A 243,793-nucleotide genomic window follows, 5' to 3' on the forward strand; every position below is an offset into this window, starting at 1 on the left:
CTACTCTCACCTGTCTTTTACTCTTTATATACTTGAAAAAGCTTTTAGTATCCTCTTTGATATTATTTGCTAGCTTCCTTTCATAGTTAATCTTTTCTCTCTTAATGACCTACTTGGTTTCCTTTTGTAAGGTTTTAAAAACTTCCCAATCCTCTGTCTTCCCACTAATTTTTGCTTCCTTGTATGCCCTCTCCTTTGCTTTAACTTTGGCTTTGACTTCTCTTGTCAACCATGGTTGCATCCTTTTTCCACTCGAAAATTTCTTCTTTTTTGGAATATACCTGTCTTGCACATTCCTCATTTCTTGCATAAACTCCAGCCACTGCTGCTCTGCTGTCTTGCCTGCCAGTGTCCCTTTCCAGTCAACTTTGGCCAGTTCCTCTCTCATGCCACTGTAATTTCCTTTACTCCACTGAAATACCAACACATCAGATTTCGGCTTCTCTTTTTCAAATTTCACAATGGACTCAATCATGTTATGATCACTGCCTCCTAAGGGTTCCTTCACCTCAATCTCTCTAATCACCTCCGGTTCATTACACAATACCCAATCCAGCACAGCCGATCCCCTAGTGGGCTCAACAACAAGCTGTTCTAAAAAGCCATCTCGCAGACATTCTACAAATTCTTTCTCTTGAGATCCAGTGCTGACCTGATTTTCCCAATCTACTCGCATGTTAAAATCCCCCACAATTATCATAACACTGCCTTTCTGACAAGCCTTTTCTATTTCCAGTTGTAATTTGTAGTCCACATCCCTGCAGCTGTTTGGAGGCCTATAAATAACTGCCATCAGGGTCCTTTTACCCCTGCTATTTCTTAGCTCGACCCATAAAGATTCTGCACCTTCCGATCCTATATCACCTCTTTCTAATGATTTAATATCACTTCTTACCAATAAAGCCATGCCTCCCTCTCTGCCTACCTTCCTATCCTTCCGATACACCGTGTATCCTTGGTCGTTCAGCTCCCAGAGACATGCATCCTTTAGCTACGTCTCAGTGATGGCTACAATATCAATCTGTAGCTGTACGACAAGATCATCCACCTTATTCCTTATGCTGCGTGCATTTAAGTACAGCACCTTAAGACCAGTATTTGATACTTTTCGCTTTGATTTCACTGCAACTTTATTGCACTGCAACTCGTCCCAATGGCTACAAATTTGCCCCATCACCTGCCTGTCTTTCCTGACATCTTTACTGTTCACTATCTTAGATTTATTTCTGTTTTCCCCTTCCTCCGCTCTATCATTCCGGTTCCCATCCCCCTGCCAAATTAGTTTAAACCCTCCCTAACAGCTCTATTAAACTTTCCCACCAGGATATTGGTCCCCTTCGGGTTCAGGTGTAACCTGTCCTTTTTGAACAGGTCATACTTCCCCCAGAAGAGATCCCAATTATCCAAGAATCTGAAGCCCTGCCCCCTACACCAGTCTCTCAGCCACGCATTCATCTGCCTGATCCGACTATTCTTGCCCTCGCTAGCACGTGGCACAGGTAGCAATCCCGAGATTACTACCCTGGAGGTCCTGCTTCTCAGCTTCCTTCCTAATTCCTGGAAATTTCTCTTCAGGACCTCCTCCTTTGTCCTATCTATGTCATTGGTACCAACATGTACCAAGACAACTGGCTGCTCACCCTCCCCCTTCAGAATATTCAAGACCCGATCCAAGACATCCTGTACCCTGGCACCTTACGACGGTAAAGAAGAGTATGACTAAGGTAGAAATTCAAAGAAAAATAGTTGAATATTATGTTTCGATGAAGCAATTTACTGAGGATGTGTTGAAACTGTTCGTGGAAGGTGAACCTATTGAGGATAAGCTTCAGCTTCTGTTGGAAAAATTAAAGATGGAGCATGAATTGAAATTAAAACAGTTCAAGAGAGAGGCTAGAGAGGCAGCAAATTGTGAGAAGAGGCAGAAAGACAGAGAAAGCTCGAGAGGGAGAAATGGCAACATGAATATCACGTGGCAGGAAGACAGAGACAGTTGGAAAAGATAGAGATGTGGCAGCAAAGAGGTTTGGTGTTGGACCCTGATGATTTTTGCAGCTCGGAAGGGTTTGTTTTGTGTGATGAATTTAAAAGGTGTGTTCCTGATGGGGTAAGGCCTACCCAGATGCAGAGGATGTCGCTACCCTGCAGGGGTCTGATAAGAAAGCAGACGAAGAAGTTTTAACCCACGAGGTTGAGTTTAGATCTTGGTTCAGTGAATAAGGGGTTAACCTTGGTACCAGTGGAATGTGAGGATTCTCAGTCACTTGTATTAGAACGTGTTTTAAAAGTTGGTGATGAGGTGGAGATTGCTGAGGTCAGTGTTGCCGAGAAGAATGGGAAAAGCGCTGTTCCTGGACTTTTGGATAAAGTGCTGGAAAAGGTTGGATTGTTTGCACGACCTTTGACCCTGCTTGCAGGACAGAGGCCTGCTGAGAAAGGATGTGCTACTCTGTAGAATTTTGTTTGCATATTTAGACACCTGCAAGATTATGGTACACTCACAATGCGCTGGAGGAACTCAGCAGGTCAGTCAGCATCAGTTGAAAAGATTAGTCGACGTTTCGGGCTGAAACCCTTCGTCAGGACTGAAGGAAGAACTTTGGGGAGGGTTTGAAGAATGCTGGTAGTTGAAAAAAACAGTAATTTGAAAGACAAAGGGGTGGGGGAGGGGAAGCAGAGAGGTGATTGGCAGGAGAACAATGTGCAGTAGTAGAAGGAGGCGGAACTATGAGGGAGGTGATGTGAAATAGGGATAGAGGAAGGGAGGGGGAGGAAATTACCAGAAGTTGGAGAATTCTATGTTCATACCAAGGGGCTGGAGACTACCTAGACGGTATATGAGGTGTTGCTCCTCCAACCTGAGTTTAGCCTCATCATGGCAGTAGAGGAGGCCATGTATGGACATATCTGAATGGGAATGGGAAGCAGAGTTGAAGTGGATGGCTACCGGGAGATCCTGTCTGTTGTGGCGGACAGAGTGGAGGTGCTCGACGAAGTGGTCCCATCAAGATTATGGTGTTGTGAAGAAGAATTGTTATGATTTTGGGGTGGAAGTTGTTATGGAAGCAAGTCGAAGTGAAGGTCATAATCAGATGAATGGATTGTTTGGTCTCTTTCATAATGTATACATGGTTCTTATAAGCCTGGTGATGGTGCTAAGTTTAGTAAATAATGGAGGCATGTTGACACCTCTCCAAGGTAAGGTTGATATAGCTGTTCAACTGATAAGCAAAGCTGCTGTTGAGGCCTATGATAGCAAAACCAGGGGTTTAAAGTATGATGATGTGTCACAGACTTTTCTACCTTCCAGATTTCAGCAGGACTTAGAGGGTAGTAAGGCTGAGAAGTTCAAGGAGGAAGGGAAAGGTTTGTCCTTATTGAGGAAGGAATTTATAGAGGAATAGAAGCGAGATTCTGAAATGGTGGCTTTAAAGGAGATAGCTCTCACAGGAGAGGAGGCTCAGAGAGAGTCAGTGGGATACTACCTTAAAGATAGGGTGTTGATGAGGAAGTGGAGACCAGTCACTGTGCCTGCAAGTCAGGTAGTGGTTCTGAAAGTTTACAGGGCTGAAATTTTAAACATGGCTTACAGAATGCTTTTAGGTAGACCTCATGGAGTGAGAAAGACAGTGAACAGGATTATGAAGGAGTTTTACTGGCCAAGTTTAAGGAAGGATGTTGTGAATTTTTACAAGACTGGCCATACCTGTCAAGTTGAGGGGAAACTTAATCAGGTAGCACTACTTTTGGTGAATCTTTTTCTAGGATCATAGTGGATTGTGTAGATCCATTGCAAAAGACTGCAGCTGGTTATCAGTATGTGTTAACAATTATGTGTGCTGTGTCTAGGTCCCCTGAAGCAATGTCTTCTGAAAATATCGAGGCCAAGACTGTGGTAACAGCATTCAGCAAGTTTTTCACACTGGTAGGTCTGCCCAAAGCAATCCAATTTGACCAGGGTAGTAACTTTACTTCGAGAACATTCCAGGGGATAGTTAGAGAATTGGAAGCTAGGCACATGGTGTCATCTACATAACACACAGAGTCCAAGGGAGCCTTGGAACGGTTCAATTCCACTCTTAAGACCATGATTAAAGCATATGGTGTGAGAAATGGGGAAAAATTGGGATGAGGGGGTTCCCCTCCTCTTATTTATTGTTGGAGATTCGATTCGGAAGGCATTGGAGGGTAGTTTGTTGAAACCTGTATTCAGTTACAGACCAAAAGGACCTTTGACCTTACTCAGAGAACTATGGTCTGATTTAGAAATAAGTGTCAATGTGTTTAAGTATGTTTTAGAATTCTGGGAAAGATTTAATAGGCTTTGTGGCCTTGCAAAGGAAAGTTTACAAAATGGTCAAATCAAAATAAAACACTTGTTTGCTAGAATTGCAGCTGGGGGAATTGTTATGGAACAAAATGGAGTCGTGGAATCTGATAATGGAGTGGGAAAACATGTTTATCCACTGAATCTAGTCTCACCAAGATGTCAGAATTCCATTGTTTTAGAAAATGTTACTGATAAGATCCATCAGTTGGACCCTAGACCACAAAAACAAGTGAAAGGACTGATTGATGTTTTGAAAGGGTGCACAAGTGCAGTGCATCACGTCATTATAAATTCAGCCCAGCCCATGAAACAGCATCTTCACAGAGAGATATTTGAGAAAAGTAAAATGGTTGAAAAAGAAATTAGAAACAAGAAAGAACAAGGAAAGAGAATGGATGACTGTATTGATAGAGTGGGGAAGGCTAAATACCTTATTAAGATTGACTTGTTAAAAGGATACTGGGGTGTTCCTTTAACAGAGAGGATTAAAGAAATATCAACATTTGTGACACCGTCTAGACTGTATGAATACAATGTTTTACACTTCGGGATGAAAAATGCTCCAGGGACATTTCAAAGAATGATCAATTCTGTGATTGGAGGTTTAGGAAATACAGGGGTTTATATCAATGATTTGGAGGTCTGGAATGACACGTGGGAAGAGCATATTGCAGCCGTAGAAAAACTGGTTAACAGACTTCCCGAGGCCAATCTTACTGTGAACTTCGCTAAAAGTAAGTCTGGTCATGCTACTGCTATTTATCTTGGCTATGTGGTAGGCCAGGTCCACCTGGCTCCTGTACAGGCCAAGGTTCAAGCTATTGTTGAAGTTCCTGTACTGACTGGCAAGGAAGCTTTAAGAAGATTTTTGGGAATCGTTAAGTATTACCATAAGTTTTGTAAGAACTTGGCTGACATCGCTCTCCCCCTAACAAAACTCCTAGGGAAGAGTGAAAGATTTGTATGGATTGACCTTTGCCAGGTGACGTTTGAACGTCTGAAAACCATCCTGTGCTCAAAGCACCTGATTTTTCAAAGCCATTTTCTAAAACCACAGACGCTAGTGATGAAGCTGCTGGGGCGGTACTGTTACAGGAAGGAGTGAATGACATCGAACATCCAGTAGCTTATTTCTCAAAGAACTTTAATGTACACCAGAAAAATTATTCAACTGTTGAAAAGGAATTACCAGCACTTATTTTGGCCTTACAGCATTTTGAGGCCAATGTTCAAAAAAAAAGACCTCGAAATCTTTCTGTTGTCCAGAGACCACTTGTAGTTTACATGGGTTATAATCCGTTGGTGTTTCTAACTAAGATGAAGGATAAGAATAGAAGGTTGTTAAATTGGAGTCTGATATTGCAAGAATTTCATCTGACAACCAGACATGTGATAGATACTAACAATATTATAGGTGATTAGTTATCCATATATTAAGTTGGAAATTGTACACATTTTTGCTCTGTCATTTGATGATTTTACCTGTATTGTTTCAAACTCTGTACTTTACATTTAGACAAAAAAAATCGTCTTCGTCAGATTATTTTTTCCTGAGGAAGGGGAGTGTGACGAGGTTCTGAATTACCCCTATGAACTATGCTTTTGAAAAGAGAGAGAGAGTTATTTAACATCGATATCTTGTTTTGAAGAGAGAGAGAGAGAGAGAGAGAGACGAAGACTAACTGTTGGACTGTCACTTTAAGGCACAAGAAAGAACTGAGTAACTTTTGAATTTCTGCTGAGTTGGAGAGAGAGATGGCACCGAGCAGCTCGTAAGTTGCTATGGTGGCTGAAGGCGGGGTTATTTGATGGACACTCGATGTTATGATTTTCGGCAGCATGTTGATACTTCTCAAGGGCAGTTTGCCTGCTTGTGATTTTCTTACACAGAGAGAGGAAAGAGGAGTTATTTGAATGACAGTTGATGCTCAGCACCGGAAGATAAAATAGGAGGTCAGATGATAGACCTCAGACACGTTTTGGACACTGAATGAGCTTTGTTGTGCCCGCAGAAAAAGTGGGTTTTGGAGGATCGATCAGGTGGATCGATCAGTCACTCTTGCAGTGTGAAGGAAAGGGGTTGACTGGTGGGGAGTTGTCCATGTGTCCACTCTCGCCTAGGTGATAGCTCCACCACAGAAAACCGGTCCCCTTTGTTAAAGTCACAGTCGGTGACTTTTAAAGGATTTTGAAGGACAACGAGAAGATCAACAGCATCAGCTCACCTGAAGACTCAAATCTCTCCCTCTCTCTCTCTCCATTGCTACTCAACTCAATACCATGAACTGAACTGAACTGAACTTTACTCATCATTGTAAGACTGTATCTTTTTACCCCTAGACTTGAAGAGGCTTGGTTTATCATATGTATTTCCACACTTACTGTTATACTTACTTATATATATAATCATTGCTAACCAGTTTGATTTATCTACTGGAAATCGCCTCTGATCTGGGCCAATATTTATGTGCCCAGTGGCACCTAATTAATTAGCTTGTTTATTTCAGCTTTTTTCTTAAAGATGTGCTGGGTACGTTCTGGCTACCACTGCACCCCTGCATGCTTCACGGATTGGTATTGGTCCGCGGCCCGGAGGTTGGGGACCACTGCCTTAATGCATCAGTAAGTCCATCTCTAAAGTCACAGTACTGGGAAAGTTTGTGCAGTGCCACAATGTATTCAGAAATGCTTTCATCTTTTGACTGGTTCCTTTTGTAATACCTAAATCTCTCAGTTATTACCAGTGGTTTAAAGCTCAAGTGATTTTATAGAATTGTAACAGTTTTGTTGAACAGCTTGCTTGCTGGCTTTCCAGGGGTTATTAGGTTGTGTAAGAGCCTGTATGTTCTTATACCAATTAAGCTAAGAAGTTTAGGGAATTTCTTTCGCTCCTCCACGTTGTTTGTGTTGCAATAAAGTTCAACCCTCTTGGCATATACAACTCCCAGCCTTTATTAGCACTATCAAGTTCATCAACTTTCCCAACTGAAGCCATCGCTACGTTATTTTCACTTTAAATTCAGCGTGTCTTTCACTGTTACTAAGCACTATATTCACGCCTTCGTTAGCATCCGTGACGGCCTTCCCTGCACCGGTTACCTCTCCTTATTTTGTCCCGTAATCATGCTGTAAATGTTGGTGCAGTTTGTGATACTTTCTGACATTTAGGTTCATCCTTATTGCCAATTTTTTTGTGACTGTGCACAACTACATATCGGTTAATTAAAAGCACGCGCACGGGTGATGGCTTTAGCTGGTGTGTTCACATTGCAGCGAGATTGCATTGTGAGAACAGATCATGTGCAGACAACAGATCAGCACGTAGTGCGGGGGGGTGGGGAGGTGGGGTCATTGCTCTAAAAGAAACAGATCTATACATTACAGCTGTTGTGCCTTCCTTATAGCTGTGTTGATATGTTGGGACCAGGTTAGACCCTCAAAGATATTAACACCTGGAGTAGCCAAGATATCTTCGAGGAGCAGTGCCTCAAAAAGGCAGCTTTCATCATTGAGAACCCCCCACCACCCTTTTCTCATTGTTACCATCAGGTGGGAGGTACAGGAGCCTGAAGGCACACACTCAGCGATTCAGGAACAGCTTCTTCCCCTCTGCCATCCGATTCCTAAATGGACATTGAACCCTTGAACACTACCTCACTTTTGTTTATTATTTCTGTTTTTGCACTATTTTTAATTTAACGATTTTATATAGATATATATACTTACTGTAATTCCATTTTTTCTATATTTATCATGTACAGCAAAGACAGCAAATTTCACGACATGTGCCAATGATACTACACCTGATTCTGATTCTGATTTTGAACACCCCGGAACTTGAAATTGCTCACTCTTGTGAAATTGTGAAGTCAGGGCAACACACGCAAAACGCTGGAGGAACTCAGCAGGCGAGGCAGCTTCTACGGAAGGGAATAGACAGTCAATGTTTTGGGCTGCAACTCGACTTCAGGACTGGAAAGGAAGGAGGAATAAGCCAGAACAAGAAGGTGGGGAGGGGGTACAAGCTCTCAGGTGATAGGTGAGACAAGGAGGGTGAGTGAGGGAGGGGAGGAAGTAGGAAGCTGGGAGGTGATAGAAGAGGTAAGGACTGAAGAAGGAGAAATCTGATAGGACAGGAGAGTGGACTGTGGGAAAAAGGGAAGGATGGGCACCAGAGGGAGGGGATTGTCAGGTGAGGAGAAGAGAAAGGGTGTGAGGGGAACCAGAGTGGGGAATGGAAAAAGAAGAATGGGGAAGGGAAGAAATTACCAGAAGTTAGAGAAATCGATGTTTAGGTTGAAGGCTACCCAGATGGAATAGGAAGCATTGCTCTATTGCTTGATTGTATCTTAGTGTACGATTAGAAAACTGGTTGATTATTGATGCATGTACCGAGATACAGTGGAAAAACTCTGTTTTGTATGATCATTTCATCACAACAGTGCATGGAGGTAGAACAAGGTAAAACGATAACAGAATGCAGAATAGAGTGTAACAGCTACCAAGAAAGTTCAGTGCAGGTAGACAATAAGGTACAAGGTCCTAATATTGCAGACACTGAGGCCAAGCGACCATGTTTTTGTGGTAGGGTGAGCAATTTCAATAGTTTTGTAATAGTGGATAGAAGCTGTCCTTGAGCCTAGTTGTACATGCTTTCAGCTTTTTGTATCTTCTGCCTTATGGGGCGGTGAGAAGAAGAGAAACATCTGGGGTGGGTGAGGTTTTGACTTAACAAGGCAGTGAGAAGCTGTCTGTCAGTCTGGTGATATGTGCTGTCAAGGTGGAAACAAGCAGGTCTCAAAGCATTTAACGGCGCCTCTGTAATCTTTTTTTTTAACCATAATGTCACAAACTTAGATTCCTTGGCTCTACTAAGAAAACAAACTTCTTCCTTAGTTGTTCTTCCAGCCACAGAAACAGGAAAGGCGAGGATTTGATTCTTTCCAGAGATTTGTAATTGTTCAGGCAAATATTTACACAGGCTTTTGTTTCATTAATATTGTTGGATGGCAAATGTTCAAAAGAAACCTGGATCTGGCAGTGACTTCAAGAATGCACATGCAGAACAACTGAGGCTTACTCAGAAGTATTCCTGAAGCGTTTTACCGATTTAAAATTTATATTCAGTCAGAGAAATCAGAATCAGGTTTAATATCACTGACATATGTCAGGAAATTTGTTGTATTTGCAGCAGCAGTATTAGATATAAAAAAATATATTTTATATATTAATTTTATATTAATTATTAAATATTACATATGTAACACCCTGGGAAAGGTTCACTGCTAATGTAATGGTCTTTCTGTGGAAGCAGTGTTTGGGTTATGGTCAGAGATAGCAGGTGGTTTGGAATGTGAGCTGTGTCTTTTCTTCAGTGGGAGATGAAGAGGGGAGAGTCTGGAGAGAAATGGTTGTCGGATTCAACCCAGTGGGGGACCGTGATTCAATGGAGCCAGGCGCCGAGATCGACTGAGGATCGATGAATATGAATTTTGGGAAGAGTTGAGCTACAATTTGTGCACATTTTTTTTAAGATTCAAAGATTCAAAAAACTTTATTGTCATTCTAACCGTACATCAGCTCTGCAGGGCAGAATGAGACAGCGTTTCCCAGGAGCAGTGCAATCATAACATAACAAACGCAACACTAAATGATAAACATAACAATAAACAGTAAAACACAACAGCCACATGTCAGTTAAAATCAAGTTATAAGTGTCCAGTGCAAGTTAAAAGTGTCCAAAGCAGAGTCAGGTAGAGCAGCTATTTAGCAGTCTGACTGCCTGTGGGAGGAAGCTGTTTAGTAGCCTTGTGGTTTTAGTTTTGATGCTCCTGTAACGTTTGCCTGATGGCAGAAGAACAAACAGTTCATGGAGAGGGTGTGAGGGGTCTTTAATGACGTACCGTGTCTTCTGGAGGCATCGACTCTGAAAGAGGTCTTGGACAGAAGGTAGGGAGACCCCAATAACCTTCTCTGCTCCCCTAACCACCCTCTGCAAGGCTTTTTTGTCAACAGCACTGCAGCTGGAGTACCAGGTTGTGATGCAAAAGGTCAGCACACTCCCAACCACGCCTCTGTAGAATGTAGTTAAGATGTTAGTGGGGAGTGATGCTTGTTTAAGCTTCCTCAGAAAGTGCAATCTCTGCTGGGCCCATTTCACAATCCCAGTGGTGTTCCTGGACCAGGTGAGATTTGACTGTTTAATTATAATGAGCCCTTTGTTTTTTTCTCTTTCTTTTCATGATTAACCCTTTAGTGAATTTAAGGTTTATAAATATAATTCCTTTAATTGTATGCAATGTGCTGTCGGTTATTTCTTGGCATTGAGCTGTAACAGGGTAGCAAAGTACACAGCATCCACACAAACCGGGGCTTGGGGTGGGACAGCCGTCTCAACTTCACAGATTGGCAGGACCAGAGTGTATATTCCCTAGACTTATGCAGCCAAGGAAACTAGCAGGGCTTCATAAATATGTATATACGTGTGTGTGTGTGTGTGTGTGTGTGTGTGTGTGTGTGTGTGTGTGTACATATATAAAATAAGTCGTGCAAAAACAGAGCAAGAAATACTGAGGTAATGTTCATTGTTTTTTTTTGTCTGTTCAGAATTCTGATGGTGGAGGGGAAGAGTCTGTTTCTAAAACTTTGAATTATTGTCTTCAGGTTCCTGCACCTGATTCGGTCAAGCCAACACCCATCACTGGTCATCGCCTGCGGCTCCAATGGGAATCACCAAATATTCCCATTTAGAACCACTACAGCTGAAACCCACAGTCGTAGCCATGGGGACTTCAGTAAGCAACATTGTTTTTTAAGTAAAAAAAATTGAACAGAGTGTGCAGCAGTTGTTTGAAAACAAACCAAAGCTGCTTGGAGACTTAGCATGAGTGTTGACACTGTGTGACGTGCTTTCCACAGTAACAAAGTTCCAAAGTTCAAAATAGCACGTTCAGTCCTTTATTAAGAAACCAGTAAAGATGAACAACCTTGTAGTGATAAAAAAAACTATCAAAACTAAAACTAGTGGTATAACAAAATAAGCAGTCTAATAACGATACAATAGTGATCTAAGCATTAGCGGTCAACAAACTAAATCATCCTGTTGCTCACCTAGACTAAACTGAGCTCAGACAAAGCAAGAATGTGTAACTATACTCATTTGCTTCTACCACCCAGCAACCCACGTGACAAATTACCCACAATAAATGCGCAACACAAAATAGAATTCAGACAGACAGCGAACAGAGACATGGTTACTACAGAGTGATTGGTAAATGGTAGGGCATTGAAGAATGCTGTAGAACAGCAGGATCTAGGAATAATGGTGCATCGTTCCCTGAAGGTGGAATTTCATGCGGATAGGGTGGTGAAGAAAGCTTTTGGTATGCTGGCCTTTATTAATCAGAGCATTGAGTATAGGAGTTGGGATGTAATGTTGAAATTGTATAAGGCCAAATTTGGAGTATTGTGTACAGTTCTGGTCACTGAATTATAGGAAAGATGTCAATAAAATTGAGAGAGTACAGAGGAGGTTTACTAAAATGTTGCCTGGGTTTCATCTCCTAAGTTACAGAGAAAGGTTGAACAAGTTAGGTCTCTATTCTTTGGAGCATAGAAGGTTGAGGGGGGACTTGATAGAGGTGTTTAAAATTATGAGGGGGATTGATAGAGTTGACGTGGATAGGCTTTTTCCATTAAGAGTGGGGAAGATTAAAACAAGAGGACATGAGTTATAGACAATAGACAATAGGTTCAGAAGTAGACCATTCGGCCCTTCGAGCCTGCACCACCATTCTGAGATCATGGCTGATCATCTACTATCACTACCTGGTTCCTGCCTTGTCCCCATAATCCTTGATTCCCCTATCCATAAGATACCTTTCTAGCTCCTTCTTGAAAGCATTCAGAGAATTGGCCTCCACTGCCTTCTGAGGCAGCCCTTTCCACACCTCCACAACTCTCTGGGAGAAGAAGTTCCTCCTCAACTCTGTCCTAAATGACCTACCCCTTATTCTTAAACCATGCCCTCTGGTACTGGACTCTCCCAGCATCTGGAACATATTTCCTGCCTCTATCTTGTCCAATCCCTTAATAATCTTATATGTCTCAATCAGATCCCCCTAAATTCAATCTCCTACATTCCAGCATGTACAAGCCCAGTCTCTCTAACCTCTCTGCGTAAGACAGTCCAGCCATCCCAGGAATTAACCTGGTGAACCTACACTGCACCTCCTCCACAGCCAGGATGACCTTCCTTAACCCTGGAGACTAAAACTGCACACAATACTCCAGGTGTGGTCTCACCAGGGCCCTGTACAAATGCAAAAGGATTTCCTTGCTCTTGTACTCAATTCCCTTTGTAATAAAGGCCAACATTCCATTAGCCTTCTTCACTGCCTGCTGCACTTGCTCATTCACCTTCAGAGACTGATGAACAAGTACTCCTAGATCTCTTTGTATTTCCCCCTTACCTAACTCCACACCATTCAGATAATAATCTGCCTTCCTGTTCTTGCTCCCAAAGTGAATAACCTCACACTTATTCACGTTAAACGCCATCTGCCAAGTTTCTGCCCACTCACCCAGCCTATCCAAGTCACCTTGAATTCTCCTAACATCCTCATCACATGTCACACTGCCACCCAGCTTAGTATCATCAGCAAACTTGCTGATGTTATTCACAATGCCTTCCTCTAAATCATTGACGTAAATTGTAAACAGCTGCGGTCCCAATACCGAGCCCTGTGGCACCCCACTAGTCACCACCTGCCATTCCGAGAAACACCCGTTCACTGCTACCCTTTGCTTTCTATCTGCCAACCAGTTTTCTATCCATGTCAATATCCTCCCCCCATTGCCATGAGCTCTGATTTTACCCACCAATCTCCTATGTGGTACCTTATCAAATGCCTTCTGAAAGTCAAGGTACACCACATCCACTGGATCTCCCGCGTCTATCTTCCTGGTTACATCCTCGAAAAACTCCAATAGATTAGTCAAGTATGATTTGCCCTTGGTAAATCCATGCTGGCTCGGCCCAATCCTATCACTGCTATCAAGATATGCCACTATTTCATCTTTAATAATGGACTCTAGCATCTTCCCCACTACTGATGTTAGGCTAACAGGGCGATAGTTCTCCGTTTTCTCCCTCCCTCCTTTCTTAAAAAGTGGGATAACATTAGCCATTCACTAATCCTCAGGAACTGATCCTGAATCTAAGGAACATTGGAAAATGATCACCAATGCATCTACAATTTCCAGAGCCACCTCCTTTAGTACCCTAGGATGCAGACCATCTGGACCTGGGGATTTGTTAGCCTTCAGTCTCATCAGTCTACTCATCACCGTTTCCTTCCTAATGTCAATCTGTTTCAGTTCCTCTGTTACCCTATGTCCTTGGCCCATCCATACATCTGGGAGATTGCTTGTGTCTTCCCTAGTGAAGACAGATCCAAAGTATTTATTAAATTCGTCTGCCATTTCTCTGTTTCCCATAACAATTTCTCCCAATTCATTCTTCAAGGGCCCAACATTGTTCTTAACTATCTTCCTTCTCTTCACATACCTAAAAAAACTTTTGCTATCCTCCTTTATATTCCTAGCTAGTTTGCGTTCATACCTCATTTTTTCTCCCCATATAGCCTTTTTAGTTAAGTTCTGTTGCTCCTTAAAAATTTCCCAATCATCCGTCTTCCCACTCACCTTAGCTCTGTTATACTTCTTTTTTAATGCTATGCTATCTCTAACTTCCTTTGTCAACCACTGTGGCCACTTTCCCCCCTTTGAATCCTTCCTTCTCTGGGGGATGAACTGATTTTGCACCTTGTGCATTATTCCCAAGAATACCTGCCATTGCTGTTCCACTGTCTTTTCTGCTAGGATATCCGACCAGTCAACTTTGGCCAGCTCCTCCCTCATGGCTCCTTAGTCTCTTTTATTCAACTGCAATACTGACACTTCTGATCTGCCCTTATCCCTCTCAGCTTGCAGATAAAAACTTATCATATTATGGTCACTACCTCCTAATAGCTCCTTTACTTCAAGATCACTTATCAAATCCTGTTCATTGCACAAGAGTTGAGAATTAGAGGACAAAAGTTTAGGAGTAACATGAGGGGGAACTTCTTTACTCAGAGAGTGGTAGCTTTGTGGAACGAGCTTCCAGCAGAAGTGGTTGAGGCAGGTTCAATGTTGTCATTTAAAGTTAAATTGGATAGATATATGGACAGGAAAGGAATGGAGGGTTATGGGTTGAGTGCAGGTTGGTGGGACTAGGAAAGAGTGAGAGTTCGGCACGGACTAGAAGGACCGAGATGGCCTGTTTCCGTGCTGTAATTGTTATATGGTTATATGGTTGCAGCATTCTATAGATGTCAATCCAATTTAAACAGTACACAATGCTGGGAATTTGAGCTGAAAGCAGGTTTTAATTTTTGTATGTGGATATTCTTAGCAACACCTGTACCTAATTGTTTGGCAAAAGCTGCAGAGGGTTTTACACTCAGCCAGCCCCATCATCGAGGTCATCTTCAAAAGGCGATGCCTTAAGTAGCGGGTATCCACCACTAAGGACCCCCATCACCCAGGACATGGCCTTTTCTCATTGTTACTTAGAGCGTGGTTCAGTACTTGGAGATGTGATGTGGTGGCCATTACAGAGACTTGGATGGCTCAGGGGCAGGAATGGTTACTTCAAGTGCCGGGTTTTAGATGTTTCAGAAAGGACAGGGAGGGAGGCAAAAGAGGTGGGGGCGTGGCACTGTTGATCAGAGATAGTGTCATGGCTGCAGAAAAGGTGGACGTCATGGAGGGATTGTCTACGGAGTCTCTGTGGGTAGAGGTTAGGAAAAGGAAGGGGTCAATAACTCTACTGGATGTTTTTTTACAGGCCACCCAATCGTAACAGGGATATCCAGGAGCAGATAGGGAAACAGATCCTGGAAAGGTATAATAATAACAAAGTTGTTGTGATGGGAGATTTTAATTTCCCAAATATCGATTGGCATCTCCCTAGAGCAAGGGTTTAGATGAGGTGGAGTTTGTTAGGTATGTTTAAGAAGGATTCTTGACACAATATGTAGATAAGCCTACAAGAGGAGAGACTGTACCTGATTTGGTATTGGGAAATGAACCCGGTCAGGTGTCAGATCTCTCAGTGGGAGAGCATTTTGGAGATAGTTAACATAATTCTATCTCCTTTACAATAGCATTGGAGAGAGATAGGAACAGACAAGTTAGAAAAGCGTTTAATTGGAGTAAGGGGAATTATGAGGCTATCAGGTAGGAAATTGGAGGCTTAAATTGGAAACAGATGTTCTCAGGGAAAAGTACGGAAGAAAAGTGGCAAATATTCAGGGGATATTTCTGCGGAGTTCGCATAGGTATGTTCCAATGAGAAACGGAAGTTATGGTAGGGTACAGGGACCGTGGTGTACAAAGGCTGTAATAAATCTAGTCAAGAAGAAAAGAAAAGCTTACAAAAGGTTCAGAGAGCTAGGTAATGTTAGAGATCTAGAAGATTATAAGGCTAATAGGAAGGAGCTTAAGAAGGAAATTAGGAAAGCCAGAAGGGGCCATGAGAAGGCCTTGGCGGGTAGGATTAAGGAAAACCCCAAGGCATTCTAAAAGTATGTGAAGAGCAAGAGGATAAGACGTGAAAGAATAAGACCTACCAAGTGCGACAGTGAGAAAGTGTGTATGAAACCGGAGGAAATAGCAGAGGTACTTAATGAATACTTTACTTCAGTATTCACTATGGAAAAGGATCTTGATGACTTGCAGCAGACTGAAAAGCTTGAGCATGTAGATATTAAGAAAGAAGATGTGCTGGAGCTTTTGGAAAGCATCAAGTTGGATAAGTCGCTGGGACCGAATGAGATGTACCCCAGGCTACTGTGGAAGGCGAGGGAGGAGATTGCTGAGTCTCTGGCAATGATCTTTGCATCATCAATGGGGATGGGAGAGGTTCTGGAGGATTGGAGGGTTGTGTATGTTGTTCCTTTGTTCAAGAAAGGGAGTAGAGATAGCCCAAGAAATTATAGACCAGTGAGTCTTACCTCAGTGGTTGGTAAGTTGATGGAGAAGATCCTGAGAGGCAGGATTTATGAACATTTGGAGAGGTATAATATGATTAGGAATAGTCAGCATGGCTTTGTTAAGGGCAGGTTGTGCCTTATGAGTCTGACTGAATTTTTTGAGGATGTGACTAAACACATTGATGAAGGAAGAGCAGTAGATGTAGTGTATGTGGATTTCAGCAAGGCATTTGATAAGGTACCCCATGAAAAGCTTATTGAGAAAGTAAGGAGGCATGGGATCCAAGGGGATATTGCTTTGTGGATCCAAAACTGGCTTGCCCACAGAAAGCAAAGAGTGGTTGTAGACGGGTCATATTCTGCATGGAGGTCGGTCACCAGTGGTGTGCCTCAGGGATCTGTTCTGGGACCCTTACTCTTCATGATTTTTATAAATAACCTGGATGAGGAAGTGGAGGGATGGGTTAGTAAGTCTGCTGATGACACAAAGGTTGGAGGTGTTGTGGATAGTGTGGAGGGCTGTCAGAGGTTACAGCGGGACATTGATAGGATGCAAAACTGGGCTGAGAAGTGGCAGATGGAGTTCAACCCAGATAAGTGTGAAGTGGTTAATTTTGGTAGGTCAAATATGATGGCAGAATATAGTATTAATGGTAAGACTCTTGGCAGTGTGGAGGACCAGAGGGATTTTGGGGTCCGAGTCCATTGGACACTCAAAGCAGCTGCGCAGGTTGACTCTGTGGTTAAGAAGGCGTACGGCGTATTGGCCTTCATCAATCGTGGAATTGAATTTAGGAGCCGAGAGGTAATGTTGTGGCTATATAGGACCTTGGTCAGACCACACTTGGAGTACTGTGTTCAGTTCTGGTCACCTCAGTACAGGAAGGATGTGGAAGCCATAGAAAGGGTGCAGAGGAGATTTACAAGGATGTTGCCTGGATTGGGGAGCATGCCTTATGAGAACAGGTTGAGTAAACTCGGCCTTTTCTCCTTGGAGCGACGGAGGACAAAAGATGACCTGATAGAGGTGTATAAGACGATGAGAGGCATTGATTGTGTGGATAGTGAGAGGCTTTTTCTCAGGGCTGAAATGGCTAGCACAAGAGGACACAGGTTTAAGGTGCTGGGGAGCAGGTACAGAGGAGATGTCAGGGGGTAAGTTTTTTACTCAGAGAGTGGTGAGTGCGTGGAATGGGCTGCCGGCAATGGTGGCGGAGTCGGATACGATAGGGTCTTTTAAGAGACTTTGGATAGGTACATGGAGCTTAGGAAAATAGAGGGCTATGGGTAAGCCTAGTAAATTCTAAGGTAGGGACATGTTCATCACAACCCTGTGGGCCGAAGGGCCTGTATTGTGCTGTGGGTTTTCTATGTTTCTATGTTACCCTCAGGGAGGAGGTGCAGGAACCTGAAGAGGTACACTTAATGATTCAGGAACAGTTTCTTCCTATCCCCCATCAGATTTCTGAATGGACATCGAACCCATGAACACTACCTCAGTACTCTGCTTTCTCTTTACATACTTATTGATAGTTCACTCCCAAGATGAATGGGGTCGGAGGTTAATTGGCCACGTGGGTGTGAGCGGGCAGTGTGGACTCGTTGGACTGTAGGGGCCCGTTACCGTATCGTATCTCTAAATAAAATATGTGAGTGAGTTGTGAATAAGCTTGGCTTTTGGTATCAAAGTACCCTTATTATCAAGTGTGCACACTACACACAGCCTCAAGATTTGTCTCCTTACAGGTAGCCCGAGAACAGTGAGACCCAATGGAACCCTATTGAAAAATAGTCTGTCAAACACCCAAAGTGCAGAAAAGTAAACAAACCATGCAAGCAATAAAAGGAAGCGAAGACCATTCAGAACTGAAGACCACAAAAGTGAGCGCACAGCCGGGCTGAGAGTCCACTCGTTACTGGCCACAGCCTCAGAGCAGGGCAGAGCTGAGTAAACCTTGTGGACCAGCCAGCTGAACCGGCCCATCCCTCGAACCTGGCCTCGTCACCCTGGCCTTTTCAATCTGGCCTGGCACTTACATCATCCAAACCTCGGGTTGTTCCTCAGTCTCGGCTCCAGGTCTCTGCCATCTCAATTTGGCCCGTACCAGAGCTTTACAATTCAGCCTGGCTCTTAAATTAATCAAGCCTCGTGTCCTTCCTCACTCTCGGGCCCAGACCCCACTCCTTCGACTCTGCATCACCTACGCTTGCCTCGTTTGAGTTCTGCCGCATTGAATCACCTCCAAGTCCGCTCCTACAATGGCTAAACATTGGCTCATGCCGTGCTCCTGTGCCTGGGCCAATCCACCTCGATTCGGCCTGTACATGCCGCGACCGTCCTGCACCTTCAAAACTTCAGTTCACACTGTAAAAATGCCAGGTTGCATGGGCAGTTCAAAAGTTCAACTCTAAGAGGAAAGTTACGGACTATTGATTTCAATGATCGTATTGGAGAAAAAGAGTAATTAATACAGTGATTGCTTTCTTTTCATAACCAGACAAATTGTTCTGCCTGAAAATGCCATCTTAAAAGGATTCTGGTTTCCTCAGCTGTGTGTGTCCACCCCAAACCCCCGTTTGTGTGGATACTGTGTAATTCACTACCCTGTTACAAATTAATGCCATGAAATAACAGACAGTACACTGCATACCATGAAAGGAATTATATTTATGAATCTTAACTAAAGGGTTAATAAAGACTAACAAAAAGAAAAGGGCCCATTCTAATTAAACAGTCAAATGTGCACAAATTGGAGCTCTTTTGAACTTCTCTGTCCCTCACGCACTGGGCCCTCAGTCAACATGAAAGCACACACCACCTTCTGAACGTCGCTCGCAATCCATCTCGAACAAACAGGTCTCCCACCGGATCATATGCTACCACAGCGTCTCCTCTCTTCATCTCCTCTCGGCAAAAAAAACCCCAGACCAACCTTATTGTCCCTCTCCAAGAAGATGTCCCGCTAATTGGATGGCACACATTCCATATCATCCCTCATCTTCAACAATAACCCAAACAGGCTGAAAGCAGAGCCGACCGCTCTTACAGAGCGGCTAAAGGAAATACTTATAGCATAACAGTAAAGACATGAACCAGGGCATTACTCTAGCAAAAAGTGAAATCAGCTTCCCAATCTTCCACCGATTCCTGGATTGTTCCTGCGCATTAGAACACAGCTCAAACACCATTGACAAATTTGCCAGTGACACAGCTGTTGTTGGCAGCATTTCAGACGATGACCAGGAAACACACAGGAGTGAGATCGATCAGCAGATTGAGTGGTGTCGCAATCACAACCTTGCACTCAGCATCAGTAAAAACAAAGAATTGATTGTGGAGTCCTGAAAGGGTACGTCGAGGAAACACGCCGCCGTCCTCACCAAGGGATCAGCAATGGAAAGGGTGAACATTTGCAAGTTTCTGGGTGTCAACATCTCTGAGGCTCTATCCTGGGTCCAACATATCGGTGCAATCACAAAGACACGCCAGTGGCTATATCTCATTAGGAGTCTGAGGAGATTTGGTATGTCACCAAAGACTCCAGAAATATCGATAGATGTACCGTGAAGAGAATTCTGACCGGCTGCATCACCATCTGGTACAGAGACACCAAATGTACAGGATCGGAAAAAGCTGAGCCAGCTCCATCATGGGCACTGGCCTCCCCAGCACCGAGGGCACCCTCAAAAGCTGATGCCTCAAGAAGGTGGCATCCATCAATAAGGACCCTCACCATCTGGGTCTCACTTTTTTCTCATTACTGCCATCACTCCACATTTTAGGAACAGCTTCTTCCACTCTGCCATCAGACTTCTGAATGGAACGTGAACACCATCTCACATTTTGCTCTCTTTCTGCACTCGTCATCATCATCATCATCAGGTGCCGTGCCCAGTTTGAGCTTTGACTGCCATGGCCCACACACTCCTGTTTCGGGTCAAGTGGATCAATTCATTGGTATTCATTTCCAATTCTCTGGCTGCTGTCTCCATCATCATTTGTCTTTGTCTTCCTCTTGCTTTCTTCCCTTCAATCTTTCCCATAATTACCGTGCACTCTAACTCCTCTTTCCTAATCAATGAAGTTACGTTGCCTTTTCATGATCTCATACATTATTTCTCTTTTTGTGTTTGCTCTGTTCATGACATCCTCGTTAGATATTCATTTCGTCCATGATATTCTTTGCATCCTCCTCAAAAACCACATCTCTGCTGCTTCAATTCGTTTCCTCATGTTACTAGATATTGTCCAACATTCTGAGCCATATAACATAACTGGATAAACGTAACATGTGAGTTACTCTGAGGCGGGTTGTCATGCCTAGTTTAGTGTTGGTCAGTATACTCTTCATTCTCGTAACTCTGAGGCGGGTTGTCATGCCTAGTTTAGTGTTGGTCAGTATACTCTTCATTCTCGTAAAGGTGTCTTTTGCCATCCCTATTCTTCTTCTGATGTCCATGTCGCACCTGCCATCTGATGTCACCCAGCTTCCTAAGTAGCAAAAGTTCTGTACTTGTTTTATGTCTTCCCCGTTTATTCTCAGCCTGCAGATAGGATTCTCCTTCTTTTTGGACATCACCATACATTCTGTCTTTTTGCAATAGATAGATAGACCCATTTTTGCACTTTCTTCAACAATTATATCAATAAGTTTTGCACTTCTTTCTCCGTACTTGTAATTAACACAGTGTCATCTGCACATCTGAAATTATTGATGTTTTCACCGCCAACTTTGATTCCCAAGATGTCTCTTATTTTTTGTATTATTGTTTCACTGTACACAATAAATAAATCAGGGGAGAAAACACACTCTTGTTTAACGCCTCTCTTGATTTTCGTAAACTGACTCACTTCTCCATCTATTCTTACAGCGGCAGTTTGTTCCCAGTACAGATTTCTGATTAGGCGGAGGTCTTTCGAATCTAAATCTAGAGTTTCCTGTAATATTTCAAATAACTTATTGTGCTTCACTTTATCAAATGCTATTATGTAGTCGGAAAAACAAACAAATCTTTTTGCACTTGAATAGCTCGTTCTGACAGCATCCTTAACATCAATATTGCGTTTCCTGTACCTTTGTCTTTCACAAAACCACATTGTTCTTTGCATATTTCAGCTTGTATTTATAGCTCTTGTCATCAAAATTCTTAGAAGTATCTTGGTGATATGACTCGTTAAACTTATGGTCCTATGTAATTCACATTCTATTGCTCCAGCTTTCTTAGGAAGAGTGATAAATACTTATTTTTTCATTTCTTCTGGTATTATTCCAGTCTCATAAATGTCATTGATTAAATCAGTAAGTTTTTCCAATCCCATAATCTTCAAGGGCGATAATTTGTTCTATTACTGATTCATCAGGACCTGCTGCCTTTCCTTTCTTCATCTTATTTATTGCATTACGAACTTCAGATTTTAAAATACTTGGACCTTCAATGTTTTCCTTAATTTCTGGTTTTTCGCCTCAATCGTCTTCAAACAATTCCTGAATATACTCAGTTCATCTCTTCATAATCTCATCTTTTTCCATGATAATGGTACTGTCCTTTGCTTTCAAACATCCACCTGAAGAACAGGGGAGCTTTTTACCAGTGATATTCTTGATTTGTTGATATAACCTTTTTGGATCAGTAATAGGGATTCTTTCTATTTGCTCACATTCCTGGTTTAACCATTCTTCTTTGGCTTTTTGACATAAGCTGTTAACTTTTTTACCTAAGGACTTATATTCTATAGAATTTGCTTTCTTCCGTCTCCTTTCTTCCATTAGATTTTTGATTTCATCTGTCATCCATTTATTCTTTGTGCTTTTTTTCTTTTTTAGGAATCACTGACTTTGCTGAATCTACCAAGGCATCCATAGAAACCATAGAAACTACAGTACAGAAACAGGTCTTTTGGCCCTTCTTGGCTGTGCTGAACCATTTTCTGCCTAGTCCCACTGACCTGCACACGGACCATATCCCTCCATACGCCTCCCATCCATGTATCTGTCCAATTTATTCTTAAATGTTAAAAAAGAACCCGCATTTACCACCTCATCTGGCAGCTCATTCCATACTCCCACCACTCTCTGTGTGAAGAAGCCCCGCCTAATCTTCCCTTTAAACTTTTCCCCCCTCACCCTTAACCCATGTCCTCTGGTTTTTTTCTCCCCTTGCCTCAGTGGAAAAAGCCTGCTTGCATTCACTCTATCTATACCCATCATAATTTTATATACCTCTATCAAATCTCCCCTCATTCTTCTACGCTCCAGGGAATAAAGTCCTAACCTATTCAACCTTTCTCTGTAACTGAGTTTCTCAAGACCGGGCAACATCCTTGTAAACCTTCTCTGCACTCTTTCAACCTTATTTATATCCTTCCTGTAATTTGGTGACCAAAACTGAACACAATACTCCAGATTCGGCCTTGCCAATGCCTTATACAACCTCGTCATAACATTCCAGCTCTTATACTCAATACTTTGATTAATAAAGGCCAATGTACCAAAAGCTCTCTTTACGACCCTATCTACTTGTGACCCACTTTTAGGGAATTTTGTATCTGTATTCCCAGATCCCTCTGTTCCACTGCACTCCTCAGTGCCTTACCATTAACCCTGTATGTTCTACCTTGGTTTGTCCTTCCAACGTGCAATACCTCACACTTGTCTGTATTAAACTCCATTTGCCATTTTTCAGCCCATTTTTCCAGCTGGTCCAAGTCCCTCTGCAGGCTCTGAAAACCTTCCTCACTGTCTACTACACCTCCAACCTTTGTATCATCAGCAAATTTGCTGATCCAATTTACCACATTATCATCCAGATCATTGATATAGATGACAAATAACAATGGACCCAGCACTGATCCCTGTGGCACACCACTAGTCACAGGCCTCCACTCAGAGAAGCAATTCTCTACTACCACTCTTTGGCTTCTTCCATTGAGCCAATGTCTAATCCAATTTACCACCTCTCCATGTATACCTAGCGACTGAATTTTCCTAACTAACCTCCCATGCGGGACCGTGTCAAAGGCCCTACTGAAATCCATGTAGACAATATCCACTGCCTTCCCTTCATCCACTTTCCTGGTAACACCCTCGAAAAACTCCAATAGATTGGTCAAACATGACCTACCACACACAAAGCCATGTTGACTCTCCCTAATAAGTCCCTGTCTATCCAAATGCTTGTAGATTCTGTCTCTTAGTACTCCCTCCAATAACTTACCTACTACCGACGTTAAACTGACCGGCCTATAATTTCCCGGATTACTTTTCGATCCATTTTTAAACAACGGAACAACATGAGCCACTCTCAAATCCTCCGGCACCTTCCCCGTAGACAGCGACATTTTAAATATTTCTGCCAGGGCCCCCGCAATTTCAACACTAGTCTCCTTCAAGGTCCGAGGGAACACCCTGTCAGGTCCCGGGGATTTATCCACTTTAATTTTCCTCAAGACAGCAAGCACCTCCTCCTTTTCAATCTGTACAGTTTCCATGGTCTCACTACTTGATTCCCTCAATTCCATAGACTTCATGCCAGTTTCCTTAGTAAATACAGACGCAAAAAACCTATTTAAGATCTCCCCCATTTCCTTTGGTTCCGCACATAGCCAACCACTCTGGTCTTCAAGAGGACCAATTTTATCCCTTACAATCCTTTTGCTCTTAATATACTTGTAAAAGCTCTTTGGATTATCCTTCACTTTGACTGCCAAGGCAACCTCATGTCTTCTTTTAGCCCTCCTGATTACTTTCTTAAGTATTTTCTTGCACTTCTTATACTCCTCAAGCACCTGATTTACCCCCTGTTTCCTATACACGTCATACAACTCCCTCTTCTTCTTTATCAGAGTTGCAATATCCCTTGAGAACCAAAGTTCCTTATTCCTATTCAATTTGCCTTTAATCCTGACAGGAACATACAAACTCTGCGCTCTCAAAATCTCCCCTTTGAAGGCTTCCCACCTACCAATCACATCTCTGCTAGAGAACAACCTGTCCCAATCCACGCTTTTTAGATCCTTTCTCATTTCTTCAAATTTGGCCTTCTTCCAGTTCAGAACCTCAACCCTAGGACCAGATCTATCCTTGTCCATGGTCAAATTAGAGAATTAAATTTCATTTTTACATGATTACTATCATCTTCAACAGATTCTATTTCTAGACTTTGAAATCTATTCCTTACTTCAATTGTTAATTTTGTCTAAGTTTTCTTCTTTAATTAATTGCAAGTAGTCAAGGGATTGTTCAGGTTTTTGCTGCTTTAGTTTTTTAAGTTTTACTTTTACATGACACACTACTGGTTTATAATCACTATTACAGTCTGCACCTGGATATGTTTTGCATTGAGTCACTGAGTTTCTAAATCTTTGGGTTTATAGTACTAAAGTCAATTTGATTTCTAGTGTTATCACCTGGACTGTTCCAGGTCCACAAGTATCTTGGATGGTTTTTAAAGTAGGTATTCATAATGACCTGATTATTCACCTTGCACCATTCTACCCATTTCTCACCTCTTTCATTTCTTTCCCCTAGTCCAAATTTTCCTGCGGTATTTCCATCAGCACCTTGTCCTACTTTAGCATTTAGATCTCCCATGACAATAACAATATCTTGAGATTTGCATCCATTCTTTGCTTGTTCAAGCTCTTCATAGAATTTATCTATATCCCCATTTGTTCCATCTGTTGGTGGTGCATATACCTGTATAATTGCTAAATCAAATGATTGTCCTCTGAATCTAACAAGGAGAACTCCTTCCGATATTGCCCAATGTCCTCATGTTTTCTTCCATAAGAATTCCTACTCCATTAGTATGGGATGTTCCACAATAAACTAGTGTTTTACTTCTAATCTGACATGTTCCAGCACCTATCCAAAGAACTTCACTAATTCCCATGATGTTAATCTTTAGTCTTTCCATTTCATTTATCACATTGTCCAATCTTCCTGCTTGATATAGGGTTCTTACATTCCAAGTGGCAATACTTTCTGCACTACTTTTTTAAAAATATATTTATTATTGTACTTTTTATGTATTACACTGTACAGTTGACACAAAGCAACAAATTTCACAACATACGTCAGTGATAATAAGCCTGATTGATTCTGATTAGAAGATGACAAACTTCTATAGAGGTATAGCAGACAGTATAATGACAAGCTGCATCACAGTCTGGTATGGAAAGTCCGATACCCTTGAATGTAAAATCCTACAAAAAGTAGTGGATACAGCCCAGTCCATCAAGGGTAAAGCCCTCCCCACCATTGAGCCCATCTACAAGGAAAGCAGCATCCATCATCAGGGACCCCCACCACCCAGGACATGCTCTCTTCTCGTTGCTGCCATCAGGAAGAAGGTACAGGAGTCTCTGGACCCAGACCACCAGGTTCAGGAGCAGTTGTTACCCCTCAATCATCAATCAGGCTTTTGAACCAAAGGGGATAACTTCACTCAGCTTCACCTGCCCCATCATTGAAACGTTACCACAACATATCGACTCTTCATCAAGCCCTCTTCTTTTCATGCTCTTGATATTTATTGCTTATTTATTTATTATTATCATTTCTTTCTTTTTGTATTTGCGGTTTATTGTCTTTTGCACACTGGTAGAATTCTCGAGTTGGTGCGGTACTTCACTGATTCTGTTATGGTTGTTATTCTGCTACGGGTCTACTGAGTACGCCCACAAGAAAATGAATCTCAGGGTTTGTATATGCTGACATAAATGTACTTCGATAATAAGTTTGAGGCGGCAGATGCGAGGACAAGAAGGAAACACTGACCCCTACTGGCGCAAGAGGGAACAGACTCTGGAACCGGCAGCAACGTTCAATCACAGGGTCGAGCTGCCCTGGGGGGAAGGAAGGGATGGTTGACCCGATGTACATCTGGACTGAAAGGGAAGAGGTGCAGGAGATACCTAACAAGTGGCCACTGAGAATATATTCTTACTACACCCTGAGGTTCAGTTTCTTACGGGCATTCACAGAAAAATAAAGGCATACAATCGAATTTACAAAAAACATACAAAGGCTGACAAACAACCAAAGTGCAAAACACAAATTGTGCAAATCAAAAAATAATAGTGAGAACACGAGTCGCAGATCCCTTGAAAGTGAGTCCGTAGGTTGTGGAATCAATTTAGAATTGTGCTGAGTGAAGTTACCCACGCTGGTTCAAGAGCCTGGTGGTTGAGGGGTAATAACTGTTCCTGCATCTGGTGGTGTAGGACCTGGGGTTCCTGTACCTCCTTCCCGATGGCAGCGACGAGAAGAGAGCACGGCCTGGACGGTGGGGTCCCTGATTTTGCACGCTGCTTTTTTGTGACAGCGATTATGACATCCTGATGAATCAACCCGAAAAATCAAACTTTTTTAAAATTTCCATAGATGCCACCTGACCTGCTGAGTTCCTCCAGCATTTTGTGTCTTTTGCCTTGGATTTCCAGTATTCTGCAGATTTGCTTGTGTTTGCGATACCTTTGGAACATTGCTAATCAGTCAGGAGTGCTGACATCAACAAATTACTTAGCGGTGAATATATTTGCAAGTTGGCTCGTTGGTCTAGGGGTATGATTCTCGCTTAGGGTGCGAGAGGTCCCGGGTTCAAATCCCGGACGAGCCCTTCTTTACGAACTGCCAGAGGAGAGGGTTCAATTGCATTTAATTTCTGGAGATATTGGGTTAAGGGACCAAAGCAGAAAGCTCCATAATTCTATTGCTTGTGGGAACCATGGTAGTGTAATGGTTAAGCCTGATTTATACTTGAGTGTACGGGCTATGCCGTAGGCCTGATTTATACTTTTGCGTAGCCCCACGCCGTAGCGAGCATTTGTTGGTGTGTCCGCGTCACTCTGCAATTCACCGCCAAAACGCTAGTTGGCGGTGGGGTTTCTATGCCACTGTGTTGAGTTTCTTCGTGAGAGACATGGACCAGGAAATGCATTTCAAATATTTTCGGATGCTGGCTGGTAGACTTGACGATTTGGTTCATCGTCTCCAACCATTTATTTCGCATCAGTGTACAGACATGGCAGAGGAAAGCAACCGGAAATGCGTAGGAGGATGTACGATGCTACCAAGCGGACCAATCACAGTTGTGGTGGTCTGCGTCACCGCGATGCGTGAGTTAATTTTTTTTGGGGAGGTGCACGTCAACCTACGGTGTAGGGTACGCAGTACCTACGGCATACATTTGACACAGAAGTATAAATTGGGCTTTAGTGTGACCATATTACAGACAGCTCAGGGCTTGGAGTTCAATGCTGGCATCATCTGGAAGGTGTCTGTATTCCACGGGATATGTGAGTCTCCTTCCACATTTCAAAGACATACCAGGTAGTAGGTCAATCGGTCATTGTAAATTGTCTTGTGGCTAGGCTAGGGTTAACTCAGGGGTCACTGGTTGGCATGGCTTGGAGGGCCTATTCTGAGCTGTATTTATATAAATAAATATAAACAGGAACTACTTATCTATACAAATAAATTAATAAATACTGCACTCAGAGGGGACGTAATGGAGGGCTTGTCCACTGAGTCTATTTGGGTAGAATTCAAAAATAGTTATACCCAGATCAATCTGATGGGACTGTACTCCAGACCTCTATCACAATGACCTCTGGGCCGTTGAGGAACAGATACACAGGCAGATTAAGGAAAGGTGTGAAAACAATAGGGCTGTTGTCACAAGGGGCTTCAACTTCCCAAATATAAACTGGGACCTTCTGAGTTTAAGAAGTTTAAATGGGGCAGAATTTGTTAGGTGCTTCCAGGAGGGTTTCTTAAAACAATATGTAGATAGTCCAACGAGAGGAGAGGCTGTACTGGACCTGGTGTTGGGTTATGAGCCTGGCCAGGTTTCCAGACTTTCAGTGGGTGACCAGTTAGGGAACAGTGACCACAACTCCTTAAGTTTTAAGACAGCTATAGATAAGGGTAAGTATGGACCTTGCAGGAGAGCATTAAATTCGAGTTGGGCAAATTACGAGAGCATTGGGTAGGAACTAGGGAGAGATAACTGGGTAAATGGCAGGATACTTGGTACTGTGGAGGAGCAGAGGGATCTGGGGGTACATGTCCACAGATCCCTGAAAGTTGCCTCACAGGTGGATAGGGTAGTTAAGAAAGCTTATGGGGTGTTAGCTTTTATAAGCCGAGGGAAAGAGTTTAAGAGTCATGATGTAATGATGCAGCTCTATAAAACTGGTTAGGCCACACTTGGAGTACTGTGTCCAGTTCTGGTCGCCTGACTATAGGAAGGATGTGGAAGCATTGGAAAGGGTACAGAAGAGATTTACCAGGATGCTGCCTGGTTTAGAAAGTATGCATTATGATCAGAGATTAAGGGAGCTAGGGCTTTACTCTTTGGAGAGAAGGAGGATGAGAGGAGTCATGATAAAGGTGTACAAGATAATAAGAGGAATAGAGTGGATAGCCAGCACCTCTTCCCCAGGGCACCACTGCTCAATACAAGAGGACATGGCTTTAAGGTAAGGGGTGGGAAGTTCAAGGGGGATATTAGAGGAAGATTTTTTACTCAGAGAGTGGTTGGTGCATGGAATGCACTGCCTGAGTCAGTAGTGGAGGCAGATACAGTAGTGAAGTTTAATAGACTACTAGACAGGTATATGGAGGAATTTAAGGTGGGGGCTTACATGGGAGGCAGGGTTTGAGGGTTGGCACAACATTGTGGGCCGAAGGGCCTGTAATGTGTTGTACTATTCTATGTTCTATGTTTAAAGCTGTTTTTGGGCAAGTCCACATCTGACACGTGGAGGGTGTTTAAAGACCAACTGACAAGAGTACAGGACAGGTACGTTCCATTCAGAGGGAAGGAGAAGGATGGCAAGGGAAGAGAACCTTGGGTGTTGAGAGAGGTGATGAATTTAGTCAAGAAGGTAAAGGAAAAGTAGGAAGCTTAAGAAGTTGGAATCAAACAGAGCCATTAGGATTATAAATAAGCCAGAAAAGAATTCAAGAAGGGAATTAGAAAAGCCAGCAGAGGCCTTGGCAAGTAGGATTAAGATAAACCCCAAGGTATTCTATACATTCAACAAGAGCAACACACACAAAGTTGCTGGTGAACGCAGCAGGCCAGGCAGCATCTATAGGAAGAGGTACAGTCGACGTTTCGGGCCGAGACCCTTCGTCAGGACTAACTGGAAGAAGAGATAGTAAGAGATTTGAAAGTGGGAGGGGGAAGGGGAGGGGGAGATCTGAAATGATAGGAGAAGACAGGAGGGGGAGGGATGGAGCCAAGAGCTGGACAGGTGATTGGCAAAAGGGATACAGAGCTGGAGAAGGGAGAGGATCATGGAACAGGAGGCCTAGGGAGAAAGAAAGGGGGAGGGGAGGATGTGGAGGATATGGAAATCTTTGCCAAGCATATTAATATGCTGGGGCATATAGAGGTAAAGGAGAAGGTGGTGTTGGGTCTCTTAAAGAGCATTAAAAGGTGGATAAGTCCCCAGGGCCTGATGGGATATACCCTAGGTTACTGAGGGAGGCAAGAAAAGAGATTGCTGGGGCCTTGTCTAGTATCTCTGTGTCCTCTAGCTGCAGGTGAGTAGCTAATGTCGTTCCATTGTTCAAGCACGGAACCAGACTGTCACAGAAAACTGTGGGTCAATTGTTTAAGAAAAATAACCAGATGGCTTGAGTCACAAAAATAGATTGAGGTGCTTTTATTTACCTCAAAACAAGACAAAAACTGGAAAAAAGACAAAAAAAAAAAAAAATATATATATATATATAGCCACCCTCAGACTAAACACAAAAAAAAACTAACCCCAAAGCTTTGGTAACCTGAGGCTTATAACTGCTAAGCCCCTCCCCCTAGACCAACCAAAAGCTAATTAACTCAATTATCCAGTTAAAGATGGTATCCTCCACCATCAGCACGCCTGTGCAGGTAGCTGCTTCCCGTTCTGGTTCAGACCCAGTCACTATTACTGCTGAGGATGAGTGTTTTACCGAGTGTGCCATGTGCTGTCCGTAGTCAGTGACGGGCCTTCGTCACACAGACATAATCCTGGAAACTATAGACTGGTGAGTCTCAAATCAGCAGTAGGAAAGTTACTGGAAGGAATTCTTAGGGATAGGATTTATGAGCATTTGGAAAACCATGGCGTAATTAGTGAGAGCCAGCACAGCTTTACTGACATGATTAAGTTTTTGACGAGGTGATGACGCTTTGGATATTGTCTACTTGGATTTTAGGAAGGTGTTTGACAAGGTCCCTCATGGGAGACTCATCCAGAAGATTAAGATGCATGGGATCCATAGTGAACTGGCTGTTTGGATTCAGAACTGGCTTGCAGTGGTCGAAGGGAGGTCTGAAATTAGTGGTATTCTGCAGGGATCTGTACTGGGACCTTTGCTTTTTTTGATGTACATAAATGACCTGGATGAAAATGTGGATGTAGTTTTCAGATGATACAAAGAGTGCCTGAAACGCACTGCCTGGGTGGGGGTACAGGCAGATACATTAGAGAATTTTAAGAGACATTTAGATAGGCACATGAATGTGAGAAAAATGGAAGGATATGGATATTGTGTAGGCAGAATGGACTAGTTTAGTTGGCCATTTGATCACTAATTTAATAGGTTCAACACAACATTGTGGGCCGATGGGTGCTGGAGCTGTTTGTTCTGTATTGTCTACCACTGGTGGGGAGGAACAACTTTAATACTTCTAAGGTGATTGGAGAAAAGTATAGAGGGGATTATTTTGTACAGGGGGTGGTAAGTTCCTGAACCCCCCATTATTGGTGGTGGTCAAGGCAGGTACATCAGGGAAATTGAAGAGACTCTCCAAAAGTTTCCAAGGACTCTTAGATGGCCAATTGGAGAATGGAGGTCCATGTGGGAGCAAAGGGTTAGCTTGGTGTTGGAGTAGGTTAAAGGGCCAGCACAAATTCGACAATTCCCTTTTCCTTCCATAGATGTTACTCAACTTGCTGAATTCCTCCAGCAGATTGTTGTAAGGTCCACAGTCTCCTGTGGGTCATGCATTCAGTACTCAATTCTCCTTTTAGAACACAGAACACAGAACACTTCAGCCCACTACAGGCCTTTGGCTCGTCGTGTTGTGCCGATCTTTTAAGGCAATGGAATTCTTCCCTCCCATATAACCCTCCGTTTTTCTGTCATCCATAAGCCTATCTAAGAGGCTCTTAAATAATTCCATAAGACATAGGAGCCAGATTAGGCCAGTCAGCCAAATGAGTCTGTCCTTAAATTTCCGAAATGTATCAACCTTTAGCATCACCCCTGGCAGGGCATTCCATGTATCCACCACTTGTGTAAGTCAACTATCTGTGATATCTCCCAGGCAGCATACAATCAGTCCGTGTGTATGTACATGCCACCAATCTATGAAAATAAGCTATTTTATGTATTTATATTTTTGTGCTTTTTAAACTATTGTGTTCTTTATAGTGTTTTTGGAACAATTAATTTCATTGTCCTTTACACTTGTGTACTGGCAGTGGCATTAAATAAATTTGAATCTTGAAAATTGCAGGCAGAACTCAGCGGGTCAGGCAGCGTCTATGGAAATGAATAAACAGAGGATATTTTGGGCAGAGATCCTTCATCAGAACATGTCATTTAGTCTTGATGCAGGGTCTTGGCCCAAAATTTTGACTGTTTATTCCTCTCCATAGATGTTGGCTGATCTGTTGACTTTTTCCAGCATTTTGTGTGTGTTATTCTGGATTTCCAGCATCTACAGAATCGCTTGTATTTCTGACAGCTCCCCCAGACTTTCCTTCAAAAGTCTTAAAAGTTTTCGCCTGGGAACAAGTCTCATGCTGTGTACTGAGGGAGTGCTGTGTATGGGCCAAAAACAATTCAGTCCAATGCATCTGATGTTTGAATTGATCAGAACACACTCGACTCAATTAAAGAGGATGACCGCGTCAAGGACACGGAGAATACAGGACAACGACTGAGTGATTTGTTGATGTCAGCACTCCTGATGGATGAGTGACATTCCAAATGCATGTTCATCACTGTCAATACGCATCTACCAGGAGCTCCCAAACCAGCGAGGATAACTTCACTCACCTCAACTCTGAACTGATTCCACAACCTATCGACTCACTTCCAAGGACTTGACAACTCATGTTCTCAGTTTTATTTATTTATTTGTTTGTTTGTTTGTTTATTATGGGTGTAAATACTTATTTATTTATTGTTTGTTTGTTGATCTGTTTATTTCCTTTTTTGTATTTGCAAAGTTTGTCTTTTGCACGTTGGTTGTTCGTCATTTTGTTTGTGTGTCGTTTTTCACTGATTCTATTGTATTTCTTTGTTCTACTGTGAACGCCTGCAAGAAAATGAATCTCAGGGTAGTATATAGTGACATTACACACTTTGATAATAAATTTACTTTCAACTTTCCTGTGATGTATGGGAATCTCACAGCACAATGAAGCATTGATCAAATCCATAAAGTGACACTAGGCACAGGAGTGTCTGTACATAAGGTGACTCTGACAGGAAGTGATAAAGTAGTGGTGGTTGGGGGTGTGGAGGGGTGGGTCAGTGGGTGGAGGTGTTGATCAGCCTCACTGCTTGGGGAAAGTAACTGTTTTTGAGTCTGGTGGTCCTGGTGTGGATGCTGTGTATCCTCCCCTGATGGGAGTGGAACAAACAGTCCGTGAGCAGGGTGGGTGTGATCCTTCATGATGTTACTGGCCCTTTTCCAGCACCTCACTGTATACATGTCCTCGATGGCAGGTAGTCTGGAGCAGGTGATGTGTTGGGCAGTCACCTTTCAAATGTTGTTAATGTATCTGCCTCAACCCAGAGCCTCTTTCTCCAATATTTTTTATTGATTTCTATATGGAAGAATACAGAGTCCAAGAGGATACATATTATAAAACAAAAGAAAAAGTATAGTAATACCAGATACAATATATTGAATCACATTAACGAACTCCTTACTCTATATTCACATGGATTAGACTAATTCATATATTAGAATATAAACAATTTTATTAAAAAAAGGATCTACACCCACTACCAAAGTTGAAGCTGTTTGGGGGAAAAAAAAGAAAAAAAAACTTATCAGATAATAAAATATACTATTAACCAACTTCTGTACTTTATGAAGAAGTCAAAGATTATGAAAATAATTTAAAAACAGCCCCCACAAATTTTGAAAATCTTGGCTAGATTCAGAAATTGAACAACGAATCTTTTCTAAATTTAGGCGTGCCATAACATCCCGTAACCACTGAGCATGATTAGGCAGAACAGCATCCTCCCATTTTAACAAAAACGTCCTCCTAGCCATAAGAGAGATAAATCTGCAGATCAGATGTCTTCAAAACGATATCTTTCCTTCCAACAATACCAAATAGGGCAGTCAAAGGATTAGGCTTAAAATTTACTTCAAAGAGTACAGAAAAAGTTTGGAATACTTCCAATATTTTCCAAGACTTGGGCACGTCCAAAACATATGAACAAATGAAGCTTCTCCATTGTTACACCTATCACAGTAGGGAGATATATCCCTATAAAAATGAGATAACTTATCCTTGGTCATATAAGCCCTATGAACCATTTTAAATTGTAGGAGGGAATGACGAGCACATAACGATGAAGTATGAACCAATTTAAAAATCTCATTCCAAGTTTCTTCAGAAATTGAGGTCTGTAAATCTTGTTCCCAAAGATTTTTAATCTTGTCTAAAGAATCATTTCTCATTCCCAACAACATATCATAAATATTGGATATTGAACCGTTATAGAATGGTTTCATATTAAGAATTTCATCTAATATGTTCTTATCAGGTCTATTAGGAAATGTATATAATTGAGATCGCAGAAAATCTATTTTGTACGTACCAAAAAAAGTGGGTTTTTGGTAAACTATATTTAGTTGACAATTGTTCAAATGAAGAAATATTTCCTCCCACAAACAGATCCCAGAAGCATGTAATGCCCAATCCTTCCCTTTGTTTAAAGATTACATCAGTCATAGAAGGCTTGAAAAAATGATTTTAAAAAATGGGACTAAAAAGGGAGAATCTCAATAAACCAAAGTGTTTTCTAAATTGTATCCAAATCCTTAACCCAGTGCCTCTGGCAGCTTTTTCCATATACGGATCACTCTCCATGTGAAGAAACTGTCCCTCAGGTTCCTATTAAATCTCTGCCCTCTCACCTTTAACCTGTGCCCTCTAGATCTTGATTCCCCAACCGTTGTAAAGCATTCCTGTCTGTTGCGCAGAAAGGAAGAGGTCAGATGGGGCGGCTGATGCCGGAAATGCATATTAACAGCCAAGGAAAGTGTTGCTGGGAGCAACATTACAGGCAACAATTAACCAGCAAGAGACAGAGGACTGCAGGGCAGCACGAATCAACACCAGCTCAGTCTGAACATAAATCAATTTGTTATCTATTTCATTAAATTATTGTCTCCGATTCTGCCATTAAGATGTGTTGCAGATTCATCAGCGGAGCTGCGTTTTTGTGTCAGTGAGTAGGACACAGATCAGGGTGGGTAGGCTCCTTTGTGATGTTAATGGTCTTTTTCCAGCATCTTCCTATTTAAACGTTTAATTAAATAAGTAATGCAATGAGAAAGGGAAAAAATAGTGAGGTAGTGTTAATGGGTTCATGAGCAGTTCAGAAAGCTGATGGAAGAGGGAAGAAAGCTGTTTCTGAAACATTGAACAAGTGTCTTCAGGCTCCAGTACCTCCTTCCTGGTGGTAGCAAAGAGAAGAGGGCACGTCCTGGGTGATGGGGGTCCTTAACAATGGATGGCCTTGGCCAGAGACCAGTGTCAGTGTCACTAACCAGTGACAGACCCAGTGGGAGTTACAATGTGGGCCGAATGCATGAAATTGGGACTGCTGGATGATCTTGCCCCAAAATGTTGACTGTTTATTCCCCCCAAATGATGCTGCCTGACCTGCTGAGTATCTCCAGCAATCTATGTGTCTTGCTCTGGATTTCCAGCATCAGCAGCACTTCTTGTGTTTAGGAAATTGGGACTGGCTGGGCACCGAGCCTGGCACGGACTGGCTGGGCACCGAGCCTGGCATAGGCTGGTTGGGCACCGAGCCTGGCATGGGCTGGTTGGGCACCAGGCCTCTATCCATACTGCATTATAAACTCGGTCTGCAGACGCTGGAAGTCCAAAGCGACACAGAAAATGCTGGAGGAACTCAGCAGGTCAGGCAGCATCATGGAGAGGAATAAACAGTCAATGTTTTGGGCCGAGGCCTTTCATCAGGACTGAGAAGGAAGCAGGAAGATGCCAGAATAAAAGGGTGGATGAGGGGAGGGTGATAGGTGAAGTCAGGTGGGTGGGAAAGGTAAAGGGAAAGGTAAAGAAATCTGGTAGGGGAGGAGAGTGGACCACAGGAGAAAGGGACCCAGGGGGTAGAAATAGCCAGGTGAAAAGAAGTAAAAGGTCAGCGTGGGGAATGGGGGCGGGGAGGATTATTTGTTTACTAAAAGGAGAAACTGATATTCATGCCATCAGATTGGAGGCTAGGCAGACAGGATATAAGGTGCCGTATTGCCTGGTGTACTGTACTGTATTGGTCTATGGCTCTAAGAGAATAAGAATCAAGTTTATTACCACCTGCATGTGTCATGAAACTTGTTAATGAAATATAGCCGCTGTCTTGCCGTCTTTATAACTGCATCGATATGTTGGGACCAGGTTAGATCCTCAGAGATCTTGCCACCCAAGAACTTGAAACTGCTCACTCTCTCCACTTCTGATCCTTCTATGAGGATCAGTATGTGTTCCTTCGTCTTACCCTTCCTGAAGTCCACAATCAGCTCTTTTGTCTTACTGACACTGAGAGCTAGTTTGTTGCTGTGACACCACTCCACTAGTTGGCATATCTCACTCCTGTACACCCTTTCATCTCCAGAAGAGATTCTGGTAGATCTGAGATTCTACCAACAATGTTTGTATCATCAGCAAATTTATAGATGGTATTTCAGCTCTGCCTAGCCACACAGAGTGCAAGGACTCTGAGAAAACATGTAACCTCTGCGGCCCCTTGTTCTCGGTGTTCCACAGGAGGAGACATTCCCCTCACCTACTCTGCCAGGACACTTCCAGATCTTCTATGCTTCAGTCAGAGCTTATGAACTGGAATAGATGTGACCTTGGCATCATGTTTGGCAAGCACCCTGAAGATAGAGGTACAGTACTGTGCAAATCACTCAGGAACGTATACAGTATATATAGTTAGGCTGACTACAACTTTTGCACAGTCAGCGTGGAGTGGTGAGCAATCCGGTGGGAGCAAAGGATGTTGAAAATGGCGAGGGTGGAGCGCCATGGGGTGGGGGGTGGGAGGTGGGACAGGTGGCAGAGGGTGGGGTGTAGATCGGGTGCAGACACACCCAGCCCTGAGACACCAAGCAAGGTCATTTGATCCCAAACAATTGGTTTATTGATCATTACAGAATTGCCGCTCCCTCCCCTCTCCCTTCACTTTTTCACCACCCCCTTCCCACTCTCAGTCCACAATGCAGACTCATATCAGGATCAGATTTATCATCACTCCCATACATGAAATGTTTTGTTTTGTGGCAGCAGTACAGTGCAATACATAAAATTACCACAGTACCATGCAAAAGTCTTAGGCAGCCCAGCTATATATAGGTGTCTAAGACTTTTGCACAGTACTGTAAGTTTGTTTTACACAGAGAGTGGTGAGTGTGTGGAACACCCTGCCAGGGCTGGTGGTAGAGGCAGATACATTAGGGACACTTAATGGATGAAATATAAATGGAGGGGTATGTAAATGGGAAGAATTAGGCCAGCACAACATTGAGGGCCAAAGGGCCTGTACTGTGCTATAATCTTTGTGAGTCTAAGCTTCTCAGTCAAAGACGGTCTTCTGACAGTTTATGGGATCGATAGACACAGAGTCACCTTGCAGCTTTCTGGAGAGAGAGCTAGGATCCAATTTCACTGGCAGACTGGGCTGAAATTATAGGACTCGATGCTTCCTGCTCTGGCTTTGGACCATATAGAGTCAGAGCATTTTGTCATACAGCAGAGGAAAAGGCCATTTGGCCCATTGCCTCCATGCTGGCCAACATTCAGAGGGTGGTGCGAGTTATCTAAGACATTGGTGTGGCCTAATTTGTAGCAATGTGTGCAGTCCTGGTCACACACTACAGGAGAGAAATCAATAAGACTGAAAATTCACAGGGTTTTGCCAGGACTTTAGTTACAGGGAAAGGTTGGATTTTATTCCCTGGAGCACGGGAGAACGAGGGGTCTAGATAGGTGGCGGAGTGGAGGTACGTCTCTACCAAAGGAGGTGTAAGGCGCTCCTTCCCTCCGCTAACCTGCAGGTCACCCTTGGGTAAGGTGTAGCACCTGTTTAGCCTCCCCCCGCCCCCCAGTCAGGGTCATGTGAAACCATGGAAGCAGGTGCTGGATGGTCGCATGAGCAGCCGGTGCAGATCACAAGTCCTGGTTATGTGACCACTGACACCAGGCAGACACTCTCTGCAGAGTATTGATAATGGCTGGAGTCACCCATCTTGTAAAGACTCTGCCCTGAAGAAGGCAACGGCAAACCAGTTCTCTGGAAAAATTCGCCAAGATCATGGTCATGGAAAGAGCTCAGACTGAAGCCAGGTAGAAGATCATGATTGCCCACGTCAATACAACACCACACATATGACAAATAGGGTAAATGCGAGTAGGCTTTTTTCTCCAAGGCTGGGTGGCTCTAGAACTAGAGGTCATAGGTTTAGAGTGAAAGGTCAAATATTTAAGGCAAACCTGAGGGGAACCTTCTTCACTCAGAGGGTCAAGCGAGTGTGGAACAAGCTGCCAGTGGAAGTAGGGAAAAGGGGTCGTTTGCAACATTACACCAACCTCTGGCTAATGAAATTCCTCCTCATCTCGGTTCTAAAGGGACATCCTTCTACTCTGAGGGTGTGTCCTCTGAAACTGGACTCCCCCACCGCTGGAAACATCCCCTTCATGTCCACTCTATCTCGGCCTCTCCACAACTCTGTCAGCTTCCCCCTCTGTTGGCGTTATTTATAGCGGAGAGGATAATCTTAGACTACAGGATGTTATTGGTCAGCTAGAATACTGGGCAGAGAAATGGCAGATGGAATTCAATATTTAATTCCGCCCCCCCCAGGGAAACCAAGTCCTGCCTCTCCAGTCTCTTCTCATAAGCAAAACTCTCCATCGCAGCAACATCCAGCAGTGCAGTCACCAACTTCCTGCAATAAGCAATGAATACTCAGTCAGAACTTGGCTTATATAACGTGAAATGTCTTGTTTTGTGGCAGCAGTAAGATGCAAATACATAAAAAAACGATAAATGACAAAACAAATAAGTAAGGGTAAAAAATAAGGATTAGAGAACAGAATGGGTTGGTGAACAGTTTAGAAATCTGATGGCCGAGGGGCAGAAGCTGATCCTGAATCATTAACTGTGTGTACCTCCTCCCTGATGGTAGCAATGAGAACAGGGCATGTCCTGGGTGATGGGGGCTTTAGTGATGGATGCCATCGTCTTGAGGCATCTCCTGTTGACGATGCCCTCAGTGGAGGGGTAGGGCTGTGCCCGTGTGATGGCTACGTGTCAGAACCTTCATACCAGGTGATGATGCGAATGGTCAGAATGCTTTCCATCTCCTTGCAAGACGATGGTGATATGCCACATCTCCTCAGAGGGAATGGTGCTGAGACTGTAACGCAGTCTAAAGCAGGTCCGAAAGAAATGCTAACATGGCAGTAATAGAAGAGAATTAAAAAAAGGTCCAAGCTCAGAGTCAGAGCACTTGACTGTACAGCAAGAGGTCCCTGGTGGGGTAGCATCACAGTCTAGAGGTTCACACAGCACTCTACAGTAACAGCGACCCGGGCCCAATCCCTGACATTGTCTGTAAGGAGTTTGTACGTTCTCCCCATGACCACGTGAGTTTCCTTCCACTGCTCCAGTTTCCTCCCACAGTCCAAAGACGTACTGGTTGGTACTTGACTGGGCTAGGGCACGAAGGGCCTACTCTTCGCTATCTCAATAAATATATAAATAACCTTGGTAGCACCCAGGGGAAGGGAATGCGAAGGACATGATTTAAGGCAGAGATTGATAGATTCTTGATTGGCAAAGGGGTTAAAGGTTACAGGAAGAATAGGGTTGAGCTGGAAAATAAATCAGTCACAAGTCAATGGTGAAGCAGATTTGATGGGCTGAATGGCCTACTTCTGCTCCTACATCTATGTTTCAGGAGTCTGACAGCAGTGGGGGAGGTGGCAGGGTAGAGACACATCTCTACCTAAGGAGGTGTAAGGTGCCCCTTCCCCCTGCCACCCTTGGGCAAGGTGTAGCACCTGCCTAGCCCCCGATCAGGGTCACGTGAAGCCATGGGATCAGGTGGTGGATGGTCGTACGAGCAGCCGGTGCAGATCACATGTCCTGGTTATGTGACCACTGACGCCAAGCAGACAATCTCTGAAGAGTATTGATAATGGCTGGGGTCACCTGTTTAGTAAAGACACTGCCCAGAAGAAGGCAATGGAAAACCATTAGTTTAGAGATACAGCACAGTAACGGGGCCTTCCGGCCCAACGAGCTCGCACCGCCCAAATACACCCATGTGGCCAATCAACCTGCTAACCTGTACGTCTTTGGACAGTACGTCCGTATAGCCATACGTCTTTGGACCGTACGACCGTACGTCCAATCAACCTGCTGACCCCTACGTCTTTGGACTGTGGGAGGAAACTGGAGCACCTGGAGTAAATCCATGCAGACAGTTGGAAAATGTACAAATCCTTACAGTCAGTGACGGGAATTGAAATGCAGCTCGCTCGCACTGTAAAGTGTTACACTACTGTTGTGCAGAAAGAGTGAGGGGAATTCGATCGGTAGAGTCAGACAGCACCTAGAGAAGCAGCTTCACATCTGCAGAAGGATGTAAAGTTGCAGGAAGTTTTAAACTCAGCCAACTGCACTGTGGCCACTGCCCCCCCACCCCAGCATCCAGGACATCAAATGGCAATGCTTCAGAAAGGCAGCATCCATCATTAAGGACCCCCATCACCCAGGACATGCCCTCTTCTCACTGCTACCATCAGGGAGGAGGTACAGGAGCCTGAAGACACACACTCAAAGATTCAGGAACAACTTCTTTCCCTCTGTCATCCAATTTCTGAATGGACAACGAACTCATGTACACGACCTCATTTCATTTTTCCTCTCTTTTTGAACTATTTATTTAATTTAATTTTTATATATATCTTATTATAGTTTTTATTTGATGTATTGCAAAGTATTGTGGCAGATAAACAATGAATTTCACGACATATGCCAGTGATATTAAACCTGATTCTGATCTCCCACTGGTCACTGGGACTGTGCACCATCCGCTCACTGCCAATCCTCCTGACTCTGTGTCTCCCTACACAGACAGTGATGAAATATTTACTGCCGTTCCTGTATCTGCAGTGCTGTCTTGTCAGCTGACGCTGAGCTGGGACCTCAGCAGTCATCAATAAGCACTTGGGCTCTTCAGTGTGACCTTGCAAAGACTCATCGCTGCTGCCTCTCCGGGATATCAATCCATCACTCTACAACGGGCAGAGATGCCAAGGTCTCACTTTTCCGCCTCGTGTCACTCTGATTGACTCTTCCCCTACCCCAACCCCCACCCCCCCGAGGTCACACGTCAGTCTGTGTGTCCCAACAGGCGATGCCATGCTCGGAGAGGCTCTGGTCTCACGCCTATCTTCAGAATCCTGGGTGTTAACATATCATAGAACACAGAACACACAACATGTGGGGCGCCACGGTAGCATTGCGGTTAGGACAACACTATAACAGCTCAGAGCGTCAGAGTTCTGCCTTCTCGTCATATTCTTTGATGCTCTGACCGATCAGGAAACAATCAACTTCTGCCTTAAATATACACACAGACTTGGCCTCCACTGCAGTCTGTAAGCGAGTTTATACAGCACGTTCCCGTGTGTGTGTGTGTGTGTGTGTGTGTGTGTGTCTGTGTCAAAGATCTCACTGTTAAAGGAGTGGACGTTGTCATCGAATTTCGATGGACAACCGAAGAAGTGTGTGCGTGCATGTGTGTGGTGTGTGTGCGTGCGTGTGTGGTGTGTGTGTGTGTGTGCGTGCGCACGCGCGCGTGTGTGGTGTGTGTGTGTGTGTGTGTGTGTGTGTGTGTGTGTGTGTGTGAAAGATCTCAGCGTTAAAGAAGTGGACGTTGTCATCAAATTTCGATGGACAACCGAAGAAAGTGTGTGTGTGTGTGTGTGTGTGTGTGTGTGTGTGTTTCCTCCAGGTGCTCTGGTTTCCTCCCACAGTCCAAAGACGTACTGGTGAGTAGGTTGATTGGTCATTGTAAATCGTCCCGTGATTAGGCTGGAGTTAAACCAGGGGTTGCTGGGCAGCACAGCTTGAAGGGCTGGAAGGCCTGTTTGGTGCTGTATCTCTAAATAAATTATACTTAAAAATGCAGCTGAGTACTGACCTTACGGTCTTATCAATAAGTACTGCCTGATAGTTGATAACAGCTTCTGTTATGAGGCACACTATAACACCACCACATAACAGAGACAGACATATCTTGCCTGAATCCACATTTCATTGGAATATTTCTGCCCCACACCCAATTTGGTCGATGGAAATGATATAATTGTAGCAGTAATTCATAATCACAAGAGATTCTGCAGTTGCTGGAAATCCAGGGCAACACACACAAAATGCTGGAGGAACTCAGCAGGTCAGGCAGCATTCATGGAGAGGAATGAACAGGTGACATTTTGGGCTGAGACCCTTCTTCAGGATAAAGTGTAGCAGTTTTTTCAACAACTGATTCCTCCTCAAAGACCACTTGGTAAAGGACATCCATCATGGATGCCCAAACTGATCAGGCACATGGGTACAACCTTGGGATTGAGTTACCTCTGGTACTCAGGAATCCATAAGACCATAAGACATAGGAGCAGGATTAGGCCATTTAGATCATAGAGCCAGCTCTGCCATCCGGTCATAGCTGACTTATTATTCCTCTCAGCCCCATTCTCCTCGCTTCTCCCTGTAACCTTTGACACCCTTATTAGTCAAGAACCTATCAATCTCCGCTTTAAATATACCCAGTGACACGGCCTCCACAGTCATCTGTGGCAGTGAATTCCATAGATACACCACCCTCTGGCTAAAGAAATTCCTCCTCATCTCTGTCCTGAAGGAGTGTACTTCTATTCTGAGGCCATGCGCTCTGATCCTGGACTCTCCCACTATAGGAAACATCTTCTCCACATTTACTCTATCTAGGCTTTTCAATATTCGATTAAGCTTCAATGACATGCCCCCTCATTCTTTTAAACTCTAATGAGTAAAGGCCTAGAGCCATCAAGCACTCTTTATATGTTACCCTTTCCATTCCCGGGGTTTTTAGTCTGTGGATTACCCCAATTATTGTTGATATTCTCTTTCCATCTCAGTAGCTTGGTAAAGCAGCTAAAACATTCGGACAGTCTCCATTCTCCTTGCTCCCATCACGCAGAAGGTACCAAAAGCCTGAAAGCACGTACCACTGGGCTCAAATACAGCTTCTACCCCTCTGTTGTAGACTACTAAATGATCCCCTAGTATGATAAGATAAAATCTTGACCATACAATCTTAAACACAAGAGATTCTGCAGATGCTGGAAATGCAAAGGGGCACGCACAAAATGATCGAGGAATCCAGCAGATCAGGCAACACCTATGGAGGGGAATGAGTGGTTGACATTTTGGGCCCCGACCCTTAATCAGAACTGGAAGGGAAGAGAAAGGGAGGAACATCAGAATAAGGTGGTGAGGAAAGGCTATATATATACACACACACACGAACATAAGAAATAGGAGCAGGAGTCGGCCATCTGGCCCGTCGAGCCTGCTCCACCATTCAATAAAATCATGGCTGATCTGGCCATGGACTCATCTGCACCTACCCGTCTTTTCCCCATAACCCTTAATTCTACATGGGGCACAAAGAAAAGATGAATGGTCTCAGACTTTTTCCACAGTGTAGAGTAGTCTGAGGCAGGGTAGATTTAAGGTAAGAGGGCAAAGATTTAAAGAGGACCTGAGGGGAAACTTCTTTAATGAGAGGTTTCCTCCACCGTTGACGCTGCCTTCACCCGCATCTCCTCCATTTGCTGAACGTCCGCACTCACCCCATCTTACCATTGCCTTTACAGTGATAGTGTTTCTCTCGGCCTTACCTACCACCCCATGAGCCTCCGCAGCCAACACACCATCCTCCACAAGCTCTGCCGTCTCCAAAGCGATCCTACCACCAAACATATCTTCACCCTCCCCCCACACGCTCTCCACTTTCTGCAAGGATTGTTCTCTCTGTGATTCCCTTGTCCATTCGTCCCTCCTCACTAATCTCCCTACTGGCACTTATCCCTGCAAATGGCCTAAGTGCCCATTCACCTCCTCCCTCACCCCTGTTCAAGGCCCAAAACAGCCCTTCCAGGTGGGGCAACACTTCACCTGCAAACTTGCTGGGTTGTCTATCGTGTTTGGTGCTCCCGACCTGTTGTAAATTACGAGATTGATTCGTCAAGTACATCGGTCCATCCAACAAAAGTGGAACTTCCCAGTGGCCAAACGTTTTAATTCCAATTCGCACTCCCATTCCAACATGTTGGTCCATAGCCAAGATGAGGCCACCCTCAGGGCTGAGCAGCGACACCCTATAATCCATCTGAGTAGCCTCCAACCTGATGGCATGAATATCAATTTCTCCCCCTCTCTCTTCTTCTATGTTTCCCACTCTGGCCTCATACCTCTTCTCACCTCCCAATGACCTCCCGCTGGATCCCCTACTCCTTCCCTTTCTCCTATGGTCCACTCTCACTCTCCTATCAAATTCCTTCCTCTCCTGCCCTTTAACTCCCCTCCCCCCACCTGACTTCACCTATCACCTTCCCCTCCTCCAACCTTTTTATTCTGGAATCTTTCCTCTTCCTTTCTAGTCCTGAAGAAGGTTCTTGGTCCGAGATGTCGGCTGTTTATTCATTTCCATGGATGCTGCTTGACCGGCTGAGACCCTCTAGCATTTTGTGTGTGGCTTTAAACAGAGGATGGTGGGTGTGTGGAATGAGCTGCCAGAGGAAGTGGTAGTGGTGGGTACAATTCCCTTCACAAGTCATTTGGACTGGACACCATCTGTTCCAGCAGAGTCAGGAGGAAAGCAATCAGCATAACCAGAGACACCACACACCCCGGCCACTCCCTGTCTGACCCGCTGCCGTCCAGCAAAAGGTTCAGGACACTAAAAGCCAGAACAAATAGACTGAGGAACCGCTTCTATCCCAGAGCTGTGACCTCCATCACACCACTGCCACAGGACAATGACTGAAACTGTGAGCACACACACACACACACACACACACACACACACACACACACAAGGACTCAAATACTTGCACTAATGGCACTTTGTGCATTACTGTGATATTCCGCTGCTGCTGCAACTTATTTCCTGCTACTTATCTATTTAATACTGTTTTTCTATTACTGTCTTGTTTTTATCTACCGCTTTATTTAATTGCCTGAGAGGAAGCCAAACAGAGTTTCATTGTACCCACGTATAATGACAATAAAGATTATTCCATTCCATTCCATTCAATTCAATAGATAGGAAAGGTTTAGAGAGAGATGGGCCAAATGCAGACAAATGGTATGAGATTAGATGGGACATTTTGTTTGACATTGTCCAATTGGGCTTGTTTCTGTACTGTATGAATCTGTGACTTTACTTGGAAATGGAATTGGAATCAAAACTAGAACATAGACCATAGAACATAGAACATAACAGCACTGTATAAACCCTTCAACCCTCAATGTTGTGCCAACCTTTTAACCTTCTCCAGGATCAATCTAACCCTTCCCTCCCACATTAACCCATGGTTAGTTTATTATTGTCACATGTGCTGAGATACAGTGAAAAGCTTGTCTTGCGTACTGTTCATACAGATCAGATCGTTACACAGTGTATTGAGGTAGAACAAGGGTAAACAAGTCATTGTTATACACCAGTCATTGAAAGTGGGCATGCAGGTACAGCAGGCGGTGAAAAAGGCGAATGGTATGCTGGCATTTATAGCAAGAGGATTCGAGTACAGGAGCAGGGAGGTACTACTGCAGTTGTACAAGGCCTTGGTGAGACCACACCTGGAGTATTGTGTGCAGTTTTGGTCCCCTAATCTGAGGAAAGACATTCTTGCCATAGAGGGAGTACAAAGAAGGTTCACCAGATTGATTCCTGGGACGGCAGGACTTTCATATGATGAAAGACTGGATCGGCTAGGCTTATACTCTCTGGAATTTAGAAGATTGAGGGGGGATCTTATTGAAACGTATAAAATCCTAAAGGGATTGGGCAGGCTAGATGCAGGAAGATTGTTCCCGATATTGGGGAAGTCCAGAACGAGGGGTCACAGTTTGAGGATAAAGGGGAAGCCTTTTAGGACCGAGATGAGGAAAAACTTCTTCACACAGAGAGTGGTGAATCTGTGGAATTCTCTGCCACAGGAAACAGTTGAGGCCAGTTCATTAGCTATATTTAAGAGGGAGTTAGATATGGCCCTTGTGGCTAAAGGGATCAGGGGGTATGGAGGGAAGGCTGGTACAGGGTTCTGAGTTGGATGATCAGCCATGATCATACTGAATGGCGGTGCAGGCTTGAAGGGCCGAATGGCCTACTCCTGCACCTATTTTCTATGTTTCTATGTTTTCTATGTAAACAATAACAGAATGCAGAATAGTGTTACAGTTATGGAGAAAGTGCAGTCAGGTAGACAATAAGGTGCAAGATCATGAAGGCAATTTTGAGGTCAAGAGTCAATTGGATTGTACTAGGTGTCCACCTGTTGGGCCTATAACTGGGGGGGTGGAAGCTGTCCTTGACCCTGGTGGTATGTGCTTTCTAGATCTTGCACCTTCTACCTGATGAGAGGGGGGAGAAGAGAGAAGCGACTGGAGAAGGTTGGCACGGTAACATACTGGTTAGCGCAGTACTTTACATTGCCTGCTGTAAGATTGGGGTTCAATTTGAGCTGCTGTCTGCAAGGAGTTTGCACCTTCTCCCTGTGACCACATGGATTTCCTCTGGGTCGTCCGGCTCCCTCCCACACAATGTCCAAAGCCGTACGGATTTGGGTTAGTGAGTTGTACACAATGCCACGTTGGAGCCGGAAGCATGGCGCCGGTTGTTGGCTGCCCAACAACATCTCATTGGCACAAAACAATGAATTTCGCTGTATGCTTTGACGTACCTGTGACAAGTAAAGCTAATCTTTAATCTTTGACTGTCCGGGGTGGGTAGGTCTTTGATTATGTTTGCTAATTTATTGAGGAGTATAAACAGAGTGGATCCAAAGGATGTATTTCTGTGCTTTATAACTCTGATCCAATGTATCTCCTGCAATTCTACCAATTAATCGTTCCCTGGGTTTTTGACCCAGTTGTTAAGGAAAAGTACCTCTTCCTACATGTCCATATAGGCCCCTCATGGTCCATGCATCTCCTGTCAGCTTGCCCTGCTCCAGAGAAAAGAACATAGAACATTTAACATTACAGCACAGTACAGACCCTTCAGTCCTCAATGTTGTGCCATCCTTTTAATCTACTCTAAGAACGATCTAATTCATACATCCTATATCGTTCTCCATTTTTCTATCACCCACATGCTTATCTAAGATTCTCTTAAATGTTCCTGGTGTATCTGTCTCTAACACCACCCCTAGCAGGACATTCCATACACCCACCACTCTGTGTAAAAAACTTACCTCTGACATCCCCCCCCCTATACTTTCCTCTAATCACCTTAACATTATGCCCCCTCAAATTAGGCATTTCTGCCCTGGGAGACAACCTCTGACTGTCCACTCAATCTATGCCTCTTATCATCCTGTACACCTCTATCCAATCACCTCCCATCCTCCTTTGCTCTGAAAAGAAAAGCCCTAGCTCAGTCAGTCTATTCTCGTAAGACATGCTCTCTTGCCCAGGCAGCATCCCGGTCTTGGCCTGAAATGTCGACTGTACTTTTTTCCATAGATGCTGCCTGGTCTGCTGAGTTCCTCCAGCATTTTGTGTGTGTTGCTCGGATTTCCAGCATCTGCAGATATTCTCATGTTTGTGATCCTGGTAAATCTCCTCTGCACCCCTCTAAAGCTTCCACATCTAAACACCAGGTGCGGTCTAACCAGGGTTTTATAGAGCTCCAATACTTCCTTGAACTGTGGGCTAAAAAATCATTTCTTATAGCTGCAGTCCTGGCAAGTTCTGCACTTTGTCTCTATGCCCTCCCTCATCACCACTTTCCAGTAATGTGTTGGCCACATAAATAAACACTTAGGAAGCCTGTCAGTGAGTAACTTGAGCCCAAAGACAGTAAAATCCGGTTATTTTCAGATGCCCCCCGGAGACCTCCAGATAATCCAATCAATTTGGGTCTCAGTACTTCCACCAGTAGCTAGAGGCAGCAGTGACTCTGGAGAGGGTGTGCAGATCAGGAATGAGACTAGGAATAGCAAGCTACATGAATTCATACAGCAGTGAAACAGGTCGTTCAGCCCAATGGGCCCATGCTGACCCAATTAGAGTCATACAGCAGTGAAATAGACCATTCGGCCCAACTGGCCTATGCTGACCAAATTAGAGTCATATAGCAGTGAAACAGACCATTCGGCCTAACTGGCCCATGCTGACCCAATTGAACCCACATCTACCACGCCCACCGGCAGCTCGTTCCACACTCGCAACACCCTCTGAGTGAAGGAGTTCCCCTCATGTACCCTTTCACCCTTAACCCATGACCTCTAGTTATGTTCTATAGATTTAGACAAAGAACAAGCTGCCAGAAGAAGTGGTCGAGACTGGTATAATAATAGCATTTAAAAGGTACTTGGACAAGAAAAGTTTAGTGTGATATGTACCAAACACGAACAAATAGAACTAGCTTATTGCCACTTTGATCAGCATGGATGAGTTGGGCCGAAGGGCCTGTTTCTGTGCAGTATAACTCAAGAACTATAACTCTAAGAAGGGGAGGAGGCTCAAGGCATGCTGGCATGAACCAGGTGGACCAAATGGCCTGGCCCTAAGCAGAATCCTCTGTGGGATAAGGTCATGAAGAGATCTTTTGGCATATTGTCTTTCATAAATCAAAATATTGAGTGCAGAAGTTGGGATGCTATGTTGAAGTTATGTAAGATCATTTGGAGTACTGTGTGCAGTTCTGATCATCCACCTACAGGAAAGATATCAATAAAATTCAAAGAGTGCAGAGAAAATTTACAAGTTCGTTGCTGGGACTTGAGGGCCTGAGTTTTGGGAAAGATTGTATTGATTAGGACTTTATTTCCTAGAGCGTAGGAGGATAATAATGGAAGATTTGATAGAGGTACACAAAATTATGAGGGCATAAGTAGGGTAAGTGCAAGCAGGCTTTTTCCACTGAAGTTGGGTGAGACTACAACTAGACATCATGGGCTAAGGGTGAAAGGTGAAATATTTAAGGAGAACATGAGGGGAAACTTCTTAACTCGGACTGTGGAACGAGCTGCCAGTGGAGGTGGTGGGTGCAGGTTTTAATTCAACATTTAAGAGAAATTTGGATATGTACATAGATGGAAGGGGTATGGAGGGTTATGGTCCTTGTAAATTTTCTCTGCACTTTTTCCAACACTATTGATATCTTTTCTGTAAGTAGGTGATGAGAACTCCACACAATACTCCAAGTTAGGCCTGACCAATGTCTTATACAACTTCAACATAACATCCCAAATCCGGTACTCAATACTTTGATGTTTTTGACGGGGGCAGCATAATTAATATAGCACAGCTAGATGGGCTGAAGGGCCTATTCCCTGTGCTGTAGTGCTAGATGACACTGTGAGTCACTCTACTGCATTCTGTCGAGCGTGGGCTATGGAAAGAGATCTGATCTCCCGACACCAAGTTGAGAATCAGTGCTAGATGTTCCACCGTGAGTCTGACACACTGACAATAATAAAAGTGAAGATGAATGGAGCTGGGGTGAAAAATGATGCTGCCTGCACCTTGTAATTGCTTTTGGCACTCCCAGAGTCTTGGGGTTTGGATTAGGTGCTGGGACGGAGTGAATGATTGCTGATCCCTGCTGTAGAACAGACTGATGTATAACTGTTTTCAGTAGATCAGTGATCATTAATGACAGTCTTAACTGCTGATAGCTTTCGGTCCTTGCTAAAGACAGCCAGCTCATTTTAACTCAATTTTCTGGCCTCCCAGAGTCAAGTATTCTATAAGACAATGAGACATAGGAACCAAATTAGGCCATTCAGCCCATCGAATCTGCTCCACCATTTCATCATGGCTGATTTATAATCACTCTCAACCCCGTTCTCCTGCCTTCTCCACATAATCTTTGACGCCCTGACTAATCAAGAATCTATTAACCTATGCTTTAAGTATACCCAATGACCTGGCCTTCACAGCCGTCTGTGATGATGAATTCCACAGATTCACTACCCTCTGGCTAAAGAAATTCCTCCTCAACTTTGATCTAAATGTACATCCCTCTATTCTGAGGCTGTGCCCACTAGTCCTAGACTCACTCCCTATAGGAAACATCCTCTCCACATCCACTCTCTCTAGGCTTTTCAATATTTGACAGGTTTCAATAAGATCTCCCCACCATTCTTCTAATCTCCAGTGAATATAGATCCAGAGCCATTAAAAATGCTCCTCATACGTTAACCCTTTCATTCCCAGAATCATTCTCAAGAAGATCCTCTGGGCCCTCTCCAATGCCAGCAAAACCTTTCTCAGATAAGGGCATAACATTGCTCACAATGCTCCGTACAGTCTGACTATTGCCTTATAAAGCCTCAGAATTTAATCCTTGCTCTTATATCCTTAGTCCTCTCGAAATGAATGCTAACATTGCACTTGCCTGCCTTCCTTACCACTGACTCAACCTGAACCTCATTCCCTCACATTCCCACTGAACACAGAAACATAAATAGGAGCAGAATTAGGCCATTTGGCCCATTGAGTCTGCTCTACCATTCAATCATGGCTGGTCCTTCTATTCCCCTTCCCAGCCTTCTCCCTGTAACCTTTGATGCCGTGTCCAATCAAGAGCCTGTCGATCTCGATCTTAAATACGCCCAGTGACCTGGCCTCCACAGCTGCCTGTGGTTAAAAAAATAATCCCACAAATTCACCACCCTCTGGCTAAAGAAATTTCTCCACATCGCTGTTTTAAATGGACTTCTCTCTATTCTGAGGCTGCACCCCCTTGTCCTAGACTCCCCCACCATGGGAAATATCCTTTCCACATCCACTCTATCTAGGTCTTTCAAAATTCGAAAGGTTTCAATGAGACCCCACCTCATCCTAATTTCCAGTGAGTACAGACCCAGAGCTATCAAACATTCCTCATATGATAACTGTTTCATTTCCGGAATCATCCTTCTGAACCTCCTCTGAACCCTTTCCAATGTCAGCACATCCCTTCTTAGAGGAGGAGCCCAAAACTGTTCACAATACTCAAGGTGAGGCCTCACCAGTGACTTATAAAGCCTCAGCATCACATCCCTGTTCTTGTCTTCTAGACCTCTTGAAATGAATGCCAACATGGCATTTGCCTTCCTCACCACTGACTCAACCTGCAAATTAACCTTATCCTGATCTATGCTGGCTTATCTCTACACAGCAGCGTAGTGCTTAGCGCAGTCACTCTTGACAACGGCAAGTGATCAGTGATCAGGGTTCAATTCCTGCTGCTGTCTGTAAGGAGTTTGACCATTCACCCTGTGACCGTGTGGATTTCCTTTGGCTGCGCCAGTTACCTCCTACACGAGGGTTAGTGTCAGTGAGTTGTGGGTATACAATATTGGTGCCGAAGTGTGGTGGCACTTGTGGGCTGCTTCCATCTGATTTGATGTGCTGCAAATGACACACTTAGCTTGATGTTTTGATGTTGGTAGGGATAATAAATCAGCCATGATAGAATGTAGAGTCAACAGGCTCGATGGCCTAAATGGCCTATTTTCTGTTCCTGCATCTTATGGTGGGTGGTGAGGTGGAGGTACGTCTCTACCGAAGGAGGTGTAAGGTACTCCTCCCCCCACTAGCCTGTAGGTCACCTTTGGGCAAGGGGTAGCGCCTGCTTAGCCCCCCGATCAGGGTCACATGAATCCATGGGAGCAGGTGGTGGATAGTCGTATAAGCAGCTGGTGCATATCACAAGTCTTGGTTATGCGACCACTGATACCAGGCAGACAATCTCTGGAGAGTATTGATAATGGCTGGGGTCACCCGTCTTGTAAAGACACTGCCCAGAAGAAGGTAGTGGCAAACTATTTCTGAAGAAAAATTTGCCACGAATGGTCATGGTCATGGAAAGACTGTGATTGTCCATGTCATACAACATGGCACATAATGATGATGATGGTGATGTCTTTTGGTTTTATGACGTACCTGTGACAAATAAATCTAATCTTTAAAAAAAACGTCAGAAGTTCACCATCACCCTTGACTCCTCAATCCTCAAAGAACATAGACCAGTACAGCACAGGAACAGGCCCTTCAGCCAACGATGTCTGTGCAGAACGTGATGCCAATTTAAATTAATCCAATTTGCCAGCACATGATTCATAACCCATCATTCCCCGTCTGCTCATGTGTCTAACAACCTCTTAAACATTGCTATCATATCTGCTTCCACCACCATTCCAGGCACCCATCTCTCTCTGTGTGGAAAAACTTGCCCCACACATCTCCTTTAAATGTTTCCCCTCTCATCGTAAAGCAGTACTTACTTAACTTACTGCCCATTACGTGCTGGCGTTTCGGGCAGCAGTGAAGGTCCTCCATCTCTGGCGATGTTCAGGGCTTTCTTCATCACGGCAGTAACTTCCTCTCGGTTCTCACTACTGTCATCGATGGCCACTCAGGAATACTGTTACGCTCAGATGTAGAAGGAATCTTCATTGCTGTTCTCATAACTATGTAAACACGAGGAACTCTGCAGATGCTGGAAATTCAAGCAACACACATCTAAGTTGCTGGTGAACGCAGCAGGCCAGGCAGCATCTCTAGGAAGAGGTACAGTCGACGTTTCGGGCCGAGACCTTCGTCAGGACTAACCGAACCTCTTCCTGACGAAGGTCTCGGCCCGAAACGTGGACTGTACCTCTCCCTAGAGATGCTGCCTGGCCTGCTGCGTTCACCAGCAACTTTGATGTGTGTTCTCATAACAATTTTGTTTTACTAGTCAGGGTTGTTAGCCCTGAGATGAACCCCCAAACCTGGAGAACCAGTAGACCACTCTTAGTTTGGCCTCTACCCTTTAATCTGTTTGGCATGGGTGACCCTATCAAGAGCCAAAGCATAAAGCCCTGACTCCAGCCAGCATAGCCCTCTGGGTTATTGAGGTATGAAAGCCTCTAAACATACGACAAGGTTGTGGTCCCCTTGGAGGGCCTTAAAGCTGTTCTTGCCATTGATGCAGACTTGCACCATCAATAGTAGGGCACTGAGGAGAATGGTGGAACAGAAAGATTTGGAAATACAGATCCATAATTCCTTGAAAATGACATCGCAGGTGGAGAAGGTCATAAAGAGAGCTTTTGGCACATTGGCATTCATAAATCAGAGTATTGGGACGTTATGTTGAAGTTGTATAAGACGTTGGGGAGGCCAAATTTGGAGTATTGTGTCCAGTTCTGGTCACCTAACTATAGTAAAGATATCAATAAGATTGAAAGAGTACAGAGAAAATTTACAAGGATGTTGCTGGGACCAGAGGACCTGCTCTACTTCCACCAGAGGTTAAAAAAAAAATCTGCCTGTCTCTGCCTCTCAGATCTTAAAACTGTGAGGTAGCACAGTAGCATATCATTTAGTGCAATGCTACCACAGTTCCAGTGACCTGGGTTCAATTGTGCTTGGGTTTCCTCCAGATACTCTGGTTTCCTCCCACATTCCAAAGACGTACTGGTTAGTAGGCTAATAGATCACATGCATGTAATTATTGATTTATTGAGCTATAGTGCAGAGTAGGCATTTCCAGCCCCTTGAGTCAATTCACAAGGCAATTTACAATGTCCAATTAACCTACCAACTGGTACGTCTTTGGACTGTGGGAGGAAACCAGAGCACCCGGAGGAAACCCAGGCAGTCACAGGGAGAACGTACAAACTCTTGCAAGCTGCAGCAGGAATCGAACGAGAGTCACTGGTACTGTAAGGCATTGTGCTAACCACCACGCTACCTTCCTTCCCCACAGTAACTGGGTGGCATGGGCTCAAAGGATCAGAGGGATGTATCTCTGAACTAAACTATCACTTCACCCCTTAGCCTCTGTCATCCATAGAAAACAATTCAAGTTTGTCCAGCCTCTCCAGGAGGCTTTCCCTTGTACTACCTCTATGCATTGATGTGATGAAATGATCTGTATGGATGGCATGCAAGTCCAAATTTTTCACTAGATCTTGGTAAGGCTGGAGTCGACTATGGACGATGTGCCCTACCAGTCTGCGTGGTACACAGGCCAGGTCCGTACGATACGGAGAGCAAGCTGTTGCCCGTGCAGCAGGCTCCCCATCTCCACTCAGCTGATGAATCCAAAGGAACGGCAGAGACCAATACAATTTGGCACCAGTAGTGTCGCAAGAGTTGCCAGTCAACATTGAATTCAATCTAGGACTACCTCAGGGACTTCAGCTCCAGATTTTTCCCTCAGGGTTAACTCCTGCAGCCTTCCCCATGAGTGGGTATGGCTGCACGGCAGCAGAGGTTTGAGATCAGAGTTTTTGATGAGCTGTCGACCGTGGCTGATGAGCCCCATCTGCCCAAAGTGACTGGTTTTAAAACACCGGTAACCCATCTTTGCCCCTTCTCTTGTAGAAACAGTTTCCCTGGGCTTGGTAGCTAAGCCGCACATGAAGGCCAGGAGCTGGACTTGGTTGTCAGAGGCCATTTGAGGTGCACGCCATTGGGAGCATTTAATAGGTAGTGGGAGCTTATCTCCACCACCCCTCACACCTCCCCCACAGCTATGACAACTTCAGGACCTCGGTACCTGTGACAATAATAAATCAATTTACCAAGTTACCTTACAGAGCACTTAGGAATTTATCAAAAGGTGAGACCTTACAGAGAACTATGATCTTAACATAAAGCATATTGGGATAGCCCAGTGTGTTTACCATGGTAAGGTACAAGGTTTTATGATGGAAGTGGAGATCTTAATGCATACTTTACAACATTGTTAACATCGTCTCACAGTGCATTTAGCATATGGCTTATACAATCCAGACAGACATGTTATTGTATGGTCACTATGTCACTGAAGACAACAGAGATGCCATAAACACAGGAGATTCTGCCGATGCTAGAAATCGAGAGCAACACACACAGACAGCTGGGGGAACTCAGCAGGCCAGGCAGCAGCCATGGAGGGGAATAAACAGTCGACATTTCAGGCCGAGATCTTCACCAGCGCTGCAGAAGAAGCCAGAATGAGAAGGTGGGAGGAAGTACAAGGTAAAAGGTGATAAGCGAAGCCAGGTGGGTGGGGGAGGGGAGATGAAGTAAGAAGCTGGGAGGTGATAGGTGGAAATGGTAAAAGGCTGAAGAAGAAGGAATCTGATAGGAGAGTAGAAAAGGAAGGAGGATGGGAACCAGGGGGAGGTGATAGTCAAGTGAGGGTAAGAAGAGGGCCAAAGTGAAGAAGAGGGACGGGCGAGAGTTAAAGTTTACTGGAAGGTGAAGAAATCGATGCCTATGCTATCATGTTGGAGATGTTTATTTAATAAAGGAGATACAGCGTGGAATAGGCTCTTCTGGCCCTTTCAGCTACACTGCCCAGCAACTCCAGCCTAATCACGGGACAATTTACAATGACCAATTAACCAACCAACCGGTACGTCTTTGTACTGTGGGAGGAATCCGGAGCACCCGGAAGAATGCGGTCACAGGAAGAACGTACAAACTCCTTAGAGGCAGTAATCAGAACTGAACCCGGGTCGCTGGTACTGTGCCAAGCACGACACGACGGTGCCACCTGTCAACATTCACAGCCTCCCATTTCCTTTCCAGTCCTGACAAAGGGTCCCGTCCCTCCAGCATTCCGTGTGTGCTGCTCTTACACTTTTGGTTACTGTATAGCCCACAAACCAATGGTTCTTACAATGTTCCTAACACAGACTGAACTGGTGAGACTGAAGGAGGACATTAACAGAACACAAGAGAAATCATATTGTTATTTCAATTAAGACAAGACAAATGAAGATTGCTCAAAATGCTTACATTGTTGTTAAGCTGAGCAGGTGGAGGTTGTGCACTCAATGGATACATTAGTAGGTATCTCCTGTACCTAATAAAGTGGCCACTGAGTGTATGATCGTGGTCTTCTTTTGCTGTAGCCCATCCTCTTCAACGTTCGACATGTTGTGTGTTCAGAGATGCTCTTCTGCACACCACTGTTGTAACACATGGTTATTTGAGTTACTGTCACCTTCCTGTCAGCCTGAACCAGTCTGGCCATTCTCCTCTGAACAAGGCATTTTTAACCACAGAATGGACTACTCTCACTGGATTTTTTTTTTTGTTTTTCACGCCATTTTCTGTAAACTCTAGAGACCGTTGTGCAGGAAAATCCCAGGAGATCAGCAGTTCCTGATTTACTCAAACCACCCCATCTGGCACCAACAATCATTCCATGGTCAAAGTCACTTTAAATCACATTTCTTCCCCCGTTCTGATGTTTGGTCTGAGCAACAACTGAACCTCTTGACCGTGTCTGCATGCTTTTATGCGTTGAGTTGCTGCCACATGGTTAGCTGATTAGATATTTACATTAATGAGCAGGCGTGCAGGTGTACCTAATAAAGACCAACGAGTGTCGATCCAAGTACAAGACAAACAATGACTCAGTGCCATTGACAGTAAATTATTGTTTTTAATATTTTTGTTTTTCTGCTATCATTCTGCTCTATATGCTGTGTGCTGTGTTTTCCATCTTGACCTAAGAGGAAGGTTGTTTCCTTTCACTGTGTTCATGTGTATGGTTGAATGACAATTAAACTTGAACTTGAGGTTCTAACTTAGCACAAGCATAACGTTCGTTGGAGCCATCCAGATGCAACGTTCCTCGGAAGCCGCGCTGCGTGTGGGCGGTGGAGTGCTCGCTGGAGTTTATCAGAATGAGGGAGAATCTCATTAAGACCAACCAAATACACTATTGAAAAGCTTAGATGGAGTGGATGTGGAGGGGATGTTTCCTATAGTGGGGCGACTATGTCCATTGGGCATAACCTCAAAATAGAGGGACGTCCGTTTAGAACAGAGATGAGGAGGAATTTCTTTAGCCAGAGGGTGATGAATCTGGGGAATTCATTGCCACAAACGGCTGTGGAGGACAATTCCTTGAGTGTATTTAAAGCGGATGTTGAGTGGTTCTAGATTAGATCAAAGGTTACGGGGAGAAGGCAGGAGAATCGGGAAGATAAATCAGCCACGAGCGACTGCGGAGCGCACAGGACGGGCCGAATGGCCTAATCCTGCTCCTGCGTCTCATGGTATTATGGCTAGGACAAGGGAAGGCGAGGCTAGATCACAGCTGAAACACTAGCCACCCCAGGTTCGTGTTCGCCCTCGTACCGGTATTCGTATCCCTCCATCTGGTCGCGGCACGCCTCGCGGAAGTTGCTGGCCCACCGCTTGATGCCCCTCCTGTTGAGGTAGAGGACCATGAGGAAGGTGGCTCCGATAAGAGCCAAGACGATCCCCAGGAAGACGTACGAGGCGGCGTCAGTCTCTGGGCACTGGAGGTCCTCGGCAGCCAACCGCTGCAGGAGGAACCCGTTCATGGACTCCGGGTGGGCGCAGGTCAACTTCTGCGCGTCCCCAACTTGCGATGTGTTGTCCAACCAGTGGTACATGGCCCGTAGCCCACAGTCGCACCGCAGCGGGTTGGAGGACAGATAAACTTTCACAATAGCCTGTTCTTCCAGGCGGGTAATGGCCCCTTCCCCGACTCCAGGCAATTGGTTGCCCCGCAGGTCTAACATCTCCCACTTGGTGTCGGTGGGCAGGTCGTCTGGGAGGTCGCTCAGGTGGTTCCTCGCCAGGTGCAGGTGGGTGAGGTTGGGGAGGTATCCGGGGTCCAACGCCGGCCAAAGTTGCCGGCCGGGCAGGTTCCGGAGGGCGCGGTTCATGCCCAGAGTCTCCAGGCGGAAGAGTCCCAGGAAAGCGTCGCGGGCGATGGAGCCCAGCGCATTCTCGCTGAGGTTCAATGTCTTTAGATTGGGTAAACCCCGGAAGGCGGAGGGTACAATAGTCTGGATCCGGTTGCCCCGGAGGTCGAGGGTGTCGAGGAGGGCCAGCGCCGAGCCGTTCCCCGCCACCGCCGATCCTCCTAGAACCGGGATGCTGTTCCCGGTCACTGCCAGTCTCCGGGTGCGTGGCGGGATCTCCCGTGGGATGCAGGTTAAGTTGGCGTCTCGGCACTCCACCTGCCACTCGTCTGGGCACCGGCACGCCAGGGGGCACGGGGAGACTCCGGAGAAGAAGGGCACCGCTGCGGCCAGGAGGGCGAGGAGAGGCGGATGGTACCACCTCCGGGATCCGAGCTCAGCATCTCGCGGGTCACACATCCTCCAGAGGTTTCGGGATAGGGGGTGGTGGATGAGAGCAAGCCCTCCCCCCTACACACACAGCGGAAACACCGCCCTTCGTGCAGCCTAACCCTCTCCAACTGCAGCCAGAGCCCTAACTTTAGAGCTGCTCAGCTGTCTGGCCGACCCATTTACCCCACTCTCTCTTCACGGCCGGTGCGGAGAAACTCTCCCCCACCCCTCCTCTCACCTCACGCCCGCAGTTCCACGGGGGACCCGGGCAGAGATTCCCACAAGTTCTGGCCCTCCGAGCGCTTTCTGCTTGCGAGCTCCCCAGCGCCGATGCTGCGAGTGATCTGATGCTGGCTGTGGCCGAGTACTCAGCTGTTGCCTGCAAATCCGAGAATATTCCGTTTCGCTTTCTATCGATTCACAATTCTCCCGACACAGATCGTAAGAGATCCATCACACACACACACGTCTGCCGGAGCGCTGATTCAGATTAATTTATGTACATCGGAACCTACAGTGAAATTCTGTATGCCTGCGAGACACAATTGCCTACAGAATCTCCCTCTTTCTACCTTGTTATCCTGGCGTTTCCCCCCTTCCTTTCCAGTCCTAATGAAGGGTCTCCGTCGGCCCGAAACGTCAACTGTTAATTCATTTCCATAGATGTTGCCCCGACCCGTTGAGTTCCTTCCAGCACCGTGTGTGTGAATTAGCCGGGGGCGGTGGATCTGTGGGGTTCTGTAGCATAGACGGCCGTGGGGAACAAGTCAGTCAGTGGCCGCTTCATTAGGAACAGGGCTGGAACCCGCTGAGGTGTTCTGCTCTTCTGCTGCTGTTAACTGGAACTGGACTCTCTGACGGTGCTGTCTGAAAAGAGGATGCTGTCCAAGTTGCATGCCATCTTGGACAATGTCTCCCATCCACTACATAATGTACTGGGTGGGCACAGGAGTACATTCAGCCAGAGACTCAATTCCACCAAGATGCAACACAGAGCGTCATAGGAAGTCATTCCTTCCTGTGGCCATCAAACTTTACAACTCCTCCCTTGGAGGGTCAGACACCCTGAGCCAATAGGCTGGTCCTGGACTTATCTCCTGGCATAATTTACATATTACTATTTAATTATTTATGGTTTTATTACTATTTAATTATTTATGGTGCAACTGTAACAAAAACCAATTTCCCCCGGGATCAATAAAGTATTACTATGACTGTTAACCATCTGCTTCAAGGTTCAACATGTTCAGAGACGCTCTTCTGCACACCACCGTTGTAGCACATGGTTACTTGAGTTACTGTCACCACCCTGTCGGCTTGAACCAGTCCGGCTATTCTCCTCTGATCTCTCTCATTAACAGAACTACCACTCACCTGAGATGTTCTTGGTGGTTTTTGTACACCATTCTCTGTAAACTCTGGAGAAGATTGTGCGTGAAAATCATCTGACAGAAGACTATAAGATAATCGACCATTTGGCCCTTCTAGTCTGCTCCACCATTCCATCATGACTGTTATTATCCCTCTCAATCGCATTCTCCTGCATTTTCCCCGTAATCTCGGTCACCTTGACTATGCAGGAACCTACCAACCTCTGCTTTAAATATACCTAATAACTCGGCCTCCACAAATTCACCAACACATGCAAAATACTGGAGGAACTCAGCAGGCCAGGCAGCATCTGTGGAAAAGAGAGAACAGTCAATGTTTTGGACTGAGACCCCTCATCAGGTTTGGAAAAGAAGAACAGAAGTCAGAGTAAGAAGGTGGGGGGAGGGGAGGAAGAAGTACAAGGTGAAACCGGGAGAGGGGGAGGGGGTGATGTAAAGAGCTGGGAAGTTGATTAGTGAAAGAAATACAGGGCTGGAGGAGGGGGAATCTGATAGGGGAGGACAGAAGGCCATGGGAGAAAGGGAAGGAGGAGGAGCACCAGAGGGAGGTGATGAGCAAGTATGGAGATAAGGTGAGAGTGTCATGGTCCAGTCTGTGAAGTCCGCATTCCGGTTCACAGTCCAGTCCATCGACCCTTGCTCCAGGTTTTCCTGTCTACCCTGTTTCTGTTCCTGTTGAGCACTAATTGAGGCAGCTGATGCTCGTTGGGGCTGGCTGCATAAATACCTCCAGAGACCAGGGCGTGGCTACTGGATTGTTCTTGTCCTTAACTCCTTGTATCCCTTCCTTTGCCTTCTGTTTCCTCGCCTGAAGCCTTGCCTTGTCTTGTCGGTAACTCTCGCCTGGCCTGAAGTTCTTGTCTCGCCTTGCATTGCTGAAGCCTTGCCTTGTCTTGCTGGTAACTCTCGCCTCATCTCGCCTGAAGTCTTGTCTTGGAGCCACCCTGAACCTAGCTCCTTTCCTGTCACTTGCCTCTGTCGGGTAAGCCAGGCCAGATTGCTGTTACCCTGCAGTGGGCCCTGTCCCTTCCTGTCCCTTGCCTCCATCGGGTGGAGATCTGTGCCCTGCCCAGGAGTACTGCACCCTGCCCAGGAGGAGCTTCAAGACCCCAAGCCTCAAGCCTCTGGTCTTCAGCCTTGCCTCAAGTCTCTGGTCTCCAGCCTCGCCTCAGGTCTCTGGTCTCAAGCCTCACCTCAGGTCTCTGGTCTCAAGCCTCACCTCAAGTCTCTGGTCTCCAGCTTTGCCTCAAGTCTGAAGACTCCAGCCTCGTCCTGCCTGCCAGCCAAGTCACGTCCTTGCCTAGTTCTGGGGTCCGAGCCAGAGGCAAGACCCAGGTTCTGGGTCCTTGTCCAGTCTCTGGCTTGGAGTCCAGTCTCTGGCTTGGAATCCAAGCCTGGGCTCCTAGCTCTCTTGTCCAGTCCCGTTCCAGGTTCCCAGTTTTCATGTCCATATCCTTGCCATCGCCCTGTATCCTAGTCCTGTCCCTAGTACTTCAGTGTCTGTGTCTTGCACTTGGGTCCATTCCCAGCCACCTCCTTATGACAGAGAGAGAGAAACAGGAATGGAAAATGGTGAAGGAGAAGGGTTCGGGCAATTCCCAGAAGGAGAAATCAATGTTCATGCCATCAGGTTGGAGGCTACCCAGACAGAATATAAGGAGTTGCTCCTCCAACCGGAGAGTGGCCTCATCGTGGCAGTAGAGGAGGCCGTGGACTGTCATGTTGGAATGGGAATGGCAAGTAGAATTAAAATTGGTGGCCAGCAGGAGATCCCACATTTTGTTGTGGGTTGAGCATAGGTGCTCGGCGAAACGATCTCCCAATCCATGTTGGGTCTCACCGATATTTAGGAAGCCACAGTGGGACCACTAATTACAGTAGATGGCCCCAACAGACTCACCTGGAAGGTCTGTTTGGAGGCCTGAATGGTAGTGAGGGAGGAGGTGTAGGGGCAGGAGTGGGGATGGTGAAGGAGAGGGGGCAATTACTAGAAGTTCAAGAAATCAATGTTCATGCTATCAGGTTGGAGGTTACCCAGATGGAATACAAGGTGTTTCCGGCCCCCCCCCCCACACACACACACACACACTTTCTGCAGAGATCGCTCCCTATGCGATTCCCTTGTCCACTCATCCTTCCCTGCCGACCTCCTCCCTGGTACTTATCCCTGAAGCGGAGCAAGTGCCACAACTACCCCTCCACCTCCTCCCTCACTATTATTCAGGACCCCAAACAGTCCCTCCCATTCTATTTCCCATTCTGAAATGTCAGTCCATGGCCTCCTCTACTGCCATGCTGGGGCATCACTCAGGCTGGGGGAGCAGCAACTTATATTCCATGTCTAACCTCCAAAAAGTTCAAAAAAGGTTCAAAGGTTCATTTATTATCAAAGCACGTATCCACAAGACAGAAAGATCACAAAATTCTTTCAGAGAAAAACATCAACCCTCCCCTCCCACCCCACACAATAAAAGAACAGCATAAACATCAATTTCTCAAACTTCTGATCATTTCTCCAGCCCACCCCGCCTTCACCATTCCCTATTTGCATTTGTGATCAGCAGCACTGGGTCTCCACAGGGGACTGTCTTTTCTCCCTTTCTGTTCACCATTTACACCTCGGACTTCAACTACTGCACAGAGTCTTGTCATCTTCAGAAGTTTTCGGATGACTCTGCCATAGTTGGATGCATCAGCAAGGGAGATGAGGCTGAGTACAGGGCTACGGTAGGAAACGTTGTCACATGGTGTGAGCAGAATTATCTGCAGCTTAATGTGAAAAAGACTAAGGAGCTGGTGGTAGACCTGAGGAGAGCTAAGGTACCGGTGACCCCTGTTTCTTTCCAGGGGGTCAGTGTGGACATGGTGGAGGATTACAAGTACCTGGGGATATGAATTGACAATAAACTGGACTGGTCAAAGAACACTGAGGCTGTCTACAAGAAGGGTCAGAGCCATCTCTATTTCCTGAGGAGACTGAGGTCCTTTAACATCTGCTGGATGGTGCTGAGGATGTTCTACGAGTCTGTGGTAGCCAGTGCTATCAGGTTTGCTGTTGTGTGCTGGGGCAGCAGGCTGAGGGTGGCAGACATTAACAGAATCAACAAACTCATTCGTAAGGCCAGTGATGTTGTGGGGATGGAACTGGCCTCTCTGACTGTGGTGTCTGAAAAGAGGATGCTGTCCAAGTTGCATGCCATCTTGGACAATGTCTCCCATCCACTACATAATGTACTAGGTGGGCACAGGAGTACATTCAGCCAGAGACTCATTCCACCGAGATGCAGCACAGAGTGTCATAGGAATCATTCCTGCCTGTGGCCATCAAACTTTACAACTCCTCCCTTGGAGGGTCAGACACCCTGAGCCGATAGGCTGGTCCTAGACTTAATTCATAATTTACATATTACTATTTAACTATTTATGGTTTTATTACTATTTATTATTTATGGTGCAACTGTAACGAAGACCAATTTCCCCCGGGATCAATAAAGTATGACTATGACTATTTCCTTCTTTCATCTTATCTCCTTACCTGCCCATCACCTCCCTCTGGTTCTCCTCACCTTTTTCTTTCTTCCACGGCCTTCTGTCCTCTCCTATCACATATCCCCTTCTCAAGCAAGCGCGTGTAAGTCGGACCATGAGGCAGCGGGAATGTTTAAAAGAGAGAAGATTAACGGAGCGGGCGACGTTGTAGTGGGCGACGGTGTTAACGGCGATAGAGTAGGAAGACTTTGGCTCCTGAGGCTTCGGCGAGCAGAGGCTGAGGAAGAGCTTCATTCCAAGTGAGGTAAGGCCGGATAAGTTCCTTTAATAAATTTAATTACCTTAAGAGTAGGTAATAGAGGCAGCAGTTAGGGCAGTTGAGTGCTCTGTATGCAGTATGTGGGAAGTCAGGCACAGCACAATTGTCCCTGATGACGACACCTGTAAAAGGTGCATCCAGCTGCAGCTCCTGACAGACCGAGTTAGGGAACTGGAGCTGGATGAACTTCGGCTCATTCGGGAGGCAGAGGCAGAAATAGACAGGAGTTACAGGGAGATAGTCACCCCTAGGAGTCAGCAGACAGGAAGGTGGGTGACTGTCAGGAGAGGGAAGGGGAATAGACAGAAAGAGCAGAGCACCCCTGTGGCCGTTCCCACCAATAATAAGTACATCGTTTTGGATACTGTTGGTGGGGACGACCTACCAGGGACAAGTTGCATTGGTTGCATTTCTGGCACCGAGATGGGACCCTCAACTCAGAAGAGAAGGAGGGAAAAGAGGAGAGCAGTAGTGACAGAGGATTCGATAGTTAGGGGGACAGATAGGAGGTTCTGTGGGAGACCGAGAATCCTGGATGGTCTGTTGCCTCCCTGGTGCCAAGGTCCGTGATATCTCGGATCAAGTTCTCGGTATTCTCAGGAGGGAGGGTGAGCAGCCAGATGTCGTGGTCCATGTAAGGACCAATGACGTGGGTAGGAAGAGTGAGGAGGTCCTGAAAGGTGAGCTTAGGGAGTTAGGCACCAACTTAAAGGATGGGACCTCCAGGATAGCAATCTCAGGATTGCTGCCAGTGCCACGTGCAGGCGGGCACAGTACAGTACAGTATTCCAAGTAAGGAGATAGCAGATATTTGTTGTAAGCACAAGGTTGTGATTGTGAGAGATTTTAATTTTCCACACATAGTCTGGGAAGCCCATACTGTAAAAGGACTGGATGGTTTGGAGTTTGTAAAATGTGTGCAGGGTAGTTTTTTGCAGCAATACATAGAGGTACCAGCTAGAGAAGGGGCAGTGTTTGATCTCCTGTTAGGGAATGAGATAGGTCAGGTGACAGAGGTATGTGTTGGGGAGCACTTCTGGTCCAGTGATCACAATGCCATTAGTTTCAATGCGGTTCTGGAGAAGGATAAGTCTGGACCCAGGGTTGAGGTTTTTGATTGGAGAAAGGCTAACTTTGAGGAGATGCGAAGGGATTTGGGTGGAGTGGATTGGGACAATTTGTTTTATGGGAAGAATGTAATAGAGAAATGAAGGTCATTTAGAGGTGAAATTTTGAGGGTACAGAATCTTTATGTTCCTGTTAAGTTGAAAGGAAAGGTTAAAAGTTTGAGAGAGCCATGGTTTTCAAGGGATATTGGAAAATTGGTTCGGAAAAAGAGAGATATCTACAATAAATATAGGCAGCATGGAATAAATGAGGTGCTCGAGGAATATAAAGAATGTAAAGAGAATCTTAGAGAAATTAGAAAAGCTAAAAGAAGATATGAAGTTGCTTTGGCAAGTGAGGTGAAAATAAATCCCAAGGGTTTCTACAGTTATATTAATAGCAAAAGGATAGTGAGGGATAAAATTGGTCCCTTAGAGAATCAGAGTGGACAGCTATGTGTGGAGCCAAAAGAGATGGGGGAGATTCTGAACAATTTCTTTTCTTCGTTTTCACTAAGGAGAAGGATATTGAATTGTGTAAGATAAGGGAAATAGGTAGGGAAGTTATGGAAACTATGATGATTAAAGAAGAGGAAGTACTGGCGCTTTTAAGGAATATAAAAGTGGATAAGTCTCCGGGTCCTGACAGGATATTCCCTAGGACCTTGAGGGAAGTTAGTGTGGAAATAGCAAGGGCTCTGACAGAAATATTTCAAATGTCATTAGAAATGGGGATGGTGCCGGAGGATTGGCGTATTGCTGATGTTGTTCCATTGTTTAAAAAGTGTTCTAAGAGTAAACCTAGCAATTATCGGCCTGTGAGTTTGACGTCAGTGGTGGGTAAATTGATGGAAAGTATTCTTAGAGATGGTATATATAATTATCTGGATAGACAGGTTCTGATTAGGAACAGTCAACATGAATTTGTGTGTGGAAGGTCATGTTTGATAAATCTTATTGAAATTTTTGAAGAGGTTACAAGGAAAGTTTTTCGAGGGTAAAGTGGTGGATGTTGTCTATATGGACTTCAGTAAGGCCTTTGACAAGGTTCCACGCGGAAGGTTATTTAGGAAGGTTCAAACATTAGGCATTAATATTGAAGTTGTAAAAAGGATTCAGCAGTGGCTGGATGGGAGACGCCAGAGAGTAGTGGTGGATAACTATTTGTCAGATTGGAGGCCAGTGACTAGTTGTGTGCCTCAAGGATCTGTACTGGGTCCAATGTTGTTTGTCATATACATTAATGATCTGGATGATGGGGTGGTAAATTGGATTAGTAAGTATGCAGATGATACTAAGATAGGTGGAGTTGTGGATAATGAAGTAGGTTTTCAAAGCTTGCAGAGAGATTTAGGCCAGTTAGAAGAGTGAGCTGAAAGATGGCAGATGGAGTTTAATGCTGATAAATGTGAGGTGCTACATTTTGGTAGGACTAATCAAAATAGGACATACATGGTAAATTGTAGAACATTGAAGAATGCAGTAGAACAGAGGGATCTAGGAATAATGGTGCTTAGTTCCCTGAAGGTGGAATCTCATGTGGATAGGGTGGTGAAGAAAGCTTTTGGTATGCTGGCCTTTATAAATCAGAGCATTGAGTATAGGAGTTGGGATGTAACGTTGAAATTGTACAAGGCATTGGTGAGGCCAAATTTGGAGTATTATGTACAGTTTTGGTCACCAAATTATAGGAAAGATGTCAACAAAATAGAGAGAGTATAGAGAAGATTTACTAGAATGTTACCTGGGTTTCATCACCTAAGTTACAGAGAAAGGTTGAACAAACAGATGGGTTTATTGAGGAATAAAGAAAGGAAGCAAGAAAGGAGCTTAAGAAGGGGCTGAGAAGAGCAAGAAGGGGGCATGAGAAGGCCTTGGCGAGTAGGGTAAAGGAAAACCCCAAGGCATTCTTCAATTATGTGAAGAACAAAAGGATGACAGGAGTGAAGGTAGGACCAATTAGAGATAAAGGTGGGAAGATGTTCCTGGAGGCTGTGGAAGTGAGCGAGGTCCTCAATGAATACTTCTCTTCGGTATTCACCAATGAGAGGGAACTTGATGATGGTGAGGACAATATGAGTAGGGTTGATGTTCTGGAGCATGTTGATATTAAGGGAGATGAGAGGTTGGAGTTGTTAAAATACATTAGGACAGATAAGTCCCCGGTGCTTGATGGAATATTCCCCAGGCTGCTCCATGCAGAGATTGCTGAGCCTCTGGCTAGGATCTTTATGTCCTCGTTGCCCACGGGAATGGTACTGGAGGATTGAAGGGAGGCGAATGTTGTCCCCTTGTTCAAAAAAGGTAGTAGGGATAGTCCGGGTAATTATAGACCAGTGAGCCTTACATCCGTGGTGGGAAAGCTGTTGAAAAAGATTCTTAGAGAAAGGATCTGTGGACATTTAGAGAATCATGGTCTGATCAAGGAGAGTCAGCATGGCTTTGTGAAGGGCAGATCGTGTCTAACAAGCCTGATAGAGTTCTTTGAGGAGGTGACCAGGCAGATAGGTGAGGGTAGTGCAGTGGATGTGATCTATATGGATTTTAGTAAGGCATTTGACAAGGTTCCACACGGTAGGCTTATTCAGAAAGTCAGCAGGCATGGGATCCAGGGAAGTTTGGCCAGGTGGATTCAGAATTGGCTTGCCTGCAGAAGGCAGAGGGTCGCGGTGGAGGGAGTACATTCAGATTGGAGGATTGTGACTAGTGGTGTCCCACAAGGATCTGTTCTGGGACCTCTACTTTTTGTGATTTTTATTAATGACCTGGATGTGGGGGTAGAAGGGTGGGCTGGCAAGTTTGCAGACGACACAAAGGTTGGTGGTGTTGTAGATAGTGTAGAAGATTGTCGAAGATTGCAGAGAGACATTGATAGGATGCAGAAATGGGCTGAGAAGTGGCAGATGGAGTTCAACCGGGAGAGATGTGAGGTAGTACACTTTGGAAGGGCAAACTCCAAGGCAGAGTACAAAGTAAATGGCAGGATACCTGGTAGTGTGAAGGAGCAGAGGGATCTGGGGGTACATGTCCACAGATCCCTGGAAGTTGCCTCACAGGTAGATAGGGTAGTTAAGAAAGCTTGTGGGGTATTAGCTTTCATAAGTCGAGGGACAGAGTTTAAGAGTCGCGATGTAATGATGCAGCGCTATAAAACTCTGGTTAGGCCACACTTGGAGTACTGTGTCCAGTTCTGGCTGCCTCACTATAGGAAGGATGTGGAAGCATTGGAAAGGGTACAGGGGAGATTTACCAGGATGCTACCTGGTTTAGAGAGTATGCATTATGATCAGAGATTAAGGGAGCTAGGGCTTTACTCTTTGGAGAGAAGGAGGATGAGAGGAGACATGATAGAGGTGTACAAGATAATAAGAGGAATAGATAGAGTGGATAGCCAGTGCCTCTTCCCCAGGGCACCACTGCTCAATACAAGAGGACATGGCTTTCAGGTAAGAGGTGGAAAGTTCAAGGGGGATATTAGAGGAAGATTTTTTCTGCAGAGGGTGGTTGGTGCGTGGAATGCACTGCCTCAGTCAGTGGTGGAGGCAGATACACGTGAAGTTTAAGAGACTACTAGACAGGTGTATGGAGGAATTTAAGGTGGGGGGTTATATGGGAGGCAGGGTTTGAGCATCGGCACAACATTGTGGGCCGAAGGGCCTGTAATGTGCTGTACTATTCTATGTTCTATGTTCTAAGTTGGGTCTTTATTCTTTGGAACGTAGAAGGTTGAGGGGGGACTTGATAGAGGTATTTAAAATTATGAGGGGGATTGATAGAGTTGGCGTGGATAGGCTTTTTCTATTGAGAGTGGGGGAGATTCAAACAAGAGAACATGAGTTGAGAGTTAAAGGGCAAAAGTTTAGGGGTAACATGAGAGGGAACTTCTTTACTCAGAGAGTGGTAGCTGTGTGGAACGAGCTTCCAGCAGAAGTGGTTGAGGCAGGTTCAATGTTGTTGTTTAAAGTTAAATTGGACAGCTATATGGACAGGAAAGGAATGGAGGGTTATGGGCTGAGTGCAGGTTGGTGAGACTAGGAAAGGGTAAGAGTTCGGCACGGACTAGAAGGGCTGAGATGGCCTGTTTCCGTGCTGTAATTGTTACATGGTTATATGGTTATAAGACGGGTGACCACAACCGTTACTCTTCAGAGATTGTCTGCCTAACTTAAGTGGTCGCAAAACGAGGACCTGTGATATGTACCTCTTGCTCATACGACCATTGACCTCCTGTTCCTATGGCTTCAAGGGGGAGGGGGCTAACAGGTGCTACACCTTGCCCGAGGGTGGCCTGCAGGCTAGTGGAGGGAAGGAGCGCTTTATACCTCCTTTGTAGAGACATATCTCCACCTCAACACCCTCCACTATATAGAGGCCTTCTAATGTTTGGTAACTTTCAAAAAGATTCCCCTTCATTCTTCGAAACTCCAGCGATTACAGGCCCAGCACCATCAAACATTCCTCGCATGTTAATGCTTTAATTCCCAGAATCATTCTTGTGTTCCTCCACTGGACTCTCTACAATGCCAGCACATCCGTTCTTTGGTAAACATAGAAACATAGAAAACCTACAGCACAATACAGGCCCTTCAGCCCACAAAGCTGTCCCAAACATGTCCTTACCTGAGAAATTACCTTGGGTTACCCATAGCCCTCTATTTTTCTGAGCTCCATGTACCTGTCCAGGAGTCTCTTAAAAGACTCTATCGTATCCGCCTCCACCACCATCACCAGCAGCCCATTCCACGTACTCACCACCCTCTGCGTAAAAAAACCTACCCCTGATATCTCCTCTGTCCCTACTTCCAAGCTCCTTAAAACTGTGCCCCCTTGTGGCAACCATTTCAGTCCTGGGAAAAAGCCTCTGACTATCCACACAATCATGCCTCTCATCATTTTATACACCTTTATCAGGTCACCTCTCATCCTCTGTCGCTCCAAGGAAAAAAGGCCGAGTTCACTCAATCTATTCTCATAAGGCACACTCCCCAAACCAGGCAACATCCTTGTAAATCTCCTCTGCACCCTTTCTATGGTTTCCATGTCCTTCCTGTAGTGAGACAACCAGAATTGAGCACAGTTCTCCAAGTGGGTTCTGACCAGGGTCCTATATAGCTGCAACATTACCTCTCGGCTCCAAAATCAATCTCACAGTTGATGAGGACCAATGCACCGTATGCTCTCTTAATCGCACAGTCAACCTGTGCAGCAGCTTTGAGTGTCCTATGGACTCGGACCCCAAGATCCCTCTGATCCTCCACACTGCCAAGAGTCTTACCATTAATGTTATATTCTGTCATCATATTTGACCTACCAAAATGAACCACCTCACACTTATCTGGGTTGAACTCCATCTGCCACTTCTCAGCCCAGTTTTGCACCCTATCAATGTCCCACTGCAACCTCTGACAGCCCTCCACACTATCCACAACATCCCCAACCTTTGTGTCATCAGCAAATCACTAACCCATCCCCCAACTTCCTCATCCAGGTCATTTATAAAAATCACGAAGAGTAAGGTTCCCAGAACAGATCCCTGAGGCACACCACTGGTGACCGACCTCCATGCAGAATATGACCCGTTTACAACCACTCTTTGCCTTCTGTGGGCAAGCCAGTTCTGGATCCACAAAGCAATGTCCCCTTCAATCCCATGCCTCCTTATTTTCTCAATAAGCCTTTTATGGGGTACCTTGTCAAATGCCTTGCTGAAATCCATATACACTACATCTACCGCTCTACCATCACTGCTCACAATAGTCCAAATGCAATCTGACCAATGCCTTATAAAGCCCCAGTATTACATCCTTGCTTTTATATTCTAGTCCTCTCCAAATGAATGCTAACATTGCATTTGCTTTCCTTACCACTGACTCATCCTGCAAGCTAATCTCCCAGTAGTTCGGCAGTTTCTGAGATACTCAAACCACCCCATCTGCCATGGACAATCATTCCACAGTTAAAGTCATTTAGATCACATTTCTTCCCCATTCTGATGTTTGGTCTGAACAACAACCAAACCTCTTGACCATGTCTGCATGGTTTTATGCATTGAGATGATGCCACATGATTGGCTGATTATATATTTGCATTAACAAACAGGTGTACAGGTGTACCTAATAAAGTGGCCACTGGCTGTACAGTGAAATACTATATGCCTAGGATATACTATTGCCTGCAGAATGAGCAAGTGGTTGGTGAATCTGTGGAAGTCATTTCAAGTGGAGTTTGATAAGTTCTTGATTAGTAAGGTCGTCGAAAGTTACGTGGAGAAGGCAGGAGAATGTAGTTAAGGGGGTTAATAGATCAGCCATGATGGAATGGTGGGACAGACTCGATGGTTTGGAGGGTTGAATTTTACCACCATGTCTTGTGGTCTCTCTTATTTCCTCCAAAACTGACCCTGCCCCAGTTTAACCTGTGGACACATGTTGTCTTGCACCATAACTAAATTAAAATCTAATGCAACACACACAAAATGCTGGGGGAACGCAGCAGGCAAGGCAGCATCTATAGGAAGAAGTACAGTCGATGGAGTAAGAACGGGAGGAGGGGCATTAACGGAAGTGAGAGAAGTCAATGTTCACGCCATCAGGTTGGAGGCTACCCAGACGGAATATAAGGTGTTGTTCCTCCAACCTCAGTGTGGCTTCATCTTTACAGTAGAGGAGGCCGTGGGTAGACATATCAGAATGGGAATGGGATGTGGAATTAAAATGTGTGGCCACTGGGAGATCCTGCTTTCTCTGGCGGACAGAGCGTAGGTGTTCAGCGAAGCGGTCTCCCAGTCTGCGTCGGGTGCAAACGTCTATGGCAGCTTAGCTATACATATGTGCCACAGAAATTTCCCCTCATCTCTGTTCTGAAGGGTCACCCCTCTTTTGCGAGACTGTGCCATCAGGCCCGAGGCTGCCCCTTCTATAGGAAACATCCTCTGCACATTCACTCTATCCAGGCTCTTCAATATTCGGCAGGTTTCAATGCGATTTCCCAGTGCAGGTGATTAGTGACGGGGGTTCGATTCCCGCCGCTGCCTGTATAGAGTAGCCTGACCGCTTGCATTTCCTCTGAATGTTTTGATTCTCTCCCACATTCCAAAGACGCACAGGTTGGGGTCAGTAAGTTGCGGGCATGTTATGTTGGCGCCAGAAGCGTGGTGGTACATGCGGGCTGCTCCCAGCACATAGAAACATAGAATATAGGTGCAGGAGTAGGCCATTCGGCCCTTTGAGCCTGCACCGCCATTTATTATGATCATGGCTGATCATCCAACTCAGAACCATGTACCAGCCTTCCCTCCATATCCCCTGATCCCTTTAGCCACAAGGGCCATATCTAACTCCCTCTTAAATATAGCCAATGAACTAGCCTCAACTGTTTCCTGTAGCAGAGAATTCCACAGATTCACCACTCTCTGTGTGAAGAAGTTTTTCCTAATCTCGGTCCTAAAAGGCTTCCACTTTATCCTCAAACTGTGACCCCTCGTTCTGGACTTCCCCAACATCGGGAACAATCTTCCTGCATCTAGCCTGTCCAATCCCTTTAGGATTTTATACGTTTCAATAAGATCCCCCCTCAATCTTCTAAACTCTAACGAGTATAAGCCTAGTCGATCCAGTCTTTCATCATATGAAAGTCCTGCCACCCCAGGAATCAATCTGGTGAACCTTCTTTGTACCCCCTCTATGGCAAGGATGTCTTTCCTCAGATTAGGGGACCAAAACTGCACACAATACTCCAGGTGTGGTCTCACCAAGGCCTTGTACAACTGCAGTAGTACCTCCCTGCCCCTGTACTCGAATCCTCTTGCTATAAATGCCAGCATACCATTCGCCTTTTTCACCACCTGTTGTACCTGCATGCCCACTTTCAATGACTGGTGTATAATGACACCCAGGTCTCGTTGCACCTCCCCTTTTCCTAATCGGCCACCATTCAGATAATAATCTGTTTTCCTGTTTTTGCCACCAAAGTGGATAACTTCACATTTATCCACATTAAATTGCATCTGCCATGAATTTGCCCACTCACCCAACCTATCCAAGTCACCCTGCATCCTCTTAGCATCCTCCTCACAGCTAACACTGCCGCCCAGCTTCGTGTCATCCGCAAACTTGGAGATGCTGAATTTAATTCCCTCATCCAAGTCATTAAGATATATTGTAAACAACTGGGGTCCCAGCACTGAGCCTTGCGGTACCCCACTAGTCACTGCCTGCCATTCTGAAAAGGTCCCGTTTATTCCCACTCTTTGCTTCCTGTCTGCTAACCAATTCTCCATCCACATCAATACCTTACCCCCAATACCGTGTGCTTTAAGTTTGCACACTAATCTCCTGTGTGGGACCTTGTCAAAAGCCTTTTGAAAATCCAAATATACCACATCCACTGGTTCTCCCCTATCCACTCTACTAGTTACATCCTCAAAAAATTCTATGAGATTCGTCAGACATGATTTTCCTTTCACAAATCCATGCTGACTTTGTCCGATGATTTCACCGCTTTCCAAATGTGCTGTTATCACATCCTTGATAACTGACTCCAGCAGTTTCCCCACCACCGATGTTAGGCTAACCGGTCTATAATTCCCTGGTTTCTTTCTCCCTCCTTTTTTAAAAAGTGGGGTTACATTAGCCACCCTCCAATCCTCAGGAACTAGTCCAGAATCTAACGAGTTTTGAAAAATTATCACTAATGCATCCACTATTTCTTGGGCTACTTCCTTAAGCACTCTGGGATGCAGACCATCTGGCCCTGGGGATTTATCTGCCTTTAATCCCTTCAATTTACCTAACACCACTTCCCTACTAACATGTATTTCCATCAGTTCCTCCATCTCACTGGACCCTCTGTCCCCTACTATTTCCGGAAGGTTATTTATGTCCTCCTTAGTGAAGACAGAACCAAAGTAATTATTCAATTGGTCTGCCATGTCCTTGCTCCCCATAATCAATTCACCGGTTTCTGTCTGTAGGGGACCTACATTTGTCTTAACCAATCTTTTTCTTTTCACATATCTATAAAAGCTTTTACAGTCCGTTTTTATGTTCCCTGCCAGTTTTCTTTCATAATCTTTTTTCCCCTTCCTAATTAAGCCCTTTGTCCTCCTCTGCTGAACTCTGAATTTCTCCCAGTCCTCAGGTGAGCCACTTTCTCTGGCTAATTTGTATGCTTCTTCTTTGGAATTGATACTATCCCTAATTTCTCTTGTCAGCCACGGGAGCACTACCTTCCTTGATTTATTCTTTTGCCAAACTGGGATGAACAATTGTTGTAGTTCTTTAAATGCTTGCCATTGCATATCCACCGTCAACCCTTTAAGTGTCATTTGCCAGTCTATCTTAGCTAATTCATGTCTCATACCTTCAAATTTACCCTTCTTTAAGTTCAGAACCTTTGTTTCTGAATTAACTATGTCACTCTCCATCTTAATGAAGAATCCCACCACATAATGGTCACTCTTACCCAAGGGGCCTCTCACGACAAGATTGCTAATTAACCCTTCCTCATTGCTCAATACCCAGTCTAGACCCATTCTTAGACTGTGTTGATCGTTGACGCAAACGAAGCATTTCACTGTATCTGATGTACCTGTGACAAATAAAGCTAATCTTTAATGCTTGAGATCTACAGGATCTGCCGAATCTCGTGTGTCCGTGGCCGCCTGCCCACACCACCCCGATGAACGACTACACTTGGATGAGGGAGCTCGTTGATTATGGGAGAACACCAGCATTCCCTGCTCGTGACCACCACCTTGTGGCGACCTCGAACACTGCAGCTTCATTCAATCCCGTCTCCGGGGAATGGTTCCCAAACACAGCCTGTGAATTTCAAAGTTCAAAAAAAGTTCGAAGTAAAGTTATCATCCACGCATACAGCATATTACCATATTGAGATACTTCGTACTTTATACTTTATTGTCACCAAACAATTGATACTAGAACGTACAATCATCATAGCGATGTTTGATTCTGCACTTCCCGCTCCCTGGATTACAAATCAATAGTAAACATTAACAATTTAAATTATAAATCATAAATAGAAAATAGAAAAATGGAAAGTAAGGTAGTGCAAAAAGGCCGAGAAGGAAGTCCAGATATTTGGAGGGTACGGCCCAGATCCGGGTCAGGATCCGTTCAGCAGTCTTATCACAGTTGGAAAGAAGCTGTTCCCAAATCTGGCCGTAAGAGTCTTCAAGCTCCTGAGCCTTCTCCCGGAGGGAAGAGGGACGAAAAGTGTGTTGGCTGGGTGGGTCGTGTCCTTGATTATCCTGGCAGCACTGCTCCGACAGTGTGCGGTGTAAAGTGAGTCCACGGACGGAAGATTGGTTTGTGTGATGTGCTGTGCCGTGCTCACGATTTTCAGCAGCTTCTTCCGGTCTTGGACAGGACAACTTCCATACCAGGTTGTGATGCACCCTAGAAGAATGCTTTCTACGGTGCATCTATAAAAATTAGTGAGGGTTTTAGGGGACCGGCCAAATTTCTTTAGTTTTCTCAGGAAGTAAAGGCGCTGGTGGGCCTTCTTGCTTGGTTAGACCAAGTCAGGTCATTTGTGATATTGACCCCGAGGAACTTAAAGCCTTTGACCTGTTCCACTTGCGCACCACCGATGTAAATTGGGTCGGATGGTCTGCTACTCCTTCTGAAGTCAAAAACCAATTCCTTCATCTTGCTGACGTTGACGGATAGGTTATTGTCTTTGCACCTTGCCACCAGGTTCTTAATTTCCTCTCTGTACTCAAACTCATCAGATTCATTTTCTTGCAGGAATACTCAATAATTCCATAATAGCATAATAACTATAATAGAATCAATGATAGACCACGCCACCTCGGGCGTTCAACCAGTGTGCAAAAGACAACAAACCGTACAAATACAAAAAGAAAGAAATAATAAATAAACAAACAAACAAATAAATAAATAAGCAAGCAATAACTTTCAAGAACGTGAGTTGAAGAGTCCTTGAAGGTGAGTCCAATATTTTGGGGACATTTCAGTAATAGTGCAAGTGAAGTTGAGTGAAGTTATCCCCTCTGGTTCAAGAGCCTGATGGTTGAGGGGTAGTAACTGTTCCTGAACCTGGCGGTGTGACTCCTGAGGCTCCCGTACCGTCTTCCTGATGGCAGCAGCAAGAAGAGAGCATGTCCTAGATGGTGGTGGTCCCTGATGATGGATGCTACTTTCCCGAGACGCTTGTGTGGTAGAGATGGTTAGTAAATTTGTAGATGTCGCCTACCTATAGGAGAGATATCAATATGATTGATAGAGTGCAGAGAAAATTTACAAGGCTGTTTCCAGTACTTGAGGACTTGGGTTATAGGGAAAGATTGAATGGGTTAAGACTTCATTCCCAGGGCTTAGGAGAATGAGAGGAGATTTGACAGAAGTATACTACACTTCGTGTAGATGCGAGGACTTTACCCATGATGGACTGGGCCATATTCACTCATTTTTGTAGGATTTTCTATTCAAAGTCATTGGTGTTTCCATACCAGACGATGATGCAGCCAGTCAATATACTCTCCACCACACATCTATAAGAGTTTGCCAAAGTTTTAGATGTCATGCTGAATCTCCACAAACTCCTATGGAAGTAGAGGCACTGCTGTGCTTTCTTCGTAATTGGACTTCTGTGCTGGGCCCGGGACGGGTCCTCTGGAGTGAGAGCACCAAGGAATTTAAGCTGACCCTCTCCACCACTGATCCTTGGACTTCTAGTTTCCTCCTCCTGAAGTCAATAATCAGCTCCTTGGTCTTGCCGACATTGAGTGAGAGGTTGTTGTGGCGCCACTCAACCAGATTTTCAAATCTGCCTCCTAAATGCTGAACTGTCACCACCTTCGATTCTGCCAACGACAGCGGTCTCATCGGCAAACTTGAATACGGCATTGGGGCTGTGTTTAGCCACACAGTCAGAAATGTAAAGCGAGTAGAAAATCAATGTGCAAAAGTAGACAATATGCAAATACTATAAATAAATAACAGGCAGACAGACAGGTAGACAGAAAGACAGGTATATAGTCAGATAGACAGTTAGAAAGACATAGACAGATAGGTAGATAGAAAGACACTCAGATAGATAGACAGACAGATAGACAGATAAATAGACAGATATATAGACAGATAGACAGAAAGACAGATATATATATAGACAGATAGATAGATAGAAAGACAGGCAGATAGACAGACAGATAGGCAGATGGATAGATAGACAGACAGATAAATATAGGTAATCAACAGGCTGCCAGGTCTTGAAGCTTATTGGTTAGTTTTGAGGGGATGATAGTTTGTATGCTGAATAGCATAAAAGTATATAGACTGAGGTCAATCCTAGGCACCCGCCGGCAGGACTGAGTTCCAAATCTGGAAGTCCCTGACGGAGTGAAGACCACGAGCATTGAGACCATGATTCTGAAAGCCCAGCTTCGACGGACAGGACATGTCCTGGGTATGGGGGTCTCCAGAATTCCCAAACACCTACTGTATGGCATGCTACCTCTGGGCAAGAGGAACCAAGGTAGGCCTCGCAGGAGATTCAAAGGCTGTGTGAAAGAATCATTACATATGCTGGCCTTCCAGCAAAGCAGCTGGAACAGTTTGCATAAGCCCGGACTGGATGGTGAGTCTTCGTAAGACTTGCTCACGAAAACTTTGAGGAGCAACGTTGTGCAGACCCGTTGGCAGCCCGAGAGTAATGGAAAACTGCAAGAGACGATGTTTCCAAAAGTGAGGGAGTCTAGAACCAGAGGGCCCAGCCTCGGAATAGAGGGACATCCATTTAGAACAGAGATAAGGAGGAATTTCTTTCAGTAGAGAGTGGTGTATCTGTGTAATTCATTGCCACGGACGGCAGTGGAGAGCAAGTCACTGGGTATATTTAAAGTGAAGGTTGATAGGTTCTTGATTAGTCAGGGTGTCAAAGGTTATGGGAAGAAGGGAGGAGAATGGTTTTGGGAGGGATAATAAATCAGCCATGATGGAATGGTGGAGCAGACTTGATGGGCTGAGTGGCCTCATTCTTCTCTGTGTTTTGTGCTCAGCAGTTCCTCCAGCTGACTCAGGAGAGCGCCACTGGCCTGACCGTGGACAAGTTTGCCACTCAGTACTTGGGACTCCACGGCTGCCTTTGGATCCATAACGGACGAGCTGCGCAAGAACAACTGCCGTTGTCGGACACGATGGACGACCGTCAGTGTAAGGGCTGAATACACAGGTGTTTTCCAAACTGGTGGGATGAAACGAAGCACTGGTTAGACCATGTCTGCATTTCTGATCACCCGCAGTACCGAAAGGAGGTGGGAGCTTCTGAGAGGGCACAGGGGAGATTCACCAGGATGCTGCCAGGATTAGAGAGCATGTCTTATGTGGAGAGGTTGAGCGAGCCAGGGCTTTTCAACTTGGAGGGAAGTCCGATGAAAGGTGACTTGGGGTGTACAAGGTGATAAGAGTCATAGATCGAGTGGGGAGCTGGAGGCTTTCTCCCAGAGCACTCCAGTCTGGGAGTTGTAGCCTCCGCAAAGCGAGGCGTTTGTGGTTGGAATGGTCTGTGTGGATCTGCAGAACAAAGTTTTCCACTGGATCTCGGTACTTGTGTGAGCACAAGTTGGAGTATTGCATTCATCTCTAGTCAACCGTTAGAGGAAGAATGTCGAGACCTTGAAGAGGGTGCAGGAGAGGTTCACCAGGATGCTCCTTGGATTAGAGGACGTGAGCTATAAGGAGAGGTTGGACAAAATTGGGTTGTTTTCTTTGGAGTGTTGGAATCTTAAGGGAGGATTGATACAAGTTTATAAGAGTAAGAGGCAGAGACAGGGTTAACAGTCATAGTATTTTAAACCAGGCTTTAAGTTGTCCACGTACACTCTGTCGAGGCCTTTGAATATTCGAGAGTTTTCAATGAGATCCCCCCTTGATCTCCTAAACTCCAGCTAATACAGGCACAGAGCCATCAAACACTCTTTTCATTCCTGCAATCATTCTCGTGAACCTTCTCTGGACCCTCTCCAAGGCCAGCACATCACTACTTAGATTCGGGACCCAAAACTGCTTGCAATACTTGAAGTGCAGCCTTATTGAGAAAGTAAGGAGGCATGGGATCCAAGGGGACATTGCTTTGTGGATCCAGAACTGGCTTGCCCGAAGAAGGCAAAGAGTGGTTGTAGACGGGTCATATTCTGCATGGAGGTCAGTGACCAGTGGTGTGCCTCAGGGATCTGTTCTGGGAACCCTACTGTTTGTGATTTTTATAAATGACCTGGATGAGGAAGTGGAGGGATGGGTTAGTAAATTTGCTGATAACACAAAGGTTGGGGGTGTTGTGAATAGTGTGGAGGGCTGTCAGAGGTTACAGTGGGACATTGATAGGGTGCAAAACTGGGCTGAGAAGTGGCAGATGGAGTTCAACCCAGATAAGTGTGAAGTGGTTCATTTTGGTAGGTCAAATATGATGGCAGAATGTAATATTAATGGTAAGACTCTTGGCAGTGTGGAGGATCAGAGGGATCTTGGGGTCCGAATCCATAAGACACTCAAAGCTGCTGCGCAGGTTGACTCTGTGGTTAAGAAGGCGTACGGTGTATTGGCCTTCATCAATCATGGAATTGAGTTTAAGAGCCGAGAGGTAATGTTGCAGCTATATAGGAAACAACAGGAATTCTGCAGATGCTGGAAATTCAAGCAACACACATCAAAGTTGCTGGTGAATGCAGCAGGCCAGGCAGCATCTGTAGGAAGAGGTGCAGTCGACGTTTCAGGCCGAGACCCTTCGTCAGGACGAACGAAGGGTCAGAACAAAGTCCTGACGAAGGGTCTCGGCCTGAAACGTCGACTGCACCACTTCCTACAGATGCTGCCTGGCCTGCTGCGTTCACCAGCAACTTTGATGTGTGTAGCTATATAGGATCCTGGTCAGACCCCACTTGGAGTACTGTGCTCAGTTCTGGTCGCCTCACTACAGGAAGGATGTGGAAACCATAGAAAGGGTGCAGAGGAGATTTACAAGGATGTTGCCTGGATTGGGGAGCATGCCGTATGAAAACAGGTTGAGGGAACTTGGCCTTTTCTCCTTGGAGCGACGGAGGATGAGAGGTGACCTGATAGAGGTGTATAAGATGATGAGAGGCATTGATCGTGTGGATAGTCAGAGGCTTTTTCCCAGGGCTGAAATGGTTGCCACAAGAGGACACAGGTTTAAGGTGCTGGGGAGTAGGTACAGAGGAGATGTCAGAAGTAAGTTTTTTATGCAGAGAGTGGTGAGTGTGTGGAATGTGCTGCCGGCAACGGTGGTGGAGGTGGATACGATAGAGTCTTTTAAAAGACTTTTGGATAGATACATGGAGCTTAGAAAAAGAGAGGGCTATGGGTAAGCCTAGTAATTTCTCAGGTCAGGACGTGTTCGGCAAAACTTTATGGGCCGAAGGGCCTGTATTGTGCTGTAGGTTTTCTATGTTTCTGTTTCTTATAATGCCTCAACATTGCATCCAGCATCTCCTGTGCCCTAGGGAATAAAGTCCTAACCTTTTCAACCTTTTGTCAGGGAGTTTTAAGTAAACAGAGGATTGCTCTTGTCGCTTCTCTACAAGTTGGTGTGGAGTTCACGGGCTGAATCTCACCTCTGCTTTAGATCTACCCAGTGACTTGGCCTCCAAAGTTATCTGTGTCGATGAATTCCACAGATTCACCACCCTCTGGCTAAAGAAATTCCTCCTAATCTCTGTACTAAATGATGTCCCTCTATTCTGAGGTCGTGCCCTCTGGTCCTAGATTCCCCCACTATTGAAAACATCCTCTCCACGTCTGCTCTTTCTGAGCCTTTCAATAGTCAAAAGGTGTTTGCACAATTTTTTTTCCACTGACTTGTGGAAGTTATGTTATGTGCTGTCTGTCGCCATGTACCCATGTTCCTGCAGCAAGCACATCTTTCATCGGATCCACATCTCGCCATGCTTGTGCACAGGACAATTAACATGACTTGACGAGTGAGGCCCTCCATGGTCAGGGTCAACTACGGATGTTGTGAACCAGCCATCTACATAGTACACAAGGCAGGGCAGTACGATATGGAGAGCAAGCTGTTCCCCATGTAGCAGGCTCCATCTCTCCATGCAGCTGATAAAATCCAAAGGAACGGCAGAGACCAATACGGTTTGATGTAAGTGGCATCGCAGGAGTTGCCAGTCAGTGGTAAACTCAATGTAGGACTGCCTAAAGGAAACCCAGTTCCAGATTTTCCCTTGGGGTTTACTCCTGAAGCCTTCCCCATGAGTGGTTATAGCCACAAGACAGCGGAGGTTTGAGATCAGAGTTTTCCTTCTCCTAGATGAGCTGCCGACCACAGCTGATGAGCCCCATCTGCCCAGACAGAAACCCGCCTTTGCCCCTTCTCCTGTCAGGCTTAGTAACTAAGAAACATGTGAAGGCCAGGAGCTGGACTTGGTTGTCAGACAATATTTGAGACACACACCAATGGGAGCATTTAACAGGTAGTGGGAGTTTACCCCCACTATCACCATTAAGGAACATCCCTCCAGTGTTCGCTCAGAGCCGTAACAACATTAAGGAACCTGAGTATGTTTAAAATGTGAAAGAAATATTGTGCTATTGAATTGTACTAATTTCTCCAGAATGAAACAGAAGTTTTTTTGCCATGTGGTTTGCCAGAGGCTAGTGTCCATGCTGGGTCGGGAGCTGGCTCCTCCGCTCGCTGCTGCCCTCCAGTATTTGCTCGGTGGGAGACGAGCTGGATTGTGTTAATCTGCGGCTGTACTGGGCACTTGGGCTATCCTTTTTGTGACTGCATGTTCTTCTGCTATTGTGATTATTTTGCCAAGTGTGCTTTGTGCTGCGTGTGACTGTATCTCACACCTTGGCCCCGGAGTATTGCTAGTTTCGTTTGATTGCATTCATGGGTTATGGTTGAATGATAAATAAATTCCAACTAGATTTAGGGGGTGTGGAGGTGGACGCCAGGATCTGTGTCCGAGTTCATCCCTAGCAGCTGGGTAACCAAGGAGTTTCTGATCCAAGGATACGGGTTGTTCCCGGAGACACACCCACACGCGCACAGGTACGAGGTACCGCTGGAAGGTCAACAACATGGTGAAGAACGCCCTTTGGTTGGCCCGAAGCCCGTTGGTCTCCCAGCACAGCAAAGGGTCCATGAGAGAATGCTGCAGACTGGCACATTCCAGGCCGCAGGACGTGCCGAGGAACGCGCCAGAGCTCGGTGCAGCCACCGCAAGGGCTTGGTAGGGAAGGACCACAGTCGAACCCTCGTTGGAGGGGCACCTCAATGAAAAATGAGTCACCTCTGGGGAGGGGATCACGTGAATGATAATGGCACTATATTTACAACGAAGTAAGTTAACACTGCTGAATGTAATGACCATGAATGTAAAACTTAAACCATGTTTCTTTCTATATTTATCACTCTATTGTGAAGAGAGTTTATTTCTGAAGTATAAAAAAGTAAGATAGAATCTTCGTTCCAAACAGCTTCACCCAAAAGCATTCATCCTCGAAGATGTCAACATCGCGGAGTATCTATTGCAATATATTGAGGCACACCAGTCACTATATTTCATTAGAGGTTTGAGGAAATTTGATATGCCACCGGTGTCCAGCGAGTTCCTACAGGTGCAGCATGAAAAGCATCCTGGCTGGTCGTATCACAGCCCCGTATGGTGGCTCCAAAGCCCAGGATCGCAGACTCGGCTAATTCCATCGCGTGCGGCATGGTAGTGTTAAGTTCACGTCAAAGTACATTTATTATCAAACTCTGTATACTATATACAACCTTGAGATTTGTCTCCTTACAGGCAGCCACAAAAACAATGAAACCCAATCGAACCTATTTTAAAATAAGGCCAAACACCCAATGTACAGAGAGTGGGGGGAAAAAAAACAAATCACGCAAACAATAAAAGAAGGAAGATGAGGCTCAGAACTGAAGTTCGCAGAAGTGAGGCATCACTGCAGCCAATTCAGAAGCTTGTTACTTGCAGGCCACAGCCTCGGTTCAGTGCAGAGACAAGTAAACTTGTATGTCGTATGTCGATGCGCTCTCGAGCCCGAGCCCCGCTGCCCTGATTCAGCCTGTACTTGACTTATCCAACTCAGTCCGGCGCTTGAATTGATCAAACCTCGGGTTTAGCATCACGCTTTGAAGCTCCAGTGGCCAGGGTTCAATTCCCACCATGGTCTGTAAAGTTTGTACGTTCCCCCCGTGACCACGTGGGTTTCCTCCGTGTGCTCCAGTTTCCCTCACAGTCCAAAGACGTAGGAGTTAAGGTTAGCAAATCGTGGGCATGCTATGTTGGTGAGACCTGCAGGCTGCCCCCAGCACATCCTCAGACTACATTGGTTAATGCAAGCAACGCTTTTCACTGTATGTTTCAATGTGCGTATGGCAACTAAAGCTAACCTTTTATCTTTGTATTCAAATTCTCCCAACTTTGTGGACATATTCAAGAGGCAGTGCCTCGAAAAGGCAGCATCCATCATTTAGGACATGCCCTCCTCTCATTACTACCAACAGGAAGGAGGTTTAGGAGTGTGACCGGGTCCTGAATTACCCCTATGAACTGTGCTTTTGAAAAGAGAGAGAGGTATTTAACACTGACATCTTGTTTTTAAGAGAGAGAGAGAGACGAAGACTGCTCACAGTTTGTTTATACTTTCCCAAGGATATCACCTGCTTGTGCGTTCTTACAGACAGAGAAGGGAGGTGCTGTTATTTGAACGACAGTTGGTACTCAGTACGGGGAGATAAATAAAAGGTCAGATGATAGACCTGAGACACATGATTTTAGACACTGAATGAGCTTTGTTGTGCCCACAGAGAAAGTGCGTTTTTGGAGGATCGATCAGTGGCTCTCGCAGTGTGAAAAGGGTGTGACCGGTGGGGAGTTATTCGTGTGTTCAACCCTCGCCTGGGTTGATAGCTCCACCACAGAAGAATGGTCCCCTTTTGTTGAGGTCACAGTCGGACTTCTAAAGGATTTTGGAGGACAACAGGAAGATCGATGGCGACAGCTTACCTTAAGACTCAAATCTCTCCCGCTCTCTCTCCATCACTACTCAACTCAATAACACGAACTGAACTGAACTTTACTCATCATCGTAAAACTATCTATTTACCCCTAGACGTGAAGAAGCTTGGTTTATCATATATTTCCACACTTACTGATATACTTATTTATTGCTAACCTGTTTGATTTATCTGCATTTATATTACTGTATTGCATAGTTACTAATAAATAAAATTAGTTGATAGCAATACTGGACTCCAAAGTGTTTTCCATTTCTGCTGGATCTTTAACCCGTCACGGAGTACGTGACAAGAGCCTGAACTCACATACTCAATGTTTTAGGAATAGCTTCTTCCACTCTGCTATCAGATTTCTGAATAGTCAATGGACCCATGAACACTCCCCCGTTATTCATTTTATTAAAACATTTAAAAAAAAATTATAGTATTTTTATGTCTTCGCATTCTACTGTTGCCACAGAACAAATTCCAAGTGATATAAGTCTGATAATAAATGTAATTTTGAAACTGGTGCTGGTTAGGCAGAGGAAGGGGAGGACTAGATGGGCCGAAGGATCTCTCGCTCTGTGCTGCCTCAGGAAAGGTTCCCGTAGGGTTTTCCGTGTTTGATGGGTGGGGGGGGGTGAGATTTCACGGGCTGCGGGTGGTCAGGTGGTAGCTGGTTTGGGCTGTCTTGGGACCCTCGGAGACACCCGCTCCCTCTGGTGATCTGCCATGCACTGCTTGAACGCCTGCACGGGCCCCTGGCACCGACGCCAGTCCTGGTGCTCTGCCATACAGTCCTGCACCGCATGGTGGTAGCTGGCACAGCCCGTCCGCGAGATCATCTGATCCACTGGGTCCTCCTCCTCCTCTTCCTGTCCCGCTGCCCGGCGCCTGCCCCTGTCATGAAACGACATTCCACCCGACCCCTGCAACGGAGAAACATCAGTCAGCAATGGGTTGAGAGCTACCACAGCATAGCTGTTAGCACGGTGCTATTGCAGCTTAGGCTGTTGGAGTTCAAGTTCAAGTCTAAGTCATTCAACCATACGTGGCTACCCACGAATACAGCCAAATGAAACAGTGTTACTCTGGGACCAAGGTGCAAAACACAGTACCAACTGTCATACACGGCACAAAGTACACATATGATATCAGTAAAATACAGTCACACAAGAAGTGTAGTCCAAGTCCCCGAGTCCATGAACATTGCAGCAGTCTACAGTCAGACATCACATCACTCGTCTTCTGTTGAGCGAACACTGGTGGGGGGGCGCGCGCAGGTACCGGCTCCAGCATGGATGCCACGCTACACCGCCTCCGGTGGAGGTCACTGTCTCCGACACCTCCCCCGGTGGTTGCAAATAGGTGACCCCACAGATTAAGGCCTAGTCCTCGTCTTGACCAAGGCCAGTCAACTCCCCCGCCCCCCCCCATTCCCCAATAAACCGGTGAATCGGACTTGCCACATTCCACACCACCAATGTCCAACAGGGTCTTGTAATCACAAGAACAGCAGCTAAGACAATCTCTCGCCATTAGGCTGCATGCTGCCTTCACACATCGACACTTCTAAGTTGCAGGCACCATATCCAGCTCCTACAATTTCTCCACCAACGAGCAACTCACTGACGGGGCAGACCTGCAGTACTTCAAGTCCTTAATGTCCCTCGGGGTCCTGCAATCATTAACAAATGCATTTAAAAACGACACCACCACCTTTAGTTGACCCCACTGAGCCAGTGCGTCCGAGCGTAGCACCATCTTATTGGAAGTTCTGATTTCAATCCTGGCTTCCTCTTTTGCAAGACTGTACATCCTTCCCCTGTCCGTCCTTCCCATGTGGGGGTGGATTTCCTCCGGGTGCTCTGGCCTCCTCCCACAGTATTTATATCTATTTAGAGATACAGCACGGTAACATGTCCTTCCAGCTCAACAAACTGCAGCCAATTACACCCCTGTGACCAATTGACCTACTAATCCGTAAACCTTTGGAATGTGGGAGGAAACCCTCACACAGGGGAGGAACTGAACCCAGGTCACTGGCGCTGTAACAGCGTTATGCTGACCGCTACGGAACCGTGCTGTCCCTAAACATACAAACTTCTTACAGGCAAAAGCAGGAATTGAACCCTGAGCAAAGATCGCTGTCAAATGATGCGTTAACCGCCATGCCAACTGCTGTTTACCAATTACAGCTCAATGTTCGACACTATCACCTCCTCAGTACTAACCCACAAGCTTCAAAACCTAGGCCTCCGTACCCCTCCCCCCACCCTCGACTTCCTCGTCTGGAGACGACAGTGAGTGCGAATCAGAAATAACCATTCAAAAAGCGCTAACAATCAACACTGGCACACCCCAGGGATCTGTGCTTAGCCCACTGCTCTACTCTCTCTATCCCCATGACTGTGTGGCTAGGCACAGCTCAAACACCATCAGAACAGAAATGCGAAGAAATTTTTTTAGTCAGAGGGTGGTGAATCTATGGAATTTGTTGCCACGGGCAGCAGTGGAGGCCAAGTCATTGGGTGTATTTAAGGCAGAGATTGATAAGTATCTGAGTAGCCAGGGCATCAAAGGTTATGGTGAGAAGGTGGGGGAGTGGGACTAAATGGGAGAATGGATCAGCTCATGATAAAATGGTGGAGCAGACTCGATGGGCCAAATGGCCGACTTCTGCTCCTTTGTCTTATGGTCTAAAATTTACCCGATGACACAATAGACGGCGGCAGAATCTCAGACGGCAATGAGGAGGCACAGAGGAGTGAGATCGGTCAGCTGGTTAAGTGGTGTCGCAACACCACCCTCGCTCAGTGTCAGTAAGTCCAAGGAATTCATTGTAGATGCCAGGAAGGGAAAGTCAGTGTCATCCTAACAGTCCTTGTCCTCATCCTACGGTATCTCCTGCCTGATGGTAGGGGGTTAAGTGATTACGGGACGAATGGGAGAGATCATTTATGGTATTCATGTGCCTAGTTGAATCACAGTAAAACTTGGACTTGAACAGAAGGGTTGGTTAGTGTCAGGGTCTGTGGTTCGGGAGAAGGCAGGTCATGGGAAATTCGAGAACGGGGGTCAGAGGCCAACCTGGGGGGAGGAGATCACGGCCCGAGAGGGGTTGAGAGGTCGGATGCCGAGGGGTAGTTAGTCAGGCCGAAGGAGTGGGAAGATCAGGGACCCAGGGGGGTGTTTCTGCCGCTCCACTCGCCCCACTCACCGGCACTCGAAGCTCTTCGCCAACTTCTCGGTGTCGTCCAAATAAAAGCTCACCCGGCACCGGAAATACTCCAGAAAACAAAAGATCCGGGGTCATGACCGGTTGCTAAGGCAACAGAGAGGCGCTGGAGAGAAAACAACACAACTCGGCGATCAGGCAGCATCTGTGGAGGGAAACGGACGGGTAACTTTTCGGGTCGAGACTGTTCATTCTACTGATGAGAACATGACCATGAACGGCCAAAATACCGATTTAGAAGATATTAAATAATAACAAAACTCAAAATGTGATTTTTCGCAGCTGTGGAGCATCCGGATAAACTCAGCCGCCCGGACTGCCGCTGGTCTAAACTTTACAAGACAAACTTAGTACATTTCGCTCCAAGCAGATGCTCTGAATGGAGTGAGATTCTCCCAGAGAGCACCGCGGCTCAGAAGCCCCTCTATCTCAAGGCAAACATCAAAGTTGCTGGTGAACGCAGCAGGCCAGGCAGCATCTCTAGGAAGAGGTACAGTCGACGTTTCGGGCCGAGACCCTTCGTCAGGACTAACTGAAAGATGAGCTAGTAAGAGATTTTCCTAGCTCTTCTTTCAGTTAGTCCTGACGAAGGGTCTCGGTCTGAAACGTCGACTGCACCTCTTCCTACAGATGCTGCCTGGCCTGCTGCGTTCACCAGCAACTTTGATGTGTGTTGCTTGAATTTCCAGTATCTGCAGAATTCCTGTTGTTTTCTATTTCAAGGCGATGTTTTCCTTGGGTTCAACGACACATGCGCAACACAGTCTGGTGGTTGGTGAGTTCTGTCTCTTCGATGGCGGGTTGCCACAGAAACCAAGATGAGCATCACGTGACCGTCAGTGCCCCGCCCCGTCCTGCTCCAGGAATACTTTTTACTTTATACTTCATTGTCGCCAAACAATTGATACTAGAATGTACAATCATCACAGCGATATTTGATTCTGCGCTTCCCACTCCCTGGATTACAAATATTAAATATTAAAAATATTAAAAATAGTAAAAATTAGTAAATATTAAAAATTTAAATTATACATCATAAATAGAAAATAGAAAAATGGAAAGTAAGGTAGCGCAAAAAAATCGAGAGACAGGTCCGGATATTTGGAGGGTACGGCCCAGATCCGTTCAGCAGTCTTATCACAGTTGGAAAGAAGCTGTTCCCAAATCTGGCCGTACGAATCTTCAAGCTCCTGAACCTTCTCCCGGAGGGAAGAGGGACGAAAAGTGTGTTGGCTGGGTGGGTTGTGTCCTTGATTATCCTGGCAGCACTGCTCCGACAGCGTGCGGTGTAAAGTGAGTCCACAGACAGAAGATTGGTTTGTGTGATGTGCTGCACCGTGTTCACGATCTTCTGCAGCTTCTTTCGGTCTTGGACAGGACAACTTCCATACCAGGTTGTGATGCACCCTAGAAGAATGCTTTCTACGGTGCATCTATAAAAATTAGTGAGGGTTTTAGGGGACAGGCCAAATATTCAGTTGGTCGGGCGGCTTCTGAGAAGGGTGAAATGGAATTAATATTTTTGGTGAAAACCCCACCCCAGAGAAAGGAAAATCTGAAATTCAACGTGTTTGAGGTTGCAGAGAGAGTTGGGAGGCCAGTAAAGAGTGTCACAGCTCAGTTACAGTAGCGGTGGTGGCCATTCAGTCTGTCAATTCACTACTAGACCAGTGTGAGACCCAATGGCCTTCCCCTGCACATCCAATCCCTGCAGACAGATATCCTGGCAACTATCCCTTCAATTCCAACAGACTGAGAGAAACCAATGTTGAACTGAGACATCAGGAGAGAAAACAGTTACCAGAAATTGTAGGACTCACCCCTTATTTTGCCCAAGCAGTCTCCAACCTGACATCATGAACATTGATATCTCTAACTTCCAATAACCACTTCCAATAATGTCCTAGCCTATGTGTCTCTCAGAAACAAAATCAGGTTTAATATCAAAGTGCTGGAGGAACTCAGCAGGTCAGGCAGCATCTATGGAAATGCATAAACAGTTTTGGGCTAGACCCTTCATCAAGATTCTTGTATTTATGTTTAATATCACTGACATATTTGTGTGAAATTTTAACCAGAAGCAACTCTGCAGATGCTGGAAATCCAAAGCAACACACACAAAGTGCTGGAGGAACTCAGCAGGTCAGGCAATGATCATGGAGAGGAATAAACAGTTGACATTTCGGTCCAAGACACTTCATCAGGCCTGAAGCATTGTCTACTTATGCATTTCAATAGATGCTGCCTGACCTGTTGAGTTCCTCCAGCATTTTGTGTGTATTGTGAAATATATTTATTTATTGAGATTCACTGCAGAACGGGCCCTTCCAGCCCTTTGAGCCACACCGCCCAGCGACCCATGATTTAATCCCAGCCTAATCACAGGGCAATTTACAATGACCAATTAACCTACCAACCAGTGCATTTTTGGACTGTGGGAGGAAACCGGAGCACCCGGAGGAAACCCATGCAGTCACAGGGAGAACGTACAAACTCCCCACAGGCTGTGGCAGGATTTGAACCCCGGTCGCCTGTACTGTTAGACGTTGTGCTAACCACTACGGTACTGTGCAGCCTGAAATTTGCTGTTCTGCGGCAGCAGTTCATTAGAAAACTGTAAATTACAATAAGCAATATATATTAAAGAATTAAATAGTGCAACAGAAGAGCAAAGTTGTGATGTAAAGTTCATGGGTTCAGGGACGGTTCAGGAATCTGATGGCGGGGGGGAAGAAGCTGTTCCTAAAACGTTGAGTGTGTTTCTTCAGGCTCCTGTACCTCCTATGTATGATACAAACCCTCCAGTCCCAATAACATAATCATTAATCCTCTCTGTACTCCTCCAGTTTACTGACATCTTTCCTATAGCAGGGTGACCAGAACTGTACACAGCACTCCAAACCTAGCCTTACCTCCATCTTGTGCAGACGTAACATAACGTCCCAACTCCTGCTCTCCATGTTATGGGCACCTGTGCAAATGGGCTAGTTTAATCCAGTTTTGTATCATTTACCGGTACTGAGTTTTCCGGATTGGAAGTGCCCGGCCAGTCTTTCCCATCTGTCCTCGCTGCCTGGATGGAGGATGGATCATTCTCTCTTCTCCCCACTTCCATCGGGCAGATGTTGCAAAAGCCTGAGAGCATGTGCCACCAGGCTGAGGGACAGCTTCTATCCTGCTGTATTAGGGCTATTGAATGGTCCCCTAGTATGATAAGTTGGAGTCTTGACCTCATAATCTACCTCATTATGACCTTGCAGCTTATTGACTGCCTGCACTGCACTTTCTCTGTAACTGTAACACTTTATTCTGCATTTTCTTACTGTTTTCTCTTGTACTATCTCTATGCATTAAAGTTAATGAAATGATCTGTGTGGATGGACGCAAAATAAATTTTTTCGCTATACCTTGGTATGTGTGACAATAGCACGCATACCAAACTCTGAATGAAATATAGCTGCTGTTGTCCTTATATTCCTATAAGGACAACAGCGGCTATATTGATTAGGAGTATGAGGAGATTTGCTGTCACCAAAGCCACTCACAGATTTCTACAGGTGTAACGCGGAGAGCATTCTGACTGGCTGCATCACCGTCTGGTATGGAGTGGGGAAAGTACGACTCAGGATCGAAATGAGCTGCGGAAAGTTGTGAATTCAGTCCGCTCCGTCATGGGCACCAGGCTCCCCAGCATCCAGGATACCTTCAGAGAGCCATGCCTCAAAAAGGCAGCATCCGTTATTAGGGACCCCTGTCACCCAGACCATGCCCTCTTCTCATTGATACCATCAGGGAGGAGGTACAGAAACCTGAAAGCACTCACTCAGCATTTCAGGAACAACTTCTTCCCCTCTGCCACATGATTTCTAAATGGATATTGAACTCATGAACAATACCACACTACTTTTTTCTTGTTTTGCATGACTTACTTAACTGTTTAAAATATATATACTTCTCACTGTAATTTACAGATTTCATTATGATATATAACAGTCTACTGCTGCTGCAGAACAACAGATTTCATGACATATGCCAGTGATATCAAACCTGATTCTGATTCTCCCGGTGAGTTTCTTCTGGGTGCTGTCCTTTCCTCCCACATTCCAGGTTAGGGGCAGAGGTAGTAAATTGCCATGCTGGTCCAAAATCATGCAACACTTGCAGACTGTCCCCAGCCCATCCACAGATTGTGTTGTTTATTGACGCAATACCATGCAGTTCAGGATGTACGGCGGTGTCAGGGAGGGGTAGCACCTCTGGTGGGGGAACATGTCGCGTCCTTTTCGAGGCGGTTAGTCCACCTTTGGTCCCCACCTGGCACTCAGCTCTCACCTGTGGCTCCCCATAGCTGTTTGCATGCGACAGCGGCCACACCCCGGGCAACGGCTTCGACAAGCCGGCTAAACCAGGTGAGAGTAGCCGATGGGTCTCAAACCCTCGGTGAGATAGGGAGTTGTCTATCCCAGCATGTGAAGACAGACTCCGGCGGATTGAGCGGACGAGACCAATGGAAGGTCCAACGGTCAAGAAGGCGGTCTCTGCAAGCGTTATGGAATGCGTAGAGCACGACTAGACACAGAAGACGTCCTGGTCATCCACTGCGCCTAGTCCCATCTCCAGCCGTCTAGACTCTGTCTTGCCACTGGATCCAGATGGGAATTGGGAAGAGAGAGTGAGGCTGACGCTGTGCAACTCTCCCTCACTTAAATCCAAATCACGCACTAGTCTCGACACCATCAATAATGGTGTCGAGGTCCTCATCGACGTACGATGGACAAACATGAACCATGCAGTTCACTGTGTGTTTCAACGTATATGAAAGCTAACCTTTCTTCAATCTTATCCTCAAGATTAAAGATGGCACCAGAGGTTTTGGTGGACCTTCCTTCTGTTTACCTGTGAAACAGTTTAATTCTTTGCTTCCCGTGTCTCTTTCTTCCCTTTTCAAGGTGGCTGGGGTCTTGTCAGAGTGTCTGATCCAGTCTGCAGCTCATACTACGGTTCTTCACGGGTGGTGGTTCTCACGCTTGGAACTCGCCTAGGGGCCTGGCGTTTCAGTATCTCCAGATGCCGCCTGAAAGACGTGCGCCTTCAGGGTGCGGCCCCGTGGCTGACCCGATTCCTCGCTAATGTCACAGACTGAAGTGTCGCGGGAGGCTGAAGCTTTGAGAGAGCGGGCAGGCGGTGTACGACACTGCCAAAGGAAGGGGGAGGGGGGAGAGTTAATGCTTTTACTGCTGCGTGTGTGTGTGTGTGTGTGTGTGTGTGTGTGTGTGTGAGAGAGAGAGCGCGCGCGCACGTGCGCTTTTGGGTACTAACATTTTCTGTTTTTTTAAATGTTTTGTGGATGTCTGTGAAGATTAAGGATTTTAGGTTGTATTCTGTCAGCATTCTCTGATATTAAACCAAACCATTTATTTTGTTATTATTTTTCATTGTGCTATCTCAAGGTGTTTAGATTAAAGTCTGTCACGAGCCTTGTGGCCCATCAGGCCGGTGCTTATGCCAGTTTCCGTGGCGTGAAGCGATTGAGAGTACGAGACTCCCCGCCACCCCCCCTGCCGCTCCGGATAGTACGCCAGTCTATCATGAGGTTAACCCCCAGCATTTGCCAGTACCCATTCTCAGCTGGGTAGACTGGAGCATTGTGTGGTTAAGTACCTTGCTCAAGGACACACTCGCTGCCTCGGCCGAGGCTTGAACCCATGACCTTCAGATCGCTAGTCCAATGCCCTAACCACTTGGCCACGCACCACACATCTCAAAGTATAGATGTGATGAAACAATCTGTATGGATGCCATCCACAGCAAAGTTCCTCATTGTACCTTGGTGCACGTGACAACAATAAACCAATTTACTAATTCCCTCTCACTCTCTCATGATTCTTGAGAGTGAACTTATTGACAGAGTTTTTGGACCCCTTACCAGTTATCTCCTGATAATTGTGCAAGTCCGTGTGCTGAAGAACGAAGGTCGAACCCTTGTTCGGGGAGTCTGGGGTCAAATCTCAAAGGTCAAATCCATGATTGGTGAGTCCTAGGGTTGATACAGAAGGTCGTCGAAGTCCGAAGTTGGATGCCCGGTGTCTGAGGGCTTGTGACCAAGGGCTGATGGTGGACTGTCCTCGGTTTGGAAGCCTGTCTGTGTGATGGTCAGGTGGTGGGTGGGGTGGGGGGAAGGGGCTTGATTTGCTGCTGTTGTTGCCGGTGTTGCTCTGCTGAACATTGTGGGTATGCGATGTTGGTGCCAGAATGTGTGCCAGCACGTGCGGGCTGCCCCCAGCACTTCCTTGGTTGTGTTGGCTTTAATGCAAACCATAGAAACCATAGAAACTACAGCACAGAAACAGGCCCTTTGGCCCTGCTTGGCTGTGCCGAACCATTTTCTGCCTAGTCCCACTGACCTGCACACAGACCATATCCCTCCATACACCTCCCATCCATGCATTTCACTGTATGTTTTGACGTACGTGTGATAAATGTCAATCTGAATCTGATGTGGCTTTTGAGAAGGGTCCTGTCAATTGTCTTAACATATCACAGAACAATTTAGACCCAATGGAAATAAACAGTTGACATTTTGGGCCAAGACCCTTTCAGCCCAAAACGTCGACTGTTCATTCCCCTCCATAGATGCTGCCTGACCTACTGAGTTCCTCCAGCATTTTGTATGTAGTGGTCTGGATTTTGATCATCTGTAGAACCTCTTGTGTTTATACAGTCAATGGAGCCGCAAACCTCTCCCCTCCACCCAACACCCCCAACTCCTCTAGATCTCCTTGAGAAGGTGCTGGAATCATGATGAAAGTCCCGTTAAACATCAAACTCTTTACAATTTTCAACACCACTGTACAACGCTAAAGGAACTGGTTAATCTGATCTTGCCTGATATTGCTGGCAGAATTTCAGATGGCAACGACGAGATGTACAGGAACAAAACAGATCATCTGGTTGGGTAGTGTCGCAACAGCCTTACACTCAATGTCGGTAAGACCAAGGAATTAATTGTGGACTTCAGAAAGGGTAAGATGAGGGAACACACGCCTGTCCTCATTGAAGGATCAGAAGTGGAAAGGGAGAGTAGTTTTAACTTCCTGCGTGTCAACATCTCTGAAGATCTATCCTAACATATTGACACAGTTACAAAGAAGGCATGACAACGGCTATATCTCGTGAGGACTTTGAGGAAATTTGGTATGTCACCAAAGACACTCACAGATGACTACAGATGTACTGGGGAGAGCATTCTAACTGGTTGCATCACCGTCTGCTATGGAGGGGCCACTTCACAGCATCGAAAAAATATGCAGAAATTTTAACCTCTGCCAGCTCCATCATAGACCCTGGCCTCCCCAGCGATGCCTCAAAAAGGACCCCTATCACCCAGCACATGCCCTCTTCTCACTACCATCAGGGAGGAGGTACAGGAGCCTGAAGACACACACACTAAACTTTTTCCAAGAACAGCTTCTTTCCCTCCACCATCAGATTTCTGAATGGACAGTAAACCCATGAACAGTACCTCACTAATTTCCCCCTCTGTTTTTGCATGACTTATTTAATTTAATTTTCTTTTATGTATTTTTCATATTGTAATGTATAGTTTTTATTATTATGTATTGCAATGAACTGCTGCTGCAAAACAACAAATTTTACAACATATGCCGGTGATATTAAACCTGATTCTGATTCTGTTTCTGAAGGGTCTCGCCCAAAAGAGCGACTGTTTCCTCCCCTCCATAGATGCTGCCTAACCTGCTGAGTTCCTCCAGCATTTTGTGTGTGTGTGTTGCTCTGGGTTTCCAGCATCTGCAGACTCTCTTGTGTATATGATTCAGCTCTAGCTTGTGAGGACAGACAGGACTGACCATCTGACATTAAACATCTTAAAGACACATGCATGTAACTTACTTTTAACTATTTAATAGACATACATATACTTACTGTCATTCACAGTTTTTTCTCTCTCTATTATTATGTATTGCACTGCTGCTACAAAGTTAACAAATTTCATGACATATGTCGGTGATATTAAAACTGATTCTGATTTTTTGTGACATACTCTCACTGAGAGTACGTTCGTGGTCTTCTGTTGCTGCAGCCCAAACACTTCAAGGTTCGACATCGTGTGAATTCAGAGATGCTCTTCTGCACACCACTGTTGTAACGTGTGGTTATTTGAGTTAATGTCACCTTCTTGTCAGTTTGAACCAGTCTGGCCATTCTCCTCTGACCTTGCTCATTAACGAGGTGTTTTCACCCACAGATCTGCCGTCACTGGATGTTAGTTTTTTCTCTCACACCATTCTCTGTAAATTCTAGAGACTGTTGAGCTTGAAAATCCCAGGAGATCAGCAGTTTTCTGAGATACTCAAACCACCCCATCTGGCACCAACAATCATTCCACAGTCAAAATCACTAAGATCACATTTCTTCCCCATTCTGATGTTTGGTCTGAACAACAACTGAACCACTTGACCATGTCTGCATGCTTTAATGCATTGAGTTGCTGCCACATGATTGGCTGATTAGATATTTGCATTAACAAGCAGGTGTATACAGGTGTACCAAAAAACATAGAAACATAAAAACATAGAATATAGGTGCAGGAGTAGGCTATTCGGCCCTTCGAGCCTGCACCGCCATTTATTATGATCATGGCTGATCATCCAACTCAGAACCCCGCCCCAGCCTTCCCTCCATACCCCCTGACCCCCGTAGCCACAAGGGCCATATCAACTCCCTCTTAAATATAGCCAATGAACTGGCCTCAACTGTTTCCTGTGGCAGAGTATTCCACAGATTCACCACTCTCTGTGTGAAGAAGTTTTTCCTAATCTCAGTCCTAAAAGGCTTCCCCTCTATCCTCAAACTGTGGCCCCTCATTCTGGACTTCCCCAACATCGGGAACAATCTTCCTGCATCTAGCCTGCCCAATCCCTTTAGGATTTTATACGTTTCAATCAGATCCCCCCTCAATCTTCTAAATTCCAACGAGTACAAGCCCAGTTCATCCAGTCTTTCTTCATATGAAAGTCCTGCCATCCCAGGAATCAATCTGGTGAACCTTCTTTGTACTCCCTCTATGGCAAGGATGTCTTTCCTCAGATTAGGGGACCAAAACTGCACACAATGCTCCAGGTGTGGTCTCACCAAGGCCTTGTACAACCGCAGTAGTACCTCCCTGCTCCTGTACTCGAATCCTTTTGAGATAAATGCCAGCATACCATTCGCCTTTTTCACCGCCTGCTGTACCTGCATGCCTGCTTTCAATGACTGGTGTATAATGACACCCAGGTCTCGTTGCACCTCCCCTTTTCCTAATCGGCCACCATTCAGATAATAATCTGTTTTCCTATTTTTGCCACCAAAGTGGATAACTTCACATTTATCCACATTAAATTGCATCTGCCATGAATTTGCCCACTCACCCAACCTATCCAAGTCACCCTGCATCCTCTTAGCATCCTCCTCACAGCTAACACTGCCGCCCAGCTTCGTGTCATCCGCAAACTTGGAGATGCTACATTTAATTCCCTCATCCAAGTCATTAATATATATTGTAAACAACTGGGGTCCCAGCACTGAGCCTTGCGGTACCCCACTAGTCACCGCCTGCCATTCTGAAAAGGTCCCGTTTATTCCCACTCTTTGCTTCCTGTCTGCTAACCAATTCTCCACCCACACCAATACCTTACCCCCAATACCGTGTGCTTTAAGTTTGCACACTAATCTCCTGTGTGGGACCTTGTCAAAAGCCTTTTGAAAATACAAATATACCACATCCACTGGTTCTCCCCTATCCACTCTACTAGTTACATCCTCAAAAAATTCTATGAGATTCGTCAGACATGATTTTCCTTTCACAAATCCATGCTGACTTTGTCCGATCATTTCACCGCTTTCCAAATGTGCTGTTATCACATCCTTGATAACTGACTCCAGCAGTTTCGCCACCACCGACGTTAGGCTAACTGGTCTATAATTCCCTGGTTTCTCTCTCCCTCCTTTTTTAAAAAGTGGGGTTACATTAGCCACCCTCCAATCCTCAGGAACTAGTCCAGAGTCTAACGAGTTTTGAAAAATTATCACTAATGCATCCACTATTTCTTGGGCTACTTCCTTAAGCACTCTGGGATGCAGACCATCTGGCCCTGGGGATTTATCTGCCTTCAATCCCTTCAATTTACCTAACACCACTTCCCTACTAACATGTATTTTGCTCAGTTCCTCCAGCTCACTGGACCCTCTGTCCCCTACTATTTCTGGAAGATTATTTATGTCTTCCTTAGTGAAGACAGAACCAAAGTAATTATTCAATTGGTCTGCCATGTCCTTGCTCCCCATAATCAATTCACCTGTTTCTGTCTGCAGGGGACCTACATTTGTCTTTACCAGTCTTTTCCTTTTTACATATCTATAAAAGCTTTTACAGTCCGTTTTTATGTTCCCTGCCAGTTTTCTTTCATAATATTTTTTCCCCTTCCTAATTAAGCCCTTTGTCCTCCTCTGTTGAACTCTGAATTTCTCCCAGTCCTCAGGTGAGCCACTTTCTCTGGCTAATTTGTATGCTTCTTCTTTGGAATTGATACTATCCCTAATTTCTCTTGTCAGCCACAGGTGCACTACCTTCCTTGATTTATTCTTTTGCCAAACTGGGATGAACAATTGTTGTAGTTCATCCATGCAACCTTTAAATGCTTGCCATTGCATATCCACCGTCAATCCTTTAAGTGTCATTTGCCAGTCTATCTTAGCTAATTCACGTCTCATACCTTCAAAGTTACCCCTCTTTATGTTCAGAACCTTTGTTTCTGAATTAACTATGTCACTCTCCATCTTAATGAAGAATTCCACCATATTATGGTCACTCTTACCCAAGGGGCCTCTCACGACAAGATCACTAATTAACCCTTCCTCATTGCTCAAAACCCAGTCCAGAATAGCCTGCTCTCTAGTTGGTTCCTCGACATGTTGGCTCAAAAAACCATCCCGCATACATTCCAAGAAATCCTCTTCCTCAGCACCTTTACCAATTTGGTTCACCCAATCTACATGTAGATTGAAGTCACCCATTATAACTGCTGTTCCTTTATTGCACACATTTCTAATTTCCTGTTTAATACCATCTCCGACCTCACTACTACTGTTAGGTGGCCTGTACACAACTCCCACCAGCGTCTTCTGCCCCTTAGTGTTATGCAGCTCTACCCATATCGATTCCACATCTTCCCGGCTTATGTCCTTCCTTTCTATTGCATTAATCTCTTCTTTAACCAGCAACGCCACCCCACCTCCCCTTCCTTCATGTCTATCCCTCCTGAATATTGAATATCCCTGAACGTTGAGCACCCATCCCTGGTCACCCTGGAGCCATGTCTCTGTGATCCCAACTATATCATAATCATTAATAACAATCTGCACTTTCAATTCATCCACCTTGTTACGAATGCTCCTTGCATTGACACACAAAGCCTTCAGGCGCTCTTTTACAACTCTCTTAGCCTTTACTCTGGCCCTTTTTAATGCTTGCCCTGGATTTGTCGGCCTGCCACTTTTACTTTTCTCCTTAGTACTTTTTGTTTCTACCCTCATTTTACACCCCTCTGTCTCTCTGCACTGGTTCCCATCCCCCTGTTGTGAACTAACCTCCTCACGCCTAGCCTCTTTAATTTGATTCCCACCCCCCAACCATTCTAGTTTAAAGTCACCTCAGTAGCCCTCGCTAATCTCCCTGCCAGGATATTGGTCCCCCTAGGATTCAAGTGTAACCCGTCCTTTTTGTACAGGTCACGCCTGCGCCAAGAGAGGTCCCAATGATCCAAAAACTTGAATCCCTGCCCCCTGCTCCAATCCCTCAGCCACGCATTTATCCTCCACCTCATCGCATTCCTACTCTCACTGTCGCGTGGCACAGGCAGTAATCCCGAGATTACTACCTTTGCGGTCCTTTTTCTCAACTCCCTTCCTAGCTCCCTATATTCTCCTTTCAGGACCTCTTCCCTTTTCCTACCTATGTCATTGGTACCTATATGCACCACGACCTCTGGCTGCTCACCCTCCCACTTCAGGATATCTTGGACACGATCAGAAATATCCCGGACCCTGGCACCAGGGAGGCAAACTACCATCCGGGTCTCTGGACTGCGTCCACAGAATCGCCTATCTGACCCCCTTACTATCGAGTACCCGATTACTACTGCCCTCCTCTTCCTTTCCCTACCCTTCTGAGCTACAGGGCCAGACTCTGTGCCGGAGGCACGGCCACTGTCGCTTCCCCCGGGTAAGCTGTTCCCCCCAACAGTACTCAAACAGGAGTACCTGTTGTTAAGAGGCACAGCCACCGGGGTACTCCCTATTACCTGACTGTTCCCCTTCCCCCTCCTAACCGTGACCCACTTGTCTGCCTCCCGTGGCCCCGGCGTGACCACCTGCCTGCAACTCCTCTCTATCACCTCCTCACTCTCCCTGACCAGACGAAGGTCATCGAGCTGCAGCTCCAGTTCCGTAACGCGGTCCCTTAGGAGCTGCATCTCGATGCACTTGGCGCAGATGTAGACGTCCGGGAGGCTTGGAGACTCCAGGGCCTCCCACATCCGACACCGAGAACAGCAAACTGCCCTCACACTCATACTGCCCCTCTCCTCAAATAACAACAGAAACGTGACCACTGAGTGTATATAATTAAGTTGGTACTTTTTCCCACTTGACAAACATCTTGTGAAAGGGGACATGGACAGTTACGACACCACCCCCGGATCCAAATTGGGGGTTTGATGTCCTTGTGGGTGATATATTAGTTTTTGCGAGGGAGGGGGTTTGATGTTCTAGCTGCTGTTTTCCGGGTGGGCTATCTGTTAGTTCTTGTGCAAGGGAGGGGTTGCGGGATCTGGAGTTTGTAAGTTCTTTTTCTTTTTCTTTTTTGTGTGGGGGGAGTTTGATGTCTATTTCAATTATTTCAATATGTTTTCTGTTCTTCATGGCTATCTGGAGAAGGCAAATCTCAGAGACATCTTAAAGGTAAACTATCGTCATCTGGGCACCACGGTAGTGTAGCTCTCAGCGTGATGCTTTTTCAGGTCAGGTCATCGGAGTTCTGAGTTCAATTCTGACTTCCTTCGTCAGAAAGTTTTACATTCTTCCCATGTGCGCGTGGGTTTCCTCCTACAGTCGAAAGACATATGGGTTGGTAGGTTACCTGGTCATCGTAAATTGCCCTGTGTTTAGGCTGGTGTTAATTGGGTGGGTTGCTGGACAGCTTGGCACTGTGTGCAGAAGGGCCTGTTCCACACTGTACTTATAAATCAGCAATAAAAAAAAGATAATCTATCATCATTTATTTAAAGTTCAAAGTTATTTTTTGTATATCACAGTTGAAACCATAGTGAGACAGAGAAGTGACATTAGACAGTGGGACACAATCCCTCTCCAGTCCACAAAACAATAATGTTCCCATTGACCGATAGATCTCAAAATTGACAATCCATCTATACTAATACACAGCCTATTGTCAAACAGGAACCATTAAAACTGTCGACAAAATAAACATTAAAGAAAAACACAAGGCCTTTATTCCACTGTTAAAAAGGAAGTTATCATAGCAAGGACTGTTAATGGAGTCTCACGCGTCTGTAACTAGTGATGGAAACAGTTGTTTACACACAAGCATTCTCCTTTAAGTAGGTACAATCAGTTGGTCCCTGTTGAGCTGCAATCACTGTTCCCTCCGACCTGCGCGGGTGTGCGGCCACGCAGTAACTGAAATGCTCTTTCTTGCTCCTGTAGCCTTTGTTGCCATGCAGCTGGGATTTTCTTTTATATAATGTTAATATAACTTCAAAATTATGCTAATGTAATTTTGAAATTTATGTTAATATAATTGTGAAATCCCCTGTAATTACGTATTAATGAATATAATCCATAAAATTTTAAAATAATAAACATACCACAACTTTTACTTTGAAATATTATAGAGCTTCAATGTATTTACATTGTCAGTGTTTCAAGTTACAACACTGTTACAAATTGCAACAATAAACACAGAATGGATGGTGGTAGCTTATGGTTAATAAACCGCCAGCCTGCAGAACACCGACGCTGTTTAAAAGTTTATGAAATGTGAAAGATTTTCTTTGTTGTACTGTATTTCATAATACCTTTCAATTAATAAATAAAATAATTCAAAAGTATGTGATTTTTCAATTGTCATTCTGAATATTCATAGTATGCATATTACAAAAAAAGACATTTAGAGTGCTGCACAATAGCTGGTCATGCAGCTGTAAAAAAAATAGAGGGAATGTTGGTTGCATTGTTCAGCAGTTCGGTCAGGGATCAGTTAGGACTCCTCCAAGAGAATTACGACCTTGTCGTAGGCTTTGGAGGCTTGTGTGCCTCAATGACCCGGAGAGTTATGCTGGCTGGAGTCAGGGCTTTATGCTTTGGCTCTTGGTAGGATCACCCATGCCAAACAAGTCAAACGGTAGAGGCCAGACTAAGAGTGGTCCTCCAGTCCTCTAGGTACAGGGTTCAGCTCAGGGCTAACAACTCTGATTGGTAAAACAAAACTGTTACGGAAACAGCAACGGAGAATACTTCTACATATGAGTGTGACGGTATTCCTGAGTCTCCACCAGAGACTTGCATGGCTGACACCAGTGAAAACCAAGAGGAAGTTACTGACGTGATGAAGGAAACTGTGAACACTGCCAGAGATGTGGAGGACCTTCCTTGCTGCCCTAAACACCAGCTGTGTAATGGGCAGTCAGTAAGTAAGTCAGTTAGGAATGCGTGTTTGTAGGGCACTGTATTCGGCGGGGGGGGGGGGTCACAACCTTCTCTCAATGCAGCTAGCTAGAATGTGATGGGGTAGTGCATGCACAAAGTAATCACAGACCCCACCCATCCTGGACATTCACCCGTCTCCCCTCTCCCATCAGGCAGGAGATACAAAAGTCTGAAAGCATGTACCACCAGGCTCAAAAACCGGTTCTATACCACTTCTGTAAGATCATTGATTGGGTCCCTACGGTGGGCTCTTTACCTTATTATCATGCTGAACATTATTGTCACCTGGCACTGCACTTTCTCCACAACAGCAACTAATTTTCATCAACACACCATAGAAAGCATCCGATCTGGCTTGGTATGGCAACTGACCTCGTAAAACTGCAGAGGGCTGTGGACACAGCTCGGCACATCATGGAAACCAGCCTCCCCTCCACGGACTCTGTCTACACTTCTCACTACCTCGGTAAAGCAGCCAACATAATCAAAGTCCCACCCACCCCACCCTGGACATTCTCTGTTCTGTTCTCTCCCACCGTGTTGAAGACACAAAAGCCTGAGCTCACATAGCATCAGGCTCAAGGTCAGCTTCTTCTATCCCGCTGTCAAATGATTTCCTGTGCAATAACGTGGACTCTTGACCTCACAATCTACCTCACTGTGATCTTGCACTTTATTGTCTACCCGCAGTGCACTTTCTCTGAAGCTGTTGTACTTTCTTCTGCGTTCTGTTATTGTTCTAGCTCAATGCATTGTGTGATCTGTATGAACAGCATGCAAGACAAGCTTTACAACATCTCTGAGTCCATGTGACAATAAACCAATTCCAGTTCACTAAGACCCTTCCTTTGCCTTGATGAACTACTCCAGCCAACCCAATATCACAAATGACCTTAGATCGATCACAAATCACAAAAATTATACAACCCCTTGCTACTTATAAACAGTGAAAATGGACAACAACGATACAATGCAGCACTGTCCAATCAGAAGCATCCTTTCCCCATTGACTGACCTCTAATTGGTGGCTTTGCCAATTGGTGTCATGCCCAAATCCAATCCTGCAGTGGGTGTAAATACAAAATGCTGGAGAAACTCCTTGGATCCAGCGTCTGCATAGTCTCTTGTGTTTATGGTGCATATCCATGTGGTGGTGGGGGGGGGGGTGGTGTGGAGGAGAGGTGGGAGAACTGAATTTGATGTCTTCAGATCAAAAGTGACTAAAATAAGATGGAATTGAGGCATTTACATTGAGTTACTAGCCGCATTGGGTGGCAGACTGGAGTTGTAAGACACTCCTCCACTCCGCTAACCTGCAGGTCACCCTTGGGCGAGGTGTAGCACCTGCTTAGTACTCCCTACCTCAATCAGGGTCACATGAAACCATGGGAGCAGGTGATGGATGGTCGTATGAGCAGCTGGTTCATATCACGTCTTGGTTATACGACCACTGACGCCAGGCAGACAATCTCTGAAGAGTGTTTATAATAGCTGCGATCACGTCTAGTAAAGACACTGCCCAGAAGACAGCAATGGCAAACCACTTCTGTAGAAAAAATTGCCAAGAACAATCATGGCCAAAGACCATGCTCGTCCATGTCACATGACACACACATAATGGTGACGTTAGGCGACACAGTACATAATGGTGATGATGATGAGATGCTTTCTGGTGGTGGTGCGGGCTGAATAGGCAAAGCTAGAGGGGAAGATGTTGCAAGTCCTTTCTCTCTACGTAGATTTTGAACAATCTGGTTGGATAGAGGGACCAGATCCAACAGCAAACTCCGGTGGTGATCAGTTAATTAGGGAAAATTGTAGGGAGAACAGGATTTTTTTTTCTCTCTGAGAAAAGGCCATCACTGACTCAATGGCTGAATGGCCTCCCTTAATGGGGTGAAGGAATTGAGCTCGTGCAGTTTGGCGGACCCGGACCCAGGGTCCACACTGTGCCAGTGGATGCCGTGCCACTCCCTCCCTCCCCCGTCAATCGCACCGGTAAGGTGGCACCATCACCCCCCCTAAGTACGTACACACCTGCCTTCTCAGGATGATTGATGGCCAATCACTCACTGTCAATTCTACATGCAGCAGTCCCAGCCACGGCAGTGGACTCCGTCAATCGATCGTGGTGGAAACGTGTGAATGCCCGTCAATTGCACCCAAAGCACGAAGCCTTCAGTATGGGACTGGAGTCACAGAGACCCTGAAGGAGTGATAACACAGTATACCCCACCTTGCTGACCAGAATGCTTCTGCGCATGTCACGAGCAACGATGGTAGAGCAAACACAGATCTCACTCTCAGCACAGTCTTTAAATGTTTGTACGGATTTATATCTTGAGGCACAATCCTGCCGGCACAGAAACAGCTAGCACAGTGCTGTGGTAAACAGGAAGCTTGTCACAAAATGACAAAGATGGCACTAGATTGAGGATTATATTAGACTGGTACAGAGTGGTGCCAGGTTCTGAGGGTTAAAGCCTAGGTTAAAGTGTAGTTTTGAAATTTTGCTCATGGACATCGATCGGTGTGGAAATTGGCAAAATTTTACACCTAACCCAGACTCTCCTGTCTCGCACACTTCAACGGCAGAGGGAGCATGGGTCAGAAACAGATTGGTATCTCTCTACATTGTTCCATCACACACTCCCCCTGGTCAGACACAGACTGATATCCCTCTACACTGTCCCATCACACACTCCCCAGGTCAGACACAGGCTGGTATCTCTCTACATTGTCCCATCACACACTCCCCCCGGTCAGACACAGACTGATATCCCTCTACACTGTCCCATCACACACTCCCCAGGTCAGACACAGATTGGTATCTCTCTATACTGTCCCATCACACACTCCCCAGGTCAGACACGGACTAGTATCCCTCTACACTGTCCCAACACATACTTCCGGGGTCAAACACAGAGTAAAGTTCCCTCTGCACTGTCCCATCACACACTGCCAAGCTCAGACACAGAGTGAAGCTCCCTCCACAGTGTCCTATCATACACTTCCAGGGTCAGACAGAGGGAAGCTCCCTCTACACTGTCCCATCACACACTTATGGGGTCAGATACAGAGTGAAGTTCCCTCTACACCAGCCAATCACACAAGTTAAATACAGAATAAAATTCCCTCACAAATATTGTGTGGTAACCTCCAGGAATCTGTCCAGACAGAGGTGTGAAACATAACGATGAGCTCACTCTGAAATATCTGATTTCATGTCGAGGTGAAAAGGAAGAAGATGACACCTAGTACCATATAGTTATTGTCCCCCAATGTTAATGGATGCGATTCATCACCAGCTGACTTTGGAACTTATTGTCAGTGGGTTGACTCGTTCAACAACTCTACGATCCATTGACGACAGGTGGATCAAACTGGTTTGTGTTGCATTTGAGCTGGACTGGACGGGAGTAGGATGGATGGTGCGGTGGCAACTCCAGGCAGATGTGGCTTATCACTCAGACAGCTTGGACACAACATCCATGGGCGACCCTGACTTGCGGAGGGTCTCAACGGGTTGGATGGGATGGAACTGAGAGAAACTGGAGGAAGTCAACGGCTCAAGTGGCAGCAGTGGTAGGGAAGGAATTGTTGACGTTTTGGGTCACATGGATGAATCAAACCTCAGCCTGAAACATCGACAGTTACTTTCCCCCCTACAGATGCTGGTCAACCCACTGAGTGCCTCCAGCAGACTATCTGTCGCTTCACCCTCCAGCGTTGACAGCCTTGTGTGTCTTCTCTGGGTTGTTGGGCATGGGTTATTGGGACCGGTAGGGTGGACTGGATTGAAATGCAGCGAGTTTTGCTGAACATGGTGGGCATGCTATATTGGCACCAGAATGTGTGGCAACACTTGTGGGCTGCCCCCAGCTCATCCTCACTCTGTGTTGGCTGTTAAGGCAAATGACACATTTCACTGGGAATCTGAATCTGAGTTTGGACGGGTTGAATTGGACTATTTTAGAAGTGTGGGGTTTATCTGCATTGGGTTGGGTTACATTGAAATGGGCTGGAGGGATCATCTTCTGGTTAGGATGGCACTGAACCATGAGGCTCATCATGGTTGTTTTTTAGGTTCATAAGGGTAGTTTTGGGGGGACTGAGAAGAGAATCGGGGTCCAGGCTGTCATGAGCTTGTGAGCCTGAGCACCTGCATTTGTTAATTGTTGTCTTATCTAGCATTGTTGAACCCTGGTGCTCACTGCTTAATCTTGTCCAGTTTATTGTGACTGGCACGGGTTTTCTGCGTACTGTGATTATTTAAAGTGATCTCCTGATTAGCACTTATTGTGGGATCCTTGTGTTTTGAGAATGATTCACCTTGCAGTGTTGCTCGGTCAAGCCACTGACCTGTTGGAATACCTACGAATAATCGATTGTTTCTGTCTCTACATGGGAGTCTGTCGTTCCTCTGCACCTGGGTTCAGTCGTCTGTCAGCGCACACCATGACACAGGTTAGGGTTCGGGGGATAGGGATGTGGGAAGTTAGAGGTCAGGGCAGTCAATGAATTTTCAGGGTCAGGAGATGCTGGTCGGAGTCCAGGTCAGAACACTCCACAGTTGAAGCCCAAGGACGGAGACTAATGATCCCCTTAGTTAGGGCCCCGGGGACCAGGGCTGGTGATGCCACTGAGATTGGCAAATCCCAGCACCAGAGGTCCGAGCAAGCGGGAGGCACGAGGGCCAATGACCCCTCTCTCCCCCAAGGTCAGTAGGACCTGGGGTCGGAGGTCCAGGCTTGCCAGTCACAGACTCGTGACTGGGAATTCCTGGGGGCGATACACAGAGGTTGCTAAGTGCGGTAATTGAAGACTGAAGACAGCAAGTCTGGAGGTCAAGGCTGAAGGTTGAAGTTCCTGGGTCACATGTCTGGAGTCAGAGGCCTGGTATCTGTGAGTCTGGGCCAGGGACTGGAGATTAGAGGCCTGGGGGCAGCCGGTACTGGAGTTGGAGGCCTGTCTGTGTACCTGAGTGGGTGGAAGGATGGGAAAGGTTGTCATTCTGCTGAAGACTGAGGAGATGTTATTACACATTTCACTGTCTGTTTTGACATACACATCTGGATCTGAATCTACTGTCCAGTTTCCCCCTTGCATTTTACCCAGAGAGTGGTAGATGCCTAGAATGCGCTGCCTGCTATGGAGGTAGAGGCAAATACGTTACAGACTTTTAAGAGACGTTTGGATGGGCACATGGATGAAGGGATATGGATATGGTGTAGGTAGGAAGGATTAGAGTTTTGTTTTTTTAATTTACTTTTTAGCTGGTTCAGCACAACATTGTGGGCCGAGTGCCCTGTTGCAGTACCGTACTGTACTGTTCTATGTGATCTATAAATGACTCTGAATGTGATTAGAGTGGGCGGGGATGGGCTGAATTGATTCTGGATATCTGGGGTTGCTTTGAACTGAGTTGAAATAGATTGTAGTTGCTTCAAATGGGATTGTTTTGAGATAGGTTGTGTAGGAATCACTTGGAATATGTAGAGCTGTGTTGGATTGGATTGGGTTTTGATGGGATCTCCAGGTTCACAAACTACTTGAGATTTCATCCTCCACCCTACCAACCTCTGTTATTAACCTGTAGGCAACAAGACCATTTACCAAAGACCATTATGTTTCCCACTTCCAGGTGCTAAGCTCTCAGGATAACCATAGAAAATGTTGGAAGCACTCAGCAGGTCTAACAAATGGTCTCTGTCCTGAAACATTAACCGTTTCTCTCTCCAACGACACTGCCAAGCCCACTGAGAATTTCCAGCATATTCAGAATGCATGCATCTGCAGTATTTTGAATTTTTCTTTCTGTTTCACTCAAAGCATTGTCCTGGAAATTCCTGAATGGTCTGGAAACCCTAGAGGGAAGTGAACTGACACTGCCAAAGGCAGAGGAGGCTGGGAAGAAACCGGTATCACTCCTGCACCAATCTTCAATTCACAGTCCAAGAGCTCTGGGCTCAAGGCCATCCAGAGTACTTTCTCTTTAAAATATTACAAGAAGAGGAACTACAAACAACGGCAGCTTTTCGTGTAGTGGGTGCGACCATGGATCGAGGCCGGGGTGGTGGGTGGGGCAGTTTCACCGGTCATCGTGTTGGGGTGAATTCGCTCCATCTTCATTGTCACCGCTCTCGTCTTTCAGGCCCTTCAACCTCTGCCGGGCAAAGTCCTCGAAGACAATGTCATCGTCACTGCAAAGGGGCAGAACAGATTGAACGTAGAGTCATTGAAAGCTGTGGCATAGAATGAGGCCGCCCAGCCCTTCCTCTCCGGGCTGGCCCAGGAGATGTTACTTGGCCAGATCCCACCTCCCAGTGAAGAGCCTTGCAGATTACAGTCCTTCAAACATTGTTCCAAGTACGTAGAACATGGAAGATAGAACATTACAGCACAGTACAGTCCCTTCAGCCAACAATGTTGTGCAGACCTTTTAATCTACTCTAAGATCAATCTAACCCTTCCCTCCCACAAGGCCCTCCATATTTCTTTCATCCATGTACCAATCTAAGTGTTACTTAAATATTCTTATTCTATCTGCTTCCACCACCACCTTCTGGAAGTGCATTAGTCCCTATGACATCTGACATCCCCCTATACTTTCTTCCAATCACCTTCAAATTATCCTCTTGTGTACTGGCCACTTCTGCCCTGAAAAAAAACGTGCTGGCTGTCCACTTGATCTATGCCTCTTATCATCTTGTACACCTCTATCCCATCACCTGTCACCTTCCTTCGCTCCAAAGAGAAAAGCCCTAGCTCACTCAACCAATCCTCATAAGACATGCTCTCTAATCCAGGCAGCATCCTGGTAAATCTCCTCTGCACCCTCTCTAAAGCTTCCACATGCTCCCTATAATGAGACAACCAGAACGAAACACAATTTTCCCAGTGTGGTCTCACCAAAGTTTTCTAGAGCTGCAACATTACCTTACTGCTCTTGAACTCAGTCCCCTGACTAATGAAGACCAACACAACATACACCTTCTTAACCAACCTATCAACTGTACGGCAACTTTGAGGGATCTATGGACGTGAACCCCAAGATCCCTCTGTTCCTCCACACTGCTAAGAATCATGCAATTAACCCCGTTGTTCTCTCTTCTGCCTTAATATTTTGGGTCAGTGGCTTCCCTTGACATAGCTCGTTATAGGAAAGACGTGGAAGCTTTAGGGAGGATGCAGAGGAGAATTACCAGACGCTGCCTGGATTAGAGGGCATGTCTTAGGAGCATAGATTGAGTGAGCTGGGGCTTTCCACCTTGCAACAAAGGTTGATTAGTAAGGGTGTCAGAGGTTACGAGGTCAAGACAGGAGAAAGGGATGAGAGGAATAATAAATCAGCCATGGTGGAATGGTGCAGAATACTCAATGGGCCAAATGGCCTAATTCTGCTCCTATGTCTTATGGTCTTGACAGCTGTGTACAAGATGATAAGGGGCACAGACCGAGTGGACGGCCAGAGACTTTTCCCAAGAGCAGAAACGGCTAATATGAAGGGGCATAAGTTTCAGGTGATTGGAGGAAAGTACATCAGAGATAGTTTTTTCAATCGGAGAGTGGTGGGTATGTGGAACGTGCCGCCAGGGGTGGTGGTCGAGGCAGATACATTGATACCTTGAAGAAACTCATAGATAGGCATGTGGACAGTCCTTGTACATCCTGTGAGCTAATCTTATGTACTTATATTTATTGTGTTTTCAGTTTTCTTTTAGATTATTGTATTTTTTTATGCTGCATCAGATCCGGAGTAAAAATCATTTTGTTCTCCTTTACACTTGTGTACAGAAAAATGACAATAAACTTGTGAATCGTGAGTTTTGAGTGAATGAAAGAAAATGGAGGCCTCTGCGGGAGGGGTGGGCTGGATTTTGGAGTAGATTCAGGCTCTGCGGTCACAAGACAGCGGACCGCAGAGCCAGTACTGTGCTGTACTGTTCTATGCGCTCTGAAATGACCGAGGCAGAGACGTTTGGGGAAACAACGAGGATCAAAGCAGAGCATCCAAAACTTACTTGGTGTCAAACTCGATCAGGTTGGTGTCGATGGGAGACTCGTTCTCAGTAGCTGTAAAGAAGAGTCACAGATGAGAAAGAACCCATGACTGGAATCCAATTTGATGATCACACTGACCCCCCCCCCCCCCGTCAATGGATGTCTTCAGAATAACACAGCGTCTGTTCTCTGTTAGCCTGACCACTTCTTGCTCTCAGCCCTGGCTCCCCCATTCTGTTCCCTTCACCACTTGCCTCACTTCACTCCACATCACCCCACCTCTCCCTCCTGCCAGACCAGTATGAATGCCCCCTGCTCATTTGTCCATCTGCATCCCTCTCCAACCCACCAGCTTCCATTTCTCCCATGCCCCCCTCCCTCCTCATCCCAATCCACCTCTTCCCTCCCCATCATCCTACTGCCCTGCCTACACCTCCCTCCTCATCTGCCCTCAGAGGCTAAACTCCCTCCATGAATGATATTGCCTTTTCTCACAGATGCACAGTGGAGAGTATATTGACTGGTAGTATCGCAGCCAGGTACAGAAACACCAATGGCCCAGAATGCAAAAGCCTACAGAAAGTAATGGACGCAGCCCAGCCCATCACAGGAAAGGCCCACCACACCATTGAGCACATCTACAGACAAGGAGCACTGCTATAAGAAAGCAGCACCCATCAAGTTTTAGTTCAAGTTTAATTATCATTCAATATAATGAATACAGACAAATGAAGCAGTGCTCGTCTGAGGCCAATGTGCAAAAGACATTACCATCAGCACACAGCACAAGTAGCACATGCGGTTATAATTTCAGAAAAAAAGTCACAAAGTGAAAAAGTAATAATATGGCCCAAGTCCCCATGTACCATGACCAGACTGATGGTAAATTGACCTGGTCCAGTTTGTTCTTCCACTGAGCAAACAGCAGAAAGCAGCACTGACCAAACACTGGAGAACAAACACCAGAGGGCAGCACCAAGCGAACACCAGAGGGCAGCACCGAGTGAGCACCGGAGAGACAGCACCGAGCGAGCACCAGAGAGCAGCACCGACTGAGCACCGGCGAGCAAACACCAGAGGGCAGTACCAACCAAACACCGGAGAGCAAACACCGGAGGACAGCACCGAGTGAACACTAGAGAGCAGCTCCGACTGAACACCGGAGAGCAGCTCTGCCTCGGCATCTCCTCCGCTCTGTGACAGCAACAGCCAGCTCACGGCTTGGGCTTTGTCCTCGCCACAACCCAGGCAAAGCTGCTCCCCCATTGTCAGTCTTTCCAATAAACCAGTGAACCGTACTGGCAGTATTCTGCGTTACCAATGTCCAAGAGGATCTTGCGATCACAATAAAAATGTCCAGGACGATCATTCAGACTGCACACTTTCTTGGCACAATGGTATACAACAGGTCCAGGTGACAAGACAACAACGGCACGCAAAAACTCCAAATCCATCACTACCCTGATGGAATGGTCATCAAGGAACCCCATCTTTTAGGCTATGCTCACTTCTCCCTGCTGGCATCGGGCAGGAGGTACAAAAGTCTTAGGTCCCGGACCACCAGGTTCAGACACAGTTAAGCTCAAGTTTAATTGCATTTAACCATTCATGAATACCCATGAATACAGCCAAATGAAACAGTGTTACTCCGGGACCAAGGTACAAAACACAGTACCAACAGTCATACACAGCACAAGGCACTTATATCTCATAAGTCAGCAGTAAATGTACAGTCCCACAAAAATATAGCTCAAATCCCTGAGTGACATGTTCTGTACATTATTGGTGCATGGATGCTATGGAGCAAGAACAAGCAGATCTCAGCAGTCCACGTACCGGCTGTGTGGTGAGGGGAGGGAACATCGACTCAGACCATGAGTGGCCTGCGTCAGGCATTTTCATGCCTTACGAGGTGCAGATTGGAAGTCTGTGTGGGGCGCCACTCCTCACACAGACACCAGAGCAATGTGTGATTAAGTGCCTTGCTCAAGGACACAAACACGCTGCCACAGCTGAGGCTCGAACTAGCGACCTTCAGATCGCTAGACGAACACCTTAACCACTTGGCCACGTGCCCAACACAAAAAAAGCACAACGGAGCCTCTTTCACCTCAGACGGTTGAAGAAGTTTGCAATCCTAAGGACTTTCTACAGGGGCAGAATTGAGAGCATCCTGACTGGCTACATCACTGCCTGGTATGGGAACTTCACTTCCCTCAATTGCAGGACTCTGCAGAGAGTTGTGCGGACAGCCCAGCGCATCTTAGATGTGAAACTTCCCACTATTCAGGACATTTACAGAGACAGGTGTGTAAAAAAGGCCCGATGGATCACTGGGGACCTGAGTCACCCCAACCACAAACTGTTCCAGCTGCTACCATCCGGGAAGCGGTACTGCAGCATAAAAGCCAGGACCATCAGGCTCCGGGACAGCTTCTTCCACCAGGCTATCAGACTGATTAATTCATGCTGATACAATTGTATTTCTATGTTATATTGACTGTCCTGTTGTTATTACAAATTACTATAAATTGCACATTGCACACTTAGACTGAGATGCAACGTAAAGACTTTTACTCATGTATGTGAAGGATGCAAGAAATAAAGTCAATTCAATTAAATTCAGAATTCAAATTCACAGACAAACAGATGTCTGCACACAAACGTGCCATTCCACCAATTGAACACTGGAGGGCAGCAGTTATCACCCTACAACCATCAGGCTCCTGAACCAGCTGGGTAACTTCAATCTCCACAACACCCAACTGATTCCACTCACTTTCAAGTGAGCCCTTTCAAGGGCTCTACAACTCAAATTCTCAGCATTATTTATTTATTTACTTATTTATTATTATTATTATTACTATTGTTGTATTTGCACTGATTATCTTCTTTCTATGACTATGACTCACATTGCCGGTGCGCATGCGCCGGTCGTGCATGCAGCCTGGTACAGCCGTTCCGTTCTATTCTTACTTTCTTCTTCTTACTTTTCAATTTACGTTATTTTTTGTATTTTTTTTCTCACGGTAACACGTCGAAGCTGCACTCTCTCTAACATGCTGGTAGAGTTTTATTTGGGTTTTCTTTAGCGCTGGAAATGGTTACATCCCGACACGCGGGACAGAAGCAAGGTTGCATTGTGTATTCCACGGACCAGCAAATACCAGCCGGCTTAGCGAACAGAGCAGCGGACACCCTTGCTGAAATCCGGAGGAAAACACACAGGGGGATCACAAAGCCAAGGAAAGAGGACCGGGTCCAGACAACAGAGACTTTTGGAGAAGAGGAGTTCGGTGGGTAATACCGTTCCGGCTGACCGGAAGTGCACTGAGAGCGGTAAGCGTGAAGGAGTTGGGCGCTTACTGATCTGGTTAACAACGGATGGTACAATCCAGGGTATATTACGATCGAGGAACGTGTTTGCAGACTGGATATTGAACTTTTGACTGTTGGACTTCGGCCACATTCCACCGTGATACAACACTTGGTCGTTCCTGCCTGTGGCCATCGAACGTGCAGCTCCTCCCGTGGAGGGTCAGACACCCTGAGCAAATAGACTGGTCCTGGACTTATCTTCCATCTGGCATAGATTGCATTTTGGTGTTTGATTGTTGGGGTTTTTTGTATCGCTATATTTACGCCCTATTCTTGGTTGGTGCGGCTGTAACAAAACCAAATTTCCCTCGGGATTAATAAAGTATATCTATCTATCGGTTGTTTGCCCATCTTTGTGTGCAGTTGTTCATTGATTCAATTGTTTCTCTTTGTTCTACTGTGAATGGCTGCAAGGAAATGAATCTCAAGATTGTATATGATGGATATACACATACTTCAGTAATAAATTTACTTTGAACTTTCTCTTTTTGAGTCCAGTGACTCAAGAGGGTGATAAGATTGTGCTGGTTTAACTTTAATTGATGGAGTTTTAGATTTCAAAGTTAGCAGAGAAACAGGCCACTCAGCCCACAATGTCTATGCTGACCATGATGCCAAACTAATCCCATTTGCCTGCACATGAACAATACCCCTCCACTCCCTGTCTGTTCATATGACTGTCCATAGCAGGGGTTCACAACCATTTTCATGCCATGGACCAATACCATTTAGTAAGGGGTCTGTTGAAAGTGCTGGAGGAACTCAGTAGGTCGGTCCGCATCTATGGAGGGGAATAAACAGCCGACATTTTGGACTGGTGTTTTTCATTCATTAAGAGTTCATCCAGCATTTTGTAAGTGGTGTACTGGATCTTCAGCATCTGCAGAATCTCTGGTGTCCATGTCTCTGTATGAGTGTGATTGCTGTTGTATATACTTCCAGCATTATTCCCCCTGGCAACCCATTCCAGTCACCCACCACCCTCTGTGTAGAAACCTGTCCCATACATGGAGTCATAGAGCACTCTAGCACAGAAAGAGACCGTTCAGCCCATCTAGTCCATACTAAACTGTACCAAAGACCTGCACCTAGGCCATCTCTCATCCATGTACTTATCCAAACTTCTCTTAAATGTTGCAATCAAACCTGAATCCACTACTTGCTCTGGCGGCTCGTTCCACACTCACTCTCACCGCCCTCTGAGTTCAGGTTCCCCTTAAATAGTTCACCTTTTATCCTTAACCACACGGGATAGAACAGAATTTGGCCATTCAGCCCATCGGGTCAATTCCACCTCTGGCCTCCAGTTCTAATCTCACTCAAACTCAATTGACTATTCCTTTAAACTTTTCCCCTCTCACCATAAAGCCAAGCCTCCTCGTGAGTGACATCTCTAACCTGGGGAAATGACACTGATGGCCTACCTTATCTGTGCTTCTCACAGACTGGCACCATGATTATCAGAGACATGATGGGCCAAAGGTCTTGTTTGCGTGCTGTGCAGTTTTGTGTTCCATCTAACTTTGTTTCAGCCATTGGGAGATTTTTTTCCAACAGTGATTCCCATTTCCTTCTCTGGAATCTCTTACCTTCTCTGCTAAGTGTCTCGTCGTCTGGTTTGGCATGCATCAGGGTGAAAGGAAGCTCCACAACCACGTCACTGGAAGGTGGAGAGGCAGATCATTAGAGTACTGAACCGTTTTTGTAAACCCCACCTCTCCTTTTCCTCCTCACACCAGATCGTTCAGGTGCTGAAACCTCTTTGTCAACCATCTCCACCTCCCTCACCTCCACCTCCTTATTCCTGATGGATGGTGAAGGGCGGGGGGAGTGGTCTCCTCGTGGAACTGACAAAGCAACCCTTCTTGAGAGAGAGAAAGAAGAGAGGAGAGAGATAGAGAGATAGAGAGAGAGAGAGAGAGAGAGAGAGAGAGAGAAACAGAGAGAGGAAGAGACGGAGAGAGAGACAGAAAGATAAGAGGAGATAGAAATAGACCGAGAGACAGAGTGTGAGAGAGAGAGAGAGACGGACAGAGACAGAGACAGACAGAGATACCGAGAGCGAAAGAGAGACAGACAGAGATGGGGAAAGAGAAAGACAGAGATAGAGAAAATGGAGAAGATGAGAGAGGAAAAGAAAGGAAATCTTAAAAACAAAGACAAAGGATTACATTGTACAAATCACTGGTGAGGTTGCGCTCAGAGTACTGAGTGTAGTTCTGGTTGGCCAACCCACAGGAAGGGTGTGATGAACCTGGAGAGGCTGGGACTGTCTCCCCTCGAGTGTAGGAGTCTGAGGGGGTGACCTTCTAGAGAGGGATATCAATAAGGTGAACGGCCAGTGATTTTCCCAATGTATGGGAGCCCAGACCTAGAAGATTTGGGTTTACGGTGAGAGGGGAAAGATTTAAAATGGAGACATTTTCCCCATAGAGGGTGGTGAGCTGCTGGAGAATGTGGTAGAAATGGGTACAACTACAGTGACACTAGGACAGGGACATAGACAGGAAAGATTAATTTATTTATTTAGATACACAACGCTGAACAGGCCTTCCCCACCCAACAAGCTGTACCACCAAGCAACCCACTGATTTAACCCCAGCCTGATCACAGGACGATTTACAATGACCAATTAACCTACTAAGCCATATGCCTTTGGACTGTGGGAGGAAACCAGAGCACCCGGAGGAAACCCACGTATACACAGGAAGAAGGTAGATCCAGAGAGACAGACGGAGTGAGAGTGGGAGGAGAGAGCAAGAGTGGACAACCACGCACAGGGATATCAGAACCAGGTTATTATCACTGTCCTATACGTTAAATTTGTTGCTTTGTAGTAGCAATACATTGCAAAGGCATAAAAGGCTACAAAACAGATGCATTAAACGGAATAATGAGATATTGTTCATGCGTTCATGAAATCTGATGGCTGACGGGAGGAATGAGAGAGTCACTGAGAAGGCAGGGAAATGATCATATCAAATGAGCTGGGGAGGCCCAAGAGGTCTGGTGGCCTATTCACAGAACATAGAACAGAAATGGCCCTTCGGCCCACAATACTGTGCTGACCTTTCAACCTATTCCATCATCAATCTGACCCTTGCCCCCCCACTACGTAGCCCAACTTCCTCCGTTTTTCATGCCTATCTAAGAGTCTCTTCATCCCTGCTGTACTTCCTCTGATCGAGTCCACTCTGCCACTGAATTGATCATGCTGGATATTTTCAACTCCTTTCTCCCACCTTCTCCCTGTAACACTTAACTCCCTTACCCATCAACAGCCTATCCAACTCTGATTTAAATAGACCCAATGACTTGGCCTCCACTGCCAGCTGTGGGAATTAATTCCACAGATTCAACACCCATAAACACAAGAGATTCTGCAGATGCTGGAAATCCAGAGCAACATACACAGAATGCCAGAGGAACCTATTGAAGGGTTTTATTCCTCTCCATAGATGCTGCCTGGCCTGCTGAGTTCCTCCAGCATTTTGTGTGCGTTGCTCAGATTTCCAGCGTCGGCAGATTTTCTCTTCTGTGCATCCCATTATCCTTCCCCTTCCTTTCCGGTCCGGATGGAAGGATCTCGGCCCGGCGCTGACCTGCTGAGTTCTTCCAGCGTTCTGTGGGTAACACAGGGTGGCTGCAGTGTGCATCATCTACAGAATGCACCGCAGATACTCACCAGAGCTACTCCCAAACCCACCGCTCCTCCCACCCAGAGGGACGGGGGAACACCGCCACCCGTAGGTTCCCCTCCCAGCCACACACTGGTGATACTTGGAAATACATCACCGTTCCCTCACTGTCTCCGGGTCTAAATCCTGGTACAACAGCACTGTGGCAGGGGGGTGGGGGGGGCGCATCTTCACCAGGACTGCAGAGGTTCACCCCCATCTTCTCGAAGGCCAGTTCGGGAGGGACAATAAAATGCTGGCCTTCATTCCAGAAAGGAAGTCACGTTTCAAAGAGAGAAGAATATTTTTTTGGAGTGGTTGTGCTGGAGAGGACTGAAGGGACAGCTGCTGTGGGCAGTCTCTCGGGGATGGGGTTTATGTCTGTGGGTGGGACGGACCCCACTCCACCCACGGTGGATCACTTCTGCTGTTAAGGAGATGACAGCATTCATCAGCAGCCATGGTTTCTCTACATCGCATTGCATGCATTGCCAGAGAGGATGGAACATGCACAATGGGGTGAAATGTCTCGTGTTGTTTAGCTGCCGCGGCCAAAAGCTTTGCTGTTTACCTTGTGGCAAGGTCTCCCAAGATGCTGACACCAGAAAACAAAGAGTGAGGGAGAGAGAGAGAGAGAGAGAGAGATTTGATCAACAAGTCACCATCAGGGTTAATCTAGACATGGAATGCAAGAACACAGCTCCACCACTGCCTCCACGAAGACCACCCCATCGCTGAACATCAACCAGTGACACACCCGGCCCCCAGGTCTCTGGATAATGGGTGGCCTGGAACAATCAAAGGTAGACCTCTCCACACCACAGAACTACGGAGGCATGTAATCAACGGATCCAATACGGAATTGGTTAGAGCGTACTGGGAGCATTGTGAGCCGTTTTGGGCCGTTGTCTAAGAAGGATGAGCTGGCGTTGGAGAAAGTCCAGGGAAGCGGTGAATGAGAATGGCTCCCCCAATGAAAGGGTTAACATATGAGGAGTGTTTGATGGCTCTGGGCCTGTACTCACTGTTTAGAAGAATGAGGGGGGATCTCACGGAAACCTATCAGGTATTGAGAGGATGTGGGGAGGATGTTTCCTACAGTGCGGGAGTCTAGGACCAGAGGGCACAGACTCAGAATAGAGAGACATTCTTTTAGACGTTTCTTTAGCCGGGGGTGGGGGGGGGGTAGTGAATCTGTCGAATTCATAGCCGCAGGTGGCTCTGGAGAACAAGTTATTGGGTGTACTTAAAGTGGAGGTTGATTAGTCAGGTGGTCAAAGGTTAAGGAGAGAAGACAGGAGAATGGGTTTGAGAGGGTATATCAACCATCCATGATGGAATTGGAGCAAACTTAATGGGCCATCTGGCCTAATTCTGTTCCTATGTCTTATGCTCTTATGGGCCAATGGGATTTGATAAGGCTGAGGATTGTAAAAATTAAATAGGACATGAAATCTTCTGGGAAAACGGGGAGGATATGGTTTTCTGATGGGACAGAGAAATCCCTATACCAGTGTCTAGTGATGGGACAGGGAAACTTCTGGGAAGATTCAGTGATGGAAGCAGGGGAAGTTCTGGGATGATTCACGGATGGAAGGGGAACCTCCGGGATGATTCATAAGACCATAAGATATAGGAGCAGAATTTACCCTGTTGGCCTATTGAGTCTGCCAGCATTTCATCATGGCTGATCCAATTTTCCACTCAGCCCCAGTCTCCAGCCTTCTCCCCGTATCCCCTCATTCCCTGACCAGTCAATAACTTATCAAACTTTGCCTTAAATATACATAAAGACCTGATCTCCACAGCTGCCTGTGGCAAAGAATTCCACAGATTCACCACTCTCTGTCTGAAGAAATTCCTCCTCATTTCCATTCTAAAAGGGTGCCCCGTTAAAAGTTAAACAGTTAAAAGTTCTGAAGCTGTGTCCTTGGTCTTGGACTCTCCCACCATAGGAAACATCCTCTCCACATCCACTCTACCAAGGCCTTTCACCATTGATAGGTTTCAATGAGGTCATCCTCATTCTACTGAATTCCAGTGAATACAGGCCTAGAGACACCAAACGCTTTTCATATGACAAGCCATTTAATCCTGGAATCAGTTTCGTGAACCTCCTTTGAACCCGCTCCAGTTTCAGCACATCCTTTCTATGATAAGGGACCCAAAACTGCTCACAATACTCCAAGTGGGGCCTCACCAGTGCTTTATAAAGTCTCAACATTACATCCTCGCCTTTATATTCTAGTCCTCTTGAAAAGACTGCTAACATTGCATTTGGCTTCCTCTCCACAGACTCAACTTGCAAATGAACCTTTAGGGAACCTTGCACAAGGACTCCCAAGTCCCCTTGCACTTCAGATTTTGGTACTTCCTCTCCATTTAGAAAATAGTCAACCCTTTCATTGCTTCTACCAAAGTGCATCATACACTTCCTGACTCTATATTCCTCCTGCCACTTCTTTGCCCATTCTCCTAATCTGTATAAGTCCTCCTGTAGCCTTTCTACTTCCTCAAACTACCTGCCCCTACAGCTATCTTCATATTGTCTGCAAACTTTGCAACAAAGCCATCAATTCCATCATCCAAATCATTGACATGTAATGTAAAAAGAATTGGTCCCAGCACTGACCTCTGTGGAACACCACTAGTCACTGGCAGCCAACCCGAAAAGGCTCCCTTTATTCACACTCTTTGTCTCCTGCCAATCAGCCACTGCTTTATCCATGCTAGAATCTTCCCTGCAATACTATGGGCTTGTACCTTGTTCAGTAGCCTCGTGTGTGGTACCTTGTCAAAGGCCTTCTGAAAATCCAAGTACACAACATCAACTGATTCTCCTTTGTCTATCCTGCTTGTTATTTCTTCAAAACATTCCAACAGATTTGTCAGGCAAGATTTTCCTTTGAGGAAATCATACTGTCTATGGGCTATTTTATCATGTGCCTCCAAGTACCCTGAAACCAGATCCTTAACAATCGACTCCAACATCTTCCCAATCTCTGTGGTAAGACTAACTGGCCTATAGTTTCCTTTCTTCTGCTCTCTCCCTTCTTGAAGACGGCAGTGACATTTTCAATGTTTCAGTCTTCCAGAACCATTTCAGAATCTAGTGATTCTAGAAAGTTCATTACTAATGCCTGTAGCTCTTTCAGAACTCTGGGGTGTACACCATCTGATTCAGGTGACTTATCTACCTTCAGACCTGTCAATTTCCCAAGAACCTTCTTTCTAGTAATGGTACCTTCACACACTTCATGCCCCCTGACTCCTGAAAATAACATCATTCAGCTAGTGTCTTCCACATTGAAGACCGATGCAAAATACTTACTCAATTCATCCACCATTTCCTTGTCCTCCATTACTACCTCTCCAGCAACATTTTTCAGCAGTCTGATAAACTCTTTGCCTCTCTTTTACTCTTTATGTCTCTGAAGAAACTTTTGGTATCCTCTTTAATATTGGCTAGCTTATTTTTGTATTCCACCTTTACCTTCTTTACTTCTTTAATTGTCTTCTGTTGGTATTTGAAAGCTTCCCAATCCTCTAACTTCCCACTCATTTTTGCTCTATTATATGCCCTCTCTTTACCTTTTATGTTGGCTTTGACTTTTCTTGTTAGCCACGGTTGTGCCATTTTGCCTTTAGAATAATTCTTCCTCTTTGGGATGGAAATGTGCTATAGGTCATCAACATTATTCTGTATACTGGGCACATTCAGATATAACACCTTCAGTCCTGTATTCACCCTCCTCGATCCTGTCCACCTTTTATGTTGCAACTCATCCCGTTGACTGTAATTTTGCCCTATCATCAGGCTCTCCTTGTTAGGAATCTCACTGCACATTGCCTCTGTTTGTAAACCAACAACCTCATCTTCAACACTACTTCTCCAGTCCCATCCTGCTGCCAAATTAGTTGAATCCCACCCGAACAACTCTAGCCAACCTGCCTGCAAAGATATTGGAAACCTCGGGTCAGGTATAACCATCGTTTTTGTATAGGTCAAACTTCCCCAGAAGAGATCCCAATGCTCCATATATTTGAACCTCTGCCTCCTGTACCAATTCCTCAGCCACACATTCACCTGCCAAATCATCCTATTCCTACCCTTGCTGGCACGTGTCACAGGCAGCAATCCAGAAATTACTACCCTGGAGGCGATGTTTCTCAGCTTTCTTCCTAGCTCCCTAAAATCTCTCTTCAGAACCTCCTCACCTTGTTTACTTGTCATTGGTGCCAATATGCACCAAGACTTTTGGCTGCTCAACCTTGCCCTTGAGAATCCGTCGACCTGATCCGAGACATCCCTGATCCTGGCACCAGGGAGGCAACATACCATCCAGATGTCTCTACTGCACCCACAGAACTTCATCTCTGTTCCTCTGACTCCTTATCTCCTATCAACACCGCAATCCTCTTCACACCTCTGTTCTTCTGAGCCACAGTGCCAGAGATCTGGTCACGGTGGCCCGTACCCTCCCAACAGTATCTGGAGTCATATATTTATTATTGAGGGGAATGGCCACAGGTGTACTCTATGCTTTTCCCCTCCTTCTCCTGACAGTCACACAGTTACCTGTCTCCTGCAACCTAGGGGCGACTACCTTCCCACATCTCCCTGCATGAGACAAAGGTCATCGAGCTGCAGCTCCAGCTCTTTAATATGTTCTCTCAGGAGCTGTAGCTCGGTGCACCTGGTGCAGATGTGTTTATTTGGGAGACTGGAGGTCCCCTGACTTCCCACATCCCACACACAGTACAAGACACTGCTCCCGGAACCATTCTCACTAAACTACTATATCCTAACTGACGAGGAATGAACAGATAAGAACAGAGAGAGAGTAATTTACAGGGCAACTTACCTCACTGAAACCAGACGAGCCAAAGCCACTCTAGACACTGGCACACTCCCAATGAATGGCCGCTCCACTCCACTTGTACGTAAATTCTCATTGGCCCTTTCCAATGAATCCCTCTTGCTGATTGGTCACTCCTCAACTCAGAGAAACTGCCACAAAACTCTTCCTTCAGAATCTCTGTCGCTGTCCTGGTTAAAAGTTAGCTGTTTCTACGCACCCCTGACGTTGATTGTCCAAATCGGAGAAAACTAGCTCGAAGCTCTGCTTTTTAAACGTTGAACGCGGACTTGACTGAACAGTAACTCCTTTTACGCGCTGCCTCTTGCTGATTGGTCGCCGCTGAACTCAGAGAAACTGCAGCGAAACTCTGCCTTTGAAATCTCGATCGATGTCCTGATTAAAAGGTAGCTCTTTTTACGCACAACTAAAGTGGATTGTCCCATTCCCATATGTGGGAGGGGAATCTCTGAGACAATTCACGGATGGGATGATTCAGTGGTGGGACAGAGGACCTCCAGGACTATTCAATGTTGGCGACAGGGAACATCTGAGTCTCCGTCCAATGGTGGGACAGGGGAACCTCTAGATCTTGTTTTCAGTGATAGAACAAGGTTCCTCTGGCACCATTGCCCAGTGGAGGGAAGGGTTTCCAGAGGTCACTGGGTAACAGGGACAGAGGGCCACATCAGACACAGTCACCATCCAACACCCAGCTGGTAGAAATGGAGCGGATCCCACCCTCCCTAATTCTCCCAACATGACCTTCTCTCCCTGAAATCACAACCATGAACCTCTAACCAAGTCTCCAGCCCCCATGGGGGAAGGGGAGGGAACCACTCCACGGGGTAGGGTCTCACACTACCTCACCTGGAGGGAAATTGCTCAACAAATTCTTCTCAGGATCAGGTGGTCATTGCCTTTCTGATAACCAACCCATCCAGGCGAGGGGACAGTGGGACTGCGACTGCGTACTGCCATACGACCATAAAACCATAAGACATAGAAAGCAGAACAAGGCTGCTTGGCCCTTGAGACTGTTCCACCATTCCATCATGGCTGATTTATTATCCCTCTACCCGGTTCTCCTGCCTTCTCCTCATAACCTCTGATGCCCTGACTAATCAAGAATCTATCAACCTCTGCTTTATATATACCCAGTGACTTGGTCTCAACAACTGTCTGTGGCAATGAATTCCACAGATTCACCACCCTATGCTTAAAGAAGTTCCTCCTCATCTCTGTTCTAAAGGGACGTCCTAGTATTCTAAGTCTAATTTGGAAATCAATTGACTGCATGAAATTTCTCTGGGCATTCCAATTTCTGCCCACATCCACCATCCCTACCTCCCATTCAACCAATCCAAACCTCATAACCATGGAGCGAAACGTTCAGACTCACCCTCCCCGCGAAACCACCAGCTTCACCTTGACCTTATAGGATACGATGATGCCCAGGATCTCCTTATTGGCTCCATCTCTAAGTCTGAAAGAGAAAGAGAAAGACTTTCCTTTTCACTAGTGTCTCCCCACCATGGGAAGCCAACTGCTCGTCTTACAGAACGTACATAGAACACAGGACAGTACAGCACAGGATAGGCCTTTCATCCCATGATGTTCCAAACTTATGAAACCAATTACTCTTAATTAATCTAATCCCGCTTCTCCGCACCTTATCCATATCCTAAACACAAGACACTCTACAGATGATGGAAATCCACGGCAACACACACAAGAACACATGGGTGTTCTTGTTGATGGTACCCACACACCTTCAATTTACAGGACTTGTCACTCAGGGACTTGGGCTATGTATATTTTTCTGTGTGACTGTATGCTATATGTGCTATATGCACTCTTGTACTGTGTGTGATTGTTGGTGCTGTGTTTTGTACCTTGGCCCCAGAGGACGCTGTTTTGTTGGGCTGTATTCATGGGTATTCATGTATAGTTGAATAATAATCAGACTTGAACTTGAAAGTGCAGGAGGAACTCAGCAGGTCAGGCAGCATCTATGGAGAGGACTAAAGAGTCAACATTACAGGCTGACACCCTTCATCAGGATTGGAAAGGAAGGGGGAAGATGTCAGAAAAAGCATCAGATCTTTATTCTAGCTTCTGTTTCTTCCCTTCCTTCAACCAGCCATCAAAGGAGTGGTCACTGCCGGAGTGATCTGAGGCAGAGTGGTAGGGCTTTGGCTCTTTCAGAGTGAGTGGACCTCGTCTTTTTTTCTTTCTTTTTTTTGAGAGGAATAAAGAGCATGTCTGTAGGGTTAGTACTTTGCTCTGGGTGTCAGATGTAGGAATCCTCCAGTCTCCCAGATGGCCACACCTGCACCAGGTGCACCGAGATGCAGCTCCTGAGAGACCGTGTTAGGGATCTGGAGCTGCAGCTTGATGACCTACAGCTTATTGGGGAAAGTGAGCAGGAGATAGATAGGAGCTACAAGGAGTTAGTCACCCCAAGGTTGTAGGAGTCAGATAAGTGGGTGACGGTCAGGGAAGGGATGGGAAAGAGCTCAAATAGTAGAGAGCACCCCTGTGGCCATCCCCCTCAGTAATCGTTATCTCGTTTTGGATGCTGTTGAGGGGGATGACCTGACAGAGGACGACCACGGCGATCGGATCTCTGGCAGTGAACTTGGTTCTGTGGTGCAGAAGGGAGAAAAGAGGATGAAGAATGCAGTAGTCATAGTGGATTCCTCAGTGAGGGGAACAGACAGGAGGTTCTGTCAGCCTGATAGAGATACCCAAATGGTGTGTTGCCTCCCAGGTTCCAGGGTATGGGATGTCTCAGATCAGGTGCAGAGTATTTTATAGGAAGAGGGTGAGCAGCTAGAAGTCTTGGTACACGTTGGTACCAATGACATAGGTAGAAAAACAGGAAGAGGTCCTGAAGAGAGAAGTCAGGGAGTTGGGTAGGAAGCTGAAGAGCAGGACCTCCAGGGTAGTAATCTCAGGATTGCTGCCTGTGCCACGTGCTAACGAGGGCATGATCAGGCATATTAATGCGTGGCTGAGAGACTGGTGTAGGGGGCAGGGCTTCGGGTTCCTGGATCACTGGGGGAGGTATGACCTGTACAAAAAGGACGGGTTACACCTGAACCCAAAGGGATCCAATATCCTAGCAGGCAGGTTTAATAGAGCTGTTAGGGAGTGCTTAAACTAATTTGGCAGGGGGATGGGGACTGGAGTGATAGGGCTGAGGAAGGGGGAAACAGAAATAAATCAAAGATAGCATGCAATAGAGATGATAGAAAGGACAGGCAGGAGATGAGGCATAATCACAGCCAGTGGGATGAGTTACAGGGCAATAGAAGCATGGTACAGTTAAAACAGAAAGCAACAAATACCGAACTGAAAGTGTTATAATTGAATGCACTCAGCATAAGAAATAAAATGGATTGAAATTTGGCTAAAGGCTGCCATTGGGAGCTGTACGTCCAAGGATATACGGTGTATCAGAAAGATAGGATAGCAGGCAGAGGGAGTGGCATGGCCCTGTGTATTAGAAATAATATTAAATCATTAGAAAGAGATGACATAGGATTGGAAGGTGTAGAGTCTCTATGGGTTGAGTTAAGAAATAGCAAGGGTAAAAAGACCCTAATGGTAGTTGTATACAGGCCTCCAAACAGCAGCCAGGATGTGGATTTTCAAATTACAGCAGGAGATAGAAAAGGCATGTCAGAAGACAGTGTCATGATAATCATTGGGGATTTTAACATGAAAGTGGATTGGGAAAACTAGGCCAGTACTGGACCTCAAGAGAGAGAATTTGTAGAATGTCTAAGGGATGGCTTTTTAGAACAGCTTGTTGTTGAGCCCACTAGGGGATCAGCTGTGCTGAATTGGGTGTTGTGCATTGATCCGGAGGTGATAAGGGAGCTTAGGGTTAAGGAGCCCTTAGGGAACAGTGATCACAATATGATCGAGTTCACTTTGAAATTTGACAAAGAAAAACTAAATTCCAATGTGCCAGTATTTCAGTGGAATAAAGGAAATTACAATGGCATGAGGGGGGAACTGGCCAACGTTGACTGCAAAGGGACACTAGCAGGAAGGACAGCAGAGCAGTAATGGCTGGAATTTCTGCAAAAAATGAGGGAAGTGAAAGACAGCTATATTCCAAATAAGAAGAAATTTTCAAAGGGAAGAAGGACACTACCGTGGCTGACAAGTGAAGTCAGAGCCAAAATAAAAGCAAAAGAGAGGGCATACAAGGAAGCCAAAGTTAATGGGAAGATAGAGGATTGGGAAGCTTTAAAAAGCTTGCAGAAGCAACTAAGAAGGTCATTAGGAAGGAAAAGATGAATTATGAGACAAAGCTGGTGATTAATATCAAAGAAGATACTAAAAGCTTTTTTAAGTGGGGTGGGAGGCAGCAGAAAGGAAACTATAGACCTGTTAGCCTGACATCAGTGGTTGGGAAGTTGTTGGAATCGATTGTTAGGGATGAGATTATGGAATACCTGGAGCACATGACAAGATAGGCCAAAGCCAGCATGGTTTCCTGAAAGGAAAATCCTGCTTGATTAACCTACTTCAAATTTTTGAGGAAATTACTAGCAGGGTAGACAAAGGAGAAGTAGTAGACGAGGTGTACTTGGATTTTCAGAAGGCCTTTGACAAGGTGCTGCACGTGCCCCAGAAGGCAGGAGGAGAAGATGGCGGCACGACGCAGTGCGCGTAGCCTCTCCGGTGAAATGATATCGTATTTGTAAGTAGGATGCTGTGCACAATTCTGATTTGATGATGACAGACGTGAGAAGCAGAGGAACATCTGGAGAAATTTCTGAAACGCCCCGGTTCGCTACCACTGCTACTGTGCAATCGAGAATCTCCGGAGGGAAGGCCCCAAAATCCCCGGCTTTGCCTGCTGTTGGTGACCAAGGCTGAGGTCGAAGTGTTCGGCAGAGATGGTGCACGGTACTCGGTGTCGGAGGGCTGATCAGACCTCTAAGTTTTCGGACTCAAAGTCGGACTGTGTTCGGGCATGGCAGGGAGAGTTTTCTTTCTTCTCCTGTCTGCGTGAGATGTGGGACTTTCGAGAGACCTTGAACTTTTTTACTGTGCCATGGCCTGTTCTTCATCAAGTTATGGTATTGTTGCACTGTTGTAACTATATGTTATAATTATGTGGTTTTGTTAGTTTTTCAGACTTGGTTTGTCCTGTGTTTTGTGATATCACAACGGAGGAATATTATATCATTTCTTAATGCATGCATTACTAAATGACAATAAAAGAGGATTGTGTGTCCTCATAATCTAATCTAATCTAATCTAATGAGGCTGATTAGCAAAATAAGGGTCCATGGAATTACGAGGAAGTTATTAGCATTGGCTGATCAGCAGAAAACAGAGAGTGGGAATAAAGGGATCCTATTCTGGTTGGCTGCCGGTTACCAGTGGAATTCCACAGGGGTCGGTGTTGGGACCGCTGCTTTTTACGATGTATGTCAATGATTTGGACCATGGGATTAATGGATTTGTGGCTAAATTTGCCGATGATACAAAGATAGGTGGAAGAGTGGGTAGTGTTAAGGAAACAGAGAGCCTGCAGAGACAGTTAGATAGTTTAGGGGAATGGGTACAGAAGTGGCAAATGAAATACAATGTTGGAAAGCGTATGGTCATGCATTTTGGTGGAAGAAATAAATGGGCAGACTATTATTTAGATGGGGAGAGAATTCAAAATGCAGAGATGCAAAGGGACTTGGGAGCCCTTGCGCAAGATACCCTAAAGGTTAACCTCCAGGTTGAGTTGGTGGTGAAGAAGGCGAATGCAATGTTGGTATTCATTTCTAGAGGTATAGAATATAAGAGCAGGGGTGTGATGTTGAGGCTCTATAAGGCACTCGTGAGGCCACACTTGGAGTACTGTGTGCAGTTTTGGGCTCTTTATTTTAGAAAGGATATACTGACATTGGAGAGGGTTCAGAGAAGATTCACGAGAATGATTCAAGGAATGAAAGGGTTACCGTATGAGGAACATCTGGCAGCTCTTGGGCTGTATTCCCTGGAGTTCAAGAGAATAAGGGGGGATCTCATAGAAACATTCCAAATGTTAAGAGGCCTGAACAGATTAAATATGTCAAAGTTACTTCCCATGGTAGGGGAGTCTAGGACAAGAGGGCATGACTTCAGGGTTGAAGGACGTCCATTTAGAACAGAGGTGCAGAGAAAATACTTTAGTCAGAGGGTGGTAAATCTGTGGAATTTGTTGCCATGAGTGGCTGTGGAGGCTAAGTCATTGGGTGTATTTAAGGCAGAGATAGATAGATTCTTGATAAGTCATGGCATCAAAGGGTATGGGAGAAGGCAGGGGAGTGGGGATGACTGGAAGAACTGGATCAGCCCATGATTGAATGGCGGAGCAGACTCAATGGGCCGAATGGCCTGCTTCCGTTCCTATATCACATGGTCTTAACCAGTTGGTTCTCGAACCAACCAGCACAACTGTAATCACTATCTCAGTACAGCAAAACTATGACCACTTAGCACTTTTAGTTTGAGCCCTGTTTTCTTGTGCATAATTCATGTTTAATTTACATTCTGTTTGCAATCGCTGCTTGTCTGATGCTGTCTGCCTACAACGCTGCTGCAAGCAAGTTTTCCATTGCACATGGACTTGTTCAGATGACAACGAAGCCAGTGGTTCACTGGTTCCATTTAATATACAGTATACAACCTGAAATTTTTACTCCTCACTGACATCCACGAAACTGAGAGAAACAAACCCGAAAGAATGAATGACCGAAAAACGTTAGAACCTCAAAGCCACCCCTCCCCATCCCACACACAAGCAGCAGCAAAAACATCAGCCCCCCCCCCACCACGCAAGCAATAGCAAGCCCCCAGAGATCAGGATCTACAGTCCTTCAAAAACTACCGTCCGTCCCGACACTTCGCTATCTCAACAGGCCCTTTCTCTCACTAATGAGGGAGAGAGAGAGATCGCGCCTGTCACAGCAAGAGGCGAGGGCAGCAGCTCACTGTTGTTCCACGCTAACACTAATCCTACCTTAATCCTGTTTATTCTTAGCACGTTCCCAATCTCCAGATGCTCCTACATGTGTTAATAACCATCTACGTATGATTTAGTGGCTAATTAAATCACCGACCCATAGGTCACTGGTATGTGGGAGGAAACCAGAATACCTGGGGGAAAACCTATGTGGTCACAGGGAAAATGTGCAAACTCCACAGGGAGAGCACTGGAGGCTGGAATTGAAACCGTGACCCTGGCTTTGTGAGGCAGTGGTTCTATCAGCTACGTGACTTTATCACCTAGTTATCTGTGTAATCCGCATGGAGAGTGCTGGCAATTGGGATCGTACCCAGGACCACGGTGCTGTGAGGCAGTGGCCCTACCACCAGTGTCACATTACTGTCTCTGAATGTGCCACAGAACAGTGAACAAACCGTCAGGTGCTTACAAGGTGCTGGAGGCCAAGTTGGTGTCCTCGTGTTTCAGCTTGCCGTCCAGCGCAAGGCCACGCTTCTCTCGGTTATTGGCCAGGTAAGGCGTCAAGGTGTACACTTTGCAGAAGGTGGAGCTGGGGGCTACAATGTCACTGCATGGGGGAAGGAAGGTCAAGTAGAAAGAGAGGAGGTTAAAGAACTAGCATTTCCACATCAATCCTCTCCAACTTTTATTGATGCACCATAGAAAGCATCGTGTCTGGGAGTATAACAGCTTGGTACAACCACTGCACTACTCGAGACCACAAGAAACTGCAGAGATGTGGACCCAGCTCAGCACATCACGGAAACCAGTCTCCCCTCCATGGACTCTGTCTACACTTCTCTGCCTCAGTAAAGCAGCCAGCATAATCAAAGACCCACCCACCCCAGGCATTCTTCTCCCCTCTCTCATCGGGCAGAAGATACAGAAGCCTGAAAGCGTGTACCACCAGGATCAGGGACAGCTTCTATCCCACTGTTATATGACTATGGAATGTTCCTTAGTATGATAAGATGGACTCTTGACCTCACAGTCTACCTTGTTATGATCTTGCACTTTTCCGTGCAGGTAGACAATACTTTCTCCGTAACTGTTACACTTTATTCTGCATTCTGCTATTGTTTTACCTTGTTCTATCTCACTGCACTGTGTAATGATCTGATCTGTTTGGACAGCGTGCAGGTTAAGTTATTCATTGTACCTGCACGTGATTCATATCTCGTCATTTCCTGCACACTCGCGAATCCATCTAAGTCTCTCAAACTCCTCTATTGTGTTTGGTCCCACCACCCCTGGCAGCCCACTCCAACACCCACCTCTCTCTGTAAAACATCTTTCCCTGTACACCTCCTTTGAAATTACCCTCTCATACCGAAGGCATGTCCTTAAGTATATGGCATTTTGACAGTAGGAAAAAGATACTGGGTGTCTACCCCATCAACGCCTTTCTTACATTTCTGTCAGGTCTCCCTCAGCCATTGCCGCTCCCAAGGAAACAACCCTATTTTTTTTCAACCTCTCCCTCAGCTCATACTAAGGTATTGGAGTTGATTTTTAAGGATGAGGTCTCAGGGTACTTGGAGGCACATGATAAAATGTAGCTTCCTGAAGGGAAAATCTTGCCTGACAAATCTGTTGGAATTCTTTGAATAAATAACCTTGGAGAATCGGTTGATGCACTTGGATTCTCAGAAGGCCTTTGACAAGTTGCCACGCATGAGGCTGCTTAACAAGCTACGAGCCCATGGTATTACAGGAAAGATTTGAGCATGGATAAAACAGTGGCTAATTAGCAGGAGGCAACGAGTGGGAATAAAGGGAACCTTTTCTGGCTGTCTGTCGGTGAATACTGGTATTCCACAGGGGTCTGTGTTGGGACCGATTATTTTTATGTTATGTGCAAATAATTTGGATGACAGAATTGATGGCTTTCTTGCAAAGTTTGCAGACAATATGAAGATAGGTGGAGAGGCAGGTAGTTTTGAGAAAGTAAAGAGGCTATGGAAGGATTAGGCGATTTGGAGAATGAGCAAAGATATTGCAGATGAAAACAGTGTTAGGAAGTATATGGTCATGCGCTTTGGTAGAAGAAGTGAAAGGGTTGACTATTTTCTAAATGGAGAGAAAATACAAAAAACTGAGGTGCAAAGGGACTTGGGTGACCTTGTGCAGGATTCCCTAAAGGTTAATTTTCAGGTTGAGTCTGTGGTGAGGAAGGCAAATGCAATGTTATCATTTATTTCAAGAGGACTAGAATATAAAAGCAAGGATATAATGTTGAAACTTCTTAAAGCACTGGAGAGGCCTCTCTTTGAGTATTGTGAGCAGGTTTGGGTCCCTTGACTTAGAAAGGATGTGCTGAAACTGGAGAGGGTTCAAAGGAGGTTCACAAAAACGATTCCAGGATTGAATGACTTGTCATATGAAGAGTGTTTGATGGCTCTGGGCCTGCATTCACTGGAATTCTGAAGAATGAGGGGTGATCTCATTGAAATCCATCGAATGGTGAAAGGGCTTGATGGAGTGGACGTGGAGAGGATATTTCCTATGGTGGGAGAGTCTAAGACCAGAGGATATAGTCTCAGAACAGAGGGGTGTCCTTTTAGAACGGTGATGAAGAGGGATTTCTTTATCCAGAGAGTGGTGAATCTGTGGAATTCTTTGCGACAGGCAGCTGTGGAGGCCAAGTCTTTATGTATATTTAAGGCAAAGGTTGATAAATTCTTGATTGGTCAGGGCATAAGGGGATACGGGGAGAAGGTAGGAGACTGGGGCTGAGAGGAAAATTGGATCAGCCGTGATAAAATGGTGGAGCAGACTTGATGAACCAAATGGCCTAATTCTGCTCCTAAATTTCATGGTCTTATGGCCATATACTCTAATCCAGCAACATCCTGGCAGACCTCTTCTGCGCCATCTTTAAATCCTTCACATTCTTCCTACAATGGGACAAACAGAACTGCACAAAATATTCATGTGACCTAACTAAAGTTTCATACAGCAGCAACATGACTTCTTTAATATTACACTTAACTGAAGAGTACAAGCCTGCTGTAGGCCTTCTGTAACACCCTGTCTACGGGCATGGCCACTTTCAGGAGCTATGCACTTGGATCTCAAGATTCCTCTGTACATCAATGCATCGGCCATTAACTGTGCACGCCCCCATTGCATTTGACCTCCCAAAGAATAACACCTGACCCTTGCCTGGATTACGGTGTCAAGGGACAGGGCATTAGTGCAGAAGAGTGATGCCTAGGAATATTTGAGCCAAAATTTTTTTGATAGCATAGCAGGCATGGGGAGGGCCAAATGGCCTTTATCCGCCTTCTATTTGGTTTGTTTTGTTCAAGCCCAGAGAATGGGCAACTCACCATGATGCAGCTCCCCCAGGGGTGGCATTGAGGGAAGGTTACTGTGGGAGGGGTGGTACTGAGGGAGGGTCACACTTTGGGAGGGGTGGTACTGAGGGAGGGTCACACTGTGGGAGGGGTGGTACTGAGGGAGAGTCACACTGTGGGAGGGGTGGTACTGAGGGAGAGTCACACTGTGGGAGGGGTGGTACTGCAGGAGGGGGTGTGCTGAGGTGCGTGTTAGATGCTGGGAGTGTGTGGGTGGGGAATGAGGAGTGCAGGGGAGGGATCTACTCACTCAGCTTCAGCTGTGGCAACGGGGCACTTGTACTGAGCCGTGTTGAAGAGGCAGATGTCAGCGTATTGACGGACTGCAAAACAAGAGGCAGGTCGGAAATGATGGGGCAATAACAAATCAACACACCTTCACCCCTCACACCTCACCCTCATCCTCTCCACTCATCCCTCGCTCCTCATCCCTCACCCTAATCCTCATCCCCTCCCCTATGCCTTGCTCCTCATCCCTCACTCTCACCCTAATCCTCATCCTCTGCCCTTGCTCCTCGCCCTCTCCTGTTGCCCTCCCTCTCCTCTCCCACTTCACATCCTCCCTCTCATTTCCCCCTCCTCTCATCCTCATCCTTTCTGCCTTCTCCCCAACCCCTGCCCTGAACCCTCATCTTCCCCCCATCCTGATCCGTTCCACCTCATCCACATTGCCTTCCCACTCTCTTTCTCCTCTTCATCATCCCCTCCCTATCCTCCTCACACCCTCCCCCACTCCCTCATCTCCTCACCCTTACCGGATGCCAGTCCCATGACACCCCACACCCCTTGTCCTCTCCAAGCTGCCAGACTTGGATGAGTGGTGGGGGAGGGTCACCGAGCCCCTACCCTAGACATATTTGGCCCCCACACATCTGTCTGGCAGCTATATCTGGACCATTTGACCATCTGCTCTGGCCCACCACATCTCGTCCTCCAACATATGGGTACACACTGGGATTTCGCCCACTGATGATTTCTCTGCCCCAAACCTCCCCAAATCTGGGCAGCAAAGCCTGCAATGACCCCACCACTAAACATCTGGGCAGCTCCTCCTGCCACCAGCCTCACTATAAACATCTGGATCCTCCACAAGAACCTCTGCCCCTAAACACCTGGTTGATAGCACACACGGACAGACTCCTACCTGCGATCTTGAGTTTCTTGACAGTTTTGTTTGTGTTGTTGGTCACGTGAACATTCACATTTATCGGTTCTCCATGATAATAAATCTGAAAGAACAAAATAATCAGAGCTCTCAGCCCTTGAATTGGCCAGTGGGGTGAGACAAGCAGATTTGATGGCCAATGGGATGAGACAGACAGATTTGGGAGCCAATAAAGTGAGAGAGACATATTAGGTGGCCAATGGAGTGAGACGAATTGAATTGGCAGCCAATGGAGTAAGAAGGACAGAACTGGCAGCCAATGGAGTAAGAAGGACAGAATTGGCGGCCAATGGAGTCAGAAGGACAGAATTGCTGGCCAATGGAGTAAGAAGGACAGAATGGGCAGCTAATTGAATGAAATAGACAGATTTAGTGGCCAGTGGAGTGAGATGGACAGATTTAGTGGCCATTGGAGTGAGACAGACAGGTTAGGAGGCCAATAGTGTGAGATGGACGACTCATTGATTGAACCCTGATCTGTGATTACTGGCACTGTAAAGTGCTGCAATACCCACTATGCTACCAAGCAGTATTTATTTTGTAACCTATGGTAATTTTATATCTTTGCACTACACTAATGCCACAAAACAACAAATTTCACATCACTCAAGTCAGCAATAAAAAATCTGATTCTGACTCTGGGTATAGAACACCAGATGTTAGAAATAAGTTACAGGGCAGGGTTCAGTTGGAACGTTCATGGGTTTAGGATAGAAAAATTACTGTGACAGTCAGGAACGAACAGCGACAGGCATTCAGACCTTGGTGTCCCAGTTCTCCAGAGTATGGTTAGCTGTCGCTGTGTCTCTGAGACTCAGGCTGCCACGTTCCTCAGGATGAGCACTCAGTGCTGAACTGTAGGAGTTCCACTTCTAGTGCTACTGTTTAGATTTCGCCTTGGCATTTCGTTTGTGTCATCTTCTTTATTTCGAGTCTGAATCTGAGTCTGAGTTAATTCTAGACCTTACTCTGCACTGGGTTTACCATCATCCATAATTCATTACAAGTATAGAATATAATTGTAAACATGGGGCACAGAAGTGCGGTGGTTAGCACAATACTTTACAGTACCAGCATACAGGGTTAATAGAACATAGAATAGCACAGCACAGTACAGGCCCTTTGGCCCACAATGTTGTGCTGACCCTTAAACCCTGCCTCCCATATAACCCCCCACCTTAAATTCCTCCATATACCTGAGTAGTAGTCTCTTAAATTTCACATCCAGGTTCATCTCCTGCTGCTGTGTGTGTGTGTATTAATTTAAAAGTTATATATAAAATATATATATATTACAGACTGAGATTGAAGAAGTTCCAAAGAAGGTTTATCAGAATTATCCCAGAAGTAAAAAGGTTAATGTATCAGAAGTGCTTGATGGCTCCGAGCCTACATTCACTGGAGCTTAGAAGAATGGTGGGGGGGTGGGGGGGGGGATCTCATTGAAACCTCCCAAATATTCAAAGGCCTAGATAGAGTGGACAGGAAGAGGATGTTTCCAATTACAGATTGAGATCTAATCTGTGGATTTGTGGGTTTATACATGGAATAACAGATCATTAGAAGTGAATTACAGGCTGAGATCTCATCCAAGCATGTACAGATTTATATAAATAATAGATTACTGTGATTTAATTTACAAGCTAGTATCTAATCAAGGATTTCACGGGGATTATATACAAAATAGCAGATCCTTAGGAGTGAGTTACAAGCTAGGATCTAGTCCAAGGGTTTGTGGATTTATGTATATAATAGATCCCTTGGAGTGAATCACAGGCTGGGATCTAATCTAAGGATTTGATATATATAAAATGAGGTATAAAAATCATACAATGGAATTTATTTGAGAGTTTCATTAACTTTATAGAATCAAATGACTGATCTCCAAGAGCAGATGATAGGCTGGGATCTAATCCAGGGGTTTAAGAGCCCTGTGAACTGAATTACACACTGGGATCTAATCTAATACATTATAACAGATCCCCAAGAGTGGGTGACAGAGTGATACCCAATCTGGAGGTGCAGGGAGGATTTATATACAGAATAACAGGTTCACTGGTCTGAATTACTGGTGGGGATCTATTCCAGGGGTTTGAGGAGGATTATAGGGCATAGGAGCAGAATTAGGCCATTCGGCTGACAAGCTGGATTCAATTGGGGACAATGGAGGTTTCCTAAAGGCTGATTTATACTTCTGCGTACAGGCTACGCTATAGCCTACGCCGTAGGCCTGATTTAAACTTCTGCATTGGCTCTACACCGTAGCGAGCATGTGTTGGTGTGTCCGCGTCACTCTGCAATTCACCGCCAAAACGCTAGTTGGCCATGGGGTTTCCATGCCACTGCGTTGAGTTTCTCCATGAGAAACATGGACGAGGAAATGCATTTCAAATACTTTCGGACGTCGGCAGGTAGATTTGACGATTTGGTTCGTTGTCACCAACCATTTATTTCGCATCGGTGTCCGCACAGTATGCCTACAGACATGGCAGAGAAGAAGCAACCAGAAATGCGTAGGAGGAAATGCGATGCTACCAAGCCGACCAATCACAGTTGTTGCGGTCTGCGTCGCCGCGACACGTGAGTTACTTTTTTGAGGAGGTGCGTGTCACCCTAGGGCATAGGGTACGCGGTACCTACGGCGTAGATTTGATGCAGAAGTATAAACCAGGCTAAAGGCAAATGAATTCCCTAGGCACTCGGACAGTCTCACTCCCAGCACACCATCCGCCTCTCACCTCCTTGTCCAGCGATGCCTCTAGGTGGAGGGGTTTGTCTGACATGAGGAACTGGCGGGTGGTCTCGGCCGTGGGTTGGGGTCCGGGCTTCTCTGGAGCATACTGTACCTTGCGTATCACCAACCTCACTGAGTTCCTACAAAAGAGGTAAGGAAGACTTCACAAACTTCTCAGATCTGACAAACTCCTGTGGCTGTAGCATGGAGAGCATTTGAACTGGTTGCATCACTGTCTGGTATGGAGGGGCTTTTCCAGTTTGTACATTGGCCACAGATACACAGCTCCCTGAACAAGATCCCAATCTTGAGATGGCAGGAACTGTGGGAGTGTAAAGTTTTTCTCCAACTAGGGGGAAGAATACCCAGTCTACTTCAGATAAAGTCTGGTTAGACCAGTCTAGGCAACTGTACTGAGGTACAGTGAAAAACTTTGCTTTGCATTCGGGAGACAAGAGATTCGGCAGATGCTGGAAATCTGGAGCAACACAAGTAAAATGCTGGAGGGACTCAGCAGGTCGGGCAGCATCTATGGAGGGAAATGGATAGTCGACGTTTTGGGTTGAGACCCTTCATCATGACTGGAAAGAAAGAGAGATAGCTGGCATAAAAGTGTGGTGGGGAAAGGGATGGAGCAAGAGTTGGCAGGCGAAGGGTGGACCCATGTGAGGCAGGAGGTGCTGATGGGCAGCTGAGGGAGGGAGGTGGAGTGGAAATGACGTAGGAAGCTAGCAGGGGATGAATGGAAATGCCAAACGGCTGAAGAAGATTGAATCTGATAGGAGAGGACACAGGACAATGGAATAAAGGCGGGGGCGGGGGGGGGAAGAATTCTCCCCACACCACCCTCTGAAATTGCCCAATGCTCACATATTCCTCTCTCCAGTTCCCCTCCCCACCTCCTTCCATTGTTCCACAGTCCATTGTCCTCTCCTATCAGATTCCTTCTTCTTCAGGTCTTTGCCAGCTTCTCACATCATTCTCACACTCTCCCTCTCCCTCACCTCAATCCATCTATCACCTGCCAGCTTCTTACACCTTCACACTCTACCCCTTCCTCACTTGGATCCACATATCACCTCCCAGCTTCTCACATCATTTATACTCTCCCCCTCCCTCACTACCCCCTCACCTGGATCCACCTATCACCTGCCAACACTTGTTCCACCCCTTCCTTCCACCTTTTAATACTGGCCGTCTCCTCTCTTTCTCTCCAGTCCACATGAAGTGCTTCAACATAAAACATCAACTGGACACCTCCCTCCATTGATGCTGCCTGATCCGATGTGGTATTTGCTGCAGTATTTTATGTGTTGCATTTATTGTGCATGTCATCCATACAGATTGTTTCACCACGCCACAGCAGCGAGGTTGTACCAGGGAAAACAATAACTGAATACAGGATTATGTATTACCATTCCAGAGAACGCACAGTGCAGGTAGACAGTAAGGTGGGAGATGATAATAAGGTAGATTGTGAGCTTAAGGATAGATCTTCTTTTTCAATAGTCCTTTCACAGTGGTGTAGAAGCTGTCCTCAAGTCTGGTGGTACGTGCTTTCACGCCTCTTGTATCTTCTGCCCAATGGGAGAGAGGGGAAGAGAGAATGTCCTGGGTGGGTGGGGTGGTCTTTGATTACGCTGGCTGCTTTACTGAGGCAGTGCGTGGTTATGGTCAACGTACTGTAGGAAGGATGGGATTATGCTGGAGGGAGTGCAGAGGAGATTTGCCAGGATATCTCTGGGCTGGAGGACTTTAGTTCTGGGGGAGATGGGAATGATTTTGTAGGAGGAGCGCTTGATGTCCCTGGGCCTGTATTGACTGCAGTTTAGAAGAATGGGGGGGGAGTCTATTGAATATTGAAAGGCCCACATGGAGAGGATGTTTCCTATACTGCAAGAGTCTAGGACCAGAGGGCACAGCCTCAGTCTGTCATTGGTTATATTTAAAGTGGAGGTTGACAGGTTCTTGATTAATCAGGGCACCAAAGGTTATGGGGAGAAGGCAGGAGAATGGAGTTGAGAGGAAAAATAAATCAGCCTTGATGGAATGGTGAAACAAATCTGATGGGCTGAACAGCCCAATTCTGTTTCTATGTCATGAATGGCTAGGCAGAGGGTGGTGGATATATGGAAAGGCTGGGGAGAGTGTAATGGGTATATGGATAGGTGGGGTGAGGGCAATAGGTATATGGATAGGCTGGGGAGAGGGCAATGGGTACATGGATAGGTGGGGAGAGGGCAATGGTTATATGGAAAGGTTAGGAGAGGGTGGTAGATATATGGAAAGGCTGGGCAGAGTGTGATGGGTATACGGATAGGCTGGGCAGAGGGTGGCGGGCATAAGGTAGGGCTGGGAAGTTGGTGTTGGATGTATGGAAAAGCTGGGAAGTTGGTGGTGGGTATATGGATAGGCTGGGGAGTGGGTGATGGGTATATGGAAAGGATGGGCAGAGGGTTGTGGGTATATGGACAGGGTGGGCAGAGGGTTGTGGGTATATGGGAAGGGTGGGCAGAGGGTTGTGGGTATATGGACAGGGTGGGGAGAGGGTGCTGGTTACATAGACGGGGTGGGGAGAGGGTGATGGGTATACGGATAGGGTGGGGAGAGGGTGATGGGTATACGGATAGGGTGGGGAGAGGGTGATGGGTGTACGGATAGGGTGGGGAGAGGGTGATGGGTATACGGATAGGGTGGGGAGAGGGTGGTGGGTATACGGATAGGGTGGGGAGAGGGTGGTGGGTATACGGATAGGGTGGGGACAGGGTGATGGGTATACGGATAGGGTGGGGAGAGGGTGATGGGTGTACGGATAGGGTGGGGAGAGGGTGATGGGTATACGGATAGGGTGGGGACAGGGTGATGGGTATACGGATAGGGTGGGGACAGGGTGATGGGTGTACGGATAGGGTGGGGAGAGGGTGATGGGTATACGGATAGGGTGGGGAGAGGGTGATGGGTGTACGGATAGGGTGGGGAGAGGGTGATGGGTGTACGGATAGGGTGGGGAGAGGGTGGTGGGTGTACGGATAGGGTGGGGAGAGGGTGGTGGGTGTACGGATAGGGTGGGGAGAGGGTGATGGGTGTACGGATAGGGTGGGGAGAGGGTGGTGGGTATATGGATAGGGTGGGGAGAGGATAGGGTGGGGAGAGGGTGGTGGGTATACGGATAGGGTGGGGAGAGGGTGGTGGGTGTACGGATAGGGTGGGGAGAGGGTGATGGGTGTACGGATAGGGTGGGGAGAGGGTGATGGGTGTACGGATAGGGTGGGGAGAGGGTGGTGGGTGTACGGATAGGGTGGGGAGAGGGTGATGGGTGTACGGATAGGGTGGGGAGAGGGTGGTGGGTGTACGGATAGGGTGGGGAGAGGGTGATGGGTATACGGATAGGGTGGGGAGAGGGTGATGGGTGTACGGATAGGGTGGGGAGAGGGTGATGGGTGTACGGATAGGGTGGGGAGAGGGTGATGGGTGTACGGATAGGGTGGGGAGAGGGTGGTGGGTGTACGGATAGGGTGGGGAGAGGGTGATGGGTGTACGGATAGGGTGGGGAGAGGGTGGTGGGTGTACGGATAGGGTGGGGACAGGGTGGTGGGTGTACAGATAGGGTGGGGACAGGGTGATGGCTATACGGATAGGGTGGGGACAGGGTGATGGGTATACGGATAGGGTGGGGAGAGGGTGGTGGGTATACGGATAGGGTGGGGAGAGGGTGATGGGTGTAGGGAGAGGGTGGTGGGTATATGGATAGGGTGGGGAGAGGCTTTACCTCTGATAAGTTAACCGTAGGGCATACGGAAATGAGAACGCTACAGTCAAGAGGGAAAGTTGTATTGCCAAAAGGCAGGTTGAGAAGGATATTGCTGATAATACAAAGATTGACCTCAGATTTTTTTCAATACTTCAGTAGTAAGAGAAAAGTCAAGTTAAGTGCATTAGGAATAGTAGTAGAATGTTAAATAATGCAGAGAAGGAAATAGTGGATGCTCTTAACTCATATTTTGCTAAAATATTCACCTGAAAAAATGTCAACAACATGTCAGTAAATGTAGAAAAAAAATAATGCTGTTTTAAGTGACTTAACAATCTTAGAAAGTGAACTCCTGTTTCAGCTGAAAAGCCTGAAAGTTGATAAATCTCCAGGGCCAGACAACATATATCCAAGGGTACTTAAAGAGGTTTGTAATTACATATACAAACCCCTAACATGTATTTTTCAAAAGTCAATGGAGACTGGTGAAATCCCTAATGACTGGAAATGGGCTAATGTTGTCCCAGTCTATACGAAGGGTGACCGCACTGACCCTGGTAACTATAGACCGGTAAGCTTAGCGTGTTAGCAGGTATAATGGAAACAAAAATAAAGAATGAGATGGAAAAGTAGCTGAAAATAACAGAAAAAGTAGCAGAAAGCCAGCGTAAGGTGTGCAAATAGATGCAGAATTGGTTCAAAAACAGAAAAAGAGTTTGATGAAAAGATCATTTTCAGACCTAGAAGATGCTAAAAGTGGAGTTCCGCGGGGATCAGTTTTGGGACACCTGCTGATTTTAATTTACATTAATGATTTGGGTAAGCACATAACAAATAAACTAGTAAAGTTTGCTGATTCAGGCAGCAGAATCAATATAGTTAGATCCAAACAAAATCCAGATATGGGCAGATAAATGGCAAATGAAATTTAATGTAAGTTAATGTAAAGTATTACATATAGGAAGTAGAAATATTAGATATAAATATACAATGGGGGGTCTTGAGCTAGAAAATGCACTCTATTAGAAGGATTTAGGCATCCTGGTAGACTCGCCACTATCAGCATCACCATCACTATCACTGATGTTTGTATATATAATCACAGACCTCTTTAAATACCCTTGGATATATATTGTCTGGCCCTGGAGATTTATTAACTTCCACTGTCACTATTAACCCAGATCTTATTAGGGAGTTTAATGTAAAGAAATCCTTAAGAGGCAGTGATCATATTACGATTGAATTCATGCCGCAATTTGAGAGGGAGAAGTACAAGTCACATCTATCATCATCACAATGGAATAAAGGGAATTACAGAGGCATGAGAGGAGCTTGCCCAGGTCGATTGAAGGATGATAATGGCAGGGATGATGGCAAAACAGAGATGGCTGAAGTTTCTGGGAGTAGTTCACAAGGTGCAGGATAGATACGTCCCACAGAAGAAGTTGTTCTCAAATTACAGCAATAAGCAAGTGTGGCTGACAAGATAAGTTAAGGACTGCATAAAAGCTAAGAAAACGGCATATAAGGTAGTAAAAGTGAATGGGAAGTTGGATGATTGGGAAGCTTGTAAATTCCAAAGAGGGAAAAGGTGAAATATAAGGGGAACTAGCCAATAATATAAAGCTGGACGCTACACGTTTTTCAGTTATATAAAGAGTGAAAGGAAGGTAAGAGTTGATATTGGGCCACTTGAAAATGATGTTGGTGATGTAGTAATGGCGGACAAAGAAATGACAGATGAGATTAATGGGTACTTTGCATCAGCCTTCACTGTGGAAGACACTAGCCGGATGTCGGTGAATGGCAGGAAGCACCATTGAATGCCATTGCTATTACAAAGGAAAGAGTGCTAGGAAAACTCAAAGATCTTAAGGTGGATAAGTCACCTGGACCAGATGGACTACATCCCAGAATCCTGAGAGAGGTTGCTGAAGAGATAACGGATGCATTGGTCATGATCTTTCAAGAATCACTTGATTCTGGCATGGTCCAGAGGACTGGAAGATTGCAAATGTCACTCCACTCTTTAAGAAGGGAGGAAGGCAAAAGAAAGGAAATTATAGGCCAGTTAGCCTAACCCCAGTGGTTAGGAAAATGTTAGAGTCTATTATCAAGGATGAGGCTTTGGGTTACTTGGAGACTAATGATAAAATAAGTCAAGGTCACCATGGTTTCTGTCAAGGGAAATCTTGCTTGACAATTCTGTTAGAGTTCTTTGAGGACGTAACAAGCAGGGTGGACAAAAGAGAGGCAGTGAATGTCGTTTACTTGGATTTTCAGAAGGCATTTGATAAGGTACCACACATGAGGCTGCTTAACAAGATAACATCCTATGGCGTTACAGGAAAGATACTGGCATGGATAGAGGAATGGCTGACAAGCTGGAGGCTGCGAGTGGGAATAAAAGGGGCCTTTTCTGGTTGGCTGCTGGTGATTAGTAATGTTTTTCAGGGCTCAGTATTGGAACCACTACTTATTACATTGTTTGTCAGTGATTTAGATAGTGGAATTGATGGCTTTGTGGCAAAGTTTGCAGATGATACAAAGATAAGTGGAGGGGTAGGTAGTGCTGAGGAAGCAATGCGATTGCAGAAGGACTTAGACAAATTGGGCAAAAAAGTGGCAGATAGAATATAGTGCTGGAAAATGTATGATAATGTATTTTGGTAAAAGGAACAATAGTGCAGACTATTTCTAAATGGGGAGAAGGTTCAAACATCAGAGGTGCAGAGAGACGTAGGAGTCCTCGTGCAAGACTCCTAGAAGGCTAATTTACAGGTTGAGTCTGTGGTAAAGAAGGCAAATGCAATGTTGGCATTTATTTCAAGAGGAATAGAATATAAAAACAAGGAGATAATGCTGAACCTTTAAAAGACACTAGTCAGGCTGCATATGGCGTATTGTAAACAGTCTTGGGTCTTATATCTCAGAAATGTATTGTTATTGGAGAAAGTCTAGAGGAAGCTCACAAGGATAATCCTGAGAATGGAAGGGTTAACATATGAGGAGCATTTGGCAGCTTTGGAGCTGTACTCACTGGAATTTAGAAGAATGTGGGGGAATCTCATTGAAACCTACCAAATGTTGAAAGGACTAGATAGGGTGGATGTGGAGAGGATGTTTCCTATGGTCAGGGTATCGAGAACTAGAGGGCACAGCCTCAAAATTGAGGGAGACCTTTTAGAGCAGAAGTAAGGAGGAATTTTTTTTGCCAAAGAGTGGTGAATCTGTGGAATGCTTTTCCACAGACTGCAGTGGAGGCCAGGTCTGTGGGTATACTTAAGGCGGAAGTTGATCATTTCCTGATTGGTCAGGGCATCGATGGATATGGCGAGAAGGCCGGTGTATGAGGTTGAGTGGGATCCGGGATCAGCCAAGGTGAGATGGAGGAGCAGACTCGATGGGCTGAATGGCCTAATTCTGCTCCTATGTCTTATGGCCTTATGGTTTAGCATCTAGACAATGCACAGAAGTGATAAGGAAGGCTAACAGAATGTTGGGCTGTATAATGCACTTAGTGGAGTTCAAGTCTAGAGACGTTCTCCTTAAGCTGCATCATGTGATTGTGAGGCCACACCCAGAGTACTGTGTATAATTTTGGTCTCCACATTTTGTGAAGGAGAGAGTTCAGAGAGGGGTCCAACACAGGCAAATAGGACTAGCTTAGATGGGCATCTGGATTACCATGGACTAGATGGGCTGAACGGCCTGTTGATCTCAATGAAGTGACTCCTACCGTTTGTGGATTCGCTCCTCCAGGTTGTCAGAACAGAAGGTTTTCACCTCAAAATCGACGCCACAAGCCTTGGGATGATAGAAAAAGAGAGATTCTGATGAATATATCAGCTTAAGGATTGGGAGCAGTAGTAGGCCGTGCATAGAATAGAATAGAATCTCATAGTCGTAGAATCATAGAACACTAAAACTCAGAAGCAGGCCCTTTGGCCCATCTAGTCCATGCCAAACTTTTATCCTGCCTAGTCCCATCGACCAGCACCAGGACAATAGTCCTCCATACACCTCCCGTCCAGGTACAGAGCATAGTTACAAGGATGTTGCTGACTCCTGAGGACCTGAGTTATAGGGAAAGTTGAATCGGTTAGGATTTTAGGACAATGAATGGAGATTTGATAGGGGTATACCAAATTATGAGGTGTATAAATGGGTTGAATCCATGTGGGCTTTTCCCACCGAGGTTTGGTGAGGCAAGAGCTAGAGGTCATAGGTTTGGGGTGAAAGGCGGCATCTTTAAGAGCAATTTGGGGAGGAACTTCGTCACTCAGAGGGTGGTGCAAGTGTGCCAGCAGAAGCTGTAGATACAGGTTTAATGTAACATCTAAGAGAAGTTTGGATAAGTACGTAGATGGGAGAGGTATGGAGGGAGACGGTCGGGATGCAGATGGATAGGATTAGAAGAATGGGTTTGCATGGAATGGATGGGCTTCTGTGCTGTCGTGCTCTATAACTACAACTTTGTCAAGCTTGTTATCAATAATATCTCCCCTCGTTTTAAACTTGAGAGGATACCCTCCCAGTCTGCTCAATGTCTTCTCACACAACAGGCGCACATTCCCAGACACCAGCCTGGTGAACCATCGCTATACCCCTGCTCCCCTCCCCCCTCCCACCTCATGACAGACGTGAGCAAATGAGACTCACTGAGATGGATATCTCGGTCAGCATGGATGTTAGGCTGAAGGGCCCACAAAATTATGAGGGGCACAGATAGAGTAGACAGCTGCTATTTTTATTTATTTAGAGATACAGCATAGAACGGGCCCTTCTGGCCCTCTGAGCCCCACTGCCCAACAACTCACCTTATCACTGGACAATTTACAATGACCAATTAACTGGTACGTCTTTGAACGGTGGGAGGAAACCAGGGCACCTGGAGGAAACAAATGCACACATGGGAAAGCCATACAAACTTTCTTACAGAGGACACCAGAATTGAACTCTGAACTCTGATGCCCTGAGCTGTAATAGTGCTATGCTAACCACTACTTTATTGTGGTACCCATGTCTAGTACTAGAGGGCTTTTCATATTATTTACTTAATACTAAAGGTGAAAGGGGGTAAGTTCAAATGAGATATACGGGGCAAGTTTTTTTAAACATACACAGAGTGGTAGGTGCCCGGAACACGTTGCCAGAGGTGGTGGTGGAGACAGATATGAGAGAGGTAGAACATAGAACATAGAATAGTACAGCACATTACAGGCCCTTCGGCCCACGATGTTGTGCTGACCCTCAAACCCTGCCTCCCATATAACCCCCACCTTAAATTCTTCCATATACCTGTCGTGTAGTCTCTTAAACTTCACTAGTGTATCTGCCTCGACCACTGACTCAGGCAGTGCATTCCACGCACCAACCACTCTCTGAGTAAAAAACCTTTCTCTAATATCCCCCTTGAACTTTCCACCCCTTACCTTAAAGCCGTGTCCTCTTGTATTGAGCGGTGGTGCTCTGGGGAAGAGGCGCTGGCTATCCACTCTATCTATTCCTCTTAATACCTTGTACACCCCTATCATGTCTCCTCTCATCCTCCTCCTCTCCAAAGAGTAAAGCCCTAGCTCCCTTAATCTCTGATCATAATGCATACTCTCTAAACCAGGCAGCATCCTGGTAAATCTCCTCTGTACCCTTTCCAATGCTTCCATATCCTTCCTACAGTGAGGTGACCAGAACTGGACACAGTACTCCAAGTGTGGCCTAACCAGAGTTTTATACAGCTGCATCATTACATAGTGTAGCAGTTAGCATAATACTTTACAGCACCAGCTATAAAAGCAGGTTTCAACTCACGCCGTTGTCTGTAAGGAGTTTGTATGCTCTCTCTGTGATCATGTGGATTTCCTCCGGGTCCCCTGGGTTCCTCTCACATCCCAAAGATGGTACAGGTTAGCGTTAGTAAGTTGTGGGCAGCTTATGTTGACGCCAGTAGCATTGCATCACTTGGGGGCTGCCCTCAAACGTCCTCAGACTGTGCTGGTCATTGACGCAAACAGCGCATTTCATTGTATATTTCGATGTACATGTGACAAATAAAGCTAATCTTTAATCTTTATTTCAAGTGCTCTTAGAGAGGCACATCAACGTGCAGAGAAAAGAGGGATATGGACATAATGTCCGAAGGGATTAGTTCAATCAGGCATTTAATTACTTATTTAGTTAGCTTGCCAGAACTTCATGGGCTAAGGGAAATGTTCTCTAATTTTTTTTTCCACTGCTGTGCAGACTAACCATTCCTTCGAGCAGGAAATTTAGACATGGCCTGAAAACTGCGTAACACTAAATTTTTTTCTAATATGCATACTATGAATATTTATAACAGTGTTGGTGTTGGTTTATTAACAATGAACCATTGACTTCCATTCTGGGTTTATTGTTACAATTTGTAACAGTGTTGTAACTTGAAACACCGACAATGTAAAAAGTTGAAGCTCTAAAATGATTACGGATTATATTCCTTAACACATAACTAATTACAAGGTATTTCACAATTATATTAACACAGGCTTCAAAGTTATATTATCATGATTTGAAAATGATATTAACATAATTTCAACATTATATTAACGTTACATAAAAGGAAATTCCAGCTGCATGCCAACAAAGGCTATGTGCACAGGAGCACTTCAGTTACTGTGCGGTCGTGCCAAGAGGTCTCTTCCTGTGTTACACCGCTCTCTGTTTTATGACCATCACTTTACATATCCTTTCTATCTAAGAATACCAAAGCTATTGTTTATTATTGTCATATGTACCAAGGTACAGGCAAAAACTTTTTCCTGCATACTGTTCATCACTGTTCCTCTACAGTGGGAAGAGCACAGCGTACAGCCACACATCAACTAAAATGCTCCCGTGCACATATCCTTCGTTGCTGCGTAGCTGGGATTTTCTTTTATATCAGGGGTTCCTAAGCTTTTTTTATGCCATGGTCCAATGCCATTAAGCAAGGGATCTGTGGAACCCAGGTTGGGAACCCCTGTTTTATATAATTTTATTTTAATTGTGAAATACCTTGTAATTAATTATGTGTTAAAGAATATAATCCATAAACTTTCTAAATAATAAACATACCACAACCTGAACTCTCAAACATTTTAGAGCTTCAACATATTTATAATGTCAGTGTTTCAAGTTACAACACTGTTAGATATTGTAACAATAAACACAGAAAGGAAATTGATAGCTCATTGTTAATAAACTGTTGGCCCACTGAATGCTGATGCTATCCAACTTTAAAAGTTAACAAAATGTGAAAGGTTTTCATTGTACTGTATTTGATCTTACTCTTCAGTTAATATATAAAATCAAAATTATGTGATTTTTCAATTATCATTCTAAGTAGTCACAGTATGCATGTTACAAACAAAAACATTTTAAGTGCTGTGCAGTTTTCATGCCATGTAAAAAGTTTCTTGTTCAGAATGTGGTTAGTTCATTCTTGTGTTAAAAAATATTACAGGGAACATTGCTGTTCCTACATATCATTTCATCACATCAGTACATTGAGGTAGTACAAGGGGAAACAATATGAAAGTGCAGAATAAATTATTACAGTTACAGAGAAAGGGCAGTGCAGGTATACAATAAGGTAACGAGTGAGAGAGAGCGCAGATTGAAATACCTTTCCTGTCTCCTCGGGCCCTGGCTGCAGGGTAACTGAACAGGGCAGGTTAGGAGGGATCTGTGGGAAAGGGAGAACAGTGTTAATAATTTCTCTTCATCTCTGTTCTAAAGGGGCGCCCTTGTATTCTGAGGCTGTGCCCTTTGATCCTAGACTCACCCATCATAGGAAACTATCACAATGTGCACTGGCAACAACTGAACCCAAGTGCAGGGAAAAGACAGACTCGCATGTAGAGACGGCAACCAGGGTTTACTGTTAAGAGTTCAACGTCGGTGGCTCTGCTGGGCCCACGAGACGTAACAATCTCCAAGCTAGGACCCCACTATAAGCGCTAATTGGGAGTTCGCTTCAACAATCACAGAACGTGGAGGACCCATGCCACTCAAAATAAACTTAAGAAGATTAAACAGAAAGCACCAGCAATTGTTGACTCTCATTACAACAATTAACAAGTACAGGTACTCCTGAAAACCTGGTGCCCAATTCTCTCCGGCTATCGAAGGGCTCATTACAGGAAACAGCTTCTGAAGACCCACACTCAATGTTTTAGGAATAGCTCTTTTTAAAAATCTATTTCTTACTGTAACTTATAATAATCTTGATGTACTGCCACAAAACAAGTTTAATGATATATGTCAATAAACCTGATTCTGATCCTGATTTGATACTATGTGAGGACAACAGTCTTTCTCTCAACGTCAGCAAAGCAAAAGGGCTGGTCATTGAGCTCAGGAAGTAAGGAGGAGTACACACCCCTGCCTGTATCAGTGGTGCTGAGCTGGAGATAGTTGAGAGCTTAATGTTCCTCTGCATACCATATATCAGTCAGTTTATGTACAGTCTGGCGTCACTTTATGGACATATAATCAATGTGTAGAAGCTATCTTATAAATTTATATTTATTGTGTTTTATTATTATTGTGATTCTTTTGTGCTGCATCAGATCCGGAGTAACAATTATTTGTTCTCCTTTACACTTGTGTACTGGAAATGACTTTAAAACAATCTTGAACCTTTCACTGGGCCCAGCTCTCATTCAAAGTCACAGGGATGGGCAATGAGTGTGGCAAGAGATGAAGGTCAAACCTCAAATATGAAGGGGTAACCATGTTCTCCCAGCTTCTTCATCAGACGCTCTTGAAGCCGGGTCAGGGGCTTCTTCTCCTCTGCCACAGGTGGGAAGGCTTGGACGTTGGCCACAAAGAGATCCTTCCGGAAGGTCAGTCCCAGCACGTCCAGATCCTCTCGGCCATAGCGGAAGGCACAGGTCAAAGTCACAAACACTGGGAGACAGGGAGAGAAATGGAATAGTTCAGCTCAAATTAGATGGGCCAAAGGACTTTCTTTGGTGCTGTAGTACTCTTTGACTCAAAGCAGCCGAATAGAGGGACTTCCCAGTAAATCATTGTACCTTCCCTCACCCCATCAACACTCCCCCATCATCAACTACCTTTCCCTCAACCCATTCAATCCCCACATACAGCCCACAGATACTCTATCCATCACCACCTCTATCCCCACCCACTGAATCACCTCCCACAGCCCACAGACACTTTCTCCCATCACCAACTCTCCCCACCCTCTGAGACCCCTCCCACACCCCATGGACACTCTCCCCAATCACCACCCCAACCCCACCCACTGAATCCCCTCCCAAAACCCATAAACACTCTCCCCCATCACTGACTCTCCCCACCCATTCAATCCCCACACACAGCCCACAGGTACTACCTATCACCACCTCTACCCCCACCCACTGAATCCCCTCCCACAGCCCACGGACACTCTCCCCCATCATCACCCCTACCCCCACCCACTGAATCCCCTCCTGCACCCCATGGACACTCTCCCCCATCGCTGACTCTCCCCACCCATTCAATCCCCACACACAGCCCACAGGTACTACCTATCACCAACTCTACCTCCACCCACTGAATCCCCTCCCACAGCCCACGGACACTCTCCCCCATCACCAGCTCTCCCCACACCCACTGATTCCATTCCCACAGCCCACAGTCTCCCCTGTCACTGACTCTCCCGCCCACCACCGCCTTTCCGCTGCTCCGACTGGGTTAAGAGCCTCACATCCATGCAAGCCAACGTTTACGGATATCAGCTCCTGTTCTCCCCCCACTGACATGTTTACCTTTCCTTTCCTTAAGGTATTCCGGATCAACCAACACAACACCGTCTGTGGGAGAGAGAAGTGTTCATTACAACGTGTACTGAGGGAGCACCGCACTGTGGGGGGATCACACTGGGGGTGTCGAGGATCCTATGATGAAAGGATGAGTGAGCTTGGGCTTGTTTCTTTAGAGCAAAAGAGGATGAGTGGTGACTTGATAGAGGTTGTCCCAGAGGTGTAGATTGAATGGATGGTCAGAGACATTTTCCCAGGGTGGAAATGGCTAATTCTAGGGGTCATGACTTTAAAGTAATAAGACTATATGACATAGGAGCAGAATTAGGCCATTTGGCCCATTGAGTATTCTCTGCTATTTCATCATGGCTGATCCTTTTTTTCCCACCTCAGCCCCATTCCCCAACTTTCTCCACGTAACCTTTGATGCCATCTCTAATCAAGAACCTATCAATCTCTGCCTTAAATACACCCAATGACTTGGCCTCCACAGCTGTCTATGGTAATAAATTCCACAAATTCACCACCTTCTGGCGAAAGAGATTGTTTTTGAGAGGAATGGCTACAGGGGAACTCTGCTCTAACTGCCCCTTTGCATTTTTCCTGATGGTCACTCAGCTACTCGCCTCCTGCAACTTTGGGATGACCACTCCCCTGTAACTCTGATCAATTATCTTCTCACTCCCCTGTACAAGCCGAAGGTCATCCAGCTGCTGCTCCAGATCCCTAACACGGTCTTCAAGGAGCTGCAGCCGGATGCACTTCACGCAGATGTAGTTCCCCGGGAGACTCTGGGCCACCCAGTTTTCCAACATCCAGCACGAAAAGCACACCACAGCCATTTAAACGGTACAGTAAGAGAGGAGAAAAAAAAAACGAAAAGCAAGCCTTAACAGATGCTTTACACAGAGCCAACACCTCTTCGAGCTGAAGCCTGGTTTGAACCAAAGCCTGTCGCTTCTACTCTCACTACTGGACCACTCCCGACAATGGTCTTATTTCCTGTTATAATCTGTGGTCCACCTCCCGGCTACTGTTGGGAGGCCTGTGTATAATTGCCATCAATGTCCTTTTACCCTTGCAGTTTCTTAACTCAACCCACAAGGATTCAACATCTTCCGATCCTGTATCACATCTTTCTACTGATTTGATGCCATTCTTTACCAGCACAGCCACACCACCCCCTCTGCCCACCTTCCTCTCTCTCCGATACAACGTGTAGCTTTTGGACATTCAGCTTCTAAATGTGACCAGCCTTCAGCCACGATTCAGTGATGGCCACAATATCATACCCGACAATCTGTAAAGGTGCAGCAAGATCATCCACCTTATTTCTTATACTCCGTGCATTGCGATATAACACTTTGAGTACTGTATTTGCTACCCTTTTTGATTCTGCATCCCTAATGTACTGATACTCACGCTGCTGGCTGCAAATTTGTCCTATCATCTGCCTGCCTTTGCTGACAGTCTGACTGCATGCTATCTTTGCTTTTTTACCATCTGTTCTATCCTCAGTCCTTTCACTCTGGCTCCCGTTCCCTTGCCAAATTAGTTTAAACCCTCCCCAACAGCTCTAACACACGTGGCTATGAGAATATTGGACCCCTCGGGTTCAGGTGCAACCTGTCACTTTTGAACAGGTCCCACCTCCCCCAGAAGAGATCCCAATGATCCAAGAACCTGAAGCCCTGCCCCCTGCACCAGCATCTCAGCCACGCATTTATCTACCAAATCATTTTATTTCTACCCTCACTGGTGTGTGGCACAGGCAGCAATCCAGAAATTCCTACCCAGGAGGTCCTGCTTCTCAGCTTTCTACCTAGCTCTCTTCAGGTCCCCTTTGCTTTTCCTTCCTATGTCACTGGTACCAATATGTACCAGGACATCTGGCTGCTCTCCTTCCCCCTCTAAAATGTTGTGGACATGATCCGAGACCCCGACCCTGGCACCTGGGAGGCAACATATCAATCGGGTGTCTCTTTCACGTCCACAGAATCTCCTGTCTGTTCCCCTGACTATCGAGTTGCCTATCACCGGCAGTCCCCTCTTCTCCCTCTTTCCCTTCTGCACCACGGACCCATGCTCAGTGCCAGTAACCCGGTGGGAGGAAGCATAGGGAGGGGGATTGTTAGAGATAAGTTTTTTACACAGTGTTGGGTGCGTGAAATGCCCTGCCAGAGGTGGTGGTAGAGGTAGATACATTAGGGACATTTAAGAGCCCCTTAGGTAAGCACTTGGATGATAGAAAAATGGAGGGCTATGTGGGAGGGAAGGGTTAAATAGATCTTAAAGTAGGTTAAAAGATCAGCACAACATCATGGGGTGAAGGGCCTGTACTGCACTGTAGTGTTCGATGAAGTACAGGGTCATTTCCATCACTTAGTAGTTGTGTACGCTCCCAAGCCTGGCGAGATGCAAGTGCGCCTATTTCGAGTGGTCTGTTGGACCCCATTGATCGCAGCTCTCAGGGTGTCATTCCCCCCCTCCATTGTGGCTGAGCTTAGGTGAAGAAGTTGAGGGAGATGGTTGGACCCCTTGATTTGGTCAACGGGTATAATTAAAGTGGAGGTTGATTTGTTCTTGATTAGTTACAAGGAGAAGACAGGAGAATGGGGTGTTGAGAGGGTAAGCAGATTATTCATGATAGGATAGCAGAGCAGACTTGATGGGCTGAATGATATAATTCTGCTCCGGTGCCTTACAGTCTTACAGAACAGATTTGAGAAGGAATTTCTTCAGCAAGAGGTTGATGAAATTGTGGAATTCATCATCACAGATGGCCGTGGGGTCACGTCTGGTTTTTCTGTCTGAGCCCACCAACGAGCAGGTGTCTGGGATCAAGCAGCTCTAGAAGGAGCCACTCAGTTTGGGGAAGCCTGTCTGTGGCCACAGGGGACACGCTCCTTTGGCAAAGATATTAGGAAGCATGGAATATATTGGGAGGTCTGGTATGCACGGACTGCTGCTGCGCAGGATCAGAAAAAGCTGAAGAAGTTGTAAACTCAGCCAGCTCCATCATGGGCACCAGCCTCCCCAGCCTCTTGGACATCTTCAAAAGGTGATGCCTGAAAAAGCCAGCACCCGTCATTAAGGACCCCCATCACCCAGGACATGCCCTCTTCTCATTACTAACATCAAGGAGGTGGTAGAGGAGTCTGAAGACACACACTCAGGAACAATTTCTTCCCCTCTGCCATTGGATTTCCGAATGGACAATGAACCCATGAACACTACCTCAGTAGTTTTTCTTTCTTTTGCTCTTTTTGCTCTACTTGTTTAATTTAATTATATATTTTATTGTAATTTATCGTATTTTAATTATATATTACAACGTACTGCTGCTGCAAAACAACAAATTTCACAACATATGCCAGTGATATTAAACCTGATTCTGAATCTGAGAAAGGAAACTGCTGAAGGACGAGCTACATTTGTGAAATGGCGGATCCAAACGTTGCAGGATTTGGACCATTTTCTATTCTCTAACCTCTGAAGAAGTGACTATTTTGAACCAGTGCGGGGTGTTGGCCATTAATGAGCTGGTGGCCTCTTTGCTCAGCTGCCAGCTGGTCACTTTGCTCCTGCCCACTGCCCTTGTCGCCAGGACCCAGAGGGAGCTGATGGACTTCTCCTGGGGTAAGAGGAGACACTGGTCTCTGCTGTGGTCCTGTGTCTTCCAACAGCAGAGGCCAGTCAGTGGTCAGCCACTGGTGTGCCACCCGTACCCAGGTGGCACCTGTACACTAGGCACCCTCCAAGGTGGCATGCACTTTCGTCGCCTGCAGCACTGCCTTCAGGAGGGTACACTGCTCCTGGCAGTGGGTATTGGCTGCACTGCTCTGCAGGAGCTGCCAGGCGGCTACCGGGAGTTATTGCAAATCTGTGACGGTCTCGTCCGGTCAGAGAGCTCCTACACTAAGAGTTGGAGCTCTGGCTGCGACAGAGGCTGGTTCTCATCCCTTTGCAGTTTTTTATTGCTTACTTAATTATTATTATTATTTTGTTCTCTCTTTCTTTTTGAACTTGCACAGTTTGGTTTTTGTTTGCACATTGGTTGATCGTTCATCCTGTTGGGTGCGGTTTTTCATTAATTCTGTTGTGTTTCTAGTATCTTATTGTGAATACCTACAAGAAAATGAATCTCAGGGCAGTAAATTTATTTTCAAAGTACATATATGATAATAGTACTTTGATAATAAATTTATTTTGACCTTTGTCATCCCTATCCCATCATGGTGGGCTTCCAAGAAGTTTGGGGGCGTAGAGAGGTCCTGACTGTGCTTGTCAGATTTCCCGCACAGCCAGAGTTACTCACCGGAACTGAGGATCCGGTCCCACACAATGCGAGCCGACTCACTAAGATGTCCGCCACGCCATTCCATGATGCAGCATGGCGGTTCTTGCGTGGTCTGCTCCTGCATACTATTCACGCCTCCACCCTCGTCCGCCAAGTGGACAGACCGTGAGGGTTTTATGCGTTGGTGATGAAAGCGAATTTCAGGGTTGTATATGGTGACATATACAGTATGTACTGTGAGAATAACTTTACTTTGAACTTTGAACTCCTGCCTGAGAAGCAAATTGGATCCACCCCAGTTTGCCTACCAACACAACAGGTCCGCAGCAGATACCATTTCACTGACTTATCACTCATCTAGACAGCAAAGGTGCATACATCAGGATGCTCTTTATTGACTACAGCTCAGCATTTAATATTATCATCCCCTCAAAACTAATCAATAAGCTTCAAGACCTAGGCCTCAATAACTCATTGTGCAATTGGATCCTCAATTTCCTCACTTTCAGACAGGCAACAACACCTCCTCCACAATCTCCATCAGCACAGGTGCACCTCAAGACTGTGTGCTTAGCCCCCCTGCTCTACTCGCTTTACACTTCTGACTGTGTGGCTAAACACAGCTCCAATGCCATATTCAAGTCCGCTGTTGATACCACCGTCATAGGCCAAATCAAAGGTGGTGACAAATCAGCATGTAGGAGGGAGACTGAAAATCTGGCCGAGTGGTACCTCAACAACCTCTCACTCAATGTCAGCAAGACCAAGGAGCTGATCATTGACTTGGTGAGGAGGGAAATGGAGGTCTATCAGCCAGTCCAATGGGGGATCAGATGTAGAGAGGGTCAACAACTTTAAACTTCTCCATATTATTATTTCAGAAGACCTGTCCTGGGCCCAACATATAAGTGTAATTATGAAGAAAGCACGGCAGTGCCTCTACTTCCTTAGAAGTTTGCCAAGATTCAGCAGGATATCTAAAACTCTGTTGACCGTCTATAGATATGTGGTGGAGAGTATATTGACTGGCTGCATCACAGCCTGGTATGGAAACACCAATGCTATTGAATGGAAAACCCTACAAAAAGTAGTGGATATGGCCTAGTTTATCATGGTTAAAGCCCTTTCCACCATCAACTTGGAGCGGTGTTGCAGGATCTACCATCAGGGTGCCCCACCACCCAGGTCATGCTCTCTTCTCACTGCTGCCATCAGCAAGAAGGTACAAGAGCCTCAGGACTCTCGCCAGTTGGTTCAGGAACAGTTATTACCCTTCAATCATCAAGTTCTTGAAGCCGTGGGGATAACTTCACTTGCCCCATCATTGAGGTGTTTCCATAACCTACAGACTCACTTTCAAGGACTCTTCATCTCATTTTCTCGATATTCATTGTTTATTTATTTATTTCTTCTTCTTCTTTATTTGCCCACTATGTTGTCTTCTGCACACTGGTTCCTCACCTTGTTGGTGCAATCTTTCATTGACCCTATGCGGTTATTAGATTTCTAGAGTATGCCCACAAGGGAACACATATCAGGGTCACATATGTCCCTGGATAATAAATTTACTCTGAACTTAAAAACGCAAACAACAGGAATTCTGCAGATGCTGGAAATTCAAGCAACACACATCAAAGTTGTTAGTGATGGCAGCAGGCCAGGCAGCATCTCTAGGAAGAGGTACAGTCCATGTTTCAGGCTGAGACAAAGGGTCTCGGCCTGAAACATCGACTGTACCTCTTCCTAGAGATGCTGCCTGGTCTGCTGCGTTCACCAGCAACCTTGATGTCTGTTACTCTGAACGTTGCCTTTTTGGTTCACTGGGATCGGTCAGTCAAACAGCTTCCACTCTGTTGGTATAAAACTGGCCAGATTCTGTCTGTCGGACTATCGAACTCACCCACTGGCTCCACGAAGTCCACGTGGTCTACAAAGTCCCTCTTCCCCAGGTACACGGTAAGCTGGAAAACAAACAGTAAGAAATAAAAAAAATCAGGTTTAATATCACTGGCATTTATCATGAAATTTAAATAAGTATTGCATAAAGAGTACAACAGTGAAAAGTAAAAAAAAATGAAATCAAATCTTTAGAAAGAGGTGGCACAGGGTCAGCAAGTGTTGAATCATTGGGGACAGAACAAAGGAACTACAAGGGTAAAAGGATGCTGATGGGAGTGGTATACAGACCCCCAAATGGAGACCCTGGATCTGCGCCTGGATAGTCTTCACTCTCCAGGGCACAGGACTGGGCAAGGTTGTATGGAAGACCAGCAGTTGCCCATGCTGCAAGTCTCCCCTCTCCACGACACCAGTGTTGTCCAAGGGAAGGGCATTAGGACCCATACAGCTTGGCACCAGTGTCGTCGCAGAGCAATGTGTGGTTAAGTGCCTTGCTCAAGGACACAACACGTTGCCTCGGCTGGGGCTCGAACTCACGACCTTCAGGTCTCTAGTCCAATGCCTTAACCACTTGGCCACGGGGTACTAAGGATGTGGTCTACAAATTAGAAAGGAACACAGAAAATACATGCTAAAAGAGCAACGTTACAATAGTTATGGGGGATTTCAATACGCAGGTAGATTGGGAGAATCAGGTTGGTCCTGGATTCCAGGAGGGAGAGATTCCAGAATGCCTAGGAGATGGCTTTTCAGAGCAGCTCGTGGTTAAGCCCACCAGGGGATCAGCTATTCTGGGTTGGGTGTTGTGCAATGATCTGGAATTGATTCGAGAGCTTAAGGTAAAAGAACTCTTAGGGGAAAATGATCATAATATGATCGAATTCACCCTGAAGAAGCTAAAGTCGGATGTATCAGTAATAGAGTGGAGTAAAGGGAATTACAAAGGCATAAAAGAAGAGCTGGCCAGAATAAAATGGAAAAGAGCACTGGCAGGGATGACAGCAGAGCAGCAATGGCTGGAATTTCTGGAAGCAATTCAGAAGGCACAGGATATATACATCCCACAGAGGAAGAATTATTCAGAAGGTAAGATGACACAACCATGGCTAACAAGAGAAGTCAAAGCCAAAGAGAGGGCATAATTGGGCAACAATTAATGGGAAGTTAGAGGATTGGGAAGCTTTTAAAACCAACAGAAGGCAACTAAAAACTCATTAAGAAGGAATATGAAAGTAAGTCAGCCAATAATATGAAAGGGGATATCAAAAGTTTCTTCAGATACATAAAGTGTAAAAGAGAGGCAAAAGTGGATATCAGACCACTGCGAAACAATGCTAGAGGTAGTAATGGGGACAAGGAAATGGCGGATGAACTGAATAAGTATTTTGCATCAGTCTTCACTGTGGAAGGCACTAGAAGTACGGTGGAAGTTCCAGGTGTCAGTGGTCATGAAGTGTGCAAAGTTACCTTAACTAGAGAGAAGGTTCTTGGGAAACTGAAAGGTCTGAAAGTAGGTAAGTCACTTGGACCAGATGGTGAACACGCCAGGGTTCTGAAAGAGGTGGCTGAAGAGATCTTAATAAATGTACAATAATCACTAGATTCTGGAATCATTCCGGAAGACTGGAAAATTGTAAATATCACTCCACTCTTCAAGAAGGGAGAGAGGCAGAAGGAAGAAAACCATAGGCCGGTTAGTCTGACCTCAGTGGTTGGGAAGATGTTGGAGTCAATTATTAAGGATAACATCTCAGGGTACTTGGAGGCACATGACAAAATAGGTCGTAGTCAGCATGATTTTGTCAAGGGAAAATCATGCCTAACAAATCTGTTCGAATTCTTTGAAGAAATAACAATCAGGATACACAAAGGAGAATCGGTTGATGTGTTCTTGGATTTTCAGAAGCCTTTGACAAGGTGCCACACATGAGGCTGAGTACCTGTGGTATTACAGGAGTGATTCTAGCATGGACAAAGCAGGGGCTGATTGGCAGAAGACAAAGAGTGGAACTAAAGGGAGCTTTTTCTGATTGGCTGCCAGTGACTAGTGGTGTTCCACAGGGATCTATGTAGGGACCGATTCTATTAGCATTATATGTCAATGATTTGGATAATGTAATTTATGGCTTTGCTGCAAAGTTTGCAGACAATATGAAGATAAGTGGAGGGACAGGTAGTTTTGAAGAAGCAGAGACGTTTCAGAAGGACTCAGGCAGATTCAGAAAACAGGCAAAGAAATGGCAGATGGAATACAGTGTAGGAAAGTGTACGTTCATGCATTATGGTAGAAGAAATGAAAGGATTGACTATTTTCTAAATGGAGAGAAAATTTAAAAAAACTGAGGTGCAAAAGAACTTGGGAGTGCTTGCAAACACGAGGAATTCTGCAGATGCTGGAAATTCAAGCAACACACATCAAATTTGCTGGTGAACGCAGCAGGCCAGGCAGCATCTCCAGGAAGAGGTACAGTCAACGTTTCGGACTGAGACCCTTCGTCAGTTGAAGAGGACCACAACCTTGTCATGGTTGAGAGGCTTGCATACCCAGGGAGCCATGCCGGCTGGAGTCAGGCCTTTATGTTTTGGCTCCTGATTGGGGTCACCCATGCCAAACAGGTCAAAGGGTAGAGGCCAAATTAAGAATCATCCACTCGTCCTCCAGGTCCAGGGGGTTCAGCTCAGGGATAACAAACCCGAAAGGGTAAATCAAAATTGTTACAGAAACAGCAATGAAGAATCCTTCTATAGCTGAGTATCCCTGAGTCTTCATCCGGGACCTGCATGACTGACAGTAGTGAAAACCGAGGGGAAACTACTGGCATGATGAAGGAAGCCCTGAACACCACCAAGACCAAGACCAAAACTGGGAGTGCAATGAAGAAGATGGACGAGGGCCCACAGAGATGGAGGGTATTCATCGCTGCCCTAAACACCAGTGGTGTAATGGGTAGTAAGAAAGTAAGTTGGTCTTACGGACATTGTTTCCACTCGTCCCATCCTTCTCCAGACCTGTGGCACTGTCTGTGTGGAGTTTGTACATTCTTCCTGTGACCACATGTGTTTCCCAGGGCAGAAACATTGACCTTTTATTCTTCTCCAAGGACACTGCCTGACTGCTGAGTCCCGCCAGCATTTTGTGTGCGCGATCCGCGTTTCCAGCATCTGCAGAATCTCCTGTGAATACGAGGCGGTGTTCCTCCAAATTGCTTTTAGCTTCAACCCAGCAGCAGAGGAGGCCGTGGACAGACATGTCAGTGTGGGGATGGGAAGTGGATTGAAATGCCTGTTGTTGCTGCTCGATGAAGTGGTTTCCCAACCCGTGTCCCTCAACAATGTCGAGGAGGCCGTATCGAGAGCACCTGATACAATAAATAACCCTGATGGACTATAACTGGGGCAAGCTTAGATGGGCATCTTGTCGAGGCCCATTGTCCAGAGCCAGTCCACTGGGGTAGTTGAAGGCTGATGGTCTGCTCGTCCATGCCCAGATCATAGACTGAATCAAAGTCCACTGGAATCCAGGGGCTGACGAAGACTGCCTGGTCCAGGCTTCGAGGACTGTGTACGTGTGTGGGAGGGAGGAACAGGAATTGTTTTGCTGTTGTTATTTTGTTGCTTGTTGTGTTCTACGTTGTTCTGCCGAACATTGTGGGTGTGCTGTTGGCACAAGAATGTGTGGCAACACTTGTGGGCTGCCCCCAGCGCACCCTTAGGTGCGTTTGTAAATGACGCATTTTACTGTATGTTCCAATCTACACACGATAAATCAACTTGAATCTTAATCTCCAGCCTAGTCAGTACAGACAGGTTGGGCCAAAGGCCGTATTTCTGTGTTCAAGTTCAAGCTGAATTGTCATTCAGTCATACATGAATACCCACGAGTACAGCCGAACGAAACAGTGTTACTCCGGGACCCAGTCGCAAAAAAAGTACCAACAGTCATACAGCACAAGGCACAAATAGCACATGTAAGAGAGCAGCAAAGTACAGTCACACACAAAAAAAAATACAGTCCAAGTCCCTGACTCCATGAATGTTGAAGCAGTCTGCAGTCAAGCACAACACAGCTTGTCTTCTGCCGAGCAGACACTGGAGGGCAGCACCAATGCCGCACTGCACTGTATGACTCATTGACAGGATTATCTCGACAGACAGAATGGTCACCACTTGGAATTAGTCCTTCCCTTCAGATGACTCTGATTGCATCCCGAGACAGTGAATTGTCAGGGATTATTCCCCATGGATCCAATTAACACATCTCAATGGTGTTCCAGAGAGTTGCAGAATAACCATTATTCCGTTGCTGTTTGATAAAAATATCTTGGCGCAGGCACACATCGAGGTACTTGTAAATGAAACACACTCTCACTCTCTGGGAGTGAGATAAGTTTTCAGAAGTGTGCGGCTCATCTTGTTTGTGGTCTGAATGAGCTTGCTGTCCTGCAGCCATATTTCATTAGGAGTTTGAGAGATTTGATACACCACCAAAGCCTCTAGCAAATTTCTACAGATGTCTCACGGAGAGCATATTGACTGGTTACTCACCGTCTGCTATGGAGGGATTGGTAAAAGCTGCAGAGATTATAAGTGCAACCGGTTCCATCATGGGCGTTAGCCTCCTCACCACTGACGACATCTTCAAACGGCAGTGCCTCAAAAAGGCGATACCTCCATCATTAGCACCCCCATCACCCAGGCCATGCCCGTTCCTCATTGCCACTATCAAGGAGGAGGTACAGGAGCCTGAAGACATACAATTATTTTGGGGACAGCTTTCCCCCCAGCACCATCAGATTTCAAACGGACAATGAACCGATGTACACTACCTCACTGTCTTTGCTCCCTTTCTGCACTATCTGTTTAATTCAATTTTTTAAATATATATGTATCTTATTGCAATTTATGGGCTTTTTTATGCATTGGGATTCATTAAGGTTGTTATAGCCGGGGGAAGTGGTAATGGGGATAAGCTCCCACTACCTATTAAATGCTCCCAATGGCGTGCATCTCAAATAGCCTCTGACAACCAGGTCCAGCTCCTGGCCTTCACGTGGCTACTAAGCCCGGTGGAACCGCTTATACTGACAGGACAAGGGGCAAAGGCGGATTACTGGCACCTTAAAACCAGTTGCTCTGGGCAGATGGGGTTTGTCAGCCAAGGTCAGCAGCTCATCTAGGAGAGGAAAACTCTGATTTAACTCTCTGCAGTCTTGTGGCCGCACCCACTCACGGGGAAGGCTTTGGGAGTAAACCATGAGGAAAATTTCGGAGCCGGAGTCCCTAAGGCAGCCCTACGTTGAGTTCAACGCTGACTGGCAATATCTGTGGTACGAAACTGTATCAGTCTCTGCAGTTCCTTTAGATTCATCAGAGCGTGGAGAGGGGGAGCTTGTTACAGGGGCAATAGCTTGCTCTCCATATCGTACCACCCAAACTTGTGTCTCTAGGCAGCTAGGATGAAACATCAATGGTCGACCCCAACCGACCGCAGCCTCATTATAACAACATAAGAACATAAGAAATAGGAGCAGGAGTCGGCCATCCGGCCCATCGAGCCTGTCCCGCCATTCAATAAGATCATGGCTGATCTGTCCGTAAACTCAGCTCCATCTACCTGCCTTTTCCCCATAACCCTTAATTCCCTTACTATGTAAAAACCTATCTAACTGTATCTTAAATATATTTAGTGAAGAAGCCTCAACTGCTTCCCTGGGCAGAGAATTCCACAGATTCACCACTCTCTGGGAAAAACAGTTTCTCCTCATTTCAGTCCTAAATCTTCTCCCCTGAATCTTGAGGCAATGTCCCCTAGTTCCAGTCTCACCTACCAATGGAAACAACTTTCCTACTTCTATCTTACCTATCCCTTTCAAAATTTTGTATGTTTCTATAAGATCCCCTCTCATTCTTCTGAATTCCAGAGAGTATAGTCCCAGGCGACTCAATTGCTCCTCATAAGTTAACCCTTTCATCTCTGGAATCAACCTGGTGAACCTCCTCTGCACTGCCTCCAAAGCCAGTATATCCTTCCTCAAGTATGGAGACCAGAACTGCACACAGTACTCCAGGTGTGGCCTCACCAGTACCCTGTATAGTTGCAGCATGACCTCCCTGCTCTTGAATTCAATCCCTCTAGCAATGAAGGCCAACATTCCGTTTGCCTTCTTAATAACCTGTTGTACCTGCAAGCCAACTTTCTGCGATTCATGCACAAGCACTCCCAAGTCCCTCTGCACAACAGCATGCTGTAATCTTTCATCATTTAAAGAACAATCTGCTCTTCTATTATTCCTTCCAAAGTGGATGATCTCGCATTTACCAACGTTGTATTCCATCTGCCAGACCTTGGCCCACTCACTTAACCTACCTATATCCCTCTGCAGACTCTCCACGTCCTCTGTACAATTTGCTTTTCCACTCAGTTTAATGTCATCAGCAAATTTTGCTACGTTACACTCAATCCCCTCTTCCAAATCATCAATGTAAATGGTAAACAGCTGCGGGCCCAGCACCAACCCCTGCAGCACCCCACTCACCACTGACTGCCAACTGGAGAAACACCCATTTATACCAACTCCCTGCCTTCTATTGGTTAACCAATCCACTATCCACGCCAATACATTTCCTCCGACTCCATGTATCCGTATCTTATTTATAAGTCTCTTGTGCGGCACCTTATCAAACGTCTTCTGGAAATCCAAGTATTCGACATCCACCTGTTCCCCTCTGTCCACTGCACTCATTATATCCTCAAAGAACTCCAGTAAGTTTATCAAACACCATCAATGTAATTATATATTACATTGCACTGTACTGTTGCCACAAAAAACACACATTTCATGACATACGCGAGTGATGATTCTGATAATGTGGACTGAGAGTCGGAAGGGGGGCAGGGAGAGGGGAATCGTGGTTGGGAAGAGTGGAGGGGAGAGGGGAGGGAGTGGGAAGCACCAGAAAGACATTCTGTAATGATCAATAAACCAGTTCAATCAAATGACACACATAAAAATTGCTGGTGAATGCAGCAGGCCACCAGCAATTTTTACGTGTGTTGCTTGAAGTGTGAGCACGTGGCCAAGTGGTTAAGGCATTGAACTAGCGACCTGAAGGTCGTGAGATCGAGCCCCAGCCGAGGGAACACGTTGTGTCCTTGAGCAAGGCACTTAACCACACATTGCTCTGCGACGACACTGGTGCCAAGCTGTATGGGTCCTAATGCCCTTCCCTTGGACAACATTAGTGTCGTGGAGAGGGGAGACTTGCAGCATGGGCAACTGCTGGTCTTCCATACAACCTTGCCCAGGCCGGCGCCCTGGAGAGTGAAGACCTTCCAGGCGCAGATCCATGGTCTCACAAGACTAACCGATGCCTTTACTTTTTATGCTTGAAATTCCAGCATCTGCAGATTTCCTCGTGTTTGAATCAAATGACCCTGCCCGGCATCTCAGGGCTGGGTGTGTCAGCATTCACATCACACCACCGCCCCCCCCCCCCGGCACTCCTTCTCTGCCACCTGTCCCACACCCCTCCTGTGGCACTCCAGCCTCACCACTCGCAACATCCTTTGCTCCCACTGGGTTTACAAACTTGCTTTCCACTCCACGTTAACAAAGGCAGAACTGTGCGAAAGCCTTAAGCACCCGAGCTGTATATATGTGCCTAAGACTTTTGCACAGTATTGTATGTCAGTGATAATACCCCTGATTCTGATTCCCACCAGTTCTATTCCCCATTCGCTAGGAGATCACCAACCATCACTGCCATCCTGTGCATTAACACCAGGAGGTTAGAGGTTAAAGATCTCAGTTCCTTCCGTCAAAAGGAAATGCCTACTCACGACCTCAGATTCAGTTTCATTTATTTATCACATGTACGGGATCGGAAAAAGCTGCAGAAAGTTGCAAACTCAGCCAGCTCTATCGTGGACACCAGCCACCCCAGCATCCAGGACATCTTCAAAAGGCGTTGCTTCAAAAAGGAGGTGTCCATCTGTAAGGCCCCTGATCACCTGGGACATGCCCTCTTCTCATTGCTAACACCAGGGAGGAGGTACAGGAGCCTGAAGGCACATATTCAAATGTTCTGGATACAGCTTATTCCCTTCCATTATCAGATTTCCAGACAGTCCATGTACTATGAGCAAGATCTCATTATTTTGCTCTGTTTTTATACTACATATTTATATTTTTATATTCTTTATTGTATCGCAAGTCCTGGTTACGTGATCACTGATGCCAGGCAGACAATCTCTGAAGTGTATTGATATTGACTGGGGTCACCTGTCTTGTGAAGACACTGCCCAGAAGAAGGCGATGGCAAACCACTTCTGTAGAAAAGATTTGCAAAGAACAATCGTGGTCATGGAAAGACCACGATCGCCCACGTCATATGGCACAGCACATTATGAAGATGATGATACTGTGACCTATAGGATTTTTACGTACAGCTGCTACAAAACAACTGTAGCCCCCCTGGCCAACCTCAGGGTCACTCAGCTCACTGCCGTCTAGGGAAACAGCCCTCGGCCCCGCCAAACTGGGTAATTAGTTTGTGTGGATGCTGTGTGATGTACCCCACCCCGCCCAAATATCAGACAATACACCAGATATGATTAAATGATTTACAGTTTATAGATATTAATGGAACTATATAATTAATAGAGAATAAAATATAAAAGGAAAATAAAAGGCGCCACACTTATCAAAGTTCAATCTCTTCGTGCACAAACAGTTGGAGCTCAGGACCCTTCTTCTTCACCCTGCGACCCCTCGGACCACCTCGAGCGGCCGCCTGGGACCAACAACAGTGGTTGACCAGATGCTCCACACGAGTCAGTCTCTGTCTCCTCGCCGAACGCCCTCCTCGGGGTCCGACCCCGTTAATGGACATCACAGCACCTGGTCCATGCTCTGTCTCTCTCTCCCGCCTTCTGCCCCAAAACCCCGTGTATACAATATCTTACAGATACACCAAAAACATAATAACTATCCCAATTGGTTCATCAGTAACGTGATTCAACAAACTGCTAGCGGGAGGACTTTCTCAGCATTTAACATAACAAAGAAGCATTCCCACGTATAACATAACAAAGAAGCCATTTTAATTAGCCTACGCAGTAACATAAGAGACGAAACCCCCTTACACAACAAATTTCAAAGCCTGATTAACCTGATTCTGAAGCATACAGTGAAATGTGCCATTTGTGTCAAAAACCAACACAACCTAACGATGTGCTAGGGCAGCCCGCAAGTGACGCCACACGTTCCGACACCAGCGTAACATGTTCACTGGGTTCGGCGGAGCAGAAGCAACAGCAACAGCAAAAAAGAGATTTTGAAACAGAGAAGAATATAGGAAAACGCAGTTGTTCACTTTGGAAGAATAATTTTTAATTTTAAACTGCAGAAAGCTGCAATGTCAAGTGATTTTAAGTTCAAGAGATTCTGGAAATGCTGGAAATAAGACATTGGAGTAGAATTAGGCCATTTGGCCCATCAAGTATGTTCTGCCACTCCTTCGTGGCTGATTTATTATCCCTCTCAACCCTATTCTCCCGTCTTCTTCCTGATAACCTTTGACACCCTGACTAATCAAGAACCTATCAACCTCTGGTTTAAATATACTCAATGTCTTAGCACCACAGCCATCTGTGACGATGAATTCCACAGATTCACTACCCTCTGGCGAAAGAAACTCCTCCTCATCCCTGTTCTGAAGGTACGTCCTTCTTTTCTGAGGCTGTGCTTGCTAACTCCCTCACGACAGGAAAATATCCTCTCCAAGTCCACTCGATAGGTTTCAATGAGATCCCCCTCATTCTTTTGAACTCCATCAAATTCAGGCCCACTGCCATCAAAAGCTCGTCATATGTTATCCCTTTCAGTCCTGAGATCATTCTCACGAACTCCTCAGGACCCTCTCCAAAGCCAGCACATCTCTTGTTCGATAAGGGGCCCAAATCTGCTCGCAATGCTGCAAGTGCAGACTGACCAATGCCTTATAAAGCCTCACAATTACGTCCTTGCTGTAATATTCTAGTCCTCTTGAAATGAATGCTGACATTGCCTTTGCCTTACTCACTGCTGACTCAACCTGCAAATTAACCTTTTGGGTATCCTGCTTGTTGAACAGCACACATAAAATGCTGGAGCAATTCAGTTCAGCCTCCCTCCCTCTGCAAAACCCTCAGCTGGCCATTGTTGCCCTCCTTTTCTGGTCTCTTGCTTAATGCTCCCACACTGGGTGCATGTCTGCAGCTGCCTGGTCCCTGAGCCCTTAAAACTCCTCGATAAATATCTCTCTCCTTCATTTAAGACACTTGTTAAAGCCTCTGTCCCACCACCTCTGTTATCTGTATCTTGTCCTGGGCTCAATGCCAGATAACATTTGCTAACGCTGCTATGAAACACCGTCAAATTTTTAACATTTTGAAGCCGTGATTTAGTAACCGAAGCCAGGAGTTCAGTCCGGAGAAGTGTGAAGTGATTCACAATGGAAGGTCAGAATTTGAAGGCAAAGGACAGGGTCAGCGGCAGGATTCTTAGCAGTGTGGAGGAACAGAGCAAGTTTAGGGCCCATGTCAATCCATCCCTCAAAGTTGCTGCACAAGTTGATAGGGTGGTTAAAATCTATCGTGCTCACCTTCATCAGTCGGGGGACTGAGTCCAAGAGCCATAAGGTAATGTTGCAGCTCTATAAAACTTTATATTGTGTTCTGTTCTTGTTGACCCATTATAGGAAGGATGTAGAAGCTTTAGAGAGGGTGCAGAGGAGAGGAGATTCACCAGGATGCAGTCTGGGTTAGAGAGCATGTCTTATGAAGACAGGCTGAGCGAGCTAGGGGGCTTTTTTCTTTGGAGTGAAGGAGGATGAGAGGTGTCTTGCTAGAGGTGTGAGAAAACTGGATGACCTGGAGGAAGCTGACAAAGCGTTAGGGAGAATCGGTAAACTCCACACAGACTGCACCCATGTCTCTAGAGTTCTGAGACTGTAGCAGTAAACCTCGTGCCACTGTCCACATGGCCATAAAACCATGAGACATAGGAGCAGAATTAGGCCATTCGGCCCATCAGGTCAGCTCTGCTATTCCATCATGGCTGTTTTATTTTCCCTCTCAACCCCATTCTCTACCTTCTCCTGTAACCTTTGATGCCCTGATTAAACAAGAGCCTATCAACCTCTACTTTAAATACACCCAATGACTTGGCCCCTATGGCTGTCTTTGGCAATAAATTCCACAGATTCACCACCCTCTGGTTAAAGAAATTCCTCCTCATGTCTGTTCTAAAGGGACATCCTTCTACTCTGAGGCTGTGCTCTCTAGTCTTAGACACTCCTACTATTGGAAATATCCTCTGCACAGCCTCTGTATCCAGGCCTTTCAATATTTGATGGATTTCAATGACATCCCCTCCTTCATTCTTCTAAGCTCCGGCGAGTACAGGCAGGCCCAGAGCCATCAAACTCCTCATATGTTAACCCTTTTACTCCCAAGATCATTCTTGTGAACCTCCTCTAGACCCTCGCTAACACATCTTTCTTTAGATCAAGGGCCCAAGATTGCAAAATAGACATAGAATTCAAATGGGAGACCTTACCTTTCCGTTTGGGCTTGACTTCTTAAAAACTCTATAAAGCAACAAGGGAGAGAGGCAAAGAGAAGATGGTTAGAAAACAACAAATCCAAGGTTTTACATTTCTGTACTTTCACACAGAATTGCATTGTTAGAATTAAAGTCCACTCGCGTGGGCTGAAATCCAAAGGCACGAGTTCAAATCCTGTAGCAGATTTAACTTTTACAGATTCAGCACGGTTAAGCCTGGTCTGGCTGAATGAGCCCGACGCACCCAAACACCCCTGTGACCAATTAACCTGCTAACCTGAACGTCTTTGGACTGTGGCAGGAAACCGGAGCACTCAGAGGAAACCCACACGGTTACAAAAACAACGTACAAACTCCTTGCTGACACCGCTGGGAACTGAACTCAGGCCACCGCTGCTGTCATCGTTTTATGCTACCACGTCACTGATTGTGTCCAATTTTTCCTTCTCCTTTCCAGATATCAACCACACTTTGTGTAAAAATCTTCCAGCTTCCTTCCTCTCACCTTAAACTGACCCTCCAAGAGGACCACAATCTTCTTGTAGGGTTGCGTGCCTCAGGGACCCAGAAAGCTATGCTGGCTGGGAGTCAGGGCTTTATGCTTTGGCTCTTGGTAGGGTCACCCATGCCAAAACTTTTAAGAGGCCAGACTAAGAGTGGCCCACCTATCCTCCAGGCTCGGGGGTTCAGCTCAAAGCTAACAACCATGAAAAGGTCAAACAAAAACTGTTACGGAAACAGCAATGAAGAATCCTTCTACATCTGAATCTGATGGTATTCCTGAGTCCCCACCTGGGACTTGCATGGCTGACAGTATTAAAAACCAAGAGGAAGCTACTGACATGATGAAGGAAGCCCTGAACACAGCCAGAGATGGACTTCACTCCTGTCCTAAACGCCAGTGGCGTAGTGGACTTCAAACTTCCACCCTTCTCTTTCGGGTACTCAAATCCTCAACAATGGACTGGAGGGATATAAGAAAAACTAGCACTAGGTTCAGGAACAGTTATTGCCTCTCAACCACCAGGCTCTTGAACTAGAGGAGACATCTTCCCTCAACTTCACTCACCCCAACACTGACCTGTTCCCAAGACCTCTGGACTCACTTTCAAGGACCCTTCATCTCATGCTCTTGATATTTGTAGCTCATTTATTGATATTTATTCTTTCTTTCTTCTGTATTTGCAGAGTTTGTTGTCTTTTTCACACTGGTTGTTCACCCTGTTGGTGTGGTCTTTCATTGATTCTGCCGTGGTTATTAGATTTATTTAGTATACCCACAAGAAAATGTATCTCAGGGTTGTACACGTGACAACTATGTGCTTTGACAATGTTTACTTTGAACTTTAGACAAGGGTCCCAAGTGTGGAATGACCAGTGCCTTACAATGCCTCAGCATTACATCCGTGGGGCTGAACGGCTGGTGGCCTCTGTCTGCACTGTGACGATTCAGTAATTCAGTAAGAATCTGATATTGGAGGCAATCTTCACCTCCTGAGACTGGTAACACTGTGGAAGAAGCTAGGGCGTGCCTGCTACTCCTGAGAAGGTGTTGGAACTGAGTGAGCAAACTGTTCTGTTACACAGATGGGAGGGATGCTGTGACAAGTGGAGCCTTTATCAAGAAGTACCCTCACCACCTCAGAACGCTAAAGAAGACGTGTTACAGGCTTGCCTTCGTTGGTCAGGACACGAAGTACAAGAATCAGGGAAAAAAAAGCCAGTACCATCATGAAGGATCCCACACACCCTGCCCATGGACTGTTTGTCCCACTCCCGTCGGGGAGGAGGCTACGTAGCATCCAGACCAGGACCACCAGACTCAAAAACAGTTACTTTCCCCAAGCAGTAAGGCTGATCAACACCTCCACCCACTAACCCACCCCTCCACACCCCCACCACCACTACTTTATCGTTTCCTATCAGAGTCACCTTGTATACAGTCACTCCTCTGCCTAGCGTCACTTTATGGACATACAATCAATCTATATATATATATACTAACATGTCATCATCATATGTCCCATGTACCATTTAGAAGAATGATAGGAAATCTAATAGAAACATATAAAATTATGAAAGGAATAGATAAGATAGAAGCTGGAAAGTTGTTTCTGCTGGTAGGTGAGACTAGATCTACGGGACGAAGCCTCAAGATTCGTGGGAGTAGATTTTGGATGGAGGTGAGGAGGAACTGCTTTTCCCAAAGTATGATGAATCTGTGGAATTCTCTACCCAATAAAGCAGTGAAGGCTACCTCAGTAAATATATTTAAGACAAGGTTGGATAGATTGTTGCATAATAGGGGAATTAAGGGTTATGGGGAAAAGGCAGGTAGGTGGAGATGAGTCCATGGTCAGATCAGCCATGATCGTATTGAATGGTGGAGCAGGCTTGACGGGCCAGATGGCCGACTCCTGCTCCTATTTCTTAAATTCTTATGTCATATGACGTGGGCAATCATGGTCTATCCATAACCATGATTGTTTTTTGGCAATTTTTTCTACAGAAGTGGTTTCCCATTGGCTTCTTCTGGGCAGTGTCTTTACAAGATGGGTGACCCCAGCCATTATCAATACTCTTCAGCGATTGCCTGCCTGGCGTAAGCGGTCGCATAACCAGGACTTGTGATATGCACAGGCTATTCGTACGAGCATCCACCACCTGCTCCCGTGGCTTCACGTGACACTGATCATGCCACCAAAACTGTATTTATATTTATTGTGTTTTTTTGTTATTGCGTTCCTTACTTCATTGTGTTTTTTTTGTGCTTCATCGGACCTGGAGTAACAATTATTTCATTCTCATTTACACCTGCACACTAGAAATGACATTAAATACTCTTGAATTATTTCCCAAAAAATACATCATTTGAAATGTCACTTGTACAGATACATGGATAGGAAAAATTTGGAGGAATATCAGCATTGATGAGATGGGCTGAAAGGCCTGTTTCTGTGCTGCATAACTCTCACAATCTATGATAGTAAAGTGTTTGGAAATTGGCAGAACCTGTGACAGGCACTATAAAAATGCAAGTCTCTTATTTACTTAATGGATGTTCCCGTGAAATATTTTGTCAAGGCCGTCCCCTTGGCAACCAGCGGACGTGGGAGAGTCAGAAATCTTTCATCTCTGGAAAGAGAACTGAAGAACTGTTCAATATGCTGATTACAGTCAGAGTCCTCAGCACAGAAATACGCCTTTCAGCCCTTCTAGAGATACAGTGTTTAACAGGCCCAGCAACCCGAAGGTTTAACCCTAGCCTAAACACAGGACGATTTACAATGACTAACCTACTAACCGGTATATTTCTGGACTGTGGGAGATAACTGAAGCACCCGGAGGAACACTCGCACGCTCACGGGACGGAATGTACAAACTTGTTTACGGAAGACACTGAGATTGAACTCCAAACTCTGATGCCTCAAGATGTAATTGCATCACGCTAGCCGCTAGCCGCTACGCTACTCTGGCACCCCAGTCCGTGCTGAACTTTTTACTTTATACCTTATTGTAGCGAAACAATTGATACTAGAATGTACAATCATCACAGCGATATTTGATTCTGCGCTTCCCGCTCCCTGGATTACAAATATTAAATATTAATAATATTAAAAATAGTAAAAATTAGTAAATATTAAAAATTTAAATTATAAATCATAAATAGAAAATAGAAAAATGGAAAGTAAGGTAGTGCAAAAGAACTGAGAGGCAGGTCCGGATATTTGGAGGGTACGGCTCAGATCCGGGTCAGGATCCGTTCAGCAGTCTTATCACAGTTGGAAAGAAGCTGTTCCCAAATCTGGCCGTACCGGTCTTCAAGCTCCTGAGCCTTCTCCCGGAGGGAAGAGGGACGAAAAGTGTGTTGGCTGGGTGGGTCGTGTCCTTGATTATCCTGGCAGCACTGCTCCGACAGCGTGCGGTGTAAAGTGAGTCCAAGGACGGAAGATTGGTTTGTGTGATGTGCTGCACCGTGTTCACGATCTACTGCTGCTTCTTTCGGTCTTGGACAGGACAACTTCCATACCAGGTTGTAATGCACCCTAGAAGAATGCTTTCTACGGTGCATCTATAAAAATTAGTGAGGGTTTTAGGGGACAGGCCAAATTTCTTTAGTTTTCTCAGGAAGTAAAGGCGCTGGTGAGCCTTCTTGGCAGTGAACTCTGCTTGGTTGGACCAAATCAGGTCATTTGTGATATGGACCCTGAGGAACTTAAAGCTTTTGACCTGTTCCACTTGCGCACCACCGATGTAAGTTGGGTCGTGCGGTCCGCTACTCCTTCTGAAGTCAACAACCAATTCCTTTGTCTTGCTGACGTTGAGGGATAGGTTATTGTCTTCGCACCATGCCACCAGGTTCTTAATTTCCTCTCTGTACTCAAACTCATCATTACCCAAGATTCAGCCTACAATTGTTATGTCATCAGCAAACTTATATATTGAATTCGATGGAAACTTGGCTGCACAATCATGTGTGTACAGTGAGTACAGCAGGGGGCTGAGTACACAGCCTGAGGGGCACCGGTGCTCAGAGTGTTTGTAGAGGAGAGAGAGTGATTGTAGAGGAGGACTATTAATCTGCCTAGACCCATCGACCAACACTTGGACCATAGCCCTCCATACCTCTCCCATCCACGAACCTATCCAAACTTCTATTTCAAGGGTGGGCAACCTTCTTGCCTCTGTGGGCCGGATCGCATACTAATGAGTGGACGGTGGGCCAGATAAATGCCTAAAAAACTTGAAATATGGGAATTATCCATTTAAGTACATCTAGTTATGTTTCGCCTCAAATTAATGAATAACGCACGCTAGAAAATCATTTGTGCCTAACCAAGGATGTCAATTGGTAATCAAAGAACTCAGTTTAGTTGCAATTTATTTCAATCAAGGCATCTTTTGAATCTATTAAAAGGACACAAAGAATCTTTAAACATAAAACGTATGTACATGATGCATTGAATGGTGGTAAATTAATATAATAAAAAAGAAAAATTTAATGCAAACAGTCGATAAATCAATGTGAAACTTAATGCTGTCTGTTTCGAAACTAGCCTTCATTTTGCTCAACTTTATCTTTCCTTGCTTGCCCAGTAAACCTGTTAAAATTTCCACTACGGCGGGTCTCGTAATGTCGCCTGATATTTGCCACCTTCTTCACAGCAACGTTTTCTAGGCAAATGAGACAAACTGGTTTCCCAGCTTGCTCGATGAAGAAGTAATCTAGTGTCCAAGTGTCTTGGACATTTCGGCACTCTGCGTCTACCTTCCTGCGCTTTGCATTCATTGCCATTGGAATTTTTTTCTTTGATTTTATTTCGAAATGCGAGTTATTCAACAAGTATCGTAGCACATGTAAATATCCGGATATTTAGCGTGGATTTCTTGTTAAAACACAGTGACACTGTTTCTGTTTACAAATTTGACGATCCCATCTGAAAACCTGTGCGTGCACAGAGAGTATCTAATACATATTAGTAAGGTAGTCTGCCTTCCCGTCATTCGTATATACCAGTGTTTGGTTTGGAACGAAACGGAACCTGGGGCCAGTGTAACGAGACACCATGCATGTCCATCAGTGTGGTTGCATGAAACACTCAGAATAAAGAAAAATCACTCGCGGGCCGGATAAGCATAGTATCCCAATATCTAGCCCCTGGATTGTAGGTTGCCTACCCCTGTTCTAATTGTTAAAATTGAGTCCACATCCACTTCCACTGGCAGCTCTTTCCATCTCACCACCCTCTGAGGAAAGAAGTTTCCCTTCAGGTTCCCCTTAAATACTTTACCTTTCACCCTTAACCCATGACTTCTAGTTCGAGTCTAAATCAGACATCCCACCTCTCCCGGAAGTTCCGAGAGTCTCCGCATATTAATAGTGGCTCCCTGATGCCCGCAAATTATATACAATATCATGGAAATCAATTTTTTTGAGAGAGAGAGCGAGAGAGAGAAAGCAAGAGAGAGGAAGCAAGCGAGAGCAACTATGAGAGAGAGAGAGAGAGAGTGAGAGTGAGAGAAAGTGAGAGAGAGAGAGTGAGAGAGTGACAGAGAGAGAGTGTGAGAGTGAGAGAGAGAGTGAGAGAGAGAGTGAGAGAGAGAGTGAGAGAGAGAGTGTGAGAGAGTGAGAGAGTGAGTGAGAGAGAGAGAGTGAGAGAGAGTGAGAGAGAGAGTGTGAGAGAGTGAGAGTGAGAGAGAGAGAGGGAGTGTGAGAGTGAGAGAGAGAGAGTGTGAGAGAGTGAGAGAGAGAGAGTGAGAGAGAGAGTGTGAGAGAGTGAGAGAGTGAAAGAGAGAGAGAGAGAGAGTGAGAGTGAGAGAGAGTGTGAGAGAAAGTGTGAGAGAGAGAGTGTGAGAGAGTGTGTGAGTGAGAGAGAGAGTGAGAGTGAGAGAGTTAGAGAGAGAGAGAGAGTGTGAGAGAGTGAGAGTGAGAGAGGGAGTGTGAGAGTGAGAGAGAGTGAGAGAGAGTGAGAGAGAGAGAGTGTGAGAGAGAGTGTGTGAGAGAGTATGAGAGAGAGTGTGTGAGAGTATGAGAGAGAGAGAGAGAGAGACTGAGAGAGAGAGAGTGTGAGAGAGAGTGTGTGAGAGAGAGAGTGTGAGAGAGAGTGAGAGTGAGAGAGTGAGAGAGAGAGAGAGAGAGTGAGTGAGAGAGTGTGAGAGAGAGTGTGTGAGAGTGAGAGAGCAAGAGAGTGGGAGAGAGAGAGTGAGAGAGAGTGAGAGAGAGTGAGAGTGAGAGAGTGAGAGAGTGTGAGAGTGAGAGAGAGAGTGTGAGTGAGAGAGAGTGAGAGAGAGAGTGTGAGAGAGAGTGTGAGAGTGTGTGAGAGAGTGTGTGAGAGTGTGTGAGAGAGTGAGAGAGAGTGAGAGAGAGAGAGAGAGAGAGAGTGAGAGAGAGAGTGAGAGAGAGTGAGAGTGAGAGAGAGAGTGAGAGAGAGAGAGAGTGAGGGAGAGAGAGAGTGAGAGAGAGAGTGTGTGAGAGAGTGAGAGAGTGTGAGAGAGAGAGAGAGAGAGTGTGTGTGTGTGTGTGTGAGAGAGAGAGAGAGAGAGAGAGAGAGTGAGAGAGAGCGCCATTGCAGAGTGTCCCAAAAAAATATAAAATGTACGTCACCCCAGACTACACTAAAGTGTACCCCTACCTAATAGGGGTCAAAATAATGACAATGTTGCTCGCTGCACTGTTTACAACAGTGACTTTTCTATTGCCCATGGTGGGTTAAGACTGTAAAAGACATGTTGAGGTGAGTTTAACAGGTGTCATTCGTTCATTAGCATAGCTAACGTTATTTAAACTAGCTGGCCAGCTGCTAAGGAGCTACTCTATTGCAGACATCCCACCTCTCCCGGAAGTCTCCCGCAAATTGATGGTGCTACCTCCCAGAAATGAGTTTTTGCAGGGTGGGATATCTGCTAAAATGTCAACTGTTTATTCCTCTCCACAGATACTGCCCGACCTCAAACATGAGAAAATCTGCAGATGCTGGAAATCCAAAGCAACACACACAAAATGCTGGAGGAACTCAGCAGGCCAAGCAGCATTTATGGAAAAGAGAAAAGAGTTGATGTTTTGTGTGGAGATCCTTCTTCAGGACTGAGGAGGGTCTCAGCCTGAAACATTGACTATACTCTTTTCCATAGATGCTGCCTGGCCTGCAGAGTTCCTCCAGCATTTTGTGTGTGTTGCTCTGGAGGGAGGGGCAGGTACCTCTTCTCTCTACTCAGTTCTGATGCAGGCTTTCAAGCTAAAACGGTGACAATTCCTCTCCCCCTGCAGATGCTGCTCGACTTGCTGGGTATCTCCTGTGGGCTGTTGTTTGTTTATAAAGGTTTAGCGAGTTTGATCTTGCCTTTCAATTCTCAAACACTAGATGAAATCTCACTTATGCTCAGAGCTTATTATAGCTTCCTAAATGCATGCAGGAAATTATAACCGGGATGTTGATGGTTGAGAAGACAACTATAAGTCCTCATTGTGACACAGACAGGATCTCACACCTTGCCACAAGAAACGTATCCAATGTAGCAACTATCAAACACTCTTTCCTGTTCACCTGTGCTAAGATTTAATTTATTTTTCCATCGATATCAGCATGTCATCTAAAACTTTTACAGACTTCTATAGATGCACAATGGAGAGTCCTGACAGACAAAAACAAAATACTGGAGGAGCTCAGCAGGTCAGACAGCATCTGTGGAAAGGGATGAACAGTTGCTGTTTTGGGCTGAGATCCTTCATTGGGACTCTAGGAATATTCTCGCTGGTTGCATCACAGCCTGATGTGGAAACACCGATACACAGAAGTGGAAACGACTGCAGGAAGTGCTGGATAGAGCCGACTGCGTCACAGGCCCAGCCATCCCCACCATAACAGCATTTACAAGGAGTGCTGCCACAGGAACATAGAACATAGAACAGTACGGCACAGTACAGGCCCTTCGGCCTACAATGTTGTGCCGACCCTCAAACCCTGCCTCCCATATAACCCCCCACCTTAAATTCCTCCATATACCTGTCTAGTAGTCTCTTAAACTTCACTAGTGTATCTGCCTCCACCACTGACTCAGGCAGTGCATCTCACGCACCAATCACTCTCTGAGTAAAAAACCTTCCTCTAATATCCCCCTTGAACTTCCCACCCCTTACCTTAAAGCCATGTCCTCTTGTATTGAGCAGTGGTGCCCTGGGGAAGAGGCGCTGGCTATCCACTCTATCTATTCCTCTTATTATCTTGTACACCTCTATCATATCTCCTCTCATCCTCCTTCTCTCCAAAGAGTAAAGCCCTAGCTCCCTTAATCTCTGATCATAATGCATACTCTCTAAACCAGGCAGCATCCATCATAAGAACCCCCACCAGCTAGGCCATGCTCTCTCCTCGCTTCTGCCATCAGGAAGGAGGTGAGAAACTTTAAGTCGCACACCACCAATTTCAGTTATTACCCCTCAACCATCAGGTTCCTGAACCAGTGTGGATAAATTCACTCACATCAACTCTGTACAGATTCCACAACCGACAGACTCACCTTGAAGGATCCGACAGTTCATAGAGTCATAGAGAAGTACAGCACAGAAACAGGCCCTTCCACACATCTAGTCCGTGCCTAAACCATCTAAGCTGCCTGCTCCCGTCGATCTGCACCGGGACCATAGCCATCCATACCCCTACCAGCCAAGTACCTATCCAAACTTCACTTAAATGTTGAAATCGAGCTCGCGTGCACCATCTGTGCTGGCAGCTCATTCCACACTCTCACCACCCTCTGAGTGAAGTCGTTTCCCCTCAGGTTCCCCTTAAACTTCTCAACTTTCACCCTTAACTCATGACCTCTGGTTGTAGTCCTGCCTAACCTCAGTAGAAAAAGCCGGCTTGCATTTATCCTATCTATACCCTTCATCATTTTGTATATCTCTATCAAATCTCCCCTCATTCTCTTACATTCTAAGAAATAAAGTCCTAACCTATTCAATCGTTCCTTATAACTCAGGTCCTCCAGGCTTGGCGACATCCTGTAAATTTTCTCTTCATCTTTCCTGTCGGTAGGTGACCAAAACTGCACACAATACTCCAAATCAGGCCTCACCAATGTGTCTTATACAACTTCAACATAACATCCCAACTCCTGTACTCAATACGTTGATTTATAAAGGCCAATGTGCCCAAAATGTTCACACTGTTACTTTTTTATTTACACAATTTGTTGTCTTTCGCACATTGGTTATTTGTCAGTCTTTGTTTATGCATAGTCCATTTTATTGTATTTCTGTACTTTCCTACAAATACAGTACTGTGCAAAAGTTTTAGATTTTTTATCTGGTTTCGGGGGTACGGCCTCCTCCCAGCCCTGATCTCAGTATCAAGGCCGTCTGGGATTTCTTGGAGAGGCAGGAGCAAGTGAGGCAGCCACAGTCTGCAGACGAACTGTAGACTATAGAAGGCCTCACAGACCTGATGAAGGGTCTCGGCCTGAAACGTCAACTGTTTATTCTCGTCCATAGATACTGCCTCAGGCACATTGTGCGCATCGCTCTAGATTTCCGGCATCCACAGTACCTCCTATATGTATGTTATGCTGAAGTTGCAGAAGACGCTGGTGAGGCCAAATTTAGAGCATTGAGTGCATTTCCGGTCACCTGCCTACAGAAAAGATATCAATAGGATTGAAAGAGTACAGCCTAAATTTACAAGGATGTTGCTAGGACCTGAGGACCTGAGTTATAAGGAAAGGTTAGGTCTTTATTCCCTGGAGCATAGGAGCATGAGGGGAGATTTGATCGAGGTATACAGAATTATGAGGGGTATAGATAGGATAAATGAATGCAGGCTTTTTCCACTGAGGTTGGGTGAAACTAGCACTGGAGGTCATGGGTTAAAGGGGAAAGGTGAAATGTTTAAGGAGAACATGAGGGGGAACCTTCTTCATTCAGAGGGTGGTGAGAGTGTGGAACAAGCTGCCAGCAGAATTGTGGAATAGGGGTTCAACTTCAACATCTAACAGTAACTTAGATAGGCAGATGGATGGGAAGGTTATGGTCCGGGTGCAGGTAGATGGGAATAGGCGGAATTACAGTTCAGTACAGACTAGATGCGCCAAAGGGCCTGTTTCTGTACTATAGTGCTCAATGACTCCCTTGAGAAAGGGTGATGGTTTCACCAGTGGATGGCTACCAGAAAATGATCGGCCTCCGTAGTCTCTTGCGCCTCATTCACTGTGCGAATGGCATGGCAGAGTGATGTTACTACAGCACCGGTGATCGGTGTACCATTCCTGCCTCTTTCACGGGGAGTTTGTGCATCCTCCCCGTGACCATATGGGTTTCCCCTGGGTGCTCCGATTTTTGTAAGACCATAACACAAAGGGACAGAATAAGGCCATTAGGCCCATCGAGACTGCTTCACCATTCCATCATGGCTGATTTATTATCCCTCTCGACCCCTTCTCCTGCTTTCTCCCCATAACCTTTGATGCTCTGACTAACCAAGAGCCTATGAACCTCCACCTTAAATGCACCCAATGACACGGCCTCCATAGCCATCTGTGGCAATGAATTCCACAGATTCATCACCCTCTGACTAAAGAAATTCTTCCTTCTCTCTGTTCTAAGCAGATGTCCCACATTCTAAAGATGTATTTCCTCCTACATTTCAAAGATATATACGTTTGGGTTCGTACGTCCTGCACATGTTACGTTGATGCCAGAAGTGTGGGTCCCCCACAGCACATTCTCACTCTATTGGCTGCTTCACTGTACGTGTTTCTATCTTTCAATCTACATGTGACAATATATCTGACCCCTCTTTAATCATCTGTGGTCTTGCCTCTCTTGAGAATTCAAAATGATTCAAATGATTTTAATTGCTACCATCACCCTAATAAAAAAAAATGAGACTCTGGAATATTCTGTAGGGAGAGACAGCATAGTCTCCCTCAGAGTACTCCACTTTGATTAGCCGTTGCCATGCCAACACTTGGCCCGAGTCAATCGCTGGCACTGGCAGAGGTTGAGATTGATGACAAGAATCACTTTGATATTCTAATCCATCCCAAGAGTCGTCACCCAAGTGTCCCCTGCTGAATTGTTAATCAGCTCCTATTTCCAATTAGAAACCCAGACTGAAAACTATGTAGGCTGGAGAAGAACAGCCTCTCAAGGCTCAAAGTAGATTTATTATCAAAGTACACTCTATACAACCCTGAGATTCATTTTGTTGCAGACAGCCACAAAACAAAGGAACACAACAGAATCCACAAAATAACCCCACAACGAAGACTGTCGAACACCCAATGTGCGACAAAAAAAGAACAAATCGTGCAAACAACTAAAGAGTAAACAAATAAACACACAGAACATGAACTGCAGAGTTCTCGAGAGTGGGTCCACAGCCTCAGAGCCAGTTCAGAGCTGAGGGGAGTGAAGCTGGTCCAGGAGCCCACGGCTGCAGGCCACAGCCTCAGAGCCAGTTCAGTGCTGAGGGGAGTAAACCTGACAGAGTAGCGAACTGAACACTGGTTTGTCCTCCGCCCTTGTATTGACATCTTGATCAAATCGTACAAATTGTAAAACAAAGTAAACAAGAACCCGTGGGAACGAGCCGCAGAGTCCCTGGAAGTGAGCACTCAGCTGCGGAGCCAAATCAGCGGTGAGACGAGTGAAGCCCGTCCAGGAGCACAATGGCTGCAGGGCAGCTACTGCTCCCTAACCTGGAGGCATGGGACCAAGACTTCTGCACCTGCCCCCCGTCAGTAGTCGTGAGAAGTGAGGGCAGCTATTCAAACGCAGGCATACGGCGCTGAGCACCTGTTTGCTTTCCCTCCTTGACTTTCACCTTGCTCGATGCTTTAATCAGCACAGACTAATAGAGCAGGCCACGAGTTCGTCTTCAGCCATCAGGCCTGACGCAGGATCCACTCCCGGCCATGCCCCAGCTCTATCTGCACTCTCAAGAATCCAGTTGGCCAAAACCCCCAAGAGATCGCAAAAGCACCAGGTCGTTCAGTCAGTTCTAAAGAACATCCTTAAAAGGGAAATTATAGGCTGCTGACTGCAGCAATCACACTTCACAAGTATATCTACAACACGTCGCCACTGGTCACTGGCGCTATCTGACACTCGTCTCGCAGTTGTTATATTAATAATTTGAATGTGAATGGGCAAAGTTCGAAGTAAATTTATTATCAAAGTACAACATGTCACTGTATACAACTCCGAGATTCATTTTCTTGCAGGCATACTCAATAAGTCCATAACGGAATAAAAACCATAACAGAATCAACGAGAGACCACGCCAACTTGGTATTCAGCCAGTGCGCAAAAGACACCCCACTGTGTAAATACAAAAGGAAAGAAATATAATAACAGATAATAGATAAATAATCTATAAATATTGAGAACATGAGATGTGAGTGAAAGTGAGTCCATAGGTTGTGGGAATATTTCAGTGATGGGGTGAGTCAAGTTGAGTGAAGTTGTCCCCTCTGGTTCAAGAGCCTGATGGCTGAGGATAATAACTGTTTCTGAACCTGGTGGTGTGGACCCTGAGGCTCCTGTACCTTCTTCCTGATGGCAGCAGCGAGAAGGAGCATGGACTGGGTGGTGGGGGTCCCTGATGATGGATGCTGCTTTCCTGAGACAACACTCAGGTGGTGCTGATGGTTAGTAATTTTATAGGTGTCACCTAACTACAGGAGAGATATCAATAAGATTGAAAGAGTGCAGAGAAAATTTACAAGGACATTGCCAAGACTTGAGAACCTGAGTTTCAGGGAAAGGTTGAATAGGTTAAGACCTTGTCAGGATCAGAATCAGGTTTAATATCACCAGCACTTGTCGTGAAATTTGTTAAGTGGCAGCAGTTCTATGCAATACATGATAAAGATCAAAAAAAATAAATAAATCAATTACAGTAAGTATTATAAATAGTTAAATTAAAAATAGTGCAAAAACAGAAATAATAAGAAAATGAGATAGTATTCACGGGGTCAGTGTCCATTTAGGAATCGGATGGCAGAGGGGAAGAAGCTGTTCCTGAATCACTGAGAGTGTGAGTTCAGGCTTCTGTACCTCCTTCCTGACAGTTACAATGAGAACAGGGCATGCTCTGGGTGATGGGGGTCCTTAAAAATGGATGCTGCCTTTCTGAGGCATCGCCCCTTGAAGATGTCTTGCATACTACGGAGGCTAGTACCCAGAGCTAACTAATCTTACAACTTTCTGCAGCTTCTTTCGGTCCTGGGCAGTAGCCCCTCCATACCAGACAGCGATGCAGCCTGTCAGAATGCTCTCCATGGAACAACTATAGACTTTATTCCCTGGAGTGTAGGAGAATGAGGGGATATTTAAAAGATGTATACAAACAGGTGTTCTTACAGATCAAATCATTTCAACAATATATTGAAGTAGTACAAGGGAAAGCAGTGACAGAATGCAGAATCCAGTTACAGGGGAAGTGCAAAGCAGGCAGACAATAAAGTGCAAGTCATCATTGTGAGATCAAGGGTCCATCTTATTGTAGTAGAGTACTGTTCAATAGTCTTCTAACAGCAGGACAGAAGCTGTTCTTGAGTCTGGTGGGACAAGCTTTCAGGTTTTTGTATCTTTTGCCTGATGGGAGAGGGGAGAAGAGAGAATGTCTGGGTGGGTGGGGCCTTTGATTGCGTTGGCTGCTTTGCTGAGGCAGTGAGAAGTGTAGACAGAGTCCAGGGAGGGGAGGCTGGTTTCTGTGATGTGCTGAGCTGTGTCCACAACTCTCTGAAGCTTCATGCGGTCCCGGGCCGAGTGTTTGCCGTGCCAAACCATGATGCATCCAGACAGAATGATTTCTAAGGTGCGTCTGTGAAATTTGGTGACTGTCAAAGGGCACAAGCCGAACGTCTTTAACCCCCTGAGGAAGTGAAGGACCTGATGAGCTTATTGGCAATGTTCAGCTATGGAATCCCTGCGAAGAAAATGATTATAAACTCAGAGAGTAACCCTGGGATATCGATAAAATGTTGAAATGAAATCCCTGCAATTATTGACCTATTCTAAAAAAAAATCTTTGAGAATATCGACTCAAATCCCCAGGACAGTCTGCAAACTCAGACAAACAACAAGGAATCCCTCCCTAAATTAAAGCAAAAATTGACGATCTGTTTTGCATGGACTGGAGTAACAGTGCAAGCTTATCGTCTTCGGCAATGGCAATAAAGTTCTGTTCTGCTCTATGGCTGAACAGGATTCCCTCGGAACTATATTGGGTCTCGCATGGCAATTGTTGACTCCGCACCTCAAATATTGTGCACAGTTTTGGTCTCTTTACCTACAAACTACACTCAGTGGCCACTGTATTAGGTACACCTGTTTATTAACGCAAATATCTGATCAGCCAATCACATGGCAGCAACGCCATGTATAAAAGCATGCTGACATAGTCAAGAGGTTCAGCTGTTCAGACCAAACATCAGAATGGGGAAGAAACATGCCCCTAGTGACTTTGACTATGATGCCAGACAGAGTGGTTTGAGTACCTCGGGTTCTGCTGATCTACTGAGATTTTCACACACAACAGTCTCTAGAGTTTAAAAAATATCCAGTGAGCAGCGTTCCGGTATGCAAAAGCACCTTGTTAATGAGGGAGGTCAGAGGAGAATGGTCAGACTGGTTCAAGCTGACAGGAAGGTGACAGTAACTTCGCATTACAACAGTGGTGTGCAGAAGAGCATCTCTGAATGCACAACACATTGATTCTTGAGATGGATGGGCTACAGCAGCAGAAGACCACGAACATACACTCAGGGGCTACAGTAGTAGAAGGTCACACTGGTGTCCTGTCAGGCTGCATCATTATGTTGTACAGAAGCTGTGAGGCATCGGACTGCAAGACCCTACAGGGGACAGTAAAAACCACCAAAAGGATCGCCAGGGTATCCCTCACCCCTACACAACAGCTTCTTCCCTCAGGCTGTGAGACTAGTAAATACCCTGCCTGCCACCACAGAGGTCTCGTCACCAGGACAGTGAGCTGCTTATTGTGCTGTGCATTTAGAATTATATTTTATTGGCTTATTTGTGGTAAAATCTTGTTTAATGTGTTGTGTGTGATATTTGTGCAGTGGGTGCACCGGGGTCTGGGGGAATGTTATTTCATTTGGTTGTACAGTCAGGTGACAATAAACTTGAGCTTGAATTTGATTTGGATTCTACTCTTGTACTGAAGGAAGTGACCACAGAGTATACGTAGTGCCTTGTTGACTCTGCACCAGAATTTTGTGCACAGTTTTGTTCTCTCTATCTGCAAACGACATATCTCCTTGCCAAGGTGAACTGGTGGAAAGGATGAGCAGCTCCCGGGTGTAAACAACTCCGAAGATCTACTCCAGGCTCAACATACAGTATTTATTTATCTATTTATTTACTTATTTAGATACAGTACAGAACAGGCTTCCCCCTTCCAACTCTTCGAGCCACACCGCCCAGCAATCCCCCGATTTAATCCTAGCCTAATCATGGGATAATTTACAATGACCAATTAACCTACCAATTGGTACGTCTTTGGACCATGGGAGGAATCAGAAGCACCCAGAGGAAACCAGCACGGTCACAGGGAGAACGTACAAACTCCTTACGGGCACTGGCAGAAATTGAGCCCTGTTGCTGGTTCTGTAAAGCGCTGTGCTGTCATACCACCCACACTGATGCAGTGGCTCTACTTCATTAGGGGACTTGGCATGTCACCATGGATTTGCCAATTTCTACAGATGTACTGTGGACAGCAAATATCTAATAAACTGGAGTGGTCAAAGAACACTGAGGCTGTCTACAAGAAGGGTCAGAGCCGTCTCTATTTCCTGAGGAAACTGAGGTCCTTTAACATCTGTCGGACGATGCTGAGGATGTTCTACGAGTCTGTGGTGGCCAGTGCGATCATGTTTGCTGTTGTGTGCTGGGGCAGCAGGCTGAGGATAGCAGACACCAACAGAATCAACAAACTCATTCGTAAGGCCAGTGATGTTGTGGGGATGGAACTGGACTCTCTGACGGTGGTGTCTGTAAAGAGGATGCTGTCTAAGTTGCATGCCATCTTGGACAATGTCTCCCATCCACTACATAATGGACTGGGTGGCCACAAGAGTACATTCAGCCAGAGACTCATTCCACCGAGATGCAACACTGAGTGTCATAGGAAGTCATTCCTGCCTGTGGCCATCAAACTTTACAACTCCTCCCTTGGAGGGTCAGACACCCTGAGCCAATAGGCTGGTCCTGGACTTATTTCATAATTTACTGGCATAATTTACATATTACTATTTAACTATTTATGGTTCTATTATTATTTATTATTTATGGTGCAACTGTAATGAAAACCAATTTCCCCCGGGATCAATAAAGTATGACTATGACTATGACTAATCAGCCAGTCATATGGCATCACCTTCTGGATATCACCAATGCACAAGATCACAAGAGGCTGCAGACGGCTGTAGGCTCAGTCAGCTGTATCATGGGCACAATCCTCCCCTTCATCAAGGACATCTTCAAGAGCTGGTACATCAAGAAGGACCCTCAACACTCAGGACATGACTTCTTCCCCCTGTCATCATCAAGTACAGGAGCTTGAAGACACACATTCAACATTTTAAGATCTGCTTCTTCGCCTCCATCATCAGATTTCTGAATGGCCCATGAGCGCCTTAAAACCAGTCACTTCGGGTAGATGGAGATCGTCAGCCATGGTCTCCAAGGAGAAGGAAAAGTCTGATTTCAAATCTCCGCTGACTTGTGGCTATAGCCACTGATGGGTAAGGCTTCAGGAGTAAACCATGAGGGGGAAGATATCTGGAGCTGGAGTCCCCAAGGCAGCCCTACATTGACTGGCAACTCCTGTGACGCTGCTGTTACCAAACTGTATCGGTCTCTGCCGTTCCTTTGGATTCATCAGCGGGGTGAAGAGGGGGAGCTTGCTGAGAGGGCAACAGCTTGCTAACCATATCATACAGCCTTGATTTGCATTCTGACTTGCACATAGACAGCTAGAACACACCATCCGTGGTCGACCCTGACCAACGGAGATCATTGAGGATGTTTGGAACGATCTGCCTGGACGGGATACAGACACGTACTGTCTCTCAGTACACGTGACAATAATCAACCAATTACCACCTGGGGTAGTAATATCATCTTCAGATTCTCGAGGCTAGCAGCGGGTAGAGCCACTGCCTCACCACGCCAGAGACCTGGGTTCAATCCTGACTCCTGCCACAGTCCGTGCAGAGTTTGTGCATCCTCCCTGTGGCCACATGGGCTTCCCCTGATCTGATTCCACCTCTCCTCAGGAAGTACGTTCTTGATATCAGAGCCAGATTTATTATAGCATACGTTTTAAGATCATAAGATATAGGAGCAGAATTAGTCCATTTGATCCATTGAGTCTGCTCTGCCATTTCATCATGGCTGATCCATTTCCTTCTCAGCCCCAATCTCCTGCCTTCTCCCTGTATCCCTTCATGCCCTGACTAATCAATAATCTATCTGTTAGTCTTGTGAGACCATGGATCTGCGCCTGGAAAGTCCAGGACACAGGCCTGGGCAAGGTTGTATGGAAGACCAGCAGTTGTCTAAGCTGCAAGTCTCCCCTCTCCACGGCACCGATGTTGTCCAAGGGAAGGGCAATAGGACCCGTACAGCTTGGCACCAGTGTCGTCGCAGAGCAATGTGTGATTAAGTGCCTTGCTCAAGGACACAACACGTTCCCTCGGCTGGGGCTCGAACTCACGACCTTCAGGTCGCTAGTCCAATGCCTTAACCACTTGGCCATGTGCTCACAATAATCTATCAATCCCTCCCTTAAATATACATAAAGACTTGGCCTCCACAGCCAAGAATTCCACAGATTCACCACCCTCCCTGGCTAAAGAAATTCCTCCTCACCTCCGTGCTAAATAAATGCCCCTCTATTCTGAGGCTGCGTCCTCTGGTCTTTGACTGGCCCCCACCGTAGGAAACATCTTCTCCACATCTACCTATTGAGGCCAATCAACATTCAATAGATTTCAATAAGCCCCACCTCCCTCCTCATTCCTCTAAATCCCAGAGAGTACAGGCCCATGAAATTAATTGCTTAGTGAGAGACAACAAAATTACCATAAGTTACTAAAATTAAATAAATAAATAAATAAATAAATAGCGCAAACAAATACAGAAGGAATAGCGTTCATGGCGCTTCATTGGTCAGGGGCGACCATGAGTGTTGTGTCCTAGCGGTCTACATGATACAGAGGTCACCTGGATTGAACTCTGAACTCTTGACACCCAAGCTGTAATGGTGTCACGCTAACTGTGGCGTTAATGTTCTCATCAACTCCCCCCCGCCAACCCCACCCCAGATTCTGCCCCTTACCCACACACCAGGGGCAATTCACATCGGCCAATTAAACCACCAAACTGTGCGACTTTGGGATGTGGGAGGGAACCGGGGCACCCGGGGGGGAGGGGGAAGCCCATGACAAAAAACTGCGGAGAGTTGTGGACGCAGCTCAGCACACCACGGAAACCGGCCTCCCCTCCACGGACTCTGCCTACACTTCCCACTGCCTCAGTAAAGCAGCCAGCATCATCAAGAACACTGCCCACCCCAGACATTTTCTTTTCTTTCCCCGCCTCCGCCACCCCTCCATCGAACATAAGACGTGAAAACATGAAGGAGGATGAGAAGCGACTTGATAGAGGTGACAGGTGATGAGGGGTATAGATGGTGGACAACCAGAGACTTCTCCCAGAGCGGAAATGATTAATGCGAGGGGCATAATTTCAAGGTGACTGGAGGAAAGTACAGGGGGATATCAGTTTTTTTTAAACACAGAGACTGGTGGGTGCTTGGAACGTGCTGCCAGGGGTGGTGGTAGAGACGGTTCTATTAAAGGCTTTGTAGAGACTCTTAGATAGACACATGGATGATGGTTATGTGGGAGGGAAGGGTTAGATTAATCTCGGAGTAGGTTAAATTTTTATACAATTCTTGTTCGAATGATGTTTTTTCTTGTAAAAGTTGTTTATAATTTGTAATGAAGTGTTAATCATTCAAAATATCGACCTTTTATTCCGCTTCATGGATACTGCCTGACCTGCTGAGTTCCACCAGCATTTTGTGTGGGCCATTCTTGGATTTCCAGCCTCTGCAGAATCTGTTGCATTTAGAATGTACGTGTTTCTTGTGAATGCACTTACCTGATGCAATGTGCCTGCAATGCTGTTGCAGGTAAGCTTTGCGCTGCACCTGTGCAGATGGCAACTGTAACACTCAGGGCACCAGAGCTTGAAGTTCACTCCTGGTGTAAGGCTGCTGCATTGCGCCCATGCAGACGTGGGCTTGTGACTCTGATAATAAACTCAACTTCGTCTTTGAACCATGAGAATTTGCAAGAGTTTGACAACATCCTGGAGAACATCTCCTCCGGCTCCTCCCTCTCCGTACTGAACTTTGAGCTCGCACAAGGCAGATACATGAAGGACAATTAAGAGACACATGTGTGAAAGAAAGATGGAGGGTTATGTGGGAAGGAAGGGTTAGATTGATTTTGGAGAATGTTGAAAGTTCTGTACTGCATCGTTGGCCAAAGGGCTTATAATGTTCTATGTTCAAAGTTAAGGGGTCAAGCATCACTTTGACAGATACATGAGTAGAAAAGGTAATGAGGGATATTCACAATCAAATAGAATAGCTTAGATGGGAATCTTGGTCAGCATGAACCAGTTGGGCTGAATGGCCTGTTTCTGTGCTGTATGACTCTGTGAGGCAGGGTTTGAATCCTGAACATTCGATCACCCCTCTGCCTGCACAGATGCTGCCTGAGCCACTGAGTGACTCCAGCTGTCCACTTCTTGCTCCACATCCCCACATGGTTCAGTGTCATCAGGCATTCTCGGACTGATGACACTGGATCCCCTCAGCCATGCCATTAATCTAAACTGTGAATAGGTAGCACTGCGAGCACTCGAACTGAGTATTGTGTTTCCTGAGCCTTAGAAGAACATAATCAGCTTCCTAAGGACCCAGCTCAGGACCTAAGGTGTTAACTATTGGTGGGTCCGCAGGAGGGCGATCCAGGATCCACATATTTCAAGGACTCTTCATCTCATGCTCTTGATATTTATTGCTTATTTATTTATTATTACTTCTTCCTTTCTGTATTTGCACAGTTTCTGGTCTTTTGCACACTGGTTGAACGCCCAAGTTGGTGAGGTTTTATTGATTCTATTATGGTTATTGTTCTATTTTGGATTTGTTGAGTATCCCAGCAAGAAAATGAATCTCAGAGTTCTGTATAGTGAAATACATGTACTTCGATAATAAACTTATTTTGAACTTTGAACTTAATGGAGAACGCCTGTGCATGACGTTGTTTGACGTGGGGAGGCTGATGCATGGGCAGCCACAACACCATCCTTGACAACGTGGGATCAGAGAGCAGTGGCGTTGAGTTCAAAACAACTGGGGACCCTTCACTGCTGCAGCCTTCCTCCGCCTCCACTGCCATTGTGATGTATCATCATCTACCACCCCATTAAGAGATCCAACAACGAGATCAAACATCGTCTTAAATGCGCTGGAACAGCTTTTGGACATCTCCGAGCAAGAGTCTTTCATGATCGTGACATCTGAACAGACACCAAATTGTCAGTGTACGAAGCAGTGGTGATCCCAATGCTCTGCATGCATCAGAAACCTGGACAACATACCGACGACATCTGAAGGCACTTGAAAAGTTCCATCAATGCTGTCTTCGAAACATCTTAAATATCAGCTGGGAAGATAAAAGAACCAGCGTCAGCGTGCTAAATGAAGCAAAAACAACAAGCATTGAAGCCTACGTCATCAAGAACCAACTAAGATGGAGCGGTCATGTTGTTCGGATGAAAGACGAACATCTGCCGAAACAAATCTTCTACTCTCAGCTTAAAGAAGGCAAACGTAAAAGAGGCGGACAACAGAAGAGATTCAAAGACGTCTTAAAAGCCAACATGAAGAAATGTAATATCAACATCAACAATTGGGAAACCAATGCCAAGGACAGGAAACTCTGGCAAGCCATCATCCAAGAGGGAACAGCAACTTTCGAAGCCAACAGATGTGCAGAATTAGAAGAAAAGAGAAGAAAATGGAAAGAGAGGCAGCAACAACCAAAGCCCGATCTGCCATCTGGAACTACCTGTCCTGAATGCGGAAGAACTTTCAAAGCCAAGATTGGACTCATAAGCCACTTGAGAGCCCATAAGTAGATCAACGGAACGAAGACCATCATCTTCGACCTCGAGGGATAGCCATGACGACCCCATTAAGGTCTTGGTTGGATCACTGTTTGTCAGGAGCCTCCGCATTAACCTAACCACCATGGGTGCCAAACAGGAGCAAAATTCCAGTCAACAGTATTCTCGGGATGTCAGGAAATCACAAGCCTCTCCACCACAACAGGGTGACAATCCTCAAAACTCAGAAGTTCAAAGTTCAAAGTAAATTTATTATCAAAATAGATACATGTCACTATATACAATCCCGAGATTCATTTTCTTGCAGGCATTCATAGTAAATAGAAAGAACCACAATAGAATCAATGAAAAACATCATGTGACAGAGATGAACAAACAAGCAATGTGCAAAAGACAACAAACTATACCAATAGAAAAGAGATTAAGTAAATAAATAAGCAATAAATATCACAAACACCAGTTGCAGAGTGTTTAAGTGTGTGCCCTTAGGTTATGGAATCAGTTCAGTGTTGGGGTGAGTGAAGCTGGTTCAAGGAACTGATTTTCGAGGGGGAACAGCTGTTCCTGAACCTGATGGCGTGAATCCCAAGGCTCTTGTACCTCCTTCTTGATGGCAACGGTGAGAAGAGAGCATGGCCTGAGTGGTGGAGGTATCTGATGATGGATGCTGCTTTCCTGCGACAGTGCACCATGTCGAAGTGCTCAATGGTGGGGACGGCTTTACCCAAACTTTTTGTAGGCTTTTTCTTCCATCAAGGACATTGTGTGGTGTACTTAATATTTCAGTTATATTGTAAATATGTTGCTTGATTAAGCATTCTTTGTGTAAATAATTATGATTTATATGTAAAAGTGTATGTGTGGCATACACTATCACAACACCCGGTCATATGCGCATGCCTCGTTTAAAGTAGAAACGAACTATGAGCCATTCTCCTGGGCTCCTGTCTTTTTCTTGCAATTAGTTTTATAAGGCCTAGAGGAGAAGATGGCAGTGCGACGCAGCACGCACAGCTCTCCGGTGAAATGATATCGTATCTGTTAAATAGGAGCCGTGCACAATTCTGATTTGATGAAGACAGACGTGAGAAGCAGAGGAGCATCTGGAGAAATTTCTGAAATGCCGGTTCGCTGCCGCTGCTACTGCGCGATCGAGAATCTTCCGGAGGGAAGGCCCCAAAATCCCCGGCTTTGCCTGCCGCTGGCGACCGAGGCTGAGGTCGAAGCGCTCGGATAGAGATAGTGCTCAGTACTCGGTGTCGGAGGGCTGATCGGAGGCTCGAAGTTTTCGTACGACTCAGAGTCGGTCTGTGGTCGGGCATGGCAGGGAGAGTTTTCTTCCTTCTCCCGTCTGCGTGAGATGTGGGACTTTCGAGAGACTTCGATTTTTTTTACTGTGCCATGGCCTGTTCTTCATCAAGTTACGGTATTGTTGCACTGTTGTAACTATATGTGATAATTATGTGGTTTTTGTTAGTTTTTCAGTCTTGGTCTGTCCTGTGTTTCTGTGATATCACACCGGAGGAATATTATATCATTTCTTAATGCATGCATTACTAAATGACAATAAAAGAGGACTGCGTGTCCTCATAATCTAATCTAATGTTTTGGACCTACAAAATGTAATAGCAGTGATGAGGAAGTGTTAAAACGATCCTGAGATGACTACCTAACTGTTAAGGCTCTGTGAGCCATTGGAGTTAAAAAGAAAAATGAAGCAAGGCCTTTGAGTTAAAACAATTGCAGCATTTATCATTTCAGAAGGGATGACACCATCTAATTTTAAAAGGCAGAAAACAGACAAATTCATCAGTTCATGATCAATGAGTATCAAGTGATAATAATAATAAATTTTTAAGAAAGTAGAAATGACTGGCTACATTGGAAAGATAGACGCATTCGATTGCACAGGAGATAACTGGGTATTGTATACTGAGTGAATATAGCAGTATTTTAAAGCAAATGAAACAGCCAATGAGAAGCGAGTGCCAGTTGTGTTGAGTGCAATAGGTGGAAAAGCATACAGTTTGCTTAGAGGTTTGACTGCTCCGACCAAACCAGGTGAAATGAGTTTTGCTGATGTCGTGAAAGTGATACTGGAACATATAGAACCAAAACAACTGACATGCCAAATCTTTGCAAATTTCTAAGAAAGTTGAGGTGCTGTTGTGCTTTCTTTGTACTGGTAGTTACATGCTGGACCCAGGAGAATTGTGAATAGGTAACCAAGCGTAGAGACCGTCACTATACTTTATATATTGCAATTACATCCTTCTGTCGGAAGAAGACCAGACCTGTGTGCAATTCTCTAAGTGCAGTCTCAAAGGGGCCCTATATAATTGCAATCAGATATTTCATTCTTCTACTCAAACCCTTTTGCAACGCCAACATATCTTTTAGCTTCCTAATTACCTGCTGAACTTGCACATTACACTTCAGTGATTTGAGTAAAAGGTCTCTCAACAACAGATTTTTGAACACCAACTCTTTTCTGTTTGTCAAAGTCTCTCACATTATGTTGTATCAGCCATCTCCTTGACCATAATACAGCAACTGTTCCAGGTAGCTGTAAAAAAAACCTTGCCCTTCACATCATCTTTAAAGACCATAACAGCATAAGACACTGGAGCAGAATTAGGCCATTCAGCCCATTGAGTATGCTCCACCATTCCATCATGGCTAATTTATTTCCCTTTCAACCCCATTATCCTGCCATCTCCCTGTAAACTTTGACACCTTTACTAAATAGGAACCTATCAAACCTTGATGTTTTACCCAATAACTTGACCTTTACAGCAATGAATTTCCACAGATTCACCGCCCTCTGACTAAATAAATCCCTCCTGATCTCTGTTCCAAAGGGGTGTCCTTCAATTCTGAGCCTGTGCCCTCTGGTCCTAGACTCCCCACTAAAACATCATCTCCAGATCCACTCTATCCAAGCCTTTCAAAATTCAATAGGTTTTAATGAGATCCCCCCCCCCTCATTCTTCTAAACTCCAGCGAGTTCAGGGCCAGAGCCATCAGATGCTTCTCTTATGTTAACCCTGTCATTCCTGGGATCATTCTTGTGAACCTCACCTGGCCCCTCTCCAATGCCAACACATCATCTCTTAGTTATAGAACCCAAACTTTGTTCTGCACGAGACCCTATAGGAATGCTGTGGCTAATCTCCAGAGGGAGCAGAAAAAATTCACAAGGATGTTGACTAGATTGGATGGCTGGGCTCGGAATAGAAAGATATCCCTTTAGAACACAGATAAATCTGTAGAATTCAAAGTTCAAAGTAAATTTATTATCAAAGTACATATATGTCACCATAAACAACCCCCTGGGACTCCTTTTCTTACAGGCATACTCAGTAAAACCAAGAACCACAACAGAATCAATGAAAGACCACGCCCAACAGGATGGACAAACAACCAATGTGAAAAAGAGAACAAACTGTGAAAATACAAAAAGAAGTAAACAATGATGATAAATAAATAAGCAATAAATATTGAGAACATGAGATGAAGAGTCCTTGGAAGTGAGTCCATAGGTTGTGGGAATGTTTCAGTGATGGGGCGACTGAGTTGAGTGAAGAATTCATTGCCGCAGACAGCTGTGGAGGCCGAGTCATTGGGTATATTTAAAGCGGAGGTTGATAGGTTCTTGATTAGTAAGGGCATCAAAGGCAGAGATTCTCACAACATCCATGAATTAACTAGACAAAAACTTGAATCGTCAAGGTAACCACAAGAAACTGCAAGAGAGTTATAGACACAGTTCAGCATTTCACAGGAACCAGCTCTACCCCATGGACTCTGTCTGCAATTCTCAATGTCTCGGTAAAGCAGCCAACATAATCAAAGACCACACCCACCCTGAACATTCTTTCTTCTGCCCTCTCCCTTCAGACAGAAGATACAAAAGCCTGAAAGCACGTACCACCAGGCTTAAGGACAATGTCTATCCCACTGTTATCAGATTATTAAACAGCCTCTTGTATGATAAGATGGAGTCTTGGCCACGCAATCTACCTAGTTATGATCTTGCACTTTATCATTTACGCGCAGTGTGCTTTTTCCAGTGGTGTGGGCACGTGGCCAAGTGGTTAAGGCATTGGACTAGCTACCTGAAGGTTGTGAGTTCGAACCCCAGCCAAGGCAACGTGTTGTGTCCTTGAGCAAGGCACTTAATCACACATTGCTCTGCGACGACACTGGTGCCAAGCTGTACAGGTCCTAATGCCCTTCCCTTGGACAACATTGGTGTCATGGAGAGGGGAGACTTGCAGCATGGGCAACTGCTGGTCTTCCATACAACCTTGCACAGGCCTGCGCCCTGAAGAGTGAAGACTTTCCAGGCGCAGATCCATGGTCTCGCAAGACTAACGGATGCCTTTACTTTTTCCAGTGGCTTTTACACTTTATTCTGCACTGTTATTGTTTCACCTTATTGTGCATCAACACTTTGTATAATGATTTGATCTGTATGAGCAGATGGCAAGACAAGCTTCTCACTGTACCTCGGTACATGTGACAATAATAAACCAATTCCAGTATTATCGGCCTGCACTGCACCTCCTCTGTAACTGAAGCACAATGATTCTTTATTCAGTTCCACTCTTCTCTTCATGCAGCAATTTGATGAAATGGCCTGTATAGATGGCATGCAAAACAAAGTTTTTCACAAAACCTCAGTACCTGTGACAATAATAAACTGATTTACGAATAGTTCTAATACAGATCAAGGGATTCACAAACACAAGAGGTTCAGCCTACGGCCTAAAATTTCTGTGGAAAACACAATGCTAAAATTAAAATAAATCTCTTCTGCCTGCCTATGTTCCATTCCCCTCCATTTCTTGCATATTCTCTGTCTCTGTAACATTTTATTCTACATTCTGTTATTGTTTTACCTTGTTCTACCTCAATGCACTGTGTAATAAATTGATCTGTGTGAACAGAATGCAAGACAAGCTTTTCACTGTACCTCAGCACAGGACTGTGCGAAAGTCTTGGGCACGTATACATAGCAGAGAGTGTTGAAAATTTTTGCACAGTACTGGATTTGTCAACGTAAAGAGGAGAGTGAGTTTGTAAATCTAGTGGGAGCAAAGGATGTTGGGAATGGCGAGGGTGGAACGCCATGGGAGGGGTGTGGGACACATGGCAGAGAAGGAATGTCAGGGGCTAGGGGCTGGGGGCAGAGCATGGCGCAGGTACAGATACACCCAGCACTGAGACACTAGGCAAAATCATTTGCTTCCAAACAATTGGTTTATTGATCATTACAGAATGTCTCTCTGTTGCTTCCCACTCCCTCCCCTCTCCCTTTCCCTTTTCCCAACCATGATTCCCCTCTCCCCGCCCCCTTCCCACTCTCAGTCCATAATACAGACCCATTTTGGAATCCGGTTTATCAGCACTCATACTGTATATGTCATGGAAAGTATTTTTTGCAGCAGCTGCAGAACATTGCAACGCACAAAATTGCAACAGCACTGTGTAAGAGTCTCGGGCACCCCAGCTATATATACGTGCCTGAGACCTTTGCACAGTACTGTGGATGTGATAATAAACCAACACCAAAGTTTAGAAGGCTTCCGAACGAATCTAGGCCGATGAGATCAGTGTGGGCTGATGCAATGATGGGCAAGGACATGGTGGGCTAGTTCTGGTGTTGTTGTTTCATCACTCCTTGTGTTCTGTGTTGTTCTGCTGAACATTTTGGGCACGATGTGTTGGCTCCAGAATGTGGGGGCCCCACCTGCGGCCTGCCCCCGGTACATGCTTGGGCTCTGCGGCTGTTGATGCAAGCAAGGCACTTCACCAAGTTTCAGTGTTCATCGGGGACATCTTCAAACGGCGAATCCTCAACACGGCGGAGTCCATCGTTAGGGACTACCATCATCCGGGACATGCCCTCTTCCCATTGCAGGGAGCGGAGATACAGGAGCCTGAAGACCCATGCTCCACTTTCCCAGAACAGCTTCTTCCCCTCGCCATTAGATTTCTGAACGGACAATGAACCCATGTACACTTCTTCACTATTTGTCTTTCTCTGTTTGCACTACTTAATTAATTTCACTATTTTATATATATTATATACTTACTGTAATTCATTCTATTTATATTTACTGTAATTCACTGTATTTTTTTCTATTATGTATTACATTGTACTGCCGCCGCAAATACACAACATTTCATGGTGCCTAAGACCATCAGATTTACTAGTGAAATGAGACCATTTCGGCCCATTGTGTCTGCTCTGCCATTTCATCATGGCTGACCCATTTTCCCCCTCAGCCCCGTTCTCCTGCCTTCTCCCCATATCCCTTCATGCCTTAACCAATCAAGAATCTATCAACCTCTGGCTTAAATATACGGGAAGACTTGGCCGCCCGTAGCAATGAATTCCACGGATTCACCACTCTCTGGTTAAAGAAATTCCTCCTCATCTCCGTTCTAAAAGTATGCCCCTCTATTCTGAGGCTATGTCCTCTGGTCTCAGACTCTCAAACATCCTCGTCACATCCACTCTATCAAAGTCTTCACCATTTGATAGGTTTCAATGAGGTCACCCCTCATTCTTCTGAATTCTAGTGGATAAAGGCCCAGAGCCATCAAATGCGCTTCATATGACAAGTCATTCAATCCTGAAATCATTTTTGTGAACCTCCTTTGAAACCTCTCCAGTTTTAGCACATCCTTTCTAAGATAAGGGGCCCAAACCTGCTCACAATACTCCGAGTGAGGCCTCACCAGTGCTTTATAAAGTCTCAACATTACACCCTTGCTTTTATATTCCAGTGCTCTTGAAATGAATACTAACATCGCATGTACCTTCCTCATCACAGACTCAACCTGCAAACCTGACACGATATGCCGATGATATTAAACCTGATTCTGGTAAATAAATATGAATCTGAATGAACTAACCTGTTTGAATAATGCGATGCAGGATTTCGTCATGGGCTGTGAAATACTCCTGGGGCATTCTAGGTTGCAAATATGCTAAATCGTTGTCAAATGCTCCCCAGCTGTGATCTCACCTTAAAACACATGTCTGGTGTCATGTTTTGTAACTCTAGAAATTAATCTAAAGTAAAACATGGGAACCGGGATAACTTGGGTACCTAGTTTTCCATTAGCGAGGCGCACACATAAGATGCGGTGGCATGATGACGTATGCCATTCACATACTTTTACATACAACCAGTAATGAATTATGTACACAACAATGAATGCCTAATCAAACAATATATTGTAATATTACTCAAATATTAAGTATGTAACATCCAGCATCTCATAGAACATAGAAGAGTACAGCACAGGAACGGATATTTCTGTCCATGATGTTGTGCCAGTCCAATTAAATCGGTAATCAAATGGCTAACTAAACTAATCCCTTCTGCTTACACAATGTCCATATCCTTCCATTTTCCTCACATTTGTGCGTCTATCTAAATGCCTCTTAAATTTCTCTAATATTTCTGCCTTTACCACTACCCCAGGCAGAGCATTCCAGGCACCCACCACTCCATGTAAAAAACATGCCCCTCACATCCCCTTTGAAATTACCCGCTTTCACCTTCCATGTAACATCCCTCTGGTATTAGCCATTTCTACCCTGGGAAAAAGATACTGTCTGTTTACTCTATCCATGCCTCTCATAATCTTATAAACCTTGATCAGATCTCCCTTCAGCCGCCGTCACTCCAGAGAAAACAACCCAAGCCTGTCCAACCCCTTGTTACGGCACATGCCCTCTAATCCAGGCAGCATCCTTGATCAAGGGTAGGATATAATGATGATAGCAAAAGTCAACCACTTTGGAAACTATACATGACCTCAGTCGATCCTTCAGCCAAGGGGATCACATGTCACATATTCAAAGTTCAAGGTTCAAAGTAAACTCATTTTCTTGCTGGAAAAGTAACTACAAGAAGCACAATAGAATCAGTGAAAGACCACTCCCAACAGGATGGACAAACAGCCAATCTGCAAAAGACAACAAACTGTGCAAAGAGAAAAAAGAAATAATAAATAAATAAATTAGCGATTATACATAGAGAACATGAGATGAAGAGTCCTTAAAAATGAGTCCATGGGCTGTGGGAACATTTCAGAGTTGGGCTCCCATACCTCCTCAAAAACCAAAGTTTATTATCAAAGTACATGTTGTTAACCATGTACAGCCCTGAGATTTATTTTCTTGCAGGCATACTCAATAAATCCAATAACCATAAGAGAATCGATAAAAGACCGCACCAACGGGACGGACTATCAGTGTGCAGAAGACAACAAACTGTGCAAAATACAAGAAATAAATAAAAGTACTCATAAATAAATGAGCAATGAATATCAAGAACATGAGATGAAGGGTCCTTGAAAGTGAGTCAACAGGTGTGGGAACAGTTCAGAGTTAGGGTGAGTGAAGTCGAGTGAAATTATCCCCTCTAGTACAAAAGCCTAATGATTGAGGGGTAATAACTGTTCCTGAACCTGCTGGTATTTAAAAATGGTAGTCCAAATGTGACCCTCCTTCCTTTCCACTGGTACAGTGTCCACAGAGTAATCTGCACAAAAGCTCTTTTGCAAACTAATAGAGATTTTTTAAAAAGTATTTTCTTAGTGAGGAAGTGCTCATGTCCCATAGAAAATAAACACATTTGTCAAAGGATGCGCCAACAGAACCATTTAAAGCTCTTGCCCATTTTCTATGATTTGTATTCAATGCAGACACTCAAGTTAAGCAGGCCTTGTGGTTGCCCTTGGCAACCACTCTGTTTCTGATGATTAAAAGCTATCTCCAGGAGCTGAGCAATCCTCCCAAGAACAATTTAACAATCTCAGCACTGAGATGATTGAATCACAGGACTGTACAACACAGAACAAGGTCGTTTTGGCCCACCTCATCAATGCTCTCAGTGATGCCTATCTACATTAATCCCACCTGCCTGCATTAGGTCAACATCCCTTTACTCCTGTCCAAGCACCTGAATAAATTTCTTTTAGAACACAGACTATTACAGCACAGTACAGGTCCTTTGGCACATGATGCTTCATTGATCTTTTATCCTGCTCTACGACAGGGCACCATGGTAGGGTACTCAACAGTTCGGATCAGAGTTCACATTTCAATTCCACGGCTGTCTATAAGGAATTTATATGTTTCCCCGTGATATCATTGGTTTCCTCTGGGTGCTCCGGTTTCTTCTCACATTCCAAAGACATACCAATTTGTAGGTTAGTTGGTCCCATGATTAGGCTAGTATTAAATAGATGGGTTGCTGGACAGTTCAGCTCGCTGGACTGGAGAGGCCTGTTTCACCCTGAATCTCCAAAAAAGTAAAAAAAACTATAACTCCTCCTTCCTACTATGTATCAGGGAAGGGTTAGATTGACCTCCACCTTTCCATCATCTCTGTGCCTGTCTAGGAGTTGCTTAAATACCCTGAATGTATCTGCCTCTATCACTAACCCCGGCAGAGCGTTCCAACACCCAACCACTTTCCGTGTAAAAACTGTTATCTCTGACATCCCTCCTACACTTTCCTCAGTTAGCTTAAAAATACCCCCCAATATCATTTGATATTTTCACGCTTGGAGAAAACAGGCTATATGGTGGGATGGTTGAGGAACAGTGGAAGACTTTCACAGAGATTTTTCACCATGCTCAAAAAAAGTATATTCCAGTTAAAGCCAAGGACTGTAAGGGTGGGGAGAGACAGCCTTGGATGACTAAGGAAATAAAAGAAGGCGTCACACTAAAAGCTCATGTGTGCAAAGTTGCCAAGAGTAATGAGAAACTGGAAGACTGGGAAAATTTTTAAAAGTAACAAAGAACCACTAAGCGAGCAATAAAGAAAGGGAAGCTAGATTATGAAAATAAACCTGCATAAAATATAACAGACCGTAAAAGTTTTTATAATTATATAAAGCAGTAAAGGGTGGCTAAAGGAAACGCAGGTCCCTTGGAGGACGAGAAGGGGAATTGATATTGAGTAATGAGGAAATGGTTGAGGCTTTAAATAGCTATTTTGTGTCGGTCTTCATGGTGGAAGACACATCTAACATGCCAGAGAGAGATGTTATGGATGCAATGGATGGTGAGGACCTCGATACAATAGCTATCACTAAAGAGGTAGTGCTGAGCAAACTTGTGGGCCTGAAGATAGACAAGTCCCCTGGTCCTGGTGGAAAGCGTCCCAGGGTATTGAACAAAATGGCAGAAGTTATAGAAGAGGTTTTGGTGATAATTTACCAAAATTCTGTGGACTCTGGGGAGGTCCCAGCGGATTGGAAGATGGTGAATGTCACACCACTGTTGAAAAAAAGGGTGTAGGCAAAAGGCAGGTAACTATAGGCCAGTTAGTTTAACATTTGTAGTTGGGAAAATGCTTGAAGCTGTCATTAAAGAAGAAATAGCGAAACATTTAGAAAGGAGTGGTTCCATTAGACAGATGCAGCATGGATTCAGAAAGGGCAGGTCCTGTTTGACAAACTTACTGGAGTTCTTTGAGGATATAACAAGTGCAGTGGATAAAGGAGAACAGATGGACGTTATTTATTTGGATTTCCAGAAGGTGTTCGATAAGATGCCACATAAAAGACTTATCCATAAGATAAGGATGCATAGAGTTGGGGGTAATGTACTAGCATGGATAGAGGATTGTTTAACTATTAGAAAGCAGAGATTTGGGATACATGGGTGTTACTCTGGTTGACAAGCAGTGGTGAGTGGCGTGTTGCAGGGGTCGATGCTGGGCCCACAACTGTTTGCAATGTACATTGATGATCTGGAAGAGGGGACTGACTGTAGTGTATCTAAGTTTGCCGATGACACTAAATTGAGTGGAAAAGCAAATTGTGCAGAAGATATGGAAAGTCTGCAGGGAGATATAGATAGGTTAAGTGAGTGGGCAAAGTGCTGGTAGATGGAGTACAATGTTGGTAAATGTGAGGTCATCCACTTTGGAAAGAAAAATGAGAGAGCAGATTATTATTTAAATGGTAAAACATTGCAGCATGCTGCTGTGCAGAGGGACTTGGGAGTGCTTGTGCATGAATCACAAAAGGTTGGTGTGCAGGTGCAGCAGGCTATCAAGAAGGCAAATGGAAAGTTGATCTTCATTGCTAGAGGGATTGAATTTAAGAGCAGGGAGGTCATGCTGCAACTGTACAGGGTACTGGTGAGGCTGCACCTGGAGTACTGTGTGCAGTTCTGATCTCCTTACTTGAGGAAGGATATACTGGCTTTGGAGGTGGTGCAGAGGAGGTTCACCAGGTTGATTCCAGAGATGAGTGGGTTGGACTATGAGGAGAGATTGAGTTGCCTGGGACTGTACTTGCTGGAATTCAGAAGTATGAGAGTAGATAGAAACATAGAACATAGAAACATAGAAAACCTACAGCACAATACAGGTCCTTCGGCCCACAATGCTGTGCCGAGCATGTATTAATTTCAAAATTACCTAGAGTTACCTATAGTCCTCTATTTTTCTAAACTCCGAGTACAGATATACATGTCTCTATATACCTTATAGAAACATATAAAATTATGAAAGGGATAGATAAGATAGAGGCAGGAAAGATGTTTCCACTGATAGGTGAGACCAGAACTAGGGGACATAGCCTCAAGATTTGGGGGAGTACTTTTCCCAGAGTGTGCTGAATCTATGAAATTCTCTGCCCAATGAAGCAGTGGAGGCTACCTCACTAAATATATTTAAGACAAGGTTGGATAGATTTTTGCATAGTAGGGGAATTAAAGGTTATGGGGGGAAAGGCAGGTAGGTGGAGGTGAGTCCATGGCCAGATTGGCTATGACCTTATTGAATGGCGGAGCAGGCTTGATGGGCCAGAAGGCCTACTCCTGCTCCTATTTCTTATGTTCTTATTCTCCAGCTGTCCGTTCAATCTATGCCTCTTATCATCTTGTACATCTCTATCAAATCACCTCTCATCCTCCTGTGGTCCAAAGAGAAAACCCCTAGCTCACGCAACCTGTCCTCATAAGACATGCTCTCCAATCCAGGCAGAATCCTGGGAAATCTGCTCTGCAAACTCTCTAAAGCTTCCACATTCTTCCTGTCATGAGGTGACCAGGACTGAACACAATAGTCCAAGTGTGGTCTAAGCAGAGTTTTATGGACACGGTGCTAGAAATTCAAAGCAACACACACACGATGCTGGAGGAACAGGTCAGGTAGCATCTATGGAAATGAATAAACAGCCAACATTTTAGGCCCTTCTTCAGGACTGGAGAGGAAGGGGGAGGTAGCCAGAATAAAAAGGTGGGGGGGTGGGAGAGGAAGGAGGATAGCTGTAAGGTGGGTGGAAAAGGTAAAGGACTGGAGAGGAAGGAATCGGACAGGAAAGGAGGGTGACTATGGGAGAAAGGAGGAAGGGACCCAGGGAGAGTGAGATGGAGGTGGCAGGTGTGTAGTACTTTCCTATGACTCCATCATATCCGGAGGAGACCAAAGCAGTCACAAGCAGAATATACAAAGCTCTGACAGATGGCGCTGCAGTTGAACTCTGAACTCCGAACAGCCCGAGTTATAATAGTGTCACGCTAACTGCTGCACTACCGTGCTTTTGCTGGGTTTGACCTCTACTTTCAGACTCATACAGACCTCTGACCCTGGTGACCGGGAGTGGGGAGGCGTTACCATTAGATCATAAGACATAGGCCATTTGACCCATCGAGTCTGCTCTGCCATTTCATCATGGCTGATCCAATCTTCCTCTCAGCCCCAATCTCCTCCCCTATATCCCTTTATGCCCTGACCAATCAAGAATCTATCAGCCTCTGCCTTAAACATTCATAAAGACTTGGCCTCTACAGCTGCCTGTGACAAAGAATTCCACACAGCCATCACTGTCTGCTTAAAGAAATTCCTCCTCATCTCCATTCTAAAAAAGACGTCCCTCTATTCTGAGGCTGTGTCCGTTGGTCTTAGACTCTCCCACTGTAGGAAGTATCCTCTCCACTTTCACTCTATCAAGGCCCTTCACCATTCAATAGGTTTCAATGAGGTCTCCCCTCATGTTTCTGAACTCTAGTGAATACAGGCCCATGTCAATCAAACGCTCTTCATATGACAAGCCATTCACTCCTGGAATCATTTTCATGAACCTCCTTTGAACCCTCTCCAGTTTCAGCACATCCTTTCTAAGATCATGGAACCAAAACTGCTCACAATACTCCAAGTGAGGCCTCACCAGTGTTTTATAAAGTTTCAACATTACATCCTTGCTTTTACATTCTAGTCCTCTCGAAATGAATACTAACATTTCATTTGCCTTCCTCACCACAGACTCAACCTGCAAATTAACCTTTAGGGAATCCTGCACAAGGACTCCCAAATGCCTTTGCATCTGTTTTTTGAATTTTCTCTCTATTTAGTAAATAGTCAACTTTTCACTTTTTCTACCAAAGTGCATGACCATACACTTCCCAACACTGTATTCCATCTGCCATTTCTTTGTCCATTCTCCAATCTGTCTAAGTCCTTCTGTGGGCTCTCTACTTCCTCAAATCTACCTGGCCCTCCACCTATCTTCATATTGTCTCCAAACTTTGCTACAAAGCCATCAATTTCATCATCATTTATTGACATAAAATGTAAAAAGAATCGGTCCCAACATGGACCTCGTGGAACACAACTAGTCACTGGCAGCCAACCAGAAAAGGCTCCCTTTATTCCCACTCTTTGACTCCTGCCAATCGGCCACTGCTTTGTCCATGCTAGAATCTTTCCTGTAATACCATGGGCTCATACTTGTTAAGCAGCCTCATGTGTGGCAACTTGTCAAAGGCCTTCTGAAAATCCAAGTACACAACATGAACCAGTTTTCCTTTGTCTATCCTACTTGTTACCTCTTCAAAGAGAAATGACTGCCGGCTGCTGATCAGAAGGTCACCATTCCAGTTGCAACAGCAACATTCCTTCAGTCAAGTAGAGTTTTCAGAAGACTTGGAAAAGGTTCAACCCTTTCAGTGAGTGAAGGTAAACTCATTAGCGGTCATTACTGCGGTCGATGAAACAGTTATAAGGATGATGCATTAACACAAACTACCTTAGCAATTTCCCTGATTGTATATTCAGCATCTACTGAGGCAACAAAAGACTAAAATCGATTGCTCAAGGAAGAACCTCTTACCAGCTAACAAGGGGCTCATTTCCTGGTTGCCTGGGAAACAGTGAAAGGCCTCAGGTCGTGTGGCCTGTATTCAGGTTTGAAGCATTAATACGAGATTGAAGAGTGCATTCTGCTTCCCTATTTTCACTAACCTTGCACTAACTGATTTAATAGTATTCCCACAATACACACACACAATGCCGGAGAAACTCAGCAGGTCAGGCAGCATTTATGGAGGAAATCAACCTAGGTCATGCGTTTCCAAACAGGGGTCCATGGACCCTTTGGTTAATGGGGGGCAGTCCATGGCATAAAAAAACGTTGGGAAGCCATGGTCTAGATAAAGGACTTCTCCCTGAAACATTCACCCTCCATTTTCCTGCAGAGTTACTGCCTTATTTTGCTGAGTCCCTCCATTGTCTTTCCATAGTGCTCCCCACTCACCTTCTCCCTCACCTGGTCTCACTTATCACCTGCCAGCCTGTACTCCTTCCTCTCCCACTCTCCTTCTTATTCCTTCCCATTCCTAATGAAGGCTCTCAGTCCGACACATCTGCTGTTTATTCTTCTGCATAGATAATGCCTGACCTGCTGAGTTTCTTTCCAGCATTTTGTGTGTGCTGCTTAAGATTTTCAGCATCTGCAGAATCTCGTGTCTTCGGTATAGGTAGTCCATTCCAGGCACCTGCCATTGTGCAAAAAAAATGTCCTGCACATCCCTTCAAGCTTTCTCCCCTCACCTTAAATTTAATGGGGAAAATGATTCTGACTGCCTCTGTCTGTCATAATTTTATGAATTTCCTTCACAAGGCCAAAAGACACAGGAGCAGAATTAAGCCATTCAACAACCTCGCACTCAAAATCAGTGAGACCAAGGAATTGATTATAGATTTCAGGAAGAGATCGAGGGAACACACGCCGGTACTCATTGAGGGATCAGAAATGCAAAGGGTAAACAGTTTTAAGTTCATGGGTGCCAACATCTCAGCGAATCTATCCTGGACTCAACACATTGGGGCAGCAATAAGGGTTCCGGCCCGAAACGTCGACTCATCGTTTCCACGGATGCTGCCCGACCTGCTGAGTTCCTCCAGCCTGTTGTGAATATAGTGTAGTGGTTAGCGCCACGCCTTACAGCTCTGTCAACCTGGGTACAATTCCCACCACTGCCTGTAAGAAGTTCGTACGTTCTCCCCACGACCGCATGGGTTTCCTCCGGGTGCTCTGGTTTCCTCCCACAGTCCAAAGATATACCGGTTGGTAGCTTAATTGGTCATTGTAAATTGTCCTGTGATTAGACCAGGGTTAAATCGGGGGTTGCTGGGCAGTGTGGCTCGAAGGATCAGAAAAGCCTGTTCTGTGCTTTACCTCAATAAGTAAATATTGATGCAGTTACAAAGAAGGTATGACAGCTGCTTATTCATTAGGAGTTTGATGAGATTTGATATAGTCATAGTCATACTTTATTGATCCCAGGGGAAATTGGTTTTCGTTATAGTTGCACCATAAATAATAAATAGTAATAAAACCATAAATAGTTAAATAGTAATATGTAAATTATGCCAGTAAATTATGAAATGTCCAGGACCAGCCTATTGGCTCAGGGTGTCTGACCCTCCAAGGGAGGAGTTGTAAAGTTTGATGGCCACAGGCAGGAATGACTTCCTATGACGCTCAGTGTTGCATCTCGGTGGAATGAGTCTCTGGCTGAATGTACTCCTGTGCCCACCCAGTACATTATGTAGTGGATGGGAGACATTGTCCAAGATGGCATGCAACTTGGACAGCATCCTCTTTTCAGACAGCACCGTCAGAGAGTCCAGTTCCATCCCCACAACATCACTGGCCTTACGGATGAGTTTGTTGATCCTGTTGGTGTCTGCTACCCTCAGCCTGCTGCCCCAGCACACAACAGCAAATATGATCGCACTGGCCACCACAGAGTCGTAGAACATCCTCAGCATCATCCGGCAGATGTTAAAGGACCTCAGTCTCCTCAGGAAATAGAGACGGCTCTGACCCTTCTTGTAGACAGCCTCAGTGTTCTTAGACCAGTCCAGTTTATTGTCAATTCGTATCCCCAGGTTACGATATGTCACCAAAGACACTCGCAGATTTCTACAATTGTACCGTGGAGAGCACTCTAACTGGTTGAATCACTGTCTGGTATGCAAGGGCACAGGGGGCACAGGATTGGAAAAAAACTATGGAACATTGTGAACTCAGTCAGCTCCATCATGATCACCAGCCTCCCCAGCATCCAGGACATCTTCAAAAGGCGATGCTTCAAAAAGGTGGCATCCATCATTAAGGATGCCCATCACCCAGGACATGCCCTCTTCTCATTGCAAGGAGGAGATACAGGAGTCTGAAGGCACACATTCAACATTTCACAAACAGCTTCTCCCCCTCTGCCATCTGATTTCCGGGAATGGACAACAAACCCATGAACATTACCTCACTTTTTTTTCCTTTCTTTTTGAACTACTTATTTAATGTAATTTTCATATTATATATATATATATATATATATATATATATAGTATTAAAATTCACAGTTTTAATTATTCATTGCGATGCCCTGCTGCCACATATCAACAAATTTCACGACACATGTAAGCTAATGATATTAACCCTGATGCTGATTCCAATTATGTTCTGCTCTGCCACTCCACCATGGCTGATTCATTATCCCTTTCAACCCCATTCCCCTGCCTTCTCTCCATAACATTTGCCACCCTTACTAATCAAGAACCTTTTCAACTTCCGCTTTACCCAATGACTTGGCCTCCACAGCCGTCTGTAGCAATGAATTCCACAGATTCACCACCTCCCTCCTCATTTCTGTTCTACGGTGACGTCCTTCTGTTCTGAGGCTGCAGCCTCTGGTCTCCCCTCAGTTTCCAACACCCCAGAGAAAGCAACCCCAGTGTGCCAAACTACATCTTACTCTCCTGCTCTCTAATCCAGGCAGCATCCTGGTGAACCTTTTCTGCATCCTCTCCAAAGCCTCGACAGCAAGGTTTCTCATCTGTGGGTCTGCAGAACCCCAGGGTTCCGTGAGAGGCCGCTAGGCATTCCACGAGAGATGGTGATTTAAAAAAATGAACATCCGCAGTGGTGGGCAGTGACTGATCTGCCCCGTCAGCAATCTCGTTTGCGGTCTCTCAGCCCAGTGTGGCAGTGAACAGTAGGACCATGATTATTTGGATGAGTCCATTCTCAGTTTTTGGGGAGGCCAGTGATAATTAGTGAGTGCTGTATTGCACAGAGTGGAGGACAGTAGGCTGATAATTGGTGAGTGCTGTATTGCACAGAGGGGAGAACGGTAGGCTGATAATTAGTGATTGTAGTATTACATGGAGGGCAGGACGGTAGATTGATAATTGGTGATCACTGTATTGCACAGAAGGGAGGACGGTAGGCTGATAATTGGTGAGCACTGAATTGCACGGAGGGGAGGACGGTAGGCTGATAATTGGTGATCACTGTATTGCACAGAGGGGAGGACGGTAGATTGATAATTGGTGAGCACTGAATTGCATGGAGGGAGAACAGTAGGCTGATAATTGGTGATCACTGTATTGCACGGAGGGGAGGACGGTAGGCTGATGAGGAGCGTGAAATGCGTTTTCCAAGCATTGAAAGGACTTGCACAACTTGAGCTGTGACATCAGCCTCTCCCTCACAAATTACCTCCCCAACAACCTCCCCTTATGTGCTGCTGACTGACTAATGGGAGCAAACAAACTCTACTAGTGTAGTAGAAAGTTGGAGGGAACTTTCCATCCTAAAGAAGGTCCGGTGCGGTGATTTTTGAGAGGAGGTGTGAGATAGAAGAAGATGATTCTAGGCCTAGGCCTACAGACAATTCTGATAAGGTTAGTGATGAAGAGTTACTACTTACTGATTCATTTCATTGCACTAGTGCAACAACAGACACAAAAAACGTCCACCTTTACAATGAAAGCTCCTTATCACTAGGTTTTACATGGACTGGCGATCCAAGTTAAAAGGCTCAGCAAGCAAGCTCTTTAGTAGCAAGACTTATTTCCCAGAAAAGGAAAAGTCACACAGCTGGTGAGAACCTAATCATGCTAACATGGAAAATTATAGTGGGCAAATTGCGAGGACAAGATGCAATATGAGAAATTGGAAAGGTTTCACTCCCAAGCAGTCCAATAAGTTGACGTAGTGATGACATGTCACATGATGCTGAAGAGGTTTTGTGTGATAAACTGAAGAACAACAGTTTCTCTATCCAGGTTGATGAGTCAACAGATTTCACCAATAAATGTCATGTTGTAGCATTTGTAAGATTTGTAAATGATACTGAAATTCAAGAAAGCTTTTTCTGTTGCAAAGAGCTGCCTGAAACTAACAAAGGCCAAGATATATTTAATGTTTTAATGTTTTAACTTCACATCTGGAAACAAAAGATCTGTCTTGTAGGAACTGTGTTGACATCTGTATTGATGGTGCCCCATCAATGGCTGGCTCCATTTTTTTCTCTAAGAAGAAAATCCTGACAATGTAACAACACTCTGCTTTCCTCACAGAGAAGGGCTGATGTCAAAAACTCTTGGAGATGAAATGAAAAAGGTTCTGGATGTTGCTACACAAATGGTTAACTATTAAACAAAGACCAGTTCACTCGAGAACGTTTTAAAAACTGTGTAAAAACCTGGACAAAGAACACCCCAGTCTCCTGCTACATACAGAAATCTGGTGGCTCTGTTTGAGCTAAAAGTTGAATTACAGGAGAACTTTCAAAAAAATAGTAGGCCAGATTTGCTGTGTGCTTTGAAGATGAAGAACAGCTGCAGAAACTAGCCTACTTAGCTGAGACTTTTCATCATATGAACCAGTTGAACAAGTCTCTGCAAGGCTCTGGAGAAAATGCTTTGACTTCAAGTGACAAGATTCTGACCATGTTACTTAGTAAGAAAATGTATAAAATTGTGTCTTACACTATACTTTTATTGATATTGCTTTGCCTTATGGTTTTTAGTAACTTTACTATTCAACACTGTCAATAAATTTTCATGTTGCAAATAGCATTAATTAGAATCAATTTACAAACTTAATTTAAATTAACTCTACTGACCCTACCTTTAGAAAAATTAAATTCCATTTTGGCTTAGCCAGTTATTTAACATAAATTTAGGAGTTTTTAAAATTTATGAAAGGGACAGAAAGATTAATTTCAAGAGAGGCAAGCTAAGCTTAACTACCTGTTTTTTTTCAAGAAAGGTTGGCTAAAAATTCATTCTCTACTCATAAGAGTGTTTACGATTATTATATCTACAACTTACTGATCACGCTAACGTACCGTGAGCTGTAGCTGTAATAATTTTTATGTCGGGGTTCCCTGAGACCTGGAAATTATTTCAAGGGTTCCTCCAGGGCAAAAAGTTTGAGAAAGGTTGCTCAACACCCTTTCTGTAATGGGGGTGACCAGAACTGTACATAACACTCCAAGTGTGACAACTTGCCATGAGATAGGGCCAAGGATTTCTGGGAGCAAGTGGTGACTCTAATCTGTGTCTTCAGTTCTTGAATGTCATTGGACCTATTCAGACACAGGAAGAAGGTGCTGGGTGTTCCAACCGCGGTAAATTCTCCGGCGTATAGGTTCTCAGCTGCAGCAGCAGTGCAGTGGTTAGCGCTATGCTTGACCGTGCCACCTGCTTCTGCCACTGTCTGGAAGGAGTTTGTACTTTCTACCCGTGACCACTTGGGTTCTTCTGATTCCTCCCACAATCCAAAGATGTCTCGTTACACCACTAGTCACCGGCAGCCAGTCAGAAAAGGCTCCCTTTATTCCCACTCTTTGCCTGTTGCCAATCAGCCACTGCTTTATCCATGCTAGAACCTTTCCTGTAGCTTGTTCAGCAGCCTCCTGTGAGGCACCTTGTCAACGATCTTCAGAAAATCCAGGTAGACAACATCAACCGATTCTTGTTGTCTATCCTCTTTGTTACTTCTTCAAAGAATTCCACGAACACTACCTCACTACTATTTTCCCCCTCTTTTTGCACTATTTAATTTAACCATGTATTAAATGTATATATATATACACACACTTACTATAATTTACAGTTTTTCTTATGTATTGCAATGTACTGCTGCCACATAACAAATTTCATGACGTATGCCAGTGATATTAAACCTGATTCTGAACTAAACCCTGGGAGTGAAGAGAAACAGTGAGTGTGGAGCCAAGCAGGCTAATGGATTCATTAATGTCCTTTAAGAGGGAGATCTGCCAACTACTACATCCAGGCCGCTTGTCAGGTAACCATGGAAACAAAGATGACAGTGACATAAGGCATTTGTTCTGCTGGTTTCCAAGATTGAAGATTAGAGGGAAAATGAAAGCCCTTGATAAATGCTGATGTACATGATGTTGGCGATTCAGAATCAGGGTTTATATCACTGGCATATGTCCTGAAATGTGTTGTTCTGCAGCAGGAATATATTCCAATAAATGAGAAACACGTACAGTATATATATATAAAAGTTAAATTAAATAGTGCAAAAGAGAGTAAAACAGAGGTGAGGTAGTGTACATAGGTTCACTGTCCATTCAGAAAACTGATGGTGGAGAGGAAGAAGCTGTTCCTGAATCGTTTAGTGTGTGTCTTCAGGCTCTTGTACCTCCTCCCTGACGGCGGCGAGGAAGAAGCTGTTCCTGAATCATTGAGTGTATGTCTTCAGGCTCCTGTACCTCCTCCCTGATGGCAGAGGGGAGGAAGCTGTTCCCGAATCGTTGAGTGTGTGTCTTTAGGCTCCTGTACCTCCTCCCTGATGGAAGCAATGAGAAGAGGGCACATCCGGGTGATGGGGGTCCTGAATGATGGATGCCAACAACTTGGAATATTTTGTTCAGTTTTGGACACCCTGTTATAGGACAGATATCACAAAGATGGGAAGAGTGAAGAGAAGATTTACGAGGATGTTTCCAAGACTTGAGGGACTGAGGTATGGTGAAATCTTGGAAAGGGTAGGAGACTATGTAAAAAAAATTGTCCTGCACATCTCATTTAAACTTGCCCCCCCCTCACCTTAAATACATGCTTTCTGGATTTTTCCTCAGGATTTACTTCTGAAGCCTTCCCAGTGCGTGGACGTAGCCTCAAGGTAGCTGAGGTTTGAGATCAGAGTTTTCCTTCACCTAGATGAGCTGTCAGTAATGGCTGATGAGTCCCATCTGCCTGAAGCGACTGGTTTTAGTGCCAGTAACCCACTTCTGCCCCTTCTCTCATCAATAGAAATGGTTCCGCCAGGCTTAGTCGTGACACCCCACTGGTTTCCTCGGCTACATAGTTTTGCTCAGAGACTGACAGAAAGACCATTACATTAGCAGTGAAACTTTTCCCACAGTGTTACACTAACTAACCCACACACAAAGGCCGGGAGCTGGACTTGGTTGCCAGACTCATGCCATTGGGGCATTTAATGGGTAGTTGGAGCTCATCCCCGTTACCACCCCCAGCCATAACAACCGTAAGGAACTTTAGCTGCAACACTTTATTCTGTATTCTGTTAGTGTTTTCTCTTGTACGACCTCAAAGTACTGATGTGATGAGATGATTTGTATGGATGGCGTGTAAAATAAAATCTTTCACTGGACCTTGGTACATTAGTGGAAAGAAGTTTCCCCTCATGTTAGAAAGAAAAACAAATTCTTCACTCAGAGGGTCATGAGAGGGTGGAACGAGTCGCCAGCACAAGTGGTACATGCGAGATCAATTTCAACATTTAAGCAAAGTTTGGATAGGTACATGGAGGGTAGGGGTATGGTCCCAGTGCAGGTTGTTGGGAGTAGGCAGTTTAATGGACTATAATGGGTTGGACTGTGCTGTACTTTTCTATGGCTCTATGTGACAATAATAGTCCAATTCCAATCCTGGGGGGTTTCTTTCTCCCAAGACCACGGGAGCAGTAGTCAGCAGTACCTGGGATAAATAAAATGAATCTGAATCCAAATATCTGCATGGATCTTTTCTGTATCCTGCCGAGCTTAATGACATCATTCCTGTACCCTGGGGCTGGAACAACACACAATGTCCCATATCTAGAGGACATTGATATAGGACACTGTGAGCAGTTTTGGGTCTCTTATCTAAGAAAGGGTCCAGAGGAGGTTCACGAGAATGATTCATGGAATGAAAGGGTTAACATAGGAGTGTTTGATGGCTCTGGGCCTGTACTCGCTAGAGCTTAAAAGAATGAGGGAGGACCTCATTGAAACCTACTGAATACTGAAAGGCTTAGAGAGAGTGGACCTGGAGAGAACATCTCCAATAGCGGGATAGTCTAGGACCAGAAGGCATCTCCTCAGAATACAAAGATGACCCTTCAGAACAGAGATGAGGAGAAATTTCTTTAGCTAGAGAATGATGAATCTGTGGAATTCATTGCCACAGACGGCTGTGGAGGCCAAATCATTGGGTATATTTAAAGCGGAGATTAACAGGTTCTTGATTAGTCAGGGCATCAAAGGTTACAGGGGAAAGGCAGGAGAATGGGGTTGAGAGGGATAGTAAATCAGCCAGTATGGAATCACAGAACAGACGCGATGGGCCAAATGACCTACTTCTGCTCTGACGTCTTATGGGCGTACATCTTACGGTCTTATATCTCAACCCCTCTAAACCTGGTAATAACCTCAAAAATGTTATCCCCAGTTTAATGACATCCTACAGCAGGGTGACCTGAAGTCTACACAACAATCCAAGTGTGAGCTTGCCAATGTCTTGTGCACCTGCAACTTGACATCCCATCTCTTGTACTCAAAATTCCAACCAATGATCTTGGAGTAGGTTAAAAGGTCAGCACAGCATTGTGGGCTGTACTGTTCAATGTTCTATATACAGTGCCTTGTAAAAGTATTCAGCCCCCAGGCCCTTTGTTCGCATAAGTGAGTATTACAGCCAGGGATTTTGATCAATTTAACTGAGAATTTTTATTTGTGAATCACGTGCTCCTTCTCTTCCCCTACAGTAAAGCCTAAAAAATAGGGAAAATTGTAAAGCATGAAAAATTAAAAATTCAACAACTGAAATATCAGCAGTTCAAAGGCCTTCGTCCCCTTTTCTCAATACATAGCTGAGCCACCTCTCGCAGCTATTACAGCCAGTAATCTTTTTGGATAAGTCTCTATTAGCTTTGCATGATGTGATGGAGCAAGATTTGCCCATTCCTCCTGGTAAAATTGTTCAAGCTCTGCCAGGTTAGTTGAGGAGCAGTGGTGGACAGCAGTCTTGAGGACTCCATGTTCAGCTGGGTTAAAGTCAGTAGTCTGACTGGGCCATTCGAGGACATCAGCTTTCCTCATTTGAAGCTGCTCCATGGTTGTTCTGCTGAAAGATGAACTTCCTCTCCAGTTTGAGCTTTCTGGCCGAGGCTAGCAGGATGTTATCCAGGATCTCTCTGTATTTAGCAGCATTCATCTTCCCATCAATCCTGACCAGATTTCCAGTCCCTGCTGCTGAAAAGCATCCCTATAGCTAATACCATTCTTCTCCAGTGACTGGGTTTAGAGCAGTGGTCTGACCTAGGCACTGTAGCAATGGTTTCATATTTTTTCCACTTTTTTGCAATGGACTGCACTGAACTCTGAGATATGTTCAGTACCTTTGAGGTAGACTTGTATCCTTCCCTAGATTTGTTCTTCTCTATTATCATTCCCCTGACTTGTCTTGAATGCTCTTTGTCATCATTTGGTTTGGTCTGTTGAAAATCTACCATACTGTTGAGCCTTACAGAGAGAAAGGGTATTTATTCTTATGAATTCATTGAAAACAGGTGATCCTCCAATTTTCTGCATCAACAGATTGGGTGAGTTGGTGACACAATACAAGGTATTACACCTGAGGAAAGTTTACAAAACTAATTACAAAGGGATGAATACTTTTCCAGCCTCACAATTCTGGTTTATAATTTTTAGTAAACTGTCGACAGATTTTGTAATTTTTCTTTTTGTTTATTGTTTATTTAATTATTGAGACACAGTGTAAAATAGGCCTTTCCAGCCCTTTGAGCCACACCACCCAGCAACCTGGAAGTTGAACCTGACCAGAGGGCTTAAAAAGAGGATTTTCATAGCAGTCATAGAGTCCATTCTCACGTACGGATGAGAGACGTGGACACTCACCAAGATGATGTGAAAGTCTCTAGATGGTTGCTATACATGAATGCTCCAGATGGCTCTTGACGTGAGTTGGCAACAGCACATGACGAACATTGAGCTCTACAACAACCTACCGATGCTCACCACTAAAATCGAGGCGAGAAGACCGCAACTAGCGGGGCACTGTCTACGCCACCCCGAGCTACCTGCCAGCCTAGTCATCATATGGGAGCCCAAGCACGGGAGGATGAACTCTGGGTGCCCTCCCAGGACTATGGTCAACACGCTCCTAGAAGACAGCGGCGCGGCTAATGTAGATGAACTGAACACACTGATGAGGGAGAGGGAGAAGTGGAGAGTCCGTCATCGTGCCCGACGCCGGCCCCCTAGGCCTGAGTCGACTTAGTAGTAGTCGTAGTAGTACCCTGCAACTCTACGATTTAATCCAAGCCTAATCCTGAGACAACTTACAATGACTAATTAACCTACCAACCAGTAGCTCTTTGGACAGTGGCAGGAAACCAAAGCACCCTGAGGAAACCCATGTGGTCACGGGGGGTGGGGGGGGGGGGAATACAAATCCTTACAGGCAGCGGCAGGAATTGAACCCACTACTATAAAGCATTGTGCTAACCACTACACTACCAGATGCCCATTTGATATGAATGCACCATGTGTTGTAGATTCGCTCAAAAACCCCTATTTCAATATCCTATATTTTAAACATGGAAAATGAGATGCTAAAATGTGAAAATAGTTGTGGAGGGGCTGAATATTTTTTCCAAGGAACTGTACCTTGTCATGGCTCTTGCACCTTATTGTCTATCTGCACCACCCGTTCTCTGTAACTGTAACACTCTCTTCTGTGGTCCTGATGAAAGGTCTCGGTATGCAACGTCGACTGTTCATTCCCAGTCCCAGATGCTGCCTGACCTGCTGAGTTCCTCAGCATTTTGTATGTTCCTTTTGCATTCTGGTATTGCTTTCCCTCACAATATTTAGTGCTCTGATGAGATGAAATTATCTGTATGGGTAGTGTGCAAAATTAAAAAATAATTTACCTCAGAACATGTGACAATAATGAACAAATTCATATGTAGTCAAAGAGGGCTTCCCTTCCTTCCATCATAACGAAGGAGATGTCCTTTTTTCAAAGAAAGGGGCTTCCCTTCCTCCACCATCAACGCTGCCCTGAACTACATCTCTTCCATTTCACACATGTCTGCTCTCACCCCATCCTCCCACCACCTTACCAGGGATAGGGTTCCTCTTGGCCTCGCCTACCGCCCCGCCAGCCTCCGCATTCAGCACAAAATCTTCGCAACTTCTGCCACCTCCAATGGGATTCCACCACTAAGCACACCTCCCCCCCCCCCAGCTTTCTGCAGGGATCGCTCCCTATGCGATTCCCTTGTCCATTCATCCCTCCCCACTGATCTCCCTCCTGGCACTTATCCTTGCAAGCGGAACAAGTGCTACACCTGCCCCTACACCTCCTCCCTCACTACCATTCAGGGCCCCAGACAGTCCTTCCAGGTGAGGCGACACTTCACCTGTGCGTCTGTTGGGGGTCATACACTGTATCTGATGTCGCCTCCTGTATATCGGTGAGACCCGATATAGATTGGGAGACTGTTTCGCCGAGCACCTACGCTCTATCTGCCAGGAGGAGCAGGATCTCCCAGCGGCCACCCATTTTAATTCCACTTCCCATTCCAACATGTCCATCCATGACCTCCTCTACTGTTGCAATGAGGCCGCAATCAGACTGGAGGAAGAACACTTTATTTTCCATCTGGGTAGCCTCCAACCTGATGGCATGAACATCGATTTCTCAAATTTCCAGTAATGCCCCCCCACCATTCCTCATCCCCTTTCCCTCTCTCACCTTACCTCTTTACCTGCCCATCGCCTCCCTCTGTGCTCCTCCACCTTTTCTTCCTTCCATGGCCTTGTTCTCTCCAATTAGACTCTGCCTTCCCCAGCCCTGTATCTCGTTCACCAATCAACTTCCCAGCTCTTTACCTCATCCCTCCCCCTCCAGGTTTCACCTATCGTGGTTCTCTCCCCCCTTGCCCCACCTTTAAAATCTACTCCTCGGCTTCTTTTCTCCAGTCCTGCCGAGGGGTCTCGGCCCGAAACCTCGACTGCATTTTTTCCATGGATGCTGCCTAGCCTGCTGAGTTCCTCCAGCATTTTGTGTGTGTTGCTTCAATTTATATGTAGACTAGATCAGGTAGGAACAATAATGTCTATCATCAGTAGACCAGGTGAGTTTTAAGACAATCCATTACCCATATGTTCACCATTTTATTCCACATTTGTTTGCAAATTTTGGGGCATTACGGTTGCGTAGTGGCTAGCGTAACGCTACTACAGTGCCAGAGACCAGAGTTCAATTCCGCCACTATTTGTAAGGACTTTGTAAGGTTCGCTCCATGACCATGTAGATTTCCTCCAAGTGCTCCAGTTTCCTCCCACACAAAGACACACGGATTAGTCGGCTAATTGGTTACATGGGTGTAATTGGGCAGCGCAGGCCTGTCGAGCTGGACAGGCCTGTATCTAAAGGTTCGAAGGTTCATTTCATTATCAAAGTACATATGCAGAATACAACTCTGAGATGTGTCTTTTCCAGATAGCCATAGAAATCAGAAAACTATAAAAGTAGTTGAAAGAAAGACATCAATCCCCCCCGCACAAAAAGAAACAAAAACTCGCAAACATCAAACATCCTCAACTCCTCCCTCGCACAAAGACTAACAGATCATTCAAACCCCCAGTCCGCCAAGCCTCAACAAGAAAGAATGAGCAAGAACACAGAAAAAAAACGTAGAATTGAAAGAGGTCAACATGATCTAGTTAGTTTGACTGACAGTCCAATCCATAAATCTCAGAATTCCGATAACATCTCTGAGAGCGTCGGGACGTAGCAGCCACTCAGACAGCAGGTTTGCTTATTCATTTTACTTGTCTCCAGATAAACTGAAATAAGTAAACCTGGCACAGATCACTCCCCATCACTACATCATAATTCCTCTTTTTGCATTATTTATTTGTCACTGGGAGTGATTTTTATTGTCTATACTGCTGCCAGAAAACAACATAGTTCATGTTAGATTTCAGCAAGAATAAACCTGGCTCCAATTCTGATCTGTAGACAGTAGCAGGACTCCCCATTGGGGACCGCCATTAAAGATAGCCTCTCGCCATGGGAGATCCCCAGTGAAGGCAACCTCTTGCCATGGAGACCCCTATTAAAGATGGTTGCTCACCACAGGGGACACCCTTTAAAGACAGCCCCTCACATTGGGGAACCCAACTTAAAGATGGCCCCACCCCAACGGGGGACCCCATTAAAGACAGCCCCTTCCCGGATGTTGCCTAACCCTGATAATTTCCGTCAGCATTTTGTGTGTTTCTTCTGTATTCTGTTATTGTTTTCTCTTTGTACTACCTCAATACACTGACGAAGTGATCTGTATGGATGGCATGCTAAATTTTTAAAAAAATTAATTTACCTCAGAACGTGACAATAATGAACCAATTTATATGTAGACTAGATGAGGTAGGAACAGTTCTGTCTACAATCAGTAGACCAGGTGAGGTCCTTTAAAGCCACCTCCCTATTGGGGGACCTCCTTTAAAGACATCCTCTCCCCATCAGGGGGCCCCCCCTTTAAAGACGGCCTCCCATTGGGGGACCCACTTTAAAGAAGGCCCTTCCCCATTGGGGCATGACTTTTAGAGGAGGTCTCTCCCCATCTGGGACCCATTTTAAAGATAGCCCCTCCCCACCAGTGTACCCCTTTAAAAGAACATCTCTCCCCATCTGGGACAGATGGTACAGCAGCACCTCCCAAGAAGATTGAGACAAGCAAGGCTCCCCACCCCCATCTTAACTGTGTTTATAGGAGCACCATTGAGAGCATCCCAACAAGATACATCTCCATCTGGTGTAGGACCAGCCGAGCATCGGAACAGAAGTCCCTACAAAAGGTCTGTGAGAACAGCTGAAAGGATCATAGGGGTCTCCCTACCATTCATCGAGGACACTTATCTGGAGTGCTGCACAAGTGGGGTCCTAAATGTTATTAAGGATCCCACCCATCCATCCAGCTTTCTCTTTGACTTTCTACATCAGCCAGGAGACTCCGATACATAAAAACAAGAATGGTCAGGATGAGAAACAGTTTCTTCCCTCAGGCTATTAGGCTTCTGAACTCCTGGCCCCATCGTATTTGAAGTGTCACTGGTTAATCTGTTCTATTTCTTACAATATTTAATATGATTGCACTTTAATTTGTTACTTATGTGTGATTCATCTGTGGATTTTATCCTCATCTCCATATGTGTACTGTATGTATGTTACGTGTACTACTGTGCTTTACACCCTGGGTCAGAGAACCGTTGTCTCTCATTTCTAATACATTATATGGTTATACATGTTATATACATGTATATAGTTACATGACAATAAATGCAGACGCGAGGAAATCTGCAGATGCTGGAAATTCAAGCAACACACATGAAAAATACTGGTGAACGCAGCAGGCCAGGCAATATCTATAGGAAGAGGTACAGTCGACGTTTCGGGCCAGGACCCTTCGTCAGGACTAACTGAAAGAAGAGGTAGTAAGAGATTTGAAAGTGGGAGGGGGAGGGGGAGATCTGAAATGATAGGAGAAGACAGGAGGGGAGGGGTAGATCTGAGAGCTGAAGAAGGGAGAGTTTCGGGAGATCTTGCTTTCTCTGGCAGACAGAGTGTGGGTGTTCAGCGAAACGATCTCCCAGCTTGCATCGTTCAGCGAAACGGTCTGTCCGCCAGCAAAAGTAGGATCTCCCAGAGGCCACGCATTTTAATTCCACGTCCCATTCCCATTCTGATATGTCTATCTACGGCCTCCTCTACTGTCAATATGAAGCCACACTCAGGTTGGAGGAACAACACCTTATATTCCGTCTGGGTAGCCTCCAATCTGATGGCATGAATATTGACTTCTCTAACTTCCGTTAATGCCCCTCCTCCCCCTCGTACCCCATCCTTTATTTATTTATTATATTTTTAATATATTTTTTATTTTTCGCCCTTTTTTTCTCTCTCTTCTTTCTGCCTCTGTCCCTCTCACTATATTTCTGGGCTCCCCTCCCCCCTTCTCTTTCTCCCCAGGCTTCCCGTACCATGATCCTCTCCCTTCTCCAGCTCTTAAATCCACCCCTCTCCTCCTGTCTTCTCCTATCATTTCGGATTTCCCCCTCCCCCTCTCAAATCTCTTACTAGCTCTTCTTTCAGTTAGTCCTGACGAAGGGTCCCGGCCCGAAACGTCAACTATACCTCCTCCTATAGATGCTGCCTGGCCTGCTGCGTTCAAATGACAATAAACTTGACTTGACTTGACCTGACCCCCATTAAAGATGAACACTCTCCTTTGGGGGACCCCTTTTAAAGGAGGTCACTCTCACTTTCCTTACCCTACCCTTTTACTTTGATAATAAATTTGATCTTTTGAGTCAGTGTTTCCTTTTAAAGGTCTCATTTTATTGAGGACCCCTTTTTAAGAAGGTCCCTCCCGATCAAGGACCCCTTTTAAAGGTCTCTCTCCGTAATGGAAAGACAAAGCACAGATTGGATTTACCTCGACCTCGCTCCGACATTTCTCCATGTTACAGCTATCTGCCTGACACGGTTGACATTATTAAGAGGAATATCTCAGAGCTACATCTGGACCCATCAATATTTCAGAAACCTAATTAACACAGACTGACACGAAGTGGGAATGTCCCAAATCAACACGAAGAACAAGTCACGTTCAAGCACCTTCTCTGTCCCCGGAGAGAGTCCTGAGATTTGAACCGTCCTCTCGTGGAGATGTTAAGCCCACTGCCCGGAGCAGAACAAAAATGTGGCAATGTTTTGGGAAAGAATAAGGGGAGCTCCCCCGGGGGACCTTCCACGCAATGCTGTAAGAACATAGAACAGTAACCATGGGCCCCAGGTAGCATAATGGTTAGCATGGCACGATTATAGCTCGGGGCACTGCAGAGCTCAAGGAGTTCAATTCTCCTGCTGTCCTGCAAGGTGTTTCTGTACATCTTTACCCTGGAATGTATGTGTTTTCCCTGGCAGTCCCGGTTTCTTCCTACCGTACAGTTAGTAGGTTAATTGGTCATTCTAAATTGTCCAGTGATTAGGTTAGGGTTAATTAGGGTTGTGGGGTTGCTGGGACAGCTTACCTCAAAGGGCAAACTCTGAGCTGTGTCACTAAATGTTTTAAAAAATTAAAAAATCAGCCCACAATGAACATCCCCTTTAGTTTTTTTTATTAAAAAAGCAGCTGTGCGGGGACCAGCCATTGCTCTGAGCAGGATATTTCAATAAGGCCTGAAAACTGCGCAGCACTTCAGATGGTTTTTTTAAATAGATGACATCAGAGATCAGCGGGCCGGCAGTTTATTAACAATGAGCAACCGAGATCCACTCTGTTACAATTATTGTTACAATTTGTAACAGTGTTGTAACTTGAAATACTGACAACGTAAATACGTCAAAGCTCCTTTCAAAGTACCGTTTATGGTATGGTTATTATTTAGAAAATTTAAGGTTTACATTCATTAATACATAATTACAGGGGATTTCACAACTACTATACATTAACATAATTTTAAAATTATATTAACATTAAACAAAAGAAAATTTCAGCTGCATGGCACAAAGGCTATGTGCGCGGAAGCATTTCAGTTACTGTATGGCCACACGCGCGTGCAGATTAGAGGGAACGGCGCCCACAATATTGTGCCGAACTTTAAAGCTACTCTAAGGAAAGCAGTAACAATGCAGAGCAAAGTGAAAAAGCCACCACAAAGTGCAGTGTAGGTAAATGATCCATATCCCTCCATATTCATGAGCCTGACTAAAAATCTCTTAAAAATTGACCATAGACCAGAGCCTAGAACAGTACAGGCCCTTCAGCCCACAATGTTGTGCTGACTCTTTAACTTCCTCCAAGATCAATCCAACCCCTTCCTCGCACATAAACCTCCATTTTTCTGTCATCTATGTGCCTATCTAACAGTTTCTTATATTTCTCTAATGTACCTGCCCCTACCACCAGCCCTGCAGCACTTTCCACGCACCCACCACTCGCTGTGTTAAACACCTACCTCTGACATCCCCCTATACTTTCCTCCAATCATCCTAAAATTATACCCCCTCGTATGTTTCGGCCCTGGGGATGAAGTTCAGGCTGTCCACTTGAGCTATGCCTCTTATTAACTTATACATCTCTGTCAGGTCACCTCTCACCCTCCTTCACGCCAAAGAGAAAAGCCCTAGATCGCTCAACCTATCCTCATAAGACATGCTCTCTAGTCCATGCGGCATCCTGGTAAATCTCCTCTGCACCCTCTCTAAAGCTTCCAGATCCTCCCTATATTGTTAATCCATTATGTCTGGCTGGTACAGATGTGTGGGATCTTGCTGTGCAAAAGTGGCCTCCACGGGACACAAACAGAGATCTGGGGTTGAGGTGAGAAACAGAGAGCTGGAAACGCTGGGCTAGGGGGAAAGGTGAAGAAAGTGGGGGGCACAGAATTTCACTCCTGGAAGCAAATATGGGCTGACAGGCCTGCATAGTGTGACAACAATTCTGTGCTTCTCTCGTACCTCATTGGCTTGAAGGTCCTGAGGTCATGGGGAAGAATTTGAGGTTCTTAAATACAAGACAGTCATGGAACGCATCTCACTGCCTCAGTAAAGCAGCCAGCATAATCAAAGACCCCCACCCACCCTACCCACATACTGACTTCTCACCCCTCCCATCGGGTAGAAGATACAAAATCCTGAAAGCACGGACCACCAGGCTGAAGGACACCTTCTACCTCACTGCTATAAGAACCTTGAATGGTTTTGCAATCAATTTACACTGCCAACTGTAAGACCAGTGTTGGAATTCCGCTGCTGTCTGGAAGGGGTTTGTACATTCCTCCCGTGACTGTACGCAGGCTTCCTCCCACATTGCAAAGATGATTTGGCACGAAATGATGCATTACACTATATGCATCAAAGTAGATGTGACAAATAAAGTAGCTTTTTTTAAATTTTGGAATGGATCTTATGTACAATAAGGATGAACCCTTGACCTCACAATCTACCTTACCATGGCTCTTGCACCTTGTTGTCTGTCTGCACTGCACTTTCTCTGTACCTATAACAGATGATTCTGTATTCTGTCAACGCTTCTCCTTTTGTTCAAACTTAATGTTTGAGATGTTTCCTTAACATTGTTCCAGCCAGGGGGTGGTAATGGGGATAAGCTCCCACTAACTATTAAATGCTCCCAATAGCTTGCATCTCAAATAGCTTCTGGCAACCAAGTCCTGCTCCTGGCCTTCACATGTGGCTTAGCTTCTAAGCCCGGCAGAACCAATTCTACTGACAGGAAAAGGGTCAAAGCTGGGTTACTGGCACCTTAAAATCTATTGCTATGGGCAGATGGGGCTCATCAGCCGTGGTTGGCAGCTCATCTAGAAGGCAAATTCTGACCTCAAACCTCCACTACCTTGTGGCTATACCCGCAAGGGTGTAACAAAACACAGTGATGAAGGTAGAGCAGTGGATGCAATGTATATGGATTTCAGTAAGGCATTTGGTAAGATTCCCTGTGCAAGGCTCATTCAGAAAGTAAGGAGGCATGGGATCCAAGGAGAACTTGCTTTGTGGACCCAGAATTGGCTTGTCTACAGAAGGCAAAGGGTAGTTGTAGATGGTTCGTACTCTGCATGGAGGTTGGTGACCAGTGGTGTTCTGCAGAGACCAGTTCTGGGATCCCTCCTCTTTGTGATTTTAATAAATGATCTGGATGAAGAAGTAGAAGGGTGGTAGAAAGTTTGCTGATGACACAAAGGTTGGGGGTGTTGTGGATAGTATGGAGGGTTGTCAGAGGTTACAGCGGGACATTGATAGGATGCAGAACTGGGCTGAGAAGTGGCAGATGGAGTTCAACTCAGATAAGTGTGAAGTGGTTCATTTCTGTAGGTCAAATTTGAAGACAGGATATAATATTAATGGTGAGACTCTTGGCAGTGTAGAGAATCAGAGAGATCTTGGGGTCTGTGTCCATAGGACGCTCAAAGCTGCTGCGCAGGTTGACAGCAACACACATCGAAGTTGCTGGTGAACGCAGCAGGCCAGGCAGCATCTCTAGGTAGAGGTACAGTCGACGTTTCAGGCCGAGACCCTTCATCAGGACTAACTGAAGGAAGAATTAGTAAGAGATTTGAAAGTAGGAGTGGGAGGGGGAGATCCAAAATGAAAGAAGACAGGAGGGGGAGGGATGGAGCCAAGAGCTGGACATGTGATAGGCAAAAGGGATACGAGAGGATCATGGGACAGGAGGTCCGGGGAGAAAGACAAGGAGGGGGGAACCAGAGGATGGGCAAGGGGTATAGTCAGAGGGACAGAGGGAGAAAAAGGAGAGTGAGAGAAAGAATGTGTGTATAAAAATAAATAACGGATGGGGTACGAGGGGGAGGTGGCGCCTTAGCGGAAGTTAGAGAAGTCAATGTTCATGCCATCAGGTTGGAGGCTACCCAGACGGAATATAAGGTGTTGTTCCTCCAACCTGAGTGTGGCTTCATCTTTACAGTAGAGGAGGCCGTGGATAGACATGTCAGAATGGGAACTGGAAGTGGAATTAAAATGTGTGGCCACCGGGAGATCCTGCTTTCTCTGGCGGACAGAGCGTAGGTGTTCAGCAAAGCGGTCTCCCAGTCTGCGTCGGGTCTCACCAATATATAGAAGGCCACATCGAGAGCACCGGATGCAGTATATCACCCTGGCTGACTCACAGGTGAAGTGTCCGCCAGAGAAAGCAGGATCTCCCGGTGGCCACATATTTTAATTCCACTTCCCGTTCCCATTCTGACATGTCTATCCACGGCCTCCTCTACTGTAAAGATGAAGCCACACTCAGGTTGGAGGAACAACACCTTATATTCCGTCTGGGTAGCCTCCAACCTGATGGCATGAACATCGACTTCTCTAACTTCCGCTAATGCCCCAGCTCCCCCTCGTACCCCATCCATTATTTATTTTTATACACAAATTCTTTCTCTCACTCTCCTTTTTCTCCCTCTGTCCCTCTGACTATACCTCTTGCCCATCATCTGGGCTCCCCCCCCACTTTTGTCTTTCTCCCTGGGCCTCCTGTCCCATGATCCTCTCATATCCCCTTTGCCTATCACCTGTCCAGCTCTTGGCTCCATCCCTCCCCCTCCTGTCTTCTATCATTTTGGATCTCCCCCTCCCCCTTTCAAATCTCTTACTAACTCTTCCTTCAGTTAGTCCTGACGAAGGGTCTTGGCCTGAAATGTCGACTGTACCTCTTCCTAGAGATGCTGCCTGGCCTGCTGCGTTCACCAGCAAGTTTGATGTGTGTTGCTTGAATTTCCAGCATCTGCAGAATTCCTGTTGTTTGCGCAGGTTGACAGTGTTGTTAAGAAGGCATTTGGGGTGTTGGCATTCATCAGCTGTGAGATTGAGTTCAAGAGCCGTGAGGTACTGTTACAGCTCTATAAGACCTTGGTCAGACCCCACTTGGAGTATTGTGTTCAGTTCTGGTCACCTCACTACAGGAAGGATGTGGATACTATAAAAGAGAGTGCAGAGGAGACTTACAAGTATGTTGCCTGAATTGGAGAGCGTGCCTTATGAGTGTACTTGGCCTTCTCTCCTTGGAGCAACAGGTGATACGAGGTGACCTGAGAGAGGTGTATAAAATGATGAGAGGCATTGATCGTGTGGTTAGCCAGAGGCTTTTTCCCAGGGCTGAAATAACTAATATGAGGGGGCATGGTTTTAAGGTGCTTGGAAATAGGTACAGAGAGGATGTCAGGGGCAAGTTTTTCCACACAGAGAGTGGTGGGAGCGTGGAATGCACTGCCGGCGACTGTGGGGGAGGTGGATGCAATAGGATTTCTTAAGAGACTCTTAGATAGGTACATGGAGCTTAGAAAAATAGAGGGCTACGCAGTAGGGAAATTCTAGGCAGTTTCTAGAGTAGGTTACATTGTGGACTGAAGGGCCTGTAATGTGCTGTAGATTTCTATGTTTTATGCACCCACTTATGGGGAAGGCTTCTGGAGTTAAACCCCAAGGGCAAAACCTGGAGCTGGATTCCTTGAGGCAGTCCAACATTGAGTTCAATGCTGACTGGCAACTCTAATAGTGCTGCTGGTGCCAAATTGTATCAGTCTCTGCCATTCCTTTGGATTCATTGACTGCATGGAGAGAGGGAGACTGCCATATGGGCAACAGTTTGCTCTCCATATTGCACTGCCCTGGTTTGCGTATCACTTAGACAGCTGGGACACACCATCCACGGTCTATCCCGACCAACGGAGGACATTGAGAATGCTGGAATGGTATGCCTGGATGGGATACAGACACGAACTGTCTCTCAGTACATGTGACAGTAATCAACCATTTTCCACCTGGGGTAGGAATACCACTGCCATCTAGGGGCAGCACTGTGGAGCAGTGGGGAAAGCCACCAGAGACCCAGATTCGATCCTGTCTTCCACCGTAGTCTGTCTGGAGATTGTAGATCCTCGTTCTGGCTACATGGGCTTCCCCTCAGATGCTCCGGTTTTAGTCTCACGTTCCAAAGATGCACGGGTTGGTGGTTTAATTGGCCAGAGTAAATTGCCCCTCGTGTATGGGTAAGGGGCAGAATCTGGTGGGGGGGGGGGGAACATTGGTGCCACAGTTAGTGAGACAGCATTACAGCTCAGGGTGGAGTTCAGAGTTCAGAGTTCAATCTTGCAGTCTTCTGTAAGGACCGTCCGTCCTCCCCGTGGAACGTGTGGGGTTTGTCCAGGTGCTCTGGAGTCCAAAGTCTTACCGGTTGGTAGGTTAATTGGTCATTGTAAGTTGTCCTGTGATTGGGCTAGGGTTAAATTGGGGGTTGCTGGGTCAAAGGGCAGGAAAAGGCCTATTCTGTGCTGTACCTCAAAACAAAATTACAGGGAATAAGAGAGTGACAGGGACCAATGGAAATGCTCTCTTAGGATATAGCACAGAGAAAAGGAGCTGAGAGGCACCTTTCTGCAATGGATTAAATAACCCAGACGGGACCTTTGAGGGCTCAGGCCCTGCATTCACTGGAATGGCAGAGCAGACTCTCTTCCTGCAGTAACCTGGGGTATATCCCGTCTGGTCCCAGGGACATATCCATCTCTCCGTGGCTGTGCTGGTGCTGGAAGCATGGCGACACTAACGGGCTGACCCCAGCACTTCCCCGAACTGTGTTGGTCATTGGTACAAACAATGCATTTCAATAGCTTGGTATTTCAGTTTACATGTGACAAATAAAGTAAATCTAATCAATGACAAAGATTAAAGTAAACTTATTACCAAAGTACATACAGTGTAAGTCACTATACACAACCCTGAGGTTCATTTTCTTACTCAATAAATTCATTACAGAATCAATGAAAGACCGCACCAATTTGGACATTCAATCAGTGTGCAAAAGACAACATGCAAATACAAAAAGAAAGAAATAATAATAAAAAATAAATAAGCAGTAGATAGAGAACATGAGATGAGTCCTTGAAAGGGAGTCCATAGGTTGTGGGAACATTTCAATGATGGAGCAGGTGAAGTTGAGTGAAGTTATCCCCTTTGGTTCAAGAGCCTGATGGTTGAGGAGTAAGAACTGTTCCTGAACCTGGTGGGATGGGTTCTGAGTCTCCTGTACCATCTTCCCAATGGGAGCAGTGAGAAGAGAGCATATCCTGGGTGGAGGGAGTCCCTGTGACAATGCATTCTGTAGATGTGCCCAATGGTGGGGAGGGCTTTACCTGTCATGGAGTGGGCCATATCCACTACTTTTCATTGGACTTTTCCATTCAAGGGCAAAGATGTTTCTATACGAGATTGTGATGCAGCCAGTCAATGGGCTGTACTCTCCACTGCACATCTATTGAAGTCTGTCAGAGTTTTAGACGCCATGTTGAATCTTTATGAACTCCTGGATGTAGATCATTAAGTTGTTCATTTGCATTTTCTTTTCCCCTGTCGCATCCCTTTGACATCAGAGAAGATGATCGAACTACAGAGTTATCCTGGTTTACCAGGATCATGCCTGGATTCATCATCATCAGGTGCCGTGCCCAGTTTGAGCTTTGACTGCCATGGCCCACACACTCCTGTTTTGGGTCAAGTGGATCAATTCATTGATATTCATTTCCAGTTCTCTGGCTGCTGTCTCCATCATCATTTGTCTCTGCTTCCTCCTGCTTTCTTCCATATAACCATATAACAATTACAGCACGGAAACAGGCCATCTCGGCCCTTCTAGTCCGTGCCGAACTCTTACTCTCACCCAGTCCCACCGACCTGCACTCAGCCCATAACCCTCCATTCCTTCCCTGTCCATATAGCTATCCAATTTAACTTTAAACGACAACATCGAACCTGCCTCAACCACTTCTACTGGAAGCTCGTTCCACACAGCTACCACTCTCTGAGTAAAGAAGTTCCCCCTCATGTTACCCCTAAACTTTTGCCCTTTAACTCTCAACTCATGTCTTCTTGTTTGAATCTTCCCCAACTCTCAATGGAAAAAGCCTATCCGCGTCAACTCTATCTATCCCCCTCATAATTTTAAATACCTCTATCAAGAACCCCCTCAACCTTCTACACTCCAAAGAATAAAGACCCAACTTGTTCAAACTTTCTCTGTAACTTCGGAGATGAAACCCAGGTAACATTCTCATAAATCTTCTCTGTACTCTCTCAATTTTGTTGACATCTTTCCCATAATTACCGTGCATTCTAACTCCTCTTTCCTAATCACATGTTCAATGAAGTTACGTTGCCTTTTCATGATCTCATACATTATTTCTCTTTTTGTGTTTGCTCTGTTCATGACATCCTCGTTAGTTATTTGTTTCGTCTATGATATTCTTTGCATCCTCCTCAAAAACCACATCTCTGCTGCTTCAATTCATTTCCTCATGTTACTAGATATTGTCCAACATCCTGAGCCATATAACATAACTGGATAAATGCAACATTTCAGTACTCTGAGGCGGGTTGTCATGCCTAGTTTAGTATTGGTCAGTATACTCTTCATTCTCATAAAGGTGTCTTTTGCCATCCCTATTCTTCTTTTGATGTCCAAGTCGCACCTGCCATCTGATGTCACCCAGTTTCCTAAGTAGCAAAAGTTCTGTACTTGTTTTATGTCTTCCCTGTTTATTCTCGTCTGCAGATAGGATACCTAGATTAGAGGGCATATTCCATAACAAGAGGTTGGACAAACTTGGGTTGTTTCCTCTGGAGTGGCAGAGGCTTAGAGGAGATCTGATGGAGGTTTATAAGATCATGAGAGGCATAGGTAGAGTAGACAGATAGCACGTTTTTCCCAAAGTTGAAATGTCTAATACCAGAGGGCATGCATTTATGGTGAGAGGGGGTAATTTCAAAGAGCTGAGGGGGCAAGATTTTACATATACACAGAGAGTGGTGTGTGTTTGGACTGTGCTGCCTGGGGTGGTGGTAGAAGAGGCAGAAACATTAGGGATTAGATGGGCACATGAATTTGAGGAAAATAGAAAGATATGGGCATCGTAGAGGCAGAAGAGATTAGTTTAGTAGACCATTTTATTGGTAATTTAATTGGTTCGGCACAACATTGTGTTCCTGTGCTCTACTATGTTCTAGAGTCACTCAGTGCAGCAACATGCCCTTCTGTTTGCCGTGTCTCTACTGACCCATCAAACACCAATTCATGTTAACTCCATCATATCCTCCCCACAGCCCCAGCTCCCTGCAGATTCTATCCCTCACCCACACATTGCAGCCAATTAACCCGCTAACCTGCGTGTATGACGTGTGGGAGCAAACCAGAGTGACTTTGGGGAAGGGGGTGGTGGTGCTGGGGAGTGCTGGCAATCAACAGTCTTAGGGAGAATGTGCAATCTACACACACACACACACACACACACACGCACACACGCGCACACACACACACACACGCACACACGCACACTCACACACTCACACGCGCACACTCACTCACACATTCACACACACACACTCACACACACGCACACACACACTCACTCACTCACTCACACTCACGCACACACACACGCGCACACACACGCGCACACACTCGCGCGCACACTCGCGCACACACTCGCGCACACACTCGCGCGCACACACTCGCGCACAGACACGCGCGCACAGACACGCACGCACACGCACGCACACACGCACGCACACACACACTCACACACACACACTCACACACACACACTCACACACACACAGTGTGAGAAGTTGCTATTGCACTTGCATTACTGGCACTGAGAGACACGAGGTCCGCGACCTACACCGCAGAGCTGCCTACACCCAGAGACGTCAATCACTTCTCCCGCCATTGATGCTGCCCAACCTTCAGAGAGTTCTTAGTTCATTAGAAAGTGAGGCCATCAATGAGAGGATACCATACGACATAGGAGCAGAATTCGGCCATTCAGCTCATTGACTCTCCACCATCCATCATGGCTGATTTATTATCCCTGCCTTCTCCCCGCATGGCCACCCTTTCTCAAGATCCCTATTCCAACAAACATCCTCACTACACATGTCGACATAAGGACTTACAGCAAAGAAGTGGCAGATGGAATACAGTGCAGGTCATGCACGTTAGTAGAAGGAATAAAGATGTGGGCTATTTTCTAAACGGAGAGAAAATCCGAAAAACTGAGGTGCAAAGGGACTTGGGAGCTCTTGTGCAGGATTTCCTAAAGGTTAATTTGCAGGTTGAGTCGGTGGTGAGGAAGGCAAATGCAATGTTAGCATTCATTTCAAGAGGTCTATAATACAAGAGCAGGGATGTGATGCTGAGGCTTTATAAGTCATTGGTCAGACCGCACTTGGAGTATTGAGAGCAGTTTTGGGCCCCTTATCCAAGAAAGGATGTGCTGGAATTAGAAAGGGTCTGTAGGAGGCTCATGAGAATGATTCTGGAAATGAAAGGGTTAATGTATAAGGAACACTTGATGGCTGTGGGCCTGTATGCTTGAATTTAGAAGAATGAGAGGGAATCTCATTGAAACCTATTGAATATTGAAAGGCCGAGGTAGAGTGAATGTGAAGAGGGTGCTGCCTGTAGCGGGGGAAGAGAAGGACCAGAGGCCACAGCCTCAGAAGAGAGGGACGTCCATTTGGGGCAGAGATGAGGAGGAATTTCTTTAGCTAGAGTGGTGAAGCTGTGTAAATAATTGTCACAGACGGCTGTGAAGACAAAGTCATTGCGTATACTTACAGCGGAGGCTGACAGCTTCTTGATTAGTCATGGGTGCCAAAGGTTACAGGGAGAAGACAGGAGAATGGGGTTGAGAGGGATAATAAATCAGCCATGATGGAATGGTGGAGCAGACCCAATTGTCCAAAGAGCCAAATCCTGCTCCCATGTCTTACGTCCATTTATGTGGAACAGATGGTTTCCACGCACTTGCATTCAGCAGGAGACACTCTGCCAAAAGTGGTCTTGCTCAAATCAGACTGAACCACAGATGGGAGTATCCAGCTGGCTATCCAGCAAACGTCACCGAAAAACAAGGAAAAGTCTTCGGCTCCAACAGAGCCAACTTCTCTCCTGATCAACAACACTCCACCCAACCGGAACCAAGTAGGGATTTGCAAGGTATTCTCTAGCCGGCTACTTCAGAATCAGGTTTAATATCACTGGCATGTGTCATGAAACTTCTTGTTTTGCAGCAGCAATACATTGCAATACATAATAATAAAAACTACTACAATAAGAAACATTTTTAAAAAGTTAATTAAGTAGTGGAAGAGAGAGAAAAATATTGAGGTAGTGTACATGGGTTCATTGTCCATTCAGAAATCTGATGGTGAAGGGGAATCATTGATTGCCTCTCATCAGGCTCCTGGACCCCTTCTTTGATGGTAGCAATGAGAAGAGGTAACATCCTAGGTGATGCGGAGGGGGGAGGGCCATGTCTTTAATGACAGATGCCACCTTTTCTTAAAGCATCGCCTTTCGAGGATGCCCTCGATGCTGGAGAGGCGGGTGCCCAGGACGGAGTTCACAGAGTTTAAAACTCTCTGATCCTGTTCAGCGGCCCCTCTGAGCCAAATGGTGATAACACCAATGAGAATGCTGTCCAGAGCACATCTGTAGAAACTTGCGAATGTCTTTGGTGATACACCGGTTCTCCCCAAACTCCTAAAAGTATAGCTGCTGTCGTGCCTTCTTTGTAATTACATCAATATGTACTGCACTGACTGAACAGCCTGATGCAAAAATTGTCTAGAGGTCAAGGATGCTACTCTGCTCATTTTTCTTGCACCACTCCAATTACTGTCATTTCTACTCTGTCCCCTCTTCTCTTTAGCCTGTCAGCCCTACTGGGACATAAGCCACAAACTGAAGATCCCCAGTGTCCTCTGTTCTGGGCCAGCCTTTCGAGTTGTCCGCAAGTGTAACCCATTGAAGATCCTCCCTTCCCCCGGGATGAGGTTCCTTTCGCAGCCATGGCAACGTTACTCTGTTCCTCCAGCCCCGAATATTCTTACAGTAGCATAGAGGTCAGCACATTGCTTTACAGAGCCAGTGGCCCAGGTTTAATTCCCACTGCTGCTCGTAAGGGTTTGCATGTTCTCTCCGTGACTACGTGGGTTTCCTCTGGGAGTTTTGCTTTCTGCTCACATTCCAAAATCAAGACATAGGCGTTAGGGTTGGTAGGTTGTGAGCATCCTATGTTGGTGCCAGAAATATGGCAACTCTTGCAGGCTGCCCCCAGCACAATCCTCAGACTGGGATGGTTCTTGACACAAACGATGCATTTTACCGTACGTGTGACAAATAAATCTAATCTTTATACAACTGTACACATGACAATGGTGAGTCCGCACTTGGCATACTGTATACAGTCTGCTTGCTCAGCTCTCGGAAGGGTGTCACTCCGTGGGAAAGAGCGCAGAAAGATTCACAGAGACGTTATTGGGTCAGGACGGCTTTAGTTACAAAGGTGAGATTGGATAGGCTGGAAATGTACGAAACTAAGGGTGACCTTAGTTTTATAAAAATCACAAGGGACATAAATTTGTAGGATTTTGTGAATAAAATATGCGTTTTATGTGGTTAACAAAAACTGCAGCCTTTTACTTCCATTATGAACAAACCAAAAGCAGTCGCCTTACAGTGATGTCACTACGTCAGACACCGTCTCTTAAAGTGAATACGACGATTCAGTGATGGTGTTTGTGAATTATATGGAACAGTTTCTATTATGAACAACGTGTCATCTGTCACCCATTACATTACCCTACAAGTTCAAGTTTATTGTCGTATATATACACAACCAAACGAAACAACATTCCTCCAGACCACAGTGCACCCACACAAGACTCATCACACTCAGCACATAAAACAAATTACCATAAATAAGTTAATAAAATATAATTCAAAGTACAGTGGCAGTGTGCAGCACAAGTAAACAGCTCGCTGTCCTAGTGACGAGACCTCAGTGGTGTCAGGGTATTCATTAGTCACCCAGCCTGAGGGAAGAAGCTGTTACCCCGTCTGACAGTCCTAGTCCTGATGCTCCTGGACCTCCTTCCTGATGGTAGTGGGTAAATATCACAAATAGGTAGATGGTCACAGTCTTCTCCCCAGGGTAGGGTAATGTAATACTACAGGGCATAAGTCTTCTCCCCAGGGTAGGGTAATGTAATACTACAGGGCATAAGTCTTCTCCCCAGGGTAGGGTAATGTAATACTACAGGGCATAAATCTAAAGTGAGAGAAGAAAGATTTTAGTGGGTATACAGTATGAGCTGCCAGAGGAAGTGGTAGAGGCTAGTTCAATTTAGAGTGCAATTTAGAAAGGTTTAGAGCAGGGATTCCTGCCCTGCAGTCCACTCTCCACTTGCTTAATGGCATTGGTCCATGGCATAAAAAAGGTTGGGAACCCCTGGTTTAGAGGGAGGTGGGACTAGCTCAGATTGGCATCTGGGTTAGCATGGGCTAGTTGGGCTGAAGGGCCTGTTTCCATGCAGTATGGCTCTATGGCTCCTTCCTAAAAAAATTATCCCAAACTTCCTTTGGGAATTGCCTGTTGAATCAGAAACAAAAAAAACATGCTGAAGGAACTCAGTGAGCCAGGCAAAACATCAGCGGAGGCAAAGGGTCAGTCAACATTTCTGGTCAAATTAACACTATCATATCAATGATCAGACATCCCACCCTGCAAAAACTCATTTCAGGGAGGTAGCACCATCAATTTGCGGGAGACTCCCGGAACTTCCAGGAGAGGTGGGATGTCTGCAATAGAGTAGCTCCTTAGCAGCTAGCCAGTCAGTTTAAATAACGTTAGCTATGCTAATGAACGAATAACACCTGTTAAACTCACCTCAACATGTCTTTTACAGTCTTAACCCACCATGGGCAATAGAAAAGTCACTGTTGCAAACAGTGCAGCGAGCAACACTGTCATTATTTTGACCCCTATTAGGCAGGGGTACACTTTAGTGTAGTCTGGAGTGACATACATTTTATATTTTCTTTTTTTAGAACACTCTGCACGGTGTGCTCTCTCCCTCTCTCGCGTGCTCTCTCTCTCTCTCTTGCTCTCGTTCGCTCTCCAAAAAAAAATCTATTTCCAGGATATTGTATATAATTTGCAGGCATCAGGGAGCCACTATCAATATGCAGGAGACTCTCGGAACTTCCGGGAGAGGTGGGATATCTGAATGACAGTCAACAAAATGTCTGTCTCCATCATGGACGGTCCCAAACCCGGCTGTGAGAGGAGGAAGGTTGTACATGGGGCTGACAACCCCATCCTGTAAAAACCCAGAGCTACAGAAACACGAACAGAAGCTCCAAAAGCCTCATCCCTGGGACAGAAAGAATCTTCACCTAGATGTATAAAGGCATGTGGTGAGACTTCCGGCTCTGGAGAGAGGGCTCAGGTCAGCTGTTGTCGGCAGCCTAAACTCCAATAGCAGTGAAGGGCTTAAGAAGAAGAAGATGTCATCCGTTCCTCTTTGCCTCCACAAGTGCAGCCTGACCCACAGAGCTCCGCCCAGTAGCTTGCTCCTTACTCGAGATCCCAGCTCCTGCAGCGTCTAACGCCTTCTGCGGAACGTGATCCCAGGTCGAAGTGTGGATAATCACTCCCTTGAATCCAGATCTGCAGCTGGCTGGTCCCCTGCCATCTGTGTCCACCCTCTCTGCATTTACTCATTGAAAAACACTTCAGTTTTTTTTGTTCTAATTGCACTTTAGTGTAAAGATTGAAAATTTAATTGTTTTTTATTTATTTAGAGATATAGCACAGAACAGGCCCTTCCAGCCTAACGAGCCGTACTGCCAAGCAACCCCCGGATATAACCCGAGCCCAATCACAGGACAATTTACACTGACCAATTAAGCTACTAACTGGTACGTCTTTGGACTGTGGGAGGAAACCGGAGCACTGAGAGGAAACCCCGTGCTGATGGAGTTTTCTCACAGAGAACTCCGGAATTGAACTCCGAACTCCGAACTCCGACGCCCAGAGCTGCAGTAGCATCACTCTAACTGCTAGGCTACCATGGCATCATTTGTTTTTCTTCTGAATGTTGCTTAAATAATGCTGTGCGCCTGTGATACTGCTGCAAGTAAGGAGTTCATTGTACCTGTGCACACGCGGACTTATACAGGTAACAACAAGCACGACATTGACCCTGATAATCTGGTAAACCAATTCAAATTCACAGCAACACAAGAAGCTGCAGAGAAGCTCCACCTGATACATCACAGGCACGTCTCTCCCCACGATCTACAGGAAGTGCTACCTCAAGATGGCAACATCCGACATCAAAGATCCCCCACCATCGGGGCGATGCCTTCTCCCCTCGAGCAGGAGGCACAGAAGCCCCAAGTCCCACACCGCCAGGTTCAGGAATGGCTACTTCCCTTCAAGATGGTGTAGTGGTTAGTACATCGCTTTAAAATGCCAGCAAGTGATCGATCTATAGGGTTCAATTCCCACCACCATCTGTAAGGAGTTTTTAAAACAGGCAGAGGCAAGATAGGTAGGTAAGTTCATTCCTTATTTCTTGTTTACTTTTTTCTTGAGAGAAAAGGGGGTATGTCTACAAAGCTAGTGCTCTGTTCTGAGTGTCAGACTGGGATGTCCAAGGGACTCCCAGCCTCCTCGATGGCCACGTCTGCACCAGGTGCATTGAACTGCAGTTCCTTAAAGACCGAGTTAGGGAACTGGAGACGCAGCTCGATGACCTTCGGCTTCTTAGGGAAAGTGAAGAAGTGATCGACAGGAGCAACAGGGTGGTCGTCACCCCAAGGCGACAGGAGACAGACAAAAGGGTGACTGTCAAGAGAGGGAAGGGAGAACGTCAGATAGTGGAGAGTACCCCTGTGGCCATCACCCTCAACAACGTACTCCATTTTGAGTGCTGTTGGGGGAGGAAAAATGACCTACCTGGGGGAGGCAACAGTGGCCGTGCCTCTGGCACTGAGTCTGACCCTGTGGCTCAGAAGGGTAGGGAACTGAAGCGGATGACAGCAGAAAAAGGAGACTCTATCATCACGGGGACGCATAGGCGATCCTGTGGGCGTGAAAAGGAAACACGGATGGTAGTTTGCCTCCCAGGTGCCAGGGTTCACGATGTTTCTGAACGTGCCCACAATATCCTGAAAAGGGAGGGTGAGCAAGCAGAAGTCATGGTACATGTTGGTACCAAAGACATTGGTAGGAAAAGCAAGAAGGTCATGAAAACAAAAGAGTATAGAAAGTTACAAAGGAAGCTAAGAAGCAGGACCTCAAGGGTAGTAATCTTGGGATTGCTGCCTGTGCCACATGACAGTGAGGATAGGAATAGAATGAGTTGGCAGATAAATGTGTGGCTGAAGGATTGGAGCAGGGACAGAGATTCAGATTTCTGGATCATTGGGACCTATTCTGGGGCAGGTGCGACTTGTACGAAAGGGATGGGTTGGACTTAAATCCGTGGCGGACCAATATCCTTGCAGGCAGGTTTACTAGAGCTGTTGGAGTGGTTTAAACTAATATGGCAGGGGGATGGGAACCAGTATGATAGAGCTGAGGATGAACCAGCAAGTTTACAAGTAGATGATGGGTGTAACATGAACATAAGGAAGGACAAGCCAATGATTGGGTACAAATGCAGACAAAGCAAAGAGTTAAATTGTACCACAGAGGCAAAATACAAAAGGGCAAATAATGCAGGACTGAAGGTGGTGTATTTAAATGTGCGTAGCATTCGGAATAAGGTAGGTGAACTCATGGCGCAATTAAGAGATTGGTCACTATGACGTTGTAGGCACCACTGAGTCATGGCTGAAAGGAGGCCATAGTTGGAAGTTTAACATCAAAGGATATACTTTGTATCGAAAGGACAGGGAAGAAGGCATAGGTGATGGTGTGGCTCTGTTGTAAGAGATGGAATTACATCTTTAGAAAGAGGTGACATAGGCTCAGAGAATGCTGTATCTTTGTGTGTGGAGCTAAGAAACTGCAAGAGTTAAAAACAACATTATGGGAAAAATATATTGGTAGCCAAGATGTGGGGTTGAGATTACAAAGGGAGCTGGAAAAGGCATGTAACAAGGGTAATGACACAATTGTAATGGGGGACTTCAATATGCAAGGGAATTGGGAAAATCAGATTGGTGTTGGATCACAAGAGAGGGGATTTGTTAAATGCCTATGAGATAGATTTTTAGAGCAGCTTGTGCTTGAGCCTACTCGGGGAAAGGTGTAATAACCCACATCTTATTAGGGAGCTTAACATAAAGGAACCCTTAGGAGGCAGTGAACATAATATGATTTAATTCATACCGCAATATGAGAGGGAGAAGCATAACTCACATGTATTTGTATCACAATAGAATAAAGGGAATTACAGAGGCATGAGACAGGAGCTTGCCCAGGTGGATTGGAGGAGGATACTGGCAGGGATGACGGCAGAGCAGAGATGGCTGAAGTTTCTGGGAATAGTTCACAAGGTGCAGGAGAGGTATGTTCCACATAGGAAGAATTTCTCAAATGGCTGGGGCAGGCAACTGTGGCTGACAAGGGAAGTTAAGGGTTGCACAAAAGCCAAGGAAATGGCATATGAGGTAGCAAAAATAACTGGGAAGTTGGATGATTGGGAAGCTTTTAAAATCCAACAAAGGCAACTAAACAAGCTATAAGAAGGGAAAAAATGAAATATGAGAGCAAACTAGCCAATAATATAAAGCAGGATACCAAAAGGTTTTTTTCCAGTAATATAAAGAGTAAAAGGTAGTTGAGAGCTGATATTGGACCACTGGAAAAATAGGCTGGTGAGATAGTAATTGGGGACAAAGAAATGGCAGATGAACTTAATGGGTACTTTGCATCTGTCTTCACTGTGGAAGACACTAGCAGTGTCCCAGAGGTCCATGAGTGTTAGGGAGCAGGAGTGAGTGTCATTGCTATTACAAAGGAAAAAGTGCGAGGCAAACTCAATGATCTTAAGGTGGATAAGTCATCTACACCAGATGGACTACATCCCAGAATCCTGAGAGAGGTTGCTGAAGAGATAACGGATGCATTGGTCATGATCTTTCAAGAATCACTTGATTCTGGCATGGGCATTCTCATTGGGGAAGAGTCCAGAGGAGGTTCACGAGGGTGATTCCAGGAATGAAGGGGTTAACATGTGCGGAGTGTTTGGCAACTTTGGGCCTGTACTTACTGTAACTTAGGAGAATGCAAGGGGATCTCAACGAAACCTACTGAATGTTGAAAGGACTAAATATGGTGTATACGGAGTGGATGGTTCCTGTGGTGGGGTATCCGGAACTAGAGGGCACAGCCTCAACATTGAGGGGCGTCCCTTCAGAACAGAGGTAGGGAGGCTTTTTTTTTGCCAGAGAGTAGTGAACCTGTGTACTGCTAGTGCATGGACTGCAGCAGAGGCCATGTCGATGGGTATATTTAAGGGCATCAAAGGAGGCTAGAAGGCAAGTGTATGGGATTCAATGGGATCTGGGATCAGCCATGATGGAACGGCGGAGCAGACTCGATGGGTGAATGGCCTAATTCTGCTCCTGTGTCTTATGGTCCGTACATTCCCTCTGTGACCGCGTGGGTTTCCTCTGGCTGCTCTGGTTTCCTCCCACAGTCCAAAGACACGTAGTTAGGGTTAGTAGGTTGTGGACATGCTATGTGGACGCTGAAAACGTGGCGATCAGCACAATCTTCCCTGATTTGATTGGGCATAAACAACACATTTCACTGTATTTATCGAAAATAATGCTAATCTTTAATTGTTAAGCCAACCTGTAGAACCCTAACCACTGCCTCAGTACAGCAACACCATGAACACTTTGCATTACAGTGGACTTTGTTTTTTTCTAATCTTCCTTATATTATTTTGTAGCGCAACATGCGCAAAATACTGCAGGAAAAGTTCCAATTTGGTCCATATCCCACTAAACCTTTCTTCTCCATGACCTTTCCAAATGTCTCTTAAACGTTGTAACTGTACCTGCCTGAACCACTTCCTCTGGCAGCTCGTTCTATACCCGCCATCTTCTGTCTCTTAGATAGGCACACGGATGATAGAAAAATGGAGGGCTATGTCAGAGGCAAGGTTAAAATATCGGAGGTGTAGGTTAAAAGATCGTCACAACAATGTGGGCCGAAGGGCCTGTACTGTGCTGTAATGTTGTGTTCTATGTTTTAGTAGATACATTTGTTCGTTCGTTATGCACCGTATCTAACGACGTGGGCGATCACGGCGACCATGATTGTTCTCGGCAAAGTTTCCTGCAGAAGTGGTTTGCCATTGCTGCCTTCTGGGCAGTGTCTTTACAAGACGGGTGGCTCCAGTCATTACCAATCCCCTTCAGAGATTGTCCGCCTGGCGTCAGCGGGTCGCATAACCAGAACTTGTGATATGTACCAGCCGCTCATACGACCATCTACCACCTGCTCCCATGGGTTCACGTGACCCTGATCGGGGCCTAAGCAGGTGCTGCACCTTGCCCAAGGGTGACCTGCAGGCTAGTGGAGGGAAGGAGACCTTACACCTCTCTTGGTAGAGACACATCTCCACCCCACCACCCTAATGATGAGTAAATGCAAGCAGGCTTTTGCTACTGAGGTTGGGTGAGACTGGAACTAGAGCTCGCAGACTCTGAGATACAGGAGCAGAATTAGGCCATTCAGCCCATCAAATCTGCTCCAACATTAATCATGAATTTTTTTTTTCCACTCAACCCCACTCATTCTTAATAAGTGAGTGTAAAGGAGAACAAAATTATTGTTACCTAACGATAGTTCCCTCACAATATTTGACTTCAGTTTTCCAAAGTATGGGTAACTTCTGCACTCTGAATCAGATTTAATTCTGACTGGCGTATGTCATGAAATTTGTTGTTTTGCCGCAGCAGTTCATTGCAATTATTGTCGTATGAGATACAGCGCAAAGCTCTTGCACACTGTTCACACAGATCAGCTCGTTAAACAGCGAATTGAGGAAGGATAACCTACAGTCAGGGTGCCACCGTAGCAGAGCGATTATCGTGATGCTATTGCAGCTCAGGGCGGAGTTCAGAGTTCAATTCCGGTATCAACTGTAAGCAGTTTTAATATTCTTCCCGTGCGTATGTGGGTTTTCTCCGGATGCTCCGGTTTCCTCTGACGGAGAGGGTTAACTGGTCACATGGGTGCAACTGGAGCACAGAAAGGTGGGAGAGGTCGAGATGCGAACCAGCGAACAGTTGATGTAGTTAGTATAAATCTCTGGTGGATGGTTACACAGCAAGATCTCACAAACGGCAAGGTGATTATGATTTCATAAATCTGCTTTGATCATCTCGATGGAGGGGATGAGACCGAGAGAGTGGGGAGAATTCCCCACTCCCACCAACTTACCAGAAAATGGTACCAGAGATTTTCTCACGTTCACCTGAGACGGCCCCTCCGACGCTCCTTCAGTAGCACCGCTCCCACAGCGGGGCGCCCCCTCATCCCCTCGTCCCCTCATCGAGGCTGGGCGGGCAGTCCCTCCCACGCCGCCCGCCAGCTATCCCGGGATCTCGGCTGGAGATCCACAGAGAGGCCGGGGAGCAGTCTCCAACATCAGAACTTGCGAGCGCCAACGCCTGCGGTTCACCTCCCACCGCCCGTCACCCTCTGGGTCAGGAACACACACACACACACACATACACCCTCTCTCACGAACTGCAAGGGGGGACAGACAGTCCCTTCCATCACAGCACGGAGCCCAGCCCAGTCCGTGCATCAATACATCATCTTCAACACCCCTCTCGATGCAATTCACAAAGACACCCAAACTAAGACCCCCTCCCACACAGACAAGAAATGAAAACGCTGCCTACCTCGTCCCTCTGTCGCTCATCTTCCTCCAGTGATCCCGCGAGCTGGGTGGAATATCTCGCAGGGCGAAGTGTGTTGTCTGTCTGTGTGTGTTTGGCTCTGTCTGTCTCACACACACACACACAAACAATTAAGCCTACACCCCCCCCTGTAAATTCCTTTTCTTTTTCGCTGACACACACCCTCTCCAACAGTATTAAATCCTCCTGACCGTAGCCTGGTAATGACAATTTCCTACTCGTTCCTCATTGTTAGCTGTCGACGGAGAAAGAGACTGAATTCTCTGCTTCCCCTTCTCGCTCATGAGCACAGACCCACGCCTCCCTCCGCTTCAAGCCGCGCCCCCTCCCCTCCCCTCCCCTCCGGCCAACCACCTTAATAAGGTAGACTGCACACCCGCACAATGTCTCAGATACCTGGCGTTTAAACACAGAGACACACTGGGAGAGATTCGAGGCAAAGGGCAACTGAGCTACTGAAATAATTGTAAAAATATTCAATTACTGAATATTTTAATATTAGTTGGGAATAGACAATGGACAATAGGTGCAGGAGTAGGCCATTCGGCCCTTCGAGCCAGCACCGCCATTCACTGTGATCATGGCTGATCATCCACAATCAGTATCCAGTTCCTGCCTTATCCCCATAACCTTTGATTCCACTATCTTTAAGAGCTCTATCCATCTCTTTTTTGAAAGCATCCAGAGACTTGGCCTCCACAGCCTTCTGGGGCAGAGCATTCCATATATCCACCACTCTCTGGGTGAAAAAGTTTTTCCTCAACTCCGTTCTAAATGGCCTACCCCTAATTCTTAAACTGTGGCCTCTGGTTCTGGACTCACCCATCAGCGGGAACATGGTTCCTGCCTGCAGTGTGTCCAATCCCTTAATAATCTCATATGTTTTAATAAGATCCCCTCTCAGCCTTCTAAATTCCAGAGTATACAAGCCCAGTCACTCCATCATATGACAGTCCTTTCGACATATGACAGTCCCGCCATCCCAGGAATTAACCTTGTGAACCTACGCTGCACTCCCTCAATAGCAAGAATGTCCTTCCTCAAATTTGGAGACCAAAACTGCACACAGTACTCCAGGTGTGGTCTCACCAGGGCCCTGTACAGCTGCAGAAGGACCTCTTTGCTCTTATACTCAATTCCCCTTGTTATGAAGGCCAGCATGCCATTAGCTTTCTTCACTGCCCGCTGTACTTGCATACTTGCTTTCAGTGACTGATGTACAAGAACACCTAGATCTCATTGTGCTTCCCCTTTTCCTAACTTGACTCCATTTAGATAATAGAACATCGACCGGTACAGCACAGGAACAGGCCCTTTGGACAACAATGTTGTGCTGAACCAATTAAATTAGTAATCAAATGGCCAACTAAACTAATCACTTCTGCCTACACAATGTCCATATCTCTCCATTGTTCTCACATTCATCTGCTTATCTAAATTTTGCTCATTCTCCGTGATGGACATCTCCATGGCGCTCAGGCTGTGCAGACTGTGCTCCGTGCCCGCTAATATGAACTGATAAGTCAGGCTTTGGGCCTACTCCATGCCGCTCCAGCGTTCGGATCTGAGGGCTCAAGTTTGGTTGGGAACACTTCGATGGCTTGCACGATTTTTCAAATGTTTTTTCTTTTCTTTCTCTTGCGTGTCGGGTGTTGATCTTTTATTTTTATTTTCATTCTTTTTTTTTCTTTAATTGTGTTCTTTTGGGTTTCTTGCTTTGTCAGCAAGCAAATCTCAAGTTACACATTCTCTGATAATAAATGAATCTTGAAGAGTCTCCAATGTTTCTGCCTCTACCTCCACCCCAGGCAGCGCATTCCAGTCACCAACCACACTCTGGGGTAAAAAAAAATGCCCGTCACAAGTCGTTTGAAATTACTTCCTCTCACTTTCAATAGATGCCCTCAGGTACTAGACATTTCAACCCTGGGAATAAAGTACAGTCTGTCTGCTCTATCGATGCCTCTCAGATCTCCCCTCAGCATCTGCCACTCCAGAGAAAACAATCCACATTTGCCTAACCTCTCGTTAAAGCACATGGCCTCTAATCCAGGCAACATCCTGGTAAACCCCTTCTGCACCCTCCTTTGGTATTGCATTATTTGAATAGGTGATGATTGGTTAACTCTTATCTACAAGTTTGAATGGAATGTCTCTTATCTACTGTGTAAGTGCAGAACGCTTTGGCTGTCATCATTTCTTCTTCTTTTCCTTCTCCTACTAGATTCTTTAAGTCCCAGTTTCCAATTCTCATTGTTCTATCAAATTTTCTGAAGCAACAAGTTTTCTGCCTCTTTCCTGACTTCCAAAAGATCTTTGGATTAAAAACATCAGAATCCTACATGAGTCCAAATTCTGGAATTCTGTCCCCAACGGCACATTCACCTGAAGGACTCTGCTGCAAGTCAAGGGGTTAGTTCCCCCTCACCTCCTCAGGGGCAATACATGTTAGTTTTGTATGTGATACCAAAGTACCAAAAGCTGAAGAAATAAATATTGCTGGAATGGGAGAGAGCATTCTGAGGAAAGAAAGGCAATTAAAGTCAGTGATCCACACAATGGGGGTGTAGTGGACAACGAGGAGGACTATTGGAGCTTGCAGCGGGATCTGGACCAGGTCAAAAAACGGAAGATGGAATTTAATGCAGACAAGTGCGAGGTTTTGCACTTCGATAGGGCCAACCAGAGTAGATCTCACATGGTGAACGGTAGGGCATTAAGGAGTGAGGTAGAACGAGGGGATCTGGGAATTCAGGTCCACAATTCATTGAACGTAGCGGCACAGGTAGATAGGGTGGTAAAGAAAGCTTTTGGCACGTTGGCCTTCATAGATCAAAGTACTGAGTACGGGAGTTGGGATGTTATGTAAAGTGACACAACACAAACTACTACATCTCCATGCTATCCAACAACTAGGCCTCCACAACTGTCTGTGGCAATGAATTCCGCAGATTCACCATCCTCTGACTAAAAAAACTCCTCCTCATCTCTGTTCTAAATGGATGCCCCTCAGTTCTGGGGTTGTGCCCCGTGGTCCTAGACTCCCCTAATATAGGAAACATCTTCTTCACATTCACTCTGTTTAGGTCTTTCAATGTTTGATAGGTTTCATCGAGATCCTCCCTCATTCTTCTAAACTCCATTGGGGACAGGCCCAGAGCCATCAAACACATTATACATTAACCCTTTCATTCCCAGAATCATTCTTGTGAACCTCTGCTGGACCTTCTCCAATGCCAACACATCCTTTCTCAGATAAGGGGCCCAAAACTGCTCACAATACTCGGTGGGCATGGTTTGGTGGTTGCATGGATTTTTTCTTAGGGAGATAAAGAACACTGATAGCCAGTACAAAGAGGTGAGAGGGAGAAGGGTTGAGGTGTGATCAGAAATAAGTGAGTGAAATGCCCTCTTCTCATTACTCAGAAGGGACTCTCCCTGAAACCTTTGACACCTTCGTTGTCGTGGCTATCCCTTGAGGTCGAGGATGATGGTCTTCGTTCTGAAGAAGTGGCCCACAGAGTGAAGACACCTGTGCGTGTATTTGTTTAATGTGTACTTGATGTTGCACTCCGAGAAGCACACGATACTTCACAAATCAACCAACTGATTCCAATGGCATGGAAACCATGACGATAGGAGCTGATGGGTTTGTTGCGGCCTTCATCCGCCTTCACAGCCGTTGAGTTCGAAGTAACTTCGTCCGCCTGTTCCACCGTTGAGGTCTTGGTTGGATTGTTCTTTGTCAGGGACCTCACCCTCGACCTTACCGCCATGGGTGACCCTACCAGGAGCATAGCTCCAGACGGCATCGCTCTCGAGATCTCAGGACCACACAAGCTTCTCCACCACGACAAGGTGACCATCCATGGAGAAGTTGACACCTTACTAATCAGGAACTTATCAAGCTCTGCTTTAAATATACCCAATGACTAGGGCTCCATAGCAGTCTGTGGCAATGAATTCCACAGATTCACCACCCTCAAGCTGAATAAATTCCTTCTCATCTTTGTTTTAAAGGGATGCCCTTATATTCTGAGGCTGTGCCCTCTTCCCCTTGCCCCAATTAACCACCTTCAGACTAACCAGTATATTTATGCCACCTTGTGTTGGTGTCTCCCACCTCGCCCCACCACACACCCACTCATCTGCAAACTAATCACCAGAGCTCATACTGTGCTGAACAAGAAACAAGGGAATCTGGTGAAGAAAGAGGTTGCTGTGGTCAGCCGAGTTCGCCACCTGGAGTTCAAAGTCCTGCAGTTGGCCAGTGATAAGATCATAAGACATGGGAGCAGAATGAGGCCATTCAGCCCATTGAGTCTGTTCCACCATTCCATCATGGCTGATTTATTATCCCTCTCAAACCCATTCTCCAGCCTTCTCCCTGTGACGTTTGA

At 45.5% G+C, this 243,793-nt stretch overlaps 3 protein-coding genes and 1 non-coding gene across 5 annotated transcripts; 1 reads left to right on the forward strand and 3 right to left on the reverse strand.

Moving 5' to 3' along the window:
- The first annotated feature begins 26,916 nt into the window (after window positions 1-26,916).
- On the forward strand, window positions 26,917-26,988 carry trnap-agg (transfer RNA proline (anticodon AGG)). The gene has a single exon. It is a non-coding gene; the product is annotated as a tRNA-Pro (tRNA).
- A 29,173-nt stretch (window positions 26,989-56,161) lies between these two features.
- On the reverse strand, window positions 56,162-58,054 carry LOC134349103 (trophoblast glycoprotein-like). Its single transcript, XM_063052976.1, has one exon. It carries the CDS (start codon window positions 58,052-58,054, stop codon window positions 57,008-57,010), a length of 1,047 nt encoding a protein of 348 aa, XP_062909046.1. The 3' UTR covers window positions 56,162-57,007.
- A 25,710-nt stretch (window positions 58,055-83,764) lies between these two features.
- On the reverse strand, window positions 83,765-86,680 carry LOC134349965 (cytochrome c oxidase assembly factor 4 homolog, mitochondrial). The gene is made up of 2 exons (XM_063054917.1): window positions 86,585-86,680; window positions 83,765-84,293 (listed from the first exon to the last, which is right to left on the reverse strand). Exons 1-2 carry the CDS (start codon window positions 86,678-86,680, stop codon window positions 84,030-84,032), a joined length of 360 nt encoding a protein of 119 aa, XP_062910987.1. The 3' UTR covers window positions 83,765-84,029.
- A 15,222-nt stretch (window positions 86,681-101,902) lies between these two features.
- Window positions 101,903-239,659, reverse strand: LOC134349804 (beta-arrestin-1). Of its 2 annotated transcripts, XM_063054691.1 has the most exons (16): window positions 239,376-239,659; window positions 166,910-166,940; window positions 155,311-155,371; window positions 149,117-149,161; window positions 148,057-148,253; window positions 146,968-147,027; window positions 143,065-143,132; window positions 135,579-135,714; window positions 132,820-132,904; window positions 131,926-131,998; window positions 128,747-128,884; window positions 122,710-122,793; window positions 117,020-117,043; window positions 114,361-114,431; window positions 109,414-109,465; window positions 101,903-107,592 (listed from the first exon to the last, which is right to left on the reverse strand). In XM_063054691.1, the coding sequence occupies exons 1-16, from the start codon at window positions 239,393-239,395 to the stop codon at window positions 107,481-107,483; spliced, it is 1,257 nt and encodes a 418-aa protein (XP_062910761.1). In that variant the 5' UTR covers window positions 239,396-239,659; the 3' UTR covers window positions 101,903-107,480. The 2 variants fall into 2 exon arrangements, with proteins under 2 accessions (XP_062910761.1, XP_062910762.1); XM_063054692.1 differs by lacking the exon at window positions 117,020-117,043.
- Window positions 239,660-243,793: the final 4,134 nt, after the last annotated feature.

The sequence above is a fragment of the Mobula hypostoma genome, chromosome 7 (assembly GCF_963921235.1).
Source record: "Mobula hypostoma chromosome 7, sMobHyp1.1, whole genome shotgun sequence".
In the NCBI taxonomy this organism is placed as follows: Eukaryota; Metazoa; Chordata; class Chondrichthyes; order Myliobatiformes; family Myliobatidae; genus Mobula; species Mobula hypostoma.

Coding starts and splice junctions, on each gene's coding strand:
- LOC134349965 (XM_063054917.1), bottom strand. CDS start 86,680: ATGACCCCGGATCTTTTGTTTTCTGGAGTATTTCCGGTGCCGGGTGAG. Junction 84,294..86,584: donor GCGAAGAGCTTCGAGTGCCG/GTGAGTGGGGCG, acceptor TCTCCGTTGCAG/GGGTCGGGTGGAATGTCGTT.
- LOC134349103 (XM_063052976.1), bottom strand. CDS start 58,054: ATGTGTGACCCGCGAGATGCTGAGCTCGGATCCCGGAGGTGGTACCAT.
- LOC134349804 (XM_063054691.1), bottom strand. CDS start 239,395: ATGAGCGACAGAGGGACGAG. Junction 155,372..166,909: donor AGTCAAGCCCAAACGGAAAG/GTAAGGTCTCCC, acceptor TTTGTTTTCCAG/CTTACCGTGTACCTGGGGAA. Junction 128,885..131,925: donor GTTGCCACAGCTGAAGCTGA/GTGAGTAGATCC, acceptor TCCCCCATGCAG/TGACATTGTAGCCCCCAGCT.